Here is a 249739-nt window from a genome sequence, read left to right on the forward strand (position 1 = left end):
TCTCTCAAGAGAATTGAGCTTGGTGGTAAGGGCAAAGACCGAGTTCTCGAGTTGCGTCTGGTTATGAAGTACCCTCTCAACATCGGTTTTTAGAGCAGCCTGGCCCGTCGTCAGGTTCGTTACATTGGAGTCTAGTCTTAGTAGCAATACATGCATATCCTCAATGTGCTTTGGATCAACCTTTGGAGGGCCGGGGTTGGTTTCGACGTCACCAGAGAGTAATAGTAGTTTAGCAAAAACATGAAAACAATCACAAGCAAAACAAAACAGCACTTTGGGGCACGGGAACCATAAGATAAATACGTAGCTTGAATTTTTTGTATGTAGCGAGAAACGTTTACAGACCTGCACAAAGGGAAGCATGTCGTGCGTGAGCGTCGGTGTCGTTACGGCGCTCCCGTGCCCACTGAAGGGGGCAGCGCTGGGTCCGTCCTTATGTAGGCCGGTGGCCGGGGATTCTGGGGGCGTTTTCGGCCAGGTTGACGTCACTGTGTCTGGACAGAAGTTTTGGCGGGGCTCGATGGATGACACGGCTGGAAGCGTTGGCGATAGTGGCCCATGGGGACAGCTGATGAAAGAGGCAGAGCCCAGTGACAGCGCTAGGACGATGACTTTCTTGAACAACGGGAGCTGCACAAAGGGAAGCATGTCGTGCGTGAGCGTCGGTGTCGTTACGGCGCTCCCGTGCCCACTCATTGATGCCGCATGGTCGGGCCGTGATCGGAGGGGGCGGGGTGTCGCAGGTTGACATTCCGCTTTACGTTAAAAAGTTTAATACCACTTGAGGGATTACGTGCAATCGATCAAAGTGCGCATAGTCATGTTGGAAGGCTGGTCTGAACAGTATAAGCTCCTATCGTATAGAGTGGCCAATGTGACTGTCGGAATTGTCTCGTCCCCGAGAGCGATATCGCTCTGGGGCAAGGACTGAACAGTACGAAATCGTGACGGAAAGTACATTATATTTACAGTGTGGAATTTTAGCATTAAAAAACAATAGTAGGTAAACTCGAAAAAAAAAAAAAGCTACCCTTTATTTTGCTGTTTAAATATACTACGGTTCCCGGAGAAACTGCCCTCAAGTGGCGCACTGGGAGGAGCGCTAGAAGTTCTTGAGCTCGCCACGGCGTAGCTCGAATCGCGGCTTTGACTGCATTCAAGTTGATCGAAAAGCGATTTCTCTGCCCGTGAAGCATCCCTTCCAGCTGAGTGAATATCCGATCTACAGAGATTAATTCAAGACAGCAATTGCAGCGTTGCGCGAACAGCACAAATAGAAAAACAAACACTACAATAGAAATACAGGCTGCGACGCGCCGTGCGGGGAAACAAACTCATGGCTTCGAACCGCATTGGAGTGGCTTGATTTATTGGCTTTCAAATCATTACGGCATGATTGAGCGTTTACTTTTTAGTAAGAGATTCATTCCCTGAGTCATTCAAAATGCTCTCAGAGGTATGACATTCCGGGAAAAAAATCAACTCCGTACGTTCAAAACGACCAGTATAAAAGACGGAAACGCAGAGCATGGGTGTAGTGTTCCGGTTAGTGTGGTGTGCCGTTGTATTGATGTTTGTATGTGCCATGTATGTGTATGTACTCAAGTTATGTTCACCTGATGCTTGTAGTATGCGTAATGTGTGTATAGGGAGTATTCACTGGCGGCCATATCTGTGTGCGCGAATTCTGAGCGCGTGCTGATGGCGAGCTTCCACAGTTCTTTTGGAACGTGCATTCCGCACCATCGAGAGTGCCGGTCTTAGCAGCCTATTGATGTGAGCTCGTTCTGAACATGCGCTCTAAACAGCACCCACAAATATGGCGTCTATACTCTGTTTCACCTTATGATGTACCGCAGGAAAGGCTACAAGCGCGAGCTCGTTGCTCTGGGGCACATCTCGGCGGCACAAGCTCTCGTGACTTAAGAGCGGCTGCCAAGGCTATGAGCTCGCGCTTCTAGCCTTCGCTGCGGTGCAACTTAAGGTGAAACGAAGTACAGTGACTACTTTCTATAGTATAGACGCTTTACACACGCTCCAGAATACAGCCGCCATTGCTGACCTTCTCTTGTTTTACCGAGATGCCGAGCCACTGAAATTGGTGTGGACGAGTCTTCACAAAGGCCAATGCTGGGGAGCAAGACAGAATAAAATATAAGATATCAATAACCTGGCCTGCTATGGTAATAATGAAGTGAAGTAAACGTAATAAGGGGGAACAAAAACTGAAGGTCAGCTATGGCGGCGCCCATGCACAGCTGCTGCAAAGCGTCTATAGGATCCCTAGGCGCAATAGTGGCCTAAGAAAATAAAATTATTTCTTGTAGAACATGAATTGGGCGGCACCTAGCGCCACCTAGCCTAGCTACTTGCATTTACTCTGCTTGACCCTGCCATCTGGTGGCAAGCGATTTAACCTTTTTTTACGCTACGCAATAGGCAGCGGCTTCGAGTTTGTTCTTTCGAGAGCGGCTTTTGGTTTCGCGGACTGGGTTTGCCATTCTCCCTGATGTGCGGTTGACGAAGGAATTGTCCCTCGAGGAACACCAAAGATAAGATGCAAAGTTCGCGAAGTCGGTTGTCTCCGTTTAACATCGCAGTGCTGATGACGAGAAGACTGAGTAACTGCTTTCGAAACGGAAGAGACGCAAGTTTCTGTACCTGTGGGGGGAATCTGGCTTCGGAAATAAACACAGTTCGCGGAAAGCTCGTGTTACGCTTTTATTTGCTGCTTCTCTCGTCCCGTACAGGAGACGTAGCGTCCTCGTTAAGCCTTATTGAGCTCGATTTCCTCGATTCAGGGCCGCCATAATGAGATGCAGGCGACGGAGGAACTAGTTGCTTTCCTGCTTCGGGGACGAGTTTCTCCCTTTCTAAAGGAACATAAGTTACAAGACTGTTCCTCCCCTAAGGGAGGACTATCCATACCCTTTTTTCTAAGAGTGTATGCTGCAGAAGGTACGGAAACAGGCGCATGGTATAGAGCAGGGGTGGCCAGATTAACCCGGCCTAAAATCCGCAAACAAAAGCACGAAACTTCCAAGAGCCGCGGGGAACGGGGGGAGGGAGGGGGGACAAACTTTTGTTTAGAGCAATAAACGAAACTCAAACCACTCTTAGTCTATCCAATTCTAAAGGAGTTCAAGTGTACGTAAGGTATCAGTAGCACAAGACTACCAAACCGCAACCTGTCTTTCGATTTAAAACGCGTTCCATTTCTCTTTTTGGGAAAGTGATCGTGTAACCGGGAGCAAGGCAGGGGAGGGGAGTGGTTTGGGGAGGGAGCCACGAGCCGCACTTTAACATGCGAAGAGCCGCATGCGGCTCGCGAGCCGCAGCTTGGCCACCCCTGGTATAGAGCAATGGCGGCTGATCTGACGTCAATGTGTGAACTCAGAGAGGGAAGGAAGGGAAAGGCGCCATTTTTGGGGGCTCTCTCGTCCACTCAGTCACTCAGACAGGACTGGTTTGGCTTGACTCCCTCCGCTATTCTCGCGGCTTGGCTTCATAGTTGTTATGCCTCATCACTGTGCAGCTCTAGGATGTGCAAATAGCAGCAAAAATGGTTCAAATGAAAATTTTTATAGGGTTTCAGCAGCATTTTGTGGGTGGTGCACGAAACACCCGATGTAAAACACCCCGCACCTTTTGCCCTGCTCTCAAGAGCTCGTGTTTCAGAAGCCTATGACGCGAATCCCCGGTGTCGGCTGGCCGGGTCCTCAACGTGATGACGGGACATTCTGCTTTTACCCAGAAGACAGCTGGCTGGGGTCACACTGCTCATACATCATACAAAAGACAGTCTGCACACTCAAGTCACCGCAATATCTCGGGTTCGAATGCCGCATGCTAAGTTTCTCCTTGAACCCATTGCCATGCCGCATTCGAAGCATGGATCTCGCGGTGACTCGCCCTCAAATCTGTATGCGGTCTGTCTTTTGTAGGATGTATAAGCAGTATGACCCTAGCTTAACGTAATCAAGCTATACCCGGTAAGTAAAGAATAACTGGATAAAGCTTTTCGTTCTTAAATGGGTATTCACACGAGGGAGAAATCCCGGGGATTTCTCCCCGGCACGCGCATCCCGCGACGAAAACGACAGGCTTTCCGATCTGCAAAAGCCTCGCGTTTTCATCTCGTGATGCGCGCGTGTCGGGGAGAAATCCCCGGGATTTCTCCCTCGTGTGAATACCCCTTAAGGCGTGCGCTATACTCATTCAGATCTTGCATCATTAAAACTATGAAAAAAAAAGAAACCAGAAAATATCAGTTACTGGCAAAACATGTAAAGTGTGCGACAGAACCCTGACGGAATTCCTCGAAAACCAATCGTGAACTCTTCTGTTCGCAGGGCCAACTTCGTTGGAGGTTCGTAGATGTCTGAATTCAGAGATAGTTTCTAACATACCGTTCCTTACTTTTTGACGGTGCAGGCGAGCCTTCGTGATATCAAAACCGCCCGGATTTCATCGGTCCAAGTTTGTTTACACGGCCCCGGGTATGCATTGGTTGCCTCATGCGCTCGCAAGTTAAGCACGCAGTACAATGAAGTGACGGAACGCAAAAACATTGAATAACTTATGCCCTAAAGGAGAGTGAAATCAGCTGTTTGTAGGGGCCAGGCCTTATTAACGGAGCTCACAAGCTCCCCACAAGGTGGATAGTTGGGTCGGGACTGGAACTGGTCACCATTACTTTCCTTAAATAACACTGTGCCTTGAAAGCCAACCCTTTTTTTAGTTGCCTGCACGACACGACAATCAAGTGACGATTAAGTGTCCGAGTCGACAATATAAACTGATGCTGTGTTGGCGGTCTGTACATTTTTCAAGGTATAAAGACGAAAGAGGTCGTCTGTATCGTAGACAGTGGATTTCATTGATCCTCCAGGGCATCAAACAGAAAAGAAAATCAAACATAAAAAACTCCAATTTGTGTCCAAACCGAAATCAAACCGAAACATAATTTTTTTCATTCTGGAAAAAACTTGAACTGGAAACCGAAAAATAATCTTTGCGGTTTCCAGTTCAAGGAGGAAAATTGGGCATGTGAAACATACAGAAGTTTGACGAAGTGTGAAGAAACTTTACCCAAATCGTATAAGGTCTTAAATATTAGTAACACAAAGATGTGGTGGTGCCACCGACGACTTGCTTTGGGGTGGCGACCGGCCTCGTACCTGAAAGTTTTTTCTCCGGCTTTCGCACAAAGCCTCTGCCCTGTAAAACTGCGTAAGTTGCCCCAAAGTAACCTGCAGGTTTCTTGTCTGCAGGTTTGAAATCCGAGAAAGTCACTTCACTGGGGCGTTGTTCATTACCCTAGCTCTTTTTGAATGCAAGTTGCCCGATCTCCTCGTGTTACTGGCTGGTTGGGGAAAGGCGCGCAAAAGAGACCTTTTGTGCGATGTAACATTGCAAGCACGATTGTGCTTATGACCTTACGTTTCGCTCCCAATTCCCTGAAATTAGAACACCTGAAGGGCCAGTGACAAAGAGTTTATATTTTACAATTCAAAAGACGATAACATTGAAGATGACACAAATATTGTTTCTTTTACGCCATTGTTTATGTTATCGTATTTTGAATCGTAAAGCACCAATGTATTTATGCTTTTCCAGAGTTTACAGAAACACGACAAATGTTACGACCACGATGGAAGAAATACATTTAGGTGATGACTCTCTGTCTCGCGCGGCGACCACATTATGTTCGGCGCACCGAGCGCGCTTCACTCGCACGGGGATAGATGGCGCCCACGTATAGAGGAACTTGTGAAGGAAATTATGCCTTCTTTACTCGGTCCCTGTGTACTGTGTAGTGAAATGATGGATTTATGTTGGCGCGCTGGCACTGATTGCCTTTTCTTCCGTGCGGTTCCTCTTTTTTTTTTAAACGAGAACATTTCGAAGATGACTCAACGTGACAAAAATACTCGTTTAAATATAAAACTTCCCCGCATAATCTACTGGGCCTTCAATAATTTAGAGTAAACAACTGGGTCGTGCTCGCATGTTTTGTCAAACATCATGCTTGGTAACAGTTACGTAAATTGTTTACACACATTGCGTGGCTTTATAGGAGGTAGGGTGATTTTTCCACCCTGCTCCTGCCTTATTGAAACAAATAAATTCTAATAATGTTACATAGTGAGGCCTAAATAATTCTTTACATGCGCATAAAGGTGTTAACATTACAAATGGTTTATACATACAATCTCAACTTGTACTGTGGAACATACAAACCTTGTGAGCAGATAAAATTCCTATTTATGATGACATAGTGACTGAAACGATGACACAGTATGATGACATACTGACTGACATGATGACACAGTAACTGAAAGTCAAACAATAGTAGCGGTTATAAGACATAAACCACTTTTCATCTATACTCGTACAATACGGTGTCACCCCGTCTTACAGGTAAAAAAATACCTGACAAATATTTTTGCTTTAAAATGTACATAAAAGCTGAATTCACTGCATACTACCAAAAAACGCCATCTCCTACATCCTGTGTTGCTCGCCCATACCCTTAAACTAAAACGAGCGCTGCTTTGCTGATTTCTTTATCTCTTGAGCTTGTTTGTTCCTACTCATCGTAATATGCTTACAGTGTTGTCGCATTCGCATGCTGAAGTAGTAGGGGAGCAACTGGGCGATTGTTTCTTTTTTGTGTTCAACGCATGGAAACGTTATTGTGCATGTGTCAAGAACACTGTCGATTGTGTCCCAGTAGACAGTCTTGTAGCTTTTATTTTGAACGAACAGCTGTTCCACTTTCTTCAGTAGCTAGAAAAGGTTCTTGTTGGGGTGTGTAAGGCCTCCCCTGTTCTTCACGTTTGTCAGTGCTGCTTCAGTAGAAGTGTTCTTGTCGATGCTGAATGCGGATCGGCATGCAGGGCAGCGTGTAGCTTTCTTTTCACGCTCAAAAACCCAGTTACATAATATAGCATGCAGTCCACAGCTTTGGCTTCATGAGCCTTTTCTGTCCAGACATCTTCGCATTCCCAGTCTTCGAGAGAAATTAGACTGTCAAGCTTGGTCTTCAGTTGGTCAACGAGATGAGGAGACTAGGTAGTAACTTCGGGGGCTATGTTGCGCTTTTTGGACTCCCAGGAGACTAGGGAGAGGGAAGTGACGTCAACGACACAGCAAACGCAGATTGGGTGTTGATTTCGTTTTCTTCTGTCAACATCCAATCTGCGTTTGCTCTAGTCGTTGACGTCACTTCCTTCTCCCTAGTCTCCTGGGAGTCCAAAAAGCGCAACATAGCACCCTTGCGATCGGCACTCGGGATTGCACGACGCCACTGCTCCAGGCGAGCGTCATTCGATGGAGCTTTAAACAAGGACACTCGCTCTGCGCAGTTCCTGTACCCCGAATCGCCGTTGGGATCGAAGCACGTCTTTCCCATCCGTATAGCATAACTTCTCCTTCGGGTTAAGGCTCACCTTTGTGCACGATGGTGGCACCTGTGATCGACAAAGCACCAAAGCAATACATGAGGCCAGCCACTGGCCGCACACCACCACCACACCGCGAAAAAAGGCGAGCAAGCTACGCCCCCGACACCGTGGCAATCGAGGAGAGACCTCATACCCACGGTGCTCACACCTCAGCGCCCTCCGCGGCGGCACGGAACAACTAGACTTCGTTTCACCCTATGTTGTACCGCAGCGAAGGCTAGAAGCGTGAGCTCATAGCGTTGGCAGCTGCTCTTAAGTCACGATAGCTTGTTCCGCCGGGATGTGCCTAAGAGAAAGGAGCTCGCGCTTTTAACCTTTCCTGCGGTACATCGTAAGGCGTGGGTGAAACAGAGTATACTCCTTGTTCGAGGCTACTTCCGAACACGATCTGGTCGCTCGCTCCCCGCGGGAAGAGCGGCCAGAGTTACCCCCTAAATGTATTTCTTCCACCGTGGTTACGACTAAGGTGTGCTACAGATCAGAATTTAAAGAAGCTGTGCAACGATATTCAATTGGAATGTTTTTCACTCTACACGAGCTTACTGTAACACCTGGGACTCAAGGATACTCACACGCAACCCCAATGGCCAAGAAAGTCCTTTGTTGCGGTGTAATTTCAAGGACAAAAGCGATCATTTTCATTCAATCTCTCCTTTGCAAAATTTGATGACGTAACTCGGGGATCGCAGTACACCCAAGTGACGATATTTGAATGCGGTTCATAGATTGGACCCGAGCATTGCGTGGACACTCGACTTGGTTTCGTGAGAATCGCTAGCTCGAGAAGCGTTCGGGTTGTGACCCGTGTCCAATCGCTGCAACAACGACAACAGCCGAGCCATAACAATGTCTGGAACTCAGCGCGTATCCTGCGCTTTGCCAACCCCAGCGCGTGGCTATGATCAACACTGGCGGCATATAATCGGCTCCAGATCACGTGGCCGCTTGTCCTGGCTGCGAGTTGAGGGGAGAACGCTGCTCGTTTTTCTTACATTTTTTTTGTGGGACTTCTATTGCGTGGGGTGAAAAACGAACACGTGTTTCATAGGTCATTAACGTTAGGGATCCGTTTTAAGCGGTATTTGTGCACAGTACAAAAATTGTTGCCATGCTCCTTTAATTAAGCAAAGGAAAGGTTACCTGGTTGAACGTGAAGCCTCTCGAACATCGAGCTGGCGCGTGAGTCGTCGATGATGCATCTGACGATGCGGATGCTCTCATCACATCCCCCTTTTTTGTTACGAGTCCATTCGTACAACTGGCTTGACTGTACGACTTGATCTTGTGGTGGTGTGGGCCGGTTAGTTCTGCTCTGGTAGAGTAGTTCCACTTGAGGCCTTCGGGTCTTGTGTTGGGCTCGAAACACATGTTCGTGGAGGATCCTATTCTGCTTGTGTTGGATGAATAAATGAAGTGTTGCGTCGGTATTGTCCACTTCGAACCCACCATGACCTAGGCGTGGATGCACCCTTTACGATAACTCCGGGAGTCCAGTAGCGATTGTCCTCCCACATCCGAACTTTGTCAGCGGCTGTGGGCGTACCAACTGGGGGGGGGGGGGGGGGGGGGGGGGCAAGGGGGGCACTTGCCCCCCACCCAGTTGTCCGAGGGGGGGGGCAAGGCATATGTTTTGCCCCCCCCCCCCCCCCTGAAACAGCCGCCACTGGGCAGGGCAAACACTGGCCGGCGGTGCCCAAAGAATATTAAGGGCACCGCCCCCGACCCGCGGGAGCATATTAACGCGCAGGCGATACACACCCCAGCAACGACGCTCACCCCGGATTGGATGGTTCGTGGAGACAGGCGCTGCAACGCGAGTTTCCGAAGTGGCAGCGTATACGTTAGTAAGATATCGGCGCCTCATACGTAGCGGACCTAGGTTCGATTCACGATGTGGGCTTACTTCTATTTTTTTTTTCCTCGAACATTTTGTTTTGTCGAGGCATTTGGCGATATTTACGACATTTCTTTTTTACGATTAACACTGAAAAGAACAAATGTTGTCGACGAAATATCGCTGAACAAAATTATATGGGACTCTATTTACGGAGGTTCATATAGGACAGCGGGGCTTGGCTTGCCGGCTGGACGCCGCAAAGCGGTGTATACGAGAAAGGGGGGGCTAAGTGGGTTAATAGTCTTGTAATTAGTGGCCGCATACTGCCGCCGCCAAGCGGCGGGAACGCAGGCGGGGTGGTGGGTTACCTCGCTTCGAGTCTACACGCACCGCCCGAAACGGAAATTTAAGTCCCCGCGCATTGCCGAGCAGCCAATCCGACGTGAGCGTCGTTGCTAGGGGGTCAATCGTCTGCACCATAAAAATTAATGATGGACCGAATCTGGCAAACTTCAGAGTCGGCAAAGTTCGGCTCATGTTGAAATTTTGAAAGAACGTTTGACAAAGATTTAGCGAAAATTGGGCAAATGTCTGCGCACGCGCGCGAACGCGACGGGGCCATGGATTGCAAATGAACGCCGAGCAGTCGTGCGGTCACCATCGTACAGTTTAGTACAACCAGCGGTTACGGCGAGCCGTGTAGTAGGCGACACGGCAACTGTGTTTGTCAGCCTTTGTGAGTTTGCTTCTCTTCAATATTTTCTGCCTCAAGAACAGAAGATCGACCAGTAATTTACGCAGTCCACTGCGGAAGGGACAATCGATGCGGTGCATTCTGGATAACGTTATTTTAATTTGACTTTTCCATTGATGCAACGAGGTAGTTGAAACATTGACTGACAACTGCGCATATTATTACACTCAGTGTGCCCAGCCCACTGCTGTCAAACGGGCAGAGTCACGAGAGCTGGCCAGGATGTATGGGATGCAGGTGGCATCCTCGTCATAGTGTGATACATGTTTTCCCCCTTCATTTCTTTCCTTTTTGTGTACTTTCTGTGGTGTGTATATTCTGTACATACATGTTTGTTTTGTTTTTTCACATGTGGTGGTGTGCGGGGCTAGGCAGATAGGTAAACCCTCTTACGCAGATTAACACACACTACAGCGCACTACTGCAAAAGTACACTCACTCCTTACACACAAAAAAGGAAGGAAAAATTCAAACAAACCGCGCTGACTGACAACTCGTTTTCATATATAGGGTGGTCCAAGTCGCCAGGCTCGATCTAAAATGGACCGTAAATATCGACGCCTGCACGTAGCAATCTGAACTTTTCGTCAAAGGTGTAATTCACAGGTCGGTTTTTTTCTTGTAAAATTACAAAGCGTAGCTTGCTTTCTTTAAAAAATAAGGCCAAGAATCTTGCCAGGGTCTACGGCGGGCAGCGACGCAGACGGCAGGGGTTCAATAGCGCGGTGTATTTGGCGTTCGTATTGATAGATGGTGTCGGGAGTAACGTCCGAAGGTGCAGCCGACCAGCGAAAGAAAGCAGACGAAACGCGGACGAAATCCACTTTTTTTTTTTTTTACTTTAAGCTTTTTTTTTATTGTCCGCATTTATTTTTTAGCCGAAGGTAAATTTCAAAAACGGTGGTCGCGAAAAGGAGGTAGCGGCATCGATCAATACGAACGCCAAACACACCCGGCTACTGGACCCCTGTCGTCTGCGTCGCTCCCCGCCGTAGACCCTAACAAGTTTCTTGGCCTTATTGTTTACAGAAAGATATCTACGCTTTGTAATTTTACAAGAAATTACCGACATGTGAAATACACCTTTCACAAAAAGTTTAGATTGCTACGTGTAGACGTCGATTTTTACGGTTCATTTTAGATCCAGCCTGGTGACTTGACCCACCCTGTACTTTCTGTTCTTCTACGTCTGGAACTGCCGATTTTCCTGAATCACGCGTACCAATCCCCTAGACTCCAAGAAAACTTCCTTTCTTTTTCTATCAGGTTCAAAGGTGGTGTACTGATACAGTTTCCATGATTCCTGGCGATGTGCTCGGCTTCAATAATTTCTTTCGTTAATTGATTACTGTGTCTACCTAAAATTGTACAAGATGCCAGGGGAACTTCGAGTACGCGCAAATAAAATTATTATTATTATTATTATTATTATTATTATTATTATTATTATTATTATTATTATTATTATTATTATCGGCATCGTGCCCTTTGGGCACGATGCCGACGTTCTCCAAATAATTCTCAGTTGAAGACAGAATTTCGCAGTACACGAAATCGTTTAAACGCGCTGATACGTTCGGCAAAAAGAAAATATTTTCGAGATAAATTTTTTAAAGCAAGGTCAAATATAGCACATACTTGGTGTTTGGTTAATCAGCTACGAGGCAAGGGGATTAATAGGTCAATTGATCGCACACTCGAGAAAACATTCGGTCACGATACAACGCAACTGGTTGAGGATTTTAATAAATTCTTCGCTAAATTCTCCGGAATAGCCCGAGATGATTCTCTGTTTTCAGCAGGTACTCTAGACTCAAATGTTTCCTCGGCTTTCCTTCCCCCGATGACGGAGCTTGATGTCAAAACTACGCTTTTCAGTTTCAAATCAAACAAGTGTCCTGGTATAGATGGCATCAGTGCAGAAGACCTGCAGAGGAATTATGATGCTATAAAACACGTGCTCCTTTATATGTTAAATGGTTTCATTTCTCGTGGAAAAATCCCAGATGATTTAAAGAGTGCCTTAGTAAAGCCTTTGTTCAAAGGTGGGGAGCGTAAAAAAATTAACAATTACCGCCCAATTTCAATCTTACCTTGTATAATGCAAATTTTGGAAAAGCATATCTTCAATACTATGACGTCGTACCTTGATAGCTTTGATATCCTATCGTCCAGACAGTATGGGTTCGTCAGTGGCCGGGGGACCCAGCCACTTCTGGAAGATTTCGCTGATGAACTCCATCTTGCTTTTGAAAGGCATCAAGTCGCGTGTGCACTTTTTATTGACGTGGCGAAAGCATTTGACACGGTCAACCATAGCATTCTACTTCAAAAATTGCATAAAATTGGATTCCGCGGCCCATTCCTTTCTCTGCTTCAGAACTTTTTGAGCGGCCGTACACAAGTAGTTTCTATAAACAATAGCCGAAGCTCCAAAGTAAATTTAAAAGCTGGAGTCCCTCAAGGGTCTATTTTGTCGCCTCTTCTTTTCAACGTGTTTGTCAATGATATGTCCAACGCCGTCTCCACATGTAAACTATTCCAATACGCTGACGACACGGTACTGCTCTCGCTCTATCTTGATTATGTACCAGCAATGACGCTACTCCAAAAAGACACGTGCTGCTTACTTGACTGGTTCAAAAGAAATTGTCTTGAGGTAAATATATCCAAAACTAAACTTGTCTGCTTTCATAATCCGCTAAGAAATATAACATTTGATCATGCATTTTACATGCATACTTCTGACTGTGCAGACGGCAACTGCTGCCCTGTGTCTTATGCAGATCAGGTTAAGTATTTAGGAATTGAGTTTGACAGTGCTTTGTCGTGGAATTTTCATATGTCTTATATCTGTAAAAAACTGAGAAAAGTGTCATGCTTACTTTATAATACAAGATCATTAATTCCTAAATCAACCAAAAAGCTGATAGCTCAAGCTTTAGCTTACACTGTTTTAAGGTACGGCATAACAATTTTCGGACATGGGTCTGTAATATGGTGCCAAAAAGTTGATTCAGTTTTGAAAGGAATGTTTAAGAGTATTGCCTATGGTCCATCGGCAGAAACCGAAGAAGAAAAACTAAAAGCATTAGGTTTGCCGCTCTTCAATGCCTTATTGGTTAAGACTGTTGTACTGAAATATTTTTGGAACGATGACTATAAAGAACCCAATATAGTATCTAGATCACTTCGCCGGACCGAACGTTACAAAGTGCCTTCTATCACCACAAATTATGGAAAAAGAGTTCGCAATTACTATGTACCTTCAATCTTCAATGACCTGCCGGAAAACATATATGGTGTGGACTCTCTAAAAAAACTCAAACAAGTGCTCCAAGACTTCAATGGAACAACATAACTATGCGTGAGTGTGTGCGCGTGTGTGTGTGTGTTTTTTTTTACATGATTATTTATTGCATCACAGTGTATTTATTGATACTATGTGCGTGGCATTTTTCATCATATTTTTGCATTACTGTGCAGATGCTGCATGGTGAGCTTGACACTGTTTGTGTTTGGGGGATATTGTGATTATGACCAGTAGGGTGCTGTCCCACAAGCCTTTACTGGCTTTGACAGACCCGTGCCTCAACTTGAGAAATTATCCGCACAAATAAATATATTATTATTATTATTATTATTATTATTATTATTATTATTATTATTATTATTATAATCGCTGCGGAGATGCCGCCTAGTACGGACGCATGCACAATCTGCTCCCGTGTCTTCTACGGAAGACAGAAGTTTCTCCGATGTTCTGAATGCAATCTTCGTGCGCACACAAAGTGTGTGTGCTGGCCGGACAACGTGGAGACATTCCTTCAGTCTGGGGTAAGCTCCTTTCTCTGTGAGAGCTGTGCGATTGTCGGCGGTGCTGCGAGGCCTAACAGCGATGGCGTCGTCGGCAATCACGACAGCAGCGCCGCGGACTCTTCCCGTACCCCTGCGGCCCTCTCTCCGGCTCGACAACTTCCCGCGGGGCCACCCGCCTCCTCTCCTCCCGTTGACCTTGGAGCCGGCGTCGAGTCCCTGCGGAGCCTGCTCCTCGATGCTATGGAGGGAATTTCGTTCCTGACTGACGAGGTCGCCGCCCTCAGGGACGAAAACGCACGCCTCCGACACGAGCAAAAGCGCGACGCCGAGCTACAGGCGGGTGCCATGGCCTTACTACGGACGGAGGTCTGGGGTCTGCGTGACGCACTCGGCCAGCGACGAAAGCCGGACGCGCCCGATCGCCGGCGGCAGCCCGTGGATGGGGCTGCGGGGGGGTCTTTGGGAAAAGACTCTTATGCTGCCGCTCTACACAGCTCTCTCCCCCAAGCTTCTCCTACGAAAATTGTGGCGGCAGCCCTCCCTTCGGATGGCCAGAATAATGCTCCGCCGAAAGACGACATCCCTCCCAGTGGCATCAACTCTGCACGACCAAAAGCTAGGACCCCGGCGCTTTTCGGGGCGTCGGAAACCTGCAAGTTGATCGTTGCGCCTCCATCAACTCGACGAAGAGCCCTGTTCGTCACCAAGCTGAACCCGGACACCAGCTGCGTAGACATCAGTTCTTACCTCTCTTCCGTCGGAGTTGAGGAAGTGGTGTGCCGGAAACTGAAGACGCGCTACGACTCCTACGCCTCCTTCCATGTGTCTGTGGCTGCAAAAGACTTCGAAAAGCTTTCCGATCCTACCGTGTGGCCCAAATCATGCCTCTTTAAGGCTTTTCGAGGCGCCCTTCGCGAAGACCTGCTCCATGCATCCGAGGCAGCCGCCTCCCCTTTGAACGTTGGATAGACCAAGGATGAGTCACATTGATTTATTTTACCAAAACGTTCGCGGCCTGCGTACAAAAGCCGATTGCTTTTTCTCTAATGTTACCTTATCCAATTGCTCTATATTCTGTTTAACTGAAACATGGTTGTGTTCTAGCATCGGCTCCTCCGATTACTTCCCTCCTTGTTTTGAGGTGCACCGTCGCGATCGTGATTCTACCCCGCGGAGCAGAACGGGAGGTGGAGTGTTGGTCGCAGTCGACAGGCGCTACCGCTCTAGGAGACGCGAAGACTTAGAGAAATTTCCCGAGAGCGTATGGGTCGAGATTGAGGCTGCAAAGGGAGTACGCGTTTTAATCGGTTTATTTTACCTCCCTCCCCAGACACCGCCAGATGAATTTCATAGTTGTCTTGTTGGCATAGAGAATACAGTGAATGACTTACAGGGATGCGAAGCCTTAATCTTGGGGGATTTTAATGCTCCTGGAGTCAATTGGCCGCAGCTTGATGTTTTTACGGACAACTTTTACTGCAGGCAGAAAGGCACCCAGCTCTTAAACTTTTCTTCTTTCTTAAATCTCAAACAACACAATAATGTTTTGAATCACCAATTTAATGCTCTAGATTTATGCTTCTCAAATATGGACAGTGTGCGTGTAGCACGGGGTGAACTGCCATTAGTTCCTCAGGATACATATCATCCTGCACTTGATATAGTACTTTCTTTCGAGAATTCTTCTGTTCGTGCTCATTCTAGTGATTCCCCGCCGCACACCTCATATAATCTGTCGGCAGGGGACTATGTCGGGATGCATCATTACCTCACGAGTTTTGATTGGGCATTGATCTTGGAGTCGCCTGATGTGAATGACCAGGTCATGCTCTTCACGCAAACTGTTCGGAAGGCCATGGATACTTTTATTCCGTTAAGGACAGTTACTAAATCTCGCTTTCCTAACTGGTTTTCCAGTGAGCTAAAAACACTACTGAAAAGAAAGGACTTCTTTCACAGGAAGTTTAAGAAAAGTGGCATTTTAAAGTGGGAGGTGGAATTCAAGAACTGCAGAAAGCAATGTAAGACGGTCCTGGATCGCGACCGCCAGGCTCATCGTTGCTCAGTGGAATCAGATCTTGTCAATAATCCGAAGAAATTCTGGAGGTACATTAATTCACGTTCTGGGAGGCATATCGAGTCGAAGATTGTCCTGGATAATCACGAGAGCGATTTGAAGTCCGTGCCTGAGTTATTTGCTGAGCATTTTAGGTCCGTCTACAGGGATAGTACGCAGCGTTCTGCACCTGTGCTGCCTCACTTAGATGGGTCTGGTGACTTGTTAAGTTGCATTAATGTTGATGAAGAGTCCGTACGATCCTGTATTAAGAAAATGAGAGCAGCATTATCAGTAGGGCCCGACGGCATTCCCTCTGCGATTCTCAAAACGTATCACGACATATTCACGCCGGTACTGTGCTCTATATTTAACAACTCGTTAAGGTTGGGAACCTTTCCTGAAACGTGGAAAGTCGCTGCTGTTGTTCCAGTCTTAAAGTCGGGAAAAAAAGGTGATATTTGTAACTATAGACCTATTTCTCTTCTCTCTCCATTTTCCAAGCTCTTTGAAATGGTAGTTCATCAATTCCTGTCTTTCAAATTTCGAAACTTAGCAATTCCCAATCAGCATGGTTTTATGAGCGGCAGATCAACAACTACCAATCTTGTTAGCTTTATGTCTGCTGCATCTCGTGTAATATGTAACAGAGGTCAGTTAGACGTTGTCTACTTTGACTTAAGTAAGGCTTTTGACGTAGTCAATCACATTATTCTTTTATCCAAACTTTCCTCCTATGGAGTATGTGGCTCAGTACATGACTGGTTAAAAAGCTACTTGTCAGAGAGAGAGGCATATGTCCGGGTTAACAACATGAACTCTTCGTTGTACAGGACTCGCTCTGGCGTTCCTCAGGGATCTGTTTTAGGTCCCCTTCTGTTCACAATTTTCGTAAATGACGTCTCTTTTGCTGTTTTAAATTCTTCATTCCTGCAATATGCTGACGATATAAAAATTTATCGAGAAATAGTTACTGAACTTGATTGTGCTAAGCTCCAGGAAGATGCATGTTCTTTCTACCGATGGTGCTCTGAAAATTACCTTTTCTTGAACCCGTCCAAAACCAAGGTCATGACGCTCTCTCGGAAAACTCACAATATCTCTTTTGCATATAATATTCAAGGAGGGACTTTGTCTCGAGTAAGTGTAATGAAAGATCTCGGAGTCATTGTTGATTCTGGGTTGCGTTTCTCTGATCACGTTAATAGGCTGGTTAACTCGTCTTTGCGAATGTTGGGTGTTTCCTCTCGCTTAACCAGGGAGTTCAAAAACCCGACGGCTTTTATCACGTTATACTGCTCGCTATCCAGGTCACAGTTAGAATATGCCTCAGTCGTTTGGAATGGAATTTCTAAAAGTCACTCCTTGGAGATCGAGCGTGTGCAAAAAAAGTTTGTTTCTATCTTTAAACATCGCTACATAAAGGAGGATGTTCACTGTTTAACATATGAGTCTGCGTTAGAGCGTGTTGGTTTGCTTAGCTTGCACCGGCGTCGGGAGAACGCGGACTTACTATTTTTGTTTAAAACGCTGCATGGACTCATCAATTCTCCGAGCCTGTTATCTGAACTGTGCCTTAGGGTCCCACGTGTGCCTACTCGTCTTCTGTCATCTTTTTATGTTTCTAGAACGTTTAGTCCGGTAAACCCAATTGTGAGAATGGCTCAGCGTTTGAATCATTACTCTGAAAAACTTGATATTTTCAACCCTTGCTACAGGACGTTTGTCCTTTCTATTAAAAACTTGCCCGTGCAGGATGAGCATTGCCGAATTGCTTTGTTATGTCTGAATGTCGTCATCTCCATGTCGTGTTTTCTGGTGGTGCACTTGTTGTCCTTCGGTCTTGTGTTCCGTCTCTACTGTTACTGCCTCGTTTTTATTTCATTGTACTAATTACTCGTGCACTGCCTAGTATTATGCTATAAATGTATCTTATTTTCTGCGGAGATGTGTATAGTGTTTTTTTTTTGTTTTTTGTTTTTTTTTATCCACCAGTGTACCAGCACCAAGACCTCAGGGTTGTTCCTGGGCACTGTATAATAAAGATTGATTGATTGATTGATTGATTGATTTATTGATTATTATTATTATTACAACAATCCTGTTTTCGGCTCACAAGAAGTTTGTAAAGCCCCTACAATGTTTCAAAAGTAACGCAAGGTTCGTCGATGCACGAGACACGTGCAATGCGCATCCCTTGGGAAGATCAAGGTGGCAAAGCGCAGTACTGAGTTAGATTTCAGACGCCATGAATTTCCCAGAAGAGGCGCGTGGCTCGTGCCTCGAGCATTTCTACAACAATGAATGGCGTCACTTTTCCCAGGATATAGGGGCTTTAGTAGTTTGTGCCAAAAGAAAATAATATTGCTTTCTCGTTCGCGTTATTTCGCGATTTTCACGTATCTGCATAAAAGCAAACACAAAACTATACATGCTCGACGTTGCACATCCGTCATTCCTAACTCTTCCCATTTTTCTAAGCGTCCGTGTGTGTCCTAACATCAGAAACCGGCATTTTAAAGGTTAAAAACGGCACGTTTCAAAAATGGGACGCACGCTTTCATGCAAAGCTGACGTCAAGGGGCTCAAATCGAAAAACATGCATATTTACAATATTGTTATCTCTTTTGGTGAAGGCTGAGCAAACCTTGCATTCGTTTTCGCGCACGAAACGTTGGCTCCCAGAGGAAGTAAGAACGCAGTGATTGCCTTCATGTTAACAATGTAAACGCACTTGCAGGCGTGCGCTGATGAAGCCTCAAAACCAAAACTCTAGTAGTGCGATTCGGGACTGCGCCGGCTACTACCCAACCTCGTTGTCAGGCGACTTTCTGCAAGCAGACACTAAAATTGCCAGTAAACACCAAAAGCGGCACCGGCAGAATTATATTGTAGAATATCACCTTATTATTTAGTAATAACTGTGTCAATAGGCACTACATGTTGTATTTAAGACAACAAACATAAAACCTTTATTTTTTTGTGAAAAAAAAACACTAAATATCAACGTCAAATTTGGTAGCAGAGTATTTTTGCCATGTCTTTGTCGAATCTTCCGAAAATTTCGGCAAAATTTCGGCACCGCCGAATTTTCGATTCGGCAAAAGTTCGGCCCATCACTAGTAAAAATGTGCCACCCGAAGGGGGGGGGGGGGGGGGGGGGGGGGGTTTGCCCTCCCACTCAAAAACAAGTTGGTACGCCACTGTCAGCGGCTCTCATCCCAGGTGCTCTTTTCGAATGCTGGTCAGCGCAGTGTTTCTGTTTTCGTCGCTGGCCGGTCATTTTCTGTTGTACGTTCTCCACAATGTTGGGGATTAATAACGTCTCGCTGAGTGGAATGGTGGTTCTTGTACGCCGACTGAACAGTCGCTGTGTTGGTGATCCCAATTCTCCATCGGTAAGGGTATCACCTTACACCCTTTTGTCCCATATAATACACCCCAAAACTTCATTTCGACGTACAGCACCCTATAGTCGAACAGACGGCTCCAAATTTTACGAGGGCCTTGATAACCGTGTGGTGCAACTTATTAAATTGCTAAAGTACCTATCAAAGACCAAAGAAAGAAAACACGGAGCGTTTGCAGTACGGCCAAGAAAACTCCGATAATCTTTTTTGTAGTCAATAATACGTACATAAGCTATCTAAATAAGTTGTATCACACGGCTATCAAGCCCCTCCTAAACTTTGGGGCCGCCTGTTCGATTATGGGGCGCGGTACGTCGAATTCAAGTTTTGGGGTGTATTATATGGGACAAGGTGTGTAATAATACACCTTTTTTTTCTGAAAGTTTAGAAGAGCCAGTTGTACGTCACTTCCGTCTTTAGCATACTCTTGACAACTTGCACGGCACGTTCAACCAAGCCGTTGGATTTCGGATACCTCGGGCTGGAAGTAACGTGGTCAAATCCCCACTTGCTCTTGAAATCTTGGAATTCGCGTGCAACAAAGCATATTCCGTTGTTAGAATCCACACCCCTTGGGATGCCGTGAGTTGAAAACCATCCCTTGACAGCTGTGATGATTTCACTTGATGAGGCATTCCGTAACTCACTGTAGGTCAATAGCAACCCTTTCCCATGGAAGCTTGGGCACTTCTTTCATCATCAGAGGTTCACTCGGTGGTTTCTTCTGTTTGGACTCACAGAATCTACACGCGCAATCTACACGTGCGGATGTTGTCTGGAGAAAATTAAACTCCGTTTTAAATCGCGTTCCAAATCGGCAGCCTGTAAATAGCGTTGTCCATGAAGGAGTGTACTTGAATGGTAATTCTTTAGCTAACACTTTTAATGACTACTTTGCAGGCTTAGTTAGTGACAATACTACCACAGATGCGTTCCGCAGTTACTTAGAGTATAGAAATAACCATTCTATTTTTCTTGAACCTGTCACAAGTTCTGAGGTTTTCTCCGTTTTTATGCAACTGAAAAATAGCAGTAGCTGTGACTGTGATAATTTGCAAATTCGACCTATTAAATACATACTTGACTTAGTAGCACCCTGTCTGTCACATTTTTAATCTGTCTTTAACAACGGGGTTATTTCCTGAAAAGATGCAGGTTGCGAAAGTTGCAGTGTTGCAAAAAAAGGGTGACAAAAATATTCTCAGCAACTATCGACCCCTTTCTATCCTCCCGGTATTCTCCAAAGGCCTAGAAAAAATAATACATACTCGTCTAGTTCAATTTTCTGATAAGCACAACCTGCTGACTCCCGCCCTATTTGGTTTTAAAAAACGTCGATCGACAGAATTAGCATTACTAGAGCAAAAAGAATATATTTTTAAAAAATTCGAGGAAAAAAAGCAGGTTCTAGGTGTATTCGTTGACTTCACGAAAGCCTTTGATTATATCAACCATAACATCTTACTTAAAAAATGTGAGCTTTATGGTGTCCGCGGGTTGCCATTAGAACTCCTACGTTCCTACCTGCAACACCGTTGCTAATATGTTTCTATTGGCCGATTTTCTTCTGACGTTAAACCTATTCACTCAGGCGTCCCACAGGGGAGTATTCTTGGACCGTTTCTTTTTAATATGTGCATAAATGACATTGTAAACATAAGTCTTGCAAAATTTGTCATATATGCAGACGACAGTAGCCTATTCTTTTCTTTATATAATAGCGACGATCTTGTCACAATCGCCAATGACACTTTGTCCAAACTGGGGGTGTGGGCAAAAGATAACTGCTTAAAAATTAATACTGATAAAACTAAAGCTATTATTTTTCGACCTAAAAATAAGTGCGTAAATCTAACGAGAAGCATTGTGTTTGACAATACGCCAATTCAAATTGTCAGTAATTTTAAGTCATGGAGTCATATTTTCGGAACATATGTTGTGGGACAGTTACATTAAACACTTACTTGCAAAATTATCTACCATCATAGGTATGACATTCCGTAACGGCAAAACACTCCCAGTCAGTGTGAAGCTTTTAATTTATAATTCTTTATTCTATTCACATCTCAGCTACTGCAACCTCGTCTGGGGTAACACAACATTCACAAACCTGCAAAAGTTATTTTTACTGCAGAAAAAAATGGTTAGAATAATATGCAATGTGCCTTATGATTTCCATACCGGCAGTTTGTTTAAGAAGTTTAGCTTGTTAAAAATGCATAGCCTTTATGAATATAGATTGATTCTGAGTTTAAAATCAGAAAGAAGGAAACATTATAAATTGTTGTCAACTCTAGCGGCATTGACACCAAATATACACGTTCACTTAACTAGACACATGGAGTATTGGAAGGTTGTTTACTGTTCTACTAACTATGGTAGGCAAATGTTGCGACATACCTTACCAAAACTCTTAAATTTCCTTCTAGAAAAATAAATTTGCATAGACTCTATCTCCTTCAAGGCTTTGCGTTCTGTTTATGTCTAGCAAGGATTTACCTCCCCCATTCAAATGATTCATTAATTTGTTTATGCTATACAAAATGCACTCTTTTTGTGTTTTTTGTGTGTTTTTTTTGGATTTCTGTCTGCAACGACTGTGCTTGCCATCTCTTTAGATGACTAATGGCTGTTTTGTAATCTGGTGCATATACTATACATATATATGTGTGTATATATATATATATGTATATATATATATATATATATATATATATATATAAATATATATATATATATATATATATATATATATATATATATATATATATATATATATATATATATATATATATATATATAATATATATATAAAAATATTTTTTTTCGCTGTAATGCCAATGTACGGGGCCGAGGGCTGGTCAAGCCTCCTTTGAGGCTTTTACCCTATGCTCCACCATGCTTCATGGAAATAAACTATTATTATTATTTTTATAAATGGAGCAAGGAAGCACCAGGTGTTTGATATCTTCTGACATGCCCGGCCGGTAGATTGATTCTCTTGCTCGTTTCAGACAGCTAGAAATTCCCAGGTGTCCGTCATGAGCCCGTTCCAGGACGCTCTTTGAAATGACGATTTTGTCACTTCGAAAGAGTAGACCTTCGTACACGACGAGCTCATCCCGAATGGGCGAGAACAGCTTCATGGTCGCTGTCATCTTCTTGTTGTTTGGCCATCCTTTCATGGTAGCTTGCAGTACGTCTTGCAATCAGTCATCATGTTGTAGGGATTCCTTGAACTCTTCTAGTGTGCTTTGCGACATCGGGACGATTGCTAAGACTTCCATGCCTTGTGCGCAATCTTCGGCTGTCTCGGTTGGGCGACAATCTCGGCTAAGTTAATCTGCGATGACGAGGTCTTTGCCCTTCTTGTAACGGATTGACGGAGCGTGAGGTTGTATGTCGAAAAGTAGTCGCTGAAGTCGTGGAGGTGCCTGTCCTAGCGGCTTCTTGCTGACGGTTTCCAGGGGTCGATGATTTGTTTCGATCTCCAGTGGTCTTCCGTAGATGTACTGGTGGAACTTCTTAGATCCATATCTAATGGCCAGTGCCACTTTTTTTATTTGTGGATAGTTTTGTTGTGCACTTGTTAGAGTGGAGGATGCATTAGCCTCTGGTTTTCCGTTCTGCAGTAGAACTGCTTCTAGTGCCTTTGAACTGGCGTCGACAGAAAACGTCATCTTTCCATTTATGTCGTAGTAGTCTAGCGTTGGCGCTTGCTTGAGGGTTTGCTTGATCTTTTCTAGAGCGTTGCTTTGTTCTTCAGTCCACAACCATGCTATGTCTTGCTTGAGTAGTTTCCTGAGTGGGCTTGTCTTCTCTGCCAGGTTAGGGAAAACCTTTTGAAGGTATTGGAGCATACCCAGAAGTAGCTGAAGTTCGGTCTTGTTCTTCGGGTCTCCAATCCTCTCGATCGCTCCGATTTTGTCTTCGTCGACTTTTAGCCCTTCAGCCCTTCAGTACGTGGCCCAAGTACTTAACCCTGGGCTGGTTGAGGACACATTTGTCGTAGTTTAGTTTGGCACCAACATCTCGTAGTTTATGAACTACTTTGTTAGTGTGTTGCTGCTGTTCTTCTTTTGTCTTGGCGAAGATCAAGATGTCGTCCATTGAGTTCGACACGTTCGTTAGGCCCTGTAGGACTCGTGATATGAGTTGCTGGAACCCTACGGGTGCAGTTGCAATACCGAATGGGACAGACACAGAGAAAAGTGTACCTTCCCCAGGGTGTGCTGAAGGCAAGTTATTTCTTTGCTTTCCCCAATACTTCCAGTTGCCAAAAAACCCTCTTGAGGTCTAGCAAGGTGAAGACTGTTGATCCCATGATTTGTATGACAATATCTTCCAGCATCTTCAGTGGATATAAGGCACTTTTCTGGGGCATTGTTCATAACCCTAGCTGTTTTTTTAATGCAAGTTTCCCGATCTCCTCGTGTTAGTGGCTGGTTGGGGAAAGGCGCGCACTGAAAGCGACACCGACTCGTGAGAGTCAACACTGGTTTGGCACTTGATCCATTATTGTCGGTATCCGCTTGCATATTAAATCGAGTAATATCTCCACTTATTTTCTTATTCTTCTAAGAAGGAAAGCGCGAAGAACCGGCTATGCAAAATCAAATCTGGGGTTTTACAAGCCAAACCGACGACGGGCATTTGGAACACCTCAGCAGATGACTGAGGATTAATTTGGACCACCTGGGGATCAGAAGTGCAACAGAAAGCTCGATTACACGACCTTCTCCACAATAAGCGTTTGTCAAGTTGCGGGCACCTTGGCCTGGATTAACATCCGCCCCCTGGTGTCTGTAGGCCGGTGACTTGCCTTGGAGCTGCCGAGGTGCCAAAGAAACCGGCAGTGTGTTGAGCCTGAAGCACGATCGGTCATTACCTGATCAGCTGTATATTGGGGGGACCGGAGGACCTGCGAGCTTGTCTTGTTCCATGCTCCTTGACCTTGAGCTCTCTCGGGTGCTGTAGCTGCGTGCAATGTTTTCTCTGCCCCACGGGCCATCCCACTGGAAATAAACGCCCAGAGCAACTACATGCTTTTGTGAAGCAAAATATCTTGCCTTGGCGACTTTGTCTGCACGCATCAACTTGTATATTTCGTTGTCTCATGCCAGCATCTCATTTAGAGGTATACAATCGCATTGCTTGCAGTTTGCAAAGAGGTAGCGATTCCCGATGCACACTAGACCGGCTCAAGGCTTGTCGCTGAACCGTCCAATCAATTCAAGGCTTGTTTCATAAATCATGATAACTAACAAGATGTATCATGAGAACCTGGTACCCAGAAGAAAGTGGTGTTTATGGCATAAAATAAAATGTGCAGCGTTTTTAGTCAACTTTGTAGCACTTTCACGTTTCTTTTCCAGATGAGTCCTTAAAAACTTTATTTTAAATTGTGGTATTTGATCTCGTTTCTTGAGACTCAAAAACTCAAATTTGAATTCTTCGAACATGAATAGCAAAGAAATTCAAAATTTTCAAACTTTTCATACTCAATCTGTAAGAGAGTTGGAATCTTCAAACCTGAACTTTCAGAAACTTGACATCTTCAAACTTTTCAAATTCAAAACACAGCAGGGTTTAAAATTTGCGAACTTTTCAAATTCAAACCTTAACTCCTCCAACCTCAGCAGGTTTGCGACGTCTCTAGTTATGATTTTATCTAGTCAACTAGTTGGACTGAATGGATGTAGAAGTTGCGACAGTAGTTTTTTCGTCTGCTGCTAAGTTTCCAACGTCTGAAAATAGCTAATGACACAGCACCGTCTGAAACCACCATGCTGCAGTGACGTTATTGAGTACCAATCGTCGCTCAGAATAAAGCAGTGGGGAACACGTTTGTCTGTACAGCAAATTCCCATGTCTAGACATTGTACATACGTTCAGATGGCATCATAAAGTGTATATCTGTCGTATTATCTACATCCGGCCCACAACGCACTCATTGTTATACATTCATAAATGGTTTCGTGCACATTCACCCCTGTGAGAGCTTCATTCTCCGGTGTTAGACAAATGAAGGAAGTTCTGTGCCTTAGTCATTTTGTGCTGCTGGATAGCCTTTGACGAAGAAATGCTCTAGCACTGCTAGGTGTATTGTGATTCATTATAGCCATTCAGGAGACGGTACATACCAAGGAGGATGTAAAGAAGTTTGCTGGAGTGGAGGGGGCGCTCGTCAAGTGAAACCGGCGGCCGCCATCTTGCCGTGGGCGGAAAACTCGCCAGGGAGAGGTGAACGCGGTCTTTGTTGTGGACTAAAAGCAAGTGAAAATTGGCGAAGAGGGCATCTAAACAAGACTTCTACAAGAATGGTTTGCTCCTGTGTTGCCTACGGATGTACCAACAGGGCGAAGGCGGGGCAAGGGATTACATTACACTTGTAAGTACAATGATAATTCTTCTGAATGGGGATGCGGTCGAGGTCCCCTACACCCTGGCGATGCCCGGCGATTTGGCGCCTGCGCAGGACAATTAACAGCCTCGAATTCACTACGAATTTCCTAAGGATGCGGAGACGCGGAGCCGTTGGGAGCGAGCCGTTCGTCGCGAACGCTGGCAAGCGAAAGACGGGATCGTTTGTGTTCCGTGTATTTCGCACCGGAATGCTTCGACCGCACCGGACAAACGACGCGACTGCTGCCTGGGAGTGTGCCCAGTGTGTTCCCTGCCTTTCCAGTGCATCTCCAGAAGCCAGTGAGTATTCGAAAGGGGAATTGTGACAGAAAAGTTAATGTTTCGCGCTTATCACAAGTCGGTTCGTGACGCAGGATGTGTGTGTCAGTCCGTGACGTTACTGGATGTGTGTGCGTGCGTGCGTGCGTGCGTGCGTGCGTGCGTGCGTGCGTGCGTTAGAGAGAGAGAGAGGTGGTGTAATGGTTGTTCGCAACTTTTTTTTCACCTGATTTTTGCCTCACGTGTAGCCAATAGGCTGTGGCGCCATCTCTTTTGACACTGTCATACGCATCCAGTGTGCTTGTAACTTGGCACTCAGAGAGCACATGTATGCTTTTTATTACAGAATAAAAGGAAGCGGCCGGCACCCAAGCCTCGAGACTGCACGGTCGCTGCGACTGCTGAAGTGGCCGAAGCGGAGGGAGAGCTGCCTGTCAATTCACCTACCAAGCAATGGTATCAAAATTCAAGGTGCACGCCACTGAAGAGCAACTAGCACAACTGAAGAAAAAGGTTAAAACCTTACAACAGAGCTAACGAAGGCTCACCAAGAGGATTGAAACAGCTCAGGAAGTCATCAGAGAAGTCAAAGAAAAGAGGTTCTTGTCTGACGGGGGTTCACAAGTGTTCACTGCAGCCTTTTCTTCTGACGTTCAGCAACTTCTCTGCAGGGCAGGAGGCTAACAGAAGGGCAAGTACCCACCCGAGCTGCGCGCATTTGTGCTAACTTTACATTTCTACTCTCCGGCTGCATACGAGTATGTTCGGTCAAAGTTTAAAGATACCCTTCCATCACAGCGTACAGTTAGAGAGTGGTATCAATCAGTCCGTGGAGCTCCTGGTTTCACAGCTGAGGCGTTGTCATTTCTGGGGAAGTTTACACAAGCACGGAGTGGAGACTTGTACTGTGCTCTGGTCGTCGACGATATGGCGATAAGGAAACACGTGCAACTTGTTGGTGACAAGGTAGTCGGCTATGTGGACTTTGGAACTCGATTCGAAGATGACAGACTACCCGAAGCCAGAAATATCGGTGTCTACATGATTGTTGGTATAAACGCGAGGCTTAAGATGCCAGTGGGGTACTTCTTAATTGATGCACTCACGGGTGCAGAGAGAGCTTAGCTGACCAAGCAGTGCATTGAAAAACTTGTGTCAGTGGGGGTTGAGGTAGTCTTTGTTACATTTGACGGGGCCTCGTCCAATTTCACGATGACGAGATGTTTAGGTGCTGACCTTTGCCCTGACTCTGAGCAGTTTCTTCAAGCTTTGTGAACCCGGCTAACTGCTCTAAGAATGTTCACATTATTTTGGATGCCTGCCATATGATAAAGCTAATCCGTAACTCTTTGGCATCCGTCAGTCACCTTGTTGACATTGAAGGGAAACATGTGAAGTGGGCCCATATAAAGGCATTGGAGGTCTTGCAACGGGAAGAAGGTCTGACGCTTGGAAACAGACTTACCAAGGTCCACATTGCGTGGGAAAAACAAATGAGGATGCGGTATGCCGTTCAAGCACTGAGTGCATCAGTGGCTGACGCTCTGGACTTTTGCGAGCAAGCGCTCAAGCTGCCGCAATTCAAAGGTGCAAGTGCAACAGCAAAATTCCTCAGAGTTTTCGACCACTTGTTTACGTCCTCAATTCTAGGAACCCGTTGGCAAGATCCTACAAGGCGGCCTTACGGAAGCAGAATGAAGCATGCTGGAGGGCATTTTTTTCTGAGGCTCGAGTGTACATCAAGGGACTGAAAGACCCATCAGGACACCCTATTTTCGAAGGGTTAAAGAAAACCGGTATTGTCTGTTTCTTGATCTGCATTGCAAGTACCGAAAATCTGTTCAATGAGCTTGTCGGTCAGGAGCGCCTAAAGTACCTCTTAACACACAAGCTGAGCCAGGACTTTTCTGAGAATTTCTTCGGGTGCATTCGAGGATGGGGAGGGGTTAACAACAACCCTACGGCTGTGCAGTTCATGGCTTCGTACAGACGACTGTTTTCGGGATGAACAAGTCCACCCCGAAAACCGGGGTGGACTTGTTTCTCCATCACAAGACGTCGTCGGGCTGTGCGAAGCTGTCGAGAAAGGGCTGCGGCGGTTGCAGGCTGGGTGGGAAACCGTCAAAGCGGTGCAGCATAGGACCAAACAGCTGATCTTGGAAATGTTGAGTGCGTTGCCAGAGAAGAAGTGGTTCTTGCAACCGGAACCTCAACTTCTAGACTACGATCCTCTAGACAACCATATTTACAGCTTGTGTAAGAAGCTGGCTGAAGAGTAGCTGAAGGTCAGAATTCACCACATGAAAAAGGAAAGGAACAGAGAAATTATCAAAAACAAGGTGAGGCCGCTTCTGTCAAGGGTGACTATTTTCAGCCGTCAGTAAAATAAACCCATCAATATGACAGTTTTAACCAAGGCTTGGTTTTATCTCATCAATGTGGTATTTTAGATAGATTTTTCTTAGGTTTGTAATTGTCTCGCTGCTTATTAGAGGCCAGCTGAGTGTTAAGAAGCGATAAATAAATTGTTATCACACGAGCTGTTTGTTGTTTTCACTGTTTTGTAACCGCCACTACCTTCATAAAACGCGCGGCAAAGAGCGAACGCAGCTGCGGCGATATACGGGTTCTTGCCCACGGCAAGATGGCCGCCGCCCGCTCAGCCGCGCTTCACCCCCTCCCATTTTTACGTATAGGCGGCCTCCACTCCAGCAAACCTTTTTACATCCTCCTTGGTACAGACGGTGCAGGCTGTAACGTGGGTTTGCTTTACAGAATTGCTTTGTTCTAAAAAAAACCTCAGATTATTCCTCTAGTCTCCTCACTAAGAACATAAAAACGTGGTTTGCTTTTGCAATGCAAACTATAGAGACCGACGTAGGTAGATTGTCCCATTTCGTCTGAACTTGCAAGTATGCACACATCGAGTCTTGGTCGACGCACGGCTAGGGAAGAGAGAATTGAGATACACAGCCCTGCAAAGACAATGTTGCATTGCTTTCATTTTTTTTTTAGTCTCCATGTGTAGAATTGTGTGGCATGTAAACTAGCTTATCTTACTGTCAAATTTCTTTTTTTTTGCTAATGTATTTGTACTCTTGTCATACCAGCTGCCGTAGCGATGGGCTACTCACCGACGGGAATATGTACATCTGAAAGGAGACCTGGCCCGATGAGCACCACAGCTACAACATTGCTGCCACAGTACAGCTAGAAACAATAGTGAACGGCTTTTCAATTGACCAAGCGGAGAGAAGGAAATCTCGTGGCCACCTTCAGCAGGTAGGTTTGTCAACAAGGTGGCAGATTTCACTCTTTGTTCAATCCCTATGGTGCTGTCATTGCCATTCAATGAAATGGAATGAGGAAAGAGGAACTGTAAAAGTCTTGAATCAATGTTTATTCAGCACTCAATTTTGATGAATCTAAATATTGGGGACATCAAGCGCGCACAAAATTCCAAACAATGAACATGGTTGTAAACCTGAGACTGGGGCAGAAAAGAGAGCACAACAGAAGGCAGTAAAAGAGGGGGCAACGTCTCAAAGTCAGCTGCAAAGTTTATTTCGAACACGCTTTATATACCCCATCTCCAACGCCGTCTCTACAAAAAAAAAAAAAAAACATGACAAGAGGACAATGACACTTGGGTAAACCTTCTCTGATCTCCCTTGACCTCGGCTGTGGGACACTCACACAAAGGGTCACATTCTAGAATAACCACCGCCACCCGGCGAGCGTAGGTGAAATCACTACTGAACACAAAGAAAGGGTTTGACCTTCAAAGGTGCGTTTCCTCTAACAAATCACTCAGTTCAAAGAAACAATACTATAGACTGCTAACAGCCGGAACTGGGGCCATCTCCAAAAATGAGACCGACATTGCCCTCCTATCACGAACCACAAATGGATAACACGGCGACTTTCTCGAACAAGTCCACGGATACACATAAAAAACAACACCAGTACTACAAAAAAGAAAGAGAAAAAGAAAAGAAAAAACTTTACAAGCGTAGAAATTGTTTACATTCGTTCCCAAACTGCAATGACACCTGACTTATACAGTTGCCAGACGTTTTCACACCAATCGTTTCTTGGACTACACGTGTCATAACATTGCGTTCTTTGTGAATTACTTCCGTTTCAGACCAGTTGGCTTTACAATTATTACACTCTAGAAGGTGCCGGGCTAACTTGGAATTGGACGCGCTGTTTTTCACATTCCGTTTGTGTTCCGTCAGTCTATCATTTAGACATCTCGACGTCTGACCTACGTATTTAAATCCACACTCCAAAGGAATCTCATAAACCACAGAATTCTCACACGGTACCGACTTCTCGCGATGTGCCTTCTGGCAAACTTCCTGTTTCGATTCAAAAGGTGTAAGCTTGCATAACTTAAAATCGGATGTGAACACTGTTTCTACGCCAAACCTTTTCGCCGACGCTTTTATGTTATGGGAAATATCGTGAAAATACGGTATAGCAACTCGTCGGTTCCTCACAGTTGGTTCATTCCGCTTGTCTCTGATTTGAATAGACAGTTGCCGTTTTAGAAAAGTTTCCTCATACCCCGCGTCCTCCAGTCTACCCCATTGTCTTTTTAAAGCTTGACTCATGAAATGGGTACATGACCTTTTTAGCGCATTACCAATTAATGATTTCGCAACTCCTTACTTAATAATGTTAGAGTAACAACATTGTCTGGGAAGCACCGGTTTAGCCATATTCTTACCATATTCCCAACATAAGCCACTTTTTACCTGAATGCGCAAGTCCAAAAACTGCAACATGTTCTCCTCTGGTTTTTCTACTGTGAAATGCAACTCCGAGGCCGTTGACCTAATAAGCTTTTCAAGATACTACGATTTTCCTTCTTCAAACGTGCAGACAAAAATATCATCTACATATCTTTTGATGAAGCCCACGTTAGGTCACAACTCAATCATCCTGTCAAACAATACTCTATCCAAACTGTTGAGGTATATCTCAGCTAACAACGGAGCGACCGACGAGCCTATGCATACACCTTCTTTCTGGATGTATTTTCGATTATTATATTCGAGGACTGTTGACTTTAAATAGAGATCTAACACGGTAAGGAAGCTTTCCACTCTTACGCCCCCTGATTGAAACTTTACCAGATTCAACTCTAGCACCTCCTTCCCGGCATTCATCAGCCTCTTCTTTTCCAGAGAATAATACAGATCTTTTACATCCATGGAGAATACCGAACTCTTCCTCCCATGGTTGTGTCCTAAGATCTGAATAAGTTCTTTTGTGTTTCTCAGCGATAAGGATTTGTCTAAACTGACCTCACCTGACCCATGCTGCAGAAACTTAGACACAACTTTTTGCCACGATCCGTTTTCGTTTACAACCACTCTGGGAGGCATCTCCACTTTATGGTCCTTTAGGAAAAATTTTAAACATAGGTACATTTTGGATTGACTCATTATGCTTTTGACAAGTTGCTCTTTATCTTCTTCCTTTAACACTGTCCATATGTCCCTTCTCGTCTTTGCCAACTTTCCGTTCCAGTCCTTGAACAATACACTCATGGCATTTTCAGCTTTGTTTTGAAATTCTTTCATCGGGAGGATACCAAACCTCCCCGATTTATCTGTTTGGAGTAATTTTAACGACCGTGAACCTATCTCATTCTTGACCATGTTTACATCCTTAAAATTCCTTTTTTCTTTCGGGTACATGTCTCCCATGATTTTATCTAATCTCCCCACCGTCTGATCCACAAAAGCCGTCTTTTCATCATGACCTACTACGCGCGCAACGTTTTGAACAGCGGAAAATACATCGAGTCTGGAAGGCCTCACATTGAGACAAAATTTAGGTCCCTTGGATAAAACACTTTCCGTTCTTTCTGAAATCGAAATGTTACAAGGGTTGACTACATTTAAACGCGATCCCGACACACATTGAGCATTACGCTATGCCAATGGCAAACAATTCTCCCTCCTCTTCATTATCTTAACAGAGTTCAAGACTTGCGTTCGTTTGACATACCAGATCCTGTGGAACTGTGCCTTCTTGATGCTGTCCCAGTGCTGGAACTCCTTGCGACGCCTGCAGTCCATTCCCAAGAGGAGGTCCCAAAGTCTGTTGCACGCCGTGTAGAGTTCTTGTATTCTCCTGGTGGCTCCTTCTCTGTAGATCTTGATAACTTTCTTCTTTGAACTCCAAGATAAACCACTTGTTGATAGATGTCTGAACTGCGCTGGGTCGATGAAGTTTTTCCGCAACGAAAGCTCATAATATGCTACGTCTGCTTCCAGTTCCGCCAAACGAAGTGCCAACTTGTCCAGTACCATGTATGCTTGAAAAATTAGTATAGAAGACGACAAAGGAAGAGTGGATTCATAAGAAAAGGGGATTAAGCCTGCTTCAGGTACGGTTAACGAAAAAATAGTCAGAGTGCAGGCGAGCTGGTGTAAGTTGAACATGGTTGTAAACCTGAGACTGGGGCAGAAACGAGAGCAAAACAGAAGGTAGTAAAAGAGGAGGCAACGTCTCAAACTCAGCTGCAAAGTTTATTTCGAACACGCTTTATATACCCCATCTCCAACGCCGTCTCTACAAAAAAAAAAAAACATGACAAGAGGACATTCACACTTCGGTAAACCTTCTCTTATCTCCCTTGACCTCGGCTGTGGGACACTCACACAAAGAGTCACATTCTAGCATAACCACCGCCACCCGGCGAACTTTGTAAAAAACAACGCGTCCAATTCCGAGTTAGCCAGGCACTTTCTAGAGTGTAATAATTGTAAAGCCAACTGGTCTGAAACGGAAGTAATTCACAAAGAACGCAATGATATGAAACGTGTAGTGCAAGAAACGATTCGCATAAAAACGTCTGGCAACTGTATAAGTCAGGCGTCATTGCAGTTTGGGAACGAATGTAAACAATTTCTACGTTTGTAAAGTTTTTCTTTTTTTTTTGTAGTACTGGTGTTGTTTATATGTGTATCCTTGGACTTGTTCGAGAAAGTCGCAGTGTTATCCATTTGTGGTTCGTGGTAGGAGGGCAATGTCGTTCTCAGTTTTGGAGATGGCCCCAGTTCCGGCTGTTAGCAGTGTATAGTATTGTTTCTTTAGACTGAGCGAAGGGAAACACACCTTTGAAGGTCAAACCCTTTTTTTGTGTTCAGTAGTGATTTCACCTACGTTCGCCGGGTGGCGGTGGTTATGCTAGAATGTGACCCTTTGTGTGAGTGTCCCACAGCCAAGGTCAAGGGAGACAAGAGAAGGTTTACCCAAGTGTCATTGTCCTCTTGTCATGCTTTTTTTTCTTTTTTTTTTGTAGAGACGGCGTTGGAGATGGGGTATATAAAGCGTGTTCGAAATAAACTTTGCAGCTGAGTTTGAGACGTTGCCTCCTCTTTTACTACCTTCTGTTGTGCTCTCTTTTCTGCCCCAGTCTCAGGTTTACAACCATGTTCAACTTACACCAGCTCGCCTGCACTCTGACTATTTATTCCAAACAATATTTGATTTCTACAAAACCATGCTGCTAGTTGCGAATTACCTTTCTCAACTTAATGTGCGGGTTATTGCAGAGCCACTATGCACTTTAACAGATATTAAACACAAGCATGATGTTGTACTGCTTTGTCATTTAATGGGATAATTTATCGCCAACCAACACCTTCGTTTTGGGTGCTGCATGTGTGTCGTCACGAATAAAGGGTTTGTGGCTATTTAGTTCCATTGTAGCTCATGAGGGAATAAAAATGTATCTCCTTTCCCTCTAGCGGGACCACTGTGAATCCTGTTGGAGAAAATTTAGATGTCTGGCTCCCTCTTGGGTTATGGCAGAGCTAAATCGCCACAAACCTAGACGACACGGGTTCTGACATGGCCTATGTACAATCGCGCAACTGGTAAACTCCGCTAACCCCTAAGCTGACGGTGCAGTGGAAGCTACTTGCTTGCTGGACCAGTTGTACGCCCATCATTTGCCATCTGATCACGCTCCCGCCCACATCCATGCGCCGGGAGCAGGGTCCGGTGATGAGAGGAAGGCGGTCGATAGGTCCAGTGAATTTGTAGCTCCCAACGCACTGTCAGCTTGGTGGTGAACAGAGCATAGGAAACAGCTCATTGCATTAGCACTAAATGACAGAGAGCAGGTTTGTATGACATGTAGGCTTATATGAGGCCTCTTATTGAGTGCCAAATTGGAGACCAGTGGCCAAAATCAAAACATTTGGGATGGAACCAGCAATAATTAACTGGATTGATTCCCACCTAACAAATTGAAGCCAAAGTGTGGAAAGCAACGGTAATGTTGCAAACCCTCTGCCACCATATTCGGCTGTAGCTCACAGTTCTGTTTTGAGGTCAGTCTTGACATATATAAATGACATACTACACAGCACTCCACCAGTAATACAGGTCAGGCTCTCGGGACGATTGTATTATTTCCTCACTGATGAGCACTTTGGATAAGCAAGCATCATTAAATAGGTATTCTAACCACATAAAGTAATTGTGTGTAATATTTTCAAGGTGTCAAAGTCTATCATATAGACTAACCAGATTTTTATTTAGCGAAGTTTACTGCAATGTAAATAGCACATCAGCATTCACGAAGTTCCCTTTCCTTTCATATATATATATATATATATATATATATATAATCAGGGATGGACAGTATTTCAAATACAGGTATTTGAAATACGTATTTCAAATACTTTGTGTATTTTGCATTCGTATTTAGTTACAAAATGGGTAATGTATTTTACGTGTGTATTTAAATACTAAAACGTGGGTATTTGAAATACAATTGTAATTAAATACAATTTTGTGGGCGAAAATACATCCCTCAAATTTATTGTCACTGTCCAGAGGAGAAAGATAAGTATGTTCTGCACCTAATGCAGTGTCTCTCATTCGAGCACAAGCGTTTAGTGACTTTGTGATTACGGTGCTAGTCCAGGGCAAGAATAGTGACGAAACCGACGTTCACAGGCAGACTGGCTAAGTGCCTGTGACAACTTGTGATGCTTTCCAGCCTGATTTCTATCCATAATTTTTCCTGGAACGTTCTAAATGCGCGGGTCGTCCAGATTTTCATAACTGGTGCGAGTTGCAACAATAAAAAATTCTCTAGCTAGCGCTGCGCGTCTTGGCCGTCTCGGTTCTTTGTTGGTCTGTACCAAAATGTAATCGACATAAAAAGCTGCTTGAAGCTCTGCACTTTTTCCACCTATTACATCCAAGCTGATTACATTTTTTTGTGATTATATTTCTATTACGTTACTAGAGCCTCGCACACTAACTCCCGAGTGTGCGATGCAAAATTAAAATGAGATACCCAGAAGCCCGTTGCAGGTGCCCTGAAGTCGCTGAGGCAAATTTTGAGGAATGTATTTGGAAAAGCATTAGGAGGAGATTAAATACATTTGGTTGTATTTGTATCTTGTACTTAAATGCTTTTTTGGAAATGTAATTAGATTTGTAATCAAATACAATTTTGACAAAGTATTTTGCATTTGTATTTCGATACATATTTGCATGTATTTTGCCCATCCCTGTTTCTAATTCATGCTTTGTTGTCCACCTTTTCATCCTGGAATAGTGGTTTACTCTTAAAGGGCTAGTGAACCGAAATTTTTGGCTCACAAAACAAGGCTGGACGAATAGGTGGGACGCCGCAAAACCCCCAAAACAACACTCATTCAGCGATATTTTTAACGGATCGCTGTATTTTTGCAAAAGAAGTGTGCGAGTGAAAGCAACCGACGGGACAAGTCATGTCACGATTCCGATTCCCTCTCTTTGCTACGTCCCTTCGACCTAGTGAACCGAAGCAAGGAGGAGAGAAGCGAGGCCGCTTCCCCTCATTCTGAAATTCTGCCGGAGGACAGTGACGTCAGAAACCTCGCTTGATCGCGCCTTTCTTTTCCAAAAGTGCGGCCATCCGCTTGAGATATTGATGTATGAGTCATGTTTTGGAGTTCCTAGCGTCTTGTTCAACGCTGATGCATCCTTATTTTGCGAAATCCAAATTTCGGTTCGGTATCAATTTAATGGGGCACTAAAGCGTGTTTTGGCAGTCTCGTTCTATGGTCATATCTCAATCTACGAACACTAATCATCCTAAAAAAATCAGAAATTACATTCAGCCGCGGCCGATTCTTATCCTAAGAAAGTGATCAAAGTTCCAAACACTTACCGCCGTCGCAGAACGACAGATGGCGCTACTTGACCTTGCTGAATATGGTCGAACAACGAACGGCGCGTGTCAGCCACTCGCCAGCGATTGATTCCCGCACGACTGGTCGGCAGCTTGTCCACTGCTCGCGAGTGGCCGACACGCGCCGTCCGTTGTTGGACCGTATTCACTAAGGTTCGGTTCGGTAGCGCCATCCGTCATTCTGCGCTGACGCTAAGTGTCGAGAATTGTGATCAGCTTTTCTAATATCCAAATCGTCCGCAGATGAATGTAATTTCTGTTTTTTAGGATGGTTCGTAGATTGAGTTATAACAACAAAACGAGTATCTCAAAAAGGCGACATCTGCAGAATTGGAATGCCTATTCCATGGGTGTAGCTTCTCGGCAGTGCACCAGTGTGGGGTGTGAAGCGCACTCAACGGAGATAATTAGACTGCCCGAACATACCACGTACAATGAGAGATATCACGAAACATCCGAGAACTGAGTCATGTTCGGTGTGTAAATCGAATCAAATCACACGTTATTCTAAGCAATAACCGGAAGTTCTGAACGATTCGCACAATGTTACAGGAACAATCTGGCAGTACTGCGACGCCTGAACTATTAGTTTCGGTAGTTTTAAAGTGAAATTAACTTTTCGTGCAATGTAGGCATAAATTCATCACATTTTGGTGAAATGTAGCAGGGTAAGCACTTTGGCGGAGCATGCACATCAATGCTTTTACCCTTGGAAGGCATTCTTGCACATTCCGATCCATATTTCTCCTCTTCAACTTTCTGCCTAAGGTACCATGCAGCAGGACTTCAAGGGACAACTTGCTGGCTGGAAAGTAACTTTGTGGCTAACTTAAAGGACCCCTGAAAAGAAAAAAAAAAAAAGTTTTTTTAAGCAGTCTAGTTGGGACACATGTGTTCAAAAATAATTTTACGGGAAAAAGGTTTTTTTAGAGCAATATTGATTGCGAGAGATTTAAGTCCATGACGTCATGGGTCAATCAAAATGGCCATCTCGGTCGTGAAGGCGAAGGCAATCAACCTCTTCTCCACGCGCCTGAAATGCCGAGAGAGAAAACAAGTGGTAAGGGAGGGGGGGGGGGGGGGGGGGGGGACGTGACTGCCAACTAAATCGCGTGTCGCGCCGTCAATATTGCTCTAAAAAGTTGTTTCCTCACGTCAAATTTTTTTGACACGCGTATCCCGACTAGATTGTTAAAAAAAACATTTTCTTTTCAGGTCCCTTTAATAGGATGAGTCTCCCACTCCCACTGAACGGATTGATCAGGACGCACCCCGAACAAGCATAGCGACCTACAATCTGTCTTGCATACAGCATGTTTCATATATCCATGTTTGAATTTCCGTTTCTGCACATTGGTTCAAGACTGGCTTAGATTGGCTGCTTGGTCTTTCTTTCCCAATCAGGCAGGCAGTCTACAGTACTTCATGCATCTGCAATGCTACACAGTAGAGAGAACGTGCCAAAGGCCTGGTTGAAGGGCAGGATCGGGCTGCACCATGGAGTTCTACGCAATCGACCTCTGGGAAGCAAGCGTCTGCATGATCAAGTGTGGTTTCTTGGCAGATGATTGCCTGCAACACTGGTGTTTATCAACATATATGGTGAATGTCTCGAGAAATTTTTCTCGAATGCAAGACCCCAAACTACACCTGGAACTCTGACGTAGCTTGTGCATGCTTTTTTGATTACATTCTGAAGACTGCCTAAAAGAACTGCTGGAGAATGGCGGTTGGGATCAAGGCGTTACAAGATGCGTCATAGGAGCCGCCATGTACTGGTGCAGATTGTCTTGATACCGGTGTGGCTCGTTCTAGAAGTTCAAGCAAAGAGACCAAGCAGAAGGCGGAAAATGTTTCTTTCGTCGCAATGTCCCAACTTGGGGTTTCTTGAATCTCCCTTGACTGACTTGCTAGCGAGCCGCAGCAGAACAGGCATCTGCGGTGCCCGCCTTCCACTGCTGTAACACTGCCAGGATTGAGACCAGGGATTCATACATGATTGTCAATCTGGGAAGGTGTTGCTAATTCTGGGAAAGGCCTCCAGAGGGGTGTATAGCATAGATTTGTCTATTTTGAGTAGAAAATTCTTATAGCGTCGTTCCACTAGAGTGACAAACACCAATTTCGGTCTGGCAACACCACAAAGTTTTGTGTTGCTGATGCTGTTCCACTGCAGTGGCCAACATCCGCGACAAACACCGACAAGTGCCAACAAACCATCGAGGACGGACGAGTTCTTGTTTGTCGTTGAACTTGAAGCACAGCAAGCAGTCCCACCGAGGAACATCTCTCGGAGACAAACTTATCTTCCTCGCCCGCTTGTGCCTTCTGTTTCTGTCTTCCACACCCTCCATTCTACCCTTCCTCCCATTCCTCCCGTGACTCAGTCCTTGGCGGCCACTGATCGTTCCCGCTCCCGCAGTTTCGATTCCTGGATTGCTCGTAGTGCTCGCGGGCGCGGCTTGCTTGGTAGTGGTCGTGTTGCGAAAGGGAATTTGCTGTAGCTGGTTTTGCTCGCTAAAACTTGGTGCGCGAGGTGGTGCTTCAAAACGCCGAAGTCTACGCCCCTGCATCACGATGGATACACCCATGCGCCAGGACTGACCAAAGTAAGACTGCTCACCACGAAGTATAGGACACGACGTTCCGCCAGTTCCGCGGCAAGTCATTCCGGCAAAACGATAGACTTGTCATCCGTTCTGTGATAATTGAGATGCCGCACTGTCCCCCATAAAACGCCTACCCTCGGTCATTCGGATATGAAGTTAAAAACGTCCTCAAATCGGCATGAAATTCCGTGGCGCTCACCAGGAACGCTTCGAACGACCCAAAAAAAGAACGATTCGGGAATCCTAGTTCGGAAAATGTTGGGTGTCGATAGTCACGACTGTTTTCGGAAAGTCGCCAACGGTAAATGAAGACAAGCGGAAGCTTTAAACAAGAAAAAAAAGTGATCGTCTCCGCTTTCACCGTGTTTGTCGGCGCGTTTTACGCCCAAACAGCAAAACACGAAAACCGCATCGCCAGACTCTGTTTGACTCTGTATTTTGAAGTGGTTTGTGGACAACTCCAGTCCCACTAGGAATTAAGTTTCCTTGTCCCTGTGTTTTGCGTCATGTCCGCCAGGTGGGACGGCGGACTCCGACAAACAGGCTGTCTACCGTACTAGTCGTATGTTCATTGGTATGTCACACGTTGTACCTTGTCTGGATCTACCTGTAATTCATGGGGCCTTTAGAACTTCAAGGGGCACTGACACATCAAAATTTTTTTTTATTATTATCCGAAACGATTGAAAACGATGCCGGGACATTACCCTCAAAATTTGAAATTTGGGAATTCAGTATTTGTGAAGTAAAAAAACAATTTCCAAATGCCGAATTCGAAGTTCCCGCGCGATCCGCGCCGGTTGCGTTGACGTCAAATATTGCGGAGTCCTGAGAGTCCACTTTCTTTCACGGCTCCCTGCTGTTGCCATGGCGACCCAAAGTGAGGAGGAAAGGAGCGAGCGCCGGCGTTGGGGGCGGCGGACCGGTTTTGTGCGGTGTCGCCTGTTTTCCGTGGGAGGATACAAATCCAGGAGACGGCACCACAACGAACTCCCGATTTTTGGTATTTCAAAAAGAAGGACCGTAGTTCGTTCGCAATTGCGTTCAAAAACATATTTTAGGATTGCCGTTATTAAATGTTATAGAGATGTCGCCTACAAAGCTTCTAAATTTCATGATTCTTGACGTCACGAATCAAAAGAAGCGAGGAGGCGAGAGGCGGGAGATTTAAACGCTCAAAATAAAAAGGCGCGCGCGCGCGCGGGAAACTTTTTTTTCGCGATGTGGTTTTTTTTGCGTGTCTATGACTGCAACTTGCATCGTTTTAGACAATAAAGAAAATACGACCTTTGGGGTGTCAGTGCCCCTTTCAGCATCACTCAGTGCTGACATTAGCAGCTGGCAATTGATGGGACCGAAATAACGATGACAAAACTAGACTGTAGCTGGAGTCTATCACTAGCATGGAGAAGCTATCAATAGCATGGACTTCCGATTCACAAAAGAGTGTCCCATGGGTAACAGGATTTGATGCACAAGTAATTCTGAAGATGGCTTTAATGCTTCCGTTCTAATTAGGGATGCCGCGAACCACCCTAGGTTCGAATTCGAAAGATTTCTATATTTTCGAACCGCATTGAGGTTCGAATTCGAAAAATTCGCAACTTTCAAAATCCGTGGAGTTTCGATTTCGAAAAGTTGGAAGCTTTTACGGTTTCTAAAAGTTCGGGTTCGATTATTTCCAATATTTCTTTACTTCAGGTTCGAGAAATTCAAAGATTTTTAACCTTCCTAACTTAAAATTCGAGAGAATCGAATGTTTCAAATTTCTTTGGCACTGAAATTCAAAAATTCGAAAGTTTCGAATTTTTATCGACATAAAGTTCGAAAAATCAAAGATTTCGAATTTCTTTCTACATAAAGTTCGAAAAGGTCGAAGGTTTCGATTCTCTTTTAGGGCTAAATTCAAAAAAAAAAGTTTTCTAATTTCTTTCACTTCCAAGTGCGCAAAGTTCGAAGTCCGGTTTTCATGTTCCTCCACAGTTTCAGTTTCAAGTAACGTTTTCACGCCTTACTGGTTTTCACGAAACCAGGTTTAGAAAAGGTCGGGTGTGATTCTAGACTGCACAAAGTTGGTCAGGCAATTAAATGAGACGACGAGTGTCCCGGATATGCTGGGATATTTGCCACTGCTGAGTGACGTGTGACCATAGATCAGTAATTGTGACCGCCAGCTCGGGGGGGGGGGGGGGGGGGGGGTCATTAACGTGCATCACGAAGTAGTGACTGCACGAAAGCACTGTTTAAAGATACTCATCCAGTTCGAAACGCCAGTTGCAGGCAGGTGGTTGAGGCCCAGAAAAACCTTGAAGCGATCTGGCAAACTGCCTCCCCACCCCCTTGCACGCTGGTAGTAATCCCATCGAACGCCGCCCGAGTGACGCTGGCATATAGTAAGTTTAGTTTGTACATGATGCAGAATCCTGAGACTGGGAATGACATTTGAAAGAAAAAGTGTAAGAAGACAGAAAAAAGGGGACAGGACAACGTCTCATACTCAGCTCAATACAACGTCTCAAACTCAACTCAGCTAAGTTTGAGACGTCGTCTTGTCCCCTTTATTCTTCCTTCTTACACTATTTCTTTCGAATTTCATTCAAAGTCTCAGGATTTTGCATCATGATCAACATACACCAGCTCGCCTCCACTTTGACGATTTTTTAGTTAATAATTGCTTTTGGAGGTTTAGTTTCCGGGACGAAAGAAGCTCCGAGCAAAAAGCACAGAAGCCGACACAACTTGAGGTCGAGGAGTGTTGTACCATACCAGTGGCGTCGGAAGAAGAAAAACGGGGGGGAGGGGGCCGGAGACTAGATTCTCCCCCCCTCCCCCCTCCCCCCCCTCCCCCCCCCCTCCCCCCCCCCCCCTCAGATATTTCGGGCTGTTAAAGAAAACCTGAAATTATTTATGCATATGTATAGCTATCTGTCGCTCTTCACTGCATAAACTCGTTGTCAGAAGACTCGTCACATGCTCGGTGGTTCGGAAGTTCAAAGCTATGTCTTTTCGACCTAAATAACTATGCCATTGGTAAAAAAATAATAAATAAATAAACATAACAATAGATGCAAAAATGAAAAGCTGGAGAGAAAAATAAACTATCAAGAACCCGGCCAGAAGTGTTGTATTCTTGCATATTCAGAGGCCCAGAACTACGAAACAAGTTTCTCCTACCAAAATGTGTACAGGCTAAAAGAACACGTCCCAGAAACGTAAAAAAAAAAAAGCATATATGACTTGAAGAATTTTAGAAATCTTTCCGCACGAGTTCATTTATTTCTCAACGTGAAAAAAACAATAAATATATTATTTTGTATTCTGCAGATGGTAATGATATGTACTGTCTGTGGTGTTAATTTAAATGCGATACCTCAAACAATTTAGACGAAAAAAATTACCAAGTTTACCGCATAATTGCCCGTAGATACATGTTTGGATATTTCTTCGAAACTCGTCTTGAACAACAATAATCATACCTTCAGACGACACTTACTTAGGCTACACATAGAATTCTTAAAACGTTTAACATCTCCACTATAAATAGCTTCGGCTATAGCGCGCTAAAAATATGGCACAAACGACAATTGTCAAAAACGCGTCGTCCTTCTCGCTCCTTCTGGAATCTATTTCTTTAAAACCAAACATGCCAGATAATTGAAATAAACGACATTGCCTTACGCAAGGGATGTGGCACCGCATGTAAAAATGCGGGAAAAAAAATTACGAATGTACCTCACTGTTTCAGTCCAAGTGAAACCGCCCGCCGGTCTTTCGAAGGTCGACGAACTTCGAACTTTTACCTTAAAAGTTCGAAGTTCGTCGAACTTTTGGCTTTTCAGGAATCGAAAGTCCGACAATTTTCGCATTCCTTAGATAAATAAGTTCGAAAGTTTGAAAATTATCGCATTTCTTAGTGTAGGATGTTCGCAAGTTCTTCGCACTTTTCTTAGAGTAGGATGTTCGCAAGTTCTTCGCGAGCTTCGCACTTTTTAGTCCAAGAAATCGAAAGTCCGAAAATCATCGAATTTTTTAGTCTATCAAGGTCGAAAGTTCGACAAGCATCGAATTTTTCAGCGTAATAAGGTCGAAATTTTGAAAAGGGTCGAACTTCTTAGTTTAACAAGTTCGAAAATTAGACTTCCGTCGAATTATTCGGTAGGGAAAGTTCGAAAATTCGAAATCTTTCAAACCTTTCGAACCGCTTTATTCCATCATCGAACCTTCGGTTCGAAAAAAGTTCGCGGCATCCCTTGTTCTAATTCGCATGGACCTCCACATGCTGAAATGGCAGGTGAAATTTTAGGTAACTGATCAGGTCACATACCTATGTATCAAATGCAGAGATGCACTTGAAACAAAAAGGCGCCAAGGCAAGGTCCCTATCTTTGGAAACCGAGTTCTGCATGGGTTTTTATATCGTACTTCATTCTCTGCTCCTCGGGGTTAAAAAGACGTATTGGAGCAGTCCTAGCTCACCTCCAGTGCTGATCAAAGTAACATGATGTGAAATAATGATAGGCGAGAGAAACAAACACCTTGATATCAATTCGCGCCCTTTTAATGTCACAGAACTTGGTATGCGCAAAAGAGCCTAAAACTGGTACAAATCAAAGCAGCCTGTGCAATAAAACGTGAAAAATACGGCAGAAAAAGAAAACATTTGCGGGGCGTAAAACCGTTGAAGAAAATCCGTTCATGGCAATCTTGTTCAGCGACAAACAAGTGTTATTCAGCTGCGAAGCATTGAAGCGGATATAAAGTCTGCATAGCGTTTCAGAGCAAGAAAAACAGCCAATTAATTGAGAAGTACGATTGACAGCATTGCGGGCGCTACGCAGGGGGAGGCACTTACTTGATCGAATGACGTATTAGCAAACGCCCACGTTTCACCGAATGACACTTTAACGAATAGTCGGGTGGGCCAAATGGGTTCACATTTTTTGTAATGAGCCGCCGCAGACTGTCGCCGCGAAGCGGCGTAAGCGCAGCGCGGCGGGTGGGTTAACGCGCACCCCCGTTGTTCGCTAAAACGTCGATTCGCTCAAATGTCGCTGTTCGCTAAAACGTCGCTAAACACTAAAAGCTCGAATTAGGTGAGGCCTATGCAGCAGTCGGACTGTGGACATCGGCATGCTCGAAACTTCTGCTACCGACTTTTATGCGCGTGATATGCGGAATATTCACTGGCAGATGAAACAACGCGTACTGTACACAACAACGCGTCCACCAAGCCACCACGGCACCGAAGTATCCACCGGAGTGTAGCAGACGCTCTTGCCGGCGACCGGCGCCGCATGTGCGTCGCCGTCAATATTTTGTGCAGCGGTGATCTGGCCAACCAGAGTACGGTGCTCCGCGGCAGATCTGGAATGGTCATGTCTTGGAAATACGCTACCCGGCCCGGGCCCTTTATGAATGTAGCCGTGAAGCCCGAGCCCGGCCCGTGACCCGCGGTCTGACCCGTATCAGTGCAGAACGGCGGCGCTGACGGCTCGCCCCTCTGCTATGACTGGGCAGACGGCGCCGCCTCGCGGCGAGAGACGGAGTTGGCGCAATAACACTCTTCTGCTTGGGTGCGACCACCATGGAAGCGACTCGAATGGGACGGCCGGGGAAACCTTCGCGCGCTCGCTTCGGGATCTCTGAGGCCATGGTACCACCATGGCCTCCGAGATCCCGAAGCCCGCGCGCGAAGGCTTCTACGGCCGTCCCATTCGTCTCTCTCCCCAGCAGAAAAGTGTAATTGCGCTACCTCCGTCGCTCGCCGCGAGGCGGCGCTGTCTGCCCAGTCATAACGGAGGGCGAGCCGTCAGCGTCACTGGTAGAGATCTGCATTGGTACGGGCCAGACTGCGGGCCACGGGCCGGCCCGGCACTCGGGCCGAGCTCGGGCTTCACGTCTGCGTTCATAAAGGGCCCGGGGCGGGTAAGGGCCTTGCATTCAAGTCTACAAGGGGTAGGGGCAAAAGCAAACCAAACCGGCCATTATTTTTTTTTTAGGGGCTTGTTCTTCGGAATTGTTTTCGGGGTTTGGGAGAGGAACCACAGTGGGGGGTGAACAGATGCTGAAGCATGTGTGTGGGTATATGTTTTTGTATGGTTCGGTGTGTGCAGCGAATGCTCTTCCAGAGGACTAGCGGCGCGGCGTTCCTTTTCGTCCACGGCGGCGCCGCCGCCATCATACAATCGCCTCTCACTACAAAAGGGATACTACAACGAAATTTCGGCGCTCATTTTTTGGTCTATATGAGTTCAATAAAGCACCATCAAATCGAACATACCAATAGTGAGTTGTAGTAGATCGTTTTTCTCCTCCGCTACGTTATCCCCGAAGGAAACGCCGCAGCTGCGCAGGCGCGCCGCCAGCCTTCTCTGCATAGTTCAAGGTCTCGTGGCGGATTACGGAGCGCTATCCGGGTGCTTAGCGGGCTGCGGGAACGGTCTACTACAATTCCCTAATATCTTGTTAAAAAGTGAAAGCCGTTTACAACTCCCTGTAACGCCGAATTGGAGCGCAGCTCTTGAGGAGGAGGAGTGAAGGGTATTGAGGGGAGGGTAGACCCCTCCTCCTTCTCCTCCTCCTCCCCTCATTCTTTAATATGCTCCGGGGGGGTGACGTGACCTCGGGGGGGGGGGGTGTCACGTGACTTCGGGGAGGGGGTCACGTGACCTGGGGGTCACGTGACCTTGGGTGTCACATGGGGGTCACCTCAAGGTCACGTGACCCCCAAGGTGACCCCCACGTGACCTTGGGTGTCACGTGACCTCGGGGGTCACGTGACCTCAGGGGGTCACCTTGGGGTCACGTGACCTTGAGATGACCTTGGGAGGGGTCATGTGACCTTTGGGGTCACGTGACCTCGGGGGTCACGTGACCTTGGGGAGGAGACCACGTGACCTCAGAGGGGTCACGTGACCTTCAAAGGGTCACGTGGGGTCATCTTGGGGTCACGTGACCTTGAGATGACCTTGGGAGGGGTCACGTGACCTCGAGAGATCACGTGACCTTGGGGGTCACGTGATCCCAAGATGACCCTACGTGACCCCCAAGGTCACGTGACCTTCAGGGGGTCACGTGACCTTGAGATGACCTTGGGAGGGGTCACGTGACCTGGAGGGGTCACATGACCTTGGGGGTCACGTGTCCTTGGGGGTCACGTGACCTTGGGATGACCTTGGTTACGCCAACGCCGACGCCAACGCCGACGCCGACGGCGACGCCGACGCCGCTCAAGCCGGGAACGGGCCCCTAAGAGCTGCGCTCTAAAAAGTCACGAAAAGAAATTTTAAAACGAATTAAACGATTAGCAAAGAGCACCTGGTGGATGTCGCTAACGCCTCGCTTGTAATGCCCGTCTAGCAACCTTGGCAGCTAGTGACGGAAGTTGTCTCGCCTCCGGCCACGACGAGAGAAGAGGGGCAGGAGGAACCGCACATGAAGGCACCCTAGTAACTCCCCTCTTCCCAAGAATGCCTTTTGTGTGTCACAGAAGTCGCTATTGTCCCCCTACAAGATTATAGAAGATTAACTCGTCACTCAAAATTTGTACAAAAGCAGCCGCTTCGGTGGCTGGAACGACTAGGCCATCCTCTCGACGTCAGCCTCGCCGTAGCTTTGCTCGTCTTGTGACGATCTACGTCACGATTGCGTTGAATGTCACGTGGTCTCCGCTGGGCCTTCTCCGTGCGCTTGCCAGAGTGGGCCGTTTATAACGAAAAATCAGAGCTGGCCAAATTACTCATATTTTGTAATTAAATTACATTACTAATTACTTTGCTGAAAACTGCTGAAATGTAATAAATTACATTACAAATTACCACAGCCAGAAAGTAATTAATTACCATTACAAATTACTTTTAAAAGTAATGACATTACTTTCGCATTACTATAAAGGAGCTATCGATAACTTCCTTTTACAAATAACTTTATTTACATTATTTACACAGTTCATGGCACACAGCTAGAACTCTCTGTTGCATGTTTACCGATGGACAGAGGAACGCACGCGACTGATCCGTTTCCCACTCCAACCCGGACAACTATTTTTGGAGATGACTGAGGACCCTACGCGGATTATCTCGGGGAGGGGGAGAACACTTGTCATTGTTCGCAAAATCGCGTCGAGGGACGTTCCACCAGAGGCCTTGGTTCCACCTACTTCCCCTCCTTTGTTTCCCGAGAATGTCGAGCAGAAAAGCTCGAATGGAAGGCACTTACCAGCCCTATTTCTCACAGTGGACGATAACACAGAGAAGGTACGCAGTATGCATCAGAAAAAGTAAGCGGAAACTTTCAAGAGGGGCCAGAAAACGTCGAATGCAAAACCGCAAAACATAGGTAGAGAATCGCGCTGAGCGGGTTTGCACAGTTCAAGAGAGTGGCAGAAAATGTCTAGCTGATAGCGGGCGCGAGAGTCGCACCAGCCGCATTAGCATTAGCAACATAGCGGCGGCCAAAGAGCGTTTTTTGGAAAGGGGTGGAGGAGAAAGAAAAAGTAAAATAAAAAGAAAAGCGCCTTGTGTATTGTGGACACAAAACATATGCCTGGTGCGAAAAAGTAATTAGGTAATTTAATTACAATTACCGTCGCTGGAGTAATTCATTACATTACTAAATTACCTGCTACAAAAAGTAATGAATTACATTACTAATTACTGGAACAAGTAATTAAATTACTGTAATTTCATTACAGTAATTACATTACTGCCAGCTCTGCGAAAAATACAGCCACCAGGCTCAAAATACAAATGTGCGATTGTCATTTACCGATATTGTGGATCATATTCAACCTATTTTCGAACACGACGGGAATATTTCAAATTTCGTTGAAGTAAACCATCTGTACGCACAAGTGCTTGCATCCCCAATAGGGGTGAAGAGGTTCCCCTGAGGGGTACTTCTCCTGAACAATTTCTCGCAGACCACCGCAAAAAACCACGACATTGCTGTTGTTTTTTTCTTTTTTCTTTTTTTTACGGTTGTGCGCAGCGAAGAGTGGCTAATTTAGAACTTTTCCCGTCTTTTGTTCAAACCCGTCGCAATGTTTCCCTTCGTTTTCAACTGTGACACGTGATTTTGTTTACTTCTGTTTGTCATTTTTGTTTTTCCGTCCTTTCCGGCGTGTTTAATTGCAGAAAAGGAAGATCGGGTGCCTAGGCCCGCAAATGGGTCCAACTAATAGTAGCAGCAAAAAGAAATGCTTACATTATTTACTTTGGGTATCGCAGGGATGGGCAAAATACATGCAAATATGTATCGAAATACAAATACAAAATACTTCGTCAAAATGTATTTAATTACACATCTAATTCCTTTTCCAAAAAAGCATTTAAGTACAAGATACAAATACAACCAAATACATTTAGTCTCCTCCAAATACTTTTCCAAATACATTCTTCAAAATTTGTGTCAGTGACTTCAGGGCACCTGCAACGGGTTTCTGGGTATCTCATTTTAATTTTGCATCGCACACTCAAGAAAAGAGTTAGTGTGCGAAGCTCTAGTAACGTAATAGAAATATAATCACAACAAATATATATATAATCAGCTTGGGCGTAATAGGTGAAAAAAGTACAGAGCTTCAAGCAGCTTTTTTTGTCGATTATACATTTTGGTATAGACCAAAAAAGAACCGAGACGACCAAGACGCGCAGCACTAGCTAGAGAATTCTCTATTGTTGCAACTCGCACCATGCAGTTAGGAAAATCTGGACGACCCGCGCATTTAGAATGTTCCAGGCGAAAATATGAATGGAAATCGGGCTAGAAAGCATAACAAGTTGTCACAGTCACTTATTTAGCCAGTCTTCCTGTGAACGTCGATTTCGTCACTATTTTTGCCCTGGACTAGCACCGTAATCACAAAGTCACTAAACGCTTGTGCTTGATTGAGAGACACTGCATTCGGTGCAGAACGTAGTTTTCTTCCTGCTCTGAACAGTGACAATAAATTTGAGAGATGTATTTTCGCCCACAAAATTGTATTTAATTACAATTGTATTTGAGATACCCACGTTTTAGTATTTAAATACACACGTCAAATGCATTACCCAATTTGTAATTGAATACAAATGCAAAATACACGAAGTATTTGAAATAAGTATTTCAAACACTTGTATTTGAAGTACTGCCCATTCCTGGGGTATCGTAATCAACGTATGTGTAGCAGTTGCAAGCGAGCTCCCATGCCGCGCAATTCGTGAGATGGCCATGAGACAAAAAATTCTAGGATTGGTATAGAAAAGTTTGTACGGCAGTTCTTGGTCAACATAGGCATGACTCTGAAAGACAGAGCAGCGTATCGAAAGGAACTGCTTGAAGCCATATTGTATCGTAAAGTACTTCGCGTTTAACCTTAAAAATTCGAGGTAATCGCAGTCAGTAAATATACCAGGTTGGAATACCAAATAAACCACGTTGACAGAAGATTGAAATTTATAAATAAACCAGAGATCTTTCTATTGAGATCCCATTGCTTGTTTGCATATCAGTTAAGTTACATCACAAAGTGCATTACGGGATACGGTGGTCTGTGCTACATGTGCCGAAAACTATACGTTTACAAGATAACTCCCAACTTTTTGATCAGTACCTACAATTATCACGAAGTTTATAAAAAAAATATGGCGAATTCATTGCGAGGTGGTTCTACCTCACCACCATACGTTTTTCCCCAAAGCCGGGGTCACACTGCTTGTGTATCATACAAAAGACAGTCTGCAAACAGATTCAAACTGGAGTCATCACAAGATCTGAGCTTCAAATGCCGCAAGGCAGCGAGTTCAAGGAGACACTTGGCACGCGGCATTTGAACCACGAATATCGTGGTGACTGATATCTGCAGACTGTCTTTTGTATAACGCATAAGCAGTGTGACCCCTTTCTAGTAGAATTTGATGGTATTTTGCGCTGCATAGTTACACGAAAAAAATACTGGAGAAATGAAGTTAAATCAGAAGGACAGGAAAAACATGCATGAATTGGTGCAGACTAATTCATGCATGTTTTTCCTGTCCTTCTGCTTTAAGTTCATTTCTCCAGTATTTTTTCCGTGTAACAACGCAGCGCAGCATACCATCAATGTCAAACCAACTAGCCCAACTCCAAGCATTTCTAGTAGAAGCAAACGCAGCACTACGACCTGCAAAAATTGCGGAGTGAATATTAAAAATATTAAAGGAAGGAGAACACGGACTTCACTACATACATGCCTTGCAACTACGTCACATGATGACATCAAACACCGGTATCCACCATGCTGGTGGTTGATTCGACGGCCCTTCGCAGCGAGAGCAATGGTAAACTGTGCCGTGCTCGGAATTCTGACGATCGTCCGACCGTTTCGTCGGCATGCCCCGCGATACAGAGAGTAGCCGTCATGTTAGCGAAAGTAGGAGCGGCCGAAAAGGGATGCGGCCGCGGATTACCGAGTATGCGGGACGCATTTCATCGCGGCGAGCGACGGCACTTTTCTACCGTTGTTTACATTTGGCTTTTGCTCGTTCGTGGTGCATATGGCCTTTGGCCTTCGTTACATCACGCCGTTTCCATGCTTCGAGCGCACCTTCGGGGCTCCCGACCGAGTCCGGGCGAGTGTCGCGCCGCGAGCCCGGCCAGACGGATCGGTCGGCGGTGGCTCCCGCGTGGAAGCTCGCCGAGATGCCGCCGCCGGGTCATCGGTTTGTGCCGTCCGCGAGACGGTAACCTTTGCAAGGAGCGAAAGCATGCAGGCGAGCCGGTTAAAGGCCCGTTCACACTCTTGCAACCGAGTGCGACCGAGAGAGACCAAACCGGTTTTTAAGCCTCTTGCGATCTCTTAGGACCAGCTCCGCTCAGTGCATTCGGTCCCAAGAAGTCTTTCTCGGTCGTAGTCGGTTGCAAGAGTGTGAACGCGCCTTAAGAAACATCATAATGTAAACCCTGAGACAATGAGAGTTATCCGTTATTTAAACTATCCTTGTCTCAGGGTTTAGATTATGACGGTAACATTGCCTTGTTCACCAGTTTTTCGCGAAATCGTAAAAATTTTTCTACAAGCGACACCTAGAGCCGCTCGTCAAATTATGAAGCGCGCAATTACTTTTATTATTTTTTTGCGACCCGGCAGTTTTTCGCGTCAGAACTTCGTTGATGGCATTTCGAAACTTTCTGCTCGCAGCGCAATCGCACTAATGCCGAAACATTCCGCACGTACGCGCTAAACGTCATCATCGTAAGCTCGGCGCGTTTTGCCAAGTTCCCATGTAACACAACTAGGTTCCTCTGTGGAAAATATGGTGCATTTCAGCGCATGTCCGAGCAGTTAGCGGCATCCTACGCCTTGGTAAGCGCATCTGCGCGGTGTGAAGTCAACCAGCAGTATGGTGCGGGGCTCCGTTAGGGTGGCCACCCGTCCCACGACTCGCGGGACTGACCCGCATTGAGGGTTCGTGTCCCGCGTCCCGCGAGAAATTCCAAAATCTTCCAAATGTCCCGCATTTCATACTGTCGTAATATTCACTCTGCAGCTCATGGTGCTGCCGAACAACGGGGCACGGGGAAGCGCGGAGGTCGCTGGTAATCGCGTGAATCGCATTGGTACGCCATTTTCAATCCAAGCATTGCGGGAAGCGACCGTCGTTCTTGCAGCAGAACCGACGCGCTTGCTCCGATGCGACTCTCCCCTTGGTGGCAAAATATTGTAAGAAAAATTGCTCGCCAAAATTTTAAATATAAGATACTGTAATTATTTTAATATCGCTGTGTCACAGCAATAGGTTTGCCGTGGATTTCTTTTTTTACTTTTTCGTGAAGACAACTATTTTTATTTATTTATTTATTCATATTACCCCTAAAGGCCCTCGTGAGAAGGTATTACATAGGGGGGGTACATAAATCGTTCCAATAGGAACTAGTGCACAAAATAAAGGACACACTCAAAAACGAATAAAAAACATACACTCACTCATCACACTGCAATAAAGCTGAGTCAAGGTAAAAACAAAATAGTACACATTTGCTCTGCACGTTCCGGAAAAGAGGAAGCAACAATGTAAAACAGCAAAAGTTAGATGGCATCAGTATTTTGAATTTGTTCTTGAAACTTAGTGGTGTCTTTTTCTGAGGCAATGTGCGATGGTAGATTATTCCAATCGATTGTGGTACGTGGAATGAATGACCGGGAAAAAGCAGATGACTTTCAGGTTACGCGTTTAACTTTGTAGGGGTGATCGCGGCGTGGAAAAATAACGGCAGGTGGCTCGAAGAAATCACCGTGAAGTGACGCGTGGTGGTAAAGTTTATGGAAAAGAGATAGGCGTGAAAGTTTGCGATGATGGAGTAGTTCGGGTAGCTCTGCTCGGCGTTTTAGTGCTGTGACGCTGGAATGACGTGAATAATCTGAAAATATGAAGCGAGCGGCACGATTTTGCACTGATTCAATGTCGTTTATGATGTAAGCATGTTCTGGATCCCAAATGGCTGATGCATATTCTAATTTCGGACGTATTAGTGTGGAAAAGGCAAGTTTGCGTATGTTAGGAGGAGCCTGTTTAAGGTTACGCTTGAGGAATCCGAAAGAGCGGTTAGCAGCCGCCTTGGGTGAGCTTTATATGGTAGTGCCATGACAGATCAGGTTGCAAATGAATTCCAAGATATTTATAAGTGGAGACGAGGTCAACAGTATTATTATTTAACACGTAGGAGGTAGGAATCCGGGGTACGTGATCAGTAAAAGACATAGACTTTGTTTTAGAGCAATTTAGGGTCATTAGCCAGGAAGAGCACCATGCATAGCATTTAGATCAGTTTGCAAAGCTTTCTGGTCATTGACAGAGGAAATTATTCGGTAAATTACACAATCGGCAGCAAAAATTCTAATTCGGGATGAGACACAGGATGACAAGTGAATAATGTAGACTAGAAACAGTAGTGGACCTAGCACGCTACCCTGTGGGACTCCCGAGGTTACTGGTTTGAAGGAAGAGTTACAATTGTTAGCGGACGTGAACTGTTTTCTAGACGAAAGGAAATCTTTTACCCATGCCAAAATGTTAGGGTGAATGTTAAGCCTGGACAGTTTGGTTAGAAGCCGGTGATGAGGGACACGGTCAAAAGCTTTAGAAAAGTCGAGGAAAACAGCATCAACCTGGGATCCACCGTCAAGAGCTGAATGTATGTCATGAATGAAGCCGGCGAGCTGCGTGTCACATGAGTATCCTCGGCGAAAACCATGCTGATATTTATGTATGATGTTATGATCTTCCAGGTAGTTAATTACTTGTGTGTGTATTATATGTTCAAGAAGTTTACAAATGGTACTGGTTAACGAGATGGGACGATAGTTTAATGGCGATGAGCGTTCACCAGACTTGAAGATGGGAATTACTTTTGCGATTCGCCAGTCATGTGGGATGCAACCTAACGATAACATTTGTGAAAAAAGGGCTGACAGTATGGGACAGATGCTATCTGATATATTCTTTAGTATCTTATTATTAAAGCCGACATGATCAGAAGCAGTAGAAATTTTTAGTTTATTTAGTAAGGAGTATATACCCGCTTCAGTTATTATTATTTCTGGCATGCTGATATCAGGGCATGACGAGATGTTTTCACATGTGAATACTAATATGAATGCGTCGTTAAAAACCTGTGCGCACTGAGACATGGGAATGACGTCATTATTACTGGCGGTAAGGACGATTTCAGGATGTTCAACAGGATTAATGACACGCCAAAATTTACGAGGGTTATTTAGTGGCATAGATGATAAATCATGTTTGAAGAAATGACGTCTAGTTGTTGTAAGCAGTGACTGATATTCCTTATCACATGTTTTATAGCGTAACCAGGAAACTGAAAGGGGGTCTGTTTTATTGGCGTGGCGGTACAGTCTCTTCTTTCTGTTATTGAGGCGTCGAAGCTGTTGATTATACCACGGAGCGGTGTTTACAGTTTTGATGGTGATAAGAGGAATGAACCTGTTGATTAAATTGGTAAGTACATTTCTAAACATGAGCCAATTATCTTCCACGGACAGGGATAAATACCCTTCCAAAATTTTATTTGAGAATGACAGGAATTCATTGTTAATGCTATCGTAATCACCTCTATTATAGCACCTTATTTGCTTGTTGGTAGTTTTGCGCTTGTTAGGGAAAATCCGGACGCTTCCAGTAAGGACGTCGTGGTCAGAAAGCCCGTCAAGATGAGTAATTTCAGAAAATATATCAGGGTTGTTGGTAAATACTAGGACTAGAATATTAGCTGATGTGGCCGACCGCCGTGTGGGATGGGTAATTAGCTGAACCAGGGAAAAGTCGAGAGAAGAGTCGACGAAATTATGTGATTCACTATGGCCATACCTAACGGTTGACCAGCAGATGCTCGGAAAATTAATATCGCCAAAAATTATTAAGAGAGAATTAGGAAACTACACAAGGGAAAAAGCCTGCAACTCGCAAAGGTCGAAAAAGAACATACTCTTAAAACTTTGTGTACACTCTAAAAAAAGCCCGTGCGTCTGCTTTCCCGCACAACACTCGGAGAGCCAATCACTGCAACTTACGGAGGCAGCTCAGCGAATGACGATGCCGAAACATATATGTTTAGACCAAAAAACGCAGTCTGAGTTGTGACATTAAGCAATGCAAGCGTGACGTTTTTCATTGCTTAATGTCACAACTCAGACTGCGTGTTTTGGTCTAAACATATGTTTCGGCATCGTCATTCGCTGAGCTGCCTCCGTAAGTTACGGTGATTGGCTCTCCGAGTATTGTGCGTGAAAGTAGACGCACACATTTTTTTAGAGTGCAGGAAACAATAACAGAAAAAGATTTACAGTTTCTTATTTCCATTTGATGCACTGAGTTCTGCTTCAGTTGATTTTTATGTTTTAGGTTTTGACACAATTAATAACACATTTGGCATAAAAAAGTATATCACTGGGAGTAAAAAATATTTGAGCTGAAATGCTAAGCCTGCAATACAATTAGAAGGTGTATGAACAGCACAGGATATTAAATGTGTTAACACAACCTCGATTCGTAATGTGCGCGTTAATAAATTCCCTCTACCCCCCCCCCCCCCCCCCCCCCGCCTCCCGCCCTCACTGCCCCCGCTGTCCCGCATTTCGCTTGCAGGAAGGTGGTCACCCTAGGCCCCGTCCTTCCCTAGCGTTACGTCACTTGCAAGGCACGTATAGTGTCAAACCTCGGGAGGCTCGAAAAGCTACGTCAAACAACTTGCGAAGGTAAAAAAGAAAAGGAAAAAATGTTGCAGCATGATTATATTTATTTAAGGGAGTACGAATTTCTTTTTATCTACGGAGCTAATTTGTTTTTTTGTTTTATACGTATTACAGAGTGCAATCACATACATCAAAAGGCGCGCTTGTAGCGCTAGCCGCAACATGTCCAGATGAATATTTCGCATTAAATTATTAAATAAGCATCACAAATTTTCTATCTACATCCCCAGAGCAGCTGTTCACCGTTCTACCACAATACACAAAAATTAGTAAGTATAAGTTGCAGTAACTCGGTATAAGTTGCAGTAACTCGACGTAACAAGACTTTTCTTGAACTGTTCTGCCTCGCGCCATCGCTATCGATGACTTACCGTCTATACTGGAAAAGTAGCGACAACCTTTGATCATGCCGCCGTGCTCAGCGGTAGGCCGGTGTGTGACGTGACCTTTCATAGCGCTCCGCCTCTTTGGCAGCATGAAGGATCAGCCAGCATTTTCCGCGTCTCGTGTGTCTCGTCGCCAGCTGCGCGCAAGCTACGCCGGACTCGCGTTGCGTCGGACAGATCCGGACTTGCGTTGACGTTTGTGCAGTAGTGTGTCGTTGGTCGTGTAGCTTTTCGTTTCACTTGTAGCTGGATGATCCGTTCGCGTTTTGCCGCGGATTGCGTTGTCGAACGGCGATATGCCTGGTTGCTGCTATGCCGTGAACTGCAGCACGCGAACAGGTCATGGCACGTGACCATGGAAGGGAGTGAGTGTGAATCGCACCGGCGAGTTCTTGATATGCGGTTTTCGGGTGGAAAGAATATGAATTTCGAGTCACCAATTGTGTCTGAGTAGTGGAGCTTATGTCATGTACAAATAAAAACCTTGGCGAGCATAAGTACCACTGTCAGTCTCCTCTAAACCTCTTGTAAACATTCAGTGTTGTATATGTATATATTAGTGTTTTATACATAAATTTTAGATGAGGCTTTTTTCTAATAATACTTTTGTGTACCGTCTTTGTTGTTAAAACTGGCTAGTGTGAGACCTTTTTATAATTTTATGTTTTGCCTGTTAATTTGTGTAGTGACTCCTTTTAATAATTGTTTATCTATTGTCTCTGTTGTAAAAATTATATCTGAGCATGTGTATAAGCGCTTCCTTTCACTGCTGTCTTGGCTATGGCAGTCTGTGGTAATTTGAAAATAAATATATGCCACATATTTTAATCTCGAGTCAGTGCCGTTTCTCCGCAATTTTTTTCCCCCATTCTGATAATGACCAAAACCAAAGTTGGATATTTTTACCTTTAGTAATATAAAGGAGGCAAAACTTCCCAACTGTGATGCTATGTAATACATCGTATGATAATATGTCACGATCTTTTTTTTTTTTTTTTTTTTTACATAGCTTGTGCAGCTTACTTTAATTTCTGGCAAATAACTGTACATTCATTAAACCTAAAAAGTGCTTGAAGTTACGGTACAACCGAAGGAACACTAGTTTCCATCGGTATTGCAGTAGTATGGTCAGCCGACACCACCGATTCGTAAGTACAGAAGGGCTTTACAGATCGGAATACAGTAGCACTGCATCAACGTCAACCGTACCCCCTCCCCCCAACCCCTCAAATATAAAGGTAAACGAATTTGAAGAGCGACGAGTGACAAACTAGCCCTGCTATACATCCAGTCGCCGAATTTCGGAAGGCCTCGGTCGAAACCAGATCGACAGTAATGATCGCAATAGTCCGGCGTCCTCGATAGCTCATGCATGTTTATCGACGGTATGATTGCTATAGCGTTTCAACGTCTTTTTAGCGCGGAGGGCAGCAGCAATCGCAATTCGCGCTTGTAGTCGTTAAGCTCGTGGAAGACTGCAGGATCTAGAAATTCTCGGATTATGTGGGGCCGAATATTATGAAGGTTTTTTTACGTATTTAATCACTGATAATGACGGTGTACCACACTCGTGAGAACCATATCGTTGCATTTTTACTCGTGGAAATAAAGCTGTGTTCTATTTTCCATGTACTCAGTTCTGTGAGCTTTATCCGAAGGTTGAAACGCTGCCGTCACGTTTAACTCATTCTTTCTTGGTGTTTAACACTTGCTTGTCGCTATGCAATGTGGAATGTATCAGAAACCTGCACTTTCAAATACGCAACGCGAAAGATTGTGCTCTCTGAATGCGCGGAGAGGACACGGCCGTCGTCTGCTAGTTCTCCTTCTTGGTACCTCCCTAGGCGGCGCGCGCGTCGCCAAAAGGAGAGAAAGAGAGAAACGTAAAGGGTGAGGAGGAGAGATGGCGCTACCTTTCCAGTACAATTAGAAGGTGTATGAACAGCACAGGATATTAAATGTGTTAACAGAACCTCGATTCGTAATGTGCGCGTTAATAAATTCCCTCTACCCCCCCCCCCCCCCCCCCGCCTCCCGCCCTCACTGCCCCCGCTGTCCCGCATTTCGCTTGCAGGAAGGTGGTCACCCTAGGCCCCGTCCTTCCCTAGCGTGACGTCACTTGCAAGGCACGTATAGTGTCAAACCTCGGGAGGCTCGAAAAGCTACGTCAAACAACTTGCGAAGGTAAAAAGAAAAGGAAAAAATGTTGCAGCATGATTATATTTATTTAAGGGAGTACGAATTTCTTTTTATCTACGGAGCTAATTTGTTTTTTTGTTTTATACGTATTACAGAGTGCAATCACATCAAAAGGCGCGCTTGTAGCGCTAGCCGCAACATGTCCAGATGAATATTTCGCATTAAATTATTAAATAAGCATCACAAATTTTCTATCTACATCCCCAGAGCAGCTGTTCACCGTTCTACCACAATACACAAAAATTAGTAAGTATAAGTTGCAGTAACTCGACGTAACAAGACTTTTTCTTGAACTGTTCTGCCTCGCGCCATGCTATCGATGACTGGGTTGGGAGCGCCTCCCCGCGGAAAGACGCCGCCTCCTTCTCCTTTTCCGATTACGCCCTCTCCGCACGAATGGGACGGCCGAAGAAGCGTCCGCGCCAACGGTCCGCGCGCGGCGCGCGCGGCGCGCTTCGGGATCTCGGAGGCCATGGTACCACGTACCAGACTCTATCGCCCGCCACCGGAGGGCGCCACGATACGTTCAAAGCGTCTGGTCGCAGCTCGGCTCCGTGCCTGCGGTCTGCTTTGTCTGCTCGCTTCCGCGGCTGGCTTTTGATACGATCAGCGCACTAACAGAAGTTTCGATGCGAACCCGGATTGTCATCACGAGGGAGGGAAACCAACACCTTCTGGAAGCAGTGCTTGTACGGCTTTCTCAACCCGCGGTGCCATCCTCAGCGTTCGTGCGTACGCTCGCTTTCCAAAGCCGCACTATGACGACTCGCTCTAGACGACGTTCTCGGCGCGGTGTCGAGAGCGTCCGCTACACGCCGACTTCCCAATGGTCAGGCCAGAGCCGGGCCAGACAAGTGTTGGGCTCGAAATCTCGCCTGTTCGACACCGATTCATTGGGCGCCGCCATGAAATTATGAGGCAAACCGCGTTGCCATGGCAATGCCGTGGCAACGCGGATGTTGGCCCAAAAATTTTCATGACGGCGTCCGTTAATTGGGTTTATTAATTATAATAAAAATTACTCGAAACTGCAATAAAAATAAAACACTTTCTAAAAAAAAAGAAGAAATGACACAGAAAATAATAGCGTCGGAGCCGTCGGAGCGAGGCACGTCACACACGTGCCTCGCTCCAACTGTCGTCTGCTGCGAAACCAAGCAACTTCGGTCCAGCGCTGCGCGAGCAGGCGCGAGCTCTTTAGGAACAGTTCATGAGATAAGCATACGTCCAAACTACCCGTGAGTCTGTGGTGGGTGCTAATGCCAGGGCAATGTTTTGAGCGGTGATCGTGAACGACCGCGGCGCTACAAGGTGATAGAAAAAAAAAAAAAAGTTTGTAGCGGATACGGATGTGGCGTCACTTCTTTTGGTTTAAACATAATTGAAACTGATTAATCTGGCAATGCTTATTCCTTATTTTGTATATATTATTGATAGAGATAGAATCACGCGCAAAAGAAAAAGAACTATGGAACTACAATTGTCGCGGACGGCGCTGTTGCTGTGGCGGTAGCGAGGCTTCCGTGGCATGTTGATAGCACGTGACTTGCTCCGACGCTCCTATTGGGTCGCGGGTTCCGCTGGCTCCACAGTTCGCCACTTTTTGTTTGTTTTGTTTTTATGGCCAAGGGCCGCTCTTCCTCCTCGGCTTCCTCTTTCCCAGCATTCCTGGCGTAGCCTCTCGTCGACATTTTTTTTACTCTGTCGATATTTGTGTCGTCTTTTCCTTCTTTGTATTTTGCTGTTCCTACTTCTATTTGTTGTTTCTCTGGCAGCAGCAGTCGCCAGCGGCACCTCTCTTCTTTTGGTCCGTTTTGGTGCCGCCGCGGCGGCTTCGCTCCTTCTGCCTGCCGTAGCTGTTGTGGCGAACCCAGTGTGGGAAGTGGCCCGATTTTTTCGGGCTCCTCGCAGTCGTTCTGTTTATTTCAGAAGTTGTGCCGCCGCGAGGGAAGATCGGCCGAAGGAAGAAACAAGAAAAGTAAGCCGACCAACCAACGTCCCGAAGCAACGAACGCCGTCGGCGTATTACACCTTTTTCTTTTTCCCTGCCCGTCGCTGACTTGCTCGCGCCCGTGTTCCCATCAAGAACGGATCCCCGACCATTGGTTTCTTTGCGGCGAAAAGCTACGGCGATCGTGCAGTGCTGGTGTTGTCAGGCCGCGTCCAAAACGTGCCCCGCAGAATTCGTCGCCACGGAACGCAGGAAACCCAAAATGACTCGGGATCGTCCATCGCCTGTCTGGATTCCGACGAATGGCTGAAGCGATCGTTCACGACCAAGTTCGGGGCAGAATGTGACACCAGTTGTGACCGCGTAATGTTGTGACTACTTTTTTTCGTTTTTTTTTTTTCTTCCGCTGGCGCCTTGTGAAGTGAGATGAGTGTGCCACTCAAGCCTACGGAGTGTCGAAAGTTCGCGCCTAACATCTTCAACAAGAGCAAGTGTCAAAACTGCTTTCGTACCAAGGATGCCCATTCGGCCGAAGCACTCGAAAGCAATCGGGTGAGTCCCACCAAACATTCCCGTGTTTTCTCCACCGTTGCTACCATGGTAGCTGAAAATATTTCGCGAGCGCCCGCGGGGCGTTTTGTTTTTGCCGTGTTCCTTTTTTTTTTTCTTTTGCTATTTTCTTACGCGCAGCTGCCGCATCATCTCTTATCCTCTTCGCTGTCTAATGTTTGGGTCCGACAAAAAGTGACCAAGAGTTTCCCAAGCCGCGACATTAGAAAGAACAAAACAAAAAAAATTTCGTTTCCTGAAATGCACGACCAACAGGTGAATTCCGTTAGGCCTAGCACGAGATCGAGGCGACTTCACTCGTACGAATCCGACGGAAGTTCTACCGACGCGCTGCGCTGCCTGATGCCAGTCATTCTTGTGATGCTCTAACCCCGCTTTTGCTACCACTCATGGCGATAATCTACAGTGGACATAAACTCCTATATCCGAGAAAAACAAAATAAAAAACTCCCCCCCCCTCCCCTCCCAAAAAAAAAAAAAAAAAATATCTACGAACGTCACTCTAGCTAGCTCGCAAACAATTTTTTTTTTTTTTTTTTTTTTTGTACGCGTTTTTGTTCGCGACCCGGAAGTTTATGTCGCATTGCTGGGATTCGGGTAGCATTTTGCCACTGCTGGAAATCTTTTGCTGCTGCTTTTTATCCGTACTTTTATGCTTGTAAGCGCATATTTTGCTTCGCGAAGCCCCGCCAAGAACTTGATAGGGGTTCGTGGGTTTGCCGTTGCCATGCCAAATCAGAGTAGCGCAAAATGCGTCCCTTGAAATGCTTCATTTCCGTGTTCCGCGCAGTTTTACTTACCCTAACAAATCGGGAGGAAGTTTTGACGCTACCTCCCGAGTGCGCAGCTTGGCCCGTGTTATTCATATTAGGTAACGGTAGACCTTATTTTCCGCCTAAGGTGAGACTCTGCTGTTGCAGAAAACAGTTTTTTTTATTTCTTTTTCCTTTAGGTTAGCTTGTTTCTGTACGAATTTTATTGGCATGTTAGAGACGGTTGCCATGGTCTGGAGACTATTGTTATTGGCAGTGTCTACTCTACCGGCAGTCCCATCCCATTGGCTGCCTGACGTCACGTGAAACCTGCCACGAGGATAATTTTCCGAAATTCAACCGGCATTCGACCCCCATTGGCTGTCTGAAATCATGTGACAACTGCCGTAGAATACTGACTTTCTTATTCTTCCAGTATTTCGTGGAAACACGTTTCATGACATTTCACTAAAAGGTCATTCGCCGCTTTGCGGCGAACGACATTTTAGCGAAGAGTGACATTTTAACGAGGGTGCGTTAACCCACCCTCCTGTGCTGCGAGGTGGCTCATTTCAAAAATGTTAACCCACCTGGGCCCACCCGTACACGCCACTTCGAGGCGACAGTCTGAGGCGGTTGTTAGAGAAAGAAGCTAACCTAAGCTGGGGGTGGCGGGTCGACGGGCCAATGGGACACATTATGCAGCCAATGGGATGGGACTTCCAATAGAATTTTGGGAAACCTATGCTGTCGGCAGAATAGACACTGCCATTATTATTTCTGTTATGCGCACAGATACTGCACTTTGATTTGCTTTTGTTTCTCGAGTATGGTGCGCTGTTTCAATTTACATTCAAGTCCAGACATATACTCGTTTTCACCCGAAGAAAAATACAAGGTTTGCGCATTGTTTATACGCCACTTCAAGTAGGTCTTACAAGATTTGGTTGTCCGAGTAAGAAAAAATGTATTTGGCATTTGAAACTTGTACTTCTCGATGAGATAATGCTAAGCTTAACAAAAATTCACCCACATATAGCTTAATTCTCCACATAGAGGAGTAAATCTGTAAACCTCGACAAGAAGCCGGACCTTTTTTCTTTTACTGCGGTTTTTGAGGTGAGTGTGGTATAGTTTCTCGGGTCATAGGTTAGACTGTTGGATGTCAGTTGGTGTGATTAATTGTATCATTTGGTGAGTAATCTGAATAATAGGAATCACAATTTGATTTAAAGATTTATTTTGAGTAGATGCAACCGAGATGCAGAAATCCGCTTTTAATATTTAAAAAAAAATTATGCAAACAGTAAGGTGGAGGAAGGAGAAAGCAATTATAATAATGGTACTTTCTGAAGCGAGGAACAAGCTTGCAGCCTTTTCTTTGGCACCTTTGAGCGTGGAACAAAACAATACACTTACATAAAAACGGCAAACATTTAACCAAAAACTGTGTTATATCTGGATTACAAACATAGTAAATAATGAAGACAGGCAACACTGCAGTCATTTCACCGTTCGAAGGAAATGATATAAAAAATATGTATAACATAAAAAATGGCAAGCAAGATACTGGACCATAGATCCAAAGTTCCAACAATAAAAAAAGTATGATTCACTGTGCCAAAAGCTTTCGACAAATCAAATCTGTGATTGCATCAAGGTCCTTGTTGACCTCTGATGCAGCACTCCTTCTCGACACAAACCGAGTTGAGGACGAATGCTCGCTGAGCCCTTGCATCTAATACACGCCCAGGGTGTGTGCCAAAACAATAGTGGACTCCTGCCACTACTAGATGTGCACACCTTTGAAACTATTTCAGGGTTGCTGATGAGCTGTAGCTGGCTGCAATACAAATAGCATACTGCAATGTTCACTCACCTCGTCGCTTTTATAATCAATCAATCCGTGTTTTCTTGTGCCACAAACAGCTGGTAAGGCCTTAGGAGGGTTTCACTTGCACTAAGTGAAAGACAATCGGATCAGAAATATTTTCACATTACAAAGTGAGTTTCAGTATTACACTTTCTTTTAAACATGCGAGGATAGTGAAAAGGTCCACGTCAGGGTTAAAACACTTGTCATACATGGTCTGCATCCTAGTCAATGGAGGAATAGATTGTAAGTGAGAAGGGTAAAAAGAAACTGTAGACCGATTTTGTCGCTGGGGGACATGAAGTGGGATTATGCTCAATAACGGGGGAATCAATAGCAGCGTTGAGCAGTTTATATAAAAAGAAAAAAACATGTCGCGAACTCGTCTTCTATTTGAAAGAGGCGTAAGACCCTGTGTATCCAAAAGATGCTCACAATCATAAAGGAGCTCTCCATCCATTGTGACGATCATAGATAATTCTTACAAATTGTTGCGATACAGCCTCTAACCTTAGGTTTGATTCCCAGGGAATTCCACACAGGAGAAGAAAAGTTCAACCTTGATAAAACTAACGACGAAATAGGTGCAGTATGCAGGTGGAACTGCGGAAATTGCAGGTAATTCGTGCAATTATGCCTAGGATGCGTAATTGCACGCATTGTGGTACTTCGGAATTTATCACGTAAGGATATGATATGCATCCAAAGTAGGACATTATATTGAAGTGATCAGTAAGGTAGCTGCCAAACCAGTCGCAAAGATTCGAAGAAAGAAAGAAACTTATTAAACAGCTTCTTCAACGATAGATTGTGATCTGTGACGTCAAACGCCTTGGAACAGTCAAAATAAATAACATTAACCTGGCCACTGGACCCAACTATATATGCTTTGCAAACTCTAAAAAGGTTACGAGGTTAGTCTCAACAGAACGTCCCCGACAAAAACCATGCTGATTTGAACTGAGCATTGGTCTAAAATGAACTCAGATGCTTAAAAAAAAAACTTTCTCAAAAACCTTGGAAGAAGCAGGGAGCAAAGCAATTGGTCTGTAATTATCGACACATGAAAAGCTTCCAGATTTGTGCACTGGCACAACCACAGCATTTTTCTGCGCTGATAGAAATCTACTTATCATTGATGACACAGTAAAAATGTACTGCAATACAGGAGCCATGATAACAATACCCTTTAACAATGAAGGCGGCGATCTCATCTTCCCAACATGACTTTTTCGGGGCAAGTTCTTTTACGGCCAAAACCAGATCATCAATTGTTAATGCAGGAATTGACATAAGAAGATTATCAGGAGAAGGGGTCGTGTTGTAACCTTTGTTCTTGTCATGGAGAACACTGGATCCCACCGCTGCCACCATGTCGTGGTTGAGACAGGTTAACAATGACAACAACTGGTTCCCTTGCATACTGCATGTGCTCCTGTTGGCTGGCGGCGTCGATTACATGACGGACATTATTTGCTAACTTGTTTTTGCGTTTTTTTGCTGGTGCTAGCAGCATGAGGCTCTGCGCTCTGCAGTGGACTCTGGTGTTGTGCACTACAATTCTAAATCACAAAAGAAAAAATTAAAAAAGAAAACAGGGTGACAAGTCTGTAGCAATGTAGCAAGGATGTATTTTACGCCGGCTTGACACTTTTTCTTGGCTCTTTTTCTACATTTTGACATCGCGAAGCAAACACAATTTTGAAATTTTTTTGTCTAAACCAACATGCACGCCTTGCAAGATGATTGAGGATTCATTTTCACCACCTGGGCATGCTCTGGCGAGCAGCTGAAATGTTGTTGCTTCTTGAAAACGCAATTGCTGCAATTTCAGTCCTCGGTGTTCACACGCAGCAACCGCTGAAATAGCGGCATGCTACTTTTTGCTATAATCACTGTCAAAAATCCATTTCTTTCATCTTTATAGACCCAAGCTTTTGGAGTAATAACATGCGACTATACCTACCATAAAATATTGAGCATCTGCCCATTCCATACTAAGTGCCCACCCCAAAAGTTTGTAACATCTAAAAAAATATGCACAGTAGGTATATATGTAAAATTGATGACGTAACAAGCACTCATTTCCCTGTTTTCGCGATTATCTTCATATGTTGAGTGGGCGCTTGCTCGGTGTTCTACGGTATGTCTTTTGCTGATGCTCATAAAACCATAAATCACAAAACCAGAAAAAAAAAAAATAATCAAACCTTGTTGTCAATGAACATCTTGACCCTGCAGGAAATCGTTTGAAAATATAGAAGCCAATTATGTAGTCCCTTCGAAGGACCAACGAAACATTGCAAGAGCCTCAATCTCAAATCTAGGCTAGCGAGAGAATAAAGCTTTGTGATCCTTTTGAAAACTCTAAGCGTTCCTGATGGTAAGGCGCGCGGCGAAACTCTCTCGGTACCGGTTAACCACTAAGTTTTGTCTTTACACCACACTAGACGAGGGCAAAACGAGAGACACACAAAGAGACCAACACAGCGCTTATGTTTGTCTCTTTATGTGTGTCTCGTTTTGTCCTCGTCTAGTGCACTGTATTCTCAAGATGTATCACCAGCTCGGCCAAGCTTTGGTCTTAACCAGGTTTCGGTTTCCATTGGCACCTTCAATGTGGCATCACATAGGGACCGAATGCACCGCTTGCAGGTCTGTCAAATACGTACCTCGCCATTATAATCCTGCCTCTGTGGTCTCAGTTTCAGGAAAGCACTTCAGTACTGGTGCAGCATAATCAATATTTAGTCAGTGCAATCCCAAAACGTGTTTGGTTAGCCAGCAGCTTGCTCTTTGTCCCATCAGGTCGAGCCTCACAGGCACTTGGTGTACGGGCTATGCACCTTTGTGCGACGCCTGCATTCACGAGCACAAACAAATACTGTTGCTACTGCTACAAAAAAAGAGCCGTGGCTTCCCTGTGCATGCCCGTCACTGGCGAAAGAAAATAAACTGCTAACTCTTCCTCATTTCAACATAAATCTTCCGCCCAAATTTTATACTTATTGAAGTATTTGCAAGTTATGAGATCGGCTGTGACGGAGATCACGCCGAATAGTCACAGCGGCGGTCCCCCGCTACCTGGTAACCCTTTTAGGCAAGCTTTACTGCCGCTGGAAGGCTGTGTCTAAATGGCAGCCCGGTTAAGAACGTTGATAAAATACAACGAGCCTGAAAAATCATATTAGGAATGATCTTTCAATGCGTGGATCTCTTGAGTGGTTTCTTCGGAGCCCATGTCAATTTTTGAATCATATCCCGGTAAAAGACGCAGTTTCTCTCACACACGCTCGGAGATTGCATCACAAGGAATGTATTTCACCGTGGTTCAGCCTAACAGGCCATATAATAAAAAAACAAAATACAAGGCAGTCACGCCTATGATCCCAACCAGCCGACGATCCTTTGCATTATGGGACGCCACACGGTTGCTATGGATGTCAGCCGTTGAGTCTTGCGAAATCAAGTGTGTAGTTTCGTACCTGCGTTTATGATAGGTTTTTGAATTTTGGGGCACCCCCCAAAAAAAAAAAATTAAATGTGATACACATGACGAAAAAAAAAAATTACAGGAGGACACTTAAGAGTCCTTGCACGTAGGAATGCGAAAGCATTCGTATACATAGCGTATTCCTACAATCTGCGTGCCCCGCTATCCTCTGCAGAGGTCAGCCGGGCCGCCTCTGCGGACGCCGGCCGGCCGGGCTCGGGGGAGCGGTGGGTGTGCACTGCTGCGACGGTGCGCGGGCGCAGCGCCAAGAGGGCTTCTCTGTGGGGCAACGTTCCTTGGAACCATACGGCGCGCGGGCTGCGTCGCAGCCATTTTAAGACCCGTTCCACAGAGGGAATTTCTCTGCCCTGTTTCCCAGTTATGGAAACGCCTGTTTTGGTCCATGGGACAGTCAATGCTTTTGCATTAATAATTCCTGAAGAAGGGGGACAAAGGACAAGCACAAATTTCCGAACACAGGTACGTAACTATTACGCGACGGAAAAAATTCGCCTAGTCCTGGTATCGAACCAGGAATTTCTTCGATACCAGGACCAGATGGATTTTTTTTGATCGCGTACCTGTCACCTAGCTGTGTTTTGAGATTTGTGTTTGTCCTTTGTCCACTTTCTCCAGAGATTATTTTCGTTATTCTTGTGCAGCTTGTTTGCACCTTTGCATTAATTGCATTATCGTGATCAAGATGCATATGTAGGCCTTTGTGATGTTATCAGCACAACAGCCTAAGAACCTTTTGGTTTTCGCTGGACCATTCCTTTAAGGGACTATCTGGCCAAATTTTATGTTCGAGAAAACAATCGAATAACATTGTAATTGCCTCGAAACGCATCGTCCGCACAATATCAGAATTTTATATGTCCCTCTGCATGAGTAATTGAATTTTAAACTTCTTGAGTCACGTCCTAGCGTAAACGGTGCTTTCGTTTGCAACAATGAAGCTCCGACATCACATAACGCAATGCAAACATTTCTGTCACGTCGTTTGCCTGCAATTGAATGCCACAGCATGCTTAATTTTTTATGTGCTCAACTTGTTTCGGGGATAAGTGAAAGTTTTGTTGCGCGGTTGGTTGCCACAACCGCCCAGCAGCACCTGCGATCCGCAAGACTTGCAGTAACGAGCGAAATGGACCGTCGCCGTGCATAGGAGGCACTGGGTGTGTAAATCGCCCTTCAGAGCTGAGCTCCGAAGGGCGATTCGCACACTCACGTTGAGTCTGACCGAATGCGAGGATTGCCATGGCAACAGCTGCGTCGGCTCCAACAAAACTGGGTAAAAACCGGTTTTGTTGGAGTCGACGCAACTGTTGCCATGGCAACCCTTGCACTTGGTCAGACTCAATGCAAGTGTGTGAATATCGCCCTTAAGTGGACGGAAGGCTCGTAAGCTGAGGTGTGATGCTGTGCCAAGGATATTCAACTACAACCACCTACTCCTCGCCCAAATCACATCAGTCGGTTTGATTATGCAGTGAAACCAAAGTCACCAGCTAAGCCATCTTGAAACAATGCCTATAGTTATATTTAACACGTGTGCAGCCTGATTCTGTTTGACCCGTGTGTGAAAATGAAGCATGACTACTGTTCACCAAGCTCGTCAGAGTCGAGGGACAGTGTAGAAATATTACATGCATTTTGAACGATTCGCCGTTTGCCTTTGACCCGCATACATCGCCTCCGCGGGAACAACCCACAGCCGCATCACCGATCCAGTGGATCCGCCGATATGTAGACCGGGGTGTAAGATAGGCAAGTCAGGAAACAACTGTGTCCTCGCTTCAGGGATGTTTGCAGTAGTACTCCATATAGATGGCGCCATGCAAACAAGAAACGAAAAATAAAATTCGCTCAATCAGTGCGATCATCGGGCAATTTATTTCGTAAACCGTGCATGAACCACGCAAGTTTAATCGAGCAAATTAAAAATATATTTAATATACATGATTTGTTTTACTTGTAGTTTTGCATTACAAGCTAAAATAATCAATGGGGCGCACAGCACAACAAAATGAAGGCGAACGCCGCCGGACGACCAGCTGATGGAGTTTCCTTGAAGACCGTGTGATATGCGTTCTTAGCGTGGTATGCCCCGAAAGATATCTAGAAACTCGGGGAACACTCGCTGCTGCGCTTGGCTTGTTTTCTTTTCACGCAGTAGACCAAGCCGAAGGCTCTCGCAACCCTGGAACCCCCGCAGCGCTTGCTTGCGCTTCTTCACAAGAAAGAAGTCAAAGTTTGCAAGCCTGGATCTCGGCTCTGTGGGCATGCAGACTGTGCCCACATTCCGTAATTCTCCCCCTCCCCAGCTCCGCAGTATTGTTGAGCTCTGTAGTGGTTGTGTTGAATTATGGAGTTTCTTGAGGACGCTGAGAGGTAGAAGGTCTGCTCGTGCCCTGGTGTCGACCTTCAGCCGAATGTTGTGGCCTGCCACCTTTGCCATTGCGGTGCAGTCACGTTTTTGGTGTACTTTGTGAGCATCAACGGACAAACCCTCAAAGGTGTCGCCTTCGTCACCTTTATTGACGTCTCTTTCAAGAACATTGTTGACATTCATCTTGTTTATCGAAGCTACTGCAAAGTTGTTCTTTCTTCCACAGTTGCATGATTTGCCAAATTGGACATTTTATTGGCTCATCCGTCACGCTGCAGTATTGACACTTCTGTCTTCCAGGCTTACGTTTAATGGCTCTATGAACGTATCTGGGGTTTCCCAAAACTTATTCTGGCAGGCAAAAATTTCTGCAGACTTCTGCAGACTCAAGAGTTAGGTCTTTTTCTCGGTTTTTTTGCTCAGTATACCCCTGGACAATCTGATATGGATGCATTGACTCGGCTAACATTCTTTTGTTGCAGGACTTGGACTTTAGTTGAAGATCTCGAAAAAACAGTTAAAAGCCCTCACCTTCTGTCTGTTGTCGTGTTCGAAACATGTAGCGCTCATACGTTTCGTTGCACTTTGAATGTCAGTAGTCCTCAAACCTTCTCACAATCAGGTCATCGGCATCCTTTTTCGATTCGGTCAAGTTGAACGGGTTATAGACGCCGATAGCTTTCTGGCCGGTGATACGTAGAAATATAGTTGCCTTCTGCTGCTTCGACCTCACGTTCTTGGTCTCCATTGCTCGGAAATTGAGTTCGATGCACTGCTTAAAGCGCTTCCGATTCTACACTGTGTCCTCCGAGGGTCGTGGTCCTTCAGGCGGCAGTAATTCAACCATGACGGTGGTTCTTTTCAATGAAGAGGAACTACTCGTCCACCTCTGACTCCATGTAACGTGCCAGCTAGGCACAAAAGAATAGGATGCATTGCTTCCGAATGCCCCTGATCTGCCAGCAGCTGTGCCATCACATTTATTTTGTTGTCTCCTTACCGCTCATGCATGATCGGCTAGCTTCATGACCTATATAGTGGTTGTGACATAGTATTTTACCTGTTGTGATGACTCCATTCTTCCACCGTGCTTTTCAAGGACACCATGGAACTTGTCATTCGCAGAGATCGAAAAGTGCGTCGCAGCACTCATTGGCCACGAACATGGATCCAAATATTCGTTGACGGATTGACTGTCTACAAGCGAATACGTCCGAATGATGCAGTGCTCGTGTTCAATGTGTGAGGTGCATTTGGCTGATGTGCTTGGGTACCATGAATGCATCACAGTGAAAAGGCGTAGCGCTTTCGAAGGAAAGAAAATAAGAAATAGTCCGCTATATCTGCGATGAGTAAAAATCCCAATCTAATATCATTTATTCCAGAATCCAGTCCAAAACTCATTTTATGATCCCTTTAATCGCAACAAGAACATCATAGTAACATTTAGCCAATTGTGGTATGCCAACCACAGCAACACTTTTTAGTGGAGCACATCATCAATAGATTGTGTGTGTCTGTACTATTCCGGGGACAGCTTTTTGTGGCATTTCAGACAGCAGAACAAAGAGTGCAGGTGCACAGCTTCGACAGGCGCTCAAGATGAGCCAGAGCGCCCATGGAGATGGGCGTCACGTGAAGATGCCTGTTTATTAACTTCACCTTTTTGCATTTGTTTGCACATAAGATATCATCCATTTGAACTGGATTCATAACATTGCAAACCTGCATGTCACAACACCCATCATTACCTGTCACACTTTCGCTGGAAAAAAAAAAAAACCTTCCAAAAGACGTTTGGCAAAAAAAATTGTAAAACAAAACTAAGAGAGAGTCTAGGGAGAGAAGAACAAGGTTGGCCAACACTGGTAGCTGCAAACTCAGACTGGCAAGTTAGATGGCTCCTGTCTAAACCTTTTCGAGTAACGAAATGGGCACTCAAATGCACACTCGTTTTCTTTGCATCTTGTCCTATGAAGCTCGCTTGAGGCCACCATGATTTGTTTTTATTCTGATTCTGTGATGGATTGACTTTTAACTGGGTCGTGGTGGCTGGCAAACAAGACTTGATGCTGTATGTTGGTTAATTTTGAATCTGCCTAGAATGTGCCTTCAACTTCCCTTAGGTCTGCATTTCTGTATGAACTGAATTTCAAAACAATGTAGCTCACATTAGTGTTTTGGTTAAAACCAAAAGCACTAAACACTTACACTAAAATATTTGTTTGTTTGAAACTAGAACACCATTTGTGGGTCCATAATTTGGGATTATCTCCTAACATACCTAATCACTAAATTAGAGTAGGTATAATGCACTCCAGATATTGATTTAATGTGAAGCAGTCCAGTGTGGCACTCGCAATAATTGATCCTTCAGGATCAATATCAATTGCCGTCAAAGATTAATTATGCACGGTGTATACATTTCTTGAGGTCTGAAAATGCGGGTTTGAATGTGCGATTAACACTCAAGAAACTTATTTATACTGGTTCCCTGCACTGCAGCTTTCCCACAGTGCGCTGATGTTCTGTGGGAGAAGCATTCTTCCAGGGGGACAACCAGATGCAGGTATCTCTAAAATAAAAATAAATTATGTATTCCATAGGAAGTGCACAGTAAGTTTTGTCCTACCATTTACAGAAGTAAATATAGTCAATAAAATGAGGAAGTGCAGGCTCGTTTTTTTTTTATATTTAGTTAGCTGTTATTTAACCAGTTCTTAAATTTTGTAAGAACTTGTACTTTGACTAATAAAAAGTACTTTGACTAACTTTCTTTGCAACCCCTTTTTTTTGTGCCAAGACTTGTTTGTTATCATCTATTGCAAATATTTTTAAAAAGAATAATTATTGTCTGTAAGAAAGACATATTCACTTCTCAATTGTGCAATAGTGGTTACGTATGACAAAATTCTTCTTGCCAACTACAATTAGGTGTTATGTATCTGTGGCATGAGGAATCTCTTCTAGCTAATATAACAATCTTCTAGGATAGAAGTGTGGACCCCAAAAAAGTTGTGAGAAACCAAATAGAGGTGGCAATGACACAAGTAGAGTGTTTAACCCAAAGAAGACAAAAAAAAAGTGCACATAATGTCTCTAGAATTTAGACAATAAAAGTTGTACATAGGTAGCATGTGAACTTTTAACATGGTTTATTCAAACCAAGTCACATTTTATGTTTCTGCCCTCATCTTCAAGCCTTAGCATGAGTGGCTGCCATTTGTTGTAGGCAAAGTTGGGCAGAAGCCACATAAAGATAATTGCCCTTTCAAGCACCTTCAGCAGCCTCATTTCTGGGACAAGTGGTAAAACCTCCATGACTGCCTTCAATTTGAGATGAATATTTTCAATTCTAATGCAATTAAATGCAAAGGTGCAAGCGAGCTGGTTCACTTGTTTTTGTGGCCAAAAACAAAAACAGAAGTTATTACACCTGTACACACTTGTTGGAGGTGATTCTTGCCCTGCATATACCTTGCAGGAAGGGATAAAACTTCTTGATGGGCAACTCATGGGCAATATGATTCCACTGACTTCTTCAAGGATGTTTAAATCTGAAGATGCTCAACTGTGAAGGAGGTGCTGAATAAAAGTCTGTTGAGAAGGTGGAACAGCATCCTGCAGTAAGTCAGTAATTTGATGGAATGCTAGGTGGAGCACTGCCGTGCCTGCTTCTCCTTGTTTTTAGATTCTTTTCTTGTGTTTCGACTATCCTGCTTGCAGCATTGTCACATCCTCATTCTAAGATAATAATGTAGGATCATGGACAGCACCTCGGTCTTTTAATTAAAGTAAAGCAGGCACTCTTCAATCACCAAGTCAATTGTGCCCCCGTAGACACCATGCTCTTGTCGATGATCTCTGACGTACCCCTCTGTGGCTTGCAGAAGGCTGAGCAGTTACATATTGGGGTGGGTCAAGCGGCTCTTTGCATGCGGTTAGGTTTGCCACTGGTGCCTCCAGCTGACCAGTGTACAATGTGCTAAAATATGTAACGCAGCTGGTAAGCTTCTTAAGCCTTTGAGCAAGGTATCCTGTGATGTAGTAGATGCTGCAGTCAGCGACTTCTGCTTGGCCACTTACTCGTCGAGATTTGCCCGTGTAGGCATTTTCTGAGCTCCACAATAGGCTGTGCTTGTCTCGTTTCGTTATCTTTAAGTAAGCCTTGAATTCTGTGAATGATGGTATGGGCAGCTGCAGCGGGCACTGACTGGAGTAAGGTTAGCATGTTGGGATGGTCATTCTGGCAGCCGACCAGTCGCACCTCCCCGAAAAACCGCTCTACCGGATCTTGACTCATGTAACGGTTAACATGTGGTCAAATCCTCAGGTCTCCAGGGCATGTTGGCAAAGTTCTAGCTTGGACTGCAGGGTGACTTTGAGTCCCTCACTGGTATTGCTTGTGAGAAAGAGCTCCCGAGGAATGAATCCGTGCTGGAGCTCTGCTTCTTAGTCATCAAGCCACACAATTGCATTCTGGATGATGACGAGTTCATCGCAGCCAGGTTTCAGTCCCTGGGCAGAGAAGCGCCTGTTGAGGGCGTCGAATAAGTTGTTCGTGTAGATGGTGAAGTTGATTGTTCCATCACAGGCTGTCAGCTCAGGAACTCCATACTTTTGGTAGTACTGAAATCCACCTGCCATGCTGTTGCTGAAAACTTGTGTCGCCAACTTAACTCTTATTTTGTCCGATTGATAAGGTTGAATGTGGGCCACTGTCAACTTGGGACAGACCCTGAGCTCTCCAGACACCAGCTGGTCTCGACGGAACAATTCCTCATAATTTTCCCACTTCATCAATTCGCTTCCAATTTTTAGACGTTTTTGCTTTTGTAGTTAATTCCTGATGCACTTGAATAAGTGACAAGTGTCCTAGAATGTATGTACTTTTGGCTCTAAATCAGTGGGGTGTTGGAATGAGTTGCACAGGTGGTCTTTTTTGCCACACATTCTGTCCACATGAGCCTATTCGTGTTGGCACTATCGCAGATGATACTGTGCTCCCCAGCTCCAGCTTCTTCTAGGAGTACGATGGCCTGAAGTATTAGCTGGGCAAGTATAGTTCCCCTCGTAGAGTTGTGGGATGCAAATACACCAATGGGGTGTGCACCAAGGGGGTAGAACATAAACACGAGGCCATCGTCTGCTAGCTCACTGCTTTTCTCGGTCGCCTCTCCATCATCCACCATCCCCATGTAGGTCGTAGTTTTCGAATTTACCGCTTTACTTTTTCTCACTTGAATTTCGTCAAAAATGAGAACCCGGTGTCTTTTGAAATCCGTCTTCTATTGTAGTTTGATCTTCAGGGCTAGGAAGAAATCCGGATAAAATCCGCACTTGAAGCCAACCTTGGAGATGTACTTCCGGATGGTGTTCACGGATGGAAGAGGAAGGATGTCGTCCCTGAGGAACCGATAACCAGTTGGTGTGAGGATGTGAAGTAGCAAACAAAGCAGCCAGTTGTCGCTGTATCTACGTCGCTTCGACTTACATTGAGCCACAGCGATGCATTCTTCTAGTACTGACAGCTGAGCGTCAGAGAGGTTGACTTCGGCAAATAGTGGGTGAAGAGTGTCCTGCTGCGCATCATGAAGCTTTTCCCAGCAGTCTGTTAGTTCATCTTGTAGTTTTTGTCTTGACTTAAGAAGTCTAAGCTGTGATCTCTTGCAGGCTGGCTTGCTTTCTTGCGACTTCTCCCTTTTTGCCGGACTGACGGTGGGAAGCCCGAGCTCGCTGCTCTTCGCTCCCTTGTTTTGCTGTCTAGCTGCTTGGATGTGAAGCGTGTTCAGCAGTGAATTGCAGGCAGGGCACTGCTCACCGGCGCTGGTGACAAGGGTGCACCAGTTGTGCTGCCACACCTCCCGCACGTCGACGAAGGAACATTCTGGTTGCACTTGAGGACACTCCTTGTGCTTAGGGCCATTGGTGCACAGCGTCAGACGATCAAACTCTTAGAGTGCATGTGCCAAATCAAGCAGGCTTCCAATCCTGCCGTGGGTTGTACTGTCCGCGGGCACGCCTCTTCCCCAAATGAAGGCGCTGACCGCTGCACCTCCACCTTGTTCAGGTGAGGCAGAGAGCACTCTTTCAAACATATGTGGTTTCGAGGAGTCGACCTTGGGACAAATGGTGGAAAAGTCGATGGCCTGCACTCCAGCGTAGTCCATGATGTGCATGGCCCATGTCTTGCTGGGAAGTTGACCAAGGTGTGGCTCCTTCAACAGTTGGGTAAAGGACAGTGTCTTCGTGGGTCACCTTTGTTTTTGGCGAGGCATTCCTCTTGAATGCTTGGGGGCGGTGCGGCGTAGTTGGCACTGCCGTGCAGTGGTGAACTTAATCTTGCTGCTTGTGCTCCGTGGTGTTCGGTGTTCGCAGTCTTGTCTAATTGTTGCGCTCTTGTGGACAGCAGTACGTCAGTTGCAGGCCACTCGGCGTTGTCGCCACACGTGCTTGTGGACGGCGGTGCGTCAGTTGCAGGAAACTGTGTGTTGCTGCGATCACTTTTGGTGGATGCAGCTGGGGGAACGGGACCGTGCTTCACTTTTAAATAGTGCATCCGAATCGGGACGTCCCTGACGAGTAGGAGAGCCGCGTAGCAGCCGCCGTGCTGGCGGTTTTCGAGGTAACTTGGCCCTCTGCGCTGACGACAAGTAGTCAGGATAGCCAGGGAAAAATGCACGGCACTGCATTTTGTGAGAGTCGCGGTCTTTTCGGTGTGTGCAGGTGTATACGACCCGATTTGATAATTTAACGCAAGTTTTTCTTCTCCCATGGATTTTTTGCCGTTGTAAATAAACGTGACCACACTGGTCACTAAAAGTCTGCCCTGTCGCAACGTGCTCAGCTGGGCCGAACAACCTTTTTCTTTTTTTCTCTCCCTCTTTCTGCGTATTCCGGGTAGTTATCATCGTTGGTTATGTCTATTTCGACCGCACCACCTCCTTCGGAAAGCGCTCAAGTCTGCACGCGTGCTCTTCACTTCTCAATAAATGTCTAAAACAATAATTACGAAAAAGTGAAAAGGAAACCAATGTTAGTCTTTTCATAAAACACAAAGATTTTTTTTTTTCATCTTTTATTAACGCCGGTGGGCAGGTGCTGACAGAGGCTTATACCACTTATGCACCATTTCAATGTTTACGGAATCACATCTGCTACTTTTAGAGGCGAACACACGCTTCTCCGTCGCTTCGAAAAGCGAGAACGTAAGAACACTGAAGATCGCAGGAGCCGGAAGCTTTTAGAGCGCAGCTCTTAGGCGCCCGTTTCCGGCTTGAGCGGCGTCGCCGTCGGCGTAACCGCGCGGTGCATTATGGGTAAATTTCCTCGCTAAATCTAGCGGAAAAATTTCCCCGCTAAATCTAGCGCAAAAATTTCCCCGCTAAACCTAGTGGAAAATTTTCTCTGGGGGGTCAGGTGACCCCCGCCGAGGTCACGTGACCCCCGCCGAGGTCACGTGACCCCCTCCCCCCTTAAGTACCCTTCCCCTCCTCCTGTTCAAGAGCTGCGCTATAATTCGGCTTTACAGGAAGTTGTAAACGGCTTCTACTCTTTTTTTTTCTTCCCTAACTACTGGGTTGGGGTGTTCGCATAGCTCAGCCTGCCATCTTCGCAGCTCATCACGCGCATGTTGGTCGATTCCGAGAGCGAGCAAAGCCGTACGTACGAGCACTGAAAATGGCGCCGCTGCCAGAATTCCTTCTCTCTGTCTACATCTCGTGTTGTAGACAGAGAGAGATACAACTATGTTGTATTTGACAACATACTTAAAGGGGCACTGACACATCAAAATCTTTTTTTTATTATTATTATTATCCGAAACGATTGAAAACGATGCCAGGACATTACCCTCAAAATTCGAAACTTAAAAATTCAGTATTTACTTAAAAAAAAAAAAAAAAAATGCCGAATTTGAAGTTCCTACGTGATCCGCGCCAGTGCAGTGAGTCAAATTTTGCGGTCTCCTGCGACTCGACTTTCTTTGGGACTTCCGCCGTTGCCACCGCGACCCGAAGCGAGGAGGATGTGACCAGGCGGGATAGAAGGGCGCCGGCGCGGGAAAAAACCGGTTTCTTCCCCGACTCGCCGATAAGCCTCTGATCTAACGCCGCCAAGTTTTCCGAGGGAGGATACAAGTCCAGGAAGCGACATCACACCGAAATCTGATTTTTGGTATTGCAAGAAGAGGGGCCGTAGTGCATTCGCAATTGCGTTAAAAAAAAAACATGTTTTACGATTGCCGTTATTAAATGTTATAGAAATGTCGTCTACAAAGCTTCTAAATTTCCTGATTTTTGACATCACCGATCACAAGAAGCAAGGAGGCGAGCGTGGGAAATATAAACGCCAAAAATAAAAAGGCGCGCGCGCAGTGATGTGATTGCTGCGCCAATTGCGCCAAACTGCGCCAAGGGGCTAACCCTGCTACATCCTGCTACATTTCGCCAAAATATGGCTAATCTGCGCCAAGCCTGCGCCAAGGGACCAATTTCGGTCGCCTTTCAAGAACGAAATTAAACTGAGACCCGTAATTGAGCATGCGTGAGCTAGGGAACACAAGATGCCGCCCGACGCAATGTACAGTCGGGAGCAAAAGTTTGCGGGGCACGGGAGCGCGTGCCGAAATGCATCGCCGCGCCGTGCAACGGCGCGCCACCGCATTAAAAAGCCGCGCTTTGCGCATGCGCGCCCTTCGTGCTGGCAGTCATGTCTCTTTCGCTCGTTTCTGTCCGACTCACTCCTGATAACCGGAGTCGGCGCCAGGGGCGCAAGTTGCCGTTGCGCGGGCTGTCATGCCCCGCGTCCTCTTCAGCTGCCTCAGCAGCCGCACTGGGTGACAAGGCGCCTGGATACCCCCCCCCCCCCCCCCCCCCCACACACACACACACACACACGCGAGCTCCGTGACAAAGCGCGGTGGCTGAGACGGCTGAAGACGCGCAGTAGACAGCCAGCGAAGCGCTAACTCACGCCCCTGGCGCTGACTCCTGTTATCAGGAGCGCGTCGAAAAGAAACCAGCGGAAGAGACATGATTGGCGAGCACGAAGGGCGCGCATGCGCAAACCGTGTCTCCTTAATGCCGCGGCGCGCCGTCGGGCGGCGCGGCGATGCATTTCGGCACGCGCTCCCGTGCCCCGCAAACTTTTGCTCCCGACTGTACCTTGCATCAATCGTCTATTCGGTCTTGCATGATTTTTCCCACCGTCTCGCGTTTCGCGCTCTCGTCATCTCGGAAATCTTGTCTCGCGTCTTTTTTATTTTTTTTTTTTATTTTTGTTAAATTTTTTTAGCGATAGACGCGGACGCTGCGACGTTAGTGTGCCGGGTGCCAGCCATGCCGTCATGCTGTGAAACAAAACCACGTTTTTGCGTGGCGAGAGGACGTGGGCGAGAGTTACTTTCTGAACTGAAGCGCTCGCGCGACCACAGTCGCCGTGGTCCTGCGATGTCGTGTGTTGCCGTTCCCACGTCGCTGCAGATATGGCGCTTTCTAAACTGAAACGCATCGACATTCCTGCTCTTGTTTAAATCATGCGCTGCTATAAAAATCCCTCTTTAACTCGATGACTGCTTGGTGAAGTTTTGATTACTTAGGTTTCTCCCGGTGGGCTTTCTTTTGAGAGGGACCCCGGTACGTGAAAAATCTGCCGCGAAAGAAAGTTGATGACGAGAAGTGAGCTAAAGCAAAGAAGGCAATGTCTGCATGCGGAACCCGCACACCGCGCTTGTTTGTTTCGAGATCAGTCGTTGCACAAAGCGCTCCAAGAACATTTTGACCCTGATTCGCAATGTCTTGCATCGATACGCTCAGGTTCGTTTTTTCTGTGTGTTTAGCCTGCACCTCGCCTGCCGGCCTGGCAAGCACGCTCCGCGTGACTGTTTATTGTAGCATACTGGACAGTTACATTTTGCATACTATTTTGGGAAACAGTTGCCCACGGAGCGGAGTGGCATGGTTTCGGTTTCGGTCGAGCAGCGCCGTTGTCTCCGCTCGCGCGACGAAGCACGTGTAACTGCAAGCCTGCCGAAGTTGCCCTGACGTGCATGTGAACATGATTGCAGGGGAGGCACCAGCCGGTACGCTTGCAATTCATTGTTTTACGTTTGCTTACTTTTTATAAAAATCTCCCACTTCGAAAGCCAGTAAAACGACAGCAAGTTTTTTTTTTTTTTTTTCTTTTCGGAATTGCTCGGCAACGTTTACGGCACTGTATACTTGTAGGATGTCTCAGCAGCAAAAACACAAGCAGCAAGTTCCGCCCCAACACGTCACATCACAACACAACACAAAGTGTCCTTTGTTTGTCCAGCACTTAAAACAAATATTTATTTTTCTAAGATATATGCTTCAGAAGTCACTTTTCCTGCTCCGAAACACTGTTTTGGCTGCTCCAAAAGCCACATTTGCTGCTCCGAAACACTGTTTTGGCTGCTCCAAAAGCCACATTTGCTGCTCCAAAACACTGTTTTGGCTGCTCCAAAGGGTGCTCCAATATGGCTTAGGCCAATCACATCACTGCGCGCGGAAAACTTTTTTTTTTCGCGACGCGTTTTTTTTTTTTTTTTTTTTTTGCGTGTCAATGACTATAACTTGCACCGTTTTAGATAATAAAAAGTAATGCGACCTTTGGGCTGTCAGTGCCCCTTTAAATCGTCTTCATTTGACGTCCAGAATCTCGAATATAAAAGAAAAAAAAATATATATATATATATATTTTTCGATTTGGTGCTTGGAGGCTGCAGGAAATCCTTTTCCAAGTACCGTCAAAGGCCTACCTTCCCGGAGCGTGACGTCACAAAAGGAGTTCTCGGGAAATCCGCTCTCGCGCATCTTCAGCGCCTATCCAAGCTATGCACGCGCACTCTCGCTGTTTTTAAAAAGGGCCAGAAAAAGACGCCCCGACTGGTGCCAGTGCTGGGGAATCTTTGCCTGGCAAGCTCGCCACTGCACGCGCTGCCCTCGAGCGACACGTACTTGGCGGCCCAAAGATCCTCTTATGACGTCACGACGGGTCGGAGGTTTTCTCGCGTTTACTTACATCTTCGGGGAACGTGATGTTCACGGCTTAAAACTACGCTGGAATCACCTCTACATAATTTTTGAAACAAGTGTTTCAGCTTCTCTTTAACTTGAGACTGGAGCCAAAGTAATTTTGGAAGAGAATCATTACATAGTTTACAAAATAATTGTAATTACTTTACTTATTTTGCGCGATGGAATGACTGTAATCCGTTACATTTTCGTTTCCACTCACGGGGAAAAGAGCGGAAATATAAAAACCCAGCAAAAAATTGTTAAAAGAAGTTTCATTTCTTTTTGTTTCCTTGTGAGGGTAAGCTTTACCGAGTCACACTGCCACTTGCACATAAAAAATCGCAAGGCCTGCCGTTCTTCAAATGCTAAAACCCTCGAATTTTTTTTTCTTTTTGTGTTTTGGTTGTTTACAGATTATAACTTGTCAGCTTGGCGAAGAGGAAGCACACTGTTACTAAGAACCGGACTCTCGGTGCAAAAAATATGAGACAGTCCTATCATACAAACAAGACTATCGTCGACTGCGCGCCTTCCAAAAGCTCGAGACAATTAGCAATGCCGTCGTCTGTTATAGTGAGCTACGACAGTTTGCATAATGTGACAACAGGAGGATCGCTCCCTTTTCTGGAAAGGATGCGACATTAACCGGCATGCTGTTCAAAATGTATTTGAACACCTATCATCTTTGGGAAATGCGAATATTGATTTGATTTTGTGCGGGTTTTCACCGGATATTTTAAAAGCTTCAGGTTGCGAACATCCGTTCACCCTTTTCAAGCACAACGCACCCCAGTGATACACGCGTGACGAAGCATGTGTCCATGTAAAGTTGTCCACGACACATAGTTCCGCGAAGCGAGTTTCCACGAAATGATAGGGACCCAAAATCGCTGCAAGAAGGCGACCCCGTGCGCCCAGGCTCGGCGTCCCCAGCGTCGGAGATTCGTTCGCCCAGCAGGCACAGAAGCGCGCACTGGGATTGGACACTCCCTCAGTACGGTTACCTACGTCGTAGTACGGGACACGTTAAGATATTTGAACTACAAACACTGGTTCCGGATCCCGTAAGAACGGAGCGGTGACGTCAGAACCGGAAGCGGGGCCCCGCTTCCGGCACTGACGTCACCGCGGACCCCGGGTGAACAAAGTCTCGCTCGACGAGGCCCGAGCCGAGCGCCCGACTTGCATGCGCAGCTGCGAGGAAATCGTTTGCAAATAAAAGCATAAATGACGGGTGAATCCCCGCTTAATTTGTACGCCGATTGAGTTCTTCTCTGGGTTAAGTGGGCGAACGGACGGCCGGATGTTCCTGGCTGCTCGAAAGCCTTCTCGAAAAGCTTCTCTCAGCTGGTCGAGGAGGAAGTTTCGGCGTGTCCCCGTTGGGATCGCCGAGTGGCCCGCGGCGTTTGCCGGCGCCTGGAGCCGGGCCTGCCGCGCTGGCCGCCGCCGCCGAGCGCGTGCCGGGGTCGACGACCCCTGCCCGGCAGACTTCCTCGTCTGCGGGACCGACAGTCGGCCAGAACAACAACACTCTTTCTTTCTCCGCCGCTCTCTGTTTCCCGGAACGTAGCCCCGATAATTTCGAGCCGCAGCCGGGGCATACCCTCGCGTTTGGCTCCGAGTGGCGGCCGTTGCAGCTGCTGGGACTGCACTTTCCGAGACCATGTTTACACTATTTTCCTTTTTATTCCGAGCAGGCTTTCTATGAACGACGACCAAATGCGTCGCTCTGGTCGGCTCCATTGGCCAAGCGCTCGCGATGACGTCTTGAGTGGAACTAATCCTGCTTTCATGGACGGAGTAACGGGCTGTAGTTGAGCTTGTTGGTGCATATTGCTAGAAATGGCCAGCTGAGCTTAGGAAAATAGAATTAGAGAGAGAGACAGGCATACCGCTGGACTACCAACTGTGGTTTAATACTTCCATTCCTATTCCGCACCGATTAATTAGACGAGCGCGCTCGTACGTTGTTTTTGTTTTTTGTTTTCTTTGACCTGAAACATTGTTTGGCTAGGCGATGGGCGTTTGGTGAAACCCAAAAGTCGAGCCTGGATAAAAACGCGAGGCTCGGAGAAAAACGTCTCTCTTCTATCCGCTCGGGGGCGCGTCGGTAGAAGGGAGGCAAGGGCGCCGTTGCTCCCTTTTCTTGGAGTGTAAACGCACCCTCTTGGATAGCGCTCGAAGGCCAGCGTCCGACATTCGGAGCGCGTTCGCACAGTGAGTATTCAGGCAGCTAGCACTGCATTGGCTCCTGTGTTTCCTCCCCTCCCGCAGTTTCTTCCCGTATAGTTGCTCAAGAGCTTGAGTCGTTTCGTGTACCTCGAGCAGGACGGCAGGTACACCGGAGGCCTTTCCAAGAATCTGCGAGTGACGATGGAGTCTAACCCAAAGGCCACGAGCGCTGCGAACGCTCGTGGCCTTCGCGTTCCTCGAGCAGCCTAAAACGGGGGCTTCCCTGGGGCCGGGAATCGGGGCCTCTTAAAGAGCACTGAAACGGCCATCGAGTTACACAATAAACCATTTTATTACCGAGATATTCACGTCTCTCTACATATGCACTCGGTCCGAGGGTGCTCGAGCATTCATTTTTCCCATCGTTCGTCTTCAATTGCCCTTTACGAAGTCCAGAGGGTCGTCGGGTGCTTTCATTGGTTCTGCGGCTGCGTACATTGAATCCGCACTGGGTTCTGCCGACTTGAAGAATGCATCTCGGACATTCCTACCAGTTGTGCCTCAAGTTGTGGCGTCATTGAATCGTCTCGGACTTTCCGTGTCGCGAGCCTGCCGAGGTTTGACGTTTTGGAAATTTCGACGCTCGACTCAAGCTCGACCGAGGTTGCACTTCTGCGCGCGAATCCCCATCTGGCGTGGTGAAATATTTATTGCCTGTATGGTTTTATCGTTTCACGTTAATAGGCTAAGGCATTCAAAACGGGCGTTTGCTTTGGGAATTATTTGATAAAAGGAAATAAATTATTCCATAAATTCTGTAGAAGTCACGCTGACCACAAGTCGAACCAATTTTGCTATACTCGTATTTCTGCGCCTGTTTCTCCGCGTTGTATTATTTTCCCTCCCATATATTGGTCCTCACCCTTGGTATTTAAAAGCAAAAACTAATCCGATTTTTGGCGGCTCTTTGCCATAAGGAAGGTGGGGCATCGTAGAACCCACCTTGCGGGGTTCTATGATGAACTTGATTTTGGTTGCGGTTTCTGATCCGTTCCGCAGCGACACCAATCGGGACCTCAGAAAAAAATGTATAGAAACCGCTGGGGTGATTATCTAGGAATGCGATATAGGATTTATCGTTAGACACACGGGCAGCTGTTCGGTTTCCCCCTAAATTTAGCGCGGAGCCTGAATTGGTGGATAGGTCACGTGACGTAGATGTTCCGCTAAATTTAGCGGGGAAAATGAAATGCTCAATTTTCCGCCGAATTTAGTGGGGAACCTGAATTGGTGCAGAGGTCACGTGAAGTCAGTTTTCGGCTATATTGAGCGGAAAATGACCCGCTAAATTGAGCGGAAAATTGACTACATTAGGGGCGACGTACATAGGCAGGAATCTCTGATGAGTAGCTGAATAATGCCGTCGGATTAAAACGTGTCCGACGTCGGGCGACTGTTAGCGTTCGGAGCTTGCGCAAACAAAATTAAAATTGAATGGGAATTGTACACGGAAACTCGCCTCCACCCAACGTTTTTAGATTTCTGGCAGGGTTGCTGCTTTTTGACAGATGCGAGTTGTTAGGGCGCGTCAGGCGTGGTCTTTCTGTGGTTGGTTTCTCGTTTGTGTGCAGGCTTCTCTCCACAGTTTATCTCTACCCTGTCACACAGACTCTCAGCCAGATTGACGTAAATATTACGCCGTTCACTTTTTCAGCATAGGGAGATGACCCGTGGGGGCTCGTAATACCTTAGCTTCCTCGGATAAGCAGGAATACTGTCTGCCACTCAGTGAAGCCAGCAAAGTAGACAGGCTCAGCAACTGGTCTACTTGAAAGGACTTTTAGGAAACGATCGCTCCCGGAGAAGGTCTATTTAGATCCTCTTCATCCTCGATCAAACGATGCACGCCGACACACTGGACGTTGTACCGCGGTGCTACACCGAGCGGATGGTCCCTCGGATTTTCGTGCGCTTTGCCGTTGAACTAGATGTTGACTCGTTTCCAAGTTGAAGGGCAGCCGGACTGCTCGAGTAGTGGCGTCCTTGGTTTCCCGCAGTGGAACCACCGCGTGAATGACTTGAACGTGGCAGCCAACAACGAGGCGATTCTAAAGCGATAAGACAACTGCAACTGCTTTTCTGCACTTGCTGACACGAGCTAAGGCTTCACAAACACCTTGTCAAGTACACACGTGACAGGAGAATCCGAGCGTCCCAAATCAGCCCTTTGTAGCTGGGCACAAGTACTTGTACTCATTGGCATGGCGGCGGCACTACTTCCGGAATGCGCGCGCCTGCGCACTTCGCTCGGTCAGGTCGGTCTATTCGCGGGCGGATCCGCGCCTGCGACGAGCGGATTTCGGAACCGCGTGGCGAAATCCGCTCGTCGCCGGCGGAAAACTTGGATCGATCCGGGAAACAATTTTTCCGCCAGGCGAAGCACCTGACGCGAGCCAATGAACGTTTGCCAGAAGTTGCGTTTCACGGTGCGTCTTTCCGTTTTTTTTTTTGTTTTTTTTTTTTTTCCTTTTGTTGATAGCAATGGCGTCGCTCGCGGTGATGTGACACTTGAGTCCCGAGTTCGACCGCGTGGTCACTAGTGGGAAAAAAACGGTTTGACCCCGGGTGACAACTCTCCAAAAAATGCCTAGAAAGGGACACCAACAACCCCCCAAAACACTTTTTTTTGCCAGGTGATTTCTTCTGGTGTTGGAAGACTACCCAATCAATATTTTGTTAGTGTCACGTTAATTCTTAATAAAGTCAAAAAACGCAACTGCTCGAAGCCGAAACTGGACTGGGGAGGAAGAAGAAACATAGGAGGAGAAAGTTACCGAAAATCACGTGCCTGTGCAACTTTTTTTTTTTTTTTTTTTTTTTTTTTACGATCAACGTTTTTGCAGTTTTTTTAGAAGCTACAAAAAATGGGTATCATATTTTTTGTTCATTGCTAGTATTGAGTGTGTGCCTTCGATGACCCACGACTGAACCAGGGAAATCGGCACGTGACCACGGAGGTGAGAGTGAGCGCGACTCGCACCGGCCAGATTTCGATCGGCGGTTTTCGGGCGGAAAAAAAAAAAAAAAGCTAATTTCAAGTCGCAAATTGTGTTCTGGGTGCTTGGGCTCTCATATGTCACGTACAAAGAAAAACCTTGGCGAGCATAAATACCCTGCCAGTGTCCCCGGGTGCAACATCAGCGAGTTTTAGAATAGGGGGCCCCACAGCTTTGGCTGCCCCAAACAGTTTGGGGCGTCCCACTGCGCATGGGCAGAAGTTCTGCGCATGCGCGGTGGTACGCCTCAAGCTGTTTGGGGCACCCATCTGCGCATGCGCAGTGGTACGCCTCAAGCTGTTTGGGGCACCCAAAGGTGTGGGGCCCCCTATTCTAAAACTCGCTATTAGGGAGTTTTCGTAGATCGTTTTCGCCGTCCCTCAAGGCCTTCCGCAACCCGCTACGATAGCCGCAACTCTACAGTCAAGGCTATCGGCGCGCAGGCGCAGTAGCAACTTCTTCGTTGCGGAGGGCTTAGCGGAGGGGGCAACGCGGTCTACGAAAACTCCCTCTTAAGAGGGAGTTTTCGTAGACCGCGTTGCCCCCTCCGCTAAGCCCTCCGCAACGAAGAAGTTGCTACTGCGCTTGCGCGCCGATAGCCTTGACTGTGGAGTTCCTGCTATCGTAGCGGCTTGCGGAGGGCCTTGCGGAACGGCGAAAACGGTCCACGAAAACTCCCTATTGCCGGTGCTGGTTCTGCGTAGCCTCACGTTCGCGGTATGAATGTCGCTTCTGGTGCAGGAGTACCGCAATTGGTTCTAATTGCAAATGCCAGATTCATCTTTAGTATCTTAGGACAAAATGGGATATTGATCTCCGCAAGTAGTTTAAAATAATTTCGCGATGAAACAATACCTTGAAGCTTAACTATGTTCGTCAGTGGTCTCAAACTCCTTTGAGCGTGGGGGCCAGATAGCCCACACTGGGAAGGCCGAGGGCCAACGTTAGACCGGGAGTATCACGCTTTGAAAGAGAAGGTATGTCCGAAAGATGGCTTACGAAACCTTGCTAAGAGCTAAACTAGAATATGCTTTCGCCATCTGGAGCCCTCATCGAGTCTACTTAATCAACCAGCTAGAATCAACCCAAAACCGTGCCGCCCGATTCATCTTATCAACCTGCAACTGGCCCGTCCTTTGCAACTCGAGAAGGTAGGGCAAGGGTAACGAACGGGCCGGGGAGGAGGAAGCAGACGAAACGCTGGAGAAGAGAGGGGAACTTCTCTCTTTAGCGTTCCGTCTGCATCCTCCTACCCAGCCTTCCTTTCCCGCGCCCTACTGTCTTGAGTTGCAACGGACTAGAGTATTTGTTCTCTGAAAAAGTCAGCTTGGACTTGCACCCCTTCTAACCCCGAGCGAGCTTTCTCGCCTTCGACTTTATAAAATTTGCTACCACTGCCCAGAACTAGCGCACATCATCCCGTCTGAATAACTCTCGTCCAATTAAACGAATCTTCGGTAAAACTCGTGCGTTTAACGAATCATTCATTTCTCGTGACATCGCTGAATGGAACCTTGGGATGGTTTGTTGCGCTGCGTACATGCAAGAACTTTGCTAAAATTAAAAACTAAAACAGGATAGAAGAAAAACAACATACATGAATGGAAGCAGCTGCCATCCTCCATCGTTAGCATCACCCATGCGGCCGAGTTTTATTATCTTCTACTATCCCATTTTAATTGATTACATGTATAACGTACGTATAATTGGTATTGTTTTTGTGTTACTACTGTAATATTCGATACACTGCCCCCCCCCCCCCCCCCCCTTTATGTAATGCCCTAACCGGTCCTTCAATGAATGAAAGGAAATAAAATACATTTGCAGGGGTGGAACGGCTGCGCCATTTGCGCCATTTCGCGCCAGACGCATGTGTCTGCGCCATCCTGCGCCATGTTGCAGAAACTGCGCCACAGCCAATACCTCGCGCCATTATGCGCCAAATCGCAAAACGTGCGCCAAAAACTTTTTATGTTGCTTTGGTTTCGGTTTTATTTACTCGATGGGCAACAATGAGCGCGTTTAGCTTGGATCGGCCTTGCAATCCTTTGTTTTTTTTATTCTCCCTGTGTATCCCGAGTCGGAAGCGCGCGAAAAAACTCGGATTCTATAGCGCTACACCACCTGCGACTGAATTGTTATTCTTCAACCACAAGTGGTTACACAAGTCGGCTGAGGTGAGGTGGAGTCGTTAAGCTTCAGATTGCCTGAGGCTCTGCAGCCTAGGTTCCGGACGTCAGCCAGTTGAAAGCACATCAGCAAACGATTCCCTTTAGTACTTCATCGTCAGAAGTCGGAACCGCATTCTCGCAAGATAAATCGTGATTTGATATAACTGAAACGTGGTCCGATCCGAAACCTTGCCGGCTAGCAGCTCTTACGCGAGTGATGGATCTGCTCGGCGTGCATTAACCTTGCTCCTGCTTATCGCTTCAAATACGATAACTTCGTTAATCGCAGTCTGCTGCTTCGATATCGAGTTGCACAATAAGATATACTCGAGATTTGTTGCCCTGTTCCTCCGTGCAACTGCACGCCCGTTGCTTACGCACGTCACGTGGTTCGCACATATAATTACTATATCGAGCACGTGTGGGTTGTGCGATAAGCAGTGCTGGTTTGCATTTTGAGCAGCTGAAAGCCATTCAGAAAATATCAAGGACGCTATATTCAGAAACATAGGGTACTTGCTTTTTGATTCTCATTAAGGCTCACAAAGTTTTCGCATCTGTTACACTGTTCCCCCATCTACCCGGGTCCCTAACCACTCATGTTCATCTTTGCTGCTAAGCACGATTGAAATTGCTCCCGTGCTTGTCTAAGACACAAGCTGAAGTGTAATGCAAACTGATCTGAGCTGCTCCTAGCCTGCTCCAGTACGTAGTTTTAGCTGCTCCCAACCTGCTCCAAAACAGCTGTTTCAGCTGCTCCCGTGACTGCTCCCAAGTACATTGCATGAGTTCCACCCCTGATTTATAAAAATGTAAAAAAAAAGATAGACAACGAAAGCGGTGAATAATTAACGATTTGTTTACAAAAATTCGAACGAAATATGTACTATATAACAAATGAATTAACACCCGCGATTCGGATGCCCTCAAGAATTTTAGCTCTTATCGTAACAACCGAAATAAAACGCTTTTTTTTTTTTTTCTGCGGCAAACGTTTGCATTGGCGTTATGTGGAAACTCCTGAATTCATTCATTAAAGCTGTTCCAGCTTCGACTGCCCTCGGAACGTTCCTGTTAATTTAACCGGTCAGGAGGTGGCCGATCTGTTCATGACCATTTCCTGAATCTAACACGTAGTGTAGATGGTACTGATGCGTGCAACTATATATATGGAGCAGAAAAATTGCAGTTAACTACATTTCTTTTGTTACCAGCTCGGAAGTTGTTAATGTATAAATGCACCTGAAAAACAGCGGAAGCTGCGATGCCGATCGACTGCAAGTTCGTCCAATTAAATGGGTCGTCGACATAATCACTCCATTGTTAACCTTTATCTTTATCTTTTGAAGCGGGTGTATTTTCGAGAAGATTGCAAGTTGCAAAAGAAGAGAAAAATGAATTAAGGTACTATAGGCCTATTTCTATATTGCACGTTTTTTTTCTAAAGCTTCGAATAAACTAATTTATCACCGTTTACTAAGCTTTTCGGACAAACACGACCATAGTACCTCTTCGCAGTTTGGTTTGATAACTATTCCACTTTTTTTATTTTTAAGAATGAAAAATTAGTTCTAGGTGTGTTTTTAAATTTCACGAATGCTTTTGATTGCCTTAGTCGCAATGTCCCGTTTAAAAAGCTTCAAATGTATAGCATCCGTGGACAAGTGCGACTGCTTTTCAAGTCATACTTAGAATATCGTCGACAGTATGTCTACATCGTGAGTTATTCCTCTACAGTGCAGCCTGGGGTAATCCACAACGTAGTATTTTGGGACCGCTCCTTGGGGCCGACTCACACGACGGACTGATCCGTGGACGGATTGATCACGTGACGACGTGTGGGCAGTCCGTCCGTCTCCCAAGCGCGTCCACACGAGGGAGACGACGAACAGACGCCCGCGAGGAAGTGCCGCGAAACTCCAACGTCGCACCGTGGCACCGTTGTCCGAGAAAGAAATCGATGTTTGCTACCGCGATGAAGAATCGTACGCCGCTGTTACGTAGGCTTCGCGCGACGCGCCACTAGCTTTACTGACCCCAAGCAGGACAGCGACACACGCGTATTCAATCTCGAGAAGGGTTCGGCGTAGAAGCGACCAAGTTCTGGGCTGGCGGAAAGGCTTTTGGAGATGCCTTCACGCACTCCGTGCACTACACTCGAGTCCGAATCCCGGAGAAAAGCTCACCGGAGAAAAGCTCACCGGAGAAAAGCTCACCGGAGATAAGCTCACCGGAGAAAAGCTCACCGCAAAACCGGCGGATGCGGAGAAAAGCTCACCGATTTTTTTTTTCTTTTTATATGAAAGCTGTTGGATCATGCGTAACATATATCAATTTATTATAATTAAAGTTTGTCAGCTTTGTCAAAAAGAAAATGTCCTTTTTTGTATTATTTGCCAAACTTATTAAGTATATTGCTCCCAAATTAATAAGGGCGGGCCAGTGTTTTCTGCGGCTTACTCTCTAGACAACTAAAGCATAACTGAATATTTTATGAACTTGAATAACACGAAAAAGTTCGAAAACTTATGTCTCCCTAAAGCCTAAAAATCAGAACTGTAAACACCGAAAATCCGAAAGTGCATGCGCAACAACGCGGTGCCTGAAATTCTCTTTGAAGCTTTTATTGACCTTTGAAAACAGGATAAAACAGTCAGTAGGATATCGAGGCTTCTTTCTTCCACGGACATGCACGTTTTCTAGCCGTTCGTGCTGGTGTTTCCGCACGTTGCCTTTAGTGATAGTGCCCTTCTAACGTGAGCCACTCATGACTTTCAGAGCTGCCCACTGGCCCCGTTGTTACTTGTGACCTATATAAGAAATAGTCTTCTGTAGGGCAGCAAATAGGGCTAGTTGGTAAACGTTATACATGATGAAAACCGCTCAAACGACGACGACGGAGTGAAGACAACGAACACGACAGGACGAACCTGTTCTCGTAGCTAAAGTTTTCTTAGTGAAATTAACAGAAAGAAAACAGCGTAGCGGACACTGATTGCATCAACAAATACATATTTAACTATTAGGCACTACAGAATATTTGGAGCTGAAACGGTTCACACACCGCTATTCATATTAGCTCACAAAGAACAAACCTCTTTATTTAACAGAGCTACCGACGGCGCACCCTCAGTTGTTAATTAATCGTTGTCTTTTTTACGGGTGTACGATGCTCTGATATCATTTTTGCGGCTTCATTAATATACAGAAGTGGTGATTACCAATTCCTGAGGAATTAGTAAATATGCCCAATGACCTTCAAGAATATTACAAGAAAGGGGACATTTTTTGTTTTTAAATGAAGTGGCGAATGCGAATTGTGTTAAATTGCCACGTTTGACGCAGAATCCGATAAGTTAAAAAAAAAAAAAAAAAAAAACGGTGAGCTTTTCTCCGCATTTGCCGGTTTTGCGGTGAGCTTTTCTCCGGTGAGCTTATCTCCGGTGAGCTTTTCTCCGGTGAGCTTTTCTCCGGTGAGCTTTTCTCCGCCGCCCCTCGAGTCCACCACAGCCACAAGAGAGGTTTTTCTCGGTGAAATCCTGATTGGACGTGCCAGAATTACCGCGGCGTTTTGACGGCAGCTTCTTGACCCGGAGGAGTATCGGAACCTGCGTTGCGCCAGCCGGACTAACTTTCTAAAGTTTCTTTCACGCGTGAAACCAAGAATCGCGTGACAAAATGAACCAGCGAACGCACACACACAACGATGCGCCATTTTTGTTTCAATCGTCCAGAAATAAAAACAAAGAAAAACCATGTCATGTTGCCAGACTCAACCCTTTTCAAGTCAGTCTCCCGTAAACATCCGCGAGTGACAATGGACTTTATCAGTCCGCGCGGACGAGGAGCGGATCGCAGGAGTCGGTGGCGAGCCGGACACGTGGTACACGGTCCGCCGACGAAAATCGCGATTCGGTCCGTCGTGGGAATCGGCTATTATTAACTTGTACCTGAGTACAGCTAAGGTGACATCGTTTCCGTCGATAGGGAAATAAAGTTACCTTTCAACGTTACGCAAACGACACGTGTTTTTTTTTTTTTTTTAATTTTAGAAACAAGCGATGATTTAGTAGATATGGGTAATATGACTTTAGCCCAGATAAAGTCCTGGTCCGATTCTTTGGGAATAAACGACGGTAAGACGAAAGGAGTTCTATTTCGTTTTAAAACTACGTATGTGGTTTCATACCTAAACCTCTAATTTTAAATTCGAATTTGATCGAGATAGTGCTTTCAAAACTCTCCGTGTGCTTTTCAGCGAGAGCATGTGGTGGGATATTCCTATAAATGGTCTCGTTCCGAAGCTAGCGCGTGGCGGGAATTTTAAATCACCGCTACGTTCCTCCGAGGAATGTTAAATTGCTAATTTATAACTATTTTACTTTGGCATACTGCAGCCTCGTTTGGGGCACATTGACATTCACTAACATTAAAGAATTGCTTTTGGTACAAAATAAAATTTTAAGAGGCATATATAACGTATCTTGAGACTTCCACACCGCTGAATTGTTCGAGAAATTCCAGATCATTACTAGGTACAAATGATACGAATATAGATTATGCGCTAGTTTCAAGAGAGAAAAAAAAAAAAAAGAAGGAGGAGGAGGTCGTGTTTCTCGGAAAATGTTGTGTCGCTAAAAGATAATTTCCCGGCGTACGCTGCTCTCCACAGGGAGACGTGGAGGATGGTCACCCGGCGAACAAATTACCGCTGTCAGATGCTTCAGTTTACGCTTCCACATCCGTTAAACAAATTTTTTTTATTGGTGATCTAACTTCTCAAAATTTGCGCTTATATTTCTGCACCTGATTGATTGCTTTTTATGTTTAGCACAGTGCTCAGTTGTATCTTCTTTGTATGTGGATTTGAACTGTTAGTACATGCCATTTATGTGTATCATCTTTCGTATTATGTATCGGCATTTTCTGCGCGCTGACAGTTGACCATTGTAAGGGCCCGAGGGCTGGTCAGGCTGCACACCGCAGCTTTTTTGGACGAATATGCTGCGAATAACCGACTAATTCTGCCCGGGGGCTCTGCCCGTGGAATCAACAGAGTGGCTGCTACGTCGCGCGCAAAGCGAGCGTGCGGTCGGGCGGCGTTCCCCACTTATTCGTCACACAATTCGTTCCATGGAGTTCAGCCTTAAAAGATGATGAGTATTAACAAAGAATTAAACGTGTTGTCTTCCACCGTTTAATTCTTCAAGTTTTTTTAACGTTTTTTGGCCGATTTGTGTTGTCTGTTTCACGATGACTCGGCGAACTGTGCTACGGGCTACGCCCCTTTCCCCCTCCCCCCCCCCCCCATCCCCCCACTAAGAGCGCCGGAGCAAGGCATGTGACGAGTTCACTCCATGGTCGAGGCCACGGAGGCCTTACCACAGCAATTGCGCCGTTCGAGACAAAAAGTCGTTCTCTTATTGCGTCTCTATCGACACTGCGCAATTTGACGTGGAAGAAAGACGAAGACAGATTCGGGGGCCTCACGAACTGCTTCCGAAGAGCTGGCTACTCTAGCGGACGCCAATCTGGTGGCGTTGGACGCTGTGAATCGGAAGTGGGTTGGTTTCGCAGCAGACGACTCTTGGCCAGCAGACGAGGAGAGCCGGTTCCTCCGGGCCTCGCATTTGGCGCAGTTGGACAATCGCCCCCGCCACGCGGTGCATCACGTGCCTCGCCTCGACGCGCCAAGTTCTCGTTTGCACTCGCAGACGTCTCGAATGGCCCTCGATGCACCCGCATCAATCAGCTGGCGCTCATCGAACATCCAAGGGTATCTTGGACTCGGAGTGGTGGTCTTTTCCACACTTTCCCTTCCTCGTATTTTGTATTGTTTATCTATTTTCGCGAGTTATATTCCCATGATGGACTTTGTTCGCTATTGCAATCGCGCCTGTGCCGTTCCCTCTTATATTACGAAAGAGTTTTGGTTCGCTCTAATGTTGGTGCAGCTGAATCCACAGGGTGGCGCCCTTGGAGGCCGACGAAGCGTCGGGGCGTGTCTTGTTCCAAGTTGGCCGGCGTCGTCAGCCGCGCCGCTCCAGTTGCGGACGGCGATTCTCGGGCGGCCCCGTGACCCTCACCGCCTTTCTTTTTGGGGCTGTTCTGGGCCGCTTCTTTTTCGGGTCCTGGCGGAAACCAACCACCGCATCTTTTTTCTTTCACGTTGTGTTCCGTCGACTGGCTGACTGACTCTCCGGAGTAGGAAAAAGAGCGAACGCCACTGCAGAATGCTCTCCCACCCGCAGCACCAGCTTCGAACGAAAATGCCGACGTGGCGAGAAAGTCTGCCATCTCCGAACATCTCGCAGGACGATGAGGACACCGGGGAACGGGTCGAAGCTGCAACCCCGCGGTTTTATTCTTAATATTTATATTATTATTGTTTGAGAAAACGCGACGGGGATTAGCCGAAAATTTTCTGCCAGGCTATTCTGCATCGGAAGGGGATTGTTTTTAAATAAGCGGGAAAAGCTACACCATTGCGGTCTGTGCTGGTGAGTGACACGGCCAGAGGGACTTGTGGCCTATTCGCCCGGGGCACACCGCACCCGTCCAGTGTAGTAGACTCTTTCCACTTTAGTACAGGAAAGAGTGGCGGGGAGAGGAGGAAGCTCCCCTCTAGGCTTCCGTGTGCCACGGACCGCAGTGCACCGGTGCCATGTGGGCCCGGACGAATTGGCCATTGATTGGGAGGTTAACTAAGGTTCTCAACCATTGATGTTTTGCGGACCCCTTGTGGATCGGAGGGGTTAATGGAGCGGGACCCGTTCGTGCTGAGGGGAAGGGAAAGATATAGGTTAATTATGATGATAAATTTAATACGTGGGTAGAACTAAGGACTAGTGTAAGGTAGACTTCTCTTATTGACATACCCACGAGAAAACTCGGCTAAAAACTTAAACGTGTCTTCTCAATCTAAAAAAAATTATTGCCGGGTTTGATCGATGAGGCAAGGCTTCGCGAACCCATGAATGCCTTCGCGGACTCCCATTTGAGAACCACTGAAGTACAATTTGTTTATTAGCTTTTTAATTAGTGAAATAAGCGTACAATTCCAATTAAAAAAAAAACTATACTTCGTCTCGTCTTACGATGGACTAAAGGCCAAAGCCACGGGCCGCCAGGTCCAATCACGTTCCACGCTAAACTATGACACGCTTAGCATTGGTTAGGCTTGGACGAAAAATGCTCCGAATCCAAAAACGCTGCGTCATTTTTATAGCTTCAACGCTGCAGTGAGCCAGTAAGCCGTGGCTTTCTTTGCAATGTGAAATTGTTGAGTCACTCATTTCTTGATCCGAACCACTGTCGGCCCATTCCCATCCGTGACCCGAGACGTCGGCTTCGAAGCAAGATACCACAGAATGTCTAAGTGGCTCGTGATTGGATCCCACGGCCGGTTCATAGCTTCTGCCTTTAGTCCATCGTAGGGTGAGACGAAGTATAGCTAGGCGTCATTGAAAACCACTAGTTAAAAGAAAATCTTGAGACTTGGAGCGCGTGCTAAAGGCACCAGTCGTGCAGCGGGCTCAAGGCCTGGGAAAACGCGGCACATGATAAGTGTGCGCTGATGTTATCATGCGCATTTTCGCACCGTCATCCTGGCCCCTGTTGCACCGCTGGTAATGGTTTAAGGGTTTTCCATGGCTTCCAGCGGGTATCCAAGTGTAAGCACGTTTATGTTTCCTATTGAAAATGTTAATGAACATATTCTGGTTAATTATCCGACTTACCGTGACGACTAGCCTTCTAAAATCTGGGGACAAATAAGTCTTTACAGGTGAGTTATCACCTGTACGGACCGGATTAGTGTACCTTTCGGGGCATTTTTTTCGGACGAGTCTCGAATCCCGTATATTGTGCGCAGTATTCGCGAAGTTTCAGCGCCAGACGTACCACATTGGTCGTAGAGTTGCAGGTGGTACGCACAAGCACCATCGCTCGGAACAGCCTGGTGCATATTTAACGCCCGACACCGGGAAATCGGGGACGAGATCTTTCGGTCGCGCCACCTCGCGGATGGCCTCCTCTGACCTAGCGAATATAGGATTCTATTGTAACGGACGGCGCGAATAATCGTGTAATAGACCCTTTCCGAAATTCAGTGCCATCTGGTGGTTTGTACAGCAGTTTAGGTTTTGCCATATCAATGGCGGAAATGAAATCTTACCGGCACCGTCACTTTTGCAAGTTAACAGCACGCGAGGAATTGTTCAGTGCGAGTTCTTTTTCGATCACTTTCAGTTCGGGGGTGACCAAGAACCTGCATTCAGAACAAAGCTTCAACCCATTCGGATGCCTCGAGAACATTGTATACACCAAAGGGCTTTAAAGCCGATTGTGTGCCGTCCACAGATTGACTGAATCTGAGTTATAAGAACTAAACGCTTACGTAGCTCTTGTGTTCCATTCCCTACGTCGCGTCGTACAAGCCCCCCGAATGTAGAGGCCTCGCATCATCCGCTTTGGAGCATCTTCAACGTCTTCCTTTATCAGCAAGGAGGTTGTTTATCAGTCACTAGAAGGCCGCCATTGGTATGGCACAGATGCCGTTCCACAGATGATGATAGTGGTCAAAGTGGCCAGACTGAATTTCGGAAAAGGTCTATACCCGTGCCACGCGGGCAACTCGAATGCCATTTACAACGAATGACATTTGAGCGGACGGCCAGTCAGCGCGGGACACTGCGGGCGTAGCGCATTCCACGCGCGACAGATTGCGAGCTGATTCGCCGATCACACGAATGTCGTTCGTTGTAAATACCATTCGAGTTGCCCGTGTGGCACGGGTATTAGGTTTCTTGAAAAGGGTGGATTCCTGGGCTAGTTGGGGGTTGAACGATAAAAGCGGCGCAAAAGGGACGGGACAAAAGTAGGAGGAGCACACAGGACAGACGCTGTTTCCTATTATGGCAATGGATAAGAGTTTTAAGTGTATACTCTTTTTGTGAATTACTTAGAACTCAGTACAGCGCCTCCGAGACACTTTTGTTTCTTGCAATCTTTAAATTGGTTAAAAACAGGGTGTCGAACCGGAACCGAACCGAACCGAAAACCGGAACCGAACCGGTATTTTTTCCGGAACTGAACCCGAACCCGAACCGTTATATTGTTATCGCGATGAACCCGAACCGGAACTGAACCGGAAAACAAATAACGGTTACCGGCTCATGTCAAAACGGTTCGGCCACGCGCTGTTGACAATGATTGTGCTATCAATGCCATTTGTTTTTTAAGTGCCGTCAACTGACACACACCTCGCTTACATATTTTTCTTCTCCACTCAGTCTTAGGAATATAAACGCTGCATCCATGAATCTTGACAAACGCTGCATCTATGAATCTTGACATAGGAACCACTGTTGCGCTAATCGCGGCTTGCACGAAAAAAAAAAAAAAATTTGGAAAACTGTGCAAAAAAAAAAAAAATCGCGTCACGGGATTTCATTTTTTTACAATCTCGTAAATCCTAAATGCTGCTGTGTGCTCATTTCATAACACGTTTCTAGAACGCGCGAGTTCTTGAAGCTTGCTTCCATCGGAATGAGAAAAGAAAAGGCTGTGGAGTTTGATAATAATGCATCCGGTTTCGTATAGGCACTTAGAAGCTAACATATTTGTGAGACAGCGAACTCTTCTATTTTAATATTTATCCTATTACGTCCTTCTGGCGTAGCGTTCGGTGAAGTGTTTTTCATATTCCGTAGGAAAAACACTTCACAATTTCACTTCACAACACTACAATTTTATGAAAACTTCTTTAAGGGTCTAATTTGAGTTACCGAAGGCTAGTTCAAATAAAGAAAGCTGTATTTTCTCCCCACTATTCCTTCAATTGCTTACACGCCGAGGTGGCGGGATAGTTAGCGAGTTCTACTTGTAAGTGGGTTTGTGAGGAGGTCGCGGATTTTACAGCTACCGCGTCGGACTCAATTAGATTAAGTTCGAATGCGTAAACGTCGGTGAGGTAACCTTTGAGTGCACATAAAGAAACCATTCCTGGTAGAAATCCCTGAGCCTTACACTACGATGTATCCTGTTTCGTATGTGCTGATTTCAGATGTTTTATTTGTAATTTATTTTGATGTTGCAATCTGTCATTTATAATTTCCGAACCGGCTCGCGAACCGGTTCAGCGCCCCGAACCGGTTCGCGAACCGGTTCGCGGATCGAATTAATCGAACCGGAACTGAACCGGAACAAAATAAATTTACCTGACCCTGAACCGTAACCGAACCCGTATTTTTTTCGGTTCGACACACTGGTTAAAAAGGAAGAAAAACGAGCCTGGAGGTTGACATGAGAGTTTGAGTGGTGTGCATGCGTCACGGGTATTCAGGGCGTTTGATTCTTGCTTTGCTAAATCTGCAATAACTCCCGTAAAAAAAAAAAAAAAAAAAAAAAAAAATGCTTTGCCGTTGTGTGGTGCGTGTACGCAACGAGATATGCAGCACGCAACGTGTGGTGCGTGTCTCAGGTCCGGAACGTGAGAACAAAGACACCTTTACTCCAAGAAAGGAGCACAACCTAAGGCCACTGGTCTCAAACAGGCGGCCCGCGAGCACACCGCGGCTGTGGGCCCCGGTTGCCGTGCCTCGAGCGCTACGTGCGCCGGAAATGATGCTTCGCGGGAGTTGCGATGACGTCAGAAAGACGGCGAGCCCTGATTGGCTCTGATTGGAAGGATGGTGGGTAGATCTTGAAGCAGCTTGCCTCGAGGTCTACGCACTATTAGTCATTGAGAGCCAATCAGAGGTGCTTGGCGTTCTGACGTCACCACAGCCCTCTGCAAAAGAAGCGGGCGAACGATTGCGCTCCGCATAGTTTTACACAGTCGACTCCTTTTCGCTGGAAAAGGAGCTCCGCTCATCTAAGGTGGTAACACATTTTGCGCTCTTCTGTTTTCTTTGAGACTGAGTACGGCCTCGTCTAAATATTGGCTTGTCGGCCCACGAGGCTAGAGCTCTTTGTTCGACCAAGTCCCTCGGCTGCACGAAGACTCGCTCAGCGGGAGCGACTGCCGAAAATAAAGCAACGAGCTCGGGCTTCTAGCCGTCAGAATACACCTTTAAAATGCGAGTACTTTTTTTTAGTAGAAGGATGCTATAAAACTTGTCAGGAAAGCAAACAATTGCCGTGTGAAGATATATTTTTTTCGTGTCTGTTGAGCGAAGTGAACTGCGCGAAATGGCAACGACAGTGCGCTCGCTCGCGTTCTATTAAAAACTGTTTGCACTTTCGCGTTCTAAGTGTTTTTTAACATCAGGTATGGCCCCTAAAGTAGTCATATATGCAAATAAAAGTAAATGTCACCGTCAAAATAACGAGCTTACAAAAAAAAAACAAAAAAAAAAAAGGGGAGCACGAGGTTTTTTTAGTATAGCAAAATTCCGGTGGTGTTGCTGGGGTGGTCGGCTACTTTACAACGTGAAGGGCCGTCGCTCTTTGTGTTTTGTCTCAAAATACCACTAAAATAGCTTCCGAGATACCTCCCCTGGTTGACCCTTCCAGGGTGGGCTATGTGCTCCCCGGACTCGAATGATTTTGAGACCCCCAGCTTGGGTGGATGTCTGACACTGACTCGACCGCCTGCCGTCTCGAGGATCGTGCTGTCCTACCTTAGCTGCGCACGCGTGCGCTGTTGCGTTGCATAGTGCTACGATGCGTGGACCGCTTGCCCGACTGGTGTCTTGAGCGTCCCATCGTATACATCACAGGACCTAGGTTGTCCCAAAGTAACTGTCAATGACGTGATAGACTGTCATAATAATACTTAAAAAAACGATATAGCTGCTGATGCTTCATGGTAATAAAACCCGAGGCTCGGGAACACAGAAGGAGACGAACACATTGTGTTGTGTTCGTCCCCTTGTGGGTTCCTGAGTCTCGGGTTTTATTACCACGAAGCATAGAGTTCCACGCTGGTAGGAGCGAACACGAGCGTCGCTGTTTACTGATTGCCGAAACTTCCATGGAATCTGAAGAGCGACTTTCAGCGGGCGTCTGGGCCATGCACCCCTCACCGGTGTGCACACACCGTCAGAAAACAGACCGAAAGAGCGCCTTTTTTTTTTTTTTTTTTTTTTTTAAGGACAATAATTTTTGGATACAAGGGGGACAAACACCAATCTCCAAATTTGTGTTTCTCTGTTGTACCCTCCTGCGGTTATTAATAGCGTCATTCTTGACCAGCTTGCTTGAACCTTTGCTTTCATTGCACTATCGTAACCTTTTTCTTTTTTTTTCACGCGAAGTTCGTTGGTAGGAAACGCGTTCCAGCACCGTTCCAGACACCGTGCGCTTTTTGTTTTTTTTTAGAGGGGCTTACTTTTGTTCGAGCGTGATTCGGGCCCTCCACTGTGGAGCGCCCTGGGCGAACCCCTTTTTTTATACGCCCCTGTGTACTAGGTACGACATCAGGTTGCGTGGCCCAAAAACGAGCGTTTTGACAGACGAGAACCGCATTCCGGAAACGATCGAGCACGTAAGGTCGTGTCGGGTGCCGCGTTCAAAAGAATCAAAAAGGGACCCCTTTTGATGGCGTCGTGGGCAACCGCCCAGGTCACCCACCCCCTAGGGCCGGTCCTGCGTGATCCTACACTGGCAGGTACAGTGCAGACCAAGTCTAACCAATTGTTGTTTTTTCTTTTCTTTTTTTTTTTCACGTAAAATTTGGGGCATTTTGCCATACTATGACTCCTGCTCGAAAGAAAAGCTGAAATTCCCGTGACTTCATATATTGCCAGGCTGAGCCCGACAAATTAGGGCAATGGGTTCGTTTGTTGTCTCCAATTTTGGCTAAAGATTGATTATAAATTTAAAAGCTGCGTACGAGATGCGCACCGCACGTTTCGCGCAATTATTTGGGTCCTCAAAAACAGATGCACACTCATGTCGTACTCCATAGCAGGTGCATAACTCATTTCTTGGATGCTCAAGTGTGACCGACAGATCGTGCAGGTCTCGATCGCGGAGGTGATTTCGCGTCTACGAGGCAAATAAGCGGGCATCAGCTCCGGGAATCAGCTGTTTCGGTTAAGGGGGGACAGTACCCAAAAACGTAAATTTTTGAACCACTTGTCCAATTTAAATTATATTTACAGGGCTTGTTTCTGTTTATGTTGAGAACATTTCTGCCAATTTTTGTTAACCTGGGTGAAGTACAAAAAACATTGCAAACATTCAAAGACGAAAGTGGGCGTGTCTGGGTAGGAAAACTATCGTTTTGAAATTACTTATAAATTTGTCGTTTTCATGTGTTACATTGCATTAGGACAGTTCAGAGCAGATAACTATGGAGCTATATTTCTATATTATACCATCTTTCATGACAAAAAAGCCACATAAACACAAATACAGTTTTTTAGATTTCCATCCTTTGTCCAAACTTTTAGTTCTTGAGCATGAAAAATGACAAAAATAAAAAATACAAGCTCATAGTTATCTTCTCCTTAAAATTTCACCCCAGAAAAATTCATAAAAATGAATCCAAGTTGCGTAATAACAAAACGATAGTTTTCCTAAAGTGAACTTTATTCCAAAAAGTGGAATGGAGAAAATGCGTTCAAAAGTGCTCCAACCTCTGCCTTTTCTTTAGCATCGGGGGACCGAAAATAATTTATAAAAAATTAACTATGCAGTGTATACTAATGAAACTTTCTGGGAATACTCTCTAGATGTTGGTGGATGCAAATATGACATTTTTCAAAATCAACTTTTTTTGCAGAAATAGTTTTTTCTGGGTAGTGTCCCCCCTTAAACGTTTGTTCAGTGTTTTTCAAAACACCGAAAGGAATAAACAACTTAGAGACCCGGAACACGAAGTCGCTTTCTTTGCAGTGTTTAGTCCTCAGGCGAGAGGTTTCCCTTTCGTTCGGAGAATAAATGAATTTACAATTTGTTCACTCCGGTAAGGGCTGTTCCGAGGTCAAACGCTGGCTATTGCCTGTTCATTACCCAGTGCTTTAGTACCCGTCCTAGGGCATTGACAGTTGAGCACCAAAACATCTTTGTTGAGCTCGACTACGCGTACCACGTCTTGGAGCCATGAAGAAATGCCATGCCACGAATATCATTTTATGCAAGAAAAGGCCAGGCTTGAAACAGGTTTGGCCCCATTACCCGAACAACACACGAAGCGAGCAGACGAGGAATCTGCGCCGTCTGCTCTCTCCTACTGGAGTGATCTAGAAAGGATCAGTGGGGCCACCGGAGAGTTTTTTTCTTAAAAAATGATGAAAGGGCGCTACGAGCCAAGTGGCTTGGATTTGCAGAAACAACTCTTGACCGGACGCGCAGATAATTTTTAACGCAGGATATATTTTATCACCCGTTTTTTTTAGAAAAAAGCGTTGCGTTCCCCCACCACGCTCGACCGGCACACAAGTCAAGGTCTATTGTTTATGAGTAAACTTACTCCTAAAAAAATCAATTGTTTACGAGCAATAAACTGTTGTTTATGGAAGCAAACATTAGAGCCCCTGGCTATATTTTTTGTACAACTTAGACGCGAGGCGTCAGGTCGGTACCTAATGCCACCGCGACATGACGTGTCGTCACAACGTCATGCGCCATCATAGCGACGCCTTGACTTCAAGATCCTTGTCGACGTTGACAACGAACACCAAGACGGCGTTCTGACGTCGTGTCGCGTTGACGACGACGTCGATGTCAACGTTGACGACGACGTCATGCGACGCAAAGACGACGGCGTGCTTGTCGTCCACGCGGCGTCACAACAACTCACGTCGTTGACATGACGCAACTCGACGTCATGACGACGTTGACGTCATTGTCGACGACAACGACGTTACACGACGTCAGGACTTCGTCGTCACGGCGCACCGACGTTGATGTCGACGAAGGCGACGACGTTACACAACGTCAAGGCTTCGTCGTGACGTCGTTGTGACGTCGCGTTAACGTCGACGACGTTGAAGTTGACTTCATGCCACGTCAGGACCACGTTAACGTGACGACGTCACGCGAGATCTGAACAACGTTAACGTTACGTCATAGCGACGTTTGACGTTGCGTGGGGTGTCGGCGTTGAACACCACGTCGACGTCACGACAGTGTTACAACGGCGACTTGATGTCGCAGCGGCGTCGTCCTCGACGGCGAACAACGACGGCGACGCACCGACGAAAATCCAGGCGAACCAAGCCACTTGGATCGCAGCGCCACCGCACCAACTTTCCCCATTCTGAACTTCAAGTGAAAGCACGAACGGAGCCTGTAGCTGTCCCCGCTCAATCATTTCTAGTTCACTGTACTCCTACCCGCTACTTCACGAGCAATGATGACAGCTAGAGTACTCGTCCTGTCAATGCAGCAGACTTAAATGTTCTTCTGCACTCACCCCTCGTAAGTCTGCGCTAAATAATTTTTCTTCTGCGATACAGAATACATTTACATCGTGAAAAACGGCGCGAAAGGAACAAAAACGAACAATTACACGGGACAAGCGCTAACAACTGATTTTTTTTATTGGAATGTGTAGATGACATTATCTTCGCTTCTTCTTCGTTTCCCCCTCCAAATGCGAACCAAGGTTCAGAAAATGTATCTCACTGTCCGTTAGAGTCAGCGAAGGTCGACTCACGCAAGATGGTCCGTTTTTCGTTATATGATAGGTTTCCTTCATTTCTCTACACCTTTGGTCTCGATGTTTAAACCAGGAGGTGTTCTCCGAGTCGGATGTTCAGGCATTGCCCCGTTTGCCCAATAGAGGAGCGCCCGCACGAGAAAGGGAGAGACCGTGGCTTTGACGCAGGTGACCGATTTGATGCGGTGCTTGACTTTGCAGCTTTTCGAAAGGAAAGGGACTGCATACTCGCATTTACCCATGCACCGTCGAGAGTGCCGGTGCGAACCGCGGTTCTCCAACGCCACACTGTATTGTTTGAACACCAAGAGCGAACGCGTAGAGAAATGAAGGAAACCTATCACCTAACAGAAAACAGACCATCATGCGTGAGTCAACCTTCACTGACCCTAAGGAACACTGAGATTCATTTTCTGGATCTTGGTTAGCACGTGGAGTGGGAAACGAAGAAGAATGAAGTGGGAGCAAAATCCATGGTGCGCCCTGTGCCTGAAGCGAACATACTGCCAGCTACACATTCGAGCAAATAATCAGTTGTTAGTCGGCGCTTGTGTAGTCCTTTCTTTTTGTCCTTCTCCCTTTCGCGTTGTTTTCCACGATGAACTCGTACAGACTTGCCCAAATGTCCATTCAATAAACTTACAATCGTTCAATCAGATCAGTTTCGTTAGGGTGTGTAAAGCGTCGTTGGTTGTGTTCTCCCCAGATGCTCAAGTGAAAACTAGTGTTCTCTATTACCTTTTTGCACGACTATAGTTCACACCCGGTCTATAATTTTCAAATTTCGACTGCAGTAAAAAAGTTTCTGCTTAAGGATCATTCCATCTCAAACGTCAAGACGTTGTGCTCAACCATTTCCGATTTAAAAAAAAAAAAATGTTTTCGCCGAAAAGAGTTTTGTTATAGCGTGCGCGTGGTTGTAACTTTTTCGGTGGGCGTACAACTGGGCATCGATCAATAATTGAGTAAAAATAAGATTTCCTTTAAAACGCTTCACAGTTTGTTTTATAATATTCGAACGGATTTTAGCTTGCCAGAAAGTTTTTTTCTTACAATATTAAAAAAAAAATGTATAAACAATAAAAACATTTCTAACTTTCTAAATATTTTGTTTAAATATTGCTTTGTACCTGGCAATTATAACTTCATTTTTTTTTTTTTTTGTAGGAAGGTTTAGATGCATTACATATAAGAAATGTTTGAAACAGTACAACCAAATACTTCGCAGAAAAAAAAAATTCTAAAGTTTCGAAAAAGTCCGTTTTGCTGCCTAAACAGCAGTTTATGCTACCTGGAGGTGGTTCAAGTAAAAATGCTGAACACAACGACTTCAGAAGATTTTATTGCCTTTTATTTGTAAAAGTTTAATTGAAATGATTTTTGTCTAAAGCGAGAAAAGAAATATTCAAGTTGAGTTCTCGCGTCGCAAGCCGGGCTGGTTTCTTGGCCCCTGTTCACCGCACAGCAGGCCACTGGGGACGTTGTAGCCGGACGGAACGCGCGATTGTTTGTCTCGAGCGGAGTGTCTACCGAAGGTAGACGCAGAAGAGTTGCCTCGTCGTATATCATATCCGTGGGAAAAGGCTCGCTTTTGCTTCCGGGGCTTTCCAGTCGCTGCAATTGCAACTGTCGTCTGCGGCGGTGTGCGCTACTTTCTGGCTGGCTGAAACTGTATCTGCATGTGGTTGAAAACTTTTCATTTATTCCGCGGGGATGCTCGAATATTATCTTCAATATGCGAGTATTGTCAGTTTTCGAACATCGGGGAGGGTAGTTTTGGGATGTTTCATCGCGTACATTGTGACCAAATGGGAAGATCACTGCGTTTGTTTCAAAACCTCCACGTCTGTATTATTAAAGCGCTGGCCGGGAAGATTTGGGACTAGACACTCGAAGGAAGGGCGAGTTTCCCGTCGCCTTACGCCTCGAAAAAATCTTACTCCGTCTCAGCTCAACTTGGCAAAGGCTGCGGTCCCAGTGAGCCAATCAGCACGTCGGAGGGAGACACGTGTAGCTTTTCTCTCTAGCTGCGCGCAGTGCTGTCGAAGCCAGGGGCGGGAGGGAGGGCAAAGTCGCTTTTGTAGGGATTTCGAGCTTCTGAAGGTAGGGAAAGTGACGCCTGAGACACAACAGAATGTCCGGCTGCTCGGGGTATGCTCTCGCCCCTTTTGGGAGGACAGCCACGGGCTTTGCCAAGTAACGCTGAAACCAAGTATATGAACTTGCGGATTATCTAGATGAACATTCTACCATATTAAACGGCGTTTCACAGGCCATTTAATATGAAACCAAGTATAGTTTAACTATACTTGGTTTCAGCTCACGTCCGAGCGCAGCGGATGCTACGAGCCGCCGGAGCCAATCCAAGCCCGTGTGAGTGGCACGTGACCTTGGAGAGGGGGCGTAGCGACGCGCGGAAAGAGTATCACGGGCTACGTTCACAGAGCGCGATTGGCTAGGATAGCTCGTAGCGTCCGCTGTGTCTGGACATAAGGTGAAACAGAGTATATACAGTAAGCTGGTGGTACGATGACTCCCGCCCGGGTAGATGGGAGGTGGACCCGACCTTCGACCGAAGCATGGGGTTTGTTTGTTCTCTACGCTGGTTTGGAGATTTCTCTCTGACAAGCTTTTTCTTGCAGGCGACGCGGAAGGTGTCAACGTGCGGGTACCTCTTTGTGGCGCCGGACTGGGACTTCTCGCAGGCTGTCAACAGGACGAGGGTGAGCGACGCCTTCTTTCCTCTGTACAACGAGGCCAGATCATTCGGGTGCAAATATCGCCAATATTGCTTCTAATCGAAAAGTGCGGTGCCATTCCTAACACTGTAAAGAGGAAGTTGATATGTTGTGGCTTTCCCCTGCCATCCGAGGCTATGTGAATAGTGCAGCACTATTCGATCCACCTTTGGCGAATGCTTCCTTTTTGTTTTTTTCCTTTTTTTCTTACCGGCAGTTATCAAGTTGTTAATCGAAGCAACGTAGGTCACTGTCATTTATTTATCCTTAAGCGTCCTTAAGGTTAAATATCCTTCGCATCTCTTATATAAAAACAATAAATGTTGAACTGCTCTCTAGAGAGCAGTGGCCTATTGCTTGTTTTTCTACTACGGCCAAGTCCATTAAAGGGACACTGACCTGGCTTTCCTGCGGACCTACTTCATTCCACTCTTGAGAGATTCATTCTCAGGCCACAACTTCCGCAAGCTGTTGCTGAAAAGGAAAGGTCGTTTCGCCGTGACTCCCTACATGCACAATTCCACGCACCGTTTAATATCTATCGCGCCCAAGTTCAACGCGAGTGGGGTTGTTTCCTGTCGTAGCAGATATCTAAAAGGGCAAATGAGAGCGACAGTCCCAAAAAGTTCGTCGAGTGCGAAGAAAGAAAGGCTTATTCAGTTCCACTAAGCTGCGGCAGTCAGTACATCGGACAAACTGGGAGACGCGTTAACCGCGTCTCCCAGTTCGTCCGATCCGGAAAACACAACTTGGAAACATTAAAAAAAAAATAATAATAATAATAATAAAAAGCTTCAAATTATTTTTTTTTATTTATTTAATCGTTGTTCCCAGCCGCACGTGCGATGTCTGTACTTTTTTTTATTTCTCTGATATTAGAACACTGGACGGGCACAACAGCAGATCTGGTTGAAAAATCATTCATTTGCCATTGGGACTGTCAGCAACAAACATTTTTGCACCCTCACTGTCCCTGACAAGTCGAATTCCTAACACCACCTATGATTAGATTACTGATACCTCGTCGTGACGCTAGTGCTTTTAAAACTTTTAAATTTAGAGCACATCTCCATTTGGGGCTGTCAACAAGAATATTTCTGCACCTTCATTATCACTGAAAATGACAGAGGTCGAATTCCTAGCACCAGAGATAACTACTAATACCTCGTCGTGACGCCAGTGCTTTCGAAACTTGTAAAATTAATGGTAAACTTCCCTTTAACAAGTTTCTATTTTCCTCCTTCGAAAACATTGATACATTTTGGGGGCAGTTTTACATTTTGTGGCATTGTATGTTGCTGCTCGATGAAAAAGGTCCCGTTTCCGTCCCCGTCGTCGATGTTTTATCCTTTCATGTATTCGTATCTCTCTCAATTTCTCCCTCGTCCCCAGTCCACGTGTCTCGGCCATTAACTCCGTGCTTTCGGTTTCAAACAGTTTTTTTTTTTTTTTTTTTTTGAGGTATACATGTAGCAAAATTATGATTGGGTTAAACGCCATATTAAATCGCCTGCCTTTTTTTTTTTTTTTTTTTTGAGGGGGGGGGGGCGTTTGATCTATTTATGTTATTACCTCATTACTAGCTTGTGCTACTCGGGGAACGAGTAGTAGCCTCAAAATTATATTTTAATTGGATCGGGCAAAAACAGCTGAACGTCCGGTGGCGACGCAGTGTTGAAATCGCGCCACCAGTGACATCACCGGTAAGCATTTTGGGATTAGCAGTCGGCCAGAGAGCATATTTTAAGGAGGCTAAATAACGCGTTTTTATCGAGAGAGAAAAAGGGAAAAGAAAACTATCCTTAAAATGAGCAGAAACAAGCGAAAAAAGGACCGAAATCACTGCTGCCGCCAGGCTGATTCTCAGAAGAAATACGTCAGATAGGGTTCAGTCCAGACGGAACAACTGTCGCCGCAAGAGTTCCGTCCACACTTTAAGGAAAAGTGAGCACCCCCCCCCCCCCCCCCCCCCCCCCCTTAGTCATCATGCGTTTGCAGACTGCGTTGCGTCGAGTGCGGAAAGCTAGTCACCGGCACATCTGTGCTTCGTATGAAGCATGGAATCCAATCCAAGGAATCATGTTGGCACGCGATATAAGCAGCAGGGATGTCCTGGTTTCTCGCTGCCGCAACGCAGTCAAACGCACCTGTCTGAACCAGGCTTCAGATAATTTAGCTTGCGTATTTCGCGTTCGCTGTAGGTGAAGGCACCTGGCGCGAGCGCGAGCGCATAGAACGCATATTTGAAAGACACGCGCTTGAGCAGAAACAATTGTAGCGAAAAGAAGAAAACTGAAACAACGCTTCGGGGAGGACCGGCGGACGGGCTTCGCTAGAATCACCTGCACGCGCTCAGTGTACTCAACATTTACTCAACCGCCGCTGAAGTCATTCGGATATGTAAAAAGAGAAAAGAAAATGCATCAGCGTGTTCAAGTTGTGATTGCAGAAATTAGTTTCGATAATTAATACAATTAATTAAACAGGCTTTTGTATACTTGAAGTGTAGGCAAGCGAGAAAACGGAACTGATCAAAACGTGGCGTGTAGCGACTATTCAATTTGATTTATAACCTGCAGTTCACTTTTGCAATGGCCCTACATTAGAGATACGAGCGCTTTCCTAAGGGCAGTAGAGGAAAATAATATATACGGCTAAATCTTCCACAGTCTTTTCGTATTTATGCAAAATATGACAGTGGTCACCATCCTAATCGGTCACAGAAAATACAGCAGTATATAAGCTGGTGGTGTCGAATAGTCGTGTGTATAGGAATGTAGAGTGTCAATTTCTGATGTTGTACCTTGTGCTGTTTGTGAACGCGTTGATGTATAATATTGTATGGTGTCTGTATGTCGCGTATGTGTGAAGTGTGGTGTGCATTATGTAGTACGTGCACGTCTGGCGAGGGGCTCAGAGCAAAGACTGTTGGTTTCTTTTTTTCTTATAGTTTGAGCGCTGTCCGTTAGGTGGCGCGTGTCGCCGCCCAATTCAAGGAGTCGCGCGTTTATGTGTCTAGTTATTTGAGTGAAAAATGGAGGCGCTCCATGGCTCCACGGAGCAGCCACAAAGGGTTCGGTTCTCGGCCTCTCGTGCCAGTGGGATCAGTCCCATAGCCAGTTGAATGGGTGTTCCGTGCGGTGAATAGTGCGTGCACAGACGCGGTGGGGATTACCAGGGACTTGAAAGTGGATAACGTATGCTAACAGGTGAGCAGGAGAACGAACGATCGGAACCGACGCCGCTTGAATCGGTGATGCCTCACCTCGCCACTGTCAATCGAAAACGCCAGATCACTTGCGGCAAGCACAGCAAGCAGATTCTCTGTTCAATAAAGACATAATTTCATTTGTCGCTATACGATTCCTTCTTTGAATGTTTTCTGGTCGCGGAGTAAATGCAGCCGGCCGCACGAAAGCAGTCGCGGACAAACCCCCTCGAATGCCCCCCCCCCCCCCCCCCCCCTCCTCCTCCTCCTCACGTCGCCGCCCCTACTCGTAATAGGTGCGGTGCCAGTGCTTCGGGGCGCGTTTTGGAGTGCTTTAGTGCGCACGGAAGGCAGCGAACGGGCGTACGCACTTGAGAATCGTAGTTTAGCGAAAAGCAGTCCAGGTCGCTAGACCTTACTCGTATTGCTACACTGTCGCTTGCCAGCCGCCATGTTACTTTTGGGGGTGCTCACTGTGACTACCTGTTGATTGAATGTCGTGTGAGTACCCATGGGGTCGTTAGTATTACTAAGGGGGTAGCGATATCTGTGACGGCTTCTGACTACCCCAAATGTAGTACCCTACGACTGCTCTTTTGTTGAGAGTGCAGGCGGAACCACTACAGTTCCGTCCAGACGGATAGCCACCGCTATCCAGACGGAGAGTTAGCAAGCCCTGTAGAGTTCCTTCCAGACAGAACGACTGTCGCCACTAGAGCCCCGTCCGAAGTTCCGTCCAGAAGGAAAAGAAACGCGCCGCTGAAGCTCCGTGCAACATACACAGGGGCTGATCCCTACATGCTCCACCCCTGACCCATTTCCGGAGGAACAACTGGCGGTGTTCCTATGTTAACTTTAATTTAGTTAAATTCACTTGTCCCAGCAATCTTATCTATAACATTTATACTGCTTCCTAAAAACCACTTTGTCCAGCCTCTGCAAACCACGCATCTCCGGCCTTTTTATTACCTCGTATAACTATTAAAAATCCCTCCCATGCACGGGGTTTCTTTCCTCTATTTTAAAGAGTTTGTTGTTACTGGGGAGTCAGATACAGTGAATGCGGTGGATAGTATTTTCAAGGCTTTATTTAGCGATGACAACCATTCTAATGCAACACCTAAGGCATGGGTGCACTGTCGTAATGAAGGAGCACTGCCTGTCTCAACTTCCCCCGACGTTTCTGTTCGATTGCGGAGCATTATTTTGTAACGAGGTTCGCATAATAAGAACCTGGTATTGTGGCTTCACCTTGTGAACAATCACAAGAAAAAACACCCTTGGCATCCCAAAACACAAGAAAAAACACCCTTGGCATCCCCCCAAAAAATGGACCGAGAGCCTGTTATTGTTTCTCTAGCTTGGACACGAAAGAGAGAAATGTGGTTTATTTACAGTAACGAAGAGGTCAATCGGCTTAAATAGGATTTGCTACTTCGCAAATTGGACACGGAAAGGAGCAATGTTCTTATACTGGGCCCTCGGAACGGAACAAACGGGGCTCTACGAGGCTTGCTGTCGTTCCGTCTGGTCGGAACCCTATTGGGCCTGCTGTCCTTCGTCTGGACGGAACTCTGCTGGACCTGCTACTGTTACGTCTGGGCGGAACTCTAGACCATCCGTATACAAAAAAAAAAAAAAAAAAGCATGGTAAATGCAGTTTTAGCACTTTTCCGCGGGGGAAACATTCCCGAAATCCCTTTTGTCCCCGGTGCAAGCAGATCGGGTTACTTACCGTGTACTTGAGGGACGTGCGCGCGATACGTGGAAAACGACAGAGCCATTTCGTTATTTAGCCTAGATATTTTGCATAGGCGCGACGACGCCGTGCGGTTACGGCCCGGTGACATGTAAAACGACTGCGCGTACTTCCTGGCAATTCTTGAAGATGGCGGACGTTTGGACATGTAATAGTATGGCAACCTTTGCTGAGACGGAGGAGGCCTTGGGTTCACCTTCGAGGTACCCAAAGAAAGGGTGCTTCAGTTCCCGTACCTTTCGCTCTACCTGCGGGACACCCGTGTTTGTTAGTCGTGCTGCTAAACGCTCCAAGAAAGGCATTCTAGACCATGCCCCCTCAAGTCATCGTGTCTGGTCTCTGCACTAAAAAGTGCCTTCAGACTGTGGCAGTCAGCTTCAGTATGCAAGTCGAGAGGCAAAGAAAATCTGGCTGTTCTCAGCCCTATTGGCCGATGTGGCAGACGCTCCGTTGAAGAAAGCAAACGGCTTTAGACCAATAAGACCAGCGTCTAGAAAACAAGGCCAGTGGTAATAGCGCACCTGCACAAAATGTCCTATAAGTAAAAAAGAAAAAAAAAGTTGCAAGTTATGGAGTTGGAGTAGCTTTTCAGCAGCGCAAAAATAAAGTCCAATTCGCCCTATAGTGAATGCTGAGGGTACCACAAAACACAAGTGCCCCAAGAAGCTTGCCAAGCCCTGTCTCCCAGACGCTTCGTTTCGTGTGGCGAGGGCTACATAGGCCAAACGGGCAAATGCCTCAATGATCAACTCCGTGAGCGTGATTACTCCTTGAAACCTACTGTGGGCGGACAACTTTCAATCCATTGTGAGGAGTGCACATGCAGATAGATGGCTATTCGGCGAGACAACCGTCTTGGATAGTAACATCGACAAATTGACCCGCGAGGTGCTGGAGGCCTTCCACATCCTTCGTGAAGATAAGAACTGTATTAGTGTAAGGTCGGTGGCGCTTTCAAACAAGGAAAGAGAATTCCTTCATTAGACAGCCTGGGTGGAAGAGAGCGACTGTCACTCACGGGGCTGGATCACTCCGTCTTTTCTTGTCAATAAACCTATAGTTCCGAGGGGAGGCACTCACTTGATCGAATGACGTTTTAGCGAACGCCCACGTTTCATCGAACGACACTTTAGCGAATAGTCGGACGCCGCGAAGCGGCGTTTTCGGTTGGGCTAAGTGAATTAATATTTTTGTAATGAGTCGCCGCAGACTGTCGCCGCGAAGCGGCGTAAAGCGCAGCGCGACGGATCGGTTAACGCGCGCCCCCGTTATTCGCTAAAACGACCATTCGCTCAAATGTCGCCGTTCGCTAAAATGTCATTCGCTCTTATGATATGGACCCGGGCTGGTCACCACTCTTCCAGGTAGGTTATTCCACTCGTTGATAGCCAGATCTAAAGGAGATTCAGAATACGGTTTTGTTCGACAGGATAGCGACCTGATTTTGTGCTGGTGATCGAGTCGAGGAAAAATTCGGTAAGGGGGTAGTTAAAGCTGACTTTTAGGATCCCGATTATGGTAGTGCAGTCGATGCAGAAATGATACTTTGCGTCTATTGCATAGTGATGCTAGGCCAGCTTTGGACTTGAAGCTGTCACGCTGGGCGTAAATGAAGAATCTCTAAAAATCAAACGAACGGCTCTATTTTGAACAGATTCAAGTTTATTAATCAAATAATCTCGCGAGGGATTCCATGTTATTTCAGCTCATTTTACTGTCGAACGAATAAAGGACTTGTTAGCCAGCAAACATACATCAAATGGGAGCCACCCGTTTCCCTCCCCCGATGAAGGCGTAACCGACCGGAGGGCTTCGAGCCTGTTCGTTCCGCATCGTGTTGAGGAGAGTTCACCACTTTGCTGGCCAACTCTCTGGCACTCCTCCAGGCATCTCCCGTTTTCGGGAGACCCGCGGCAGATCCTCCCAATGGACGGCCGTCTGGCGGGGAGTCCTCAAGTGGCCTCCGGGCGACGGTTTGAGTCGCGGCGTGAGCTCGTCCGACCGGCGATAACTCGACGCTAGCAATTCCCCTGGCAGTCGGCGTCCCCTCCTTTTTGTGGACGTCCGTCTGCAGAGAGCTCTGGCTTGATCTCCTGCGACGACGGGCTCGGCCCATCGGCGATGACTCCGTTCGCGGTCCCTTTCGGTTCTGGGGTCGGCAAGCGCTGCGAGCACTCCGCGCCCACAGCTCGCTTGACCGCAGTGTCTTGTTGGGGATTCCTGGGTCGGCTTTATAGAAACAGCGTCTCAGCTGAGACGGGGGGGGGAAAGAAAGCACCGCCGAAGCCACGAGCAGAGCTGGACTCAAAGCGAGTCTCAAGACGGGCACGTGCCCCAGGCCGGTGCTTTGTTTCCCTCAGTCTCAGCCGCTTCTTCGAGCAAGCCGGCCCGGTTTCCGAATAAGCGCTGTTGTGTATCGGGATCCTCGTTGTTGGCATGGCGTTGGCGAACCCGGCGCGGCGACCGCCCTCGGTGCTAGCCGTCGGCCGCGCGGAGGAACGGACATCGGGCTCTTTTTGAGCACCGGTTCTCGGGCGTGAAGATACGTAATCCCCACAGTCAGAATGCGTCATATACAAATTCCTTCTAAAATAACCGAGGGCGGTGCGATTTGCTTGGCTAACGATAGAATCTATATGCATTTTCCAATGTAGGCTTTCAGTTAGTATTACACCAATATATTTATAATCTAGAACCTTTCAGAGCTGTAGCCGCTTGTTTCATAGTTGTTTGTAATCGTTTTTTTTTTTTTTTTTTTTTTTTGTGCGTGAAATGCGAGAAATTTTGTTCTCGAAATGCTCGTCACCATTTGCCATTTCTCGCACCATGATGATAAAGAATCTAGGTCATGCTGCAGGGTCAGGCTGACGTCTTTTAAGACCATGTGCCTATATATTACGCAGTCATCTGCGAAAATTCTAATTTTAGAACAAATAGATTTAGGGACTCGTCAATGCAGAGTGCTGGGCTACAAGGCTTCGAGTAAAGGTTAACTCCTGTCCAGATGAGGCCAGAACAAAACAAGATTGCAGTCGCGCCTTACATGCACAAGACGGCGCATAACCTAAAGAAAATAGCGAGCCGCATAAATACGAAAATATAAATAACGGAAGGACATAAAAGACGAGGACGTCCCCGCCCTCGTCTTTTATGTCCTTTCCTTATTTATATTTTACTCCCCCCCCCCCCCCCCCCCCCCCCCCCTCCCCCCACCACCACGTTCTTCAGTCCAAGTATTAATAGGAAGGTTTCTTTTCTGCGCCGTAAAAGCTCGCCAGGTTGAGTCATTTGACGAACCCTTTCCGCAAAGCCTCGCCGGGCTGTGTGAAAAAGCACAGAAGTCCGTTTGTCGCTTGTGCTCAGGGTGTTGTTTATCAGATTCCGTTAACATGCGGAAAGAAATACGTAGGACAAACCGGCAGATGCCTGAACGATGGGCTCCGCGAACAGAATCTTGACTGTCAACAACTAACGAGATGGCCACCTATCAGTGCATGGTCAGGACTGCGGATGCAGGCCGTTGTTCGGCACATGCTCAATACTCCATGGCCAAACATAAAAACAAAACTTTGAGGGAGATAATCGGAGCGGACGAGGTGAAGAGATCTGGTGTAGGCTGTGTTAGCGTTGCGTCCATTGACCTGTTTGATAAGGAGTTAAAGTTGATGCGAGCGGCGGCAAGGCCTGGGGCTGGGTGATTGTGAAAGGATATTTCCCATTTCCACGTTCATTAAACAGTTGCAGACAGCGCTCGTGCGTGTCTAGTCTCTTTGTCCTCGTCTAAAAGCGCTACTATGCCCTGGAGAGTTAGGGAAATCATATCGATAATTAAAAAAAAAAAAAAAAGTAGCTGGCCAAGGACCGATATCTCAGGAACTCCATATTTTACCGAAATTTTCTGAGAACTGACATGTTAAGAGCTGGCACATACTGAGTTCTAGCTGTAGGAGAGGAATTCTTTGATCTAGCTAAAAAAAAAAAAAAAAAAAACTAGTAATTTTTTTTTTTTTTTTTTTTTTTTTTTTTGTCGGCGTTTGTGTGGGACTTGGTCGAACGCCTTCGAAAAATCGACAAAAATAGCATCAGTCTCTACCCGTCAGTGAATGTTCTCATGTATGTAAGTAATGAAAGTTTCGAAAGATCTTTTTTTACAGAAACCATGCTGGTTAGGGAAAAGAAAGTTAACAGGGAGTTTTCGTAGACCGTTTTCGCCGTCCCTCAAGGCCCTCCGCAACCCGCTACGATACCCGGAACACTACAGTCAAGGCCACCGGCGCGCAGGCGCAGTAGCAACTTCGTTGCGGAGGGCTTAGCGCAGGGGCAAACGCAGTCTGCGAAAACTCCCTAACATCTGAAAGGTAGTCTCGAAGCTTGCAGGGTATGCTCGTCAGGGAAATGGGACGGTAGTTGTTAGCCGACCTAACGTCTCCAGGATTACCTTCGCGTGTTTACAGTTTTGAGGTAATGATCCTTGATCCAAAGTCGGTTGAAACGAAGGTTGCAATAAAATACTTGAGTATGGCAGAGCAAGCTTTAGTAGTTTACACGTAATACCATCAGCTCTAGGACTAGAAGAGTGAGCGAGGTTGAGGATAAGCTGGCTAATCACGTTGGAGTCGACGCTTCTCCGATCAAGGAATGCACTGTTGTGACTAGGGTGCCTTCATGTGCGCTTTGCTTAGGGTGGTGGCATCTCGCCATTTTGTCCCACACGTTTATTTGTATTTTTTGTTCAGAAGCGCGTGAAAGAGCGTGTCCCTGCACGTGTTTGTGGCGCTGACTGTGCTATAGCGACATTTTGTTTTCGTTGATTTCTTTGTATTTTCCCCGTCAGCGCGTGCTGTCGGCATCGGGTACTACAAAGGGTGGCATTAGGGTGCCTCAATGTCCTTCTGTTTAGGGTGATGCCACCCTTTGTAGTACCACATGCCGACAGCACGCGCTCACGGTCAAAATACAAAGAAATCGACGAAAACAAAATGTCGCCATAGCACAGTCAGCGCCACAAGCGCGTGCAGGGACACGCTCTTTCACGCGCTTCTGAACAAAAAATAAAAATAAACGTGTGTGACAAAATGGCGAGATGCCACCACCCTAAGCAGAGCGCACATGAAGGCACCCTAGGTGGCATCACCCTAAACAGAAGGACATTGAGGCACCCTAGTTGTGACTATTTTTTATATACAGGTAAAGGAAATGAATCTTCGTTAAAAACTTCACCTGGAGACTGTTTAGAAGCTATTGCACTTTCAGGATCAGACAAGTTACCATGTTTGTCGGTAAGCCCACGTAAAGCACGTTGTTGTTTAGGAGCGCTAGACACAAATAGATTCATTGTCTGCAAAAGCTTTGCTTTAATCAGACTCCATTTTTTTTTTTTTTTTGGTTTTCTGATTTGAGATTAAAAAAACCTTGAAAATCAAGTCTCAATGGTTGATGCGATGTCCGAAGAGTTTGCTCTTTCATAATCAAAAATGAACTTGATTTCGCAACATTTTTTTGTGAATAGAAGTGTCAGCGTCCACCATGACAATAGCTTCAACAACGTTCACGGGTAATATTAAATAATAATTGAATGTTCCCGCGTTGGAACTCACATAACCGGATCGAGTGAACGAGACAGTCCAATCAGTGCCAGGATAATTAAATACCCCCTGGAGGACACTGTGGGTAACGCAGTATTCATAACTTTATACAATTCGCGAATGAACACGGCATCGCACTCCTATTAATACATGAGAAAACGCGAACTCGACCCGAACAAAACATATTTCAATCAGGCGAGAACCTTTTCTGAATTGCAACGAGGACACCACCACCCAGAAGGACCTGTTTCAGTCGTTGGTCGTTTGTTGTATTATTGGAAAGCCACGTTTTCGTTCCCAAAATAATGTGAGAGCAGTGTACCTCAACGGCATTATCAAGCTCGCCATGTTTAGATAAGTCATCTAAAATTAATCTAAAAAAAAAAACTTTTTTACTTTTATGGCTTGTTCGCGTTTGGTAGCAGAGGTCTGAAAAGAGCGTTCTGTAATTCATCAACTCTGTTCAGGTAGGGATCATAAAAGAATGCCTTATCATCCATGAACAGTGTTTCAAAACCAAATCTAACTTTTTTTTTTTTTTTTTTTTTTGCGTTTCTTGATGTAGTTTTTTGAATTCCCCAAGTTTTTTTTTTTGTTTTTGTTTTTTCGTCTTCGTCAATCCATACATTCGGGGACTGAACATTCCTCATATGCTTTACTCAGTGCCTCCTGATTTGTTTTCCTTAAGGCTTAGGAACTTGACAACAATCGCACGATTAGTAGAGCCCGGCTCAAGTTTGGACGCGGCGGCGGCGCGTGCGTTCGTCCAATCAGAAGCCGAGAAGTGGGTGGGCGCCAGCGCTCTTTGCACCGCTACGCGTCCGCTTGCCGCTACGGAACGCACCGCGCTCAAACCCCCACATGTGCGTATGGGCGCCCTCTCGGTCGCGTGACTCGCGTCTCTTGCCGCCATACAGCAACAACACATCGCTGACAAGGCCTGGATGTTATTTTGTCGTTTATGGTGGACATTTTTTTTTTTTTTTTTTTTTCTGTGCCGCCGTGGACATGCTTCAAAGCGCCTTTGCGCTTTGATGCATGCCCCCGTCGAAATAGCTTGCGTCAAAAAAGGCATTTCGCTGCTGTCGCTTGTGCCGTAGCCTATGCTTGTGCGAGTGAGCGGACCCCTTTTCTTTTGTGATGGGTCCCTCCGTCTTGCTTGCGGTCCTTTTTCGCCTTCCTCTGTTCATTTTGTTGGGCGAGAGCGCGGCCGCGATTGCCGTCGCCGAGTATTTTCTGCCGTCTGCGGGCTCGTTTGCTTTTTTTATTGCCTTTGGTTTTGCCTGGAATGGAGTCTCCCAAAATATCTCGTATATTAAAAGGACACTCCAACGACATTTCGACAAAACAAGACTGCAGAGGTTGCTTGGACTGTTTCACCCTCCGTGACTACAAATTCGAGTTTTTTTTTTTTTTTTTTTTTTTTAATTAATTTGTTTCCAAAAGCTTAGAAAATATAAATATTTTAATTTTACGAGTAAAAAAAAAATCATTATTAAGTTCTGTCGAAATGTAGTTTTTATCACATTTTGTAATGTGACAGAAGAGTTCTTTTAGTGAACCTGAACCTAGAAAAAGCATGCACGAAAGCTAATAGCTTCCAAATGTAAGTATGTCGTGAGGTTACATTTCATTTAAACACATTTGATGGTGAATACAAACAACTTTGTACCTTAAAGCTAAGGCAACCTTCCTCGTATCTTAAATGTTTGTGAAGAACCTTATTTGTGCTTTAAAGGGAAGATGGGGCACTTCTACATTTGAGAAAAAACGCTTGAATTGCATTCATTTGGCCTTTAGAATAACAGATATCACAATTATATTTCAATGCGACGCGCCGGAGAGCCATACGAGCAATTTCAAAATAGGGCTGAAGCCCCGCCTCAGTAGCCTTGGGCAGCCAAAAGATCCATCGATGACGTCACGGACAGCGGCTGTCTTTCGCGTTTTCTCGCGATTAACAACACTTGCGCAGCAAATGGTTTGGGTATTCGGGTTCACGAGGTAAAAATACACTAGAATTCACTTTTAACTCATTTTTTTCAAGAAGCTTCGTAGCTTCCCTTTAAATATTGCGGAACAACATAATATTGCCAATTGATAAGTGCAACAAAATATGAGCTACTTGAGATAAATATTGAAATCTGTGCAAGTTTTTATCTTTCTACATCTCACCGATGCCATAGAAAAAGTCCCATAGTCTGTCAGTCACAATTATAATATCCAAAATCATGAACAAGCTGCATTCTAGGAAGGAGCAAGCTTTTGAAGCCACCGGTGCAGCTTGCTGACGCCGATAGCATTAGAAATATGAGAGCTTTCTCATCAGGTTTTTTATTCCCAGTATTTAATATCTATCTCTTCAGCATAATGAGCGACGTAAAGCAAAATGAAAAGGGAAACTCGATGCTGCCAATTCATTTTACCATGCTCTGCTTTCTTCATGCACCATGTCGAAAATTCCTCTTTCGATGATTGTATGTTTAAAGCTACGTAAAAAAAATTGTGCGTGTTCATAAAAAGAGCTGAATAGCGGAGACTTCAAATGTCAAAAAGATTGTTTTCATGATTACTTTTTTCCAGGAACAGTCCGATTTAAATTATAAGAGAAAAAGACTCCTGGTCTAGATCATAATCTAAATCATGTCGCATTTAAGTTGTGACATATGGGTTTTCTTTTCTCTACCGTGGTTTTTGGTGTCTTGGTGCCATGAAAATTAAGTTTGATTAAATATTCTAATTTAATATTGAAGATATGCTTCGTGAAGTTCTCAACTGGCCTTCATAGGGCAGTTGAACTGGCGCCAACAATAAAAAAAAAAGAGCAGATTTTGAGTCGGCAATTCTTTTCCTTAATTGTGTTAAAGTTTGCGTAGAAATATAGTCACCATGAATGCCTTTACAGGGTGCCTTTGACGAGTATCTTTAGCTGGGTATTGAAAGGGTGATTTCATCTCAAATTGTGCAAGAAAAATGTTGGGTCCTCTAAAAATTTGTGAAAAAAATATATGTTGGTGAAAAATGTGTGACTATAATAAAGCCTCACATTACAACTACAGAAGTATATATTTTTTTGTTGTTCTTTAGTTTTGGGTTTCAAAATGGCAGTAGGTCTTGCGATTTTTGCAGCTTTCACGAGTGACACATTTTGGAGTCACGACGGAGGGTTAAAGCTCTCTAGAAGTGTTTTTTTTATTGTATTCTATACAATAGAAATCCTTGAATCTTGCACCTTTGACAACAACAGGCCAAGTTTGAATAGAGCTAGCTTTTGATGTACAGTCGTTTAAGGCATATGAAACATATAAAATGAAATTCCAAGCCTATATAAAAAAAATATTGTTAGTTTATATAGAAGAAACAACACCGTAGACTTGAGAAGAAAAGTTTGAGTTTTTTGTGTGCTCTTAAATATGCAATCAAGTTTCTCTGACATATATGGCCTTGTCATATTGTGCAGTGCGTTTGAAAAGAAGACATATTTGTCCCTCCCTTCTAAGATGAAAAGATATGGGCCATTGCCAAATTTTTTACATAATTATTATATATGCGCTTGGAATGTGTGTCCGTAGTATTTATGATATTTGAGCTCAAAAACCATTTACTAAAAGTGGGGTGTGACTGGTATGTTAGGGTAATTAAAAAAAAGTCTGTGCACAGTTTGCTTATAAATTTTCAAAATTCACAACTTTTCTGCAAATAAACTGATTGAAACATTTCTTTTTTTAATTTATCGAGCATAAAAAATTAACAAAACTTTATTTCAGTCATTGAAACACATTTTGCAAGGTAAAGTATTATGTAAACCATTTTTTGGCTTGGTGTTGGGCATTTCGTGAAGCCCAGACGAAAGTGAAGCCTGGATAAAAGCGTGGCTGTGAGGCTCGACACTGTTTATCATCGTTATCGGGTGGGAGAGGAGGAGTGAGGTGCTCGACCCTGATTGGTTAACGGTGACCAGAGGGGAGGAGCTTGACCACCTGTGCACACTGAAGGAGAGGAGCTCGAGAGTATGGAATGTTCATCGTCAGGTTTATCATCCTCAATAACGGTTGTATCGCTCCATTCTAATTTGCAGTTTTGCTCTAGTCACAGATTTGCCACCAACGTACATATATTCAGGATTCATAATTTTTTCAGGATTCATAGTTTTTTCTTCCATGATTTGAGATGAAATTACCCATATTGTAGGTGCTTCACAGTTCTGACTAACGGTACTGCGAGTGATTTGTGCTTACCGTTCCTTTACGCTCCACCGTTTTGTGCTTCTCTCCATTTCTTCAGCGATGGCAGCGGCGCTGGTTTGTGCTCTACGACGACGGGGAGCTGACATACTCGGTGGACGAACATGTGAGTTTGCCAATCAGTTTATCATTACAATCTTCCTTATTCTTTTAAGTCTCTCAAGAACCAGGATTACCAACTAGATAAGGACGTCACGCGCGAGCTTTCAGCTGCTTCTCCAACAGCAGAAGCCTGCAGCATTTTCGTAATGCCTCGGTTGCGCATGCGCACACTTGAAGCTCACGTGATCGAGGGCATCATAGAAAGCCTTCACCGGAGCTAGGCAACCTAAATGACGTCACTGTTCTCCCCCAAAGTTGTCTTGCAACTACATTTCAATGCTGCCTGAGGGTGGGATGTGTGCTGGGAAGGGTTGCAGACTATCCACGGCATGCATGTGACTTTGTTTTACCATGCTGGTGGTTGTTCCTACCTGTTATTGACGAAAAAAGAAATTGGGTTTTTGTGTCGATTTAATGCTTTTTATTATCAGAAGGTTAAATAGGTACTCTACATCGACTTCTCACTGGTGATAGTTAATGCACTTGCATCACTCCTACCTTTCTCCACTAGCAATGAAAATAAAGTGGAAATTTGACTACCGTAAAATATCGGGGGAGCAACCACCTCACTTTCACTGAAAACTGGTTTAACCTAGGCATGGCTGCTCGTTCTATCAAATCGGGGGCTTAACATATAATTTGCAAAACTTACAAGTTTGGGAAATGTTAATAGTGGGCGCTTTAATGAAGTGGGCTCTTCTGCGGTAGTTATGGTAACTGTATGGCACAGCTTCACAGCCGTCAAAGGGAAATTTGGCTAGTACAGTATCACCACAAACATTGGGTTTTAATGGGCATCATGCAGTAGTGATTATATGAATGCATGCCAGTATCTCTAATAGGGAACTGCACCGAATTGATCCAAACTTATGCATACGTTGCTCCAGAGCTGCTCCAAAATATGATTTTTCTGATGCAAAAGTGCTTCTAAAGGAGATTTTCTTTGCTCCAAAAATTGCTCCAAACTCACAACTGGCCGGACTACCCCTCCACGCGCAGTGCCGCGCGAGGTAATTTCACCATTCTAGCCGTCAAACACTGGTGCTGATCTTTTTTTTCCGTTCTCTTATATATGGTGTTTGTATTATTGACAAAATATTATAATTTTTTGCCTGCTTGCGTAGCCCCCCCCCCCCCCCCCCCCCCCCCCAAAAAAAAAGCAACAACAACAAACAAACAACAATAACAAAGCCCTTAGGCAATGTGGGTACTGTGTGAACAGCAATTTTAATGTATCTTGATCCTGCCAATGAAGTTGCAAAACACAGAATATGCAGCGTGTTTTAAGCTCTGCTGGGTGTATGTTTACGAGCTCTCTTGGGCTTGGGAGTCCGCTGAATTCCACTAAATTTAGTGGTTTTAGTGGGAAGCATTTCTACTCTAAATTGCGTGTCTCCCCTAAATATAACTGGAGATTATGAACTTATACCAACTAGCCCAACTGTCCATTCTAGTATGTACAGACTTTGGAATTCAAAACAGCGTGAAAAAACGAGGGCCAGACGAAGAAGTAACATGGACGCAGCGCTGCGTCCGTGTTGCTTCTTCATCTGGTCCTCGTTTTTTCACGCTGTTTTGAATTCTGGAGCATGTGCCATCTCGCCCAAGCCTCAACTTTAGTATGTACAGCAGGAAAGCCTAAGTTGGTGTATAATTACACACAAGTTAAATTTTCCTATGAAATTTAGCGGGCCAATGCTTCCAGCTAAATTTAATGAGCAATAAGTAGGATAAATTTAGCATATTTCACTTTCGTATTCTACTTTCACATTACAGGTGTGCATTTATCATTCCACTTTCTTGGGGACATTTTTTTTATCCCTCCTTGCCTCTTTCCTTTTCCGGCTCTGTCCAAGTGGAAAGAGTGGCAGTTTTGTACGAGGGAATTGTCCCACTATTCCTCACTTGCAATGAACCGTATACGTGTCTGGGGAACACGTTAACCTGAAATTGGTGAGGAATTTTCGGGGAAATCATTAAAAAGTTGGCTAAGTTGGGGAAAACATGCAATGGTGGACAGCGCAGTGACGCGCCATGAAGCAAAAGGGTGTGGCGTGCGGTTGTGTAGATGCCCTTTTTCTTTGCATTACAGTTGCCCCTAGGCATTGTAGGCAGTGTGAGCTAGAACTCATCTTACATTTCCAAGCCATCCCTTCGAAGTTTTCCAGAACTAACAGATTTCAAAACTCTCCACTTTCTCTTGCCATTGCCGACTGGAACTCATTGCCCCCACACATTGTCCACGAAACTGGAGGAAAAAACAATTTCCATGTACTGTGAATTATTTTTGTTAACTACCCAAAAAAGTGAATGTTTGAACCACGTGTCTGATTTAAATGGCACTTACAGGGCTTGTTTGTGTTGATGTTGAGAACCTTTGTGCCAAAGTTTGTTAACCTGGTTGAAGTGCAATAAAATTGCAAATGTCCAAAGATGAAAGTGGGCGTGTGTGCATAGGAACACTATTGTTTTGAAATTACTTATAAATCTGTCGTTTTCATGTGTTAAATTGCTTGAGGACAGTTTAGAGCAGATAGCTGTGGAGCTATATTTCTATATTATACCATCTTTCGTGACAAAAAAGCCACAAAAACACAAATACTGGTTTCTAGAATTCTATCCTTTCTCCAAAATTTTCATTCTTGAGCATGAAAAATGACAAAAATAAAAAATACAATCTCATAGCTATCTTCCCCTTAAAATTTCACCCCAGAAAAACTCATGAAAATGAATCCAAGTTACGTAATAACAAAACAATAATTTTTCTTGAGTGAAATTTCTGCCCAAAAGTGGAATGGAGGAAAATGTGTCCAAAGTGCTCCAACCTCTACCTTTTCTTTAGCATCGGTAGACCGAAAATAATTTATAAGAAATTAACTATGCAGTGTAAACTAATGAAACTTCCTGGGAATACCCTTTAGATGTTGGCGGGGGTAAATATGACGTTTTTTAAAAGCAACTTTTTTTTGCAGAAATTATTTTTTCTAGGTAGTGTCCCCTCTTAAATGGGAACAGATCCCACAACCGTCGCAACCCCATCCTCTGCATTTTCTTGTTTTGCGACGGTTGGGGGATTTTATCGAAATACTCGAAGAAGACCTTGAAAGGTCAGAAATTTCGAAAAGGGAAATATGGTGGAAAGAGGTTAGGGCTAACGGGCAACGATGCCTTCGAGGGCGCCCGTGATCCTGCGTTGAGGCTGTTCTCCTTTCCTTGGGCAGCCCAACACGATCCCCCAGGCGGTGATCGACATGACCAAGGCGGTGGAGGTGGCCAGTGCGGAGGAACTGACGGGCAACCAGTTCTCCCTTGCCATCACCACTCCGGACAAGGTCCACTTCGTCAAGGGCACTGGCCGGGACGACAGCAAATGGTGAGCCCCCTCCCTTCCTCCGCCGTCCCGTCTGTCCTTTCTTTGACAGCCGACAGGTTCTTTCTTTCATTGCATTTATAGTTGAAGCCTATCGTTTTACGAGTATGTAGCAACAAGCTCTACCGTTAGCTGTTACCCAGCAGCCACCGGAGGAGTCGGGCCTTTTTGGCAAGCGGATCGGTGCTTCTCTGGTCAAAGCGAGAATGTATCCGCTGCTCGTCATTTGATGGTGTATTGGGACGCGGCCTTATCGATCCAAGTTGCAAACAATTCTTTCGCAAACTCTCCTCTTTGCCTTCGATGTATGGTAGCACTAACAACGTACGGCGTCCAGCTCGAAGCCTAAAGCCGACCGCAGTGTAATAGGCGATGTTAGAGCGGCTAGAGGTCGATGAGATCGGTTATCTCGTTGAAGCGATATCTGACGCTCCGACTTGGCCCATAGAGTCCGGTCTACGTCGCCATCTCGAGCAGACAACAAAAATTTCTCATTGGTTACCTACACTGAAGTAATTATAGAACCAAGAGAGACGCTTCCCGGGATTACATTCTTTTGCGATAGTAAGTGAACCCGAAAGATGAAAAGAATAAATCTGGGTTGTTAATAAAGGACATGCTCAAAATTTGGAGAAAACATTTCACGGCCCCGCAACGAGATGGCTCGAGTGTGGCGACTCTGGAGCATAGCTTATTTAGGGACTCTGCGTGGCACCTCCCTTTGGCTCACTTGTCGATTTACACTTGAAAAGCGTTCTTATTGTGCGTCTGCACTACCTGCATCGCTTTGCTGCTTTCCCAAAAATTCATCCTCTATCGTGCAAGCGGTATCACGTGAGTGGCAAAAAGATTTTAGCTCGAGGTAAACCCTATGCGAGATTGCAATGCTACTAGGGGTATTTGATGTGGTGATGAGGTAAATTATTTTATTTTTTAGGGACTACCATCAAATTTTTTTTTTCACGCTTTCTAAGGGGGCATGATCGATGGAGGCTTAATCCTTGGCTGTGTACATTAAAGCACTGCACGGACCCAGGCCAGCCCGAAAGCCCGACCCGGCCCGCGGGCCGGGCTCGGGCCGGGTAGCACATATTTTTTCGGGCCCGGGCCAGGCTCGGGCTTGAACAAAAAAGTTCTCGGGCCGCGCCGGCCCGGGCCGTGCCTGGGCAATCTTGTGCCGTAAATCATAAATTGTTGCTGATAGCAAGAAGTTTGCTCATTAATCTTTTAGGTTCATTGAATACAAAAAAGCGAAGTGCAAATTCACTACAGCATTGTTAAAAATAGTAACTAAAAGACGTCTTGAAGCTAGAAAGCCTTCAAGCTTTTTCCGTGTGAGCGAGGGTTCAGTGTTATAAATTGTAAACAAAATAAAGTCCCAGTCATATGCTTGTCAACCTGTCTGATTCATCGCTATCAAAAATATCTAGTTCACTATTAGGAAGATTTAGAAAAATGTAGGCAAGCGCTTTGAGTACCATAAAAATAACGTTGCGATGTAAAACCTATGGCGATGCTAATTTTAGCTTGCCCAAAGTGCTTGAGTACGTTATTCTAAGACTCCCTTATTGCACAGAGCGCGACACTATATTAGCGCGAACAAGGGATCGTCGTGTTTTTATGTTTATCTCATAGCATCAAAACGCTGTTTTCAAAACTATTAGTGTTTTTAGAAGTGCTCATCTGGGCCAAAGACTTAAGCGGTATACTTTGGTGCCTACTAATACCATTTCGATGTAAAATTCGAAAAAAGAGCCAACGTCGTGTTCGCGGTATCAGTGTCGCGCAGTGTACATAGTCCGTTCCGCGTTTGCACGTTTTGGGAACCATCTTGAAAAAAACGTTTTAAGGGGTTAAGTAGGAATATATTAAACTTAATCTTGCCTGAAAGGGTTGTATATTTTAAGAACGCGTTGACATGTAAAGCTACTTGAGAACATATTCTTAAACAGAAAAGGTGCGCAGACCAGGCTTAGAACGATGGAGACTTTTTGCGAAGAGGTTGCGATGTGCAGGGCCTTATAAAAGTAGGTTGAAACGGGACGCGTTCAAACGCAAAGGGTGTTTCGGAAACTGCTTCAAATAAGAAGGGCGTTTAGGGAATGGGTCGAAACAGGACAAATTCAAACGAGAAGGGCGTTTAGGGAACTGGTCGAAACGGGACGGGTTCATATGGGAAGGGCGTTTAAAGAATGGGTCGAAACAGGACGAGGTTCAAATGGGGAGCTCGTTTCGGGAACGGGTGGAAACGGGACGAGTTCAAACGGGAATGGGTTGTTTCGGGCTACAGCCATCGGGCCGGGTGGGGCCTAGAAATTGAAATTCTGTCGGGCTCGGGCCGGGCCCGGGCCGTGTCTCTACCGAGCCGGGTCGGGCCAGGCCTAGAAATAAAAAATTCTGGCGGGCTCGGGCCGGGCCCGGGTGGTGTCTCTTCCGGGCCGGGTTGGGCCGGGCCTAGAAATAAAAAATTCTGTCGGGCTCGGGCCGGGCCCGGGCCGTGCCTCTACCGGGCCGGGCCTAGAAATTCCGGCCCGTGCAGTGCTCTAGTGTACATATCCAGCAAGCGTCCATATATGGATTGTATGTGTATGCAGGGTGTAATCTAGCTGTCTGTACGGCATATGTGTGTATCTTGTGTGGACTCTCGTGCGTAAGATTGACAGAAAAATGTTGGCCGACAAAACTAATGGCAGTGTGCAGGAGGCGACAAAATGGTGCTACATAGAATGTAAGGAATGTTCTCCTTTGTTTGCTCGCACGAGCCTTTCTGACTGAATGCACTGAAAAACGGGGAAGGCCGAACATTCAAATTTCTGTCAACTGGTTGTGGTCATACTCCTATATAAGATGTCAGAAATAAGACAGGATTGAATATAAAACGGTTAGTCAAATGCTGATTTTCGTTACCCAATTAACGTGTCGATCCTTTAAAACAATATTTGTTTTTTCTTTTATATTTTCGCGAGACAGACCGCATTACTTTCGAGGTGAAATAATATTGTAGCATGAAAAGCTGATTTGTGCAGCTTAGTGGAAACCACTTTATTTTTGCAAGTTCAATGTTGCACGAATTTTGGGGGAAGTAGGTTTTAAAAATATTTTGTGACTTGGACAATACGCTATTTGCAGCTCCAACGCCCTATGGGTGGCGGGGCGGTAGTTCCAAGATGGCAGAAGAGATGGGGATAGATTCTCCACGATCTTCAGTGCACCTGCTCGCTGATGCTGGTCAGCGCGCTAGAAATGATTTATTTGTCTAAAAATGTGAAGCACTTAGGGCAGGATAATATTACAGGTGACAGAGATGTTGATGCACGTTAGGAAAACGAGCATATCGATATTTAAAACTTGCGAAGCTTTGTGGTGGGCGAGCTCGTTTTAGGCACAGGCCACGTCACTGTTTGTGGCAGAATATTTTTGGGGGTGATGAGGATATCGTATTTGCACTTTGCCTGGCTATTAGTGCTCTAAAAAGTGAGCCGCGCACTGGGACCGTCAAACTTCAGAAGAGCAGCATTGCAGTATTGATGTCTTCGTGTCACTGGTTCTCCACTCGCTGCTCACCGTCTTGGTTTTAGTGTATTGCAACACATGATCAAACTGTTCTTTGGTCATTGATATCAAGTTCGTTACCGCAGGCTACCGTGCGGTGTAGTATTGCAACCGGGAGCTCACGCTGCGCCTTTGAAGCACAATTTTCAGCGCGTGCCAGGAGCGTTGCCATGCTCATGGTAGCCTGCGGTAATGCTATGCTAAAACTGCCTATTACCATTATCATTTAGGGGTTTTATTTATTGCTCTTCCAAAGATAGATATTTTAATACACCGTACATGGTTTGTACCGTTTTCTTTGCAACGTTGCAGCCCCTCTTGCCAAAACTGCCCATTCTAAGCTCTCGCCACGAACGGCTGGCTAACACAGACGCACTTAAAATACTTGGAGCATTTCTTTATTTGCTTTGTAATTACCTGAAAATAAGTATGCATATTCTGTCTTTCGAAATTGCTTGGAATAAATGGTCATGCTCCGTGTAACGGCCTTAGAATGTGAACCCATTTCCGATGTGTATTGCTCGACATAGCGTTGCGCGACGAGTTTTCTCCTACTTAGGGCAAAGAATGGACTTTTCGTAGACCGTGTGCTAGAGCAGAGCAGAGCATATATGCATTATTAGCGGGAGCATTTGCCATCACAATGAGCACAGATTGAGTTGGCGACCATGCACAAGACCAGAAAACTGGAGCATATGCGATATACGAAAAGTCCCTAATGAAATTAGACATCCCAGTCTTTCGTGCAACGCTGTTGCAAGGTGGAGCACAAAAATTCCTATTTCAACGTGCTAACTATTTTCCTTAAAACGGCTTCACGCATCAAGGTCGACAGCCCCTGCCACCGTTTCCGCACCGCCGCTGCTGTCCCCGCTCCTCTGGTTCCCGGTTCATGCACGAGAGGGCGAGCAGCGGGCTGGAGTTGCAAGTATATTCGTTACCATGGAGCGTTTTGCGAGATCAATTTTTTGCTATATTTACAGAGTCACGAAATTGGGTTAGGTTCAGCTGGCCTTTATGGTGGGCTTTGGCTTTGGGACGAAAAAGTGAATTCTTTAGTGAATGGAAAGAAGTTTTTGGAAGTGGTGGGACAATTGACACTGTGCGCAGGTGGTTTGACGTGCTGTCCCAGTTTCCCGGCAACATGGTGCGCAGCAAGAACAAGCGCAATGTGTGCAGCCTGCCGGTCACGAAGGCGCCACCCGCCGTTGCCATTCTGTCCTGCCAGGTAATGTTGTTTACAGTGTCGGGGACGGCGTACGTCCAAAATTGTTCCGCCCCAAGTGTCACGCTGTCGGCGGCCACAATCCTGTCATGCCAGCGGCGTTAGACGTGGCAGATGTCCGCTGCAGGTCCAGGGAAGCATGCCCTCGTGGTTTTCTTCCACAACGCCCAACTGCCGGGACATTCGGCAGCGTGGCAGTCTGGGTTTTGCAATGTCATTACAGTGTAGACCGCATATAACGTATGTCGCGGGAGTCGCGAAAATCCGCACTATAAGCGGTACCGCGCTATAACTAAAACATCAATTTTTCAGGCCAAAATACATGCCATATGAGACAACTTACACTTGTAAAAGAATTTATTTTATGTTAGATGAAAAATAAAGCTTAGTTTGAGGAAAGTCTTTATTTCACCAGACTAGTACAGTTCTGTCTGAAGTGTGTTACACATTTTGGAAGAAATGAGCGGCTTTTGCCTGGCGCTGCCTTTTAACGGCGTCGCGGGTTGCGGACGGACGTTGCGAGCATTCAGGATTGCTAACCCTAATCCCTTTTTTCCGGAGATGAAAACGCTTGAAAATTCGCATCCTTCATACGGTACGCGCCAGTAATACCTTGAACTTGAGCACACGGATGAAATGTGCCAAATGGAAGTCCGGGCAATGTTCGAGGACACAAATGCTTAGAAGTCACCACTGTAGTCGAATTAAGCAAACACGACGACACGGGCGTTTCTGCCGTCTTGAGAGCGCCGCCACGACATCGCCGCACAAGTAGGTGGATCTTCCCTTCTAATACGTGCTGGGTTATCATAGCGACACACAACGAAAATTCACAGTCAAGGATAGCGCTTTTACGCGGAACGATGAGATGAACGCCGTCTACGACGACGATCACAACCGACGCCGTGTTTGCGGATAGAAGCAGCCGGCCCGCGACCGGCATGCAACGCGCGCGAACAGTTCTCCTCGACCTGCGATTGGTCCGTCGCTGCGGTTGTTTGTTTCCAACGCAGCGGAGGGACGCACGCACGTGAACGACACGTGCGTGCGTCCCTTCGTCGCTATGGCAACTGAAGCCTTTCGCTTCTTCCCGCTTCTTCGAGCAACTCTGCTCAGGAGCAACTGCCACGCGAGTGCCGCTTGCTGCTCGCGCCGTCAGCGCCTTTATCTAGTGTCGCACAGGGAAGCGCGCTCGCTGCTCCGGTCGTCGGCGCGGCCGGAGGGCTGTGCCAGAAACCGCACTATAACTGGTATTTCCCTTCACGCGCCTGCATTTTAAGCGGTATGTAATTACATAAAGTTTTATGGGAGACGAACCGGTGGTTTAAAAAAAACGCGTTATACCCGGTCCTGCACTATAAGCGGTTACGTTGTAAGTGGTCTATACTGTACTTTAGGACAACTTTGGATGCACAGGTAGGGTCAGAGATGCAGGCACCCTAGTCTGGCCGAGCACGTTTCCCGTACGCGCTGTGCCGCATCGCAGACTGTGGTCTGTTTATGAGTGCGGAAAGAAGAAACGACGTTGAAAACGCTCTTCTCCAATCGGCGGGACTCGGGCGGGAACAGCCCTCCGAGCTCTTTGCGGCTGCGTCGTCTGCTTTGAGGTCAACGCTAAACCCGTTGACAGGCAGACCTTTTGAGGAATGCTCGACTCCCAAAAAACTTCATGCCTGGGTAGAACTTATACAGTGCAATCCACTTGTAACAGTAATGAGAAAATCCGAAAATGTAATCGTTATAACCGATTGTCATTGTATCTGGTCTGGAAACTGAGCATTTTTAGTCTAGAAACTCTAGGAACTGATTGTTATGAGCGGTACATCATTATATGTGGTATCGTTATAAGTGGGTTGCACCGTATATCGCAAAGTGAATGTTCCCCGGGAAAATAAAAAGGTCTCCCGGGCAAAACCAAAGTGTATCTATGTCAATTTCCAACCTTAGGCTGAGGGAGGTTGCCTTTGAGACTCGCTGTGTAGACACGTGGATAATGCCACACTCTGGAACAGACTATGCTAATCAGATGTCGAAAGGCACAGTGGCACGTTTTTTAAGTCGTTTGACTGAACTGAATATAGGCGCGTGGTATGAATCCCGGCAAAGTGTTTACTCAATGTTTTTGAGGCAGTGTCTGCGGAATTTGTGATTCTTGAAAATCTGGGTCAATCGATTACTGTTCTCCTCCCCACCTGTTGTTTATTTTTTGTGTCGTAAGTATTATTGCTAAAATATGGCATGGATGTACACGCTGTCCTCTCTGCCGCTGCGGGGAGGCAGAGGCTCGTTTAGTAACAACGGAGTTGCTTTTTCTCTTTCTCCCTTTGAACGGAGAGGAAGAAATAAAGGATTTGAATAAGTTGGTGACAGGCTAAGAGTGCTCCTCCGACCTCTCTCCACTTCGGCAGAGCGAATGCTGGAAAGGAGGCGACCTCCTCTCTAGTATGTGTTGGCCTTTTATTAAAGGCTGACACATACTTCGTGCTTTCCACTTTTGCCCGACTCCTCCTTTCCTATATCGTCTCCACTTTTTACCTTGCCCCAACTTGGCTTCCCTCGCAGGTTAGGAGAGGGGAGTGCTAAAAGGATTATTTTCTAATGCATTTTATGCATCAGAAGACTTCGAAGGTGAAGGTCACTGCCAATTTTCGAGACTGAAGTCTTGCCCTAAGCATCAGTAAGGCGAAGGGGTGTGAAGATGTGTCCGGGCATTCATTGTTTTTTCTTGCCCGGTGGGGACGGCGTCGTGCCTCGCAACCCAGAGCTACCCCGAAACATGCCCTCGCTCTCGTTGGCAGACGCAGTATGGCGACGGCGGAAACGGGGTTCCGGCGTACCGCAACGGAAGCGTGGACACGGCGCAGAACCCGGCGGAGCACCGCCACCTGAACAGCAACGGTACAAACAACATCAACAACGTCCTCAACATTGGTGGGAGCAACAACAACAAGGACGTCGGGGAAGACAGTGGCCTGTGCGAGGAAGGTACGATCGCCGTTCAGTTGTGTCCCTCGGGAGTCTGGCAGCACGTAAAGTCTGCTTAGTGCGCTTGCGCCTGGTTGCAAATTGGTTGCGAGTCTTGTGCCCTCTCTTTAGAGAGACTTTGCAACTGCTCGGTCACGGGGTGGCCATATTTGCTATATGAGCTGCGAGGAGAGGACAAAAGCATGTCTGCAAACGCTCGCCGCTTCTCGCCACTCGACAATGCGATGCGTGCCCACTTGCGTCCGCCATTTCCCTATGGTTTCTGTTGGACCCTCTCTTTCTAGACTCTCTTTAGAGAGATTAAAAACCATGGAGAGCCAGTTTAATGGTAGACGCCTCCCACGGAGATTATTGCGAGAGCACGTGCGTAGCATTGTCGCGAGGACAATAGCAGACGATGAATGCATTGGTCACATCCTCGGACCTCGTATTGCAAACGTGGCTCATAAACCATAGACTCTCTGCAATAGAGACTCTCTCTTACGAAACACTGGCACCATCTATAAGATGGCGTATTGTTAGATTGAGGGTCTTGCACTATCGGCGATCCCTATTTAACATGCTTGTTTATAGCATCAAGTTCTTTCAAACCCACGGTGAAGGATGATATACTAGATGGAAATTCACCCTTCAGATGGCGCCAGCGTGTTCTCTTGTCGTAAGAGATGGCAAAATTGCACGCCCGGTTGCAACCGAATGCATGAACCTGCCTTAGTCTGAAAAATATGTTGACGTTATTTCCTCGTGCAGGATTCATCCGAGTAACACCATTCAGTGTGTGCGCTTATCCAGAAAACAAAAAATGGCATGCTCTGTACTACAGTGAAATACCACTTGAACAAACTTTGAAAAGTAAAAGTTTGCTTAAAGGGGTGCGGAAATGAAATTTTAGCGCCAATCTTTCTGCATAAATATGAGCTAGAGAAAGGCACCACCTCGGAAATATCAATATCGCGCTGTAAAACATAGGAGGGCTAATTTTAAACCTAATTAAACGATTTCAAATTCACATCTGGTGGATGGTGGGAAATTTCTCGTGACATCATTTGTGGCATAGGAGCAGCGCCGTTCTGCGGCAATACGGCGTGCCGGCAGAATTCGCCTAGGCCTGAACGCGTTTGCAAAGCCTTAGCGGAGAAAGCCAAAGCGTAGTTGGCCACAGTGAGCTCGTTCTCGTTGCAGCTCTTTGCACAACACGACCCGAGCATGCTTCTGGCACGGCCGGTATTAGTTGCTGCGAGCCGACGTTTGGGACGGCAAAATATTTTGCCGTCTCAATATAAGGTGGTAATTTGTTAAAAGTGGGAAGCCAAATATTGGCGGCAGCAGCCTCGAAAGGGAAAGGGAACAAACCTCGGAGATAAAAAAACTTGCAGCATTTTTATCGAAGAGTGAAAAGAAAAGCAGATCGCTTTATCCAAGAAATTTTCTTGGGCAATTGGTATTGTGACCATGAGTTACTTAAGGCGTCGCAAGATCACTGTCTCTGTTGCTGCTTTCCCCTTTGTTCCGAAGGAGTTTGCTTTGTGTCTCCGCAGTCGTCGGTACTTCTCGACGTTCGTCGTCCGAGATTTCTTAGTCCTCACCTTGGCAGCACACAAGGTCTACAATCTCAAAATTCGCAGCAGGAGCAACAATGTCCGATCTAACTTATTTTCTGCACACTATCGTATTGGTAAGCCCGAGGAATCCCACCCAAAGGACACTCTTTGAGCTTCAAATCACACTTTTCCTCGCTCGAGAAATTCTTCTCGAACCCATCCAGTACATCTGACTCGTTCTGCAAGATTAAAGCGATGCTGGGACTGCCGAGATATTGAGTTCCTCGAGATTGGGTACTTGGGCCGGCCACCTGTTTTTGTCACAGATCAAAGAGACTTTGAATAAACACCTTCAAGTAGACTTGCCTGCTTTCGGCAGCTACTCCTCGGCCTTCGTTGTAAGAGTGGTCGGTTGCCGATCTGCTTTCAGTAATCCACGTACCAGCGCACAGGTAGGCGGTCATAATCCGGTTGAAAATACGTGCATTTCGGTCGGGACTGCGTTCAACTTTGAATGATGCGATAATATGAAAAGACGGATTTCGTTATAATGAGGGACTGCCATAGTTTGTTTGAGCGATATTTCACCGTAATAAAAACAATCAATAGGCCCGATGAAATCGCGATTACGACGGGAAATGAGGAATTCGTCGTTGATCTTCATTTCAAAGGGGGTTGTGGTCTTTTCGAGAAAATGTCTCGCACATTCTCAAAAAATGCATGAAGGATTGTTCCCCCACGCGTGGCCTGCTGGGCTCAAGTTTATCTCTGCTGTCTTCTCTCGCAGTTCACCCTCCACAGAATGGGATCGCCTTGTGCCGGCTGGACAGGTAAGCACCATCCTGATTCACTTTTACTCCATATTTGCAGTAAAATTTGGCACGGATGGCGAGTGTCGAAAACCCGTTGTCGCTAGTTCCGGTTATGTAGTTTATATAGAGTCTTGGCACTTGGAAACTGCTACTTTAGTTGTCACGAAATATGTGCAGGCTAAAAGAAGGGCATCTAAAGAATGTAAGGCGAAGCAATAAAATCTGTCAGCCTCTCCACTCGTGAAGAAGGAAGACCAGTGGAGCTGTACTCGATACACTGTGTGCTTCTTCTTCGTCGTCGTCTGTTTTTCGCGCTGTTTCCTACGATGAATTCCCACCAACGGGCCCAACTATCCATTCTTCTATTATAGCTGGAAAGGTTGCCACCATCTACGAGCGACGGCGGAAACCATACTGGTTGTGTGCTTGCCGCCGTCGCTTATAGATGGCGGTAGCTGTCCAGGTAGGTTTGTGTCGACATACACGGACACGATCCTGGGGAACCTAGCCGTTAACAGCTCCGCTGTAAAAAAAGTGACAAAATGTCTTCTATTTTTTTTAATAGCATGCTAAACTACAAAATTTGAGAACTCATTGTTTTTCACACTTTATCGGTATAAACAATTAATAAAAGCAAGAATCAGATTGTTTGGAAGGCAATGACACATGTTTTATGTGGCATCAGTTTGATTGTGATACTCTAAAAACTCTACTCTGAAACAAATTGGAAGGTGTAGGTTTCTGCAGAGGCATGTTTGTACAAAGCTTGAAACTATTTATTGTCTTTACAAGGCTACATTACACTAGAAACATATTCTGTTTCTAATAGTTAGGGATTGAACGCAATTCAAAGACGTGGCAGACGACAGTTGCCAGAACCCCATCCCTTTTAGCATTCTTTAAAACTAGTAAACATGTGTGAACTTGCAAATAAGACGCATTGTCTTTTGTGTGGTATACGCTGCAACATATAAAATTATCAGGGGTGAGCGAATACTCGAATATACTAATCGAATAATAAGTTCCCCTAATAATTCGATTCGCAAATCGAATTCCTATAATTGGGTCACTCGAATATTCAGTATTATTCAGCAAAACACGCACGGTTGGCACGGAGCTGATAATAGGACTGTTTTTTCTCCCGATGTTAGCGCAGTGTAGTGCCACTAAATAAGCTACACTTCAGAGTAACGATATTTGGCCATATTGTGTCTTAAAATCATGGTTGCCAGCTATCTGAAGCTTTATCTGAAGTCACAGGAAACGCTTTTCCGCCCTTCAGAAATGTTTAAACATTTCGCGACAGAGCAAAGCAATCTTACATGAGCTTCCTAACACCAAATCTATTGCTGAGGAAGTCACACTTTTGAATCATGCCGATTGGCAGTTGCGTCTGCTCTGCATACGAGCCAAAATGGCGGCGCCCACAACAATGTCGGGGAACGGAGTGCTGATACTCTAAGCAGAGCTCATTCAGTGGCTCTGGCGCTGTGCTGTTGGACAGACCATGCGAGAAACGCCTCTTGGTCTTCCGCAGGCTAGGAAAAAAAAAGTAATGAACGCCACAAACCTTATGCACGCAGATTGAATCACGATCGTGACACAATCTAATCTTGAATCGCAACCAAAACATCCCATTTGCTCCACTTGCAGATACAAATTCTTGGGAGGCGGGAATTCCTTGTCACGCCTAATTTTGCCCCTCGTTTCAAATTGAGGCATCGATGTAGAACACACTGGGCACACTCGCAGAAATCGACGACTGCAAGATCACAAAAAAAAAAGTCCTATTTTTCGCCCACAATGTGCAAAAAATCGAAAGCGGTAGTTGTAACACGGTCGCGCAATGCGAGTGGAATGGTGCTCTCACACACTCGAGGACGGAAGTGCGACGTGGTTAAGTGTCATGGCCGTCACATGGTTGGTGTCGTGGATGGCACTGACGACTGCCACGAGTGATCTGTGAAGCAAGTGGGTAAGCGCGGTGGAAGTTTCTAAAACCACCCAACATTACACGTAGCAACTGGATGCTGCCAAAGTGGGATTTCGCATGATGGGAGTAATGTTGGAAAACAAGTCTTTCAAGCAGATGACACAGACGATGACGAACCTTTAGTGTATAATATGATAATTCTTTGGGTTTTGAGGACCTGCAGTGAGTTAGTAGCGAGTTCTTTAAAGGTCTCACCGTGGAGTGCTGACTGCAGTACCTCGTAAAACTTACTTATACAAGATCGAATGCCTTCCTGCTCCCTTGGGGGAAAAGAAAGAGCACTTGTTCCTTAAAGGGGTCATGAAATGCTTTTCCAACTTTTTCCTGTTTCGCTTTCCTCCTCAACCCATAAATCGCGCATTCCACCCAACAGTTCAAGAAGATGAAAAGAAGGGAGGCCCCTCTCGCTCGGAACTTGGTTTGTGTACCCGGAGAGAGCCATTGTCCCCCTAGAAGATTAGCCCGTCGCTCAAAACTCAGACAAAAGTTTCTTTCCCCAGCCCGTTCACCCCTAAGCTGAACGTGCTGTGGAATCTACGTGCTCCTTGGGCTAGCCACACTTTTGCCACGTAAGCGTGGCAAATGTGGCTGCGGAGAATGAAGTCAGGTGATGAAACGGAGGTGGCTGATTGGTCCGGCAAGCGCGTAGCTTTCACCACAATGTCAGCTTAGGGGAAAAGGGTCTAAATGAGGTCCGGTTTTGTGTGACGTCAGTTTGGACCCGATGACGCGCTTTTTGGACCGCGGATGTATCACAGTGAAAAGGCAGAGCGGTTACGAAGGGGAGGAGGAACGAAATAGTCCGCTGTGTTTTCAAATTTTCGCACTGAATGTCAGGCTTTTGACTTTCTACCTTTTTTCTTTTGACCCACTGAACGATGTTCTATTAGTAAAATCCCAATCTAAAATGATCTATCCCAACCCAAAAATCGTTTCATGGGCCTTTTAAAGAAATGACAAATTTGCGGAAGGACTACCTATTCGACTAGCCTGGTACATATACTTGAGAATGACTTAAAGAGACAATGAAGATGATTTTATTTAATTTTTTTAAATGGTGTTCTAATGCTTCTGGGAACATAGCATGCTGCCCAATTTTTTGTAGACATTTGTGACGCATATTTTTGTGCCTACGAAAGAAGTAAAGAAACCGAAACTGAACAATCTCCATTCTCGTTTCTGGGCCTCCGAAAACGGAGGTGACGTAGGGAGGGACGTCAAGTGTGAATAGTCGATATCGGTAGTATTTAGGAGCTCGAGACTCTGGCTACCGCAGTGGGTTATAGCAGTGCGGTGGCGTGGTCGTTTCGCCGAATCTGTCAACATGGACGGCAATGGCGCTCTCGCGAGTGAGTTTGAGCTTCCAGTCAGTGACCGAACGCCAACAGAACAGGAGTATGTGTGTGGCGGCCTCTGCCATCACCCGACGAAGACCCCCCAGCCGGCAACCAGTGGCCCGCATGCCGAAGGACGGACGCGGGGGAGATGCCGAGGGGAAAGCGGCAGCGATCTCGCTGCTCCGGGATCCGGTTCCTTTGCGGACGTCCTCTTTTTGTCGTCAAAGATTACGAACAGCAACCCACACGTGAAAACTAGCGTCGCCCGAACGAATACTGGTTTTCAGTCGACCGTTAGAACAGCCATCTACAGCTACCATTTTGCAGAATCCTTCGAGTACCGTGTTCTGTTTTACTTTTATTTTGTTTGCCCATAGTTGCTCGTTGCCGGTTTCACGTTTCACGTCACAAGAAACGCGACGTCTCTTGTGACGTCGCGTTTCTTGTCCCGCATCGGTCACGTGAGCTCCGCTTCTCCTGGTTTCTCCCGCAACTCTCGGGGCGTCGCCCCAGTCGATCCCGGTACGATTATTACCGCGACTGTTTAGTTGATTTGCACGGCACACAAGCACCGGTATCGGCTTAAATTTGTGCAACGTGGCCTGAGATGTGCCTGGAACCCAGTTCAATCGCCAAAAAGATCCCCGAAATTGCCTTCATTGTCCCTTTAAAAGCTACAAATCCCTGAATGTGTTCAACTACTTTGTGAACAGTGAGGCATCGGCGGTGGGCACCAACCTCCCCGGTCGCCCAAGATGCACCTTGAGCTTCCCACAGGGGTCGCCCAGCTTGGTGTTGGTTTTAGCGGAGTCTTCCCAAAGTTTTTATTGCGCTTCGATAAAGGGGTACAGAATCGAGACTTTAAATACTATCCCCGGAAAGCCTCCAAAGGGGTCAAATACGATCTGTGATATCTGTAAATGATAACCAGATCATGAGGATATAGAGCGCAAAACAACGAGGGAGGAAGGACGAAGGAGACGGAAGGAGCGCTCCCTCATCCTTCCTTGTTGTTTTGCGCTGTATATCCTCATGATAAACAACCAACTGGCCCGCCAGATCATCAAATAATCACACGCTCATATTTTCGGCGGATGGCTATATTTTTCACTGTGTTTTCACTCGATTGCTTCGGTATTCCAGGTGTCTTACCCAGACCATGCATCAATATTGTGTTGTAATGGCCCATCGTTGTACGAAGATGGGTCGATCGAGGCGCCAGAGACGTGTTCAATCTTGTCGTGTTGTGCCATGTGTTGGCAGCACATCGAAGCAGGCTTGCACAATCTGCCTATGCCATCGTCTCTGCGATCGCCTAGGCTCGACGGCGTTGGGGTCGTCCCCCGTCTCGAGATGATCGAAATAACTTCACTCTCAACATTTTGTTTGTGCCGCTACGCATCGGCAGCTTAAAACCACGGCACTGGGACATTTCTAGAGCGTAGCTCCTACGAAATTGGTCACCAGTGAACCAAGATTCGTCATGCACCCACCCAAACACGAGGTAAACATAGGAGAATCGGTGTTTCTATTCCCCTGTCACTGCGGCCGAAAGTGGCACGCACATCCTGCATGAAGAAAGGGTGTGTCATGGTGTTAGGTCTTGCTTTTAACGAGGAGAAAAAGCCACACATGGCTGTAACTTTGGGTTTTCTATGAGGCAGACGGTAGATGGATTTTGTGTTTGTGCCATAAAAAGTGGATCTCAAAAGCAGCTTTTTTTTTTTGTGTGTGTGTGTTTAAACTTTTATACATTTTGAGCTTTTGTTCGACATCAGATGCATATTCTGCATCAAGATATTCTCATTTGCAGCCCATTTTGAAAAATTCCTACTAATAAAATTACCATTCAATATCTGGATTCAATATTCGGCTTTTTTTCTTAATTCGATTCAATAACTACTATTCGGTATTCACGCACCCCTAAAAAATTTTATTAAGAATATTAATGCTCTTTATTGCCTGAATTTAAATTTCATTGCTATTGCTTCGAAGTGATTCCCTTTTAATGCCTTTAAATATACAGGGGCTAAAAGCAGCGGTTAAGAAAACTTAGTTATCACTGCCTGAAAAAGTTTAAGAATGCTTCTCTGAGCTGTTTGTCTCTTAAGTCTCAAAGTGTGAGAGTTACTACAAAAAGTAATTGGTTTAAGTCATCTTGAAGGGTATGCAAACAAATTTTTTCTCAGACAATTAGTATGAAAAATTAAACGCGATTAATATCATTGAATATAAATAAAATACCCAATCAAATGTTAACTATAAATCAAATATGAAATTTAATATTCATTTGATTATATATAAATTGAACACCCTATTGAATTACTCAAACATAAATAAAATATTGAATAATCAACTATCAAATTGAATCTTGAATTAATTGAATATAAATTGAATGTTGAATAATCTAATAGAAATCGAATAACAGATCTCATATTGCACTAATTTAAAATACCAAATTGAATACTGAATATAAACCTAGTACCCAGGGTGTCGAACCGGAACCGAACCGAAAACCGGAACTGAACCGGTATTTTTTCCGGAACTGAACCCGAACCCGAACCGTTACATTGTTATCGCGATGAACCCGAACCGGAACTGAACCGGAAAAAAAATAACGGTTATCGGCTCATGTCAAAACAGTTCGGCCACGCGCTGTTGACAATGAATGTGCTATCAATGCCATTTGTTTTTTAAGTGCCGTCAACTGACACACACCTCGCTTACATATTTTTCTTCTCCACTCAGTCTTAGGAATATAAACGCTGCATCCATGAATCTTGACATAGGAACCAGTATTGCGCTGGTCGCGGCTTGCACGGAAGAAAAAAAATTGAAAGACTGTGCAAAAAAAAAAAAAAATCGCGTCACGGGATTTTATTTTTCTACAATCTCGTAAATCCTAAATGCTGCTGTGTGCTCATTTCATAACACGTTTCTAGAACGCGCTAGTTCTTGAAGCTTGCTTCCATCGGAATGAGAAAAGAAAAGGCTGTGGAGTTTGATAATAATGCATCCGGTTTTGTATAGGCACTTAGAAGCTAACATATTTGTGAGACAGCGAACTCTTCTATTTTAATATTTATCCTATTATGTCCTTCTGGCGTTGCGTTCGGTGAAGTGTTTTTCATATTCCGTATCTTGTTTAATGAAAACTTCTTTAAGGGTCTAATTTGAGTTACCGAAGGCTAGTTCAAATAAAGAAAGCTGTATTTTCTCCCGACTGTTCCTTCAATTGCTTACACGCCGAGGTGGCGGGATAGTTAGCGAGTTCTACTAGTAAGTGGGTTTGTAAGGAGGTCGCAGATTTTACAGCTACTGTGTCGGACCCAATTAGATGAAGTCCGAATGCGTAAACGTCAGTGAGGTAACCTTTGAGCGCACATAAAGAAACCATTCCTGGTAGAAATCCCTGAGCCTTACACTACGATGTATCCCGTTTCGTATGTGCTGATTTCAGATGTTTTATTTGTAATTTATTTTGATGTTGCAATTTGTCATTTATAATTTCCGAACCGGTTCGCAAACCGGTTCAGCGCCCCGGACCGGTTCGCGAACCGGTTCGCGGATCGAATTAATCGAACCGGAACTGAACCGGAACAAAATAAATTTACCTGAACCTGAACCGTAACCGAACCCGTATTTTTTTTCGGTTCGACACACTGCTAGTACCGAATCGAATATGAAATGCTATCGGGCTCCTAAGGAAATCTTACTGCAGTCAAAAAGACGGGAAAAAGCAAAATAGGGTGGGTTTTAGCGCGGTACCCAAGGATGAACAAAAAATGATAGAAGCCCATTGTCGGACTAACCTCTCGTGCAGCGACACGGAAAGCGGTTCGAAAGGGCGCAGCCGACGCTACCTGAAGCGAGAGAGCCGCGGCCTGAAGAGCCAGCGCAGCCGGTCGGACGGGGTGGCCAAGATGGTCCCCCGTGCGGCCGACCTCCTGCCCCATGAGTGGGCGGGAGAGAACGCCTCGGGCAGCGGGAGGGCTTCGAGCCCGCCCCCCTCGCCTTTCCTGCACAACCCTGTGTACTTGCTGCTCGCGGAGCCCCCCCGACGCAAGCGCAACGGCACCGGCGACAGCGTCGATGGAGGTACGTGGAGTCCTCGTCTGCCTCGAATGCGTGCTGTTGAATGGCACAATGGTTGGTTGTAGAAGTTGAATGTAATGGCTGTGACACGACGAGCGGTTGGGCGTCGTTAGTGGGTCCCCAGCAGCAAACGCGCCCAAGCTCAATAGCTCATTGCGAGATGCATCGAGACACGCTGCCGGCGTCGCTGATGCTATTGACCGTCGATTGTAAGTCGAATCGACTCCCCCCCCCCCCCCCCCCCCAAATTGCTTGTCGACAAAACGAAAAAAATTCTACTTGAGGGGCATGTTGTACAAGGAGTGCGGGAGAACGGCACCTCTTCTGAATGCCTGGCCTCCAGCTTTACCTGCACAGGCACGCGCGCATCAGATGCCCAAGCGTCATCCAAGTTAAAGAACACATGCAAAGGAAAAAAACATACTTTTAAACAGCTTAGATGAAAAAAGGAAGTCGTAAAACAATTTTACTACAAAGAAAAAAAAAATTTAGAGGTATATTTACGGCGCTATACGAATTTGTAGCAGGTGCCGCGGAAAAGTGGCCCTTGTTTATCACATGACTGGTCGCTATTTACCATGTGGTGCTTGCGCTCTTTCGAAAGCTTTCTATGGTCTTTAAAGGTTAACTTATTTTCTTTATTTTTTTCTGTTGCACTTATTTTTTAACAAAATATTTTGACTTTTGAGAAACATCAAGTATAACAAAATCGTCACTTCTGTTTTGACGCATACGAATGCAAACAAAGACTTTGCCATTTTCTCTGCGAAGGGGCGCGGAGCGCGGTCAGCGCAGTGTTGTTTTTGACATGTCGGTTCAACCAAAGCAACGCCGCTGCTCGACAAAAGGCTGCAGTTCTCGTGATTGTGACCAGGAGGGTTTCAGTACACATGGTACCGGCGGACAAGCATTTGAGAGCGATCTGGCTAGAGGTGATCGGGCGTACGCCTGGCGAGAAACATGCCCGGGTGTGCTCTCATCACTTTGCCCCGGAGGCCTTCGAGCCGTGCAGGGAGCGAACGGAACGCGTGATTTTAAAGCCACAACACAGCACACTCCAAAGTTGAGCGGAAGTTGCACGAGGCTTGCGTACGTCTTTTATCTGAGCAGCCAAGCCAATCCATGCGGCTTACCTGTCCTCCCCGCGGAGCACTCAGGCGCGAGAGCGAAAAGTGGAAAGGAGGAGCGTTACACCTCGCTTGACAAAAAGTCATCTCATGCCGTAAATATAGCTCTAAAAATTTTTTTTCTTTGTTGTAAAATTGTTTTATGACGTCCTTTTTCCATCTAAGCTGTTTAAAAAAATGTTTTTTTACTTTGCATGTGTCTTTTAAGAAGCTTGCGAACTGCTCCTTCTCACTGTGTCTTTTGTCCATACGAGTGTTGCTGTTCCCGTCGTCATCACTGCTACGTTGCCAACACAAGTCGTTGACATTGCCCAAACAAATCTCGCTGTTCGCAAACAACTGCATCTTCCCGCGTTTCCCGAAACTGCGGGAAACGCCGCCGTTTGGAACATTGAAACGGTCCGCAACGGCTCGGCAGCACGTCTCCTGATCTTTCCGACGCCGTGCCGAAAGCTTGTTGTAGCCGTTGACAATTGCACTTGCTCCATCTACGAGACGGTGGGTGAACGGAGCGTCTAAAGGCCCGTCGGCAGATACGGCACGGTGCCAAACTCAATGCCCTAGATGCAGTGCCCGCCGGGCACTGTACGAACGCGGTACGGACGCTCTTCTGCGCGTCTGCCTTTTCCTGCTTGCATGCACCGTAGCACCAACTGCGCGTTATCTGGGCGATGCACGCGCGAGCTTGTCGACACACTTGTTTACGACGGAGTGTCTCGGAGAGCGTGCCCATCGGGTGAAACATTCGCAAATATGTTTTTATCTTTTTTTCCTTCACTAATGGCTCCAAAATTCATCCATTTGATGTAGCATAGATGGTATCTCGCAAATGCCGCAAAACCTTGACTAGTGAAATTCAGTTCCAGCCAATAGACGGCGCGTCGTAAAGGACGGAGCCATATATAGGGGAGGGTTTGGCCAGCTGACGTGGCTTCGTTGACAGCTCATCAATTACGTCACCGACACAGCCAGTTCTCCATCTTCGAGCCCAAGTGACGCCTGGGACCTATGCCCGTATGCTCGGTTTCCTCTGACCCATGGCTCCTTTATTTTGTTCTAAGTCGTCCGCTAGCGGGGCTGTGTCGTGTTTATTCAGGACCCATATGAAGTTATTGCCTCCTGTCTATCCTCCCTCGATACATGCCGCGACACCAGCCCATTCATACGCTTTACATGTTCCGTGCGTCACGCAAATTATGCTTGCGTAAATTTTGCAATTTTCAGTTCTAGTTGACGCCTTTTGTTGTTTTAGCAGTGTGGAACGATAACAATTTGGCATTCGCAGCTGAGGGGCTTTCCGTAGCGATAAGTGAGCATAGAAAATGCCATATCTCGTTTTCTTGATTCTTGCTGCTTGTTCCAATCGCTTATTAACATTAAAACTATGTTCAAAACGCGCATAACTTCACTGAGTCTAGAGCCTTAAATAAGGTTCAAGAATATGCGTCACAAGATGGAAGCTTTTTTGGACTTATATTTAGCACGCATGTGATCGCTACTGCGACGAAAAGTCCATTTTATAAAAAGTTTCAAGATAAAACAAGCATTCTTATCTTACGAAGCCTTCCATGGGCGTCCTTTTGTCGCGCTTGATTTTATACAGCCATATTTTGCTTTGTTTTTTTTTTTCTTTTGGAATCATAAAGAAACGGAAACTGTGACGACTGTGATTGGAACATCCAACAGCAAAGCAACCGACCATTTTCTCAGCAAAACACCTAAGCACTGAAAGTCTGTACGTTGAATACCATGCAGCCCTGCATGTGTGCACGCTGGCCTTGGATCGGTAATGGTGGCCCACGTCGTTCGCACGGCGTTTTTCGTTGCTAGGCCCAACGTCATTTCTATGGGAGAAGCCCGGGAGGAGCTAAAGTAAAATGTGGTGCAAGGTCATTGATGACAATAGATGTCCAATCTCTTCTCGTATCTATGGCTTGGTAAGAGATGGCAAGGGTCGTAGGCATAGCGTGTTTAGCAACCGTGTGGACGCAGGGGTGCCGGGGCAGCTGCTGCTGGGCCGGTGGCGAGCCGGCGCGGAGCCGACCCTGGTGGCCCCTGTGCGGAGGGACGGCGGGGACGGGGGCTGCGCCCTGCCCCACTCCCCCCCCTGCCGGGACCTGGCCCCCTGGCCCCCCCTGCCGCCCGAAGAGCCCCCCGTGAGTACCCCTCAATCCCACGCTCAACCTCCAGATTAACACCCAATGTGGAGTTGTTTTCTACCACTCTGATGAGAGACTGGAAAGGTTGCCGCCATCTATGAGCGACGGCAGCAATCCGGTTGTCTGGTTGCCACCGTCGCTCACAGATGACGGTAGCTGTCCAGAGTGTTGTGTCGACAGTTATTTGTTGACGGACACTACGAAACTGTTGAAACTAGCCCTTAATAGCTCTGCTGTAAAAACAAGTCCTTGCGCGTAAGCCAGTCGCCGGTCCCTCACGGACATCAAATTGATTTTTTTTATTTGGGTTAGCACTTGAGGCAACGAAAGAATCATTTCAAAATCACGTGGTGCCAATGCCTGCGCGAGCATCGGCGTGAATTTTGCGTTTCTGTTTTAATAAGATTTGAGTTGCCAGTTGGCGCTCGTACATTGTCTTTGTCCTTGTCCCAGTCGTGCTGTTTTTCAGTACCAACTCCTATGAACTCGCCCCAATGTCCACCCTGTCAAATTTCGTACGTTGAGGTTTATGCAGCCATCGAACCCTTTGACTCGTCCTGTACGAGCAAGTGGTCACGAACGAGCGTCGAAACGAGCATCGTAGCAATTGGGACGAACACTCCGGGACCGTTGTAGCCGGTTACGATTGCCCTTCTCTCGCCGACTGATCGAGCGTACGTCCCGGGTTTGAGACGATTGCGGTGGTTCTGGCTGGCACACAAGGGGATCTGTGTTCTCGATTTCCAGGTCGTAAAAAGAAGTTACCTAGCATTGGGTGTTAATCTGAACATTTTGTATAGCACTGTGCTCGGGTAAGCTGACGTGCCTTAGAAACTGAGGTTGGCTGCTTGTCTACAGCAGTCGTTGAATGCGAAATGCCTCTGCTAGGAGCATGGTGCCACTGTCTCGTTGCGCGCTTCATCGAGGTGCTAACATCCGGAGGATTTCGCTCGAATGTAAACGTGTTGGCGAGAGTTTTGGACCTTTTTTGTGCTTCTTGGGTTTTGTCAGCACGCTCAAGGTTTTCTAAGTGTGAGAATGTCACAAAATAAACCTCCCAAAAAATTTTTTTATGGGTGAACAGATGCTTGTTTTGAGTTTAGAGATTTAAAAATGCATACTCTCCTCTTTCGAGACGTCGACTGCAAAGGGGAAGTACATGTCATGCTTCCTCAGGCGAGTCTTGCGACGTAAATGTAGCACTAAAAAAGGTTACCTTTTTATTTAGAAAGATTATTTTGTGAGAAACGAGTTCCATCGGTGCACCGTAAAAAATCTTTTCGGCGTTTCTTGTTGCTTTATAGGGGGGCATTGAGAAATGTATTTAAATGCAGAATATCTTATAGGACCGGCTATTTAGCGAAAACCCGACACAAAAAAGACGCTTAGGCTATCTTTTATGACCATAGAATATTTGATGGGTGTCGCGGTGTCACGCGACAAATTTAGCGGAATGTACACTCCTTCGGTGATGGTTTGTCTCTTTGCGACATTATTTGCGTCGTTACATCTGTCCGTGAAATTACACGTGTCCGACCTCGGTCCCGTCGTTAGGTCGGTCCGTGACATTACAGCTGCCTGCGACATGAGATCTGTCTGCAACGTCCCTGTTTGTAACGTTACGTCCATTCGTTTCGTTAAGTCTCGTTCATGACGTTAGGACTGCCCGTGGCATTCTACGCGCTACCGACTTTACATTAGTTTGACATTAGATGAGTTTTCCCTTCTGCGAAGGAGGAACCAATCAAATGGACCCATCTCACGCTGCCGCAACTAATCGGCAGCGTGAGATGGGCACGAGAGGCAGCGGGGCGGGTGCCGTCTCGTGCTGGGCTCGTGCAGACCCGCAGCAGCGTCATCGCGCGTGCAGAAAGATGGCACTTTCCGGGATGCGGCGGCGTAACTGGGGCGTCTGGAATGCGTCTCGGACTGTTTGCCGCCTTCAAAACGGCGGTCTCCGATTTACGCCCGACGCAAAAAGTATTACACCGACCGCGTTGGTGGTCAGAGCAGAGGTGGTAGACTTGCCAGACGGGCGGTCGTGTTGCCTTCTCCCGCGCTTTCTTCCGGACGCCGTCGTGATGGGAACATCCGAAGGCGCAGCTCGCGCGACGTTGCCGTTTGGGGACTTCTTTGGACGGCGAAAGAGTCGGAGACGCGGGCAGCGAAGCCGGCCGCTGAGATTGCTCTCTTTCCCCAGCCTCGGGGCGTGCCGGACGGCTGCGGCCAGGGGGGCGTCTCTCCGGCCGACGGCCACGTGACCCGGGGCCCCCCAGAGGGCCCCCCCGCAGAGGACCTGTTTGTGAAGAAGGGCTGGCTGCTGCGCCTGGGCCCCCAGGGGGAGTGGTCCAAGCACTGGTTCGTGCTGCGCAACGCCTCCCTGGCGCACTTCGGAGACCCCTCGGCCGAGGAGGCGGGGGCCGGGGCCGGCCTGGACCTGCGCAGGGTCCGGGACGTGGTCACGCTGGACGGCGTCGAGCGCAGCTACGCCTTTGCGGTCCTGGTGAGGAACCCCGGACGACGTCATTAAGCGGGAGGGACACACTAGAGGGAAAGGTCTCGCATATTCCAACCGCTTCGGAACGGGGGGATTGAATTCTTCCAGCGCACCTTTTCCTCACATGGAGGTTACCAACTGCGTCCGAATTTGTTTTTTAAGAACGGTATCGCAAATTGTAACCAGCCAATTGCGATGGAGTTGATTGTCTTCATGTATGGAAAATGTCTTTTGGAAGGATTGAATCCTAACCTCCCATAAGGTCCGCACCTAGCTCTTGTCTAGCTTATTTTGCGAGAAAACACTGACACGCACCTAGTAAGAAAAAACGATAAAATAAGTTGACAAGCGCTCTACCAACTGGGTCTTGGGGCTAGATAAGCCAGGAGCTTATCCCGGTTCATCCAACACCAAGATGCAGCAACAGAAGGAGTCTCCCCACCCTCAAGATAGCAGCAAGAGAGCGAGACAGCTTGTGGAAAAGCTTTTCGTAGGTCGGGCCGGAACCCCATAACGATTCTTGGACTAGTTTGAAATCTGCACAGAGACAGAGCTCATCGAACGTAGTAACATGGAGGAGAAACTTTTTTTCTGGAAATATGATTTATTTTGGGAGTTATTAAGATTAAAAACCGAGCAAAACATTTTAGCTTTGTGACGTAATATAAACAAATAATTGATTGGAAGGACGACTAGTCCGTGATTGTACACAGCTTACAGGTGAGGCCGTCCTGAATTGTAATTAACTGTACCTCGGGCACGTCATCCAGTTTAAACCGTTGCTGGCATTCCGGGCAAGTGCATCCGGCTCGTTAAGCCTACGATGCTTCTCGAGGTAACGTCGGCAGCACGCACGGACTCATTCGCTCGAGTGCACTGGTGTGGAAACAATAACAAAAAAAAAAAAGGGGGACGCCAAACTGACCTAGGAGAACGGCTAGTGCACGGCAAGAGCAGCTGATTTAAAGGGCAGAAATAAATCTCCCACCGGTTTCGTTCTGACATCCCGAACGTCATTCCGGAATAGGGCCGATGAGTGCCCAGGTACTCGCAAAAAACTGGCGAGCGTCTCAATATGTGTCTTTTTGTTATTTCTGCATATTCGAAACGTCTTTGTCTAGTTTTCGGAATTTTTGCACTAATTAAAAACAACTTTTTGAAAAAAATGGGGATACTTTACGAAGGGATAGACTTTATTTAGCCTGCATAGAAGAAATTCTGATGGCTCCTGCCAATGCTGCCAATAGCAAAGTAAGCTGCGCGTTTTGAACGCACCGGCATGCCACCGGACGTTGCGCCACTCGACGGAATTAAAATATGATCTTGTGGACTCTTCGCTCGAGGAGCCCGAACCACTAATGCGGTAATGAGATAAAAAGCGCAGAAGCTGGTTTTAAGTGGTGTATCTGTCGTACCGAAATTTCGGCAGTTTCCGAGGGAAGAAGGATGTCTTATTCTCATTTTTCTGGCCTCTAAAAAGCTGCAAATACGTTGATCCAAAAAAAAAAAAAGGCTCGTGGTGGACCTAAGCACTTCTTGTGAGAAGAGAGGATATAAGTGTGAAACAATCGCACGACAGATGCTGCATAAAAGTTCGTCGTTTTCATCGTCTGCTTCAAATGCTGGAGAAGCAGAAATAAAATGTGTAGCCACGTGACTTCTGGCCTTGAGGTTCCGTGTCGTGTTTTGGTTTCCAGCAGTTAATTATTTTGGCTTTGTTAAAAATATATGTGACTCTGCAGCAAAAGATTTATTGCGTAGTCTTCCGACACCACATTAAATCGCCTAACAAAAACTTTAAAAAAAAGATTTTTGGGGGCTGTGGGTGTTTTTTTTAATTTAAGCATGTTGGAATAGTAAGACTGTTTATTTGGGCACATTTTATTCAGCTAGTGATTGCCTTAAATTGATTGGGAAGGGAGGAAGTGTGAAACCGACCCCTTTAATTACGTTTTATTTTCTATGCTAGATGAATTATTTTGCGTGTCACCCGAGGATTCTCACATTTTTAGTTTTATTGGGGATAAAATTGGCAGAAATGACAGATATTCCACAAAAATTTAACATTGTTCTCAGAGGATGCATCTGAGGAAAACTCTAGGCAACTGAGAAGCGATTCATCATTTGGCCCAGGAAAGTCCTTGCGTTTTTGGGCTCCAGAGCGATCCAAGCCGCCTAGCGAACGACTCGCTAACAAGCGACTCGGCAGCAAAAAGACCGTCTAACGAGTGCCCCACCGTCGCAGCTCCGGGACGAAGGGGAGGTGGTGCTGCGGGCAGTGACTGCGGGCATCCGCACCAACTGGGTTCAAGCCATCCGCCGGGCGGTGCAGAACCGCAGCGGGGAGGCGCCCCGGGCACCGGCCAGAGTTCCGCCTTCCCCGCCATCCCCGCCGGCCCCACCGGAGGAGACCCCCTCGGAGGAGCCGCCCCCTGCGGCCCGCGCAGAGGCGACCTCTTCGAGCGACGACCACTCGGAGTACTTTTCCATCGTGGACGACGAGGAGGAGGAAGAGGAAGACGGGTTGGACTCGCCCTCGAGGAACCTGCCGCCCTCGCCGCCCCTCAACCGCACCGCCATCTCGAGGTGGGCGGGCTCGAGGCACGCGCTCGCGACCGCTTACAACCGACTCGTTGCCGTCTCTTAGCCTAGATCGAGGAGGGGTCCAACTGTCGCAATGTGGCGCCTCCCGCTGAGCTTGGTCGGAAGTACGCGCGTGCCACTTTGTCGCGTGGCAGAGAGGAGGAAGACGATGGAGGGCACCTCCCGGCAGCCTTTATCGCAAACGCGACCCTCCCCGACGGGGCAGTCTCTCTGTAACGAAGGTCGAAAGAACATGCTGGCACCATCTGTTAGGTGGGACACTCGCCGTGTATGTTCTACTTTGTTCTTTCACCGGGGCGTGGCAATGTTATATACGACCATTTCTCGTAGATAGCACACGTATATAGTCAAAAGCAATTCCAGGTTGCTGCAACTCGGTCGTAAGCGAGTGTGGTAACCATCCTTTAGGTAAACATTTCAAGTTGATAAAAAGAGTCATAGCCTCTTCCTGCCTTCAGGCTGCCTCGTCAAAAAGTTGCCAGCACAAAGTAGCAACGAGTTTTAATCAACAGATAGAGTGCTTAAACGATGCAGGTTACCCTGCCTGCTTGATTTCCAGTGTGTGCGAAAGCATCCTTCAAAGAATCAGGCGTTACACTGGCAGTGATGGTCAACAAAACAAACTTAAGAAATCAAAGATTCAAGTGATTTCTTATTTGCATAGGTTGTCACACAATCCGAAGAAGATAGCTGTAAAATACAAAGTTAATATAGAAATTACAGAGAAGATGCAAGCGAGCTGGTGAACTTTCAACATTGTAAAACCCGAGACGTAGGACAAAAGTCCTACGTCTCGGGTTTTACAATGTACAAAGTTAATGTTTTTTCTGCGCCATGCAGGCTGGCAAAAGTTTGTCCTATGACGACAAGGGAGAGGCGTGTCGAGTGTTCGAAGAAGTATGTCACACAATTTACAGCCTGCACATCTAATGTTGCTTACAAGATACCGCTAGCATGAGGGCACGTTTACATAGCACAGACGGGGTGATGTTTTAATGAAAGGACGTGTGACCATCGACTGGCGGTTTGTAAGAAGTCGGGGGGGCATCTTGCGGTTCAGTGCATGCGTTGCAGGTGTGAATCCCTTTTAAAACTAGCTATTTTAAAAGACTGAAATAGAGATAGTTGAGGCGCTTTTTATCAGAGCATCTGCTAACGCAGTTGATTTAGAGCATCTGATCAACTGCGTTAGCACGCCATCTATTTTGCTTAGTAACGGAGAGGTTTCTTTTCTGGACGGTTTCGTCTAGACGTGTCATCTGGAATTTGGTCGTCTAGGATTTGGACACGTGTGTAGAATTGTAGAATTGTGTCATTTGTGCTTTTTAATCTGAAGTGGAGGCACGAGTGACAACTTCGCGCATGTGCGCTGGTTTGACTGACTGGGATAAAATATCAGTCGCAAGTTAGTGCCTGTCTCTGTTGTGTATGTATTTTTCTTCATCCTTGTCTTGTTTTGCACTTTTAACCTTTTAAAGCTTCAAAGGTGCTTTACGCGCAATAAGTATTTATTTATTTTTCTTCGTCTATCGTTTTGTCAATGTAAATGTCCCAAACCCTCCCCCCACCCCCAGCAGATGGAGTCCCCCACCTGTTTCCACCAATCTAGAGGGGGTCCCTGAAATGTACCGTATTTACTCGCAGAATGAACGGACCTTTTATCCTAAACAATCGGAGTAACTTATCTCTTTGCGCGCGGCGCCCGACCCCCTAACCAAACTAAGCTGTGCAAAAAAAAAAAAAAAACTTCTCTTTGTTTTTTTTTTTTCCTCTTAGTTCCTTGGTTTTTTGGGGATATTTTTTGCCGCCTTTCGCAAGCTGTTTTGTTTGCTTAGGCGAGGGCTCTCGGCTTATCTTTCTTACTCCTTGCACGGGGCGCGCGACCCCCCCTCGTAACCAAACTGCGCTGTGCAAAAAAAGAAGAAAAAAGAAGCTCCTCTTCTTTCGTTTTCCTTTTCAGTTCGGTCGTTTTTTTTTTTTTTTCTTTTCTTTTTGCCGCTTTTCGCAAGTTGTTTCGTTTGCTTAGAGGGCTTCTCAGCTCCTCTTTCTTACCTCCTTGCGCGCCGCGCGCGACCCCCGTAACCAAACTGCGCTGTGCAAAAAAAAAAAAGAAAAAAAAGAAAAAAAAAAAAGTTTCTCTTGTTTTTGTTTTCTTAGTTCCGTGGTTTTTTTTTTTTTTTTGGTTTTTTTTGCGCTTTTCGCAAGCTGTTTCGTTCGCTTAAAGCACTTCGCTTCTCTTTCTTAACTCCTTGCGCGCGGCAGCGCGCGAACCAAAAGTCCAGACTGCGCTGTGCAAAAAAAAAAAAGCTCCTCTCCATGTTTTTTTTCTTGCTTCAGTTGGATCTTTGCGAATTTTTTAACGCCTCTTGCAAGGCATTTTGTTTGACCAGGCTGCCGCACCAGGATTGAAAAGTGTGTTCACTTCGCCCACGTGGGCGGAGGGGGTCAAAATTTTGATGTCCGAGTTGGTGGTGCGTTTATTACGCGAGTGAAAAAAAAGTCAAAATTTTGAGAGCCGACTTGGGGGGTGCGTTCATTACGCGAGTGCGTTCATTGTGCGAGTAAATACGGTAGGTGGTAGACAACCTCCGCATTACATAAAGATATCTTCCAGCGAAAGTTGGGTTTTTTCTTATTCGAGGTCAGGCTCCAGTTGGAGGCTTTTTTTTTTTTTTGTTTCAAAGCTATGGAATGCAAACTTTGCATTCCGTTGCAACAGTGGCTCTAGCAGCACAAAATGCGCACCGGGTTCTGACAAAAATAATCCCTCAAGAAGGGGAACAAAGGAAAAACAAATCTTCATCCGTGTAACTTTGCCTCTAAGCGATACATTCTGCGTTCCCACCGCCGCGTGGGGAAGGTGCGAATTTTTGCTTCCACAGATGCTACGTGAATGGACGAATAAACTTTGCTTGGAACTCGTACCTCGCCCCAGCTTCCAGAGGCCCTAAGGTATCGGATGGGTGGCAAAAGAGGCACTCACGATGCCTAACCCCACACGCAACGCAATTACTTTTACGTACGTTATCCCATCTGACACGATACGGGGCACCCATGGACGCATTCCGCTACGTCCTTTGGACGACCTCTGGCGGTGGAAGGTTTGTCACGTGCTGAGTTGAAAAAGTGCCCCGGCTTGCCTGCAGGGTGAAGGAGAGAGCGAGGTCGCGTTCCAATTCGAGGTCCCGCCAGAGCAGGCGCCTGCGCTCGCCCATGCTGGAGCCCTCCGAGCCGAGCTGCGAGCCGGACGAGACGGCGCTGAGCGACCGCTCTGGGAGCTGGGACCCCTCCACGGTGGGTGACCTCCTCTCCTTCTGTCGGTATTAGCCTTCGGATGTTTCGGCGTCTTCTGGCTTTCGTCGTAACAACCAAGATTTTCCTCTCGCAATGACGTTGCGGGTTGTAATCCTGGCTGCGTACTGGGGGTGTCTTCAAAGTTGAGTTTCATGTTTTGCAAACTGCAGAGCATGCCGTTGATTTTTCGAAGAAAGTCCAAACGAAACTTTTCTTTTTTTTTTGTTGGCGATTTATGCCAGGCGGATACCGGACACAGCGCAACAAAGAACAATTAACTTATAGAAAAACGGCAGGAATGGCGACGTGGAAACAACGAACCACGAACGTTACATACGAAGATGGATAGATAAGCGGTAGCGTCAGTAGCGTGGCATGAAAAGCTGCCACCTTCGTAGGAGGCGGCAGCTTGCACCACCTAGCCTAAAACCATGGAAAGATAGACGGCAGTGGCCCTTTTTATCGTTTGTAGTCGACTCTCATTAATTCAAACTCTCTTAATCCAAACTTGCGGATAATTCAAACAACATGCGGGTCCCATCCTATGCGTCTCTATGGGAGGAAACTCCCGATAATTCAAACTTTGCGTTATTCAAACAAATTTTCGGCCCCCGTTGAGTTTGAATTAACGAGATACGACTGTATCACTTCGCACAGGGCGGCGTCTTGCGTCACCAAGCCAGTACCGCTAACAACTCCAAAGTCCGGTTATTATTAAGTCGCCTGGTTACGCCTCGCAAGTAGAGTCTAGTAGAGCTTGACTAGCACCTCTCCCGAGGCGACTCGGAACGCTCGGAGCCAGGTGGAGTAGGGGGAGTTGCTCAGTGACGCCATGACGCCGTAGCGTTAGAACAAAAATGGGAAAGGAAGGGAGAAGGCCAAATTGTTATCCATTGTTGTGTTCTGAACGTAGAACTAGACAAGCTCTACAACTAAGCTCATTTGTCTCTTTAACTAAGTTTATATTGTACATACCGTATTTATTCAAATATAAGTCTACCTTTTTATTTTCGGAAATTGTGACCAAAGAATTTCGACCTACATTCGCGACCAAATTGTGCGACCCTACCGGAGGCATGGAGCTATCGAGTCACCGAGCCGGCGTTGCCGTAGAGCCGCACCGCTTCTTGTTTCAAAAAGCTTTTGGTGCACGAAAACAACCGAAACTAGGGATGCCGCAAACTTTTTTTCTAATCGAAGTTTTGATGATAGAATCAAGCGGTTCGAAAGATTTCGAATTTTCAAACTTTTCATATCGAGAAATTCGACGCAAGTCCAATTTTCGAACTTGTTAAACTAAGAAGTTTGACGCTTTTCGAAATTTCGAAATTAGTATGCTGCAAAATATGATGCTTGTCGAACTTTCGAACTTGACAGACTAAAAAATTCAATGATCTTCGAACTTTCGAATTTCTTGCACTAAAAAGTTTGAAGCTTTTCGAACTTTCGAACTTCCTACAGTAAGAAATTCGATAATTGTCGAACTTTCGATTCCTGAAAAGTCAAAAGTTCAACCAACTTAAAATTTTTAGGGTAAAAGTTCGAAGTTTGTCGAACTTCGAAAGACGGGCGGGCGGTTTCATTTGGATGATGTGAGGTACATTCGTAATTTTTTTTTCTCGCATTTTTACATTTGGTGCCGCATTTTTTGCGAAAGACAATGCCGTTTAGGTCAATCATCCGGCATACTTGGTCTTAAAGAAATAGATTCACGAAGGAGCGAGGAAGGACGTCGGGTTTTTGACAGTTGTAGTTTTTGCCATATTTGAAGCGCGCTATAGCCGAAGCTATTCATGGTAGAGATGTTAAACTTTTTAAGAATGATCAATGTATAACCTAGATAAGTGTCGTCTTAAGATATGATTATTGTTCAAGATGAGTTTCGAAGAAATATCCAAATATGTATCTACGGGCAATTATGCCCTAAATTTGGTAATTTTTTTCGGCGAAATTGTTTGAGGTATCGCATTTAAATTAACACCACAGACAGTACATATCATTACTATCTGCAGAATACAAATTAATGTATATATTGTTATTTTCACGTCGAGGAATAAATTAACTCAGGGAAAAAGATTTCTAATATTGTTCAAATTTGGCACATCATAAAAAACAAAAAAAACTTTTTTTTTTTTTCTTTTTTTTTTTTATTTCATTTTTTTGGGACGTGTTTCTTTTATCCTGTACACATTTTGGTAGGAGAAACTTGTGTCATAGTTCAGGGCCTCTGAATATGCAAGCATACCACACTTCCGGCGGATTCTTGATAGTTTTTTTTCTCCAGCTTTTTATTTTTGCATTTATTGTTATGTTTATTTATTTAATATGTTTCCCAATGGCACAATTATTTAGGTCGAAAAGACAGCTTTGAACTTCCGAACCACTGAGCATGTGACGAGTAGTACCTTCTGACGAGTTTCTAACAATGACCATCTACGCAAACTTTTATGCAGTGAAGAGCGACAGTAGCTATACATATGCATGCATAATTTCAGATTAAAATAAGCTTGACTATGCCCTCTTTCCCCGTATTGTTTTCTTTAACAGTCCGAAATATCTGGGGGGGGAGGGGAAAGAGTGGAACCCCCCCTTTCCCCTGCTGCTGGTATGGTAGAACGCTCCTCAACCTCAAGTTGTGTCGGCTTCTGTGCTTTTTGCTCAGCGTTTCTGCCGTCTCCGAAAATAAACCTCCAAAACAATTACGAACCAAAAAATGGTCAAGGTGCAGGCGAGCTGGTGTATGTTGACATGATGCAAAATCCCGAGACTGGGAATGAAATTTGAAAAAAATAGTGTAAGAAGAAAGAAGGGGAGCGGACAAAGTCACAAACTCAGTTGAGTTGAGTTTGAGACGTTATTCCTGAGCTGAGTTTTCAGCTGAGTTGAGTTTGAGACGTTGTCCTGAGCTGAGTTTGAGAGGTTGTCGTGTCGCCTTTTTTCTGTCTTCTTACACGTCATCTGTACACAATCTCATCCCATCGTCCCTAGATGCGGCGCCGCAGGCCTTCCTGGTATGGGCTACTTGCCTTTCTGCGGCACCGCGGTTCTCCTGAACCAAAATAAATATTATTATTATTATTATTATTATTATTATTTCTTTAAAATTTCATTCCCAGTCTCAGGATTTTGCATCATGTACAAAGTAAACTTACTATATGCTGGCGTCACTCGGGCGGCGTTCGAGCGGATTACTACCAGCGTGCAAGGGGGTGGGGAGGCAGTTTGCCAGATAGCTTCAAGGTTTTTCTTAGTCTCAAGTGACCCTCAACCACCTGCCTGCCCCTGGCCGTTTCGAACTGGAAGAGTATCGTTAAACAGTGTGTTCGTGTGATCACTACTGCATGATGCATGTTAAAGCCCCCCCCCCCCCCCCCCGGGCTGGTGGCCACAATTACTGATCTGCACACGTCACTCTGCACTGGCAAATAATCCAGCACATCCGGGACACTCGTCGTCTCATTTAATTGCCTGACCGACTTCGCGCAATCTGAATATCACACCCGAACATTTCTAAACCTGATTTCGTGAAAGCCAGTGAGGCGTGAAAACGTTATTCAAAACTGAAACTGCTGGCGGAACATGAAAACCGGACTTCGAACTTTGCGCACTTGGACTTTAAAGAAATTCGAAACTTAAGTTTTTTTTTTCAAATTTAGCGCTAAAAGAGAATCGAAACCTTCAAACTTTATGTAGGAAGAAATTCGAAATCTTCGAATTTATCGAACTTCACGTCTATAAAAATTCGAAACGTTCAAATTTTTCGAATTTCAGATTCAAAGAAATACGAAACATTCAAATCTCTCGAATTTCAAGCTGGGAAAGTTCTAAATCTTTTAAATTTTTGAACCTTACGTAAAAAAAAAAATATTCAAAATAATCGAACCCAAACTTTTAGAAATCGTGAAAGCTTCGAACTTTCCGAATTCGAAACTCCACGATTTTTGAAAGTTGTGAATTTTTTTAATTCGAATCTCTGTACGGTTGAAAATATCGAAACCTTTCGAATTCGAACATCATTTCGGTTAGAAAATATAGAAATCTTTCGAAATCGAACCTAGGGTGGTTCGTGGCATCCCTAACCGAAACAGTAGCACAGTAACAGCCGAAAGCCGGCCCGCCTGCGGTGGCCGCGCCGCTGCCATTCTCGCGCGCATCCCTCGGGCGTTGGGTTTCGCCATCGCACCTGTAGCGTTCCCCTCGCTGGGCGACGGGGAAGGGGAGGGAGAGGAACATGATGCACCATGCACTTTGCCCTCCATCCCTCGCAAACGCGCTAAAAAAAAAAAAAAAAAACGGAGGTTACTTTTGTTTGTTGCTTGAGCGGCTCGGCTCGCGTGTTGCTTATAGCAACTCGACTCGCGGCGTCGCTTGCGTCTTTGTATTTGGTTTTTCCTCACTTCGCCCATCTCCACCTTCTTTTGTTTCTTCTTGTCGTCATTTTACAACCTTGTAAGGGAGGTATTGTTGCGAATTTGCGAGGATGTCTACCAAGCTGATGAAGCTTCGGACAACGATGACATGTCCGGAAGTTCTGACAGTGATTAAGTTTTTGGCATCACCCCGTGATTTAGCTGAGAGTGCTGTAAATAAAGGTTGGTTTCTTTCTTTTGCCCAAACTTTCCCCTGTTCCTAAAAATAAAAAAAAAAGGTCGACCTATATTTGAATTATTCTTTTTTTTTTTATTCTCGGTGGGTTCAATAAATAGGGGTCGACCTATTTTCGTGGTTGACCTATTTTCGAGTAAATACGGTAACTGGCAGCAGGTGGCAGGCGACGTGAAAATTCAAAATGGCGGCGTGCATGGTTTGATGACTGGCACGGCGTAAAAGTTTGATATCGACCATTTGGTTTAAAGGAATACAAGGAATGAAGCACTTTTTCTTGAAACGGTCAGTCAGTGAAGTTTCTTCCAACCCTAGCTTGATTTAAATCTAGCAGAGGCTTGCTGGCACTCTGTCACGATACTGGCAATGTTTGTGAATAAATTTTGATTTTTCTAGCAGTACTGAAATTCGAAGTGTCGAATTAATTAATTTATTTATTTATTTCAATACTCTCAGGGCCCAGAGGGCATTACAGAGGGGAGTGGACAAGAACAACAACAAAACAAGAACACAAAAGAAAAAGCAAAGGCCAACAATACACTTTTACGAGAAAGAAAAACAAATTCAGTCTAAAATGTATTGGTGAAAATGATTGACTAAAATAATTAATTAATGCAGCTCTGAATGAATGAATGAATGGATGGTATGTTTGAGAACTCGAATAGTAGGTATTCGAAAGTTAAATCAAATTATTCGGTCAATTACTGTTTGGTCTAAATTCAAATCTCGAATATTCGCGCACCCCTAGTTTTCGAGTCTCGTCGTTTTAGTCAGAATAAACATCTAAGTGACCTAAATGAGACACATGACCAAAAGAAAATAGTTTATTTGTTTAGTTCTCGAGGTATATAATTTCTTGAGCTTTGGAAGCCCATGTCTATCACATCATCTCGTTTTTCTGGAACTCCAAAGAGAGCCAAACACACGCGCAACGAAATGGCCGGCCCATCTTATAAATCTGACCACATTGAAATATGTGGAATTGGTCTCCGAAATTCCTAGTGTGCTAATTGAGCCCGGGCAATTTTATATTTTTTTTGGTTTCGTTTTGCATGTGTCTCGCCATTAGCTCAGTTTTGCACGTTTTGTTTCGACCACATTGGCCGGGGGCACGAGCTCAGAACGTAGGCAGCTGCTTCCTTTGCACAAAAACTGGTGCAGCCACGCACGTTCCACAGAAAGCTCTCTCCATGTAAAACAAGCAAAGGTCCAGGGATGTCACCTTCAGGACATAGAAAAATATCACACTGTATCCAAGCGCCACCCCACCTGATCTATCGCATCGATGTACGAGTCTGGAAGCCGATCCCATCGCCATCTAGTGGTTCAGCGTCACACAAACAGAGAGTGGGGTTGCACCTTAAAGGGGCCCTGCAATCATATTTAAGCGTGTACCTTTTTTGCGGTTTCCACGTCTCTTGGGGTTCGGGCAAGCCAGCGGGCACGGAGAGAGTAACTAAATATCAGTGCGTCATATTTTAACCGGACGACGCGGAAACCTCCTCCACCGACGAGGGCGACCCGCGGTATCGAAAGCGCGCAAAATGTGACGTCTTTGGTCCTGGGCTTACTACTGGTCAGAGTTGCTAAAAGCTTCTTTTTTGGTCGAAATACAAAACATAAGCGGCGCGAACCGTTTCAATTATTTATAAAAGTAGTTTTTGTTCAGTATTTTAGATGAGAAAAGAAACAAATGCAGTTTATAAAGTACGGAAACAAGAAATGACCCGTCGACATACCCGCCACCAAGCAATGGAAAAGGCGGCGCATACTAGAAAGGAGTAGTGGGATCAGGCGCCGACACGGAAAAGTCCTGGATGTACGCGGCGGCGCTGCGGTCGTATGGGCAGGAGGATCCGACCGGCTCCGAGCGTTCCGAAGGCCTTCGGCGAGAAGCTTTGTCTTGCGGTTTGGCCGTTTCGCGGTATGGCAGCGCAAAGTAGCTCCCATTCTGAACTGACATTTAGTGTCGTTTGTGGCCGTTTTCGCTGTCGTTTGTGGCCGGTGAAGAGTCATGCCGAATTTGTATTTAATCACGCAGAAAATGCAATGAGAGCCGCTCTGGCTGCCTGCTGCATACAGCCTATCCAGAACACGCTTTAATGGCGCCCTCTTGCGCCGTCGACACAGAGTGCGGCAGCGGTGAGCGCTCGATGAGCTCACTACTTGTCCTCTAGTTTACGGCCACTTTCAAGCAACCAAGGACGTCATGAGGGAGGTTATTTTTTGCTTGTTTTTGTAATTTTAGTTTGCCTATAACTTTTAAAATAATGGGAATTTCGAGAAAAAAAAAAGTTTCACAAAGTTACTACGTTCAGTGCGCTCAGGTTCGGTGCAAATTAAAAATGAGTAAAGAAAGTAGGGATGGGCGAATATTCGGTTATTACGAATAGCCAATCGAATTCCGTTCTATTCGGCATTTGCTTCGAATCGAATTTAAGTATTTGACAATATCAAATTATTCGACGATATTGAATTATTTGAAAATATAGAATTATTCAACCTTTCTAAATACAGTCATACCCGACTATATTGAACCCGTTTACATCGAATTATTCCTTATATCGAACAATTTTCGTGCACAGTAATGTTACAGCGACAATATATAGCAAAAACTATGGTTGCATCGAACAAAAATAGCTGCCGCTACCGATATATTGAACTGCCAAGAGCGCCGTTTTGTTCTGCAAGCTGGCTTTCCCCAACGCGCGCGGCCGCATTGTGGGAAAGCCAGCTTGTAGAGCATGCTGGCTTTTTTTTTTTTTCCCGGCGGCCGCGTCGACCGCCCAGAAGTCGGGAGTTTGCAAAAAGGAGTTTGCATGTTTGCAAACTCCTTTTTTGTACGAGCAATTGTACAGTGGAATCGGCTGTCTGAAGAGCAAGTGTGCTGTTTCAATGAAGACGTGTTCTTTTCATCCTTCCCCTGCTGTAACGCCCCCGGGCACTGCGGGGTAATCATTAAATAAAGAAGAAAAGAAAATATATCTTGCGGACAGAGAGTGCTCCGTGCTCCCTCTCCCCGCTTCGTCGGCAGAAGAGAATATTATTTTTTCTTCCGAATGGACGCGGCAGCGCAGAAAAAAAAAAGAAGGCAGCTTGTTTTGCTAGTTGGCTTCCCCCAACGCAGCCACAACTTTTAGGGGAAAGCCAACTTGCAGAGCACAACGGCGCTCTGCAGGAGAAGGTGGTCCCATTGGACGTGCCCCGTGCTCTCGGCATAGTTCGGCGCTAATGCGCGAATATAGAAGGCAGCGGCCTCGGCATTTTGGAGTCTGTCGATAGCGCAGAAAGATATCATTATCGCAGATGGAATGAAGAGAAAGCAGCAGAAGATGCAAGACGACTTCATTGTGTAGTATTTCAGCAGAAAGTGGATTTTTGAGAGTCAAATTTATTGAAGGTTTGATATCGAATTACCCGCTATATCGAACTGGTAGACGTTTTTTTGCGAGGTCGATATAAACGAGTTCCACTTACTCTGGCTTGGATTTTACGGCCAGGTGGCACAAGCTACCGACCGTTTCAACCATTTCGTGCTACCGAACTCTATACGCTTGAAATTAACAATTACAGTATATCTATACCAAATAAGGGCAAATATAAAACTATAGTTTAAACATATCTTGTGGTATTTTTTGCTTGAACTATTCAAACTATTCGATTCGAAATTATTCGACCAAAATCACTATTCGCTTCGAATTCGATTCGGACCCAAAATCGTCTATTCGCCCATGCCTAAAAAAACGTCATTGCAGGGCCCCTTTAAGAATGGTGCGGCAGTATTAAAAGGCTCAGAGAAGCTATTCGATTTGAAAATGTTTGGCCAAAGCACAATTTCCTTCGATCTTAAAATCCACTATTTGCGCAATAGGAAAATGGTGCCCATTCCCAATAGTCGAGATTATAGGTTTGTGTTGAAAGGAGAGGAAGCAAGACGACGGATAGAGGAATGCATGACAGGACTCCATGTTACATTGGCAACTAAGATGGGGCGTAAATACGTAAATAAATGAAGGGATTGTGTCAAAAAGGAGAGAAAGAAGCACGTCTCCTTTTTTTCTTTCTCTCCGACACGATCCTACAAGGACCTTCATCTCTACGTATTGAAAAGAGGGTCACTGGCCAAGCGGGTTAATGCGCACCAGCTCGGAGCACGTGGAACGAATGCTTGCGCAGCAGGACTTGGATACTGGGCTCATTCCCCAGCCCTGCTTGATCTGGACGAGCATCGCACTGGCGTGCAGGGGTATTGCACTATTTAAATTTCTCGTCTTACGGTCGAACCTGGATATATCGAATTCAAAGGGAATTGTAAAATAGTTTGACGGTTCGATATACAAAAGTATGCGCTTAAGTTCCAGTTGAAATTTCCGCGCGTCTCTGCTAATACTGAAGGTCACGACAAACGGGGGCTTACCAGATATCCTGGAGCCGCTAAATGCGGTAGAGCGTAGTTGGCGGAGACGTCAAGGCTCGTGACCTCCAGACAGCATGTGTGATAAAACACACAAAAAAAAAATTAAAACATGAAAGAAAAACGAAAAATATTTGTCGGGATCCAGATAACGGCAGGCTCCAAACCTTTCGCATCTCATCTGGACTGCTAGTGCTACATTTGGGGACGTTTATTTTTGCACCGCAAGAAAGACCGTAAATGTTTTTTTTCCAGCCCATACAGCTGCCCGTCTTTTGATGCTTTCCGCAGCACAAGACCGAAGCTGCCGGGCCCTGGGAGCTCAAGGACGCCCCGGTGACCGCGAGAGTGGAGGTGACGGCCCCCAGCGTCGTCCAAGACACGAGCCCGGTCACGCGAAGGCCCCCGGTCTCTCGCACGTCGCGGCGGTCGTCATCGCTGCGCGAGCTCCGCACCAAGAAGCTGGAGTCTCGCTGCTCCGAGCTCGAGGAACAGCTGCGGGTGCGGGACCGCGAGATCGGCAACCTCCGCAGCGCGCCCTTCCACCTGCCGTCGTGGGCTCTCGTGCCGGCGTCGGCACGCGACGAGTCGCTGCTGGCATCGCTGGAAGCGCTGGAGGCCTTCCTGTCCACGAGCGTCGAGAAGATGGCGGGGCTGAAAGATCGCCTGAGGAAGGCGTCGGAAGAGGACCCGACACGGGCGACGGGGCTCTGGCGCCTCTGTGAAGAGCTGGAGGCACTCTTGCGCGAGAACGAACAAAAGGCCGAGGCCACGGCGCGCGCTCTGCGACGTGCTCCGGTGGAAGCATTGGCGACGACAGACTCTGAGTGTCTGCAAGGTCGGCTCGCACGTGCGGCGGAGGAGTGCTGGGCGCTGAAGAGAGAGCTCAGGCGGTCGCAGGATGCGTTTGACGACTTGGAGCTGCGCTGCCTCGCCCTGGAGCGGGACTCACGGGGTGCGGAGGAGATGCACGCCTCGCAGCTGGCCCTGATGACCGCTCGAATCGACGACCTCACGGCCAAGCTCGCGCTCTCGGAAAAGGCGCAGAGGCAACTCCGGCAGCGCCTGGCACGCGCCGACTCGAAGCAGGAGAAGCGGCGGCTCTCGCTCAAGGGAAAGGAGGCCGCGAGTCCATCCAAGGAGCTCGAGGCCAAGCTCGCGCAGCTGGAGCACAAGTTTGCGCTGCTCGAGGAGGCACTGCAAGGGGCCGGGAACGAGCTGGCGTCGGACGACCTGGCAGTTGTCGAAGCACCCGTCGGGAGGAGGGCGTCGCTGGATAGCCTCTCGGGAGAGTCCCAAGGCCTACTCCTGCGAGTGCAGCTCATGGACCATCGGCTGCAGTCGGCTCTGGAGCGTCCCCCGCCCGAGCCGCTCTCTCGGCCACGGATATGTCTGCAGACGGAGGCTCCGGGGGCAGGGGACGGGTTGGGATGGAATAGCCTCTCTCTGGCGGCGAGTGTGACGGACTTGCGAATGCCGGAGCAGCGGGATGCCGACGTGCTTCCATCGACGTACCAGGAGTGTCTGGACAGTGTAGCTCATCGCTTGGACTCTCTTCTATCCTGGCTGCACCAAGCTTTGTTGGCAGTTCGCGAGGCCAACGGCGTAAGCTCTTTTCCCACGTCCCTGCTCGACCGCATCGGCGCGCCGGAACTCCTGGAATCGGCGGAAGCGTCTGTGGCGTGCAGCCTGCTTCTTCTCGGAGACGCTACTGCGGAACTGCAGACCGTCGTGGCGGAAAATTCGGAGGGTTTTGTCCACGACCTGGTGAAACAGCTGCGGCAGACGTCTCGACTAGTCTCTGCATTCGAGGAGAGGCTAGACTTTGTTGCGTGCTCGCACGACCTCCGGCTCGTCGGTGCGACCGCAGAAGAGGACGATGGAAAGCACGCCGGAGGAAAAGCCCCCGACGCGCAATCCTTCGCAGAAGACGGTACCACGAGTGCACAAGTTTTGGCGGCGGAGCTCGACGCAGCACTCCATCACCTCGACGAATTGACTACCGCGGCGGAGCGCTTCAACAAGAGCAAGCGGGCCCTGGTCCTGCGGAGGCTGTCCGAGTGCCTCGATGTGCATCCAACTTCGGATCTAGAACCAGACGCGCTCGAGAACGCCGTGGAACAAGAGGCCGTCCTCGGCACAGTCACGGAGGCCGTCTCGGCAGCGTACGCCACGGTCATCGGGCGTCTCCGCAACGCCCTCGGCGCCCTCCCCTTTGCCATCGTTCCAACCGCAACGGCGCGGCGGCAGACGACACTGCTGCAGAGACTCGAGTCCGCTGCCGAAGAGGCGTACCTACAAGTCCGCGCGGACCTGCGGTCGTCGTGTCTTGCTGAGTTGGAAAGCTACTGCTCCGCCAATCTACCGCACGACGTCCTAGACCGCGAGATTGTCCCCATTGCGCAGGACCTCGCGACCGCCGCCTGCGTCTCGGCCGTGCTCCGCGGCTACGCAAAGCACCTCTGCGAGCGAGTCGAACGAACCCTCGAAGCGATTCGTCGCGGCGACGCACCCGGTATTTCTAAAACCGACGAGGAACCGGAGGTTACTGCACACGAGTTGGTCCGGCGGGCGCAAGTTTTCACCGGCGATGCTCCCGCGCTGCTCGACACCTGGCTCACACGGTGTCTCGACCAAGACGATGCGGAGAGGCCGTCTTCAGCGACCGCGGCGGGCAGCGCGGACGCGGCGGACACGCTGGCGCGCCTGGGTGGTCGTCTTCGGGAGGAGAAGGAGGGCCAGCGCTGGCGCGTGCTGGCGCTGCAGGAGCGGCTGGATGCGGCGCAGCGGGACTGCGAGAGGCTGCTCAAGGCTGGCTGCGCCACCTGTCGGGGGCTGCGGGAACAGGCGAGGGCACTGGCACAGCGCACCGCTGAGCTGGAGAGGGCAGCCAGGGATGGTTCGCTGTGCGAACGCTGTCCGGGCCAACGGGAGCAGCTGCGCAGGATGGCCGAGGAGCGGGAGAGGGCGGCCGCCGACCGAGAGGCGGCCTGCGGAGAACTGCAGTGCAAGCTGCGCAGACAGGTGCGTGGCTTGCCAGCAGGCATGCCCGGGCTCGTGTGCTGCGCGACGCTTACGCTGTGAAGGCGACACTGACACCTTTTTAGCATTTTACTTTGTGCTATGTTCGATTTACCTGCATCTCCTGCACTTAGTGTGCACACTGCTGTATTCTGTTTACGAGTGCAGCCTTTCTGAAAACACAACTGGAAGTACATTGCCCTGCACTTTTTGGCACCGTGCTACAATTTTCTGCGCAGGTGCAGGCTGGTGCAGATAAATTGAACGAGCGAGAAATTAGCTGTCGCAGCTGGCGACACGGTCTGTACATAGCTTGCAGGATCTTTTCTCAATCGGAGCTTCTCGCTGTTGGCGAGAAGCGGCTCCGATCTAGCAGAGGGCTCGTGCAGGGAAGCCTCGACCGCTTTCTGGAGGTTTGATAAATATGTGCCTGTGACGGCCCGTGCTATCTTCTTTTTTTTTTTTTTTTTCGTATTACTTTTATGGAGTCCAGATATGACAAAGAAGCGGATGTGGTGAAGTGATTTCCGTTGACTTTGTGATAACCGGTCTCAACAGTACTCGGTTATTCACCTCCGGTATTTCCAAGTGCACCCCCAGCGTCTCCAAGGGCACCGCAGTCGAGTTGCTCCCGTAATGGAAGGCGTGTAATTACCCCTAAATGATCTGACTTGTAGTGCTTGCTTTTCTCCTCTGCCATGGTTAACGTCTAAGACACATTGTTTTTTTATTTGGGCTGTGGTGTGTTGCAAGTTTGCCAGAGGTTTTATTTTAAGGCAAAACTACGGTGGTTTCTTTCTAAACTTCTTGGTCTTGTGAGCAAAGTGCTCCCGAAGAGGGGATGTAGAGCGCTTTTGTAGCGACCGAATGGTTTCTGAATTGTGGCGCCCTGTTTGGGTGATGATTGTATTCATAAACGCTGTGAGGAATGAAGAGGGGACTTTCTTGGGCTGGCACACTTGGCTGGCGGGTCTCATCACTCTCGGTTACCCCAGCCACTTGCGCCTCACTGCTACAAGACCACTTAACGTTGTGTCACGGTGAACGATCTAGAAGAAAACAAATCCTCGTATAGTCCGCACCTGTAGATAGTCCTCATAGGGTAAATTTAAACTTTTAAACACGTGTAGTCCCCGGACTATATGCCGCAAAGTACAATTAATAGTTTATTGCAAAAGATTAAAATGCGATTCATTATGCACCGTTGAGTTTTCATCACGTAAAGCCTCGGAATGGCCGAAAGAGTACCGTAATTACTCGCATAATAAACGCACTCGTGTAATGAACGTACCCCCACAACAGGCATCAATATTTGGGCTTTTTTTTTTTACCCTCCCGTAATCAATGCACCTGCAGTTTTCGGATCTGCGAATCTCGAATTGCGTCCAATTTAGCGAGCCACCAAGCCAGTTTTCTTTTGCTGCCAAGCAGTCAGGCCAAGTCAAGCCAGCCAAGCCAGCCAAGTCGCTGCCATAATGGCCGCGAGTGCATAGTTGCGGTAGTTGCGGTAGTGATCAGCTGTGAAACCGAGCGGCGCGCACACTTGACGAAGCTTGGGTCGAGGAATTGCCGAGCCCCGGACATTCTTCGCCTATCGGACGCATTGATGTCAACAAACAAGCCATCGTCTGTGGTCCGATTTCGGACAATGAAATCGTGAAAGTGGTTAGGCCTAATTTCACATACTCCGGGTAAATGTGTTTATTTAATCCGTAACAGAACGGCACAGCGAGGTGCATGCAGCACCGCAGGCTGAGAGTGTCTGGTAGCCTCTTCATGAATGAAACTTGGTCCGTGCGAGCGGGCTTCGGCGGTCGGCGGTTGAACTTCGTACGAGTTCTTATACGTGTAGTCGTGGATATACTCGACTGTGCCGCCGGATACTAGCAATATATATCGCCTAAGAACGGTCGTGCTGCTTTTCGTGCTGAGTGAGCTTCGTAGGGCGCTTTTCCTTGGGCAAAAGGCACCCCGAAAGCGCCCTAAAAAGGTTTGCAATTTATAAAGCGTGGTTACTGTGGTGCAGCCCCGACCAGTTGTGGGTGTGCCTTCGTCACTGGAGACGTGCCACAGTACCTTGCCGTGTCATATTGGCACCTAAAACGACGATTGTGCAAAGTGTGTTAATGCAAAAATTTATCCCGTGTAAAATACATAAATATATGTCAATTTTTCGGGAAAAAAAGTGTTCATTATGCGAGTAAATACAGTAGATGTACGCACTCGTCCATTGCAATCGGTTTCTAGCTCCTTTCGACGCCGTACCCTTCTGCCGCTTGATCCGTGCTGTCCACCCATTGCGACTGGGCGCTCGACGTGTTGCACATATCTTGAAATGGGGGAGTGGGCATTTGATACGTACTTGGAGGATTTTTTAAACGTTTCAGAAATAGGGGGCGCGTGGTTTTTGCGACATGGGCTCATTTTGTGTCATTTCGGAGGGATGGACGGATTGAAGGTGCGAGTAGCCTACCGGGCATGAGGCAAGGGACAGGGAAGACCAGTTGCTTCGGCACGTGTTCAGTCGGTGGAGTAGTCTTGGAAAGAGAGCCTAGGAGAGAGAGCAGTTTGAACTGTGGAGAGCTTTCGCAAATTAATGAAGGATGCCCCCTGGGGACACGGATCACATGGTATTGCAACCACCCCGACTGAGCAGTTGGAAACACCGTGTAGCCTCGGTTGTGTAACTGGTGACGTCTTCAGTGGAGCAACCGGTGTGGACGGGCTTGCTGAAAGTGACCTCTCAGTGCCTGCGTGGAGCGAGCTTTAAGTTTTCCAAAGACCTACTTTAGGGCTGAATGGAAGATGGAAAATATAAAATTTCAAGCTCCATTCTGGTGAAATGGTGAAGTGGTGCTTGGTGCGTGCAGGAGGCGAATCACCAGCGAGCGGTGCAGGGGCTGGAGTCTGAGTTGCAGGCGGCCAGGCGTCAGCTGCAGCGCCTTCAGGTGAGCCGCCCTTTACCGCAGCGTGCTACGCGTTTCTGCGCCGAGCTGCTACACCATCTTGACAGCCAACTCCGCACGTGGTTTGGTCGCTCGGATGCTTTGGGACTTTTTGGTGACTGCTTACAAGATTTGTCCATGTTGTAGTCACCGTCAGAAAGCCGAGTCATCGGTAAGAAAAAATGCAGATATAAAAATGCAACTTATTATTCTTTACGTGATTTTTCGGTGTAGTTTTTTAACCTTCAGCTTTCCTATAAAAAAATATCAGGATTGCATATTTAGTAGCAAAATTAGTTGAATGCGCATCGGAAGTACTTCCGGCAAACCAAAAGGGAGTCAGTTATTTTTGTACAGCAATAGCTTTTATGGGCTCATTCCACCACTGGAAATGACATCCATTTTTGATGTTGTAGTTGTTGTTCATGTTGTGGTGGGCGTTGTAGGGTACCCATCGTCGATGTTGCCAAATCCTAAAAAAAGATTGCCTGCGGGAGTAGAACCTGGGTTCACTGCGTGCAATGCAGTATGTGCATTGACACTGGGCTAAGCCGCAGCGTTAATAACCCGCTCTAAACTTAGGATTTTTCTAGTACCCATTGCCCACTGCACACGCTATCTGGAAAAAAAACAAATTGCTGGCAGCAAAATGCTGTTGTAGCACTTTCAATGCCAAAAACTCGTGCCGGGAGACATGCTCTCACACGCTCGGGAACAAAAAAAAGGGTCGGAAACCGCTGCTGCCGCCACGCTGATTCTTGAAGAAATGTGTTAGCATTTTGCACGGCGGTTATATACACGAATCCCTCATTATAACGAAGCCAGTGGGATGGCAGAAAAAATTTGGTATAAGCGGTAATTGGATAAAAGCGATAGAGCAAAAAAAAACAGTGCCAACAGCCTTGAAGGTGTACGGCAATGCTGCACAACACTCTGACCGTATATTTAATCGTACAAGCTTTGGTTATGAACAGCAAGCGGCAGCTTTACCGAGTAAAAAAAGTGATCAAGGGGAGTTTGCCTATAACTTCATCTGGGCATCAGTTCTTTCCGAACTGCTCCAGGCATTGCAAGAACAAAGTCACCGTCGCTGCCCTCCACTTTGTTTCGAAGCAGCCGTAGGACGTTCTGCGTCTCCGCTGTCGTCGGCGTTTCCCGAAGGGCCTCTCCGACGTAGCTTCGTGTTTACCCTGGCTGCACGGAAGGTCTACAATGGCAGCATTCGTGGCAGGAGCCACAACAGGAACGTCCGCGGTGACAAGCGCGGACGTTCCCGTCGAGAGGTAGCAAGAATCGCTGATTGCTTCCTTTCTCTGGATGGGAAACCGAAAGTCGGAAAGAATCACTTAGATCTCTCGGCTTGTTGCTCGCCTCGAGGTGGAATCACTTGGCACTTTCTAACTTTCGCGCCTCGATTGAATCGATGCTGGAGTGCCTTCATACACACAAACTTTCACCGAGTGATGACGTTTCGTCCGTTTTTCTTCCCGATGTTTATCTGCACTTCGAAATGCAGGCAATGTGTGGCTCAGCTTCAACGTGTGGAGTTGACTAATAATCAGTTGTGCGCCACCGAGGATAACAAATCAAAGTTATCCTCGGTGGCTTTGCCAACATGTTTTCACACACTCCTGTAGAGATCGTTGCAGCTATGAAAATTGTGCGCCAGCTCGGCGGGTGTGCTCGCGAGAAAATATTGGACGCGCGCAAAGCGGTTGGCGATCTTTCATCTTAGGGTCACGGGTGCGCTTTCTCCTGCATGAAAAACTTCTCAAACCTGTCCACTATGCCTCGCTTGTTCCGCAAAACAGTGAATAGTGTCAAACAGTCGATGCCGGAATGTCAAATTCTTTGGCGATCTCGGACTTGGGCCGTCCGATTTCGTGAGCTTAGCAGATGTAAGCGACTTCCAGTAAATACTCCCAATCTCCTGTACAACGGAGGTACACATGTAGTACGCCACAGGCGCGCATGTTGGGGGCTCCTGAAGAAACAATCTCCTCATGGCCTCCATTGCTCTCTTGACTTGATTCCGACTGGAGTCGGGCAGCGTCCGTCGCAGGCGCCGTGAGTAGCGTCGGAATGTTGACGCCTCCCGCTGCTCCCTGCCAGCGTCGGCGTTTGCCATTTGTGAAGAAGGGCTAGGGAATGCGAGGGTCTCTGCATACCTCCATGTAGGCTCGCATGCTTTCGACACCTTGGCTTTTGTAACGAGCATGGTCGGCCGCCAATATACTTAGAATAATCCAGTTAAAAATGTGTGCGCTTCAGTCGGGACCACTTTGAACTTGGATAAAAGCGATAATTCGAAAAAAGCGACTTCGTTATAACGAGGGATCATCGTATAACAAAGCACGGTCAACGCAGCCCCTCGGCACTTTTGCGCAGGGTGTACATTCCCGAAACCCCTCTTCTTTTTGGTGCAAGCAGATCAGGTCACTTAGCGCGTGCACGAAGGACGGCAGCTGCGCAAGATCGGCTGGTTACAAACAGCGAAGGCGTGATGTAACATTTAGCAACCGAGGTGCAGTGGGGGAAAGCGGGGCTAGGGCATGCTTGGGCCACCGGCAGGGCACTGCGAGGCGACGTGTACTGATGGCCCAAGGTGGGTTAATGTTTTGTAACGAGCCATCCACAGACTGTCGCCGTGAAGCGGTGTGATTGGGGGGCTGGAAGTCGAAAAGTTTGCGCACCTCTGGCGTAGACCTCCGTCGAAGGTCTCATGGCCGACGTTTGGAACGCAGGCGGAGCAGGAGGAACGCATCGGGAGCCTGCGTGAGTTGTACCAGCAGAAGCTGTCCCAGGGCCTGGAGGCCGTGGACGAGGAGGCTGTGCGCCTGCGTTGCCGCCCAGAGATGGAGCAGCTCAAGGTACGTCGGGGGAGTGCGGGTGCGAGTCTGTCCCACGACTGCCATTGCGGACTCTCGACACGCAGAGTGCCGGTCGAAGCAGGGCTCTGTGACCGCAAGAGATGCAAACTCGGTGTTCCGCTTTCACTCAAGGTTTAGCAGGGCTTTTTTTTGGAGACGCCACGTATGACAATGTTTGCACCTTCAACGTACAAGATGGGTGCCAAGGTCATTCTCCACGGAGCAACGTTCGACGCGTACTGCATCGCCACTGCCTTTGCCACGGTAGCGTTTTCCCCCCGAGTCTCTTTGGGCTAGTTGTAGCGCAGTGCTGAGATATGGCCGAAAGAACACGAAGGAGGGGCAAGCGCTTGTCCGTGTCTCGCTCTTTTGTAGCGCCCCTGCAACTAGAATGTGTGGAAGACATCTTCAACTGATTAAAAATTGAAACGGTGCAAGGACACGGAAAAAATAAGAAGGTAGACAAACAAGGCGCTTCATCTACCTTCTTGTTCTTGTCCGTGTCCTTGTGCTGTTTTCATTTTTAATCATAAAATAACAGCTAGCCCAAACTTCTACGTTAGTCTTCAACTGGTGTGCGTCCTCTTTCACGTTTCTTTTTTTTCTTTTCCAAGGTATGTTTTTGTTTTTGCATCCTGTATTTTGTGTTACTTGAACTCTTGCATGTATGCACTGGTGCACACTCCTGTAGGCCCACGGACGGTTGAGGGGCACCGCAAAAGTGCTAAATAAATCAATAAATAAAATACCACCCACGAATCAGAAATACATTTGTGGTTGGTTGCTGTCAAGAAAGGCGAGCAGGAGCAAGGAGACTGTCTGACTGAACCCACTGCAGAACGGGCGTCTGCCACTTCTACGACGTCGTCGGTCGAAAATTGACGGACTACATTTGGGGACGCTGTAAATGCACCGGTTGGAGACACGTTCCAGACATGGCTACTAAGCACTTTTTCTCGGCGTTTACACCGAGTTTCGTAACCGAGGTTGTCTGGCGGCGTTTCTGAGCGCGCATGGAAGCGCGTATTGGAACACCCCGGCTCTTGCAGCGCCTGTGCGAGCGGGGCCTGGCGGCGCTGGAGGCGTCTCACGGGCGCCAGGTGGCACAGCTGGAGGAGCGCCACCGGGCGGAGCTGGAGCGGGTGCACGCCGACCGGGACCGGGTGCTGGCGCAGGAGACTCAGGCAACTCTGGCCGGTGAGCGTGCAGCCTTTCTGGGGTCGACTCACTTGTGCAGCTTCTCTCTGCTAGTGGGGGGCAATGTGCTTCAATTATCGACTTATTGTTGACATTTAAATTGTGGCACATTATAGGGTTTTTAGCACATTCTGTCTGTGTCCAGGATGTAGCCTCAATGGTGACATCATGCTGATGGCGTCAAAGTCAAAAGTCAGGAATTGGCATTAACATCCGTAGGGCCGAGAGACTGAGGCAGCCAAAAAGGCCCGTGCGTACAAGTGCTGGCTGCCTCCTCGGCCCTAGGTTAACAAGTGATGGATGACTATGAAATGGAATGAGTGAATAGAAGAATGGGCAAGTTATGTACGATTCACTCGTGATGCCGCACTGAGGCTCCAACTCGGCCACGCTAGGAGCCTAGCAAGCACCGTCTCGTAGGAGGTTCCACAGCTCGGAAGCCTGAACGAACGGGGAGGGGGAAGCGCTAATGGTGCGTGCAAAGTGCTGGTCGAGTTTCGAAGCCTTGACTCTAGTTTGTAGCCATCAGGGATGGGGCAGACACCGGTACTTGTACAGAAGTATTTGCATGGAGAGCGGTTGACACTTATCAAGTCAAGACCATACAAGAGACTGTCTCTCGTGGGGTGCTAGCCCTGCCATCCGGCGTGTACGGTGCTGTCTTCGTAGAGACCGTGACCAGACAATCTCAGCTGGGCTGGATGGGCAAAGACCGACAGTAGGCTTTATTCACGGTCTATAAACAAAACGTAACAGTAAGGCAGCACGCTCTATGATAGTGTGTTTTGAATCAGGTTAGTATTGTTAGGAGAGACACCTGCCAGTAACAAACAACACTACAGTCTTAGTGGCTTTTCTTTGAGTCGACTCAAGCCTCTTGTATAGGCCAGCCTGGTGGGGGCTCCAGATAGAGGACCAGTATTTCAAATAGAGGGAGTACAAGAGCGGTGTAGAGCATACAGAATGCAAATTGAGGACCTCTCAATCTGTTGGCTCTTTTACGGACATAGTCCTCTTGCGATCGAAGGGCTCCAGTCAAACCGCACTCCCCTTGTGCCAGTGACGTCCTGTTTCCGCGTCCTGTTTTCGGCTTCGAGGAATGCAGCCTCGCTGGGGTTAAGGTCCATCGAGTTTAGGCCATTTACAATTCTGGAGCAGGTCGAGCTGCAGGACCTCCTTGACAGAAGGAATGGTTTTGTGTAGTACATAATCATCGGCTTAACCGAGGATGTTAGATTCAATGACAGACGTAAGGTCATTGATATAGAGGTTGAAAAGAAGGTGCCCAATCGCAGAACCTTGTGGCACTCCCGCTTTCACCTGGTGCCACTGGCCAAATGCACCTTGACAGCTGACTCGCTGATGGCGGTCAGTAAGGAAGAAGCAGCTATCCAATTTAGAGTTGATCCGGAGATACCCAAGTTTGGGAGCTTGGCAAGGATAAGGTTGTGGTTCACATTGTCGAGGGCGTTCTATATGTCGATAAAGGGTACCTATGTGGGCTTCTTTGAACCTGTGAGGAGCGCTACTTGGATCATTGTACGGGAGAGAGAGCAGAGTCTCACAACTCCACCCTTTCCTAAGACCGTGTCGGGTATTACTGATGGGATCGTCAAGGTTTCCAACTTAGTGGAGAACGAGAATTCCAAACTTGCGGCGTTATTTTTGCTCGGCCGAACAGTGCCAACATTTCTCTTCTGCATCTCCGAGCACATCAAGTTGGCGAGCCTGAGCATGGAGGACGTGGGCGTGTACACGTAAAACGAGAGAGCCATTTAATTTTGAGTATTTATTCACCTCGAACGCGCGTTTATACCTGCCATGGACAGATCATGCACATGTGCAGCCTAAGCAAGCTGAAGTACGCCACATAGCCCTCGGTTAGAATATTACCTATGTGGCAACTGAACGTGAAATCTATACACAAACTCAACTCTCCTACGTCACGCCGCGGTGGTGGCGCGTCGGTCGCACTTCCGGTCTGGGGCGGTGGGCAAAAGTCGCCGTGCGAGACAGGCATTCTTGTGTTCTTTTCGGATAAACCACACAAAAAACCTGCGTTCTCGTCAAAATGCTGTGACGGGGACTGTACCAAAAGAGTCTGGAAAGGTTTGAAGATCAGTTTTCATGTGTTTCTTCCTGCTCCGTTCGTCCGAGTACGTGGATAGTAGCCGTGAAAAGGGTAAACCAGACGCTGTCGAATTACGATTGCTTGTGCGGGCAACACTTTGTGGTCGGCAGATGTATTTGTTTTGTTCCAACATGAACGAGAGAAAATCGCCAAGTTGTCCGGGCCACCCGCGGGTTCAGTGCGTCTTCAAATTCACACGGCCACATGATCGTTCGAACTTTTGTCTGCTCTTCCGAGCTTGCTTTTTGTCATCTGCTCGTTCAAACAAAAGCGGCCCGTAGACCAAACTTTGACCTGGTGATTGCAATAAGAAGTAATTGCAGGCATCAAAAGACTTATGTAGGCTCGGTGTAAAGAGTAGATACAAGATGTTGATCATTGGTACCAGTGGCCATCGCCAACTTGTTACGCTTGGTCTGTTCCCGCTTCCGAATTTCAGTATAGACGTCGATCATCGCCGCTACCTTCTACACTTTTGCAGCATGAGCGGCGTCGCGACCGAAAATATCTAGAAGAATCTCATGATGGTTTTGGCATCCATTCTGCGCCGTTCACGCAAATGGATCACCGCACGTCAAATTATTTACGCAAAGTCTAGCGGTGTAACGAGCCTTGATAATTTCGCTCAGGCGATTAAAGTGGTAAGACATTGCTATGAGGACGTAGAATAGACAATTCTAACGCGAAAAACAGTATGCAGACTCACACAGACGCCGACAATGTGACATTCCAATGGTTTGTTGACGCGGGACGCGGTGCTTCTTGCATTCGAACTGTCGTCTGCTCTTTCAAACTTGTCTGCTTTTTGTCGTCAGCTCGTTCAAACGACAGCCGCCCGTAAACGAAACATTGACCCGGTAATTGCGATAAGAACTAAGTGCAGGCCTCAAAACACTCTTGAAGGTTGGTTGGGGTAAGAAGGGTAAACAGCAGATACAAGAAGATGTTGATCATTGTTACCAGTGGCCATCACCGATTTATAATGCCCAATTCTACTTGCGGTTTTCAGTATCGACGTCCGTCCTCTCAGCTATGGTCCACGCTTTTGCAGCCCGAGCGACGTCGCGACTGAAAATAGCGAGCAGAATCTCATCGTGCGAGTTAGCTAGCTTTAGCGCCCATTCTGCGGCGTCCACGTGAAATGAATCGCCGCAAGTCACATTATTCACGCAAAGTTTTGCCTCATTAATTTTGCTGAAGCCGCTCAAGTAGTCAGGCATTGTTAGGAGGATGTGAAATCAACAATTCCAACGCGAAAAAGAGCACGGGGACTCCCACCGACGCCGAAAACAACGCAATTCAATGGTTCGTTTATGGGCAACGGCGGGCTTCTTTCCCACCATCCGCCGCACATGCGTGGCGGCGGTGGCGTCCGCTAGGGGTGCTCCGGTTTGTTTGTAAACATGAGTTGGTGTATAGTCGTGCTGTTGCGCAACCTAGGTTCGTTAGTGTTCGTACAGAACCCGAGTCTGTACTTACACAGTGTCTGTTCCAGCAGTTAACAGCTTCCATCAGTCGCCGCCTATGGTCTGCATACTGTTGTCTTCGGGGAGCCAGTCTTTCCTCCCCTCGTCGCGCCTCGGTTTTACGTTGTTGCATACGTTGTGCATACTGGGAAGGCTGAACCATATGCGTGTGCCTATGCGTAGCGTGCCATTGTAAAAGGAGTGTACGTCATGAGTTGCACATCATTGAAAGCGTGCCAGGAGGCTCTTTCCCTGTTACGTAAGAAAAAAAGTGGATGTGAGAAGTGAACAAATGGAGTAAAAAAGCATGGCAAGAATCGTGCTACGGCCTTACGAAATAAGTCCAGTTGGAACCAAAGACGGCAACATGCGCCAAGGCATTATATGTTAACCAAATATCGCGGGCGATCTTGGCACGTCGGACGGCGTCAGATGCCAGACTAGACGTACTGGACGTCGCGACAGGAAGACACTAGGCTCGCTACTCGTTCCGTCAAGCAGCCAAGCCAGTAGTAATGGGCGGGGCCACCGATCTGTGGGTGGGGCTTAAAGCAGGCAGTGACCTCCACCTAAACTTTGTCACTAGGCAAGAATATTGACAAAAAATTTTCTTTTTCATGGAAAGCTTTTTATGGTATATGCGTGCCATCTAAGCACTTAAAAAAAGATTGTGTTGCCGTTTTATTGTTTTTTTTAAGAAACGCAGCAGCGTGGCTCGTTATATTTTTAAGCTGGAAACAAGCGTTTGAAACTGGCATTTTAAACTGGGTTTTGAAACCAGAATTTAGTGTTTGAAACCGGAAACCTACTGTTTGAGACCAGTTTCCGAGATCTAAAATTTGAAACAGAAAGTGTCTTTCGGCGCCAAGCTTGAAATGGATGTGGTTGCTGTGCAGCTCTCAACGCAATGCAGAGAGCTCATCAGGAGGAGCTTCAGCGGGAGATCTGCAACCTCAAGGAGGGCTATGCCCACCGCATGAAGCACGGGGCCGCAGACTGCGTGCAGCGGGAGCACCGGTAAGGCTGGCAGCACCTTTTGGCCTATGCTCTACTATGCTGCCTGGAACGCGTCTATGAGTGGTGCGTTTATCGCGGCAAAAGAAGCGCCTCCTCGATCTCCGCCCGGTGACGTCATGGAAGTGTCATGCTGTCACCGGCCCGACGTTGGACGGGGCAGACGCCCGTTTGCTGCTGGTTGTTCTCCAGCATCCACGGAGGCAGCCATGATGACGAATTCCCTCCCACTTTTTTTCCTTCTGCACCCAACTGCTAGGATGGCGACGGTGGATGACCTTTTTGTGAGGTCGTTCGTTGCCGCTTTCAAAGCGATGGCAGGACGCTGAAAACACCAGTCGGAGACGCGCTCTAGGCAAGGTGGTTATTTATACTGACTGTCATGAGTACCTTTCCTAAATTTGGACATTTTATTTGTGTCATTTTCGCAGTCTGCCAGTCTCCTACGGAAGGCTGTACCTATTGAGAGGCTTTGCATTGTGACATAAACACATAATAGCTTGCATAGTTGGTGTAACACAAAACTATGTTGCAATATGTGAGAACAATCAAACTAAAACATTATTGAATATGAATATAGATTATCAAAAAAAAATAGTATCTGTGCCATTATAAAAAAAAGACAAGAAAAGCACATGAGATAGCTAAAACAGCAATATTGACTAAAAATTTCAAATGCATAAAACCAAAAGTAATGGCTCAAAGATGTCTAACAGAACCGTAAAATACCGCAGAAGCGCCCACTTCTTTCAAGTGCCCACTTTAACATTTCCCAAACTTGGTAATTCTGTGAATTGTACAATAAGGGCCTGATTTCACCGGACAAGTGCCCGTGTCTACAGTTATGTCTCGTAAAAACGCCCACCCAAAATAAAGAGAAATGGTAGGGTTGTGCGAATATTCGAAATTTCGAATAGTAGTTCTGGATAATACACTATTCGATATTTGCTTCGAGAAGAACCGCACTATTCGCGTTTTTCGAAGTGTTGATTGCGGCAGGTTAGCCCCGTTGAGTGCGCTTCTTACCACGCGCCGGTGTGCTGCGGAGAAGCAATACCCGCCAAAGCGAGCTCTGCGGATGTTGCTTCTCTGCATTACATCGGTGCTCGGTGAGAAGCACACTCAATGGAGTAACCCGCCGTGATAAACACTTGGAAAAGTAGGAATATCGTAATTGCGTCCTTGAAAGAAAAGCGTACATTGAAAGCGGGATAGTGCAACCGTGCTGACTGTATTTGAAAATAAGGGGAAACTTTGTGAATCTGTATATCTGCTTTGTGGTAAAAGTTTCACAATTAAACTGTTATGCAAGAGTACACTATGTTAGGCAGAGATGCCCTTACAAGCTGAGTTCATCATGTGCGATTCATTCTTTTTTAACTCGAGATTAAAAAAAGATTTGTAAATTCACTCAATGGGGTATAGTTGGCCATTTTTATAGGATTCATTTTATCTCAAATTTGTTGTTTACTTGCCATCCAAAGACACCAGACCTTCTGAGGTCACAATTCATAAACATAGATAGATTAAACTTAGCTTATAAATGAACAAGTGGAACAACCTTCACAGGTTTAGCTGGGTTTTTGTCTAAGCATTATGCAGTAGTAGTGAAAGCACCTAAAAAGTACAAAAAAAAACAACACAAGGATGAGGAAGCAGACAGATAAAGAGTGCTCTGTCTACTTCCTCGTCCTTGTGTTGTTCTTTTTTTTTTTTTGCGCTTTTTGAGGTGATCATGAACTAACTGACCCAAATTGTTACCTTAGTGGTAGTGAAAGGCGTGGAAAAACTATTCGATATTCGAATGGAAAATATTCGGCCAAAACCACTATTCGCTTCGAATTCGCTTCGAACTCAAAATCCACTATTTGCACAAGACTAAGAAATGGTGAAAAACATGGGTGGGGCTATCTTTGGAGGTACAACAGGAACGCTATCATATATTAGTGATATTAAATATTAGTGATAAACACGGGGGCACCTGCTACAAACCACGCAACACGTGGACTGATACCGGATATCGCGGACACAGCAAATTTCTGTTTCACTATGCAATAAACATGCGGAAATTCACTACGACCTCCCGTGTCACGGTAACGGATACTTCGGATCGCAGACGCAGCAGGTTCGCGTTTCACAATGGGAACAACTCGCGTGTTACGGGAACTGATATCATGCGCGCAGATCGCTGACAAAAACGTGGGAAATCGCTAAGAACTCGCTTGTCAGACGTACCGGCACCACAGATCGCGCGGTTCGGACGTCATGACGTCGGATTATTTATACGGGTCATTCATTCGGTGCGTCCGATACGTATCAAGTAGGGGTATGAGAATATTCACAATTTTTTTAATAATGAATCGAATGCTGTTAACTTTCATTAGTTGGACCTCGGTCAATTCGACTTTTCGTTTAATTCGACCGTGTTCAAAAGTCCCGGCAAGCGCACCCATACATTTCTATGGGGGGAAAAGTTTGATAGTTCAAACTCGGGAAGACTCCGCATCGAATAATTCGTCCCGAGCGAGTGTGTCCGGGCTCGCATTGCACGGCACCACGGCAGAAAGACCACCAACGTAGGGCGGAACACGGGCCCTTTGCTGCAAAGCCCAACGTGCATAAATACGCGCCTGCTCCTCTACGCTGTTGAGATGGACCTTAGCGAATGACACGAGCCAGCGCAACCAGTTTGGCCTGGAGTAGCGCGGAGAACTTAGCACGTGGTCGGGCACGCATGAGCCAGCGCGCGCTCTCCAAATGTTTTTCTGTAGCATCAAATGCGCTCTATCTTGCACACCAAAAAACGTAAGTTCTCTTTTCTTTTTTTTGTTGCCGACATTAAAGGGATACTGAAGCGAAACTTGAAATACACGTATTATGGTCAGAAATAGGTTCAATATGATCAATGATATTCGTAAATCATAATCGCGCATTCATATTTTGAACGGATGGCTATATTTTTCACCCTGAGGGGCCCGATTGGGCGCGCGCGCAAAAATCAGCCATCGGAGAGCGCGATGCATCTTGGGATATTGGGCGCATTCGTGACGTCACTTGTGCCGGACGGGAAAGGCTACGGCGTGAATAATGTGGTTACGAGCGTTGCCACTCGGTGGCACGTCGACGATTTACGACCTGTGACAACGTGGCCGTTGGAGATGTGCAAGGGCTGCACGCACGCTGCATCACGGCAAGTCGGCAACCACGGCACCACTGAAAACCAGCTCTGAGGCCGGATTCTCAAAGCAAACTCACGACGAAAAAAGTGCCTACGACAAATTTGAGAGAAAACCCGTATTCTCGAAACGAAATTGTCACAACCTTTGCGCAGGTTTCGACAGAATCCTACGACAGCTCCGAAGCTGTCTTATGCACTCTTTACAATCAAATCAACATGGCCGACAGCGTCGCTCAGTTACTTGGTAGCGACGACCAACGGACAATTATTTTCCACGTGCTCTTCTCGTGCGTCCCAACTTCAACCAGCAAGAAAAAAGGAAGGAGTACCTGAAACAGACCACGACGATCAAGAATGCAGGATCCACAAACACCCGAGAAGAGCTACAACGGCCATGATTCTACCGACTAAGCGAGCTCGGCAGAATATAGTAGGCCTAGCAGCAACACCGACTCGGCGCACCGTTGCTCCGGCTGTCCTTGGCCAAGACCGTCTGCCCATGACCGGCTGGCCTGCTGAATGGAATATGCCCGCGCGACCCTTGTAGACTCTTCCCGGATGAATAGTTTGACCCCTGAACTAAATTTCAGGTCAATCTTTTCCCCTTGTCATCTCGATCTCCTTGTTTTCCGAGACAGCGGTGACGAACGCTGTCGTCGAAAAGGTACTCTCATTGGGTCTATTTCCTTGTTTTGTGTGATATAGAGCTCAAATAAACGCCATACGGATTACCTTCGCAACACGGTATGTACACTTTGTTATTAGTATGCCATTTTTATTCTGACACGACGCTACGTCACTGTCGAGCTATAGCAGTTCGTGAGAGCTACGCGATGTCGGTCCAACCTTTCTTTGCCGAGTGTCATGTCAGTATCGAGTTGCAATCGTAAAGGATTGGTTTAGAAGGGCGTACCGAAACGCGGTCTAACAGAGCGAATCCAGCACTTCGATCAAACGCGCGTGTCCGCTCCGAGTGTGAACGGTATTTGCGTGGCTCTTGCTGACACCCTCGTAGTTCAAACATATCTTTTTTTTAACGTCGGCTCGCAGCTCGCAGCAACTAATACCGGCCGTGCCAGAAGCATGCTCGGGTCGTGTCGTGCAAAGAGCCGCAACGAGAACGAGCTCACTGTGGTCAACTACGCTTTGGCTTTCTCCGCCAAGGCTTTGCAAGCGCATTCAGGCCTAGGCTAATTCTGCCGGCACGCCGTATTGCCGCAGAATGGCGCTGCTCCTATGCCACAAGTGATGTCACGAGAACTTTCCCCCCATCCACCAGATGTGGATTTGAAATTGTTTAATTAGGTTTAAAATTAGTTCTCCTGTGTTTTACAGCGCAATATTGATATTTCCGAGGTGGTGCCTGTCCCTAGCCCATATTTATGCAGAAAGATTGGCGCTAAAATTTCATTTCCGCACCCCTTTAAAGTCGGCTCGAAGCTTTCTCAGCGCACGCTCTCAAAGCGCTTCTCTGTGGCATCGTGTGTGGTCTATCTTGCGTGTCGGAAAAACAAATTCTCTTTTCCTCTTTTTTTTTTTTTTTTTTTTTATCATCGAGTTGATTTTAGTTTGGCGCCAAAGTCGGCTCGTAAAACTTACTTTTTTCGTGTTTTTTTTTTTTTTTTTAATGCGATTTTTGGGGGACGTGGCGTTTAGTTACGCTGCTTTCGGAAGCATGCTTTTGGACACGCGTTTTAAGCGCAGACGGCATCAGACCATCCTTGAGTACTTTGGACAATAAAAGGAAGTTTAATTTTAACCGTTTTCTGTCCTTTTTTTTAATTTGATCATTCGGATAATTAAACCAAATTTCAAGGTCCCGTCGAGGTCGAATTAACGAAAGTTTACTGTATTACCTTATACGACTCGGTAATCGAATCAAATATTAATTTTCAAAAGTTTCAAATATTATTTTAATAATCTCCGAATAGTCGTTATGGTGTCGCACAGCGAGATTCTATTTCAGACGTCCCATAACGCGCCGGCGCACCTGCCATACGAGCCGCAAAATGGTAATACATACCCTCTTCTCCTAGGCAGATATCATCATCGTCGGCAGCATCAGTTTCTCTCTATTTGTATGTTGCTGTTGCCTCCACTTTCGCACGAGGCTGATCGTGCACACTTTCGGAAAGCGTGTTGTGGAGATGTTTGAGGACTGGTTGCGACGGTGCTGTCGCTCAGTATGAGCGAAGTAGAAGTTGTTGAAGCGGGAAGCTCTTCAAAGAGAAAGCGCAGCGAAGTGTTTAAGTACTTCGATTGCTCCTGCGCTGCTTCGTCGAATTGCCTTGTGTGTGGCGCCATCCTGAAAACTCCAACAAACACGACGGCGCCTTTGTTGAATCACCTGGAGTGTCATCTGTGAAAAGTATGAAAGCTCAGCAGCTATGGCAGAGCAACGTAATGCTCCAAAGTCCAAGGAAGCAAGTATGATGCCGGCTTTCAAGCCCCGACTGAGTAATCGGAGCATTTGCGCCAGCGCACTAACAAAGAAAATTGGCTGCTTTATCGCAACTGGCTTGCACAGTTACACAGTCGTAGAAGAACCAGCTTTTCTGGAGCTGATGAAATGTGCAGTGCCCGAGTACAACGTTCCTTCTCGAACAACGTTCTCGAGGATTGTCGTGCCGGAAATGTGCGATGCTGCTAGGTATGCTGTCCCCACTTTGCTGAACAGCGTTTTAAGGAAGGACGTGGGGTATATCGCCATCACCACTGATGGCTGGACGTCACGAGCTGGCGACAGTTATGTGCCAGTGACGTGCCATGTGCTGAGTGAGGACTTTGTGCCTTACAATTTTCTGCTTGCGTGCCACTGCATGCGTGAATGCCACACTGCGGAGAATCTGCGCTCTCCGATCGGGGACGTCTTTGAGGAGTGGGCCATAGCTCTGATACTTTCTTGCTTTGTGGTTACTGATTACACCCGGAACTTTGTTTCTGCGATTGCCTGGACGCCGTGGGTGCACATTGCATGTTTTGCGCATACCTTGCAACTTTGCGTCCAAGATGCCAAGAAAGAAACCGAGGGTTTCACAAATGTGCACGCCGAAGTGCGAGCCATAGTGGGGTATTACAAACGGAGCAGCAGTGGAGGGGCAAGACTGCAGGATATACAAAAGAGGATGCGCATAGAAGTCCCTCTTGAGCTGGTACAAGATGTACCAAAAACCCACGTATAATACGAAGCATAACTTGAGGACCGCGAACAAAAAGAAAAAAGTTTTATCCGCATATAGTATGAAACAATTTAAGAACCACTTCAAATACCACCCAGGAAGTGTTAAGAAAAACATTTATTTGCGTCGTTAATAAACCTTAATCACTGTCATCACTTTCATCAGACTTTCTGTCCGACGCCTCCATCCAAAGGCAGTTGTCTTCAGTGCCGTCGAGCAAAGTTGAAAGCCCGCACTTTTTGAAAGGGCGAGCAACGAGCTTGCGCCGACGCTGTAAATAAAAGCCCGGCGCGGCGCATAAGCGAGCAACCCAATGTCGGCTCGCCAAAGTTCTCATGCAGCAGCTCGATGTTTACGGCAACAATGGCAAGGTGCCGTTCACGTTGCTCTTTTACAAAGTCAGGAAGACTTGCCTTGACATTGGCGAACACACCATTCTTGGGGCCTCTACAGCTTCTTCCCGTTCCGTTGCATGTGAACAGACCTTGCTTTTGCTGTCTCCATCTGCGGATGCTGCCCTCATTTACGGCGAATTGTCGTCAGGCAGCACTGTTGCCCCAATGTCTTCTGCAACCAAAAAGACTTTTCTTTTGAAGGCGGCCAAGTATTGTTTTGGTGCCGACGCCATTGCCTAGCCTGATTGTTGGTGGGCAGATGGTGGCGCCTCGGACATTGTGATTTTAACGATGATGAGAGCTGTTTTGAACGCCATATTGCTTTAAAACCAAAACTATGTCGAGCTGCGTTAGATCGCGCCTCATCGAAACTGAAATTTGTTGAGACCCGCGTATAATATGAGCCGTAAATTTTACATGGCAAGATTTGAAAAAAGAAAATAATAAATACTTTCTATTATATGCGGGTTTTTACGGTACCCACAAAATGGAATTGTAAGTACTCCATGCTGGCACGCCTGCTGAAGCTCTAGGCTGCTGTTGCGTTAGACCAGGCAGAAACCAATACCGTTGGGAACTTGACCACGGACGAATGGCACCCTGAAACGGCCTTGGTGTCGGTGCTGCAACCAATTGGAGATGCCGCAAGAGCTGCTTGTGCCAAGTCTTTTCCAACACTTTCCATGGTTGTTCCACTTGTTCACTGTGTAAAGATGTTGCTTCCTGAGGGCGCAAGTGGTACTCAAGACTAGGCGTTTTTCCAGAATTTTCTCAGGTCACTGAAAACAAGGTTCCTGGACGTAAGCACACAGGCACCTCATGCCCTCGCCATCTTCCTTGATCCTCGATTTAAAGACATCTGCTACTACAAGGAAGAAAAATAATGTAGAGTTTTACTAAGTAAAATGCTTCAGGATGCACCAGACTCAACACAGCACATGTCCGAAGAAAGTTGAGCCAAACAGCAATCTCAAACCAGTGAGCAGCCTTCAGTATGGAAGATGTTAAAAGCTTGGCATTGTCGAGAAAGAATGACGCACCACGTTGTCTAATGCAATAGGTCTACAACTACCTTCAGTCTCCAGTTTTGCCACATACCTACAGCTCGTTCCAGTGGTGGCAAACTGTGGGCAAAGAAAAGTATAAGACCCTCGCATGTGCACTGCGACAATACCTGGCGATTCCTGCAACCAAGGTTGCAAGCGAGAGACTGTTCTCAACGTGCTCAAACTCTGTGGCAAGCCGACGAGAGTCTGTTGCTGCAGAATATGTGGCAAAGCTTGTTTGTTTTTCTTTTTTTGCGTGGGAACTTTAAGTATCTTACGCTGACATGACAAGCCTTCTTATTTTCTTGTCTGCGAAAATAAGATGCCTAGTGTACTGTTTCATCTCACTCACATCAGGCTAGTGAAAAGAAATCTGGTAAGGCGTAAGATTCGTCTTTTTCTTCTTAGTTTCGCGCGACATGTGATTTTATGTTCAGCATCCGCATTAGCCTTGATATTATGTTTAGCATTCTAACAATTTAGTAGCTTTTGTCTCTATTTAATTATGTATCGTTGAACTCTAGTCATTATCGTCTAGCTGCATTGTTACAATGATTTTGAAACACATTTTGGAAAAAATGTACACGTTTTTTAATATGTACTCTTCTTTAGTAGCAGTCTACTTACTATTCGAAAATTATTCGATTTGTATTCGATTCAGTATCAAAATTCATTATTTGCGCACCCCCAGTATCGAGCTCTGTAGTTTTGTTGTTTGTTAGGTTGGGAGTTTCTTGTAAGCGGGGTGGGTCCACCTGCACTGCATTATAGTTGTAGGAAAGGGTTACCGTAGAGCTGCCGAATTAGCTATGCTTTGGAGTGACAACAGGAATATTCAAACGTCTCTCAACAAATAATAATACAAAAAATATGATTCAGCTTCCAGGCAGCATATGGAAAGCTCGGGAAGCGACATTTGTGAATCCTAATTGTCGCCAGTTGCGCCCGCCCTGCGCTAGGCACCAAAATGGCGGCACCTCAGAGACAATCGGGAAATGGGGTGTCAGTGCCCCAAGTCGGGTGTTTTCAAACTTGTTTACCTCGAGGAGCGCCCGTCTGCCTCAAACCCCCGCCCCTCTCGGCATTGTTGCGCGTGAGCAGTGCAGAGGTCTGCGGACTTTGTTAACAATAATGCGCGCGCTAGGGTATGTTTGGGTCATAGCTGCATACCGGTGCGTGGCTCAGACACGCACTGCCCAAGAGAATTCGGTTGCACGGGAAACCCTAGAGGGCCGTCTGGAGAACCCAATTTCAGAACCCATGCCCTAAGTGTAGTTTGTAAATGCGTAATTGCGTTCTCACTCGAGCAAGCTTCGATTTAGCCTCGAAAAGTGAAACATGCGACGGTCCGAGAGTGTTGGTCGGCTGCCAAACGCTCATGCTTCAAGCTCCACCGGCCAGGCAACGTAACTCTGAAAGAAAAAAAAAGGAAACTGAAGAGGCAGGAGGGAGGATTCCGAGACACTTTGAGAAGACTTCACCCGTTGCGAGAGCTTCGGAAACGAGAAAAAAAAATGATGCAAAAATCGCTGCTCTCATTACACTGATTTTCGATGGAATGCAGTAGCATTTAGTGCTGAGGTTTCAACTCAGCAACGGTAGGGAATTTCAACCTTGCAACGGTTTCCATACTATTGTATTCGGAGGGTCGGTCTGTTTTCCCGGGCATCGGCAGTTTCCTCCCGTTCCCTCGGGCGTCATTGGAAGCATGTAAGAGGTATTAACACTGAGAGTTGGGCTGGTTGGTACCTATGCATGGTGGTAAATACTAAAAAAAAACACAGGGACAGAGAAAGAAGTACAGAGGATGTGGCCTCGTCCTGTGTACCTCTTTCTCTGTCCCCGTGTTTTTTTGGAGTATTTACCCCCAAGCGTGCAAGAGGACGTAAGGAGCAAAACTCACGAAACCAGTCCGGTCCTAATCGTGACCGTCCAAGCGCAACACGGCTCCATGCACCAGGGTAATAAATGCTAAAGAATTTATAAAGAAGCAGTACAAAAAGAGGACGTACCAATGCTATTAGACCCTAGAAGGCCAAGATTGGTGTTGGTGAAATAACTGTGAGTGTTCAGACGAGCTCACAATAATTACTCCTAATGTAAGACCCCAGACCGGGGTGCGGAAAAATTTTGAAACTTTCAAGTCGAAAAAGACGACAACAGTAGGAGAACGAGAGCTGCATTTGAGACGGTCTCCTACTATCCTCTTTTTCTTCAACTTGAAAGTTTCTTCATTTTTCTGCGCCACAGTCTCGGGTGTTACACTATCACTGACACATGCCTCATAAAACGCAATTCTGTATTTGACGGTTTGATCGATAGATTAAAACAAGTTACATTTTCTTTTAGTGGCTCCAGGTTACCCCAACAACAAAACATATCCTTGTAACATGTTGTAGCAAGTGTCCCCGTGGTGATGAATTCGATTGTGACGAAGCGAATTGTGATGAAGCGTGTTGTGACGAGGCGGGTTGTGGCATTGCAGGGAGGAGCTTGAGCAGATCCATGGGGAGATCCTGTCTCTGTCGGAGCAGTTCTCCCGCCAGTGCCTAGAGAAGGCCTCCCTGGAGGAGAGGCTGCAGCTGGCCTCGCAGCAACTGCACGAGGCAAACTTCCAGGTGAGCCTGCCCTGGCCACTAAAAGCTGGCCAACATGGGCATCTGAGCGATGAGTTAGCGAAAAGTCGGCGCTGCACCGGTGCTACTGTCAGCGCCGTCTCAGCACCGAGTTAATGCTGCTTTGCATCTGTATGCAGGAAAAGGCGGGGTCACATGTGGTAGTCCGCCGATAGAGCTCAAACTCAGGTCTGTGTCTGTATATCTAAGTTGCCGCTGCAATGCACGTGTGAATGGACTTCTACTTGTTCTTGCTCTGGCGCAAACATCAAACTGACATCACGGCGAATCTGTTTACGAAGCTTTGTGGCGCGAGGTTTTGCACCTTCAGAAGTGTCTCGTCGTATGACCGCTCTTAGAGAAACACTCGACTCCCAAAAGTCTCTCTTAAGTGCCTGGATGGGATACTTCCGTAACAAGATTAAGTATTATAATATTGTCACGCATGACAATTGATGGGGCGACGAAACACTGAAGCAAATTTTTTACTAGGGTGAACTTGTGCCCAAACAAAATAAGATTGAGCAATTGATGACGGGCGTCGATGGCGGCGTAACGGCAGGACCGAGCGCGGGCGAAAGACTGCCTCGTACGGCGCGGCTTCTTTTAAGCCTTCTGCGGGAATCTAGAATATTTTGCCTCAATCCTCTTCGAACTATACATTCTGAACATTTACCAGCCAGACAATTCTCCAACCTTCTCAAATCTTTTTTTTTTTTTTTCTTCACATAAAGAAAAGTAAAAGGACACGCAGAGCCAAGAATCGAGCCCAAGCCACCCGCGTGTGCACCCAGTGCAGCAATATTGCATAAAACTCTATCCAGGCACTTTAAAAATAGTTTAGCACATTCACATTATTGCATAACGTGTGTCACGGCACTGGCAGATCGGCGCTCGCATAATCCGCTATCATTTCTGCCCCACCTGAGCATGATTCGAAGGATTTTGACGTTAGAGGACACAATTGCTCTGATTTGTGGCTCGACGGACAGAAAGTTTTGTTTTCTTCTAAACTCAGAGTTGCAGCGTGGTGAATGACTTAGCTGTTGACGTCACTGTGAGTTTCCGCCAAGGACGACCTTGTATGATCCCGGTGAGGTTTCCCTTGACAGCTGTTGCAGTTCAGTTCCTGTTTAACGCAAGAAGACACGCACAAGGTTGGCGAACTTGATAAAGAGAGAGAGAGAAAATAAATGCTGGTTTTGTAGAGATTCAAACCTGAGAGTGTGAAGAAGTTGTTTGCAGTTGACAGCTAGGAGACCGTGCCTCAGATTTATTTATTTATTTATTTATTTCAATACCCTCAGGGCCCATAGGGCATTACAGAGGGGGTGGGGCATATAAGAATTCACTCAAAAGAAAATACAAACGTAAAAGGCAGTGATTAAAACACAGTCAATTCGACAAAATATTAACAAAAGTGATTAGTAAGCGCTTCTTTAAAGGGACACTGACAGGGTATTTATGCTCGCCGAGGTTTTTAGTTGTACGTGACATATGAGAGCTCAACTACCCAGAACAGAATTTGCGGCTCGAAATTCGGTTTCTTTCCGCCCGAAAACCGCCGATCAAGAACTGGCCGGTTCGAGTCTCGCTCACTCTCTTTTCCGCGGTCACGGGCCATTTTCCAAGGTATCGATGCGACCACCAAATTTAATCAAAGTCGTGGGTCACCGAAGGCTTGCACTCAATATTAAAAATAGAAAAAAATATTAAACCCATTTTTTGTGGCTTCTAAAAAGCTGCAAATACGTTGATTGAAAAAAAAGTTCCACAGACAACCGGAAGCATTCTGTGCGTGCGTCGTTTCGCGTATCATGGAACTCGCGGGGACGGCGATGGCAGCGGACGACGGGCGTGGGACCTCTATTTCAGAACTGTCGTTCGCGGTACCGGCGAATTCTGTCTACCGTTAAAAGAGAAATTTGGGACTGATCAAAAGAATTGGTATTCATCCCGTACGACACGGCCGACCACCAAGCCGATTTGCACGAAGACGTCGCCGAGCCGTCGCTCCCTTCTCGTGGCTGAAGACATCGCTCGCGCAAACGTCAAGCACGACGTGTCTACTTCGAGTTGAATATGCACGCGTACGATTTCTTTACTAGGTGAGAATGTCGCCAATGCGTGGTGCATCGCAACTTCGACCCGGGAGTGCTTTTGCTAGAGGAAAATCGGCAGCAAACTTTCCAACTTACAGTTTATCAGCTGAATTATTACTAAGGAAAGAAATCCCCCAATTTCGATATGCCCCAGTAGCTCAGTGGGAAAGACGTCCGCTTCACACGCAGTAGGACCGGGTTCAATCCCCCGTGAAATTTTTTTTTTTTTTTTATGTTTACATTTCTTTTTTTTACAATTATTACTGAACAAAGAAACAAAAAAAAGTGAAAGCCGTTTACAAGTTCCTGTAACGCTGAATTGGAGCGCAGCTCTTGAGGAGGAGGAGTGGAGGGTATATTCCTCCTCCTCCCTCGTGATCATGCCTGCTAGTCCTCCTCCCCTCCTGCTCCCCCTCCCTCTCCTTTACCACCTCCTCGTCCTTCAAGCTCCTCCCCTCCCCTCGCCTCCGCCTCCTCGTCTCTCCTCCCCCCTCCTCCACCCTCGTACTGCTTTCCTCCTCGCCGCTGAAGTCATGTGACCCCCTCCCCCCGAGGTCACGTGACCCGCCCGGACCATACTACACAATGAGGGGAGGAGGAGAAGGAGGGGAAGAGGAGGAGGAGGGGAGGAGGAGGGGGAGGAGGAGGAGAGGGAGGGGCGCGGTTACGCCGACGGCGACGCCGACGCCGCTCAGGCTGGAAACGGGCCCCTAAGAGCTGCGCTCTAAAAAGAAATAATAAGAAACAAATGTTGTGGACGACACGTCGCTGAATTAAATGGTATGGGATTTCCTTTTTGATACCTGTGAACTCAATGTAATCACTTTCCACAAAATGCAAGGAGCATATAAATCGGGTAGCCTCCGCTTTCCGAGGTGCCCGTATATGTTCTACAGGAATTGCAGCCAGCCATTGGTCCCGATCCCGTTGACCTTTCGGAAACTCTGTCGCACAATGCCACTTCTGTTTCGGACGCAGGACATGTGAGCCAGCTCTTCACGCAACATCTTGGGTGTATTCTTTTCGGAGCCGATCAAAATTCACCACGGGCACTCACTACTCATCTCCAACTCCTCAATGTACAAGACAACTCATCTTGGAGTACAGAACAACGAGCGGAACATACATAACTGCAAAAGAATCCCACGGCGAACAGTTCCCGTACGACGCATGTCGTCTGCTACCGGGAAGGAGAAAAAAAAAAACACACGGTTGGGTGTAGCCACGTGACTTCCGCCACTCACTCTTTTCTCTCCACTTCTCCGACCTCCGTCGGGTTTCGGTTTCGGTTTCGAGCAGTTGCGTCTTTTGGCTTTATTAATAAAATACGCTACTCTGTTGTAAAATATTAATTGGGTAGTCCTCCGACACCATAATGAAGCGCCTGGCAAAATATTAAAAAAAAATTTTGGGGGGTGTCAGTGTCCCTTTAAATAAATCAAGTGATGGGATAGCTGCTAAAGATGCTTGAAGGTGGTTCCACTCAGAAGACGTTCTTGGTATGAAGGAGTCGTTGTATGCTGATGTCTCACAGTGAGGAATGCCGACCTTGAAACGATGATCAATGCGTGAAGAGATATATGCGGGGTTAAGGAATAACTTATCCTTTAGTGAAGCGTTGAAGTGATAAATTTTGTAGAAAAGGCATCGACGAGATATTTTTCGCCGTAAGGAAAGAAGAGGCAGGGACAATGAGGTTTTCATAGATGATACACTAGCGGTGCGATGATAGTTGGAATAGATAAAACGTACTCCACGATTTTGAACAGCTTCAACGTTAGTCACAAGCGTTGAGTGACCGGAGTCCCAGATTGATGAGGCGTACTCTAATTTTGAACGAACTAGAGTTCTGTACAGAAGCAATTTTAATGATATTGGGGCTAAAGAGAAGTTTCTTTTCAGATATCCAAGCATAGAGTTAGCGTTAGCGATAATATGATCAGTATGTAATTTCCATGAAACGTTAGAAGTAATGTGAACACCAAGGTATTTGTAAAACGTCACAGATTCCAGTAGGTTGTTAGAAATTGAGTATGGTGATGGGGAGGTGTTCCGACGGGAAACCCTCATGGATTTGCATTTGTTAGTGTTAAGAGTCATTTTCCATAAGTTACACCATTCGGATACAGCACACAGGTCACATTGAAGTAGTGTTACGTCAGAATCGTTAGTTATTTCACGATAAATTACACAGTCATCGGCAAATAAACTTATTAAGGATGATACACACAGTGGTAAGTCATTTATATAAATAAGGAACAAAAGAGGTCCTAAAACGGAACCTTGTGCGACACCAGAGGTAACAGGACTAAGGGAAGAATTAGTTTCATCCGCACAAACATATTGAGATTGACTAGTTAGGAAACATGTAATCCACGACAAAACATCAGGATCAATGTTAAGTTTGCCAAGTTTAAAAAGTAATAATTTATGAGAAACTTTATCAAAAGCTTTGGCGAAATCAAGAAACACACAGTCAACCTGGGACCCACGGTCAAGAATGGAAAGTAGGTCATTAGTGAAGGACAGAAGCTGAGTCTCACAAGAAAGAGATTTGCGAAAACCATGTTGTGAGGGTGAAAAGAAAGAACTCGAATCTAAGGAAATAACTAAGTGAGAATAAACAATGTGCTCTAAAAGTTTGCAGGGGGTGCTGGTTAACGAAATGGGTCTGTAACTAAGAGGATTATGTTTGTTACCTGTCTTGTGAAGTGGAACCACCTTTCCTTTTTTCCAATCATCCGGTAAGACACCAAGGTTGAGTGACTGCTGAAAAATTTTTGTAAGAAAAATTGACATGTCATGTTTAGTGTTCTTAAGAAATTTAGAGGTAATGTTGTCAACACCACACGAGGAAGAAACTTTCGAATTATCAATCAACTTTACAATCCTGTCGTAATCAAAAGCAAGCGGATCCATGGGAAAGAATGCATAATCTGGAAAAATAGGATAATCTAAAGTTCTAAACCATCATTATCAGTAAACGCCTTAACAAAGACGTCGTTCAGAATGGATGCACATTGAGCTTTCGGAATGTCAATACCCTCAACATCAGTGAGCGATACAGCCATTCCTTCAGGCCCGTTCATAACACTCCAAAATTGTTTAGGGCTATTTGCTAGCATTGAAAGAAGGGTAACATTAAAAAAAGTCAGTTTTGCTTGCTTGATGGCTGCCTTATAAGCATTGACAACAGATTTATAAAGCTCCCAGCGCTCAGCGAGGCCAGACAACTTTGCAGCGTGGAAAAGGCGTTTTTTCTTATTAGCAAGGCGTTTAAGAGTTACATTAAACCAGGGAGACACGTGGTTAGATACGATATTCCTACACGGAATGAATAAATTAGTTAGAGAATTTAGTTTGTTTTTAAACATGTTCCAATTAGTCCCAATCGTGCGATCTGACAACGCAGGCAGAAATTCATCAAGAAAGCAAGCCAACTCGTTATTTATTGCAGTGAAGTTTGCTTTGCTATAATCGAGAAAGTGTTTGGTAGATTTGTTAGCAACATGCGAGGAAGCTTGCAGGCTGAAATTCAAAATAGCATGGTCGCTAATGCCCGGTAAATAAGTTATAGAAGACGCGAGATTAGGGTCAGTTGTAAGAATAAGGTCTAACACATTGGCCGTCGCATCAGCAATCCGAGTAAGCTCAGTGACACATTGAAAAAAAAAAAAAAAAAAAATCGGAACAGAGACTAATAAAATTTGAGTAATCAGAAGAGCTACTAGATGCAGCGGGAAACGGTCCAGACCAGTTGATCAAGGGAAGATTAAAATCACCTAGTAAAAACATGGGTGCAAGGGGGAACCTTGAACAAATCATATTTAAAGCATCATGCAAATCCGAGCAAAAATTTGCAGGAGCGTTAAGAGGACGGTAACAAACGCTCAAAATAATATTTCTAAAAGCGCACTGTAGGCGTACGCAAACAAACTCCAACGGGGAAACAATATTCACGTGATAACATTCAATGGCTTTATTCACTGCGATTAAAACACCTCCCCCACGCCTCTCTGTTCTGTCACACCGATAAAAATTGTAGCATTGAACAGAGTCAAAAATTTCATTATCACGAACAACACTTGAAAGCCACGTTTCTGTCAAAACAACAATATCGCTTGATGATGCATCAATAACTATTGACAGGTCATCGCGGTTGCGGACTACGCTTCTTATGTTAGTAAAAAGAACTGAAATCTCATTTGGCAAAGGAAGGGAACTACGCGTGTGTTTACCGGCGTTTTTTTTTTTAGCTCAGAGGGGACAGATTGAAACGCGCTATCTCTAGTTAGTTAGGAGGCGGCTTCATAAACTTTGTTTGTGTTATGGTCGAACAAAAATTGCTTATCGCCGATATACAATTTGTCGACACGAAGTTTGTAACGACCCCCCTGGGTACAAGCAGATTCATGCAGCCGTTTTCTGGCAAGTTGAACATTTTGTGAAAAATCCTCGCTGATAGAAATACCCGTATTTTTTAGCTTGTAGCACGACCCCAGCACCGCATCCTTATGTGTAAAGAAGGAAAACTTTACAACAGTAGGCCTTTTCTTGCTGGTGTCGAACTTCCCGATGCGGTGAGCCCGTTCGATTGTAGCAGGGTCAATTTGTACGTCAAGCTTATCTGAGCGCACATCCAAAACCAGCTTTTCTGATTGAGCCCACGTTTCCTTAGCCGAGTCATCTATGCCAAAGAAAAGCAAGTTGGATCGACGGGAACGACACTCTGCGTCATCGGAACGACGCTTGAGAATGGCCAATTCCGAAAGTACCGACTCGAATTTCGCCTCAAGTTCGTCTGTCGAGTTCACTTTCGATTTGCAACTTGCGAGATCACTTTCAATTATTTCAACACGCGCGGTGAGAGTGGTTATTGAGTCATTTTTTCGTTTTTGTTCGTCCCTGATTTCTTTGAGCTGAATCAACACGCTTGCTTGGCCGGAGTGCATTTCGCTGACAAGCGACTCTATTTTCGCTAGTGACTCGGCTTCAGGTTTAGTCATGGGACCAGGGTTACGCTCTATGTCTCCACTAAGAAGTAACAGCAAGTCAAGAAACCGCTTCAGACACATCCGTGGGCATGGCAAAACAAGACAAACGTAATTACCTCTAACGGAGTACGAAAGTTTTTGCCTACTAACCTGCAGAGCAAACAGGAGCGGTATGTTAGGCGTCATTGTCGTAGCATTTTCGCCGTGCCCAATGTGCAGTGTGAATAGCAGCACTGTAATCTTAATGTATTTGTATCGTATTTGTATTTGTTTATTTTGGGTGCCTGATAATAGCGCAAGCCTACAAATTGGTGCACTTGTTCGTAACAATGCAGATTACATATAAATACAAACAAGATAGGTTTGAGCACTTCACGCACTTCAACGCAAGAATTGAATATAGTTACAAAGCATAAACATTATTTTAGTACACGAAGCAAGCATTTCTTAAATTGAGGTAAGTTAGGGTTCAAAATGTCAATGCCATCCGATTCCATATGATTGGAATAGTTTTGCAGGTGGCTTGAGGGTGACGTGAAATCACTATGATTGACGTGGAACATGCGATTATAACCAACTGTTCTCCTGGGTATATGATAGTTAATAGATCCAGAGAGCTAATATCGTAATAGGAATGTATGCATTTAAACAAGGACACATGGTCACGCAAACATCGTCTTGATGCAAGGTTAGTAATTTGCGGTAGTCTAGGTACATTATTGTAAGCATACGAGTCACGTAAACAAGATCCCCGCACTCCGAGGCCAGCTTTGCCACACCCGCTGCTTCTGCCAGGATGGCAACTGGGCAGCAGCGTCTGTGGCGTCGTCTAGTGGATGGAGTGCTTTTTTTGGATGCGGTAAACGCATCGGTCGTCGGAGGCAGCGTACCGGAAGTGAGGAGCCCATGTGCTTGGTTGGTTCCAGGCACAGGCGGGAGACTGGGCTAACACGTGGCATGTCCTTGCAGGTGCTGGACTTGCTGGCGAGGAACAAGCAGCTGTCTGCCCAGCTGAGCCTGCAGGTGCTCCAGAGGGAGCAGGCATCCCAGGACTCCCCGGAGGAACTCCAGGTACTTCTCCTTCCCTTAATTTACCTGTCTACAGTCTCTCCAGAGAGCAGTCCCAAGCACTGCCGTCTTTCCGCCATTCTGTATATTCGAAACAGCTATTGAGAAGAGGTCAGATGAAGGCCAAAACCAGCATTAAAATTTTCACACACTCTCCAGTGAGGCACACATTGTATAACTTGAGAGTTGTGCCGGCAGTCTAGGAATTGCAGTATTGTGTGTTTTTTAAAGCTTTCTTAGGATCTTCAGGGCACTTGGAGGTGTTTCTGGCCGTTTATTTTCCGAGCTAAATTTAGCGGGGAAAATATTGTCGCATGACCTCAACCATGGAGTTATTATAGTGTGCTCTAGAGGTTCAACTGGCGCTAGTGTGCCGTGGCAAATTGAAGCAGACGGCAACCAGTCGGAAATTGACTTCCGCGAATGCATTTCTACACAAAAAAAGAGTGATTTTTCTCCCCACACTCAATTATAAAGGCAAATATCACGAATAATTTGTACGTAGTAGGTAGATAAAAACTTTCCTCAGTCATGCAGACGAAATAATTGGTCAGTTATAGCGTTTTTGTAGCGTCGGCTACACAGGCCGAGGTTGAGCAGTTTCGCGTGGCTCGCATAATGAGCCGTGCTCCGTGCTGCGCATGCGCAAGGACCAGTGATGTCGCACGGCGCACAGCTGGTGCGCCAAAGCCGCCGCTGCCTTGCCCGCCTCGCCGGTCTGCGCATTCCAGAGGTGTGACGTCACAGCCGCGGCAGACGCACTGGCGCCGCCTCGTGCCCAGCTGTGCGCCTCCGCTGCGCAGTAGCCAAGTCTGACGCTGCACCGGAGCCGCTTGATAGCGCCTCTCATTTTGTGCGCGTAAGCTCACGCTACGTATATCCTGGCATAGCCGAGCTAAGCCACCGCAATTTTTATTCCAAATTCATGGCCTTAAAAACTGTGCTAAAACGGCCTCATACATGCATTTGTGTGCACTCTTTGACACTGTTAACGTGCACACAACGTCGGCGTTTTCCAGCATGAGGATCATATCGTGTTTTCACGTTTGTAACTCACACTTTTTTTCACCAAAAGCGGTGCCCTAAAATACATCTGTTTCAATCAAAACCAAAAACTCAAGAATAAAAACGCAATACTCGGTATAAGGTGGCTAGCCCCATCGCCATCGTGGCCGTTTGTTTACGTTTGTCATTTTGGTGTCAGTATCACGCATACTCTCAAGTCTAGGACTCATGTCTGCCATCTTAAAATGGAAAAAAAAAGAAAGAAATTTGACTATGAGGCTTTACTTAAATGAAAGGCCATCACGCTGGCGGGAAAGAATAACAACGGAGCAGCACCGCTTGGCCTCGCAATTCCAGTGACCCAACGAGCTCGCAAAGTTGTTTGGAAGATGACCTTCTCAGGAGGTGACGATTGCATGCTTGTACAAGCGCAAGCGCGGCACTTGAAATGCTTCAGACAAAAGCCAGGATTACCTTTGTGGAAAGCGAAGAACCATTGTCGGACTCTGACAACGGTGACTAGTGCACAATATTTATTTTTGTATTGGCATGCGTACCATAAAACCTCTTCCATGAGGTGTCCGTTCAGCCCTCCTTTTTTTTTACCTGCGCGTTACAATCGGGGGCTTGTTACAATCGTGCAAACACGGTACGTACCAAACGAACGAAGGACATCCGGAAAACCGAAAGAGAGACGGCAAGAACTATGCAGTAACACCGGATCAGTATCGTATATTGCCACGTATAAGACGATCCGAATATAAGTCGACCGCCCTGATGTTGGACAACCGCCAACCGAAAAAAAGATTTTTTTTTTTAAAAGATGCAAGTTATGCCACACGAATGTCACATTTATTCGCATAGAGGCAGGTGAGGTCTCCCTAAGGGCTCGTGTCTCACTCGTCGTCGCTCGTCACGGTGACGTAGTCACTGCTGTCGCAGCCTTGTGGGGCAGAGGAGCTGGTGCTTAGGTCACGTGGTTTGATGTCACGTGACCTAAGCAGAAGTTCAGTTTCCTTGCTAGATTTAGCAGGTAAAATGATGCTGCATGACTTGATGTCACATGACCTCAACTCAAATTCAGTTTCTTCGTTATATTTAGCAGGGAAAATGACGTCGCATGGCTTGATGTCACGTGATCTACACAAAAATTCAGTTTTTCTACTTAGTTTAGTGTGGAAAAGGATGTACCAGTTAAGTTTCCCCGCTAGATTTAGCGGAGAAAATTACGTCACATGACTTGATGACCTTAGCAGCAATCTTGTTTTCCTGCTAAATTTAGCGAAAAAAATGACATCCACAAATTCAGATATCCTCTCAGTACTGAAACCATGGTCGCAATCGTGACGTTGGCAGAATTTACGCTGCAGCGGGGCCGCTTATGTGGGAACTGACATCTCTATTTAGCAACAACGCATGCCGTCAAAACAATGGAGCCAGACGAAGCAAAATAGTTGACATGGGATGCTAGGCCTACTCCCGTCTCACTACAAAAACATGCACTTGGGCAAAGCTTCCTAAGGTGACCGACTGCCTTAGGTGTGAATGCTATAGGTGACACATACACCACCAGTTGCATGACCATCATAACCGTCACGTGGTTCACCAGAGCTATCTGGTGATGTTACCCAGTCATGTCACGTACCTACCAATGAATCTGGGTGTCACTGTTTCGTCGTGGTATCGCGCAACGTAATGCAGCTCATGTTGCAGTGTCACATCGCATGGCTGCATGACTAGACACGACCATCAGGACGCTGATGATGTCGCGTGACCACTGTGTGCTAAATCATTCTGCTTGCTTTATACATTGAGGTGTTTCTTCTTCTTTTTTCAGAAGCTGTTGGCATTGAGGGAAAGTCAGCTCGTGCAGCAGCATGAGGAGAACGCCCAGGCCGTGCATTGCCTCCAGCTGGCCAGAACGGTGGGTTTTGGTCCAGCACGGGCTCGATAGTACGCACAGTGAAAATCCAGTAGAACCTCGTTGATGCTGTTTTCAGGAGACCCAAGTAAGCTATGGTGCGGGAAATGTGTCGGCCAATGATGCCTGTAGATGAAAAGTTCTCACTTCCATAACCGGGAACTACCGTATTTATTCGTATATACCGTGAATTTCTGTAAAAGCCCCCACCCAAAATGAAGAGGTACAGTCGAGCCCGTTCATAAAAAAAAGTCAACGGGTATCGGAAATCACTTTGCTATATCCGCTTTGTCATTATATCTGGACTCCATATAAGTAACACGAAAAAAAAAAAAAAAAAAAAAAAAAAAAAGATAACGCAGGCCGTCACGGGCACACGTTTCCAGTTGAGACTTCCCTGCATGCGCTCCCTGCTAGATTGGAGCCGCTTCTTGCCAACTGCTCCGATTGAGAAGAGATCTTGCGAGCTACGTACAGACTGTGTCGACAGCTGCGGCGACCGCTGCGAAGGATGCCGGGGGTGGACGACATTCTTTACGTTTTTGCGAACTTCGTCGAGGATGACGGCACGCTTTTGTTTCAAGAAGATTGCCTTAGGCGTCCCCGTCAAGGGGCCAGCATTGCTGGGACTCGCCATCATTGCGTGGCGATGATTCACCGAATTGGTGCTTGAGTGAAGCTAGATTTTAGTTTAGAGAGGAACCACACTGACCAGCAACTTCGACACGAAACACAAAGCCAACAAAGATGCGCGTGTGGCACCGAGTTTGTGTTCAAGTTTGTGTTTCGTTGGTGTAGAGAGTTTATATTTGGGAGAGGAGGCAACTGCTCCATCAGGGTCGTGCAGTCTGTGTTTGCAAAACGAGCTGCCGCCTGCAAGGAGTGAAATGCATTCAACGTCTGGAAACGTGTCCATCTTTCCGCCCGGCTTCCTGGCTACACTACAACCAAGTGCCGGCACACTTGCGCCAATCTTCCCAGGAGGCGTCAGCCATTAAATTGCAAATGCTCTCTATGGTTGGAGTTGCTCCCTCTCTTAAATCTAAGCTTCCTCCGTTGTTATGTTGTCACTAGCAGTCCGAATGCCCCTATCGGCATGCCACGACAACTTCTTCGCGTGTGATGCGGAAAAGCCGCTTCCCAGGTAAGAAGCAGGGAGCAGACGACGATGCAGAGGCTGCCGCTGGCGGCCTTTGCAGCATGTCTGCAGCTTGTTCTGGTTGGCCACTCGGCCGCAGCCACAAAGTGCGGCAATCTGCGACTCAGTAAACTTTCGAATTTGATTTGAAAGCGATCACTTTAAGGAGCTGATATCGCAGAAAAGCCAGCATCGGCGGCGGAAGGGAAAATGCAAGATTGGTCGAACTCTAGCTTCAGTTGTGAGCCAGGTCTAGTTGTCTGAAACCGTTCCCCCTCTCCTTGTTTCTGCTTCGCACCTTTGCTTGCCCAGGACCCGCCGCCCTGCGTCCTGCACTAAACATGACCTTGGGGCATTGGACTTTTCTAGAACCGTCGTTCCCCTCTCTGTCGCCCTTAACCGTGGGCAGTGCTCGCGCGCACTTTTGCGCTGCGTGCCACGATTGCATCAGTTTAAGGTTTTGATTGTGTCCGTGGTTTCGCGTCTCAGCTCCTCCAGTTTCGTTTTGGGGAGTTGGCCTCTGTCGGTGGCCATGGCGCCAAGTTTCCAGGAGAAGTGGGACGTCCTCCAAGTGGTTGATCGCAGTCTCAGTCAAAAAGGGAACAGACATTGCTAGGGACCTCGGGTTCGGTACTACTGCGAAACGAAAGACCACAGAGACGCAAGCTTCGGTGTTCCACTTGGGCTCCAAACAAGCTCGGACGGCAAAGCACGGCGAGTTGGAACGGCCTCTGCTAGTATGGTTTAAACAAACTTTTTATTTTTCATTTATTGTGCTGAAGTTTAGTATACTGATGTATTTCCCTGCGGTGATTTCAAATATGCAATTAGTTTTCAGGTGGTGTACCAGATCCTGAGTTATCAATAACTTTGTAATTTTAATTAGGTCCTCCTTAAGAGCCGTTAGCGTAAAATTCTTCAGAATATATAAGAAATATATAAGCTCAAAAAGGAACTCTTACTGTAAAGCAGTTGCTCGAAGCGCCAGGCAGAAATTATGAGCTATTCTTTTCACCTATTTGAGCTGACACACCCACGAAAGTTTGCATGAAATTAAATTGTGTTACGATAGTTGCTTTCTGTCTCGTCTTTAGCCCTTTGGGGCTAGAGACGAGACAGATTTTCCCAGATTATACTTTTTCTTTCGCGGTCACCTGAGAAACGTATCAACAAGGTTCTACTGTATATGGTTTAAAAGCAAAAAATATAAAGAACGTGCAATTTTTTTTTTTTCTTTTTACCATACAAACTTTTATTTTGCATTAATCTATCCACCATCATGACCGAAGAATGTGGACCTGTAGAGCGGAGCGAAACTTCTTAGCCGACGGAGGCAATCCGAAAGCTGCACGCCGACGTGCGAGGCAGCCAAGCTGGACGAGCGTGGCGGTAACTTGAAGCGCCCCGCACGGTTTCCTTCTGTGTGCAGAAAATCAGCCAGCTGAGCAGCCAGTGCCAGCAGCTGGGGAACAGCCTGCGGGCAGAGCGGGGCTCTCGGCAGCTGGAGTCGCAGCGTCTCCAGGCACGCCTCGAGGGACTGGTCGCCTCACCTGGTGGGTGGCACCACCACTCACCTTTGCAAGCACCATAAACACTGAATGTGCTTTACCAGTCGTTTTCCACGAGAACCTTGTTACGAACGGTAGACACGGACGAGTGACACGCAGTTAAAGTCATGTAGGATATCCCAAAGTCACCAGGCTCTATCTAAAAGGGACCGTAAAAATCGTCGCCTGCACTTGGCCATCTAAACTTTTCGTGAAAGGTGTATTTCACAGGTTGGGTTTTGCTTCTAAAATTACAAAGCGTAGCTGTTTCTGTAAAAAAAATAGGGCCAAGAAACTTGCTAGGGTCTATGACGGGCAGCGATGCGGACGACCAAGTCCACTATTGGGGTGGGTTTGGCACATTTATTGATAGATGGTGCTTCCTCCTTAACGAGACTGCTCGCGACCACCATGGTTTATTAAAATGAACATAATCTTTGTAATGTACCTTTGGTTAAAAGATAAATGCCGACAATAAAAGAAAAACTTAAAGGGAAAAAAAAAGTGTTTGCATAATGACGGCGCTTTTGCTGCCAACAGATTTCGTCTGCGTGTCGTCTGCTTTCTTTCGCTGGTCAACCGCACCTTCAGACGCTGCTCCTGACGCCATCTATCAATACGTGCGCAAAATGCACCCCAAAACTCGACTTAGTCGTCTCCGTCGCTGCCCGCCGTAGACCCTGTCAAGTTTCTTTGCTCTATTTTTTCTTACAGAAAGAGCTACGCTTTGTAATTCTACAAGAAAAAATCGACCTGTGAGATACACCTTTGACGAAACATTTAGATGGCTACGTGCAGACCTCGATTTTTATGGTCCATTTTAGATTGAGCCTGCTGACTTGGGACGCCCTTTACATAATGGTCAAGCCTGGGTTATACTATATAAAAACCTGGGTTATATGTAAAGTTTGAACCTGGATCGGTGTGCGATGGCAGTCGGGTAGTTTAGCCACTGGGCTGCGTAGCACAGCTCCGGAAGGATTGGGCGAGAGCGTTGCAATGTCGCATCGTGTCTACCCCACTGACGTCATGTGCGAGAGCCCCATAGGTGCTCTTGGTTTCACCCTGGCTAACAGGTAGGTAGTGCCTGTGCACAGTTAAACAACTAGCACAAACCACGCACCAAGCGTGGTTTGTGTTGGTGCCCCACGTGCCGCGTGTATGGCACATTGTGTGCTTTCTGGTCAGCCTGATGAAGCGGAGGATTGTTTTGTTGGTGTCTGCACTGGAGTCAACATACCATATTTTCCGGGCTATAGTCCGCTCCCGGTGTATAGTCCACAAGGGCTAATTTGGGGTGAAGAATAAAAGATTTTGCTTAGACTGTTCGCACTTGGTGCATAGTACGGACATGGTGCTTAGTTGACGCAAAAATCTTCTCGTACTCAGTACACTTTGACAAATGTCTGCTCTCTTAGCTCAACGAAAGAACCTTGTATTATACATGGATCATCATCAACATACTGTTTCATTCACAAAATCCGTCGCCTCTCGTCATAATGAAAGATCCTGAGAAACAAAATTCCTGTACTGGGCAGGAGATTGAACTATAGGAGGCGCTCTGACCCCTTTGTTGTCCCCATCCTCGGTGTTTACTCAACACAAGGCCTGTGCACATGCCAACAGGCCTTATGGGCATGTGCATGTCATCCTCTACAATAGAGCGCGGGCACAGTTTAATGTAAAAAATACTAACAATCGACGTGAAGTGCCAGATCTATCCTCAGAGAATGCAAGCTTCGGCTTTTGTGCGGAGCTGGGACCGTGCATGCTGCATTGTTCATGCAGGCCAGGGTGGAAACAGAAGAGCCCCTCCTCCCTCTCACCGGAGAACACGAACTCCAGCCGAACGCTGACGCCGCGTTCGGTTATGTCGGCCGAGCGCTGCGTCATTGTATTTGTTGTCCCCATCCGTGTAGTTCTAAAGTTAACCGCTTGGGGCGTCACGGTCGCTCCTCCTCCCCAATAGTCTCCATGTACAGATAATCCATAGAGCCTAAAATTTCAACTTTTAAACATGTATAACCCAGTATGGTACTTAATCCGCGATGAACGAATGGTTTGTTTTCCCAGCACCGGAGGAGGCGACGGGACGTCCCGTTCCGGAACGCAGATCTTCCCTGGGCGTCCGCAGGCACGCATCGCTCTCGTCAACCACAGGTGAGCCACCTTTTTCGAGAACGCAAGTCGGGTGGTGCTTGCCAACGGCATAAGCGCAGATTTGCATTCAATCGACGTCACGAAACCCAGAAATTGTAATTATTTCTGTCGCAACGAATGGCTGAAATAGAGAAAACGCTAGCACAGACACGCTTTGCCCTTAATAACGTTGCAAAAGGTTTGTCGCTCGGAAGCGTGTGGTTAGAGAGCATAAAGACCGACCTGCTAAATATTTTTCAACCAGGGTGAAAATCCTCCTTGCCACCCTTTCCCCCTGCTCTCCTGACATCTGGGGGACTCCTTTTGTTGCTGCACCTTGGGGCTGGATGAGCAGTCCCAAGATACAGCAACAAAAGGAGTTCCCCCTGCCCTCAAGATAGCAGTAAGAGAGGGGGAAAGGGTGAGGATTTGTACCCTGCTCCAAAAACTATTTTGCGGGTCGGTTTTTAGGGGAAGACATCAATCTTTGGACCTAAAAAAAAATCCGTAAAAAAGTGTTCTTTTTAATATGACAAGTCTGACAAGTTTCTTATATTGAAGATTAATATTTGATCCTCAATGCACGCCAATAAAATAATCGTAGCTTTCATCTAAAGCGTTTTAGACGCCGCACTTCTCGCACTTGTAAGAGTGCGTGACCGTCTCTTTGGAGGGTCGTCTTCCTAACAACTTGGCAAGCTCGTCGGGTTGCTGGGATTGCGAGGCCACGCAGTGCTGCTCCGTTTTTAATCTTTTCCCACCAGCGTGATGAACTTCCATCTTAAATAAAGTTTCCTAGTCGATTTTCTTTTGTTTTTTCATCTTAAAACGGCAGACACAAGTCTGTAGACGCGAGAGAATGCGCGCGATACGGATACCAAAATGGCGAATGTAAACAAACGGTCACGATGGCGATGGGGCTAGCCACCTTTTATTGAGTACTATTGCATTTTCCTTTTTGGAGTTTCGGTTCTTGGTTTCGATTGTAATGCGTGTGTATTGTTGGGCACCGATTTTGATGAAAAAAAAGTGTGTGTTAGAGTCGTGCAAACATGGTATTGACAATCGATAGTACTATTGAGTTGCACTTGACTTTTACTATTGATAGTGCTTTCGATAGTTTTGCATCACTACCCCGCACCCCTATCGCAGCAACAGAGCAAGGCCCACGACGATGTACTGCCAGACTGCGTTTCTACTGCGAAGAACTGTCGGGCATTTCGCTGCATCAGGCCGATCCGCCAGGTGCATACTGCACTCGGGCGTAGTGCGCCTTCAAAGCCTTCAAAGTGCTGCGTAGCGTTCACGCTTTGCTGAGTTCTGCCGAGCCAGAGTAGAAACACGAGCTCTCTGCTGGCACCAGTTGGTCATTGAAGGTGGCCGATATCGAAACCAAAATGCCAGTATTGGAACCACGCTTCAACTTTGCTTTTTCAATGTTTTCTTTTGCAGTGGGCCCAAAAGGTTGAGAAAGAACTGCAGTTCTCTTTTTGTTGTTTGCTCCGCAGAGTCGTCCAAGGCCAGCGGCCATTGCGAGGCGCCATCCCCCGTCAACTGAAGAGGGCAGCTAGAAACTGCGGTCTCCGCTGGCCAGAGCACCGACACTGGTCTGGCTGCTCCTCTGGTTGGAACCCTCCCCTAGTGACAGAAAGGTCATCAAGGACATCGGCTGAGGCGGGAATGAACTGGCCGCATGATCCCAGCATAGAAGATTGGCAAAACTGGCACGATGCACGGTCAAGCTGGAAACGTACAGGCCGCGATTGCAGTATTGGCAATATATTGGCGGGACATCGGCCAAGTTAAGGTGCTCGGTGGTGCGATCCCAGCGTGGAATATTGGAAATTCTGGCTAGATATTGGCAAAGTTAGAACGAACCAGCCACTTGGCAGCATGATGTTAGCACGGAAATTTTTGCCAAGCTGGCAAGATACCGGCTGGACATCGGCCAAGCCGGGAATACACCGACCCAGCATGGAATATTTTAAAAGCTGGCAAGATATCGGCAGATGCAGCATGGGCCGCACCAACGTACCCTGTGTTTTCCACTAGCGGCTAAAAAGGGCCCAGTGGCTAAACACACGCACATAAAAAGACTTTGGAAGAAATAGAATTTAGAGAATACTATATTATATGTTTACAAAGGAAGAGAGAGGTCTATATAGAATTATATAAATATATATTTTTACAGATGTTCCTTGTTAACAGAGAGCCAAAAGAGAGAGAATGGCGGGTAGCAGAAGTGGGCGATCGTGTACATAAACAAATGTCAGCCCGTCCGAATTTAGCAGACGCGTCGCCCGTCAACGTGTCCGCTAACTCGACTGGCAGGCACGCCGTCTGCTAACGCGGGGCAGCAGAATAGAGGAGCTTGGTGCCTTTTTTTCTACCACAATTTGTTTGTTTTGCCGTGTGCCGGAGTGTCATTGTTTGTTTCTTCGAGTGTTTTGCCGCTTTGTAAGCCTAACATTGTTGCACGGTAGTCCCCTAGATGGCACACACGTGGTCAGCCGTCCACTCAGGTCGTGCGTGCGTTTTTTTACCGCTCCCCCCGTTGCAGCCTGCCCAAGGTCCCCCTTGGTGTAAGCAAATACGGTCTCTAGATGTGCAATACTAAACATGTCCTCCCTCCCCCTCCCCCCAAGAGAATAAAGACGTGTGTTCTGCTGCTAATGGCATCTTGTCTGTCTGTCAAAATCAAAACAGCATCCAGTGCATAGAATCTACAATAGGCAGCACAGTTACGGCAGGCTACAAGTGCAGCTGTGATGTGGGCAAGACTGGTCTCGCAATTCGTCCCTCGCATCTATGTGTGGCAGCACGCGGATAATTTCATCCACTTTTTGAAACCGCTAGTCTCGTACCCATTGCATGAGTGGTAACTTAAAAGCATGTGCGAGGACGCGCTTTTACCATAAAATACCGGGGCAGCACCCGCCCAACTTTCGCTGAACACTGGCTTAATCTAAACATGGGAGCTTATCCGCTCAAATTGGGCGCATGGGAGGGTGCTTCTGCAATATTTTACGGTACCTCATTCTAAAATTTACCGTGGCTTTCAGTGACGCTAAGCGCAAGGGGGCAGAGGGTTTACCATGCTGACAACCAAGCTGCCACCGCTGCAGCCAGGAAGTGTTAAGGCTGCTACGCACAGTTGCGTTTGACAGCGTTGTGTCATCTACGCTTCATATGAAGAGTGAAATCCAATTCAAGGAATAGCTTGGCACGCAACCTAAGCAGGGATGCCCTGGTTTCTCACAGCCGTAATGCAGTCAAACTCTCAAATGCACTAAAACGCAACTGCATTTAGGGGCCTTAAGCGAAATTTCCCACCCACCCTAAATTGCGGTCATATGTTATTGCGCCGAAACCTTTTCTTACTAAAGCAAGCATCTTTGGCTCCGTACACACAATCGACTCTCAACCTCTTAATTGCACCATTAAGAGATACTCTCTTACATCCCTCTTTCATGTCTCAAAAATTACTTTGCAGCACCGCCACCACCGCCAGAAATCAGTGGCTCCATTTCACTTGAGAAAGCACCCTTTAGCTTGAAACCAGATGGAAGAGGCTTGTTGTCAAGTTCTTTAGTTGGAGACGAGTAAAAACAACCGGTGCTTGAGTACAATCAATTACAGGGTACCAAAATGTCATGGTACAAGAAATGCCTTTTTTTAGAAAACTACTCATTGCAAGTTTGCATTAGCTCACTCGGTGGAGACTTCTAGTGGCAGCCTTTGTTCCTACAGCAAACTTCAGCGGAAGTTTCGTAACCAGAAATGTTCCGAAGGACACTGGTTAGGGGTGTCGCAAACCGGTCGAGGTTCGAGTTTGATCAGGTTCGACCTTTTCTAACTTGTGAAAAGCTCGACAAAGATTCGACGCATCAGGCTGGCCAGTTGGCTTTGGATTGGATGGCGATGGCTAAGGGAAGAATTAAGGGCAGCACTGATTGGTTATTTCGGTTAATACAGTACAACAATTAGGTTGTTAACTTCCTTAGTGATTAGAATTAGTTTCTCTTAATTGCTACTGTTCATAAAACTAAAATAACCCTTGCATAAAAAAAAATTCTTCAGACCTAGACATGCTTATATCAAGGTCTGGCCCACTGACCACAAAGTCGAACCGGTCGAATCTGGTTAAAAGTTCGAAGGTTCGTCAAACCGGTTCAAGCCAGTCAAACCCCGAAGTTCGACCTAAAAATCCGGTTCGACAAAAGTTTGCGACACCCCTAGCCCCATCGGACCAGACCTACAAGCGGCACAGGGAGAGATCGCTCCCATCTCGCGAGGGGAACAAGAATCCGCTTGGCGAGCACTAGCTGTTTGCCAGGGGAAGGGGCTATATGACAGTTGCTGGATTGCACATCCCCGCTCCGGGAGTGCGGCCACCGGACAGCCATCTTGCATGCCGTTTTTTTTTGTTTTTTTTTTCGTTTTGCTAGCATTGCAGGGGCCGGCGGCAGCGTGCTAAAGATCCGTTTTCTGTTCGTTCGTCGTCATTCGCCGAAGACGTTCTTTAAGATCCTGTGTGACCCATGATACTTGCCGTTGAGAACACAAAATTTTTTACAAAAGTGCAGTGCCACAGGAAAAAGGCACAACTCGTCGAAAGTAAGTTTTGTCGGTCTCGCAGCGTGTTCAAAGCTTCCTTGGCAAGCCGAAGTGCTGCGTCTCTGCCTTCGCACGCTTGGATACCGATCAAGAATCGACGCCGTGTCGTTCAAGATACTAAAAACTTTTAGTAGAGCGTATGCTAAGGATTGCGAGCTATGTGGGTGCGTGCCCAATCCATGCTCAAAGGGACGGCACGAGGTCCCGCTAGCTCCCGCTATAGAAACGCAGTCCGTGTCTACAAAACTCTATTTACACGCAGGGAGAGGTGCATTCTGTCGTGTACCTGCTCTCGACTCTTGCTGCAATAAACGGGTAAACGCGTTATATTTTTGCAGTGCATGGCGATGTCCCAAAATTACTCGGGACTACATAAGCATTTTCTTTTTTTTAAATCGTCAGCTTTCAGAGGAATTGAAGGAAGCTTGTCGTTGCACCCGAGCGATTCCAACTCCGCTCATATTATTACGTTTGCCAGTCGAGACGTCTTCCCGTGCTTTACAACTCCCATAAAGGTCCAGAGACGCTAGTTTTTCACGTTAGAAACAAAACTGTCTTTATATTTGAAAACCCAAGCGACAAGGCATGCGCGCCTACACGAGCCTTGTGGACCTCACAAAGATGGCAGCGGGCCGGGGGGGGGGCTTGGCGTGGCGCAGAAGGAGGGCACGAAGAATTGCCCTCGATGGAAAGGAGGAAAACGGGAGTAGGAATTGAGCTACCTTAAGACAAAGCCGTGCGGTGCGTCTGTGGCACAGCAAAGGGCGCACTGTGCCCTGTTTCACCGCTCATGTTCCATGCTTTAGCTTCACTGACAATTTTTATTATTATTAAAAAAAAATGTAAGAATGTTAGCCATCAGAGAAGCAGAAAAACAAACTCCTGTGATACACAAAAAAAACCCCGGAATTTTCCAGCAAACAATGACACCTACGGTTTGAACATTTCTGATGCAGACAGCCAGGCAACACGGAAACAAGTGCCGGGCAAATGGACACGGAGCGAGAAATCATTGGGAAAACCTAACACAAAGGAAAGATATCTGAAAGCAGGTGTCGTAAATACATGACTGAAGGTGCCAGTGCAAAGAGGAAGGGCAAAAACATTTTGAGTATGAGCGTATTAGTCAGTTCCAAATTTTCCTCAATTTTCAGCAATGCAGTCCCGAAGGGGCATTCCAAATGGGTACAGTGCCAATTTACAGCAAAACCTGCTGGGCAGTGCAAGGGACTCAACTAGCAACGTCCCAACTGGTAGCAGGAAGTAGGGATGTCGCGAACCACCCTAGGTTCGATTTCGAAAGGTTTCGATATTTGCGAAGCGAACTGAGGTTCGATTTCGAAAAATGTCAATATTTTCGTACCGACCGAGGTTCGATTTCGAAAAATTCGCAACTTTTGACCACAGCGGAGTTTCGAATTCGAAAATTTCGAAGCTTTCACAGTTTCTAAAATTTCGAATTCGAATATTTCGAATATTTTTTTACTTCAGGTTCGATAAATTCGACGATTTCGAAATTCTTTGTAAAAAAAAAAAATTCGAAAACTTCGACCGCTTCGAATTTTTATAGACATGAAGTTCGAAGATTTCGAATTTCTTTTTGCTTAAAGTTCGAAAAGTTCGAAGGTTTTGATTCTCTTTTATCGTTAAATTTAAAAAAAAAAAAAAAACTGAAGATTTTTAATTTCTTTTTAATCCAAGTTTTCGAAGTTCGAAGTCCGATTTTCAAGTTTTTCCACAGTTTCAGTTTCAAATAACGTTTTCACGACTCACTGGTTTTCGCAAAATCAAGTTAAGTAAAGTTAGGGTGTGATATCTAGATTCTGCGAAGTTGGTCAGGCAATTAAATGAGACGACGAGTGTCCCGGACGTGCTAGAATATTTGCCAGTGCAGAATTGTGACCGCCAGCCCCGGGGGGGGGGGGGGGGGGGGTCTTTAACCTGCATCACGCAGTAGTGATTGCACGAACACACTGTTTTACGAAACTCATCCAGTTCGAAACAACCAGGGGTGAGCAGGAGGTTGAGGCTCAGAAAAACCTTGAAGCGACCTGGCAAACTAGCTCGCCACCCCTTGCACGCTGGTAGTAATCCGATCCGGTGAAGTTTATAATTGTCCTGGAGGTTTATTTTCTGGGACGGAGGAATCGCCTCGCAAAGAGCACAAAAGCCGACACAACTCGAGGTCGAGGAGCGTTCTACCATACAAGTGGCGTCGGAAGAGGAGAAATGAGGGGAAAGAGGGTAGCGAGGGGGGGGGGGGGGGGGCTTTAGCCTCCTTCTCCCCCTTGCAGGTATTTCGGACTGTTAAAGAAAACAATACGGGGAAAGAGGGCGTGGTCGAGCGTATTTTAATCTGAAATTATTTATGCATATGTATAGCTACTGTCGCTCTTCACTGCATAAAAGGTTGCGTAGATGGTCATTGTTAGAAACTCGTTGTCACAAGGCACTGCTCGTCACGTGCTTAGTGGTTCGGAAGTTCAAAGCTGTCTTTTCGACTAAACACCTGTGCCGATAGTAAAAAAAAAACAAAAAAAAGAATAAATGCGGGAATAAAAAGCAGGAGAAAAAAAAGACTATCAAGAATTCGTCGGAAGTGTTCTATTCTTGCATATTCAGAGGTTCAGAACTTCGAAACAAGTTTCTTTTACCAAAATGTGTACAGGCTAAAAGAAACACGTCCCAGGAACGTGAAGCCAAAAAAAAAAAAAGTTTTCTTTTAATGACGTGCTGAACTTGAGCACTATTAGAAATCTTCTCCCATGAGTTTATTCCTTAACGTGAAAAAACAATAAATATATTATTTTGTATTCTGCAGATGGCAATGATATGTACTGTCTGTGGTGTTAATCTAAATGCGATACCTCAAACAACTTGGACGATATTAAATATCAAGTTTAGGTCATAATTGCATGCAGATTCATGTTTGGACATTTCTTCGAAACTCGCGTTGAATAACAATAATCACATCTTAAGACGGCACTAACCTAGGCTATACATAGATCATTCTTAAAAACGTATAACATATCTACCATAAATAGCTCCGGCTGCAGCGTGCTTCAAATCTGGCACAAACGATAATCGTCAAAAACCCGTCGTCCTTCCTCGCCCCTTCGGGGATTTATTTCTTTAAACCTAAGCATGCCAGAACATTGAAATAAACGACATTGTCTTTCGTAAGGAACGCAGCACCGCGTGTAAAAGTTTGAGAAAAAAAAATTACGAATGTACCCCACTACTTGAAATCAAATGAAACCGTCCGCCGGTCTTTCGAAGTTCGACGAACGTCGAACTTTTACCCTAAAAGTTCGAAGTTCGTCGAACTTCTGACTTTTCAGAATTCGAAAGTTCGAAACTTTTCGAATTCTCTTGATAAATAAGTTCGAAAGTTCGAAATTCATCGAATTGTTTGGTCAGTCAAGTTCGAAAGTTCGACAAGCATCGAACCTTGCAGCGCAATAAGTTCGAAAGTTCGAAAAAGATAGAATTTTTTAGCGAAATAAGTTCGACGGTTCGAAAAGCGTTGAACATCTTAGCTTAACAAGTTCGAAAATTCGACCTCCGTCGAATTTTACGATGTAGACGATTCGAAAAATCGAAATCTTTCGAACCTTTCGAACCGCTTGATTGGATCATCGAAACTTTGATTCGAAAAAAGTTTGCGGCATCCCTAGCAGGAAGTGTTGCAGTGTATACACAGACTGAGGCAATTACTAGTTCCCCACTGAGGTAACTGCTAAAGTGAGGTCTTAGTACTGTACACAATGTCAAAATGAAAATCTTGGAAAAAGTTACTTCACACTACTGAATCCACACACTTGCATTTGACTACGACCAACTGAGACAAGATACGGTTTTCAAGCCTTTTGTGACTGCTTACGACCGGCTGCACAGGAGTGCAGAAAGTTGTAAGCCCTCACAAGAGGCTTAAAAACAGGTTTCTTTGGTCATAAGTAGTCGCAAGCGTGTGGACCAGCCGTTACTTCAGTACCATAACCCGCAGAAGCTGAAAGAAACAAGTGAAAAAGTCAAAAGAGTCAACCTTTTTTTTTTTTTTTTAATAAGCAAGATTGAATTCTGGTCACACATTAACTTTTGGCACGATTATATCAAATGCGACTGACTACCAATACTGGAAACTGGAGCCAAAATACATGGGGTTGCTGGGAGACACAGAAGTGCTGCCATCTCTTGGTGTGGGATGGTAAACTAATAGCTTGAAATTAAAAGGATAACAGTCATTCACTGCACTATTTTTTCTCTTCACACTATCAGGAATTGTGAATATATGGCAAATCGGTGTGCCGATTTCAATTGAGCTAGAGCTGATACACGTTATTTCTAATAATGAGGTGGGCCTCATATTAGCAGTCGGTATTTAGATTATATGGACCTACGTATTACACCTGGTACAAATGACCTACTGGCAATTACTCACTTTCTAGTAGAGTGTTTATGGACCACTCTAAAGGCAATGGCTGTTACTAGCTGTAGTGACTGGCTCTTTGCAGTTAGAAATAAAGCACAGCAATTCAAACATGTAATTGCTCCATGGGTCATTATTTTAAATTACATGAGATTCACTTCCAATGAGGCTAGATATGCTACACGAGGTGGTAATTGCAGCCAGTAAATGCTACACTGGCTGTTTAACGAAAAGCCAGTGTAGCATTTAGTAAGGAAGTAGAACTAGTGTCCGGTTCAGTATTACCTGTCGTTTTGGGGGCCTGGTTAGCCTCTAATGACTGCAATGACTATTGGATTGCACTTCTGAGTTATTTGGACGAGTATAAACTACATTGCCCTCCAAGGGCTATTAATGGCTCTGGGCCAATATCCTAAGCTATTTCGGGGCATATTGACGAAGCAGCTGTTTATTAGGTAGTTCCACTTGTGATAGACTTTAATGACCATTAGTGACCATTTCGTGATATTTGTGAGGTTATGTCTCAGATTGGACTCGAATGACTATTATTTGCTGTTTGATTTTATTTCCTATTTATACGGCGGATTGTGGTTCCAAATGACTTTTAATGACTATCAATGACTATTTGTAACTATTTTAAGTTATTTGATTGTGTGCGGACTGAGTTGGCTTTCAATGGCTAATTTTGGCTTTTTGATCAAAATTTTATATGGCAGATGTTTAAATGACTTCTAGTTACTTTTAATGACTATTGGCCACTATTTTGAGTTATTTGATGGTGTGAACACTAAGTTGGCTTCCAATGGATAATATTAGCTATTCGATATTTCTGAATTATATGGCAGGGTCTGGGTCCAAATATCTTCTAATGACTATGCATGACTTTTAGTTACTATTTCGAGCTATTTGATTGTGTGGGGACAGAGTTGGCTTCCAATGGCTATACAGTCATATTTATTAATTATTCGCGACTCCAGCAAAACGGACGCCACCAAGCGGGAAAACCGGGAACCAGTTGGACCACGTTCCTCCGCGTCTCTGGTGGCTTTCGCGGGCACGTGTTGCCGGCGCGGTGGCGAACAATGTAAGCAGACGAAGGTCCGAAAATTTCTTAAGTTTGCCTGAGTGTTCATTAGTGTGGTGAAGCCCTCAGTAGGTAGTCTCCTCCCATCACGTGTTTGAAAGCCCGTTTACTCCACAACACACGGTCGCATGCTTTCGATTTCTTGAATGGGGAGGAATCACGGAAAAACGTTTTGATTTCTTGTCTGTCTCGAATCAGATTCAAAGTGACGAATACTTGATAACTGATAAGTGGTTTCTTTATAAGGATGTAGAACAGTGGACTGAGGACGACAGACGAGGTGTTTCACTGGAGGGAACACCAATGTTGTGGCCAAGTGAATGGGAAGGTTCGATAGCTGCTTTTCTTGAGTTTGGTTGTGTTCGATTAGCTTCCAGTTTGAGCCACCCACGCCGGTCGGTGCGTTGGCTATTTATCTTGGCTGCTTTTCGCCGAAAAAGCCCCTGGACCACACTGCAGGAGTTGGGCTGGTTTTGCAATTACTTGATTCAGGAAAACCTGCTCGCTGCAAGTGATGAACGAGGGAAATTATCTGTTTTCAAAAGGTGGGGGACTCGTCTAGCAAAGTTAGAAGCTGTCACGGCATTTCGATCTATAGCGCCTCCAATATTTATATTATACCCCCGTCGAAGCCAGCAGCAATAAATGTCTACATTGCCCAGGTTGACCAACCACAAAAAATACTCATTTTCTCCGTTCAGGATTGAAAGCAAAGTTCAATGCAGAGAGACTCTGCGTGAATCTCCGACGAAGACTCTCTTCAGTTTGTCTCCGTGCTGCCGGCTAGAACCATTTGGCTAAGTTTAAGTAGTATCTCTCTGTCTGTCAAATATACTTTTATTCAGCAGTTCACCTAATAGCTAGTCAACTAAGCTCATATTTCAACCCGAAGAATACACTAATATCGCTTTAGTGGGACATAGTACGTAATATAATACATAACCCGTTCGTTAAATTGACTTCTCGATTGCTACTAAAAGCTGAATTGAAATACGAATATCAGCTGCTTAGTGGGGCGCCGGCGGGTTAAAATGGTCCTTGACTTAAGAAGCGCTTGCTTAATTTTCGTAATTTTCCTGCAGCCTGTGTTGTTGACCGAGCAGACGACTCTAGCTGTTTCTTAAACGCGGATACGCACAAAAGCTCGATTTCGCGGACAGATAAGTTGCATGGTCGAGGCATGCGAGTCAGATGAGAATTACTCTCGGTGGAACAATTCTGTAGTCATCGTTGCTTTCGTTAGATGATCAAAACTGATTAATATATTACCGTCTCTCCGGAGCCCATAGTTTCGGTTTTGCACGAAATCTACGAAACTAAAGTTTGACATGAAAAGAACGGAAAACACCGGGAAAACAAAACTATGCTTTGCAAGTTTACGTGCACCGGCTACACTGAACTGTCTCAGTTTAAATACCTATAAAATTGGGCATTAAACAAAAGAAGATATGTTAAATTGAACGCGCCACCTGCTCAGGCGGCCCGGCCGAGCCGACGCGACCTGGACTCAGCCGCCATGTTTGCTTGGTGGTGGCGCCCCCTATAGGTCGCTGGAGTCGCGAATATGGCAGATTTAGGCTTCAAATGTCTTCTAGTGATGATCAATGACTATTAGTCAGTATTTCACATTATTTGATTATGTGTGGACTAGTTGGCTTCTAATGGCTATTTTTGGCTGTATGATATTTTTTTTATTATAAGGCATGTTTGGGGTCAAATGGCTTCTGGTGACTGACTATTCATGACTAGGGGTGTCGCGAACTTTTGTCGAACCGGATTTTTAGGTCGAACTTTCGGGGTTCGACTCGGTCGAACTGGTTCGACGAACCTTCGAGCTTTTCACCAGATTCGACCGGTTCGACTTTGTGGACAGTGTGGCCAGACCTTAATACAAGCATGTCTAGGTTTGGAGAATTTGTTTTTTATGCAAAGGGTTATTTTAATTTTGTGAACAGCTGCAATTAAAAGAAACTAATTCTAATCACCGAAGAAGTTAATAACTTATTTTTTTGTACTGTATTAACTGAAATAACCAATCAGCGCGGCCCTTAATTCATCTCTTAGCCATTACTATCCAATCCAAAGTCAACTGGCCAGCCTGTCGCGCATGCGCACACGAGTCGAACCTCAATACATGGTTCGTCGAACTTTCCACTAAAAGTTCGAAAAAGTCGAACCTGGTCGAACTTGAACCTCGGCCGGTTCGCGACACCCCTATTCATGACAATTAGTCATTTTAGTGTGTGTGGACTGAGTTGGCTTCCAATGGCTATTATTGGCTATTTGATTCTGTTTCTGAATTATGTCAAATTCAGGGTCCAAATGACTTCCTGTGGCTATCAATGGCTATTAGTCAGTATTTCAACATATTTGATTGTGTGCAGACTGAGTTGGCTTCATATGGCTATTATTGGCTATATGATCATGTTTATAAATTATATGGCACATTTGGGGTCCAAATGACTTCCGTTACTATCAATCACTATCAGTCACTATTTCGACTTATTTGATTCTATGCAGGCTGAGTTGGCTTCCAATGGCTACTATTGGCTATCCATTCATATTTATAATTATATGGCAGATTTGGGGTCCAAATGACTTCTAGTGATTGTGCATGATTATCAGTCCCTATTTGGAGTTCCTTGATTGTGTGAAGACTGTGTTGGATTCATATGGCTATTATTGGCTATATTATATTTATAAATTATATGGCAGATTCAGAGTTCAAATGACTTATACTGACTATTAAAGGGAAGATGGGGCACTTCTACATTTGAGAAAAAATGCTTGAATTGCGTTCATTTGGCCTTTAGAATAACAGATATCAAAAATATATATCAATGCGACGCGCCGGAGAGCCACAAGAGCAATTTCAATATAGGGCTGAAGCCCCTATATTGTTTCTGAATTATGTCAAATTCAGGGTCCAAATGACTTCCTGTGGCTATCAATGGCTATTAGTCAGTATTTCAACATATTTGATTGTGTGCAGACTGAGTTGGCTTCATATGGCTATTATTGGCTATATGATCATGTTTATAAATTATATGGCACATTTGGGGTCCAAATGTGCCATATAATGTGTGAATAATAAACATATAATGTGCCTCCCTAGCCTTGGGCAGCCAAAAGGGCCGTCGATGACGTCACGGACAGCGACTGTCTTTCGCGTTTAACAATACTTAAGCAGCAAATGGTTTTGGTATTTGGGTTCATGGGGTAAAAATACACTAGAATTCACTTCTAACTCATTTTTTTCAAGAAGCTCCGTAGCTTCCCTTTAATGGCTATTGGTCACAATTTTGAGTTCTTGGATTGTGTGCGGGCTGAGTTGGCTTCCAAAGGCTACTGCTATACAATCATATTTTTATTTATATGGCAGATTCGGGGTCCAAATGGCTTAGTGACTATCAATGGCTATTAGTCACTATTTCGACTTACCTGATTGTGTGCAGACTGATTTGGCTTCATTTGGCTACCATTGGCTATACTATCATGTTTATAAATTATATGGCAGATTTGGGGTCCAAATGACTTCTAGTGACTATTGATGACGATCAGTCACTATTTAGACTTATTTGATTTGATGCAGGCTGAGTTAGCTTCCAATGGCTATTAATGGCTATAGGCATCTGTTATTGACCTGGTTGGCTCGAATTGCCAAAAAATGGCTATTACTGCTTATTGGTCCCAATATTCTGCTATTCTATACTTATGAATGAAAATGGCTTCAAGTGGCTATTGTTGGCAATAGCATATCATCTTAACAATATCACCTTAAAGGGACCATGAAACTATCCTGAAATCGAATTTCATCCACCGACCGTCGTAAAAGGTGTGAAAAGAAACAAAGATAGGAAGCCAAAAAATATTCTTCGCTATAGAACTTTTAAAAGAAAATTGGACTCTTCTGCGCCTTCTTTCCTTCGAAAGCTCTCTGCCTTTTCACTGCGATCCATCCTCAGAATCGCAGCACGTCAGCCAAATCCACGGCGCCTATTGGGTAAGAGCCTACCTCACCAGCATCGCGATTGTAAACAAAAAATAGCCGGCGAATGTTTCCTTAAAGTTTTGTTAAACAATATTCAGATCCACATTTTGCAGCATAATTAGAGATGTGACGAAAATTTCCAAATTTGATAATGCTGAGAGCCAAGTGCCATCTATCCTGTGGTAAAAGAAGCTGAGAGCCAGCTCCGGAGCTGTCTTACATACTTTTTACTATCAAATCAGCATGGCCAACAGCGTCGCTTAATCACGACGACCAACGAATGTTTATTTTTTTACGTGTTCTTCTCGCGCGTACCGACTTCAAGCAGCAAGAAAAAAGTACTTGAAACAGACCACGACGAACAAGAACGCTGGATCCACAAACACCCGAGAAAAGCTACAACGGCCAGGAATCCACCGACCCCGACCAAGCGAGCTGGGCTGAATATAAGCCTAGCAAGCACTCCGACTCGGCGCAGTGTTGCTTCAATGGTACTTGGCCAAGACCGTCTGCCCACGACCGGCTGGCGTTCGGCGTGGAATATGCCCGCGTGACCCTTGTGGACCCTCCCCATATTATAGTTTGATCGCTGACCTCAATTTTAGATTAAGAGGTCAGGTCAATCTTTTCCCCTTGTTTTCTGAGGCAGTGCTGACGAACACTGTCGTTGAAAAAGGACTCTCGTCGATTCTATCTTCTTGTTTTGCGTGATATAAAGCTCAAATAAACGCCCTATGGATTACCTTCGTAACACGGTATGTACGCTTTCTTATTAGCATGCCATTTTTATTCTGACACGACTGCACGTCACTGTCGAGCTATAACAGTTCGCGTCTCTCCAACCTTCCTTTGCCGAGTGTCACGTCAGTATTGAGTTGCAATCGTAAAAGATTGGTCCCGAAGCGCTTACCAACAGCGCGAATACAACACTTCCATCAAACGCACGCGTACGCTCCGAGTGTGAACAGGTATTTACGTGGCTCTTGCTGACACTGTCATCGTTTAAACATATCTTTTTTAACGTCGGCTCGCTCCTGCATCTCCGAGGCCGCGAAAAACGCCGCGGCAATTTGTCCATCTACGTCGGTTTGCAATTGACTGACACGGGCCGCTTTTTACCAACAATGACAATTGGGTTGACTTCTGGAGTCTTCACCGGAAGACTTCCCAACAGGCATACCGGCGTACGGGACTAGTCCCATACTGTCGCTGTAGCGCAACATGTCTCATTGAATTTCGCTCAGCTGCGATGTGTCCATGGCTATTGCGGCGATGAGAGGTGCCGATTCAGAAAATACGTCGGTGACATCAGCGCCATCAGCGCAGTAAAACCTACCGGCGCACCCCCAACTCGCCGCCGCTAACGCTCCCATTCTCCTACAATCGAGAGAACTTTTGGTTCCTGTGCCAGGGCACGTCACGACCGTCAAAATTATGCCGCAAAATGTTTTGCAATCAGTTGGAGAGAAAGAAAAAGTCAATATTTCATTAATTTTTTGTGTAGAAGTTAATAAACCGAGACGAAAACGGAAGCCGGTTTGGCATTCAGTGAACGCTGAAGGTTTAATGTAAAAGTTATCTGGCAAAAGTAAAAAGGTCATTTCATGGTCCCTTTAAATCGCTTCAGGATGAACATTAGTGACAATTAGTGGCATGTATTCATTATGTTTTGAATATGAATGGATTCGAGTGTCTACTATTATTGGCTATGGGCAGTTCTTGGCCAAATCGGCTTGAAATTGCTATACATGTCTATCAGCGACTATCATCCGCAATTCATGCAATTGGAGTGTGTATAGATTTGAATGACTTCAACTGGATATTATTGGCTATAAGCATCTGTTCTTGACTTGGTAAGCTTGGATTGGCTATCATTGGCTACAATCATCTGTTCCGGACCTGGGTGGATTGAATTGGCTACAAATGGCTTAAACTGACCAGTATTTATAATTAGCAGCTATTTCTTTGTCTACAAACTGAAATGGCATCATGTGGCTAAGTTTTGGCTATTACCATCTATTTTTTACCAGACTGGCTTCCAATAGCTATGAATGGCTATTCGTGAATACAGTTGACAATTCTACGCTATTTCGGTGTTTATAGGAACCGTATGGATCTAATTCAAGCACCGACCAGGGCGCCCCTAGCGGCAAACGGGTCCATTGCATCGGGGAGCTTCTGCCAGTCGCTGCGTTGGTTGTGCGTTGTAGCGGGTTAACCACGGGAAAGAGTTGAGCACGTTGGTTACACATATTTAGAAGACACCAGCTGAACAAACCAAGCATACAAATGTAAGGAGGACGAGAAAGGTTTTGGAGTTCAGAGCAATCATGTTTGCTGAAGATACCAAGCCCGTTCAGGCAAAGGGTTTCTCCCCTTCTCGTCGCAGCATTCAAAAACTGTTAAGCAGGCGGTAGCTCTCACAGCCCTGTTTTCTAGCCTGAAGAAGTCTTGTGAGCATCAGATCTCCAAAAGCTTTGAGTTGTAAATATCCAGACCCGAAGACGCGGGCTACCCACGACATGTAATTGCCTCCGTGTGCGAAAGAATTTGCCGCACCATCAAGACAACTTGCGGACGCAACGACCCTTCCACACAGCAAAAGAAGAAAAGAAGACCGTGTGTGGTTGTCCCATATATTCATGGGATTACACATAGGTTAAAAAAGATGGCAAATCGGCACGAGGTACAAGTGCTGTGTTCGGCGCCCAATAAGACCTATTCATTGTGCCGCAAGGTTAATCAGGGGCAAACCAGCAACAGCAAGGGGTGTGGCACCAATCACAGGACCGTCTATGCGCAGTGCGACAAGGAGGTTATATACCACATACCCCTGACATGCGGCCGCTGTTACATCAGCCAGACCGGGCGGTGTATAAATGATAGGACTTGGGAACATGCCAATAGTTTGAAGAACTTGACGGCAGCAGGTCACTTAGCCCTACATTGCCGTGACTGCAAGTGCAAGGCGAACCTAGACAACGTTACCATCATGGGGCATCATCGAAACCGGTTTGCACGTGAGGTTTTAGAAGCTTTAAACATACAAGAGAGAGGGGACATGTGTGTTAGTTCACCATCTGTGACCTTAACCAGAGAAGAGAGGACGTCCTTGCGAGGTGGAAGTACCGCCCACAAGTAGACAGACGAGGAGGATGCCCTAGTTTAAAAATGAGGAAAAAAAGAAAGAAGTGAAGCAAGCTAGGTATGAATGATCCTGGCCTGTCAATGAAGATGAAGTGTTTCATTAAATGTAGTTGGTAGTCCAGCGGTTGAATGCATGTCTCTCGTCCTCCTTACATTTGTATGCTTGGTTTGTTCAGCTGGTGTTTTCTAAAAATGTAGTGGGTTAGCGCTGTAATTTCTGAGATGGCTATTCCACACCAATAAAAGCCGCAACCATTGCTGCGTGGTGGACTGCAACAGTACGTCGAAGATCGCGCATAGCACGTAGTACTACATTGTCCCTTCGAAGCCGTACGAGGTGGAGTGCTGCGCGACCTGGGTGCGACTTGTGCGTCCATACAGGTTAGTGGCGTTTCTTACCTTCCAGTTCACGCTTTGTTTAAGCTGCTCACGAATAATACAATTAACTTTTTTTCTATTCTAGCGACGATGGAACAGCATCGACACCGACGGCAAACTCTAAAGTATGCGGCAAATACTTCACCGGAATCGAGATGCGGAATGCGGTTGCCCACCTAAGCCTACCCTTGGATGTTTCCATCAGCCTACAGAAAGATAGTAGTGGGAATAGCGGAACGGCGCGAAAAAATCGCCCAGTTATTGTCAAGCTGATTCAGAAATAAACGTACATAATTACTTGTCCACTCAACGCCAACTACATTTTTTGTGGGCGGGCTTAATTTTGTTAGCGGAGTACGGCGCTCCGGGACGTCCACTTGTCCGTCAAAACGGACCTCCTTCACGTCGTACACGCGGCCAGATTCATGAAGGAGTTTTCCCTTCTTCATATTGGTACCACGGAAGAAGCTTTCTAGATTCTAACCGCCTTAAACCCGATTGTAATCACTCCAGGAACACTGTCCGCTGTGCTGCTCATCGCCATGGCTTCCCCCCGATGATTCTGCACCGATTACCGAAGGAACTTTACGAATTCGCAACTGCCTTAAATTCCTTCTTAATCACGACGGGGACACCGCCCGCCGTGCAGTTCATCGCCATTGCTCCCCGATGCTCCTGCGGCGGCTACTGCTAGGTCGCGGCGAACAATTTGCGTCTCCAGCTCGATGCTCGCCTTTCCGCGGCGGAAACGGGAAGCGCTCTAGTGAGGGTCCCCAGATTCTCCTGCTCAGCGGGCATGGTGGAACTGCTCGCGGTCATGGCTCGCGAAATGTCGTTTCCGAATGCAAACAACACTCTTCACTGTCCCAACATAGTGCTGTAGCCGGTATGGGATTGTACCTTACTGGAGAGATTTAGTATTGCGCATAGAAGCAAACACAAGCAGTGTGCGTTTGCGTTAGAGTTCCGTGCCCCACGTTGTGGCGTGCGCCTCATCGCCATGCGCCATCCAAGGCCGCAATTTCGGGCTCCGCGCACACGCTGTGTGGAACGCGCAAAGCTAACGCAAACACACAGGGCTTGAGTTCGCTCGTATACGCAATATTAAAACTCACTACTGTTTCACCGGTTTCCAACGCCAACGAAACGTGCTGCAGTGAGCAGACGTGCAAGCAGGTAGGCGTTCCTTCGAACTGGAAAGTCTGAGATTGGCAAAACGACGGCGAGCAAATACAAAAGTAAATAAATGTCATGAATAAACTAGTAAATAAAAAAACAAAAGAAAGCTTTTTTTTTTTTAACTTTTGGGCATTTGATCTGGAAGTATATTGGCGGTGACTTTGGAAGTTTCGCCGATTGTCAAAAGTCACGACTTTGAAGCACAATATACTTTACCCACAATTAATGTAATTTTACATGGATTTCTCACATTAGATAGAATGTTTTCATTGATTTTAGACTATTTTTTATTTTATTTGTAATTAAAATGCAGCAATTGGAACCAGTGACGATAATTAGCACAGTTTTCATTGTCATAATTCCTCGCGCGTTTAAAATCATAAGCAACAAATTATATTAGAGCTTGAAGAATTACTTATTCAAATACGTGAATTTTAATATTATTATTAATAATAATACAAATTGTGGCAATGTGTGCCTCTAATTAACGCCAAGATCACGAGAATACTCTATTTAACCATAATAGTCTTTCCAGAAAGGTATAATTTTGTTTTCTTTTTAGCATATGAAAAACTCTGACATAGTTATCAAGATAGACAAACAGTTAAACGCTCGATGTACTATGAAGTCCTACGCGTCACGCGGTGATATAAAAACACACACACACTTCAGCTGTCTGACTCGGATTCTGTCTTGGGTTGTTGCAGTGAGAGCAGCGTTTATTAGTTTATGCGTTTCGTGAACATATTGTAAAAATTGGAATTATTATCTTATTCTTGTGCTGGGATAATTGTCATTATTTTCCACAACAATTATCTGAGCGAGAAAAAGGCAGCGAGAACGCACGGATATCAGCACTGATTTTTTCAACAACTACGAATACAGTCAAACCCACTTATAACGAACGTGATAGTTCCGCGAAAAGTGGTCGTTTTATCAGTAGTTCGTTATATCTGGACTTCACTTTAAAACATTATAAATAAGGAAAATGAAGCTGGTATAGGTAGTTTCACTCTGCCAGCTCTTTATTTAAAGAAACTGTTAGCACGATTCTAACCGGCCCCCAATTCTAACGCGATTGCAGATTTAGCTTTCAGATGAATAAAAAGTAAATTGCTGCCGATTCTACTGCACAAGTAAAATAATGAACATTGACCAGATACCTCATAGAACAGATTTTATGGAACGCACTCCACCACAAAAATAAATGCCGAGCACTAGCCCGACGATGGTTCTTCGCTGTCTACAGAGATAATTAATACTCGCTTTGGTCTAAAGCGTTTTAAGTGCCGTGCTTCTTGCGCATGTACGAGTGCGCGGCCGTCGCCTCTGGCAGGGTCGTCTTTCAAACAACACTTTGCGAACTCGTTAGGTGGCTGGGATTGCGAGCCACGCAGTGCTGCTCCGTTGTCATCTTTTTCCGCCAGCTTATGCCCTTTCGTTTAAATAAAGCCTCTTGGTGGATATATATTTTTTTTTCCATCTTAAAACGACAGACACGAGTCCCTAGACGCGAGAGAATGTGCATCATACCAATATGGCGAACGTAAACAAACTGTAACAATGGCGATGGGGCTAGCCAACTTGTACCGAGCACTGAGCTCTTCTTGAGCAGCATACAGTTCGCATCATAGGTTCGCATAGAACGAACGCGAACAAACGAACGCAGCACGGCAGGAGAGTTGACCCTCGTCCTCTCCTCTTTCCCGCGCGCGCACAATGAGCAGACTACGCGACCCGAGAGGACGTTTTTGCTTTTGTAGTTTTGTTTTCTCCCCTGCCGGCGATGCTGTGAAAATGACCTTGAGCGTCTCGCGGACCGCCGCGCCTTTTTCTCTTTTTTTTCTTCTTTTTTTTTTTTTCGCTTTTTTCGCGCCTTTTTCTTTTTCGCTTCTTTTCTCTTTTTCTTTTTTTTTGCGGGCGGGAGTTTTTTTGTTTGTTTTTTTTTCCTTTTTCGAAAGCAGTCTGTGTTCGTTGTAACAGTATGATGCTTTAAAAAAACGGTCGTTTTATCTGGACCAATTTTAATGGGTAGGGCCTTGAATTCATATATTTTCTGAAAGTTGGTCGTTATAACCGATAGGTCGTTATATGTGGGATCGTTATAAGTGGGTTTGACTGTATCAGCCTAGATTGAACAGTATGTCACAAAATAAAGTTTCCGCGAACAACTTTCTAAGTAAATAATTATTATGTGAGACACATCTTGAGTCATGAAAGAATCCGAAATTAAGACCTCTATCGAGAAATTAAATCCAAAATAGAGGTAAGTTTCGGTTTCGCTCCAGAATTAAAACGCGCATCCTTCCGTAATTAATACGCTAAACACCGTTCTTGTTTTCAGGTTAAAGAGGTGATCTGCGCTCATAAAACATTAGCTTCCTCGCATTACCAGAAATAATTTATGTCGCTCAGTGAAGCCAGCACACTAGACAGGCTCAACAGCGGCACGCATCTCTGACCCTCACTAAACCCGCCATCTTAGAAAATGAGTGGCGCCACCTATAGTTACTTGGAGTCGCGAATAGGCGACCGCTGCGACACGGCCGGCTTGCTCGCTTCCTATGGTTGAAAATGAATTGAAATTGCTTTTATTGCTTATTAGCATCTATTTTTATTAGATTGGCTTGAAATGGCTTGAAATGGCTATACATGGCTCTCAGAACTATTATTTACAGTTTATGCAATTGGAGTGTGTATAGATTTGAATGACTTCAACGGGATATTATTGGCCATATGCATCTATTCTTGACTTGGTTGGCTTGGATTGGCTATCATTGGCTATAAGCATCTGTTCCTGTTCTGGTTGGCTTGAATTGGCTACAGATGGCTATAAGTGACTAGTATTTATAATTAGCAGCTATTTCTTTGTCTACAAACTGGAATGGCTTCAAGTGACTATTTTTGGTTATTATCATCTATTTTTTTACCAGACTAGCTTCGAATGGCTATGAATGGCTATTTGTGAATATCCATTGAATGGCTATAAATAGCTATTCGTGAATATCTGCAATTATACTTGCTATAGCCATTGCTAGCCCATTGAAGCCAATCTGGTCACAAATGAATGATAATAGCCAACAACAGCTACTAAAAGCCAGTCCGGTTAGTAAACATTAAAATTGCTCATAACTATCAAAACTGGCCACTAATAGCCATTTGTAGCTATTTCAAGCCAATTTAATAGAGTAAATGCTTATAGTCAATAATAGCCACTTGTAGCCAGCTTCATCCAAAAACACACAAATAGCACAGAATTGTCAATTATACTCGCTAATAGTCATTGCAAGCCATTTGAGGCGAATCTGGCCAGAAATAGATGCTAATAGCCAACAATAGCCACTAAAAGCCATTCCCGTTAGTAAGCATAAAACCTGCTTTTAAGTATCAACACTATTCACTACTAGCCATTCGTAGCGTTTGTAAGCCAATCTAAATGCTTTTTTATAGCCAGTAATAGCCTGTTGAGCCAGTTTCATCCAAAAACACTGAAATAGCACATAATTATCAATTATACTCGCTAATAGCCATTACTAGCCATTTGAAGCCAACCTTCTCAGAAATAGATGCCAATAGCCAACAGTAGCCACTAAAAGTCTTTCAGTTAGTAAACACAAAAATCGCGCATAACTATCAATGCTATTCACCAATGGCCATTTGTAGCCATTTCAAGCCAATCTAATAAATAAATGCTTATAGCCAATAATAGCTACTTGTAGCCTGTTTTATCTATAAACACTGAAATTGCACAGAATATTTACACACACTAATAGCCATTGCTAGCCATTTGAAGCCATCTGCACAGAAATAGATGATAATAGCCAACAATAGCCACTTAAAGCCATTCCAGTTGGTAAACACAAAAATCGCTCATTACTATCAACACGAGTCACTAATAGCCATTTGTAGCCAAATCAAGCCATTGCAATAAAAATAAATGCTTATAGCCAGTAATAGCCACTTGTGGCCATTTTCATCTATAAACACTGAAATAGCACACAATTGTCGATTATACTCACCAATAGCCATTGCTAGCCATTTGAAGCTAATCTGGTCAGAAATAGATGCTAATAGCCAACAACAGACACTTAAGGCCATTCCAGTTAGTAAACACTAAAATGCCCATAAATATCAACACCAGTCCCTAATGGCCATTTGTAGCCATTTCAATCAAATTTATCTAAAATTTGATGCATAAGCCAATATTAGCCGCTTGAAGCCATACTCATTTTTAAGCACCGAAGTAGCACATGATTATTTAATGATCTCATCACTATTCATCAGCAGCCATTTCAATTCAATCTGGTCAAAAATAAATACAAATAGCCAACATTATCCACTTGAAGCCCCCCATTCTATTTCGTAAATATAAAAATAGCTCAAGCAATAGCTATCTACTAATAGCGGTTTGTAGCCATTTGCAGCCAATCTATTCGAAAAAGGTGCTTGTAGCCAATAATAGCCACTTGAAGCCATTCTCATTCATAAACACTCAGACAGCAGATAATTGCTATTATACTGACTAAAAACCATTAGTAGAACATTGAGCCAATCTCGTCAGAAATATGTTCAAATAGCCAACAATAGCCACCTGAAGTCATTACAGTTTATAAACAGAAATAGCTGCTTTCATTACTCATTAATATTTGTAGCCCCCACATTGCTAGCAAATATATATAAAAGTGGAGGCTCATATCCAATAATAGCCAGTTGAAGCCAAATGCATTCACCAATGCCGAAATAGATAATTGTCAATTATCTCATCAATAGCCATTGGCAGTCATTTAAGGTCAATCTGGTAAAGATACTAAACCCAACAAAAGCTACTTGAAGCCGTTCACAAGTGTAAACAAACAAAAAATCACATAATTATCAATATTAATCACTTCTAGTCACTTAGAGCCATTTCAAGTCGATCTCATTATAAATTGATGCCTGTTGCCAGTTATGGTCACTTGGAGCCAAGGACATCTAATAAGACATGTTTCGGTAGAATTAAAACAAATAAATCAACAAGCTCAGAAAAGGTTAATAATTATTTAGATTGTACAAAATCGCTATACAAATCCTGACTGGTCTATACAACACACTGCATTTTGACATCAAAATACCAAGAGGTCCAATATCACGAGCTTATGCTCCCTATGCTCCATCAGAAAAAGTGAAAGCCGTTTACAACTCCCTGTAATGCCGAATTAGAACGCAGCTCTTGAGGAGGAGGATGGAAGGGTACTGAGAGGAGGCTATACCCCTCCTCCCTATCCTCCCCCTCCCCTCATTCTTCGGAGGGGGTGGGGGAGGAGGGTCACGTGACCTCGAGGGGGGGGGGGTCACGTGACCTTGGGGGAGTCACATGACCTGGGGGTCACGGGACCTCGGGGGGTCATGTGACCTGGGGGTTCACGTGACCTCGAGGGGGGGGGGGTCACGTGACCCCGGGGGGGGCTCGCACGGTGCATTATGGGACATTTTCCATAATGCACCACGCGATTACGCCGACGGCGACGTCTCTCAAGCCGGAAACAGGCGCCTAAGAGATGCGCTCTAAAAAGGGAATATTTCATAGACTATCAATTTCTCTAGTGAGTCACACCCACTCGATTCATTTCCGGAGAAAGTGGCGAGTTGTCCACTCCATACCGCCAGGATCGCTTTCTACTTCCGTCTCCCATTTCACACCGGAGTTTCCTGCATTAGTCTCTACGGTATTTGATTATATCTTCCACACAGGTAAGATCAAAAGAAAACAACAGACATTTTTACAAACATATTAGACCTCGCCTCAATAAGCATAATTCGTGCAAGTTCAAGGGAGTTTGGAACAAGAGCTAGAGCATGACCCAATGTACATTCAGGTGCAGAACAGAGTAGCTGCTCTGAAAAACATTAAACAATGTCTCCTATTCATTGACCCAGCCTCTAGACCACAGCTGGAGAATTATTTCCTACGCAACAATACATGTGTGTGATGACAAATGACGGTATTTGGATGAAAGGCTGGAGAGCAATGCCAAACAGCCTGGCTGTGTAGCCAACCAAGCTGGAATAATGATTGAAGCTGCATGGATATTGCTGGCATTTGAAAGGCCTACCTCCTGCAGGCTTTACGCAAATGCCCTTAGGGTTTGTTAACCTCATGCATTAGCATGTGCCAGATGAGGCAAGACCATTTAGAAAAGGGCCTGGAACGCTGCTGGAATTTGTGAGGCTTATTACGCATGAGCGCCTCAGTGCGGAGGTGCTCACTATGAATCTGAGCAGAGGCCGTGGGACCTATTTTGCATACTTTGACTTAAAAGGCATAAAGTTTTGCACGAGCTAAATGATTACAAACGGAGCAGGCTCAACTTACGGGCCAACTGCAGGGCAGCAAAATGGTTAAGGGGCAGGCTCAACTTATGGGTCAACCGCAGGGCATTCTGCACGTGTGCCTTTGGTTCTGGCGGATAAACACCTAAACTGAGCAAAGCTTTTGGGGCATTGTTTGCACTTGTATGATTTTTGAGGAGGGACGAGTCTTTTACATTTTTTAATTTCTCATTTATCGTGCTGAAATTTAGGATACTGATGTATTTTTCAGTGGTGATTTCAAATATGAAGTTAATTTTCAGATAGCTTTACTAGATCCTGAGTTATCAATAAATATGACATTTTAATTAGGTCCTCCTTCTGGGTCGTTAGTGGTTCATAAAACTGACTATTTAGTTAAATTTTTCGTACGACATATAAAACAAAAAAAAATAGCATAACCCCACAAAGCATATCTTTGTGAAAGCAATTCTATAAACATTTTTTATATATTCTTAAGAATTTTACACTAACGACTCGTAATGAGGGCCTAATCAAAATCATAAATTTTTTGGTAGCTCAGGATCTAGTAAAGCTATCTGAAAACTAAACGCATATTTGAAATCACGATTGAGGGATACATCAGTATACTAAATTTCAGCAAGAAACAAGAAAAATATAAAAACAATAGACCCTCGTTTCCCTTTAAACACTGTTTTCGATAATGGTGGATCACACTGGTACATGAGAAAAGACTTGGGGGCACTGCTTGCACTTAAATGGCTTTTTACCTCTATGCATTTGATGATGGTTTTGCACAGAGGAATTTCGAGTAAAGGCAAGGGGCACTGCTTGCACTTAATGGCTTTTCACCAATGTGCATTCAATTATGGCTTTGCAGAGAATTGTAAGAAAAGGCTTGGGGACCCTGCTTGCATTTAAACGGCTTTTCACTAGTGTGTGTTCGATTATGCTTTGTCAGATAGGAATTTTGAGCAAAGGCTTGGGGGCACTGCTTGCACTTAAATGGCTTTTCACCAGTGTGCTTTCGATTGTGGGCTTGCAGATGACAATTTTGAGCAAAGGCTTGGGGGCACTGCTTGCACTTAAATGGCTTTTCACCAGTGTGCGTTCGATTATGGATTCGCAGCTGCCAATTTAGAGCAAAGGCTTTGGGGCATTGCATGCACTTAAATGGCTTTTCACCAGTGTGCATTTGATTATGGCTTCGCAGAGAAGAATTGTGAGAAAAGGCTTGGGGGCACTGCTTGCACTTATATGGCTTTTCACCAGTGTGTGTTCGATTATGCTTCGTCAGATAGGAATTTTGAGCAAAGGATTTGGAGCACTGCTTGCACTTATATGGTTTTTCGCCTGTGTGTGTTCGGTTGTGAAGGATCAGATTGCTACTTTGAGCAAAGGCTTGGGGGCACTGCTTGCACTTGAATGGCTTTTCACCAGTGTGCATTCGATAATGAATTTCCAGGGAGTATTTTTTAGCAAAGGCTTGGGGGCACTGCGTGCACTTAAATGGCTTTTCACCTGTGTGTGTTCGATTGTGGGCTTGCAGATGACAATTATGAGCAAAGGCTTTGGGGCACTGCTTGCACTTAAATGGCTTTTCACCTGTGTGTGTTCGGTTGTGGTAGATCAGATTGCTACTCTGAGCAAAGGCTTTGGGGCATTGCATGCACTTAAATAGCTTCTTACCAGTGTGTGTTCGATTATGACAGGTCAGAAGGGAATTATAAGCAAACTCTTGGGGACAAAGCTTGCACTTAAATGGCTTTTCACTCTTGTCGTTTTTAGTGTTGCCGAGAACTTGAGACTTTAAGGCAGACATGAAAGGATGTGGACACTTGGATTGTTCATCACCGTGGGCAGCCAGGTGGCTCACAATTACACGTTGATCTCTGGTGACAAAGGTGCAGGAACAGCATCCAAACCAGATGTCCTTGGTGACTTTCAATGGGCAACCAGTCTCCCCCAACAATGTGGCTCCATCACCTAGAGGAAAACACCATAAGTATTGACGGACTAGGAAAGCCCAACCAAAATAGCCACTTAGTTTGGCAAAAGATTAGTAATTAATGCAGTTTTGCCACAGCTATACAGTTTAATATCGTGCTGCACTTTGGGATTCGGTTCACGGAAACACTCAAGTGCAAATGGCACCATTTGCACTTGATTCGGTTCACGGAAGCACTCAAGTGCAAATGGCTCCAATGTTGAAAAGTGAAAAACTTAGAAAGAAAATTAATTTTACACATTTTTTTATATTTTGCTTTCTAAATCACACTTTACATATCTTCTCGCTTTTGAAAGTATTCCTCTTCTCAAAATGTCCCCCTCTCTTTTTTTGTCACAAGAGACTCAGTCATGAAAAGTTAAAATCTGAATCTGAATATTTCTTGGGGGCTGCAGCCCCCAAGAAATATTTAGGTCCAGATTTTGGATACCTCATTATTCAAGGTGGAACAAAACAATATTTCTGGAGACTTAGATATGGCGTTTTCTAATTGGCCAATGACTGTTCCAACTATGGCAGGTCAGATCGAAAGTCTTCCTTCAAGTTATCAGTAAAAGAATTTCAACATGTGATGTAGTCCTGTTTCGCTAATATGGGCGCAACGCTATATAGACACAACTTTGGGGGACCAATCCCCATGTAACTCTGCCTCATGAATATTAAAACCCACACTCCAGACTATGAACAGCTAGTTTTGGGAACAAGCTGGGTAAATACATGCAGGTTTGTCACATTATTATGGACACATGAGGGTCCTCTAATAAAAGAAAAAAGCTTAGTTAAGACCTTGAGTTAGAGTTTACCGAGAGTTTCACTACTCGATTTGACTGGCCCATGTCTAGATTAATCGAGTTTTCAGTGAAAGTGGGGGGCACTTCCTCGGTATACTTTTTTTCTTGACACAAGAAATTAGACTTTTGCTAATTTGTAATAGAAACTTAATAATTATGTCTTGTCCATGACTATTTTGGCCCTCCGTCACTAATGAAAAAAAGGGATGGCACACATTTCTGTCACACATGTGCAGTCCCTGTCTGTGTCACGCACGTGCTAAGAAAACGTGCAGGTGGATTACAAAAAGACCAGAAAGTTTTATATTCTGTGCTTCCAAGGTGAAGTAAAATGTTTGTGAACTTAAAAGAAAACAAATGACTAAACTTTCTAGACAGGACGCTAAACAAGCTGAATAAGAGAAGCGACTGAACGCCTTACTGCAAAAAGAAATGCATAGATATGTAATATGACATTCCTATTGCGGGCCATGGTTCACAAAATCCGGAGCAACTACCCAAAGTATGTTTCACATTAAAAGGAAAACTGAATTTTGTAGATGATAAATGAAATTTCCAGAGAACTCTGAATTTCGGGTAAAAAATAAACCCAGGAGAACACACTCCGGTTTCACTCAGTAATAAACTTAACCCCTTAACTGCCTTGGACAAGCTGAGCTCGTCGGCCACTTACTGGCTAAAAATGCCGTGGACAAGCTCAGCTTATCCAGTGGTTTTTTTGGTTGCCCTGAATTCCACGGACAAGCTAGGCTCGTCCGAGTAGTTTTGCGGCGCAGATCATAGATGGCAGCACTCGTATTAGTTGACAAATATTTTTTTGGCCTCCGCTGATTTTTGCGTAATAAACTTTTCAAATTTTATGTGTAATACTGGAGGAGTAACAATTCAAAATAAAAAAATCTGGCCCTTTTAGGTTACTTTTGGAAAAAAAATTTGGCACTTATGGGGTTAAAAAAGCTGAACCTTTGTTATGTCACATACTAGGTGCCAGAGGGCAAAAATAAACATTAAGATGCTCCAAGCTCTTCTACCTCAATGGTGGGTCCACAGGGCAATACACTGAAGTGCCACCCATGATAAGACAGTAGTACACTTGGCCCACTTTGAGCATCATGAATGCCAATAGTGCTCGACAGAGGCGGCAAGCTCTGCATTTAACAACGTAATGGTTATCGGCCCATGAGGGCAGTTGCCCTCTGGGTAAGTGTTACCATAACCGTTTAACCAGTACTACCCAGTTTTCTCCAGTTTCAGAGAAAACCAGCTGGAAATGGGAGATGGGCTATTGGAAACCACCAAGACAGCATTGTGTGAAATTTAAATGTAAAGATTCTCGGCGGGTGGATGGATAGATCAGGGCACAGGACTCTTCATTCAAGCAAACCCTTGAACCACTCTGCCCAAATTATAACTAAATTTCGTCTTTGTTTTATTTTCTTGTTACCTTCCTGAGCCGTTTTCACCATTTCTCCAGCAATCTTAGTTTGCTTCACCTTTTGGAAACCACTAATTCCTTCATCAACCCCTCCAATCCCAAAGCAAAAAAAATGTCTGCCCCAGTCTGGGATATGTACAAGACTTGCCATACTTACTCCACGCCACTGGTACCTTCGCCTGTCCCGTTAGTGTACAATTTGTATCTGCCTCCTCAGATCTTGTCCTAGAAGTCCCGGCCCTTAGTACTCATCTTTGTCACACAGAGAGCAAACTTATTTTTTGAATTGTCAAAAAAGTTGTTTTCTTAATCCAAAATTTTCTGCATAGTAGGCTTCTTTTCCAAACTCAACTCTCTCCTATTTCTTTCAGCTTCCTTCACTGCCCTCTTAAAGGCCGACCTGCAAGACATTTTTCAATCAGGGTGAAAATCCTCCTTGCCACCCTTTCCATTTCCCCCTGTCTCACTATTAACTTGACCACAGGGGGACTCTCCTTGTCGCTGCATGTTGGGGCTGGATGAGCTGGGATAAGCTTCCGGCCAGGGATGGGCAAAATACATGCAAATATGTATCAAAATACAAATTACTTCGTCAAAAATGTATTTAATTACAAACCTAATTACATTTCCAAAAAAGCATTTAATTACAAGATACAAATAGAACCAAATGTATTTGGTCTCCTCCAAATACTTTTCCAAATACATTCCTCAAAATTTGCATCGGCGACTTCAGGGCACCTGCAGCGGGTTTCTGGGCATCTCATTTTAATTTTGCATTGCACACTCGGGAGTTAGTGTGCGAGGCTCTAGTAACGTAATAAAATATAATCACAAAAAAATGTAATCAGCTTGGACGTAATAGGTGAAAAAAGTACAGAGCTTCAAGCAGCTTTTTTTGTCGATTACATTTTGGTATAGACCAGCAAAGAACCGAGACGACCAAGACGCGCAGCACTATAGTCGGTTACAAGTCAAGACGGTAGGAGAAGCTCCTCCCACAAGTGTGATGCGCCCGTATCAAATCTCTCCGCAGTCGAAAGAAGAGTTCACTGGAAACGCTCCTTGTTCCGCTTCAATGGATTCCCACTTGTCTCCGATCCCACTTTTTACGAAAGCGACCTTTGTATTCATCGGAGAGGGAACCGAGCCCCTGAAAGCAGCCTTTGTATCCATCGGGGGGGGGAAACTAATCCCCGAAAGTCGTATTTGTTTCCGTCGGTGGGGGAGAACTCTAATCTCCCTCTCGTGGCTTCCACAATGCTAAGTCAAAGTCAAAAGATAAAGCAAATTTGTACAGAAAGGCAAGACCCTCCTCGCGCGTTGGCCGCGTCGTCACGGAAACAATGGGACGCTATTGGATGCAAAGGTGGCGGAGGGATATCTGATTCCCTTTGAGGGGCATTTGCCGCTACCTTCTTAACCTGTAACTGACTATAGCTGGAGAATTTTTTATTGTTGCAACTCGCACCAGTTACGAAAATCTGGACGACCCGCGCATTTAGAATGTTCCAGGCAAAAATATGGATGGAAATCAGGCTGGAAAGCATCACAAGTTGTCACAGGCACTTATTTAGCCAGTCTGCCTGTGAACGTCGATTTTGTCACTATTCTTACCCTGGACTAGCACCGTAATCACAAAGTCACTAAACGCTTGTGCTTGATTGAGAGACTGCATTCGGTGCAGAACATAGTTTTCTTCCTGCCCTGGACAGTGCCTTTAAAATAAAGCCGGAAGAGAAAAAGAAAAAAGCCCCATGGCCGAATAAAGGATGGATATCTTACAACCATATGCATAAAAACAAGAATTGTAACTTTGGCAATAACATTTATTTAACGTAATAGACGCAAGTGCCGCGGGCGCCTAGCGTGCCCGGGCGCCCGCGGTGAGCGAGACGCGAACTGCTGCAGGACTGGTGTATGAAGAGATGAAGAGTTTCTTGGTTTGTTGTTGCCGTTGGCGTTGAGATGAAGAAAGAGCAGCTTTGGACACGACTTAGGATGAGCAAAATGAGTCGTGACAATAAATTTGAGGGATGTATTTTCGCCCACAAAATTGTATTTAATTACAACTGTATTTGAAATACCCACGTTTTAGTATTTAAATACACACGTCAAATACATTACCCAATTTGTAATTAAATACAAATGCAAAATACACAAACTATTTAAAATACGTATTTCAAATACTTGTATTTGAAATACTGCTTATCCTTGCTCCCGGCTTATCCAGCCCCAAGACACAGCAACAAGACAAGTTCCCCCGCCGTCAAGGCAGCAGCGAGGAAGAAATGGGGAGGGTGGCAAGGAGGATTTCCACCTTGGTTGGAAAATATTTGGCAGGTCAGCCTTTAAAGGGGTACGGAAACAAAAATTGAAATATTCAAATTTCATTCGGAAATGAGTCAAGCATGACGGATAATAACCGTAAATGATAATCGCACCTTTGTATTTTGAACGTCTGGCTATATTTTTCGTTCCAAATGGTGCACTCGAGCAATCGCTCGAAGAGAAGCGAACAGAGAGTGCAATATGTCATGGGATATCCGGCTCAAACAAAAACAGAAAGAAAATATTCCCCGCATTCGTGACGTAGCAAGGCTGGCGTGGTTATGAGCTTTGCCCTTGGTGGCGTTGTCAGCGTTGTGGTGTCAATAGCGTCGGCACGTTACAACCGAGCCGTTCGAAGTACCCGTGGGGGGACGAGCATGTGGCTGGCCCAAGGAGCACGTAGCTTCCACAACACTGTCAGCTTAGGGCTGAACGGGGTGGGGAAAGCAACTTTTGTCTGAGTTTTGAGCGACGGGCTAATCTTCTAGGGGGAGAATGGCTGTGTCCGGTTGCACGAACAAGGGTCCGAGAAAGAAGGGAGTCCTTCCTTTCCGTCTTCTTGGACCGTTTGGTACAATGTGCGATTTGTGAGTTGAGCTAGGAGGAAAGCTAAGGAAAATGTTGAAATTCCAAAAAGCGGCGCTGCTCCGAAGGAATCTGCTACGTCACGACTACGTAGCAAGTTCCCCAACGTTCCTAGATTACCTTCCAAATAGTCTCTGCATGCATCCACCAGGTGCACAGTGAAAGATTGTTTATTTAGCTTTAAAATTAGTTTTCTTGTGCCTTTCAGTAGAAGACGTGTTTTTGAGGTTAGGGTGCAACATGCAACACATTCAATCTAGAAAATGAGCGCTGGAATTTCGTTTCCCTACCCCTTTAACTGACTGTCCTCTACATTCTTTTCCAGCATTATTCCAGTACCTGGTAAACAGCCCACTTCCCGTCCTCTATCTACACACCAATTGTGTACAGGAGCCCAACATTTAGCTTGCCCAACGTTAATTTGCTGCTGCCATGAACCTCTCCTCAAATTCAATTTTGCTGCTTGCCTCCATCCCCTCATAGAGAAACCCAATCACCTGCACATTTCCGTCTGGGCTCTTAGCTCCCCCGGTGAGGGTCTCCAAATCGGTGCAGACCCCAGAGAGTCTGTGGACAGCCGTACATGAAGCGCTGCTGTAGAGTATGACCGCCTGTAGTCTAGACACCGTCACTGTCCTCTGTTTATAAAAGAGGTGGAAACCAACAAAAAGACTCACCACGACTTGAGGACTGAATCGGTTCCATTCCAATCGCTGCCCAAGGTCAGGTTCGTAGGGAGTTTCGTAAGATCAAGAGGGATGCACGGGACCACTTGAGATGCTAGGAACCAAGTGCAATGAGCAATGAGTGAGCACACCCTCCAAGTGCATCAAGCTAGTCAGACAGATATGAGAAGAATGTGCAAGACACACCAAGGATTTGCACATTTCAAGATATCTATGATGAATGGATGAGGAAATAAAATGCCTGTGTGCTTTGCAATGGGCGGCAGTGCAAATTCCTGTGCGGAGGTCCCTAAGGCAAGGATGGCCCATGTCACCGTTGTTATTCGATTTGTATTTAGAAATTTTTCGTTTGAGTGTCTCAAATAGTAAAAATTGTTAGCAGCCTGTGCCACCTAACTTGGAGTTTGAAGATATCTCAAAACAACCTGTTCTGTTTTGCATTGCCAGTACGGTAAAAACACTAACTGTTAAAGGAGTTAGCACTTGCACGATACAAAATCTGAGAGGACTATATGGCTGGAACCCATTGGGTGTACCCATATCAACGATAAATTTGTTTTGTAAGTTCTATGAATCGCGGGACCCTTGGATTTGCCTATTCAGGACAACCACCATGTTCCTCTTACCACAAAAAGTTCCGAGTGTTGCTAACGCAAAACATGCACCAGGGAAAAATATTTTTTTATTATTCAATATAAATGAATTAAACTTCCACTGTTTTTAATGCTTGATCTCCTTTATATAAATCTTCTGTTAGTTGGGATATAGCTTGTTATATATGTTCTGGATGCTCTGAACACGCAGAGAAAAAAAAACATGTTCTTGCACTCACGCGGGGCATGGCAACACTTAATAGAGCCTAGTGAAAAAAAACCACTAATTTGCTCTTTTTAAACCGCTGAGTGTAATGAGCAACAAAAATAATGCATGCTAGACCTATTCTATTTTAAGATACTCGAAAGCATCAAAAACACCACTTTCGAAGGGCTAACAAAGGTTTCTTAATGTTTTCTTAAATATAAAAAAATATACATTCTAATTAAACCTAGATAGTTGCAATCCATATTCTAAAGCATATGCATGCCAAATTGGGTTGTACAGAACAATATTAAAAACAAAAATTCTTGCTTTTGAAGATGAAGAATGTACATCAACCCAGTTCAACTACACTATATTCAACTCGTCTATTGAAAATGCTCGAACATATGAATATCTTGGGGTTCACTCCACTTGCAATCTTTCATGGGAGCCTCACATAGATTACATCACTGCAAAGGCTAACCAAACCCTCGGTTTCCTGAAGCGACACCTCTACCTTGCAACACGGGACACTAAACTAATCGCATATTCATCTCTCGTTCGACCCAAGCTTGAATATACATCTGTCATCTGGAATCCGCATCAGTCATATTTAATCGATAAGTTAGAAGCCATACAAAACCGAGCTACTCGCTTCATACTTCGTAACTACACCTGCACAAGCATTACAGCATTAAGACAGCAACTTAAGGTTCCACTCCATGCAGACCGTCGGAAAATGTCACGGTTGATTGCCCTGCACCAGCTGTACTACCATTCGCCATACAAAAAAGATAAGTATATTAGAGCCGCCATCCACATCTCCTCGCGCACAGACAATACGCCGAAACTTCACGTCACCACTCCTAGGACTAACATCTATAAGTTTTCCCCTTTACAGCCGTCTATTACCGACTGGAATTCACTCCCCCATAACATTGTAATAGAAGAGCCCAGCACGTTTCGAGCCGCACTTGCCGCTCTTTACACGTAATTAACCTAAACTGTTTTTGTGTTTTTTCTTTGTGAGTTTTAATATATATTGCTGTTTGTTTCCCCTTATGTAAAGCCCCCTGAGGGCGATATAAGGGTACAATAAATGAAATGAAATGGAAATGCTTCAAAATTACATAAAGAAAAAAATGTGTCTGAATGATAGCGTTGATGCGTAGCGACCTCTTCCTCAGTGGGAAAAATATTTTTACAGCCCAGCTGTTAAGGGCTAGTTTCCCCACGATCATGTCCCCCACAAAGAAGTGAAGTCACTGAACTCTAGACACATACCGCCATCTATAAGCGACGGCGGCAAACCACGTATTTGGTTGCCACCGTCGCTCATAGATGGCAGCAGCCTTTCCACTTTGGCTTGCCGACTTGTGGCCGGCCGTTACTTTCCATTGTACAGCTGCGCTGGTCTTCCTTCTTCACAAGAGTGGAAAGGCTGAGAGTTTTTGTTAATAATGTTATGTGAGCAATTGAAGCTGCACAAGACTGCAACAGAGCGGAGACAATGTGCTGGCAACGACAACCGTTTGAAGGATGGTTGTCGTTGCCAGCATTAAACACTATAAAACCCCAAATTAAATTTGTTTGCAAAACATTGCCATTCTCCGATCCGCATCTCCCCTTAACAAAATGAGCAATTATATATAGTTTCAATAGAGGAATATATACTTTGGGAGATGCTGTACCGGCACCACTGCACCAGGTCTCATGCAAGCAAGAGGGAAGATGTTACAGTCCATTCATACATATAAAACGTATGGTCTAAGCTTCATTGCCGAGTGTTTAAGGTTTACGAACCTGAAATGCAAACCACGCAAAACTTGATCACTGCAGCTAGTAATCATATTAACGAACAGCATATCCCCTGAAAGAATTTGCATTCTTCTTTTTCACCGCAGAAGCGATTCCTTGCCGAGTGGACAGTCTCTGCCCAAATAGTACTAACAGTTGAAACCAGGTGCCAGAGCTTCCAAACTTTTATCTTATTAAAAAGCTATAGATGACTTTCTGATAATGCAGACGGGAAAACAGGACCCATTCTTTATTATCACCGTCATTCAGCTCCCATTGAAAATTTCAGATCACATGCAACTTTTTAATTACAGGGTGTCTCAAACAGCGGCCAGTCTCTCTAAATCGATTGCAACAATCGGTTCCTTAACCTATTGCGCTATGATTTTGTGCAGCGTTGACCGGTGGTTTCGCTGGTCAATCGGTGGTGCATTTTTTCTATAAAATTTGCAAAGAGCGAACTTGCTTGAGGAAAAAGTAAGAAAAGACAAAGGCTTAACTCTTATGAAAATGCAGCGGAGCCACCGGTCTTCAAACAATAGGGCACCCTATTGTTTGAAGACTGGTGGTTTCGCTGAGTTTCTTCGGATATCTCTGTTGAGTGGATGGATGCTAATGGCTGCACTTTTTCTAACGGGCGGTAGCTTGCGCCACCTAGCTTAGAAACCAAAATTAACCAAAGGCATGATTCCTCCCCTCGGCCCTTCTGAAGAGATTCTAGAGGCTCTCAACACGGCTAACCTCGCCCTTGCGAACGACACACAATGCAAGGCAAAGTATGGGATGACTCAAAATCAAGCCGACGTCAGCCGTGATCTCACCCTCATCGACCCAAGGCTCCCCATATAAACTGGTCCATCTACCTGGACGCTTGGGGCAGCGACCATTTCCCCATCGAAATTGCCATTCGTCACCAACCACCTCAAAACAAGACGATTATGACGATAATGCCATTAATGCAAAGGTGCAAGCGAGTCAGATAAGAATAACAATAATCCCTGGAGAAGGGGAACAAGGGGGACAAAGGACAAACACAAGCTCCAAACACAGCCAGGTGTTTGGTGTGCAACTGAAAAAATCCACCCGATCCCAGTATCGAACCAGGGACCTCTGTTTCCAGTGGGGCACTCTACCCACTGAGCTAACCAGGAGATAGACGTCAGTAGAGCAAACAGGTTTTAACAGCTGCCACCAGTCTAATTCCAAGGGTGAACGGCCTACATTTCAAGGATGTGATGATAACGCAATTAACGCAAAGGTGCAAGCGAGCTGGACAAGAATAACAAAAATAATCCCTGGAGAAAGGGAACAAGGGGGACAAACAACAAACACAAATCTCCAAACACAGCTAGGCGACTAGTGCGCGACTGAAAAAATCAGCCTGGTCCTGGTTATCGAACCAGGAACCTCTCCATTTCTAGTGGAGTGCTCTACCAAGTGAGCTAACCAGAAGTTAGACGTCAGTAGAGCAAAAGTTTTTTAACAACTGCCACCAGCCAACAAGGCTGAACGGCTTGTATTTTAGGATTATGATGATAATGCTTCCACCATCAAGTGGGACCGCTTCAGGAAGCTATTATGCTGTATGCTGGCAGCACTCGCCTCCCAGAACCCTGCAATGCAGCTATCACGCTTCATAGTGAGTGCCACGGAAGAGGCTGCCATCGTAAAAAAAAAGCAAGACTGCCCCACGCCGGACACCCACCTTCTGTGTCTTTGGAACAGAAGAACACAGAAGCTCATGGAGTACAGGACTTCAAAGCTACAAGAAGGGTTCCAGGAAGTCAACAAACTTACCCAGGAAGTAGCTGACTATGCAGGACATCTTAGGATCAATGAATGGCTCAAGTACTGTGCCTCCTTCATCCAGCGTACGTCAGTCCACATATGAAGGACCTTTCACGGCATGTTAAGAATCACCAAATGTGGAAAGACTGTCGAAAACATGGCCCTATCACTCTGGACAAACCCATAAATGAAATCATAGAAAATCTAGGCAGCACCCTCTTCCCCAAACCTGCATATGTTCCAGAAGATGCTGTATACAAGCCAGAGCCCCCACCGGAAAAACCACCACTGTGGAACACCCCAGTGATCATTAGAGAAATGAAGACTGCCATACGCAAGGGCAAAACCAAGTCAGCGCCCCAGGCCCTAATGGTGTCACTGGCAGCATGCTCCGTAGTCTGCCCATAGAAGCCAAACAAACTCTCCAGATGTGGTTCAACAACATCTAAGAAAACACCTCCCCAAAAGAATGGCGAGAATCCTGGGTATCGCCCATTACGAAAGCCTAACACCCCGAAAAGCACCCGACCTGTCCGCTTACATCCATCATGTGCAAGCTTCTAGAGAAAATCGTCCTTGCCCGCATTGAGAGGATAGCTGAATCTCTCTCGGTATTCCACCCCACACAGACGCACTTCAGGAAGCACCTCGGTACGGGAGAAAGTCTTCTCATAACACAAGATGCTTACCACAAGAAGAATGTGGCGTGCTCCCCAGTGGCAGTAGACATTCGTTTAGCTTTCGATTCACTCCCACATGAAGCCATTATACACACGCTTCAGAACAGCAGAATCATGCAAAAGCCATTAAACTTTGTAAAATACTTTCTCAAAAGCAGGAAATTCTCCACTGGACAGGAAACCTTCGAGGCCCGGATAGAGACAACAACATCGGAGTCCCCTAGGGAGCTGTTCTCTCCCCAGCGCTTTTCAACTTGAACATGGCCCCCTAGTGAGCAAGTCAGACAAGATCCCCAAAGTAAAATTTACAATATATGGAGATGATATTACCATCTGGACCTACGGAGGTACCCCAGAACAAAGAAGGAAGACCCTGCAACGAGGCCTTGATACCATAGAGCAATTCCTTAAGAAGATTGGACTTAAACCCTTCACCAGAAGAAACAAAGTACATGGTCTTCATCAACAAAGGAAACCCGACTCTATGCCTGCTACTCGATGGTACACCAATCAGAAAAGCTATGTCGCACAAAATCTTAGGTGTCGCTAGAAGATTCCCGGCAGAATGGATCACCCAAATTCCCAAGACTTCGAAGCAGAACACAGCACTCATTCGACGCATTGCCCAGAAAATGGGAGGAGCCGGTGAGAAGATTGCAAAGACTTTAGTCCAAGCCGTACACAAGTCTAAGGTGATCTTGAGTGAAACCAGCTGGACAAAGAAAAGAGGATGACAGGAGAAAAGAATGCCAAACTGACCCCTGGGTCGCTAAACTCGTCAACAAAAATATTCTTTGTGTTATGACATAGTGGGGGGAGGAGCCGAAAGATTGCTGCGAAGTTTTCTTTTCTAACAAACCCGCAGATCTTTCTGTCTTCGTGACGTTTTTCGTTGAGGGGACGAAGAATCCCTACTCCTCCCTAGGCACCGAACAAGAGCAGCACTATACTCCGTTTCACCTTATGATGTACCGCACGTTCCACAACTTTCGGACACAAAGTTGTGCTCGAGGAGTTTAGCTACCCTGGACTACCAACTGTTTTATTACATCTTCCTCTTCTACTATTTATATCCATTCCCCCTCTTTTCTTTTTCTTTCCCATTGCTCTTATTTTTTTTTCTCTGATATTAATAATTACCCACAAAGGGAGCCCTGTAAAATCAGAAAAGAATAAGAGCAATGGGAAAGAAAAAAAAAGAAGGGGGAATGGATATAAATTAATAGAAGAAAAAGATGTAATAAAACAGTTAGTAGTCCAGCAGTGGGTTCACCATTCTTTTCTCCTGTCATCCTCCTTCCTTTGTTCAGCTCGTTTCACCCAAGATGTATCAAAACCAACTGGCTCAGCTTATTCCCTTTCTAAGGTGATGTACGGAGCCAATAGGTGACATTCACTTGACGTCACTCGCTATACTCTAGTTCACCTTATGATGTACCGCAAGAAAGGCTCCAAGCGCGAGCTTCTTGCTCTAGGGCACAGTCTCAGCGGCACAAGCTCTCGTGCATTGAGGCATACCTGCCAACCTGTGGACTTTCAAATTCGTAAAAGTCGCGCGGCTGCGGCTGCGCGGGGCGGGGGGGGGGGGGGGGGGGGGGTTACGCGAAGCGATGTGTGTGTGATTGGGGTTTAATGGCGCAAGAGCGACTGTGGCCATATGGCGCCAAGAAAGTTAATTTAAAAAGCCTAGCATGCAGTTACGTCTAAACTTACTTGTCTACTTATATCAGATGCAAAAAGCCAATTGCATGTAAGAAACTTAAAACGCGAGCGAATGGTACCAAAGGTCTATCTCCAAGCAAAAAATAAGGATGAAATGGAAGGTGGTGTCTGAAAAGTTCAGGAAAATATCTTCGACGTTGATGATCAAGAAATCTACAATTCCAAAGGATGTGAAGGACGGTTAAAACTTTCCCACACTTTTCGCAAAGCTTTACATCTTCACCGCAGAGCAAGTGCAGGTGCGTCAATCGAGAATGACCAATTCTCAAGCGGCACAAAAGGACTTCTGAACAGCGGTCCTTATGGGAGGAACTCTCCCATACTTCTAAGTTGGGCTTAATAATGTGGAGTTTGTTATCGATCTGTGTGTCCCAGTCCAGCTGCCATAACTTAATAATTGACTTGTTTAAGGATGGCTTGAGGTCTTGGTGTGGCAGGCCAAAAGACGTTTCCATGTAGTTTTTTGCACTAAGTGCAAGGTGGTCTGCATTCTCGTTACCAGGAATGCCCACATGACTGGGCACCCAGCAGAATTTTATAAGTTGTCCTAGATGGAAAGCTTTGTTTATCTGAAAACGAACCTGTTGCACAAGGGCGTTCTTGCTGTCTGCTAAAGATGAAATAGCTAAGAGAACACTTTGGGAATCAACAAACAGAACTGCTTTGTGAATGTTATTTTTTAGAATATATTCAACAGCTATCAGGATACCATACAATTCAGCAGTAAAAATAGTTGCTAGAGGGTTGAGTTGCCTGACTTCACTGAAAGCGAGAGAACAAACTGCACAGCCTATGCAAGTCAATGTTTTTGAGCCATCAGTGTAAAAGTGGAGATAGTCACTATATTTCTGCTCTAGCTCTGCGAACTCCCGTAAAAGAATGAAAGGAGGAACAACCTTTTTGCTGTACCTTGAGAGGGACCAATCACAAGAGATTGGCACCAAGTCCCAAGGAGCAACCCTATAGGCCTGTCTCAACAAAGGAGGCTCATCAAAAGAAAGGTGCAGCGACTTTGCCATGCTTTCAGCCCGAAGGCTCAAGGGCAGAACAATACTGGGCTTGTTCTCAAAAAGGCGCAGTGATGCAGAGGTCTGCAGAGCGGAGAACGAAGGGTGGTGCGGATCACTATAAACTTTGTAGACATAACTGAGACTAAGATATTGTCTGCGTCGCTCAAGTGACATCTGATGCGTTTCAGCATACAGACTCAGCACGGGCGACGTGCGAAAAGCACCTGTGGCTAGACGCAGCCCCAAATGATGGATTGGGTCTAACATCTTCAAAGCAGATGGTCGTGCCGACGCATATACCGGTGCACCGTAATCCAACCGGGACCGCACTAGAGAGTTATAAATTCGCAGCAGACATCGTCTGTCAGACCCCCAAGTTGTGTGTGACAGTACTTTAAGAATATTGGAAGATCATAGGCATTTTTGTTTTAGTTCTTTCAAGTGGGGTATGAATGTGAGCTTTTTGTCAAATACTACACCTAGGAACTTATGCGCCTCCTTTACAGTAATGGCATGATTATTCATATGCAAGGTAGGATCCGGTGATAACCCTCGACGCAGTGAAAAAAGAACACATATGGTTTTGTCAGGGAAAAACGAAACCCATTTTCGGCTGCCCACTTGCTCATCCTGTTGATTGTCACTTGCAGTTGACGTTCGCAACTACGCAGATTGCAAGAAGAAACTGAAATTTGCACATCATCCACATACAGGGAATAAGATACTGTCGGTGGTATCACCTTAGCCAGGCTATTGATTTTAACAGCAAAAAGTGTGACACTCAGCACCCCTCCCTGAGGGACACCACATTCTTGAGAAAACACGTCCGATAAGGTGGAGCCCAGATGCACTTGGAAGGTACGTCCCATTAAGAACTTTTGTATACATCGCAACATGCGACCCTGAACACCGTAAGCATAGAGATCCCGTAGGATCCCATAGCGCCAGGTCGTGTCATACGCCTTTTGCAGATCAAAGAACACAGAGAGACAGAACTGGAGGTGTACAAATGCCTCCCGAATAGAGGTTTCAAGGCGGACTAAGTGGTCAAGGGTGGAACGTCCAGCTCGAAAACCACATTGATTATTGTCAAGCACATTCTCGGTCTCCAGGAAATGAACGAGACGTTGATTAATCATTCTTTCGTAGGTTTTTCCCAAGCAGCTTGTGAGTGCAATGGGGCGGTAGCTAGTTGGTTGAGAAGAATCCTTACCAGTCTTCAGAAGAGCGATTACATGTGCTCTTTTCCAAATCTCGGGGAATGCAGAGCAGTGCCACAATGAGTTATAAAAGGTCAGCAAACTGCCTAGAGAATCAGGTGACAGGTGCCTTAGCATCTCATAATGAATATTGTCTAGTCCGGGAGCAGACTGTTTCTTTACACTGAAAGCCACTTTGAGCTCGGAGACTGTAAAAGGCCTGTTGTACGGAGCGTCACGAGCACCAGACAGAATGATCGGCTGTTTCTCTGCTGTCGAACTGAACTTTTTAAATGCTTCTCTGCAGTTGCGTAAACTAGAAACGTCTTGGAAATGTTCCCCAAGAACATTCGCTTGATCTTTCAGGGACATTGAAGATGATGCAGGGAAAAGGGGAATTCTGAAGGGTAAGTAGTCACCCCCAACCTTTCTAAGCCGATCCCATGCTTCTTTTGCAGGCTGAAAACTACTCAAGGACATCAAATACTTTCTCCAGGAGCTTCCCTTCACCTGGCGTCTTGTCCAGCGAGCTTTAGCTCTTCTTTTCTTAAACTCAAGTAGGTTCCTAGAAGTTGGATATCTACGAAAGATGCACCAAGCTTTGTTCTGGGACTTTCGTGTTGTTTTACAGTCATCATTCCACCAAGGCTTGCATCTTTTAGGAAGACGACCAGACGTTTGAGGAATACTACGTGTGGCAGCGCTTATTATAACCTCTGTGACATACAGTGTTGCTTCCTCTGGGTTCATGTTCGAGATTATAGAAGAATCGATTAGTGCCTCCAATTGAAAGATGGACCAATCTGCCTTGTCTACCTTCCACCGGGGCATTCGCGTTAAAAGAGTCGGAAGAGAGACAGTACTCTCTAAAACGATAGGGAAGTGATCGCTACCAAAAGGATTATTAAAAACCTTCCATGAAAAGCATGGAAGTAATGAAGGTAAAGTAATAGAAAGGTCAATAGATGTAAATGAGTTGTGAGCAGAACTGAAAAAAGTAGGTTCTCTCCCGTTAAAAATACACAAGTTAGATGATAGTAAAAACCGCTTGATTACTCGGCCTCGAGAATCGAGGCGAGTACTGCCCCACGTAGGGTGATGGGCATTAAAATCTCCTAAAATTAAGAATGGTTGAGGGAGTTGCCCTACAAGCCCTTGGAGTTCGTGAAGTTGCAATGGAACGTTTGGTGGCAAATAAATGGACACAATTGTTATGAGGCAATCTAAAAGAAGGCGTACCGCTACAGCTTCGAGCGGTGTGCAAAGAGGAACCTCCGAGCAGGCAACCCCACTCTGCACAACCACTGCTACACCGCCAGAACTGGAGTTTGAACAGTCTTTGCGGAACACTTGATGATGTCGCAAAATTTGTGTGTGATGTATTTGAAGATGAGTTTCTTGTAAAGAGAGGGCAATAGGCCGAAGCTCATCCATAAAATAATTAACATCATCGATGTTGGGTAAGAGACCTCGACAGTTCCATTGCATAAAATGCAAGTTTCGCATTTAGGTAAAAAAGTACACGAATAAATTAATAAAAAGGGAGAGAGAAAAAGAAAATTAATGCTCGCAATTAAAGAGGTAAATTGGTATAATCTATTTGGGAGCAGTCACAGGTTTCTTCCCTTTCGATTTACGGTTTGAGGTTTGCCACTCTATGTCCTCATGGTCGGACGCAGGAGTAGCCGGATCAGTAGCCTCGTCCATCGCCTCTACCTCCTCGGACGAGACTTTTCCTAGAGTTTTGGGTAGGTCTGCAGCACGGGGAGGAAAACCCCGTCCACGACCACCTCCCACTGAAGAGGCAGGGGAGATACTGGGCGTGATATTGCCCGAGTCTCTCTGTTCCTGCCCCGTAGATCCTGAAGGGGCAGCCCAATGCTGCCCTTTGGATGAGGAGGACCTCTCCAGCGAGTTTTGGCGAGAGTGCCGCTCCCCACCAGAGGAAGTCCTCAAACCACGGACAGGCATTGCCTGCCCATTCTGACTCCGGGAGTCAGCTGGTGTGCTTCCCCCCGAAGCTGGAGTTTTCTTGGGTGAGGAAGTCCTCTTCTGAGAGGAGGAGCGAGGGGCTCGCTCGCTCTCTTCTGAGGACGACCTGCGAGGTGTGGGCAATGGAGTCACCTCCATTGCCTCAATGGCACCCGAGTCTTTGGAATGACCGGGTGCCTCGGCTGCCTTGGTGGCCGAGAGGGAATGCCCAGGAAGAGAAAGCTTCAACCTGGGCAAAGAGGACTGGAGTGGTTTCCCAGGGTTCCCAAGGGACACCTGGGTTGCCACCGATATTTTGGACGGTGCAGGTCCCCTGCTGGACACCACTTCGGCAAAAGAGCCCCTCTGGAAAGCGGAAAGGCGACGCTTTGCATCCTGGTAGGTTATGTTCTCTTTAACCTTAAGTGCAAGGATTTCTTTTTCCTTTTTGAAGTGCTCACATGATCTGGAGTAGGCAGGATGGTTGCCACTGCAATTGGCACATTTGTCTCCATCTTTGCAGCCATCAGCGGTATGGTCCCTGCCGCCACACCTGGCGCATGTCTCACGACAGCGGCAAGTGCGCGATCCGTGACCGTACCGCTGGCAATGAAAGCAGCGGAGTGGATTCGGGACGTAAGGTCGCACCTTGCAATTGATGTAGCCTGCCTTAATAGACGGAGGCAAAGTGTGCCTCTCGAAGGTCAAAACGACATGTTTAGTGGGTCGTTCCTCACCACCTCGACGGATTGTGATGCGCTTTGCAGCAACAACTCCTTGGGATTGCAGGCCTTCTAAAATTTCTTCCTCGGTACTGTCTATCAAATCGTCTTCCGAGATCACACCGCGGATGGTGTTCAGTGTTCGATGGGCTGACACTGTCACTTTGAGATTGTGGATTGCTTGGAGATTCATTAAAGCCGTAGCTTGGTATTTCTCGTAAAACTCTACAAGAAGGTCACCTGAGAAGAGCTTTTTGGCGTTATACTTCGCTCTTAGCGTGCCTTGAAGCACTTTGGCGACAAGGAACGGAGATATTTTTGAAAGTGGTTTAGATGCATCGTCAGAGTGGAGAACAAAAAATCTTATAAAATGGTCATTTACATTGTCCGTGGAGAGAAATGTTGGCAGTGCTTCGGTGCGGGTCCTTTTCAGGGCCCGATCAGGTAGTTTAGTTTTGGTACCCATAAAGATGGAAAAGAAAGTTCAGTGCCCGGGTGCACCGCCCACCACGGAGCCCAACAAGGGGGTAGGTAATGTGCCTTAACAAGAAAGGCTTGGCTGACACAATTACTCTACCAGTGCTGCCCGGGCACTATAACCGAGTGTGGATGCAGGGACAGGACCTGTTTCCACTCAAGGTTAGCCCTTGCCGCCTAAGAAGGTGAAAAAGGAAGGAAGAGAGTGCAGAAGAAAAGAGAAAGAGGCGGAAGGAAAAGTGAAAGAAGGAAGAAGAGGGTAGAAGAGGTGACTGACTGAATCATCCTGATCGGGCCAAGCCAGGACACCCGTCTACGAGAAGCAGGGGTCAAAGCGGTGTATTGCCTCGCCCGGGGGGCCCCGAAGGGTCCAAACATACCCCGGGCTCAGCTCAACCACCAGGGTCCCCTTTTCCCCGGACACGGGTACGCCACGCACAGCCAGACGTGGGTGGGCGAACCCACATGGCTCGGGGTTCGTAGTGACGCCACTCACCAAGCACCTACGAAAGTAGGTGCCCCCTGCGTGCGGGTATGGTGGCCCACGTGGCTGGGGTCCGTGGTGATGCTACTCACCAAGCACCTAGCACCTAAGGTGCAGGTGCCCCCCGCGGGGCTCGGGGTCCGTGGAGACGCCACTCTCCAAACACCTGTTTTCACAGGTGCCCCCTGCGGGGCGAAGCGATGTGCAGCTTAATGTCAGCCTGGCCAGCGTGCGAAACGCTTACATCACACGTGCACATGCTACACAATCCAAACTTCTCTCGCTTTTTGGGCGGCATGAAGCACGGAAATTTCGACGTGTAGGACTTCAGGAACACCTCAAAGTACCTCTTTTGAGGTTTCGAGTTCGGCATTGCGCCACGAAGCCACAGTGACCAGGAAAATGCTACAGTTACACGTGCAACAAACACAGACGCCGTATTTCTCGCCTCGAAACTGGCCGAAACAACGAGGCCCAACAACGTCTGAACATGCCGAACCAACGTGCCCCTGTGCACCGCCGAACACACAAACAAAGGCTTTGATCTTTGGATTGGTTTTCGATGAGTGGCTACCGGATAGATGGATAGTAAAAACCACGACCCTGCTGTGGACGGTACCTATCGCCCTCTTGTGGCGGTGCAAAATACCGCCAATAACTGTTACAAAAACAACAACAAAAAAAAAATTTCTTTTTCGTAAGATTTGAAGAAAGATTCGCAAAATTAGTCCCAATTTGTACATTTTACGAAAAATTCGGAAGAGTTGGCAGGTATGATTGAGGACAGCTGCCAACGCTACGAGCTCGCGCCTCTAGCCTTCGCTGCGGTACAACATAATGTGAAACGGAGTATAGATGCGCACTGGCCACCATGTTCGCCATCTTCGATGTCTCTTTTTATTCCAAATAAGTGTCAAATCTCGTCTGGCCAGACTTTTCAGCGTGGTTTAGCAGCATTTTACAACTTTAAAGGGTCTTTTTGGGCGAAACTAGGGGTCATTTTTATACTTTGGTGCTCTTGAAGTGCTCTAGGAATATTTTTTTGTGTGTTTTAGTTTGTTTTTGTCGTTATCGGACTTGTCCACCACAGCCGCATTGTTCCATCGGCTCCATCCAGTGCTCCCATGTCGCGCGTCGTGTTCACGCTTGGCCCAC

General features: G+C 46.0%; 2 protein-coding genes and 1 pseudogene across 2 annotated transcripts; 1 reads left to right on the forward strand and 2 right to left on the reverse strand.

Annotated features, from left to right (window-relative positions):
• Positions 1–30168: 30168 nt before the first annotated feature.
• On the reverse strand, positions 30169–32358 carry LOC120836404 (annotated as a pseudogene).
• Positions 32359–59344: 26986 nt separating this feature from the next.
• Positions 59345–205642, forward strand: LOC8032103 (protein outspread). Its single transcript, XM_029966668.4, has 23 exons — positions 59345–60173; positions 105395–105475; positions 120327–120392; positions 123610–123761; positions 128421–128538; positions 131334–131520; positions 133849–133891; positions 141027–141301; positions 144418–144581; positions 146785–147087; positions 149327–149667; positions 152832–152979; positions 162290–165022; positions 167890–167967; positions 170709–170834; positions 171884–172031; positions 176525–176645; positions 186926–187058; positions 195121–195222; positions 198062–198148; positions 200713–200836; positions 202904–202990; positions 204478–205642. Exons 1-23 carry the CDS (start codon positions 60048–60050, stop codon positions 204525–204527), a joined length of 5793 nt encoding a protein of 1930 aa, XP_029822528.3. The 5' UTR covers positions 59345–60047; the 3' UTR covers positions 204528–205642.
• A 23139-nt stretch (positions 205643–228781) lies between these two features.
• On the reverse strand, positions 228782–235971 carry LOC121838338 (zinc finger protein 525-like). Its single transcript, XM_042294529.1, has 2 exons — positions 235928–235971; positions 228782–230089 (listed from the first exon to the last, which is right to left on the reverse strand). Exons 1-2 carry the CDS (start codon positions 235953–235955, stop codon positions 228966–228968), a joined length of 1152 nt encoding a protein of 383 aa, XP_042150463.1. The 5' UTR covers positions 235956–235971; the 3' UTR covers positions 228782–228965.
• Between the last annotated feature and the right edge of the window lie 13768 nt (positions 235972–249739).

Source organism: Ixodes scapularis, unplaced genomic scaffold (genome assembly GCF_016920785.2).
Source record: "Ixodes scapularis isolate PalLabHiFi unplaced genomic scaffold, ASM1692078v2 PGA_scaffold6__148_contigs__length_123643588, whole genome shotgun sequence".
In the NCBI taxonomy this organism is placed as follows: Eukaryota; Metazoa; Arthropoda; class Arachnida; order Ixodida; family Ixodidae; genus Ixodes; species Ixodes scapularis.

Coding starts and splice junctions, on each gene's coding strand:
- LOC8032103 (XM_029966668.4), top strand. CDS start 60,048: ATGAGTGTGCCACTCAAGCCTACGGAGTGTCGAAAGTTCGCGCCTAAC. Junction 120,393..123,609: donor CATACTCGGTGGACGAACAT/GTGAGTTTGCCA, acceptor TTCCTTGGGCAG/CCCAACACGATCCCCCAGGC. Junction 172,032..176,524: donor GACTCAGGCAACTCTGGCCG/GTGAGCGTGCAG, acceptor GTTGCTGTGCAG/CTCTCAACGCAATGCAGAGA.
- LOC121838338 (XM_042294529.1), bottom strand. CDS start 235,955: ATGGAACCGATTCAGTCCTCAAGTCGTG. Junction 230,090..235,927: donor GATTCAGTCCTCAAGTCGTG/GTGAGTCTTTTT, acceptor GTTTTCCTCTAG/GTGATGGAGCCACATTGTTG.